The sequence below is a fragment of the Acipenser ruthenus genome, chromosome 19 (genome assembly GCF_902713425.1).
Source record: "Acipenser ruthenus chromosome 19, fAciRut3.2 maternal haplotype, whole genome shotgun sequence".
In the NCBI taxonomy this organism is placed as follows: Eukaryota; Metazoa; Chordata; class Actinopteri; order Acipenseriformes; family Acipenseridae; genus Acipenser; species Acipenser ruthenus.
In genome coordinates, this window is record NC_081207.1 from 1,298,296 (window position 1) to 1,504,817 (window position 206,522).

The following is a 206,522-nucleotide window of genomic DNA, read 5'->3' on the forward strand; positions in this document are numbered from 1 at the left end:
TTACTGTGCAGATTTACTGTGGTCAGCTTTTATAAGGGGAGAGACCTGGAAACACTGACAACCCTACTGACAATACATTCTAGCCAAAAATGTTTAATGTTTTTCTTTGCCTTTACATTTGCCCAGACCTGTAAATACAGTATAACCTTCTAACTGCATAATAATAATAATAATAATAATAATAATAATAATAATAATAATAATAATAATAATAATAATAATAATAATTTAAAAGTAACTATTGTATTAGGGACACACATGCATTGAATATAAAGCTGCAAACGTATGCAATCGCAGAGATTAAAGAGGTTAAACTCCAGCACCTTGGCGGATGCACGCATTAGTGAGAACCCTTTAAATCTTACATTTGCACGAAAACTGGTTAATCAATCTACGAGAATGTTGACTTCGCGTGTTCTAATCCTGCCCGCCGCCTTTGATTGGTCTGGCCTGCTTGCACAGGAACTGGCGGTGAGCGAGTTGTCAACAGTCTGTAGTACAAGAGAATACGATAGGGCGATATGTACGGTGAGCTGTAAGTACAGACCAGCCCGGTGCAAGGACATGAAAGCGATATACGGTAAGACTAAACTGCGTTATGCATGAAAAAATGTATGCCTTACGTGTTTTTTCAGACTTTTTATTTTTTAAATTGACTTGAGTTCCGGTTGAGAGGGACTTATTTAATTGTTCGTTGCTGCATCGATGATACAACACGACAGCAACGAAGACTTGGATGAGCATCATAGGATGCCGATATAACTCTGTGTTGCATTCCTACCGGACAGACTAGTCCGTGGTAAAACAATGCATTTTAAAAGACAAACACAACATGCTGTGTAAGTATACAGCACTTATATACCTTAATTCACCGTAATGTTTTAATGTAAACACCTGCCGGACGTTCTGTGGCAACACGTCATCGTTAGGAAGATATATTGGTGTCGGTCAGGATAACAAAACAATATACTAATATCAATATAATGAGCATGTCTTAATACAATAACAGATATGAGTCGTGTATAATAAGTCCATTAAATAAGACAGTTGAACCCACACTCCATTGCTTGGACTGACATGTTGTACAGGAGGTAAGAATGAACGGTACCTGCACATTTAATAAGTACATCGCCTGTGACTGGGACGCTGGATCAGTCAAGCATTTTCACTTTATTGTTCCAATAAGTCCAGCAAATGCTGCTGAGTTCCTGTTCCTTTGAAATGGAGCACACGTTTCTTACTGGATAGCCAGACTGTATTTAATAAAGCCCCAGCACCTGTTTACAGTAACGACTGTATACTGTATTCACAACAATCATTTGGATGCTTACAGTACAGCACAATCCGGTCTTTAACCAGCATTACTGTCCCTTAAACCAACAGGGACAGTGCTGTACAGTAGTTCCCATTGCAATTGAATTGTGAATCCTTTTTTTTTTATTTTTTTTTTTTTTTTAACCCTATACAGCCTACGGTTGCTTTCAGGCAGCATTATACTTTGTTGTTTTGCTTGTCTTCTGTTTTAATGAAACATGCCATATAAGTTTCTGTATCATTGGTGTGACTGTGGAGGATCCTGGGAAACAGTGTTAATCAATTAAACCCCACTTGATTTGTATTCAATATTGAAATGTGTCTTGCTGTGTGTGTGTGTGTGTGTGTGTGTGTGTGTGTGTGTGTGTGTGTGTGTGTGTGTGTGTGTGTGTGTTATTTAAGAGCAGCTCAAGGGAAAGCTGTCTGTGTGTATTTTGTTTTCAGATAAAGAGAGAATTAATGGCAGACAGGAGCCTGAACGCTGAAGCATAGCCCTGAAAGGTCTTGCTATCAACAGTATTACACACGGCCCTTATTAGCCTAGCTCTGTGCTCCATTTAAAGGTTATTGCCACAGGCTGAAGCGTTGTGCACTGAAGCCTGTGCCACGCTGATATGCTTCCCCACCCCACCTCTCCACAATTCACCCCGAGGAGTCTAATCAGAAGCAATTTTTAACCAGATCTAATTTGTAAGCTGCGCAGTGTAAATAATATAAAATTACTGCAAGGGGATGGGTGAACGAAACAGTATAAACATTAAAAAAAAGAGTAGGCAGGTTAAAACAGTTAGTATAATAAAATGCAGCTTTAACTGGATTAATGCAATTCTATACATTTGTGAAAATGTATAAAAGGGTTTGGGGTTACAGGTTTAATGTTAGGTAGTAAACAGTTAATAACTATATGATGCATTATAGTTTGCTGGAGCACGGTGTGTGCTGCATTATCTAGATGATTAGCTAACCACTCAGCGCATTTTTGGAGAATTAGTGTGTGTGCTTAAATGCATTTGCCCAGAGAGGCTGCAGAATGAGAATTCATTAACATTTCAGTAGCTGACAGCTCTTTTGATTGTGTGTTACACATACTGAAATCTCATTATTATTGAAATGCACAATCAACCAGTTGTAAAAGGGGCACAGAGTCTTAGATTTTGAGCTATTGCATATGCAGGTCTCATAGAGCAATTGTAGAGGTCTGTGTCATGCACAGTGTGAAGGTTATCAGTGATAACCATGCTGATTGCAATTGCTTCTAGGAGCACAATGAGTTATGAGAATCCCATGTGGCCCAATGCAGACACTGGAACAGGTGGGGATTGAATGGCACAGGTTTTCAAGGTAAGCTCTTTTGAAAGTGATCCTGAACTGTAATGATCAGGGAATCCGTGTAGGAATTGACCTTTGATGAAGAGAAGTGAGGGGGAGTGGTTGTGGACCTGCTGAGCGTTGTGTAACAGGACTCGCATCCTGGGACTTTCACGTTACGAGCAGGCTGACCTTTTTAACTGAGCAGGAGGTGAGGCTATAACCAAGCGGGCAGTGGAGTCTAAATGTTGTAAACCCATCTGATTCTCCAGGAATATGATATGGGGTTTTACAAAGTTTTAAACAAAGGTAACTAAATGGCCGTATTGTATGTGCAGTTAAAACTCTAGATGAACTGTACACTATACCTTTAAAGAGAAGGGGGTGGGGAAGCTCTCCAATCCTGCATTCTTGAATAGTTCTTGTCTGCTTGCATTATTTTAACCCCACATTGTAGCAGCTGGTTTCTGTTGCTGTTTTGAGAGATGTTTAGAAGCGCTTCGTTTGTCTTACACTCCTCATTGTGTTAGGAGGTACAAGGTGCCATGCAGGAGTGCTCAAAAGCAGTGTTTTTAAAAGTGTAACATCTTGGGCTGCAGTGTGTTTGCTCGTGTCACCAGTAATATGAACTTTAATCCTGATGCGTTGATGCTGCGGTGTCACCCAATTCTATTTTGAAAAGTGAAACAGATTCCACCCATCCATTCTTCATGGTTTGTTTCCAGGCAGTAAATGTAGAGTAGTTTCAGCTGCTAGGAGTTGGCATGCCACCTGCCTTCTTGTTTAGCCACATTTCTCAAGTCTCCTGACTGGCTTTTTTCACATCTTTCCCCCTGAAACAGGTGCTTGAATGTTTCAGTGGAAATGTTATGCACATTGGAATGTGTAATAAAGAAAATCTGCACTACATGCACTGTGGTGAACTGTGTGTATCGCACTACCATTTTTACACCTGTCTAGAGGAACTGATGATACTTTCCATTATTATTATTATTATTATTATTATTATTATTATTATTATTATTATTATTATTATTATTAATATCATCATCTATAATTGTGGCTCAGATATCTCATTACATGGCAGGTCAGCCACGATGCTCTGAATTCTGGTCCCTATATTACAGCATGCTCTCTGGTTCCATCGAGCAATAGAGGAAAGCATGCCAGCTTGTTTAGTACCTGGAACCCGCGTTGGCCTGAGGTATCGGAATGAGTTTTACATGTTAAAGCTGGAAATGTGACATCATAGTGTGCCTGTGAGTCTCAAGTGTGTTAATGCTGAAAAGCAGGGAGGGGCCGTATTTTAATTATTAGCAGTAAACAGAGTGGGCAGCAGTAAGAGGAAATCCTGGTATCTTCAGAATGGCTTGTATGTATCTCATGTGTTTCCTCGCGCACTGATGTGACTGCACTGTGCATCTTGCGTGCTTTTTAAACCTCTTCACTAGCAGTAGGTGTAGCCAGCCTTCAGATCCCGTTTCACCAGAAGGAGGGGAGTGATTGGTAACTGATCGGGGAAACCCGAGCCCTCGCAATGAAGACAGTCTGATTGGAGCTGTGTTGTAATTACATGCATTTGCCTTGTTGCTCATCTAAAAGTAATGAGCTCTCCTGAGTGTGATGTTAAGTGAGGAATACATTACCTGTGAGAAGTGACACCGCATGATCACCAGCCTTTCCTGCAGGAGACCGAGCTAAATAAGTACCTTTTAGATTAGTAAATGAAGTACAAAGCTAACTGAAATCACAGACTGAAATCTAAACAGTGGCGCATCGCCATACCGTTGCCCTAAATATTGTTAAACATCCTCTATGGAGGACCTCTTTCAGTCATGCTGTTATTGTGTTCAGTGATGTGACTAAAAGGGTAACATTACGGGGGTAACGTTACAGGATTTAAATACCTTGACCCACGTCCACAGCATGTGCAGTAAAATCTCTTAACAAATGCATAGAGCAAAGATCTGTCAAAATGACAGCCGCTGGCTTAATATGGAAAATCTTCTTCCAACGAATATCAGTGCAAAGTTTAATGGGATTCGTAGCAGTTATTGGTACATATTCCTCTTTGCCGGATGAATTAGAGGCACAGGGTACTTTACATTGACCTAGATTCCGATGACCCCAAGAACCTGTGCTGTCCACCCCACCCCAAGCTTCATCACAATTGGGTAAGAGAGTCTCAAGATGGCCAGTAATGACATCCTGTGACACCAGCAGGGGGGATAGTAAAACAGCATGCTCCTGTCACGTTCCTGGTAAGCATTGTGGAATATCTCATGCAGGGGATGCACAGTATTGCACAAGACCTCTAAATAATAAAATCAAAACAACTGAAGGGCTTGAAGAAAGGCATCTGTACGAGAGCTGGGGAAATTGATTCCCAGTGCTAAGGCAGCAGCAGAACAGCTATAATACATTTTTACATGAATTAATAAAAAAAATAAGAAGATAGCAGTATTATCTAGGATTACATCCGGTAGGTTCTGACCTGGGTAGAGCATGCCAGTGTGAAAGGGGCTTTAGTTTTCAAGGCTGTTATTCTTATCTGCAAAGTAAACCTGTTGCTTTTTCAGTTCTTTACTAGCATGGAGTTGTCCGCAATGTGTTTCTTGCTGAGATTGATTTTTTTTGTTGTTGTTTTTTGCTACTCCTGAATGATTTCCCAGAAGCGTTCAACTGAGTGTTGCTTTTCTTATTTCCTCAAACTGCCCCCAGGAGAACTGTGTCACAACTTTTTGTACTAAAAACAAAACAAATGGTGCTCCTTGTACTCCAGCCTCATTGGAATCCCAGGATCCCTTGAATAGAGCACCTTAGCCTACAGCAGCTTGAACTGCATTTAAAGATTTGCTGTCGCTCTCTCTTTCTTTGTTTCTCAATTCTGCCAGGAAGCTTCACAGGTACAGGGCGATGGTCAATGGCTTCCCCACAGCACAATCTCTCTGTGCGACTTAGTTCCACGCAGTTTCATACAGCTGCCTTCTGGACTTTGGAGAGAGATCTGAACTCAATTCAAATGCATCAGAACATACACTGACAACAATGATAATGAGGAGAGACAAATCAAGTGTGAAATCAAGTATGAAAAATGGAACTACTGTAAATAGCTGCGAAGCAATGCTGTTCATACCCTGGCATGGCTCAAATTAAAGAGGCTAAAAACGAATAGTGCAGCATTCAATTGGGTCACCTCGCCAGACTGAAAAAGGAAAAAAAAAAAAACGTACTGATTTAAAAACTATTTTTTTTTGGATTGTGTGTCATCTAAAATAGGGCAAGCCCAGAAAACACATTTACCACCTCTTTGAATTCAGAGCAAGCGATTGGGCAGAAACCGTAGGTAAGTGTTCCTGTGTGAGCCTTACCCACACTATGAAAAATCGATGATCATTCTGCATTTAGAAAGAGCCCTTTTGTAATGTGATGACTGGTAGGATATGTAAAATTGACACTTATTTTCAATAAGGAAAGGAGAATAGAGAAGCTATAGTCAACATTTTCTTTTTGTCAGATGTCCCTGGGCCAAATCTACTGTCAACGCTTTAAAAAAAATAAAAAAAATAAAAAATAAATCAGATCCAATAGTTGATTGTCCCTTTGGGTTCTCACCAAACAGTTTTGATGGAGCTCCACTTGTCAGAGTGGCAGAAAGACTTGTGTTGTCAGGCTCTTTGAAAGACATGACCGTCTGCGATCGCGGTGCAGAGCGAACCAGAGAAACGTTGGTGCAGCTGAGCGGTGAGCGGCAACATTAACCCTTGAGGTCCCACTTTATCTCGGCGCCATATGTTAACACATGTCGTCGTAAACCACGTTGTATACATATATGTAAAAAAATAAATAAATAAATGTGCCCTTCTTCAGGTCGACAAAAATATTTCAGGACCGAAAGTGTTAGAACTCGGTGAAACTAGTTGAAAAGCGCTGCTACAGAATGTCAATTTCCCAGATTGTAGAATCTCTCATTCATAAAGCTTTACAGAGTGGTCTTCTTAATAACTTAGGCTACACCTGTTTAACTAACATTTTAAGACAACTGGGAACAAGAGAAACCCAAGCTCTTTTTAACATTTGAGAATTCAGGCTGCTTCTTCATGCCAGCTGATTTTGCATACGGTTGTGTTTTATCTTCGTGGTCAGAGTTTTGAGTGTTTATTTTTTTTGCATCTGGCCTTAGAGAAAGAGTTAAGGAAAGTGAGACAAGCATCCGTCACGGAAGTCTAAAATCCAGTGGGGGCTGCAGAAATCCATCGTCCACGCACCCAACACGTGCATCCCAGCACCTGCTCTGATGAACAATGAGAGTTGCCAGGGTGACAGGTATTTTGTTGTTCGCAGTAGAGGTGATGGGCAGACACATTGCTAAACACAGCGACTTCCTATTAATGCTGTGGAAGAGACTGAGTCTCTTTTTGTACGCTCGCCTTTGCCAGATTGTTCTATAGATCCATCCTCACCAGCTTATTTGTACATATTTGAGAACAAAACACTTATTAGTGTTGTGTATTTATCTGCATAACATGCATAGCTGTTCGTTTATGTGAGGCACTGTTTATTTATGTTTTAGTTTTTTCTTGCCAGCATCAGGAAATTGCCAGCAGAATCCAAAGTGAAATATGAATAAAATGCCCCATTTGTTCTTGGTATCTGTCCCATTTGTTTTATTTTTTTTTTCAAGTTGGTATTGTAAAGCAGATTTCCAGCCAACTGGCACTTGGATTGCATTATATCCTGAGTAGGAAAACAAAGTGAGCAGACAGCTTGATGCAGTGGCGTTGCAATACAAGTGCAAGGCAGTGTTAGCTGATGAAGTCTTGGATGTCAAGGTGTATTTATTAGCCCTGTGTGGGAAGAAGAATTCTCCTTCGGTCCCGTAGCGGTGTTGTGATGCTGCTGCTGTCTGTTTTTATGGAGCCCCGAGCCAGCGTACGTTCCAGTGTTTGTTAGAACAAGTGGAGAGTGACCGTTACGTCCAGTCGAGTCCAGCTGCTGCTTTCTCTGTTGAAGAGAGAGAAAGTGCAACATTGGTGTTAGTTCTGGCATCGTCTGTTCTGTTCTCGTTCTGTTCAAATTGGATTGTTTTTTTGTTTGTTTTTTATTTCAGATGTTCATGGTTATTAATCAACTGTAAAATGTCTTCATTGTCAACTTGTGGTCATTTAATAAAGATTTTTTAGCTAAAAAGCATTTCTGTATAATTAACTCTAGGCTCTTGGCTCTTAGCTCCTAGCCCTAGCCCTAATCCTAAACCTAACTATAACTAAAAAAAAAACATGTTGAGACAGTAAGCAGAACACCCTCACTAATGAAGTTGGAGAGAGCGAAGGTGGGGGTAAAAGATATCCTTAAGCAGAAGACACTCTGCAGGTTGGAAATATCCAGCGATAAATGGGTACAGTACTGCTTACAAAGAGTGTCTGTTGATATTGGGGTGGGCTGGAGATGAGTTATGACTCAGAATAATAGGCTGATGAAATGCTGCAGCCCTTTGGCAGCGAGATCAACCAGTGAGTCGTTGTCAGGGTGATCAGTCGTTGTGCTGTGTTATTGTGGGCAGTCATTTTAAAACAGCACGCAAAATGTATACAGTGTGTTTGTGTGATAGAGATACATACATAAGATACTGGCTATACACTACGATAGGTCTGTGAGACTCAGAAACTGATACTAAAAATAGTATACGTACTTAACAAAGTAGATGAGGAATAAACAAGATACACAGTTCAGGATGGAGTAGAAATAACAGAAATCTTCCATTCTCAACCATTGTGTACAGTAACGTTATACTGTGTCAGTTACAATGTAAGCTCCTAAATCCCTAATGCTGCTCTGTTATCAGTCAGAGGTAATAATGGCAAACTGATTAACTAGTCCAGTACAACAGCACCTGGTACAAGACGCTTCCTTCCTTCCTCTGCCTGTAACTTTAGCAAACACAGATCTGCTGTTGCTGTGACTGTGTTGTTTGCTGACAGTTCAAAACATATATTTGCTTTTAAGGATTTCACAGGTTCACACTGGGTGGTACTTGCTGCCACCTGCTGCTAGTGATGCACAAGCAGATTATTTGTTTATTCAGAATGAGCTCTCCACAGAAATCAGGCGCTGGCAGCCAGGAGAGGCTCATTGGTGTTGATCAGGCCAATTTACCATTCAGAGTGGAACGAGAGAAGAAACCGCTGCTTTGGTTTGTGATGATAGCTGCTTTTCTTAGACTCTGCAGAGAACAGCAATGCACATTCTTGCCTTGTTTTACTTGGAATGGTAAATTCGCCCAAACAACGATGACCGTTCCCTGTGGGGAGCTCCATCTGAATAATCGTATAATCGGTTTGTCCCACTGCAGTTACAGATATTCCATCACAAAGACACTGTGACTGGGAACGCAGGCGGGTTATTGTAATGATGCCGAAAATACGTGAGGTGAACTGAGCCCTTTCTCCCAGATTCAAGATTATCACAGTCGTTCAAATATGAATGAAAGTGTTGTATCATACCAGCTGGTTTCTGAAAGTCAGTGCACTGGATGATATATATGTAATCTATCATTTTAAAATGTTAGTTTATATTATGCAGCGGCAGTAGCATTTTCTTGGGGCTCTGCCAGGCTGCAGAACTGCAAGCATTTTGTCGTTTTTCTTCTCTGCAGTAAATCACGTCTCTTAGAAAACGCAGTGTTTCCTGCAAACAGATTTGTCCATCAGCGAGCAGAGCATTGGTGTTACCACTTCCATTCATTTCAATGCTGTGGGACTGTTCCATTCCATTACAGGTGCTGCTGCTGCTTGGCTCTCGTCAGCGGTTGATCTTTTTCATATTGCAGGCTTTCTTTCTTTGTGGTCTCATTATATTTTGTTTGCTTGCTTGTTTTGTGTTGTTTGCCTCTCTATCTATGCCGGAGCAGTAGTCTAATCAGCCATGAAGGTTGCTGACTGTTCTGCACTGTTATACATTACCAGCCCCGATTCCCAAAAGCCCCAGAAGACTGCTGTCAGACTGCTGTCAATCCCACGGTTTGCAGGCTATTAGCGAGGTCCAGGTATAGTTTTTCCCACCATCCAGAAGTAATCCCCTTTTTATCCCTAGCCATGTGTGTGCAAAAGATATCTGCAGAAGCAGATTTGCACCCAGCTGACTCTCTGCTCCTGTTCCATTCAGTCAGGAGGCTCCACAGTTCTGGTTATAAGCGGCTGATCTAAAGGGCTAAGCGGCGCATTGGGCTAATTTCAGGGATAGGAATTTGAGCCCTTCAGAGTTTTTTTTTACAGTGACCTCAATTCTGCACACTTGAGCTTGAAGTGTATGGCTAATTTAAGGATCTCATACCTCAAGATCTTCATGTTCTTAATATCAGTTTCTCACCTGTTTATTATTACATTATGCATGCTCTGTTAGATTCCCTATTGCTGTTTCTTCTTCTTTAAACGATGTGCCACACTTACTGCAGTAGCTACATGCTTACATGGTTAACAGCGATCTAAGCAGAAACAACAAGCACGGGTCGCACAAAACACACGTAACAGGCCGTTGAACAGGTGAGGAATTGAAAAGCCATTTCTAGTAAAATGTGGAACAGATCAAACCACTGTGCAGTGGGAGCCTTGTTTCCATCACTGTGTCGTAGTAACCCTGGAGATGTAGTAACGGAAAGTGAGGTTGTAAAAGCCGCGACCTGTTCCCTAAGATTTTAGGCTGAAGCAGCAGCAATAGCAGGTGTAGGAGGAGTCCAGTAACGATAAGGTGTCTTATTAATGCCAGTCGGAAGGTAAAAATAGATGAGCTGGTATGAGGATGTGAGTGGGTTTCCTGCTTTGTTAGGAGGAGGCGCTGGTGAGCATGACTTGGAATTCCTGTTGTTTGCGAGGGCCAAGTCCTGGAGAAATGAGAGAGAGAGAGAGAGAGAGAGAAGCAGCAGTTTAACAGGCTGGCTTGCTGCAACCTGACACACACACAAAATGAAACGTAAATTAAAAACAAAGAAATACGAAACACTAAGACCCCCACAAGTGCATTAGCATTTCAAGAGCTGCTTTTTTTATATCCATTCAAACAAGCAAGCTTTATTAAATACTTGGGGTATTTTTCTTCTCCGTGCTGATGACGACAGAGCCCCATATTTTTGTCCACGTCCGCTTGGGGATTTTTGTCGCAATGAGGAAAAAAGAAATTGGAGATCTACAGTAATGGCTTTAATTAAGGAGAGCGAAGGTTTCTTGTAGTACTGAAAATGACGCTTGAAAGTAAATGGGGAGCCTTTTAAAATACTGAATTACTAATGCATCTCTCCTGCCGGGTAAAAGCTTAATCTCACATCCTGGTTCGTCTTCTTGTAGGTCATGTGTTATGCAGTGACATCATCACGGAACAGCTCGTGATCGTCTCCTCCATGTGGCATGTTGTCATGCAGATGTATGATGCGTACATCAGATTGCATGTTGGTTCTTCAAGACAAAACCCCAGCCGTGTTACTGCTGGGATTTGTTTATTTTTTTTTTATTTTATTATAAAACTTTTTAATGGGTTCCTTTGGGATGTTGTTTTATTCTCAGGATTATTTATGATGAAAGGCAATACATGTGTGTTAATAATAATAATAATAATAATAATAATAATAATAATAATATTAGTAGTAGTACAGTATTAGTAGTGTTTCTATGACTGAACAAAATAGATGATTGCTGGCTATCAATCGTATTTTTTGTAGTTTCAAACTCTTATAAAGACACAATGTAGTGATACTGTACAATATTCAGATCTAACATTCTCTAAAAAAAAAAAAAAAAAAAAAAAAAAGGAATAGCACAGAAGCAACATGTGGTCACCAGGTGGCACTATTCACAAAGTAAAAATCCAGCTACAGGTGGACCATTCAAGACGGACAGAAGTATAAACATTCATATCAGATCTTGCCATTACAATGAACACTATTACAGGAGGATTTTAAAAAATATATAATTTAAATTAAAAAATATTTAATTTTAGACTTGTGCACAACAATTTGCGTAATACATTGCGTGTACCCGCAGTCTATAAAGCCTAATGAAGAAGCAGTAATACAGCTGGAGCAGTGATCTAGGATTGAAATCAATAGGGGTGTGTAATGCACCAGCCTCATACTAAGCAGACAGGGCTGTGACTGCTGAAGACTCAGTGTAGGCTGAAGTATTCAAATGAGACCATGCTGCTTTTTCATGATATAGTTAGCAACACCACAGCAGCAACAAGGACAGTCCTGTTTGGGGAGAAAGCGAGTCTGTGATGTTGGCATGGAAACGATTATTCTCAATCCTGAGACCACCAGAACAGCATTGCCGTGCTACATTACTGCCAGTTAGGGGCATGGCTTTCATAACGAATGGGGACAGTAGGTGCTGTTGGGTTCAATGAAACAAAATGCCTTACTTGTGCATCTCTGTACCTGCAGCTGTCCGCATGTTTGGTGTAAATTGCTGCACTTCATTGCTGGAGGACTTTAGCTTGCATAGCAGGAGTCTAAGCCCGGAATTGTTTTTTATAAAAAAAAAAATTTCTGCAGCAAAATTCAACACCCTGCTAAATGACTTTTAAGATGGAAATATTCCCTGTAAGTGCCAAGCAGGCTGAAGTAATACTGCAAGAGAAAGCTGCTGTAGGGTGATTTTTGAAACGGAAGTGCAGAACTGTCTGAGTAAAGCTCTACATGGGGGGCACACAGTTTGAATTCTCTTAAAGGCTAACAAAGTTCGATCAGAGATGTGCTGCTGTCATTAAATTGCCAGCATGCTCGGGCAGTACAGTTGTTTGTTTTGTTTTTTGTAACTCTTTTTGGTCCCTGCGAGTTGGGTAATTCGGTAACATGCAAAAAAAAAAATTGTGTAACTGCAGAACCCTATTGAAGTTTTTGAACAATCTTGCTGCAATCTCATTTATCACACATGAGAGCTGTGAGTGCTGCACGGAGCCACGTCTGCAGTGTCCCTGCTCCTGGGATCCCAGCGACTCTCCATTACAAATCCCTTCAACACCCCTGTCCTCACCACTGACACGGTATAACTATTCTCAATGCAACCTGTCCAAACGCCTGATTTTAATCTCACTTTGGTACTCTGTGACCCAGTACGCTGATCTTAGGTTTTTTCTGAGTGCTGATTGTCCTGCAGCCTTGGTTACAGTATAACTCCAGGCTGCATGCTGCTAGTTTCTATATTAGTCATCTCTATTCCGAACAGCTCTAATAGAGGAGGAGAAGCACAGAGAAGCGCTGTGTTCCTCGCCGTTCCGCAGCAGAGCAGTGAGTTGAGACCGGCTGTGAAATGTCAACGTCGCGTTTGCTAGCGGAGTGGAAATTCGTTTGCCACGACTGTCAGTCTGTTTAATTAACAGACCGGTGATTGACAGACCCCCCCCCCCAGGGGTGTAGCCGGCGGGTCGCTGCTAATGGAAATTTAAATGACTAAATTAGCAGGGCTGATTTGCTGTTGCTCTGAGGTGTGCAGTCACTTGAGAAGCTGAGTGTACCCGCGTCATCCTGTCGCCAGGGAAACAAACTCAAGTGTGCCGATGTCCCCAGAGGGAGCTGAGCTCAGTGACAGAGTCTGTGCCAAACAGGACAGTGCCTTCAAGCTTGCTGGTGGGGAGCCGCACGTCATCCATAAACACAAGCAGCCTGTTTCACAGACCCCAATTAGCACTGATCTTAGACTAGCTACCATACCCACAGTCAGTCCGCTATTGTTGATCGGAGACTGTAAAACCAGCCTCTAATCGTGATACACAATATAGGTAGCATTATTAAAAAGAAACTTAACACATTCGATTTTATATTTAAATCTTGAATTTCACTGCGTAAGTAATCTAGAAATACCAAAGTTCTTTGACAAGCGTATTTATATATTAGACAGATGTAGCAATACATCTTTTGACCACCGAATATGAAAAAGTTATTCGATGCTGCTGTAGCTCTCTCAAGGCTTCTCCTATGAATCTACGTAGCCTATGATTGAAGTGTCTTACAGTTATTGGTCCGTACTGTAAATAATCTGTATAATACTTTTCAGGTTGTTTTCTGGTGAGTCCTGTGATGAGCTACTGTCGGGGGTGGAGGTGAATCAAAGGTTCTTGCTACAGCCTCCGAGACTTCAAAGCAAACAGTTCATCTCTCGAGTAATCGTCATTCCTTCCTGCTAATTGCAGTGTGCTGTAATCACGGCCAAGCTAGACGACACCTCCAACGCACAGAACATTCAAGTAGGGAGAGTGAGTGTGTTGAGCCATCATTGCTACATTAGGATGTTCATTTACAAAACATATGGGTATAGTATGCCTGGTCTGAATCTCTCTGTTTAGAAACGTATGTGCACATCTACTGTATACAACGCGGTCATTTTATTAGGAACTCGAAGGAAGTAGGCACAGCAGCTGAATCACCTCATGTGGTTTTCTATATCTATTGAGCAGTTCAGATGGCTTATTGTTTGATTTACGGTCGCCACACTCTGAATCCAATTTAGGCAAGCCTTCTAATCCAGAGAAATTAATTCCTTTGAATCATCTTTGCTGAAACACTAAGACTAGCTGCTCCGTTTTCCAGCTTAATAAATAAGTTATTTTGGGGCTCTGATCTCAAGGTTAAGAATTACTGAAAGCGAATCATATACTGAGCCATCTTTCTCTTTCATGTATGAAATACAGTAATACCGGGAAAGCAATTTCTGAATACTGAGAGGACTGCTGTACATAATCCTCTGCACATGCTGTCTGTATCATCCACGCGAAGGCACCTTACTAAAGTGCAACCTAAACTAACCCTGACTTTAATAAAAGGGGTGTGTTGTCTCTATGACTATGTATTCGGATCACTGTTTGCATGTAAACACAATGAATGATTTGTGCACTCATTTTTGCAAGCAGTTTGTTTTTTTTATTTGCATCTTCTGCTGGGAACAAACAGTCCATTTGTATTGAGTTGCTGTGGTGTTTCCAGAGCAACAGTTTTCCAGTTAGTTTATACAGTTTAACATGAACCGAGTGGAATGTTGTTGTTTTTGTTTTCAGATAAGAAGTTAATTTAGTTTTTTACCCCCAATGACATCGCTGATGCAAGCGGCATGTGACAGTCCTTGACAGAGCCCAGCTGTTGTGCAGACAGCACCCACCACTTAGCCTCCTACTCTCAGGGCTGCGATGCGCTGGGGCTTGGAAAGGGTTCAAATTGGAGCACATTTCTTTTTGTTAAAGGGTTAGAAGATTTGATTAACATTTGTTTTTTAACCATTCCCTGAACTTTTTAAATAATCATTTTGATTTGGGTCTTAGTTTTTGTTGCAGAATTAAGAATTTTTTTTCTGCATCTGAATCCCTCATCTCACCCCATAGAATCCTAATTTCCGGCTCCTTTTTGAGTGTTTCCTGATTGTAAAATAAATCACGTGCAGTGCAATGACCTTTCAACCCCCCACCATATCACGTTACAGTGTTTCTTTGGCGTAAAGAAGTACTCAAAAAGGATATTCAGGTACAGTACAGTGACAATTATTACATTTCAGTTCAATTTAAAACATTCACATATGAAGCTACTTACCCAAGCAGTATACAGTAATGGCTTGTGGTAGAATTTGCATCGCAATTTGTTTGTCAAATGTGTAAAACCTGTTCATCTCTGCTGCAGGTTGTACTGGTAGGATAATTAAAGCAGCATTTGCCTAATGTACAGTTTGCTTAGCCAAAGGATCAAGCCCTAATGTGAGTTAGGTTTCTATGTTCGTATATTCTTCTTGCATAAATTAGGCAGGTGAGTGAGTGTTAATATATGGGTATATTACAGTGATCTAAAAGTACATGAAATTACTGAATGCAAATACATTTCTTTTATTTTTTTTATAACACCTACAATATGTTCTTCGTTCAAACAATGATATATTTTCAGTGATCCAAGCTTTTTCTTCAAACCGTCACTTTGCTGCTTTAATCAGTAGAATGGACCCCACAATCATATATATATATTTTTCTACTGCAGTGCAATCGAGGACAACATGGCTAAAAGTTTTACAAGGCTAAAAATGTAGTTGACAATAACGCTGTTTAAAAAAATTAAATTAAATTAAAAAATCACATTTCCAATGCGGTGAATTGCAACAGGGAGATGCAGCTGTATGTATTAGGGGACCTCCCCATACATGGGGTGCTGTTTGCATTGCAGGTTAATCAGTAGGCTCCAGTACATGCTGCTGCTGCTGCTGCTGCTGCTGCTGCTTCTTTGTCCCACTCCTGTGTCTGTGGGGTTGGGCTTGGAAAGGAGCAATTTCGGCTGTCAATGTTTACCAGAAAGTTAGCTATTGGTGAAAGCCCTTTACTGTACACCAAGTTAATAGTGACCTGTTCTGCAAACCGTGTCCCCAGTACCCCCTTTTTGGTCTTTATATCCAGAAAGCCACACATTTCTGGAGAATGTTTAACTGTAGGTAAGGCTGTACTGTTCAGTTTCCTTTTTTACCTTCAGTTCTTCTTGGTTTCGTTGTAGTGTTTTGTGTTTGTTGTATAATCTGCTTGCTGAAGGTATGTGGGTATGCTTTTTGCTGTCTTCCTAGAATATCTGAACTTAGTTTTCCTGGTAAAATAATGTAATTAAATACACAGAAGGTTCATTCTGTCAAGATGTTTTATGTTTTGAATTCACGTCAACAGAAGGCCATTGTTTCCGATGGAAAGCCTTCAGATCAAGTCACAAATGTAATTAAAATAAATGTACAGCCGCTCAGTGTTTGTGGGTGAAGTGATACCTGTAAAGGATGTGTGGTCCAGTGGTTAAAGAAAAGGGCTTGTAACCAGGAGGTCCCTGGTTCAAATCCCACCCCAGCCACTGACTCATTCTGTGACCCAGAGCAAGGTGAGATGTAGTTGTAAGTGACTCTGCAGCTGATGCATAGTTCACACACCCTAGTCTCTGTAAGTCGCCTTGGATAAATGCGTCTGCTAAATAAACAAATAATAATAATAATATCGAATGCAGCTATTTTCAAATTATATGTGTTTTTGCCGTCGGCTCTTCTGATAATTAATTAAATGACTTAGAAATGAAAAATACACATCAGATCAACAACAACAACAATCTCTATTACATCTAAGCCCTGTACATTTAATCAAGAGTAAGGTAGAAATTACAATCACTGCTGGACGTGCCACGTATTATATGTACCCAGAGTACAGTAAAAACATCTTTTCCTTTTGTTTTACCATGTGGAGCTTGGAGTGCCACTGGCCTAGCCGTTGTGTTTTCTGAGGTCAACGAGACGTCTTATTTTAGAAATCGCTGCAGACAGACAGTGACCTGTGGGTCCAGTACAGCCGCTGACAATGGAGTCTCAGTTAATGAACCTGTAAAGATTACTTTAAAATGCAGTGTCTGTTGAATCAAAACACATCCAAACACATGTGGCATTGGGATAAACAGAACACAGTGGATTGCTTTGACAAATATATATGTAGTTGCTGGATGCAGTCCACATTACAGTGACTTTGTATTTTTTGTAGGTGTTGCGTTTTCTTTGTTAGAGATAATGGAGAAGTAGACGAAGGGAGCAATGCATCCACTGTGCAAATAGTTTTATTTATTTATTTATTTTTTGTTTTTTTTCCCCCCTCTGACTAGCTCTCTGTCTGTCAGCCTCTGATAGGTGTCTGCTTGTACTGGGAGCTGCTAATGAAAATCTGCAGGTCCCCAAGAGAAGGCACTGCAACAGCAAGCAAGGCAGGGTGTAAGGTGGGGAATGCAGCTTCCTATTGCATAGCATTCATCCACTCCAGATATTAATACAAGCTTGATTAGCCACCGTGTATAGGTACAGTAACAAGCTCAGGTGTGTCTTACTAAACTCATAGTAAAACCAGGAATGGATCAACCTGCTATGCAACAGGAGTCTTATTCCCATCCCTGTGTTAACAGGGCAGGAACCTGAGTAATGACATCAGCTGCTTTCAGGGATACCATACAGTAGTTAGGGCTGCTCTTCCATGCAGCCTGTCTTTGCAAGGTATAAAATCATGACTGATTGCAGTATGCAATCGCAGTTGTTGTTTTTTTTAACAAGACAAACCTGCCAGCAGAAAGATCAATGCATATATTCTTAGCTTTATAGTCATGATCAATTTGGAAATTTTTATTGATTTTTATTTTTTGCTTTATTCATTACTACTGGCTGCATCATTCAGGGGCATGGGATTTAATTTGCATAATCTTGTTAAAATAAGGAGATGATAAAGACATGGTGATTTGAGGATGTCGGTGTCACATGGCATCCCCTCTCGGCACTGCTTGTTTAATAGGACATGTTGCAGCACTTACTAGGTTTGTTATAGCCATGTTTTTTTTTCTTCTAGACACATTCTGTTAGGATTCACACAGGTGTTTAGGGAGTATCTTGGGTATAAAGTGCATTATCACTATTTCTCAACCCCCAGTATTTTAAAAAACATCTTAAGCAGGGGGGACTGTGGCAGACGAGAATCAGAGTAACCTGCAGTGCCTCAGTTTCCTGAACACATGCCAGGTCTTGGGTTTTGTGTGGAGAAATTCTGGCACCCCCAAAAGATTCCAAATAACCAGCCAGCTAGATTTGGAGCTTTGCAGATTTTGGAATGCGTGCTTGAGGGAGAGGGTGGGCACTGGGCAGCTGATTCATGCAGCTGGTTCTGTTTTCTCGTCACCTTTTTAAAACCAGACAAAAGGGATTCTTTGTGAAAGCCATCAATTCAACCCAGCAATAGACAAGCTCTTGGCTGTGTGTCACATTTGATTTGATACTCTTTTCATTTCTTTCTCTCTCTCTCTTTATTTTTTTCTGTAGACTGTGACACATCTGTAGGACTGCAATGACAAGTCCGAGCAGTAGCCATGCAGAAAGAACAGGTGCAATGTCCTCAAAGAAGCCGACCACCCCCAAACTGCAGGTCCAGCGTTCCCTGTCAACAGAGACCATCACCATCCACTTCTCTGCTTTTGGGAAGGAGGAAGAGGAGGAGGAGGAAGAGGAGCTGTACGGAGATTCTTCCACGGAGGAGCTGGGCGACCAAAGCGTTGTAACTGCCCTCGAAGCCAAGGAAGAGCTTGTGTTTGAGCATGATCCCACTACCTCAGCTAGCGTGGCTGTCCTGCCAGTGGCCTCATCAACACTACCCTCCTCTTCAGCAGCAGCGGTGCCAAGCGAGTTCTCCACCTTCCCATCCGTGCCACACGTCTCCAGCACAGCTGTGGCCATATTGTCGCCATCGCCAGCCCACATGATCTCTTCTGCAAGCTTGGGGAGCTCTTCCTGGCCTTCGGAACACAAAACAGCAACTGCCGCTGTCACCGTGAGCACTTTGTCCTCCTCTTCCTCCCCGTCCAAATCGGCGGCCCTCCCCTTCGGCACGCCTGTGTCCACCCTCCCCAGCACCAAGCCCTTCATGAGCCTTGTCAAGTCTCTCACTTCCGACGTGGAGCCCAAAGAGCCCGCGCCCACGCTGAGGCACCGGCACCTGATGAAGACACTGGTCAAGTCCCTGTCCACTGACACCTACAGGTCGGACGTGGACTCTGTGTCGTACCGCTCGCCGGACTCCCGGCTGAACCTGCACCTCTTCAAGCAGTTCACCCAGCCCCGCAGCACGGGCGGGGACTCTAAGACTGCCCCCTCATCCCCCCTCACCTCCCCCTCGGACGGACGCTCCTCGTTCTTCAAGGTGACCGAGGTGGAGGCCAAGATCGAGGACACCAAGAGGCGCCTCTCAGAGGTGATCTACGAACCTTTCCAGCTCCTCAGCAAGATGATGGGTGACGAGAGCAGCAGCAGCAGCAGCAAGCCCAAGGCGTTGTCTTCGAGCGCCTCCGAGCTCTCGAACCTCGCCAGTTTGAACGGACACCTGGAGAACAATAACAACTACAGCATCAAGGAGGAGGAGTGTGACTCGGAGGGCGAGTGTCTGCCGGGGGATTCGTTCCCTGGCAGGATTGAAAGCTCCTCAAGCTTGGAGGAGCAGGGGAGAGATGCGCACCCTGACGCTAAAAGCCTGCTAGGCGGCGGCACGAAGAACATTAGGATGCCGTCTTCGGTGATGGAGAAGTGCTCTCTGTCTGAGCTGGCCAGCAAAGAGGACGAGGAGTTTTGCGAACTGTACAGTGAAGACTTTGACCTGGACTTCGAAACGGAAAGCGACGGACTCAAACCAGAGGTCTCCAGCGCGGTGGCGCGTAAAGAAGGAAGCACGGACGTCTGCAGTGAAGATGAGCCCGATGTTGATGATGAGCCACTGCCCAGCATACCTCTCAAAACCTTGCTCACTCTCATCGCGCTTGTGTATGCCTACTTTGTACTGCCTTTGCCTACTTACGTGAGCGGCTTGCTGCTGGGAGCTGCGGTCGGGTTCATGATCGCTATCGGGGTCGTGTGGCTGGTGGCGCCCAGGAGCTCTGCGCGTCTTCACAAGTGCGGCAAGCGCAGGGGCCACCAGTGGAACACTGCGCACTTGGATATCAAGGAGCCCGGGATCTTTAAGGTGGGTGTGCCTTGTTGTTTGCTCAGCGCTTGTGCTTCAGATCGAAGGTTTTCAAGCATGGCCCAAGCATAAAATTAATTTTAAGTTGTAAGCCAAAACCTTTTCTTTAGATTAGTTTGCTAATACCGCTGAATATACTTGTTGGTGGACAGCAGGTGATGGATCCCTTGCCTTACTTTGCACCATGTTTAAGCCCTGATCTGAGCTCCGTTAAGCCATGCTGTCGTTCAGCGTGGTAATCCTAGAACGGTGCGCTGCAGTATGCACTATACCGGGGAACAGGTACGTTTCATGCCAGGTCCTGGCTGTGCTACAGCTGTTTGGATTCATGGCACAGCCACACATGTTCTCATGGGTTTGTATTATATAGCCGTGAAACCAGAGCAACTACTTTATTAAACCAGGAGAGCTTTTACTTTCCAACTGGGGCAAACCTGTCTGCTGTAGATGTAGATTTAGATTGCAAAAAAAGTATTCTTTTGACAAAGAAAAATGAAAAGGTCTAAGAAGTGTGCTTCTGGGAAATTAGACAAGCCCTTTGAAATAGCTTTCTTCAGGCCCGTGCTATGCATTATTAATCACTTTGAAAACGAGCATCCCCCCCACCACGTTCATTCTATTAGCAATTACTGTCCTTCTCCAGCACTGTATCACACCCCTCCCAGATCCAGACAGCACCACACTTAAACACACTGCATACCAGCATGTACAAATGTAGCGGTCTGTCGGTCTCTGTGCTGCAATATATTTTCTAAGACGGGTCTTATTCAGCTTCTCAGTTTGGACAGTAGCCTGCACCATTTGGGAGGTTTTATCCTCCTTCTAAACGATCTTTATCAGATAATCTTCAGTTGGTGACAGATTCACCATGGAATCTAATATATTGCAGAATATTTTTGATAAATATATTGTGATGTGTTGCAATTAAGGAAAACGTATGTTGCAATGAATATATTTTCCAATATACTGAAACATCTCTTCTCTTTTCCAATGTACAGTATTGGACTCACTTTCATTTTAGGGCATGTAGAATGCACAATATCATCAGAGCAGTGGAAACCTGTTGTGTACCAGTACCAGAATCAAAATGTTTCGCTTCTCCGGATAGGAAGTGAGAGAAATGATGCCAAATGAGTATAGCATTATTTATAACACTATAATTAAGACAGGAAATTGACGTCCTGTCGGGAGCTGAAACGGAATAGTTTTACTGTCAAGGCATCAAAGTGGAATTTATAGCATATTGGTTTTATAGTGTGCCTGGGGCAATGTGCAGCACTGTAAATGATGGTGCAGTATAATTGTGCTTTTTATAAGTGCATTTTCAATTTCGTCCAGGAGTTTTTTATTTATTGGTGAAATTAATATGGTGGTGGGGATCAGGATAATATGTTGGAGCAGTACCGCTTATACACTCAAGCGTGCAGTTTTAACTGGTTTATAAAAACAGTTTAGTGCTTCTTTGTGCACACTCGCATGGTTTTCTCTGGAGCATACTGTACAGACTGTGTGTCGGTTCTTTTAAAGAGCTCAAGCACTGCAAAGAAGATTCATTCTTTATTTCAGCAGAGAGAGATTGGGATTGAACTGATCTTCTCAGGGCTTCCAGAGATACAGCTGAACAGCTTTTCTACTGATCAGCTGTGCAGAGTATCTTATAGTTAGTGTCTTGTTCTCCAGGACTCTCCCTCTCTCTCATACGCCTTATAGTTTCAGACAACGTTACAAAAACAACAAAATTGTGATACTAGGATTCTGACCCCCTTGTAACTTTGTTAAATACAATGATACAGTAAATCGAGTGGAAGATGGGCGGAATCAATCAGAATGATTGATTGCAAGCGTAGATTATCGAGGATTGTGCCAACTCTAGACAGTGTCAAGGTTTAAATACTATTGTATCTCCCCCCAAATCTGTTGGGTGCTGCTATAGTAATGCATTTGAAATCCCTGCCCCAGTGCTTCTGTACAAATTGAACACATGGTCCCCGTCCCCCGTCCCCCGAACCCCCCCAGGGCATCAGGACATCCAAGTCCACAGTCCTGTCTGTGTTGTCTGCACACCTTACACGACAGCTCACGTCTGCGCGGTACAGAACTCCGATAAGCTACCTTCCTAACTTCTGTACCACAGTCATACGCAATCAACTTTGTGCACTTTTTTTTTTTTTCAGAAACTTCTTGACATGTTCTCCCAACTGTCAACGGATGCACAGAATAAAACTGGGTTTGCTCAGGGGTTAAAAAAAAAAAAAAAAAAGGATATTGGGAAATCAGATCAATAATTATGATTTAAAAAAATAAATAAATAAAATAATAATAATAATAATAATAATAATAATAATAATAATCCATTTAAACTGAAGATAAAATTAATGGTCATTGCCTCCCTATTATTATTATTATCATTATTATTATTATTATTTATTTCTTAGCAGACGCCCTTACCCAGGGCGACTTACAGTCGTAAACAAAAATACATTTCAAGAATCACAGTACAAGTATTAATACAATTAAGAGCAAGATAAATACAATGACTTTGGTTCTACCAAGTACAAGTATATGACAAAATACGATTCAATAACGGAGCAGATAACAGTGTCAGTGATAGTTACATCAGGATATAATTAAATACAAAATATTACAGATTAAATAACACTTGACAGATTACAATACTCTAAAGAACCAATACAGGACCATACTGCAGGGTTTTTAGTACTGTAGCATTATAATAAGAAACTCCTGCATGTTTTGCGAATGCAGCGTCGGTATTATAGAGAACTCAGGATCTCCCGATTCCCGTTCGAATGAAGCTCAGCTGCAGCAATGCTGTAGGATTATGCCATCACTTTTTGCAGGAGGTGGCCTGTCGGCTGGTAAATCCTTGTTAATTCAGCCATTCAGATGTCATTTCCTTTCTGATAGCGGCCTGGGCTTCAGCTATAAAGGAGCTTCGGGGGGATTTGGGAAAAAAGAGGTAACCGTTGATTAGCTTGTGTATTTGAACATGTTCAGGAATGATCATTCCAAGCTGTCGGCCTCGGCCTGGGGGAGTCATTGCAATGAAAACCGACAGTAGGGAGATTGGACAGGGCTCGCAACGAGTCAGCAAGAATGAATCAAGTTCCCTGAAGATGATGGTATTAAAAAGAAAATAGCGCTTGAATAGCGCTTGAATTAGGTGCGCTGCAGAGGGATTACAGTCATATAGTGCTCGTGTCACGGAACGAAACTAGCAGCCAGGACGGATGGAAAGCAAAGGCAATGGAAAGCACTCAATTTGAGCTGGAATAAGTAAATACAAATATATTGTGTGTGTGCGTCCGTGTGTGTGTCTGTGCGTCCGTGTGTGTGTGTGTGTGTGTGTGTGTGTGTGTGTGTGTGTCTGTAGCCTGTATGTTCGCTCTGACCTAAATCCAAGAACCACTTGAATTCCAAAGAGGCGAGGGGCGTGATTAAAGAAATCCATTTTTTTTCAAAAACCGTTTTAACTGTAATAATAGTAATCTGCACTGCTGGGGTCAAGGAAAACAGCCAGTAGAGCAGGCTTGTCGACACTGAAAAGGCAGTGAAATGTAATGATTAAAACATATCTTTTGATGGAAGCCGCCCAGGAAAAGGATACCATTAAAACCAGGTGATTGTTGCCTGCTGTCTGCCGGCACTCACTGTCTGGCTCTTTTCTTGCTCTGTTAGATTAGCTGCAATAATAATTCTGTTTGTGAGACTTACAGAAATAAAAGGGGAGACGATACTAAAGCAAGCGACAGCTAGGAAAGTGACATTTTCCACGCGGACGCTGAAAAATTCACCTCGTCGAAAGGACAAGCTGCTCCACTTTTCTTCAGATTGTGTTTTGAAGTTGTAAAGTGAATCTCCTTCCCCCCAGACAAATATCTCTAACAGTGTAGAAGCGCTGCTCTGTGCACGCCTTGCTGTCTATCGGCTTAAACAAATGGAGCCGAACTTTTATTTCTGATTGAAATGCTGCTCGGAATGCAACCTGCCTTTCAAGGTTTGTGCACGAGAGCATGCAGGAACAGGAAGTGGATTGTGAAGCGTCCACTAGGTCAGTTCCGTTAAGAGAAACATTGAAATGAGAGTGACACCTGTAGATTTGCTGGCTTGGTGATGGTTCGGTATTCTTTTTCTCTGTCCCACTAATTCTGCACTTAAAAGAACACAGAGCTCATAAAATAATTACCACCACTTTGAAGGTCTTGCATTATCACATCGTTTTAAGCCTGGATTTTTAAATGCTTTTTTTTTTTGTATCAATTAGTGGTATATATTCCTGCACTTCCTCTGAGATCACATGATGAAGGAGCATTGCAGAGACAATGAAAGTGAATCCTGGGAAAAGCAGGGATTGCTTCTGGGAGTTCTTTTAAAAGGAAAGAAGCAGTTGCAAAAAAATAATGTTAGATTTTTTTTTTTTTTTTTTTAAATTGCACTCATGATTCTAATCCGAAAAAACAACTTGACATTCGGAATTTGCTCCACATCAAGTGGTTCAGTACCCCACTTACCCCATGACTCGCTGCCCTCCACTGTGCTTTTACCATCTGTAAGTGCTATGTAGTGGTGTTGTGTTTTCAGTTTGAATCTCTGAAATCCTCTTCAGCTGGTGGGCGGACAGTAAGGGTTATTGAGCACTGTGTGCCCTGTAGGAATCTCGAGTGTTGTGTTGTGTCGGTCTGATGCAGCTGCAGGGAACATGAAGAGAATCTGCCTCAGGGTCCAAAGTGTTTCATCTACTTTAATTAACTCCTAATTTTTTTTAAAGGGGAAAAAAAAAAAAAATCAAGTTCATTTTTTTTTTTTTTCTACAAAATGAAATACAAAACAGCTTGAGAGTACTGAAGAGAATTGGAAATATAAACTTTTTTTTTTGTAGTTAACAGGTGTTTGAAAATAGGAGTTCATGAAAGGAGTAAAGATGAAAATACAACCCCTGGTGTGCACGAGAAGCCTGCTGCCCGATGGATGCTGGGTTTATGGGTTACTGTGCGTTCAAAGGCTAAAACTGCAAGGCGTGGGAGCTTTCACTATGAGTTGAGCCACAGCTCAGACAGGGTTAGCCATAAAGCTATAGCACTGTTGGGTGTAGCATGCAGCCAGGGGTTATATGTCTGTTATGTGAGGGAGGGTGTGTGCTGTAAATGACACTCATTTCACACTTGCTGTATACAAACTGGGATGTAAACTCCCACTCCATTGTAAGGACAGTGAGCCTTGGAGTGGAGGCTGGATCTGATCGATTTGAGGAAAAATAAGTTTAACACAGTTTAACGAATAGAGCCGATTTTTATCTCTGCCAGAGTCATGCAGCATTTTTTTTTTATTTCATAATTTTGATGTCTTCTTTAGAGTAAATAGGTGTCGTGAATAAGAAGCGGGGTTGAACTCTGTTCTCTGGGATCTGTAGCCCCGCCCACCTCTGCTCTGGATTGCTCGGCGTAAAAGCGATTCTGGCTTTAGGCTTGTGGGATCGGAGGACGCTCACACGCCCTCAGAACGTCTGTGCTGTGTGGGGACTCGCTGCAGTGAGGAGAAAAAGCATATTTGGGCATTCCAAATTGGGGGGGGGGAAATAAATACAAATAATAATTGGTCACTCTATAAATTAAATAAAAATTAAATAAATAAATAATAGGTGTATTTTAATGTCTTACTATTTACTCTTTGCTGGGATTCAAATACCAGAGAAAAGGGACATTGAAAATATAATCTCAATCACTTTGCTGTCATAAACAAGCACTCGTCAAGGGGCAGAATGAGCTGTGCTGTTCTGCATTCGGTGAGTCATCGGGACCTGAAAACTCTTTTTATACTTGAATGGGTTTTAGAAAACCATCAGCTCAGAAACAGAATAATCCTCAATGCGTCATGTAGGGCTTTTCGAAATGCGTGGTCAGCCGTCAAAACTGGAGGGGTCTCATTCCAAAAATGCATGTCCCAGGGAAAGTAACTTAACTTCTGAATTCCACTTTACTGTAACCAGCCGGTCACAAGGCTTGGCTAGGAAGAAGCTCCAACAGTATTTCAGTTTTTAAATATGAAAAAGAGATGGACAGAAAATAAGAAACACCTGGGTTGCATCCCTGGCATGTATTCTATCATTATTTGTTTATTTAGCAGACGCCTTTATCCAAGGCGACTTACAGAGACTAGGGTGTGTGAACTATGCAGCAGCTGCAGAGTCACTTACAACTACGTCTCACCCGAAAGACGGAGCACAAGGAGGTTAAGTGACTTGCTCAGGGTCACACAATGAGTTAGTGGCTGAGGTGGGATTTGAACCGGGGACCTCCTGGTTACAAGCCCTTTTCTTTAACCACTGGACCACACAGCCTCCTATCACGTATGCAGTATGTATACGCTGCATCACCCTTGTGCAAGGCTGTTATAAGCAGGTTTCTAAGGTGATAAAACTAGGAGAAACTTAAGTCAAGTAGACAAACATTTTAGCTAGTGCCTCACCATAACATACCAGACCAGTTTCATTGATATAGTGTCCTTCATGTGCAAGCATCCCAGGGCACTTTACACAAATACACAGCAAGCCAGAAGAGCTGCAGACTGCTCGCTGGCAACAGGCCAGATCAAAGAGAGATGTTTCTTTAGGCATTCTGGATACAGTGTGAAAGTGAGTTCACAAGTGAAGGAGCTCTAGAGCTGAAAGCCCTCGCACTGTAGGGTTTTTAATAGAGTTCTAGGAATTACCAAGAGGCATCATGGGCAGATCTGAAAGTGCGCTGATGAACGCGCTGGCCTGAACCGTGTGTCTAACGCTGAACAGATTCTACAGTCTTTATAACGGATTTCAGTTTGCCCCGCCAGTTCAGCACTGTACACCTTCTTACCCCCGGGCTCTCGCTTCTCTACAGGGCTGGATGAATGAAATCTCCAGTTACGACCCGGAAACGTACCACGCCACGCTGACCCACTCTGTCTATGTGCGACTCGAGGGGTCCACGCTGAGGCTCTCCAAACCCAACAGAAACATCTCCAGGAGAGCGTCCTTCAATGAGTCCAAGCCAGACGTCACCTACGTCAGCCAGAAGATTTATGATCTCACTGCCAGCAAGGTGAGTGGTTCTGGAGCTCCTGCTCCTGTAGTGTAGTGTATACAGGGGCTGCTGTCCAGTACTGCACTCCTTTGTCTCTTCTGTATGTCTCAGTGATCCACTGTTTCAATGCAAACCACATCTGATGTACAAACGTTTTTGGTATGCAAAATATCATTTTTTGGGTGATTTTTGTCACAACGAATGACAACCATATCAGTCATATGTAAAGCGGTTGCTTTACATAGCGGGCTCTTTCCAGGAACATCTCAATAAGGATGCTTTTCATATTCTTTATCGCAACCTGAGAGTTGCAGTACATGTGTTTTTTATTTCCAGTTCTTTTGAATGTCTTCCATCATGAATCGTTTGGTAGACGGTACATTTGCATGTGGTTTGGGTTCCGGGGATGTGATCGCTATGGTCTTAATTGGCTACATTGATAAAGACACTTTGCTGGAACATTTTATCAAAACTCATTGAATTTCTCTAGATCAAGGCCACCAGGTGGTTCTTGAGCCCTATATTATCCTCCCTGAGCTTCACAGCATGGCTACTTCTCATCTTCCACTGTATCTTCATATGATTCTATATGACATATGCATCCACAATGCTTTACAATCCTAGCCTTGTATGTAATGTATTTGCATTGTTTTTTTACTGTATCTTGTAAAGCGCTTTGTGATGGTGGTCCACTATGAAAGGCGCTATATAGAATAAAGATTGATTGATTGATTGAATGGGTTTGAAAAAGCTGCAAGGACAATCTGTAGTCGTAGGTAGAAGAATGTACAGTCAGAATGCAGCATATTGATGTTTTAATGAGCAGAAAACTGCTGAAACGGTGTCTGAAGCAGTAGTTGCTACTATTTAGTCAGCTGCTATTTAGTAAACTAAACTTATTTTGTTTTGCAGTTGTTTTTTTTTTTTTTTGTATGGCTCTAGAAACCCCTGGCAGTTTTTAGTTAACAGGCTGTATATTTATTGTTCGTTTTTTTTTTTTTTTTTTTTTTTTGTCATGGTTTCCAAAGATTCACCTTGTGCCCCAGAGCCTGGCCCGGAAGAGGGTTTGGAACAAAAAGTACCCAATCTGCATCGAGCTGGGCAAGCAGGATGATTTCATGTCGAAAGCGGAGGCGGGGTGGGACAGGGAGGGAGCGGAGGAGAGCGTTGAGGCAGGAGGGGAAGAGCTGAAGCAGCCCCTGCTGTCCCAGGAGGGGGGGCTGCCGGCCCAGCCGCCCAGCCACAGGGACCCCACGCTGTACCTCTTCGGTCGGACGGGGAGGGAGAAGGAGGAGTGGTTCCGCAGGATCCTGCTGGCTTCCAGGCTCAAGTCGGAGGCCAAGAAAGCATCCAGCTTACCAGGAAACAAGCCGGGTAAAGAAAGCAGCAGCAGCAGCAGCAGCTTGTGTAAGATTGTTTCAAACTAAAAAAAAAAAAGGGTAAAATACTGACATGCATTTTATTGAAATGTTCCTTGCATTCCAAAGTTCTCAGCTCTTATTGGGGTCTCATTCCCGTCATGTTGTCCTTCCCTCATGTGACGTGTCCCTGAGCCCCGCTGTGTTTCCCGTTTGCTCTCCCAGGGTTCGCCCCGTCTCACAGCATGAATAACAGCCAGTCGGGGGCGCTGACGCACAGCCGCAGCAGCAGCAAGGGCAGCGTGGAGGACGTGGTGTCTCCGCCCAAGCAGAAGGAGCTGGCGGTCAGCGTGAGGCAGAAGATGCTGCTGGACTACAGCGTGTTCATGGCCAAATACATCCCCCTGGAGAGCATCAGCAGCCCTGCCCAGAGCCCGGCCCACAGCACTGACAGCAGCCCCAGCGCCGCCAGCAAGGTACCTGCACCCTGCGCTCTTACCAGGCGGTCAGGGCGGGGTAATCATACCTGCAAAGAAATAGTCAAATAGTGGTGCGTAAACATGAACAGTGCTTCAAATGCTTAGGGCAGCGGTGTCCAATCCCAGTCCTGGAGGGCCACTCCACTCCAGGTTTAACAGGTAAAATGAGATCATTAACTACTGCAGGGTCAGGACGTTTTATTGGTTCAATTGAAACAGTTTAGAACTGGGTTGGTTCAAAAACCAGGAGTGGAAGGCACAGGTTTGGCCAGCCCTGGCTTAGGGTAATCAGCAGACCTTGCTTTTCAATGCTCACTGTCTCTGTGGAAGTGATAATGCAGTAATACTTTTAGACCAGAATTAGAGGCATGGACTAGTCCTGTAGCCTTGATGCCCGACACCACAGCATTGCAAAGTGATCTTAGCCAATGCAGAAATCATTCTTTTCTTTTCTTTTGATCCCAGTTGCCAAGCAATCCGCTAGAGGAAGAGCCCGAGGCCTGGGTCAACGCTTTGCTAGGGAGGATATTCTGGGATTTCCTCGGAGAGAAGTACTGGTCTGACATTGTGTCCAAAAAGATCCAGATGAAGCTGAGCAAAATCAGGGTGCGTATCTAAAGCAGGCCTTTTCAAAGGAATGGTGTCTCTGTTTCCAGACATCACTTTTGTTTTGTAAGAGCTCCATTTCTGCAAAACGAGAAAGAAGAGTAATAGTAATAGGTTATGATTGCTTGTTGTTTCTTGTGTTGCAGCTGCCGTACTTCATGAATGAACTGACTCTAACAGAGCTGGACATGGGAGTCGCTGTTCCAAAAATCCTGCAAGCCTCCAAGCCCTCCATCGATCACCAAGGCAAGTTGCATTTAAAACAGCATGGAGTGAATGTGTTCAGTCCTGCTTCTGTCCGCTCTGCTTCAATACTGCACTGCTAGAATCACAGATTACACACCGTCTCCCCTTGCCTCACTTTATTACTATATATGTCCATGCATCCGATTGAAGCAGGGAGATGCAATGAGATGAGAATTGTCTTTTATTTTTGGTGGGTCAGTTCGTAAGAAATCTTTTGCGAATTGTCTGCAGAACCGAAGGGCACTTTCAACAGCAGGCATTTTTTATTTTAATATACAGTAACTCAACTTGTATAAATTTTTAAAAGAGGCCATGCAATAATAATGCATGAAAGAATTGCGGGTAAGTGTTACATTAAATGATTTCTCGGGTATTCCATGGGTTCCCTTACGTAGTATTGTGGTGGACTTTGTGGGAGGAGTGAAGGTGACCCGGCAGTAACGACACAGGAAAACCGGAAGTGAGGTTGTAATCCAAATGACCCTGGTATTATTATTATTATTATTATTATTATTATTATTATTATTATTATTATTATTATTATTATTATTATTTATTTCTTAGCAGACGCCCTTATCCAGGGTGACTTACAATTGTTACAAGATATCACATTATATATTATTTCACATTATACAGATACCACATTATTTTTTACATACAATTACCCATTTATACAGTTGGGTTTTTACTGGAGCAATCTAGGTAAAGTACCTTGCTCAAGGGTACAACAGCAGTGTCCCCCACCTGGGATTGAACCCACGACCCTCCGGTCAAGAGTCCAGAGCCCTAACCACTATACCACACTGTACCAACAATAGTATCCGGGTCAGGGTTTCATTTCACTATAACACAGTAAACAGTATTGTATTGCACAAAACGAAACTAAAAGAACCAGCACGAATCTAAGCAATGGTAATCGTGAAAATAAAGTGAATAAATCCAGTGTTAAAAATACAGTTAATAAACAAAATAAAGCAGGCGTGTCAATCGTCCGCAATCCAGCAGGGGGTATCCTCCCGGCTGGCTACCTTGGCCCCCTCCCGAGGTGATTTAAAGTTGCAGCCCTATGCTCCTGGACAAACAGCAGATTGTCCGAGATTTAGCAAACGCCGCTGTGGGTCACTCAGGTTCTGCTGCAAAACACAAATCAACAAACAGATACGTAGCACGTCTCCGTTAGGACAGGATTGGGAACCCGAAGGTTGGAACTGCGCAGCCTAAATACTCCCGAGCCTCGCCTCTGCAATCAGCCCGTGCCCTCGCCTCCGCCAATCTGCAAGCACAACACAGCTGATTGCAATTGCGGGCCTCAACAGCCTTGCAGTTCCGCGTCGAGCCAGACCCATAACCTCCTGTATCCCCAGACGCTGCTGGTCTGGCCTGAGTCCGGACAGTCCTACACAACGCTGCCAGCGGTCGGCAAGGTGGATTACACCAGAGGTTCCTTCTTTTCCTGTCACAGGCATGCAGTGCCTTTGTGACAGTGCTCCAGCATGTATATGATGCATTAAAACACAGTGTAATCCGTTTATGTAACATACACAGTATTTTCAATTCATATGTACTGTTTTATTTTCTGGGATGCAGGAGAGTTGGAGATGTCAGCTAGCTAAAATGGAACAGTGTCATTTCGGGGTGGATTAGCGCTGATTTGCATACAGTTTGGTATGCAAATGCATTAAACTGAACGGTGCCTTTTATTCAAGTAGAGACCTGCCATAGGGGATGGCTGCCAAACAAATGCAAGGGACTGCACAGCACTCGGTAATCAAAAACAAAGGATGATTCATAGATAAGTGGAGAATAATTGCATTTGGCTTTTTTACGATTCTCTCCCTCGCAGTCTGTGTTCGGTGCTCCCAGCCTCCTCTGGGTCGTGCAGATGTGTTTTTTTTTTTTTTTTTTTTTTTTTTTTTTTTTTTTTGACAGCAGGCTCAAGGATTTTTTAAACTCGCGCTTAATAATTTAGCACCTGTTGAAAAGACTTCCTCTCCGTGAGGCCGCGTGTGGAGAAATGCCCCATGGCTTCTCTTTATTGCATTCTTTGCAGGAAGCGATGACGACGTTTGCTAATTCACGGTTTGCATTACTCATTTGTCATTTGCCCAGGGCGAAACTGCCACCTTGGTTTCAATGGGCTCCCTCTCGCTCTGCGGCTCTCTGTATTTACAGAGTCACAAGTGAGTCACAGTCTCAGTCTGGACCCCAATGCACATCAATCCACATCACAAAGCATCCACACAGTAACACCCCACTCTGAAAAACTGGATGCATGTATCTGAGAGGCACAAACACATCGGACAGGTAATAATCAACAGCAATCGCACTTTATTATTACAAAGAAAGAAGCACAAGAAATGTGTAGACTCTTCACCAAAGCCTTCAAATTATCACTGAAAATAAGCTTTGTCCATATTATTAGACTTAGTATTATAAAGTATGCATTAGCTGCAAATGGGGCATCAGGACCATTAATCGATCAATGAAGGTTTAATTGAGCCTTGCAGAAATAAAAGCCTTCAGTGCTGGATTAACGAGGTAACTGCTTCATCTCTAGTGGCCCAGGCAGGAGGTATTCCGGTCAGGGCGATGGGCTTCCCCTGGCTGTATCACGGAGGACAGTAACAGTGTTGGCGTGGGGGTTGTCTGTAGCGTCTTGTCTGATGTAATGGCAAGACCTAGGCTGGTATATTGTTCATGTTCCAGGTCAGCTGAGAATGAGAATGAGTTATTTCTCTAAGAGAGAGGAGGAAACCTCATAGAAGGGCATTTTAAAAATGTGTATTTGCTTTCATTTTCCTTATGTTTACCATGGTGTTTTAGTGCAGTATTTTTTCATTTTTCCAATTCTTTTCTTATGAATTTACTATATTTATACCCTGGTTTACTCATATGCTTTACCATACCTCGCTATTCTTTACAGTCCTTACCGACGCTTTACCATGCATTTCCTAAGCAGTGCAGTCGTCTGGAAACGATTTCCTCTCCCAATGTGTCTGTGCATTGAGCGAGTGGAAATACAGCAAAGTCCCACTCAACTCTTCAAGGATTTCCAAAAGAAACAACAAACAAGGATTCTGCTTTTTCTGCTTCATGCTGCTGACGCCACACGCCACCTGGTCTTGTCTGATTTAAAGTAGGTTTATGTTCTACTGCGGTAATACGACCTGACTGCAGGACTAAAGGGATTTAAATACAAAGACTGTATTTGACAGTTAATTCTATAATCCCCCGATTAACTCAGATGTGAGGAAGAAAGGTCTTTCATACGGCAGGATGACGTACCTTCCTGGCATTCTGTATGTTGAACCGGGGAAGGAACAGAGGAGGAATAGACTCTTTGCAGGTGTCTGTTCAACTAAATTCTTTAATAATGCATTATGAACATGCTGCTGATTTAATGTTGATGATTCAAGCTGGTTACGTGTTTAGCTGTTAGCAAATAATTAATTAAACTACCTACTCTTATTTTCAGACTTAAAATATATATGTGTGTGTGTGTGTGTGTGTGTGTGTGTGTACGCAACAGTGAAACTCAAAAAGCAAACACTCCCAAAGTCAATCAAATTTATTTTGTATAGCGCCTTTCGTGCCAAGGCATTCCAAAGCGCTTCACATGACAACTAAATATACTATACAATAATATAATATACAATAAAATGTCAAAAAACATCCAAAAACAAATGGGGGGGAAAAAATAAATAGGAGAGTAGCAGAGACCGCAGCCAGGAGAGTACTGTGCCAGTCATGCCAATAGTTTTCTCAAGGCGATCAAGAAGAAGTGTGTGATCAATGGTGTCAAATGAAGCAGATATATCCAAAAAGACAATCCCTGATAACAGCCCCTCATCTGCATTCAGCAGGATGTCATTAACAGCGTTTGAGTGCAGACTCTGTACTATGTTGCTTCCGAAAGCCAGATTGAAATTTTTCAAAGAGGTTATTAGCAGAGAGATATGCAGACAACTGAGTGTACTTTTTCAGATACGCTGCTAGCCAGTTACCTCCAGACATCAAAGGTAAGCAGCTTCACAGAACCCCTGAGCTTGGGGTGAAGGACCTGCCGTGTGTCTGTCGGCTGTTACTGGTGCAGAAATTAGGATCAACAGGAAGATGCCCAGGGTAGTCCCAGCTCATTGTTGTGCCAGTTTCCAGTTAGGAACCCGATTCGGTGCTCTTTGCTGGGTGCAGCCCCAGTGCCTGGAGGTGCTGCCTCTGTGCGCTTTACCTCTGCTGCACTCTGAAATGAAATGGCATGTTGCCTAGCGCCTGATCAGATCAGTCTTTTCTCATGCAAACCTTCCATGCTGTAATCATGTCCAGTCATTATGAGGTCCGTTGGCACAGTGGCACACTTACTGCTGTCTGCTGTCTACTGCTTCGTTCAGCTCTGTTGCTAAGCCTGGCTTCGAGCTGCAGTGCGTTCGACCGGTCAGACAGGTTGATACCAGCGAAGCGATCACACTGCATGAAATGATCACAATGTAATGTGTAGTGGAAGCAAAGCAGTTCACAACCAAGGTGTTTATTTAAAAGGAAGGGAAGAAAGAGCCCTCTAGGTGTCAATGGGTGTTTTGAATTTCTTCTGCTCAGCTTTCTTTCCTGTTCATCAGTGTTTTCACAGCTCCCGGTCCCCTCGCACATTGCCTGCATCAGCACTGGGTTTCTTTATGTGATTCAGCTTGCAATGTGATTTCATGATATCCTGTATTATTCCTGGTCTAGGAATGCAGGGATCAGTCTCCCAATGTGCAGGCTCGATTCTCAAGCTGTGCTCCACTTCACAAGTCTGGAACTTTAGTGGCAGAAATGAGAGAGTTCAAGCAGGTGGCACCTTAACTGTGCAAATGAGACTAAACACATGCAGAACATATAGCCCTATGAATTCCCCGAACAGCTTGCTTGAATCTGATAAAATGCTTATAATTCTGCCGTGAATGTTACAGACTTCTGAAGTCGGGAATTGAGCTAGATTTAAGACTCTGTGTTCACCAGGACAGGGTGGGACAGTTCAGGATTTTCAACTCGCACCCAATGCATTCTGGGAAGTGTAGTCCTGCTGTGAAAGGTACCTGAGACAGGTAAAATGTACTGGAATGCATCGTGATAGTTGAAAAGCCTGAACTGTCCCAAACTGGTCCCAGTGTGCATGGAGTCACAGGGTAACCCAAGCCAGGTTGTTTATCACAAGTAGAGATTCGAGCCAGCCGTGCCCGGGATGGTTTCTGTTCTGTTTGTATGTTTCTGTGTGTTTGGCTGTAAGCGTTCCCCCATGGTGGGCGTTATTACCATGCTTTTCCTGTAAGCAGTACGGTCGTGATGGGAGCAGGCAGGCACATTACCTCAGTGACTTGTCACGTTGGAATGAGATTAAACATCCAGGCGATTTAATAAGGGTCTCTTTGGACCTGAGGCTCGATTGCTTGCTTTATTATTATTATTATTATTATTATTATTATTATTATTATTATTATTATTGTTGTTTTTTGTTAATCCATAACTTCATAACCTCTTGATCATAAAATATGCAGCGGTACTTAAAGTTGAAAATTGCAATTTGTTTTCTTTTTTTTTTTTTTGTGCCAAGCGTTACAACTAGAAGTCTTTTTCATTCAATGTCTTAAATGTTCAAAACTTAAGGAGACAATCACAAAACCATGTGACCAAGATGCCCTCTTGTGGCTTTCAGTGGAACAGCGGTTAATTTTCTTTTTTTTTTTTTTTAGTAGTTTTTTTGCTCCTTTATTTTAGATGCCCATTTATAACCTCCAGCTGCTGTAGGTAATAGCAGCGGCATGTCTGCTCAGCTCATACCTGCAAGACATTTGGACCACACAGCTGACACTAATAGATTTTAACAAAGTGCGTTGCTCAGGATTTTTTGCTCAGTACCAAAATAGGATTTAAATTAGATGGTAGAAATGTCTAATGAATATGAAGCATTACATCCACTGAGCTGTCAGCCCTTAGATGACAGGCATTGGTATCATCAAAAAGAAAGCAGCTGGAGGTTTGCTGTTTATGCTTGCAGCCCGCAACTCTTTCAGCAGGCAACATGTCTCGCTTATATTGCTGCTGGAGTTGGTGTGATGCTTAGCAATGTTTTATGTGTGACATCTGGGTGTCGATAAACTGGCCTCGAAAGGAAGACTGTGATTTGCCTCAATAGTATTTTTTAGTTATGCAGCGTATCAATATTCTGTTGACCAGAATCTCGGGTGCAACTTAAACAAATGTAACGACTCTCCCAAGGCGTGTAATTATGGATTAATTTGGATGTTCCGTGCATACAATAGGTTATATTCAGTAAAGAAAAAGCAGTCACATGTTGGGGTTCAGATCTCCTAATCCACTGCCTCGGCTGTATAGATTTGATTGCTTGTGCCGCTGCATGCTTGTTAAGCACTTTATATAAGCTGGTTTTTGGTTTTGACTATGGAGCAGTTAATTAGCTGTTTGAAGATATTTATACGGCGTAGCTATCCGAGCAGGCCTGCTGACTTCAAAAGGGGCTGCGTGTCTCTGTGCTTTGAAAAGCACCGCAGCATCCCTCTCTGCCCCGTCACGCAGTGAGAACCTGGCTGCTCCAGCAGCACGGCGCCTCTCGCTGCATTCTGCAGTGCTGCAGACAGGTGGAACAGGGCCTGGGTACAGTACAGCCGGGGTGGGATTCAAACCCAGGGGCGAGTGAGCTGCTGCATACTGAACAGAGTCTGAACAAACTGCAGAAAGAGAGTGCTTTATATAGTGATTGCCTGGCGGTGCTCGGCCAATTGTGCGCCGCCCCTGGCAACTCCAGGCCACGGTCGGCGATGGCATGATCTGGACTCGAACCAGTGATCTCCAGGCTATAGGGCGCATCCTGCACTCCACGCGGAGTGCCTTTACTGGATGCGCCTCTTGGGAGCCCCCTGAGACAGCCTTTTTAGTCTCCAGATTAGATGGAATGGTCTCTTGAAAGGTGTTCACATAGTACGATTTTTCTTAAGACGTGGATTTTCAAGGATGGAAATAAGATTCTAATGCATAGCATTTTCACCCATTCCATGTTTTAATACGTGCTTGATTAGCCACAGTGCATAGGTCACAAGCATGTGTGTCTTCTTATTAAACAGAGTAAAACTGGGAATGGATCAAAATGCAATGCAACGGGAGTCTTAGTTCCATCTTTTGCCTGATTGTTTGCTCAAGATGTGTGTTTTCGATTGTTTATAAAAAAAATTCTCGCTTGCCAAAAAATAATTGTTTAATGATGTATTGATGCGCTGTTGTGTTTTCAGGTCTGTGGATTGATTTGGAGATTTCCTACAATGGGTCTTTTTTGATGACGCTGGAAACTAAAATGAACCTGACGAGGCTGGGCAAGGATCCCGTCGGGGAGGGGCTCGGACGAGTCGGGGAAATCGGGAGAGAAGGGTGAGGAGAGCGGCACGGCCTTTCAGTAGCACTGATCTGGAGCCAGCAGTGCTTGTAGCATTTCAGTACATTAAACACTGCTTGGATTGGTTTGACACCGACACGTAGAACTCTTCTACTTGTTTTTTATATATATCATTTTAGAGTGCCCGATTTATTGTACCCCTGATTTTAATTCCCAATTTCGAATGCCCAATTATATATTATTCCCCACTCAGCGCACAATCCCCCCACACAGCTCAGGAGAACTGAAGGTTCAGTGGGCGTCCTCCGATCCCACAACCGAGCCAGCTTCCTCTTTTTACACCCAGGAGAAGATGTCAGTGAGCTCCCGGCCTCTAGAGGACAAAGGCCAGCCCTGCAGGTGTCCTCTCTGAGCTCACTAGAAACCTGACCAGTAGGGTCTGCTGTTGCGCGATGAGGAGAAACAGTCCCTGCTGGTTTTGCCTCCCTTATCCACTGGAGCGCCAGAGCCAATGCAACGCTTCATCTGGAATCCCCGGTGAAAGCCGTCGACTTTGTACAGCCAGGACGTGAACCTGCGCTCCCCTGAATGTGTGACTCCCCCTGCACACCACACAGCCAGGACGTGAACCTGCGCTCCCCTGAATGTGTGACTCCCCCTGCACACCACACAGCCAGGACATGAACCTGCGCTCCCCTGACTGTGTGACTCCCCCTGCACACCACACAGCCAGGACGTGAACCTGCGCTCCCCTGACTGTGTGACTCCCCCTGCACACCACACAGCCAGGACGTGAACCTGCGCTCCCCTGACTGTATGACTCCCCCTGCACACCACACAGCCAGGACGTGAACCTGCGCTCCCCTGACTGTATGACTCCCCCTGCACACCACACAGCCAGGACGTGAACCTGCGCTCCCCTGACTGTGTGACTCCCCCTGCACACCACACAGCCAGGACGTGAACCTGCGCTCCCCTGACTGTGTGATTCCCCCTGCACACCACACAGCCAGGACGTGAACCTGCGCTCCCCTGACTGTGTGACTCCCCCTGCACACCACACAGCCAGGACGTGAACCTGCGCTCCCCTGACTGTGTGATTCCCCCTGCACAGCACGCTGCCATGCTTTTACCAGGTGTCTGCTGTTTGATTCAGTCACTGAACTGAACTGGAGATGACCACATACTGATGGCTTCGTTCGAGAGCCTCTCTGTCCTGTCGTCTTGTCTTGTCATTTTAAACACGATGAGACCTGATGTTCTGAACGCCTGATTTCCCATTGTTTTCCATCTCACTGGAATGCTACAGATGCTACAGATTATCTTCAGCGTAGATTCATTGTTTTTGGCACCGGTTATGTGATACAGGTAATATTGCAGGGACTGCTGTATATGTATTGCACTGCGTCACGACAGAGCTTTATATTCAATTATAAAGAACATTTTAAAAGAAAATGCACACATAACCTTCGTGTTAGCTGCTGTTTGTCGCTTCTCTTAAAGACCCAGGGACTGAAAGCGGGAGTTTTTTTTTTTTTTTTTAACTTGAATGCTTAGGGCAATGCAGAATAACTATGAACTGTGGACTATGAACCATGAACTATGCACTAACTAATTTTCCTTTATTTGTGTCTAATTGTGTTTTGGCTTCATCAATCTGTGGATTTGTATTTATCGGGTGAGTTCTGACCAGTCTCTCTGTGTAGCATTCCATACACTGTGGAAATCAGGTTTTATTTTGTTATTTATATAATATTTTGTATGATGTATTTAAACTGGAGTCAGCTGATACTACTAAGACTGTAACATCCATCACTGCAAACTACATTGTAAAACAGGTAGCAATGCTAGTAAAATTCTTCAAAGCATTATAGCATTGCTGCTAAGACTTGCCACCTCCACACCAGCACCATGTGCACACTTTGAAAACCCCTCCTTGTGAAGCTGCTGTCATTGGTTACAATGTGAACCGCGTTACTGGCGCTTGACTTCCTTGGATAGATAGAGCAATGCCTAATGTTGCATCCGATGAACCCATTAACCTGCCTGCGACTGTACTATTACGCACGCTTCCAGTGAACTGCCTGCTTCATTATAATGGTCCACATGAACTCCTCACCTGTTAAACAAGACAAATTGGTGCCTTTAGTTGAGAGTAAATGGTGTTGTTTTATATACCAAGGAGTCTCTGTGATGGGCTGCATTTAGTCTAATGGATGTATACTCTGTACACAGTGCACAGCTCACAGTGAGTAATTCCCATCACCAGCTGTATCCTGGCTCTCACACGCCTCTCCAGAGGTGGGGAAGATGGTTGGTTCTGTGTGGCCTCGGCGAGCTAGTTACAGCTTGCAACGTTGAGAGGATAGTAAAATGCATTGCGAATCGCAGAGTGGATGGTAGTGGTAGTGGTATTGGTGACCAGGTGAAGCTGCAGCAGCTAAAGCACCCATGCCCTTCAAGAAATGATCCGAATCGGCCCCAACAGTGTGCCTGGACGGGTCCCACAGCCTCCTCTCCATAGGCAGTGTAAGATTTCAAGGGTTTTGCCCGAAGGTGAAAAAGAATAAACGTCACACAAGGATGCAAAGTTAACAGTCTTTATTATTTACTTCTAATATAACAAAATATTATTTTAAGCCATGACCGTACACCAAGAAAATATATTACCCCGTCCTATATGGGCCTGGATGTGATCTGCTTCTGTCTCTGTGATGGAAACTGATCTGCCTCCTGTGAACTTGTCACAGTGCATTTTATCGTACTGCAGGAAACGGGGTCAATTCCCCCACTAACGTAAGCACATTCTTTAGGCACGCAGAACCACACCCAAACTGCTTTATGTAAAACAGGTTTTACAAATTAGTAATATGACTGTTATTCTCATAAATGCTTGCTGCCCATAAGCATTGATAATGCAACAGGAGGGGAGTGCACATTTATAGTTAGCAGCCTCACATCCCTGTCCTCTGGGATCTCACTGAGATGAATGGCTTGCGTCTGAGCTCTGCATGAAGGCGCCCCCACCTCTTGTGATGCAGCAGCCTGGACGCTTTCCCTGGGAGAGACTGCACAGGAATCTTCATTCATCGCTCTCTGAGCGCCATCTAGAGGTCAGGAGTACAGCAACCACTGATTGTATAAACCCTACAAAGACACTAGAGGGTATCTTGTAACCAGCACACGATTCAACACAGTGGTGTGTCTGATCTGGAGAGAGGCAGCACTGGAATAATAGGGCGATCACAATGCAGGTCTGGACTGAGGTCCATTTGTGATAGAACTTGCATTGTTTCTAGCTGTAGCCTGCACAAAAACAAAATGTTCCATTATAAGAATAAATATGTAAGGCGAAAGTGGCAGGATTAGATTTGGATCTTTCAATACACTGTGTCTACCCAAGGATCTGATTTTTGAGCAGAAATCAAAAATCTGTAGCATCAGCTGTTTTCATCTGGTTTAGTTTTTCTGCATGGAAATGAATGGAAGCAATGCCCTTAGGTATGGCCCTGTTGTTGAAGCAGGTTGAGCCACCTCCAGATTGTACTGTGATTCTAATCTGCTGGTGTGTATCAGTAAGCTCATAGTAAAACCTGGAAAGAATCAGGCTGCTCTACAATGGGAGTCGTGGTCCCTTCCCTGTGAAGCATGCTGTCTATCCCCTGTGCACTCATGCATAGTGCATGCTAATGGCAGTAGCTAGCCATGGACGCCTCACAAGATGATTTGAGAAGTTCTCCGAGGTGCTCCCCCGCATGTGCAATACAAAAAGCTTTGTTGTGTTCGTTTTTTTGAACGATTTTTAAACACTGCCAGCTACTGCCATCCCCTTGACCACGGGATCTCAGCACTGCATTAAACTGATTTAAAAGGAGTTTTTGAAGTCGCTTAACTCTATCGATCCCTGATCGTTAGTTTCAGAGGTATTCTGCACGATCAGAGACTGCTAGTTCTAGACATGCGTCTGTGTGCGTGCATGCGTGTGTGTGGGAGCAGTAACATGGTGCAAATCTCTAACAAGGCGTTTGTTCTGCTGCTGTTCTCAGGGTCAGGCCGAGGACGTACTGTCTGGCAGACAGCGACGAGGAGTCTTCGAGCGCCGGCTCCTCGGATGAAGAGGACCCCCCTGACCTGCCTGCGGGAGACAAGGCTTTAGCACTGGGAGCAGAAGGGTGAGACGCAGCCTCCTCTTTAAATCCTGTCTCCTTCTTTCTGTACCCGATCTCATTTCTTACTCTGTGTTGTACCGTGTTTCCTTTCCTTACCTCCCCGAAGTAAGTGAGCTGGACAAAATTGAAATAAAAAATAAAAAAATACAAATACGTACACTCAAGGCATTAAAAAAAACTGCACTCTTTTGCTAATGAACATTAGAGTCAATACAAAAGAAACGCAAGTTTAGGAACAGTGAACCAAACCCCTGCTGCTATCTACTGCACACTCAACATGCAGGCTTCTTTCCTTTTGCTTGTATTTTACTGCAATGTTTTTTTGTTTTGTTTTTTACACTTTCCTCTGTATGCAGCTTAGGGTAACAAAACAAGTGGGGCAGACAGACCCTTCTAAATGTGCGCATTGCCTTGCATGAAGAATGGCTGGGTCACGCTGGGGAGTTATCATGACAGTGCGCTCCGACTCTGTAAAAGCCATTTGTCCTTTTAATGAGTCACGTTGCGTTTAGCAAGGAGACAGTTGTGTTATTCATTACCGATTAGTAATATCTAGTATAAGTTACCCAATATTCCTCATTCTCTCCAGGTCACAGTTGTCCAAGGAGGTGATGCGTCAGTAGGCTGTTGCCTTAGGTGGCAGTTCAAATATTCTACCACTAGATTAGGAAGTCGTGTATTGCATTTGATATACAGCACCCAAACACACTCAGTAGTAATTTAATAGTAATTTAGGTATTGCCAAGCCCTCTTTGCATCTTCAATATTGAGAGCTGCAATTGATGTAAACTGTATTGATGGGAAAGTGAAAGTGTTGGCTATTCAAGCAGAATACGGAGATCTGAAATAAAGAAACATTTTCTAAACAAAAACAAACCACCCTTCGACTGTATTTTACTCGTAATCCGGTTCGGATATTATTAAAATTCCTTTTTCTTTTTTTCAGCTTCGTCGGAGGGCATCGAGCCAGCAAGATTATGAGATTTGTGGATAAAATTACGAAATCCAAATATTTTCAGAAAGCTACAGAGACGGAGTTTATTAAAAAGAAAATCGAAGAGGTTTCCAACACTCCACTGCTGCTGACTGTGGAAGTGCAGGAGTGCAGAGGCACTCTGGCTGTGAACATTCCCCCACCACCTACTGACAGGGTGTGGTAAGTGCAGGAGAAGAGACGAGGACATTACAGCATCGCTACACGGAGAGCGCAGCTTACCCTTTGCACAATGGCCATGCCCGTCCAGGTCACTCCCCTAGTAAGGCAGTGCCGCTTCAGAGGGCAGGGTGCGTCATGGAAGCATGTTTTTTTTATTTAGTATTCAAAAATTATTTTGATGATTTTCTCCCCAATTTGGAATAGCCAATTATTTTTTAGGCTCAGCTCTCCGCCACCACCCCTGCTCTGATTAGGGAGGGCGAAGACGTACACACGCTGTCCTCTGAAGCGTGTGCCATCAGCCGACCGCTTTTTTACACAGTGCAGGCCCACCATGCAGCCACCTCCAGAGCTACAGTGTCGGAGGACAATGCAGCTCTGGGCAGCTTACAGGCAAGCCCGCAGGCGCCCTGCCAGACTACAGGGGTCGCTGGTGCGCGGTGAGCCGAGGACACCCTGGCTGACCTGGGAACTCCCACTCACGGTCAGCAGTAAAATAGCCTGGACTCAAATCGGCAACATCCAGGCTATAGGGCGCATCCTACGCTGCATGCGGAGCGCCTTTACTGGATGCGCCACTCGGGGGCCATGGAAGCGTGGTTTTAAGATCGAAATGTTTTTTTTAGGTATGGTTTCCGAAGCCCGCCACATCTGGAACTGAAGGCTCGTCCCAAGCTGGGAGAGAGAGAAGTGACTTTCGCACACGTGACAGACTGGATAGAAAACAAACTAGAGCGCGAGTTTCAGGTAAAGCAGGACGAGCTGGGAGACAGTGTAACAGGTTCTGAATGTTTACTTTATATACTGACCAGCCCTATCTCATCTTAACATCAACATGCAGCATGTGGGGACCCTTATAGACGTTTACCATAATAAAAGCAGAGCAAAGTGTGATAAAGCACAGAGGTATGGTAAAGCATAGGGGAGCATTGTAAAGCACAGAGAGGTGTGGTAAAGCACAGGGAAGCATTGTAAAGCACAGAGAGGTATGGTAAAGCATAGGGGAGCATTGTAAAGCACAGAGAGGTATGGTAAAGAATAGGGAAGCATTGTATAGCACAGAGAGGTCTGGTAAAGCATAGGGAAGCATTGTAAAGCACAGAGGTATGGTAAAGCATATTAAAAAAATACACCTAAAGGGAGAGACTATCAAATATGTTGCTGTGCATAGTGGATTTTTATTTGTCTTTCAAAACAGCAATGGTAGACTTTGGTACAGCAGGGCTGTCTGATGTAGCGCAGCTGTTTCCTTCTATAAAGAATGCATTACACATAAACCCCCAGTCCTGTTACCAACAAGTCCTTCTGCATTGGGGTTTGGATCCCAGACATTCAGGGAGACTTTCCTTCACATGTAGTTACACAGGACTGTGCTCTATAATTAGATACTTCACAGCAATGTAAATGGTACTCGAAGAAAAGCTCTCCAGATACACACACGGTTTCAAGATAACAGCTCTTGATCAAATAACAAGTCGTTTTTGATAACACTGTGTACTGGTCCTGGGGTTATATTCTAGTTCTGCCACAGCCCTGTAATTCACACACCCCTGTTTGCAAAAGGGCTTTCTGCTGTTAAATCCTGTAGTGCTTGTTGCTTTAGGTTTTTGCACCATTTTTACTAAAGGCCTAATGCAATGTTAATGCTTCTAATACAGTGTTAATGCTTCTAAACAAGAAATGATTCGCTATCTTGGTTCAAGAGATTTACATTCCTCACTACAACTCCACACCCACCCAACCTCAAAAGAAGATAAAATCAGGTTCTGTAAAATGCTTGTTTTTATAGTGATCGAAGCCCTGTTAAAATGTAGACCTTTGTTTTCAGTTTGCTCTAATTTACTCATCTAGTGTGCTTGCATTTATGACAGAGAGAGAGAGAGGGTGTGTTTGTGTGTGCGCGAGAGAGAGAGCGTTCTTTCTTGATAGGACTGAATGAAATTCCACACCTCCCCTCTACTTTCCCCTGCTGACCTTGCACACTCTCTGTTGGTGAAACAGAAAGCCAAGGTGACTGTGAAATCTGTTGACATGAACTTGGCTGGAGTTTAAACTGCTGCTGTGGTTTATTGTGCAATCCACCCTTGCTGTTGCTTCATACTTTTCCCTGTTCCATTCCCCTGATAATCCAGCCCTGGTTTAGAATTCCTCTGAACCATCAGCCCACTTTACTTTATCACAATCGTAGTGCATGGGAATGCGAACTAGGCTTCGAACTCATAACTATCAATCTGAACAGACTTCTTGCAGGCTCTTACCTCAGGGCCTTGCCTACATTGCACAACACCTCCCTAGGGAAACGACTCATCAGTGCGGTGCTACCAGCAAGGCTTCCATACTGGGTTAAGAGAGACTGCGGTTATATTGTAGACAGATCTGCTGTTCTCACTGCATGTAGACCAGGAGTGTACAACGCTCATCCTTGAGGGCCATTCCGCAGCAGGGTTCAATTCAGTGATTTAACAGATTAACACCTGAATTGGGTGTAATTGGTTTAAGTAATTAAGGGTATGTGGGTGCCATTGATGTAGACTGTTTTCCTAAACACCTTTTTTTTTTTTTTTTTTGTCTTTTTATTACAGAAAATATTTGTCATGCCAAACATGGATGATGTGTATGTCACTGTAATGCATTCAGCCCTAGACCCCAGATCAGGAGTGGAGGGGGAGCCTGCGAAGGAACCCAGCCCGGAGACTACTGAGCGCCTATAAAATGTGAAGAACTCGCTGTTTACAGTATTATGAAGGGGGAGGTCCGGGTGCTCGGAGCTCTGACCCAGTCTCGTTTTTCAACCACTTGTGCCACCTTCGTATCAGCTTCTTGGGATCTGTCTGTATTGGAAAACAACTGCGTTTCACCCACTCCCCCTCGCTTCACCCACTCCCCCCTCGCAGGACTGCTGCCCCCCTCGCTTCACACACTCCCCCGAGCAGGACTGCTGCCCCCCTCGCTTCACACACTCCCCCGAGCTGGACTGCTGCCCTTCTTGCTTCACACACTCCCCCGAGCAGGACTGCTGCCCCCCTCGCTTCACACACTCCCAATCAGGACTGCTGCCCCCCTCGCTTCACACACTCCCAATCAGGACTGCTGCCCCCCTCGCTTCACACACTCCCAATCAGGACTGCTGCCCCCCTCGCTTCACACACTCCCAATCAGGACTGCTGCCCCCCTCGCTTCACACACTCCCAATCAGGACTGCTGCCCCCCTCGCTTCACACACTCCCGAGCAGGACTGCTGCCACCCCCCTCCTCCTCTCTCACAGCTGTTGTGCTTCTCATTGAAGGACTTTTAAACAGGTCAGGGTCGTAGAAAATGATACAATTATCAGCTTACTGCTCAGTTTGCTTTCAGTAGGAGAACTGTTTAATATAATAATAATAATAATAATAATAATAATAATAATAATAATAATAATAATAATAATAATTGTATATTGTTTCAGGTAGTTTTCTACAAAAAAAAAAAAAGAAAAAGAAAAATATGTAACAAAAAAAAGTAACTTGCATATTTGCTGCGGAGGGGCTGGGTGGAGCCAGTGATCCATCTCATTAGAAATGCATTCACCCGTCACCTTATGTTCATATAAAGACAGAACTATCATTCCAAAGGCGTTGCACCACACATTAGGATGCACATTGCATTATCAGACACTGTTTGCACAGTTCCGGATTGCAGGAGGAATTATCAGGATCGAGGTGGAAGAAAAAAAAAAAAAAAAAAAAATCACTTTGTGGTGTACGTGTGTGTGTGTGTGTATAGATGTGTGTGTGTGGGGGCGACTGCTCCATCGTTATACCCGAGCGTAGAGCACATAATACTGCTATGTGTACAGTATGGGCAGGGTCTGCAGGGGGATGAACAGGTTTCAAGTTGTTTATTTTGAATTAAGTGGTATATAAGTCACTGGAGGTGATCTCCAAGGTTTTATATAAAAATACCACAGATTTAAACGTGAGACACACCTTAACCAAACCTGCATAACCTGGTCCACAAACACTAACAACGTGCTTATGAGATTCAGCTGACCCTGTGTTATTGAATGCTCTGGATAACCCCCAGCCCCACGCTCCACCCCGCCCATATTTAATGAAAATCTTTTGTATGAGAAGTGGAGAGTTTTAATGGCTAGACATGGCTTCTTCAATTCGAATGCCTCCACAGAACAGTTTTTATCCAGCTATAGGTTAGTTGTATGTGTACGACGATGAGAGCATTTCAGAACCCCTTTATCGGAAGCCTGTGTTTTAAAAGATGTATGTATATAGGTGATTAATAAGACTTTGTAAATTAATGTGTGGTTATTCCGGACAATTTGAAGTGTTCAGTTCTGAATGCAGTTCAAAGATGCAATGGTAGCTAGCTGAGATGTGCAGCCATTGGGTTGTAAAGAATGAACAGTTCCCGAGATGAATCTGAGCTTTTTCTATATTAATACTGAATATAAGAGCTGTGCTGTCACTTTCACCAAGCACCCGATGCTGTGTTCCCCATTCAGACTCCACCCGTTACATTTGTGAAAATGCCAACCATAGGAACATGATTTACATTAAATAGGATCTCTGAATTCTAAGGATTATCAGTAACTTTGATGGATACTCGTGACTTAAAACAGCCATAATCAAGAAATATTAGCCATATTATTGAGATGCCTTCTGTGAGCCATTGGTTTAATAGTCTGTGCTCTTTTAATGTTTGAGGGTTGAACTAAAATAGCAATCGTTTTAGTTTCTTCACTATGAAGTCTGATTGTTCAGAGAATAGGCCTCATTATTGACACTGCTTGTATTTGGTAAAACTATTCTGGTGTATTCAAGTCTTGTTTATTTTTCTAATGAAGTAGCTTACTTACCAGTATTTGATTAGCCGTTTTCCAGTAAAGGGTCACTGTGTTGCACAGCGTTTGCGTACCGTAGTCTCTTTTACACGTTGCAAGTCTAACGATGCACACCATGCCATGGGCCAGTGTTTGCGTGCATCCTCATTAAGGGATGGCACTTTCATTTAAAAGGAGTGATCACCAAGGCTTCAGACCCTCTTGATAACACTAGAATGATCAGTCAGGGATGTGCAGATTTATTAAAGTAGGTTTTAGAAAGTTGAAATCCTGGTTTTAAACTTTCTAAAATGTAGTGTTGTATTTCAGCAATTCTGCATATCCCTGATTTAAAACTGGATTTTAAAAAGGGAGAAGGAAATGGGGACCAATGCTCATTACAGTACTTTAAAGCCTTCGTGATCACTCTTCTAGGTCGACCAGTCTTAATTACGAACACTAGCAAACACGTGGAACTGCAGGGCGTTTACAAGTAGTGTTGTATGTGATGCTGTATGCGTCTGGTCTTGTGAAATGTATTAACCGAGTGACTGGAACAGTGATTCTGGTATGAAACGCTACAAAAAGATTACAGGTTTTGATTTAGTTTTGTTGCAAACCATTGCTGTGAATTGCAAAGGGTTCCGCTATTTACTCCGTTGCACTTGTAACTATGCTTAAAGAATTCTCAGTGCATAGATTTGTAGCACAGCCTTGCAAGGACAATGAACAGCTAAGTGTTTTTATTTGTGTGTTTTTTTGGAAAAAAAAAATCTAAATATGAAAATAATATATTTCAAAATGTGTTTTTTTCAGTTTGCCATACAAGTAGTACATAATTATTAATTTATTAAAATTGGGGCGCATACCTGTCTTTGTTGTACAACACTACAATATGACTGCTCGTCCATTCTTTGCATTTTGCATGTCTTGAAAACAGGCCAATGCAAGCTGTTTTTGTGTGTGTGCTTGTGTGTGTGCAATGAGCAAATCCATGGACAAAATGCACTAAAGTCTTATCTTCTGTATGGATTATGTCATACCACACTTCACATATTAAGCTATGGGGAAGTGAAACTAGCTTGCTCTAATCTTAATAAATAAATGTATTCATCTTCCCTTATGCATCTGTTTCCTGATTTATTGATTTTGTTTCCTAAAATTAGAAAATAACAGGACTTGTCCACACCCATGCATGCAGGCTAGTCTTCATGTAACAGGCAACCATGCACATAAGCAACCACCTTAACCACTATGCAAAAGAACCAGGCGGGTCTGCATTCATGGTCATAGCATTTTACCCTCTTTTCACTGACTGGGCAAGAATCTGTAAGAGCAGTAGTGAGACACGGGTGAGCACTCTGTCCTGCTGCTGTACCTCTGTATGCACATTGATGCCAAGTAGAATATTCAATTACAATGCATGCTTAGGAATGTCCCTGCTAAAACCACAGTGCAGTCAAAGGTTAAACAAGGTGCAGTATTACATAAAAGTTTGACTGAAGATCGTGGGATGCAGCAGCAAACTGCTGCTGCATCCCACGATCTTCAGTCAATCTTTTATGTAATACTGCACCTTTGTACTATTCAGTCAATCTTCAAGCTGTAGTATTACCTCCATCATTAGGGGCCTTGATAATTGAGAAAGAAAATAAAAACAAGATAGAGAGCTGCTTTCAGACTGATTAACTCTGATCCTGGACTACAGTTGTTGCCTTAGGCAAGATTAGTGCTAATCGGGGTGTGTGAAGCTTGTCTATCAACCTGGAAGAGAAAAAAAAATAAGTATGTGCACACTATAGTTAACTTAAATACTAGAGTCTTGCAGCACAAACACATATTTATGTAAGTGCAGCAGTCTGGGGGGGGTGCACTGTTTATATTGTTAAAATAAAATCTGCAATCCTAGATTTATGCTGTTTTTGATAAATAACAAACAGAAGCAATTGCTTACTAGCCTAGAAATTACATTTGATGTTACGTGTAGACATTAAAGTGACTGCAATTACAGCCGGTGTGGAGTAAAGGAATGGGGTCAAACTAGATTTATGTATAAAAAAAGGCTTATGCAGCTATGGGACAGCACTGAATGTAACTTGCTTTTAAAAGAGCAGCTCAGGAAGGATGCCGAGAAGCCCCAGTTACAAACAAGCATTGCTTTTGCACTTGCTTGGCCCATGAAGCCACGGTTGAGGCATTTCACAGGTTCAAAAGATAGTGCACCCAACAGACCCCTCTACCAGCCACTTACTGACCCACGCTAACAAAACCCCGTGAAACGCAGCCCTTTATGCAATTCAATGAGACGACAGACAACTCTACAGTTAACTTTCGTTTATTAAAAATTACAAAACACAGTAACAAGGAACAGTTTCAAGAGAACACACGGTAGTGCTTTCCCTGTGTAACCTTTCCACAGCTCCCATGGCCTCCAGGTGACCGCTCTGTAGCCATCTGTTAATAGAGGAACAAGGAATAAGGAACAACGAGTTACAAGCAGTACTCCGACAGGACAATAGAAAGTCATTCTAAAACACTGCAATGGTCAGAAGTAAAGTTGACTTCACGGTTTCATCAGAAGTCTAACACGCATAGTTTCATCACCCACGACTGTTGTAATGCTAGAAGCTTTTTATTTGTAAATTAAAATTTACCTTGGCAAACTGTTGCCTTGCGTCCACCACACCACACAGGGCCTTGGTGCTGTTCAGCCACGGTCTCATACCCTGGAAACAACGAAAAATCACCATTTTACAAAACGTTTTATTATCTATGGTTTCGTTTTTGTGGTTAATTGTCAATTTACCAGCAGGAATCGATCTCCACGCACATGAACACGTGGTCTTCGTTCGCCTTCACATTCTGCGAATTTCTGCAGCAACACGGACTCCTGTGAAAACCGAAATAAAAAGAATGCTTTTAAATTGACAAAGCACAACTCAGGGTACATAGGGAATAAAAATGTCCAATTGCATGTCGTTTTAATTTGTTCGTATTTAACTTGAGGTCGAATGCAAAATACAATATTTATAATTTTGAAAAAACGTTACCTACGTGTATCAGACCTTACACATCCGCCATTGCACGAATGCCGTAGATTAAGTTTGCATTATTGCATCTGATGCCCACTTTCTGCGCGACCTCCATTTCTCAAACTCACCCGAACACTAAAACCACCCTCTGCCCGTCTCCCAGCCTTGAAATAAATAAGAGCTGCATAATTACGCACTTCCGTTAGATTCATCATTTCATCACATGACCAAAAACCCACATTTAACGCAGTGGCAATTCACGTTTATTGTTTCTAATAAATCTAATTAATTTCGTTTTGAATACAAACTTGCAGATGTTTTATTTTATTTTTCTCTGTGCACCGCGTACGCACGCCCATTATCACGACGCATTATGGGAATTGTCGTTTCTGTAGCGCTTGCAATTCCCCATTGCTTGCACAACCTGCAGCTTCCAGATCTTGCCAAAGACAAAGAATTGGTTCAAAACCCACATTTCCAGCAACGAATATGCCCTACCATCCTAATTAGGTTAAATTACCAAAATATGAGATAATTAATAACCTGCTATGGGGGATTGGGGTTGAACAATTCCACCGCATTCAGCACTTGTTTGGCTAGTAGTAACCAGCGCTGAAATATATTGTTAATATAATCTATTAGGACCGTCTCTCCTCCTATTCGATTAGCATAGACCTGGCCTGCGCCGTCAGCAGTGACGCAACTCCAGAGGTTAAAGCAAACACAGGAGGAGCTGGAAGTGCTAATGTAATGGAGGAGCAGGGCAGAGACTTGTGCGGAGAAATCGCGGCGTCTTCAGAGGCACAGCAAACCCGACTTTCGGGAAACTTTTAAGCGCATCGTTACTTTGCTCGTACGAATATCTGTGAGATCGGGTATTCGCCTCTGCGGAAAAAAAATGAGTTGGGTATGCAAGGCCTTTGCGTGGCACTTTCTGGTATTGCTGTGCATTTACCCTCTCCAGATGGTGAGTACTTCTTTATACAGCCAGGATCGGTGCCAGCGATGCCTTTGTAACTGACATAAAGCATTGCATTGCTCAAACACAGGCAAACTCACTGTATCGGCTTCAGCATCTCTTTATTTACTGTCTTGTGATTGCACATGTTAGCTCTTTCTATAATGTTCGGTAGGAGCAAAGCATACGACCAGCTGTTGACAAATCAATACTAACTCGATTTAGAGATCCGCGTTTGAGCTGCAATCAGTTTGATCATCGGTTTCACTAGTAGTATTAAGGTCCCTGTGGTTAACTTACTTGAAATTGAACCCACTATTTTATCCACTTTTTAAGTGCTTTATTTTGTGACTCAGCCTGGGGGTGTCATTATTGTACATTCGGGGTGTTATTCCTATACCACAAAAGTATCGGTGTTTTTAAGCACAGGTAACTCCGTGGTAAGTGTGGGATTACACGCAGTTCTGTGTTGTGAAATACAACACCCACGTTACTGAACTGTCTGGGTGACAAAAGTTTATAACCTTGTTTAATGCACTGATCAAGGACGATGTCGTTTCTAATCTCCTTGGGTTGTTAATAATACAGCGTCCAGGCTTAGCTCCGGGCCTCTTGCCGAAGTGCATAACTCTATATCATAACATATGCTACAGCACACTACACTAGTTTATCTGTCTGTTTGTTGAGTGAGTTGATTTTATAAGATTTAGCAAAACACATTGCAAACGTTGAACAGCTCCGGGATGACATTACCCAATATTATTATTATTATTATTATTATTATTATTATTATTATTATTATTATTATAAAATAACACCACTTTATGTAATGCTGACCTATTGTCACGTGTTTTAAAAGTAGCCAGCAGCAGGTCATTGTGTCGTGTCATAATCAACACTGGGCATTGTGAATATGAGCATCCCTTCTAATTCCGGAGAATCTTCCAGTCTGGTATCAGTGGTGCTCTGCCCAGTGCACGGGCAGTTGATTCATTATTAAAGAATGATTGAGTGTGTTGAATGTCTGCCACCTCATATGTTTTTGCACAGTTTCTTTGAAGCAGACTGCCCGTTGCCTGCACACTAGACTAACAGCCAAGCACACCCATAACACTATTAATATAAATACCCCAAAATAAAAGGATAAACGGGAGCCCTTCATTTCCTGTGATCTGAAGTCCGGATCCAGTGCATGGGGTAGCCCGGTCTATATATGATATCAAGTGTCTTTCATTTATATAGGATATTAGTCTCTTTATTCATGTTCACAGAAGCAGCTGTTGAAATGATGCACTTGGTTCATTCCCTCCTCTGTATGAATTATTGACAGGAAGCAGGTGGCTCTTTTGCATTTCTCATATCTGCTGTGAGCCATAATAATAATAATAATAATAATAATGTGCTTTTGGTAGCCTAACTGAGAGGGCACATGTGCAGTACTGGCTATCGTCCAGTTCTACTGTCTTGAGCACTAATCGTTCCTGTGTGCAGCTCAGAGCGGTCCCTCCTGTGTGCAGCTCAGAGCGGTCCCTCCTGTGTGCAGCTCAGTGCGGTCCCTCCTGTGTGCAGCTCAGTGCGGTCCCTCCTGTGTGCAGCTCAGTGCGGTCCCTCCTGTGTGCAGCTCAGAGCGGTCCCTCCTGTGTGCAGCTCAGTGCGGTCCCTCCTGTGTGCAGCTCAGTGCGGTCCCTCCTGTGTGCAGCTCAGTGCGGTCCCTCCTGTGTGCAGCTCTGTGCGGTCCCTCGTGTGTGCACTTGGGTTCACGCATGTGGATTGCATGTTGTGCACTCTGTAAACCCTGCCACTGCTACAGTATTAATGGAAGAAAGCTTTACAGAGTTTCACTCTTGGTAATGCATAAGTGCAATGAATGTTACCTGACCCAGAGATGGAAATATGATTCCTATTGCACAGCAGTTTCCCCCATTCCAGGTTTTACTACAAGCTTGATTAGCCACAGTGTATAGATACCAAGATCAGGTGTGTCTTATTAGACTCATAGTAAAACCAGGAATGGATCAAACCGCTATGCAGTAGGAGTTGTAGTGCCATCCCTTTGATACCTGAATTTGAGTGAATCTGGGGAGCCCTTCAGTTGTCTGGGAGGGTGTTTGGATAATCTCTGTGTTTTTTTTTTGTTGCACATGACATAACGGTTACATGTGTTCACTACCAGTTCTCCTTTCCACTGAATTCCGTTTGAAAGCGAGGCTTTGGGTTGAGCGTGTTGAAGGAACGCGCTCACTTCTGCACTGCACACTATGCTCTGCTGCAGGTGGCTCTTCTAACAACACAAGTTTCCTTCCTCTTATCTGTGACACCTGGGGAAAGGATGCTTGTGGTGTGTTTGTTCTGTCGCTTGAAAGACAGACAACCAACCAACTAACTAACCAGCTTTCAGTGTTGTTGTTGTGGGCTTCCCGGTGGCTAAGAGGGGCATTTGATAGCAGTTTGTCTGCGTGCAGAAAACAAAATCCATTTCAATAAAAATGTTTTAAAGGTTATGAAAATATCTGGAATGGACCCATTTTCAGTGCAAATTTCTCAACATTCTGCGTGGGTTGACTTTACCGGGTTTAATCAGATAAGCTCTTGAGTTGAGGTAACGGATAGATAACAGCACTGCAAGTGAGGTGCATTCTGCAGACCCGGTTTTAGTCTCGCACTATTTTTTATTACAGCATTGGTTCATGGGTCAGAACCAGTTGAGACTCCCCTTTTTTTTTCTATGAGATTGAGAGATTGGTCCCTTTTTAAAAACAGACTTGACACAAAATCACCATTTGTGACCTGCCTGCAAACAAAGAAAATAAAAAGATTATGTACCCTGTGCCTAGTTCTGTACCCTGTGCCTAGTTCTGTACCCTGTGCCTAGTTCTGTACCCTGTGCCTAGTTCTGTACCCTGTGCCTAGTTCTGTACCTTGTGCCTAGTTCTGTACCCTGTCAGATCTTGTGCTGATGATCAGACGCTTGCAGTTGCAATGCTCAGATATTCATCAAAAATAGTTTTGGAGGTTGAGCAATAATCGCTGTTGAAACTGATTATGATAAACACACAGACGCCCTAATGTTGAAATAGTGCAAGACTACACTTGGGGTTAAAATGATCAGCATGTCTTCAGCAGGTTGGAAGCATTCGGGAGAGCACCATGTGAACTAGCGCAGCTGTGGAATATTGACTTGCTGTACTCCACATGTTTTGCTACTCGATTAGCATTGCTAGGCAAATAAAGCAGGGCAAGTGGGAGTAATGGCTTGTGTAATCCTGATCTCCTCAAAGGGCTTCTGGTCTCCTCTGTTAAAGGTTTAATAGTACAGACAGTGTGTTGTTCCATGCTGTATGTTATCTGAGACGTAGATCATGCAATTTGCATTAAACTGATGACAACCTGTCCTGAGCCTGGCAGAGGTGCAGCTTGCTCACAGGGTCCCCGAGGTGCAGCATGCTCACAGGGTCCCTTAGATGGAAATGTGCCTCCCACCTCGCTACCATGTATTTGCATGGACGTTGCAGGGATGGAAATAAGACTCCCTTTGCATAATGGTTTGATCCATTCCTGATTTTACTATGAGTTTAATAAGACACACCTGAGCTTGTTACCTATACACGGTGGCTAATTGAGCACATATTAAAACCTGGAATGGGTGAAACTGCTATGCAATGTGAGTCTTATTTCCATCCCTGTGTTGAATGCCACTCTCCTGCTCTTCTAGAAGCTTGCATTCCCATAGTGCCTGGTCTTGATAGTTAGTAGATGCTGTGATTGCTGACTAATGATAGCTCCTGGACTCTGTGTGTTTTTATCCAATTGTCCCTTTGTCTACATTAACAATGAGGTAATTCAGTGTGAAGCATGCTGTATATGGGCCAGCGCTTTGTTAAAGAAAACGTTTGTTGTCCATGTGTGAACTGCAACGTGATTGCTGGGTGGGTGTGTTTATGAAAGGACCATTGTTTTACATGATCTGTGAGGGGTAAAAAACACCCAAGAACTGCAAGATACTATTCACAGTGTGCAGGTCAGGATGCGCTATGTATCAGAGCACTGTGCGTGTTACAGGAATGGAAATAAGACTCCAATTGCATAGCAGTTTCACCCATTCCAGGTTTTAATACAGCTCAGGTATTTATTTTTAGATTCCTAGTAAAACCAGGAATGGATCAAACTACTATGCAGTGGGAATCTTATTTCCATCCCTGATATTGGGATGCTGATGAACTGTTTTGTTAAAAAGGTTAAAATCCCATAAATTCTTATCTCCCCACACTATCGATGTTTCCCTTTCCAATCAGGAGCGTTTCCCTTTTCTCATGAGAGAGACCAAGTCGGGATGTTCTGCATGTTTCTTGAAAACCCCAAAAAGTAGTCTTTTTTTTTTTTCTTTTTCTGCAGAACATTTTTACTGTTGGTTTAATCTATTGTTAATGGCAGATTAAGATAAGAAGTAGATTTACTTAAGCGTTATGTTAAGACACTGGAGTAAATGTCCCTCCTCCCCACATTGAACTGCCTATGATTAGAATGGGTGTGGTTGACCTGCCCTACTTTCATGATTTCAGTATGAAGTGTCTTGCCCTGGGCCCATACAGTATTCCACAAGGTTTCAGCAGCCCTCCATCGATGAGGGTAATAACCAAGCCAATAGACATTTAATTTTCCAGACTTCTCTTCCAGTGCAGCAATTATTGTGACCCCACCATACTGCAGTTATGAGACTCAGTCCTAATACCTGCTACATGTGCCATGCATTTATAATGTGGCGGCAAGGAGAATAAAAAAACAAAAAACAAACGCCTGTTTTCATTTAGTTTCCCTGAACTCCAGCAGGACTGGCAGGCTTTGCATTTATAACCTCCCTCCGCTGCATGCACTCCCAACTAACCTAACCTAACCAGCGCTCTCTCCTGGGCTCCTGTTCCAGTGCTCCTGCAGTGGGAACACGGTCACTCTGCCTGAAACTCTGCTCTTCGTCTCCACCCTCGATGGAAGTTTACACGCAGTCAGCAAGAGAACTGGCTCCATAAACTGGACGCTAAAGGAAGGTAAGAATCGTCCAGCATGTTGAACAGCTTCCTGACTTCACCACTGTTATACTGTACTTTATTCATAGTTTAGTCTTGGTTGAACTGCCCACCATTAGCTGTGTGCTGATCGCGGTGTTGGAGATTCTGTAGGATCCCCTGTAGTGCACAGACCACAGGGGGAGTAGTGGCACACCCCCTGTATGGTACATTCCTGATAGAGCTGCCTGGTTAAAATTCCTAGCTGGCTGTTAAGTCTAAAAGTAAAAATCCGAATAGCTTTTTATAAGACAACGCAAATGCATACAGTACCTAGCATGCACATTCAAAATGCACAGCTGGTGCCTGTTTGAAGTGCGGCTTTTATGGAAACTCATCAAAACCTGCTGTCACGTCGGCTGCATATTGACTGGGGTGTCTGGGAGGCCAAAGCTGCACAGCAGAACAGAACTAGACCCTGCACTTCTGAGAGAGGAGTTCTGTTTTCTGAACACCCTGAATTAAGAAGTGAGAAAGTGTGGTCCTACAAGACTGCTGCTGTGTTTGGTGCACCTTTCATCAGCACACACTTTCAGACACAAACAGTGCTGTAGACTGCGTTGCCATCATTTAATAATCGAGAGTCACATTGTTGTAATAAGGTTTCACAAACTCTAGCGGCATGAGTTTCAGGCAGACGCTGTCCTCTCCAACGGAGCAAATTTCACAGCAGGTTATGGAAAATTCGAAGGCAGGACTCCTATTTTTCAGATTAGAGATCGTGTTTTTTTTTTGGTTTTGTTTTGTTTTGTTTTTGATTGCTGCTGATTTTAATACCAGCACAATTCCTGCTCACTAAAACAACAGAGTTGAACTTCACACTATTAACGACTGGGCAAAACCATTCATGTGGCCTCCCTCCAGTAGTGTGCTTGGCTCTATCCGTTTTGAATGGGCTTCATTCAGAGGTGCACTCATTCTAATGAGAAGGACAGTGTTCCTGTCCATTGTCAGGGTGGTGCATGAAAGTCGTGTACCTTAAGGAAGCCTGTTCTGTATGTAAGCATGACCGTATGCGTGTGTGTGTGTGTGTGTGTGTTTGATATTCTAGTATTTACCATGTGATCATTCATTTTTCTTTTCCTGTTTGTAGATCCCGTTCTTCAGGTTCCAATGCATGTTGCAGAGTAAGTTCCTTAATTAACGTTTGCTGTCTCCTGCACATGAGCACTTTGAATAGCAGCTGTCTTCACCTACAACCCACACGCACGCAAACCTTCACACACAAAGTACATTCCAGGATATAAAACCAGGCCTGCTATATAAAACACTAGATGCCTTGTTTCAGAGTGTGCACCTTTTCCCTTCACAGTAAAATAGGAACAAAATGCAGTTCACATTGTGTTTGACAGATTAGTCAGTAACAGGTCTGTTTCTCAGTGTGGGAAGTATCAGTTCAGAAGTGGTGTGTCCGGACGGCCATCTGTTTTGAAGGGGAATTGAAACTAACCGCCTGTAGCAGCCTCTCTGGTTCTAAACTTGAAACAAAGTTCACTGTAATTTAGTGTGAAACTGCAGCTGGTTGTAACGTTGTTTGTAATCGACAGGCCTGCGTTTCTGCCGGACCCCAACGATGGGAGCCTGTACTACCTGGGAGGCAAAAACAACGAAGGACTCCTGGTAAGAGAGAACCAGACGTGTGGAACCGTACAGCGCCTTTCCGTTCCTCATGTGTACAGACAGGGATGTGTGTTCAAAAAGCCCCCAGCTTCTGTATATTGTACAAAGTAAAATGCCTTGGAAATCACAGCCGTCTTTCTGTTGCAGAAACTGCCCTTCACAATTCCTGAGCTGGTGCAGGCATCGCCTTGCAGAAGTTCTGATGGGATTCTGTACATGGGTAAGGCTAATGCTGACCACGAGATATGGCCAAAACGTTTAAGAAGCCATTTTCAAAGCCTTTCATCCATTCTTTAATGAACTCCTATTTTTTTTTTTTCATGTTAATGTTACAAAGTTAAAAACAATACCCCTTGTTCTAGTTTTCTAAAATTAACAGGTGTGTGTGTGGACACTCCCTGCTGTTTAAAAATCCTGCTTTTCAAACACTGCTAATCTTAATTAAGAAGCCATGGCAGACAGCATCTTAAATTACAGAGTAGTTGCGTTCAGAGCCCCTGGGCATTCTGTTGACTTTGTGTAGAAATGAAAACATGGGAGTGGGGTTCCTGGTACGTGCCTGACTCATTAACACGTCGGGATTAGTGGCAGACTTGTACAGGTAGTGTAAGGTGCTGGGACAGAATGTAAAAGGCTTAACAAATGGGAGATTTTTTAAGAGGGTTGGCTGCAAGCTCTGCTAAAACTCATGCGGAAGTTTAGATGTTTTTTGTTGTTTGAGTGTAATGAGTGCAGAAACCACACTGGAGTTTCACATGGTTTCAGATTCTTCCCTTTGCTCGTATGGACCGTATACATCTCCTTGTCTGATCTACAGTGCTGTTAGAAACTACACAGAGAGAACAAATCAAGAAATTGAGCTTTGCATGTTTGCAGTAATCCTTTTGTTGGATTGATTGTGGTTTTTGTTCTTGTGTGTTTCTTCAGGTAAGAAGCAGGACCTCTGGTTCGTGGTGGACCTGGTTACTGGAGAGAAGCAGCAGACCCTGACTTCTTCGTACGCAGGAACACTCTGCCCCTCCTCCTCCCTGCTCTACCTGGGGCGCACAGGTAACTCCTCCGCCCCTAGCTGTTCCCAGAAACCTCTTCATAACACGCAGGTAGATAACAAGCCATGGCCTGAAGGTAGGGACTACACTGTCTTTTCCAACAATAATTAAACTATGCGAAGCATTTCAATTCATGGTGAGCAGCGGATCATGCTTTTGAAAACCTGTGTAGGCGTTATCATTATTAAAGTTTTACAGCTAGTTTTTAAATGTAATTATTGAGTCCAGTGTGGGTGTCTTGGTTATGTGTATGGTTTGTACAGAGTTAGAGCCTCATCCAATACTCTTTATCATCTTCTTGCTCCTTTGTAGGTTTCCTGTCGTTTTAGTTTGGTGTGTGTCTTGCTTGTTTGCATTTGCTATAGGACTCTTTTATATTCTTCGTTGCAGAATACACCATCACCATGTATGACACGAAGAACAAAGAGCTGAGGTGGAATGCCACGTACTTCAATTACGCCTCCACGCTGCCTGACGAAGACACGGAGTACAGTAAGAATGTGTATTTCCGGGGTTACAACACATGGCATTCACTGCAAGTGCCAACAAGACAAAAGCAATGGGCCAAATCCATGAGAAGACAGCACAGAAGTCTTAGTTTCTCCCTTTTTTTAATCTAATTTGTACCTCCCCTTTTTTTTCTCCTTTTTAGAAATGTCTCACTTCGTGTCCAACGGAGACGGTCTGGTGGTCACCGTGGACCCTGAGTCGGGGGATGTCCTGTGGATTCAGAAGTATAACTCCCCTGTGGTGGCGATGTACATCTGGCAGCGGGAGGGGCTGCGCAAGGTGGCGCACACCAACGTGGGGGTGGAGACCCTGCGCTACCTCACCTTCATGTCCGGGGAAGTGGGGCGCATCACCAAGTGGAAGTACCCCTTCCCCAAAGAGACCAAGGCCAAGAACAAGCTCATGTAAGTCAATCCCTGTGGCTACGGTGTGTGTGTGTGTGAGGGCCTCTGTGATTCTCTTAGCAGTTTCCTGTGTGAACCTGCCCTCCGCTCCTTATCACATCTCTTCATTTCTAGGGCGACGCTTTATGTGGGCAAGTATTCCAGCAGCCTGTACGCCTCCCCCTCCCTGGTGCACGACGGGGTCACTGTTGTGGTGAGTACAGGCACTCGAGGGCCCTGTTTAAGAAAGAGGCACATTTCCTGTAAAGCAGTGCTGCACCATAGACTGTGCTGGCATGCTGACCATGAACCTCAGACGAGAGTGAGGTTCTTACCCAGAATAAAACATTACCCAAAAGTCAACTTCATATGTTTAAAGAACAGCTTGTGGGGAACAAACACAATTAAAATAAATAGTGTCACAAATAGGACTTACTTATTACTGGGCCCGTGTGCACCACAGCTCCTAATCAGCAGGTTCCATTGCCATCTGATATCCTGTTTAAGTAAATGAGATTTGGGATGTAACACAGAGCTGCTGCTGTGTCCCAAACTAACCTCAATAATGAGACTGACCCTAGAGGTGTACTGTACATGCAACATGAATATCAAAGCTGCCTCTATGTTCCTTGAGTCAGGCTGACCTGTGCACGAGATACTTCCATGGCTGGTTTTGGCAGGCTCATCTTCATGATTCGGATTACAAAGCCACTCCTTTCAGGGATTGAAAACAAGATGAATAGACGAGCCCTGTAACATACAGCTGTAATTACACCTGCTTTCCTGTTTCTAAAGCTGTGCAGGCACAGCTGATTCACTGGGAAGGGAGAGAGAAGGGTTTTCAAATTGCACCACAAAGATGGATGTTTCTTTCTTCAGATTTCGTTTATCTGAATCCCTTTGTGTCTGTCGGGGCCAGCACAGGTGAAGGACATTTCAACAGACCTGAATAGTCCACAATACAATGTTGTAACGACAGAACAGTACATAATTGCAAACAGTTACGTTACACAAATTACCATTATTATTCATTGATCTTGTTAGGCAAGCTGGGCTTTGCATGCTCTGTCTTCAGTGCGCGATCCGTTTTTGATTATTTTTTTTATTTGTTCCTGTTTACTCACAGCCTCGAGGCAGCGCCTTTCCCTTGCTAGAGGGTCCGAAAACTGCAGGCGTGACCATCGGAGACCAAGAGGAGTGCTTCATTACCCCCAGCACTGACGTCAAATTCAACACAGCGGGCCTCAAGGAGACCGATCGTATCAACTACATGAGGGACCACTGGCTGCTGATAGGTAAGCATGGCTTCAGTTAACCAGCTCTGCCCTCTAGTGGCTCAGTGCAAATACAATTCATAAAACCTTTTGATCCTACAAAGTTTGTACAACTAAAGCAGTGGTATGGTTCATTATAATTTGGGATCTGTTGTCCGTTTTGAATCACAATGTGTTTATGAAAACTACTACTTTTATTTTGGCTTCCCGGCTGGTAGATTTTCAGTAGGAGACGATTGGGGGGGAAAGATTGAACTTGAAGTTTTGACTCAACAGGTCATCACGAAACCCCCCCCGCGGCTCACACCAAGATCCTGGAAAAGTTTCCCGAGAACATCCCGCGTCACCCAGAGAACGTCATTCCCACCGGGGCTGAAAAGAACAAAGAGGAGGCGAGTGGAGGGAGGACTGGAAAACTTGCATTGTAGTGCACTGAAATGAAGCGGCCAGATTACTGCAGCAGTTCATTAGAACGATGCAGAATAATTTGCAGAGCTGAAGTGGTTTTTATTAATTCAAGCTAGCTATTGGGGAAATATGTGGCTTCAGAGTGCACTAAAACCAGAAGCAAGAGTAATGTATATTGTATAAAACAGAGGTACAGGAGCCTCGTTTCAGAGTGTGGACCTTTTCCCTTTATAGTAAAATAGAAACAAAGTGACTAATGAAAATGCAGTTCACTTTATTTGACAGGTTAGAGGGCAATCAGTAACAGGGCTGTTTCTCAGTATGGGTTTAGAAGTGGTGCGTCCGGCCGGCCATCTGTTTGAAGGGGAGCTGAAATTAACCGCCTGTAGCAGCCGCTCTGGTTCTAAACCTGAAACAAAGTTAACTGTAATTGTGGCCCTTGAGCCACAAGCCAGTGTGGCGACTCTGTTATAGGAGTTTCTTTGTCCGGGCAGGTGATCGACATGGAAGGAGAGGAGCAGGAGGTTCAGGTTCCCATCGTTGACCTCATCGAGGAGAAGATCCCCAAGCAGCAGAAGCTGGAAGCCCCCGTGGACTCGATCATGAAGGACATGGCCACCATCATATTCAGCACCTTCCTCCTGGCAGGATGGGTGGCCTTCGTCATCACATACCCAAAGGTACGGCGCCGCGTTCGTCAAGGACACCTTTTCAATGTAGCTGTTTTTCCCTTTTCTTTTATAATTTGATCTTTCTAAATGTGTTCAGGTAACTTGTAAATGGTTTTTAATCCCTGTGCTGTTAATTTGATCTTTCTAATTGTGTTCAGGTACAGAGTACAGATAACCTTCTATCTTGTCAATGGTTCTAATCCCCGTGCTCTTGTGGTTGTGTCGCTCTCAGAACGTGCAGAAGCAGCAGCAGCTGCAGCACCAGCAGTTCCAGAAGCAGATGGAGGAGAAGATCGAGCTCTTGCAGAGACAGCAGCTCGTGTTCCAGCCGCCGCTCGAGCTGGGCCAGGATCCCGACTTCCTGGACGTGGCCCCGCGCGCCCGCACCGAGAGCTCCGCAAACAGCAGCCCCCCCGCCTCCAACCACTCGCTGCACTCCAACCTGTCCCTGTCTGAGATGGGCAGCTCTGCCACGGAGCACGACGAAGGAGGTCAGCGCACCGCAATGCAACCCGCGGGCCCTACTCACTGCTTAAAGAATCAATGCAAAGTCTTAATGTAACCCACGGGCCCTGCTCACTGTAACTCACTGCTTCTAGAGTCAAGAACAATTTCATGCTTTATTTTAGCTGACATGGAATAGCTTTAAATGAGCTCACGATACAGCTTTGCGAGTAGTGCCCCTTGTTTGTTTGGTTTATTAAGATACCCTGTCCATTATTCCTGACACTCTGAATTTGGTATTTTCTGTGATGTTTGTTCATCAAGCTGTCTGGAGGTTATACTGCGGAACACACACGGCCGTAACATAAACCCCATTGTGCATTAGACATGGCAAGCCTTTCCTTACAGTCACTGGGTTTTAAGTGCATTTACTTGTCTTGTTTGTAGATGACGATTCTAATGAAGTGAGGGTTGGAAACATTGCATTTAATCCAAAACAAGTGTTGGGCCACGGGGCTGAAGGCACCATCGTATACAAGTAAGTGTGGAGCAGAGCGCTACATGGAGGGCAGCTGGGGCAATAATTTAACACTTTGGAAAAAATGAGATGTTGTAAAAGCTAGTTTAACTGTTGGCTGTCTTGATTTGTGATGTAATACGGGCAGTACAGGGTTAACAGTAAGTAGTAATCTTGCAGTGTTGGGAATAAGAGCAATTTCACATATTCCAGCTTTTACTATGAACTTGATTAGCCCCAGTGTACAGGTAACCAGCTCAGATGTGTCTTGTAAAACAGTGGGAGTCTCATTTCCGTCCCTGACGCTGTTGCTGTTCTCCCCTCGTGTCCCCCAGGGGCAGGTTTGATAACCGGGGTGTCGCGGTGAAAAGGATCCTGCCCGAGTGCTTCAGCTTCGCGGATCGGGAGGTGCAGCTGCTCCGCGAGTCTGACGAGCACCCCAATGTCATCCGCTACTTCTGCACCGAGAAGGACCGGCAGTTCCAGTACATCGCCATCGAGCTGTGCACAGCGACGCTGCAGGAGGTACGCGCACGCTGCCAGCGGCCCACTATCGAGCTGCTTTGGGATCACTCGCTTAGTGTTGGGATCTAGTTTGCTTGACAGCATGGCTCCAGGTGCACCAGGACAGGTCAGGTTTTGGTAACTCTCATCCCAATGCATTCAGGTGCCCTTCACCTGCTTCTTTTCTTTATAAGGTGCAGGACTACAAGTACCAGAATGCACTGCGAGCGAGTTTTAAAAAAAAAAAAAAAAGAAAAGAAGCGTCCCAAACTGTCCGTAGGCCTAGTAGGAATTATGTTTAAATTGCCAAATATATTTTCCAAGGATAATATTATCTGCTGAATAAATGTATTTTGGTGCTCCAATAGGATGCCTCTACAGTATGTTCATGTTGATTTATTTTATTTTTTGAACACATGCAGTGTGGAGTAGTGGTTAGGGCTCTGGACTCTTGACCGGAGGGTCGTGGGTTCAATCCCAGGTGGGGGACACTGCTGCTGTACCCTTGAGCAAGGTACTTTACCTAGATTGCTCCAGTAAAAACCCAACTGTATAAATGAGTAATTGTATATAAAAATAATGTAATGTCTTAGAAATTAATATTAATAATAATAATTAATAATAATAATAACATGATGCCTAAACCAGAAGCGCTATCCCTAACTAAGCTTTTCTTATATTCACAGTACGTGGAGCAAAAAGATTTTGACCGCCGCGGTCTTGATCCGGTTTCTCTGTTACAGCAAACGATGTCCGGTCTGGCTTACCTGCATTCTCTTAATATTGGTACGCTAATTCTCCTGCACTATCTACTTCAGTAGTTTTACATTCAGATAGTTTTTTTTTAAAGGCTGTCTTTCGAAGCTCGACCCTGACGTTCTCTTGTGTTTCTTTGTTTTCCGTTCAGTTCACAGGGACCTGAAGCCCCACAACATCCTGATCTCCATGCCGAGCGTGCACGGCCGGGTCAAAGCCATGATCTCGGACTTCGGGCTCTGCAAGAAGCTGGCAGTCGGCAGGCACAGTTTCAGCCGCCGGTCGGGGGTCCCTGGCACAGAGGGCTGGATCGCTCCGGAGGTGCTGAACGAGGACTGCAAGGAGAACCCTGTAAGCAGCACGTCTGTGTGGGGCGTGGAAGCATGCTGACTCGGTGCAGCTGTATACATGCCTTTGTTAGTTTGTTGCATGGGTTTGCTTGTAATGATAACAGACCTAGATTTGCTGGACAGACTTTAATTGCACGATGGTCTAGCACTATTTTAAATATATTATGTACTTGCTTGGTCACTGCCGTGTTGCAGTGTTTATTTAACTCTGCACACACTGTAGTAATGATTGCTTGTTAGCTTCTTGTTTCTTCTCTCCCTCTCAGACCTATGCTGTTGATATCTTCTCCGCGGGCTGCCTGTTCTACTATGTAGTGTCCGAAGGCAGCCACCCATTTGGCAAGTCCCTCCAGCGGCAAGCCAATATTTTGTTGGGTGCTTCCATGCTTGACCAGCTCCAGCCCAACAATCATGGTGAGTGAGCTTCTTTACTGCAGGGCGAGCACCAGATCACTGCATTACACAGCAGGGGTGGGTTAGAAATGTACATACCTGTTTACACACTAGTTTCTTTCGAAATGTTTATTATAGTTTTTCATTTTTTTTGAAGTAGCGCTTTATATGTGGTAAGTTAGAAAATAAACCTTTTTATGTTTAATTGTTCATTTAAATACAGAGTTTCGGCTGTGCAGATGTTTGATGTGCTTGAATAAAACTTTTGAGTTGTATTGGATAGTTGTCTTTCATTTTAATATTGATGATGTTTAAAATGTACCGTCATAATGACTGCCAGCAGCGGTTTTAGGTATGAATATAACCGCAATGGTTCTAGTGTTAACGTGATCATTTTTGTGGCGCATCTGTAGAATAATATTGTCTAGCATTAGGTTCGAGTACTCAAGCACTAAATTACTTGAAATTCCCGCCCCTATTACACAGCAAATATATATATACGGTACACACTTAAAAGCCTGGGTTATGGATATAGTGGAGGAGCTCATGTTAGTGTGGACCAAAAAACACTGTAGGTGTGCAGTGACTATAAAGGTTGTGTCTCTTTGATGGGTCCTTTATCATATATCTTCTAATTAGCTGATCTGTTGGCTATATCTTTGGAACATTTATCAGGTGTGTGTATGAGATGCTTTTCTGCAGAACGTGTTCCTGATGCACCCATTTGTTATCTCTTTCAGAGGGCATTGTTGCTAATGAACTAATTCAGCAAATGATAAGCATGGACCCCCAAAAGCGCCCGTCAGCGGAGTGTGTGTTAAAACACCCCTTCTTCTGGGGCTTAGAAAAACAACTGCAGTTCTTCCAGGTTGGTGTCTCTGTTTGTCGTCTTGCCTTCATTTTTTACTGCTGAAAGACATTTGCAATGCACAGTGTGAAAGCTGCTGCATTATCACTGGTTTTGCATTCGTTTTTTATATGTAGTTTATTTATCTTGCTGATTTCAGCATAAAGAAAACACCTATATAATAAAAAATCTGAGATTTAGACTTCCTGGCAATACTGTTTTATTTTAAGTAAGCAACAAACTACAGTTTCAAGACAGTGAGACCAAAAACAGCAGATTTATATCTGTATTTCTGTTGCATACCGGAAGGAAACTAGTCAAATTCCTCATATAACTTATCGTTCATCTCTCGTGTTTGTTCCTTAAATATATATTTTTTTTCAGTGTCTTAAATCTGATTCTTGTACATGATACGAATGTGGGTGTAACTTTTTTTTTGTTGTTTTTTGCAGGATGTGAGCGACCGGATAGAAAAGGAGCCTCTGGATGGACCCATAGTGAAAGAGTTAGAGCGAGGGGGGAGAACCGTGGTGAAGTTTGACTGGAGAGAGCACATCACTGTACCTTTACAAACAGGTGAGACAGCATTCCTCTACTACAAAAGAAAGGCAGGTGGAGAAGAATATGAGAGGGGCGAGGAGGCAAGAGTTTTGTTGAATATATTGACCTAAATTATAGAGCAGTTGCCATAATATATGGGGTTGGGTGGTTTTAAGCTGTTTGAACTCCAGTGTTGGGACTGCTCAGTTATTCCTGTAGTTGTGTGGAGCAGCCACTTGGGGGCAGTAGAATGTGTTGAGACTCCAGTAAACATATTGGGTTTGTGTGTAAGCTCTGGAATGCAATGAGTTAGTTCTTTTATTGTTTTGTAAAATCTGTCTTTTTTTTTCATTTCTCTTTTTTCTAACAACTCCTCCTTTGTAGTTTTAGGCCCTGTCTGGTTTCCTTTAAGTTATTTACAGTGTTATTCCACTAGGTGTCAGTGTAACTTTAGCAATGTTATCCACTCTTGAGAATTTCCAAAGCTTGTGTAAATGTGTTTTCCTGATCAATTCAACAAAGAGAACTGGCTTCAGGCCCCTGTGAACTGAATGGGAAACAGAACACAAAAGAACACCAGGGTCGAGCTTCAAAACACAGCATTTGCCTTTAAGATGCTATTTATCATTTTATGGAATCTAGTCGGCAGACTATTGCTTTATTTCACTTGTTTAAACATGAACATTTTAAAATTGTGTTTGTCATTTTTTTTTTTTTTTTTAACAGATCTCCGAAAATTCCGATCCTATAAAGGAGGTTCAGTAAGAGATCTCCTTCGTGCAATGAGAAACAAGGTAAATGTCTTGCTAACTTATTAAAAAAACACAGCCTAGGCAAATAATGTATATGTTTTTATTTTATGAAATCAGGAGACTAAGGGATTGCATTCTCTGGCCTATAATATATTTGAGGTTTATTAACAAGCTTAGTATTGATAGGTCACATTGCTGTGCTCCCAAACCTAAAACCCAAGAAAATATCATACCGACATTATGGCTGATAACTGGAATCGAAGTATTAATGTGCCAGGCCGATGGTAGAGCTGAATTCCAACATGCGTGTTCTATGTTACTCTAATGGTCTGACTATGAAATGCTTGAAAGGGGCATTTCCCTTCCACTGTGTCTGTGTGCTGTCTCTAGCAAGGACCTCGCTGTCTCTCCCTGAGTAATCCTGACCTGTCCCCACACTGTATTGTGTCTCTGTGTCTCTGTCTCTCTCTGAATAATCCTGACCTGTCCCCACACTGTATTGTGTCTCTGTGTCTGTCTCTCCCTGAATAATCCTGACCTGTCCCCACACTGTATTGTGTCTCTGTCTCTCTCTGAATAATCCTGACCTGTCCCCACACTGTATTGTGTCTCTGTCTCTCCCTGAATAATCCTGACCTGTCCCCACACTGTATTGTGTCTCTGTCTCTCCCTGAATAATCCTGACCTGTCCCCACACTGTACTGTGTCTCTGTGTCTCTGTCTCTCCCTGAATAATCATGACCTGTCCCCACACTGTACTGTGTCTCTGTGTCTCTGTCTCTCCCTGAATAATCCTGACCTGTCCCCACACTGTACTGTGTCTCTGTGTCTCTGTCTCTCTCTGAATAATCCTGACCTGTCCCCACACTGTATTGTGTCTCTGTCTCTCCCTGATTAATCCTGACCTGTCCCCACACTGTATTGTGTTTCTGTCTCTCCCTGAGTAATCCTGACCTGTCCCCACACTGTACTGTGTCTCTGTGTCTCTGTCTCTCCCTGAATAATCCTGACCTGTCCCCACACTGTACTGTGTCTCTGTCTCTCTCTGAATAATCCTGACCTGTCCCCACACTGTATTGTGTCTCTGTCTCTCCCTGATTAATCCTGACCTGTCCCCACACTGTATTGTGTTTCTGTCTCTCCCTGAGTAATCCTGACCTGTCCCCACACTGTACTGTGTCTCTGTCTCTCTGTCTCTCCCTGAATAATCCTGACCTGTCCCCTGTCTCTGTTTCCCTTGGATAGAAGCACCACTACAGGGAGCTCCCTGCGGAAGTGCAGGAGACGCTGGGGTCCATCCCGGATCACTTTGTGTGCTACTTCACATCCCGCTTCCCCCACCTCCTGCTTCACACGCACCTCGCCATGCAGATCTGCAGCGAGGAGAGGCTGTTCCAGCCTTACTACTACACAGGGGAGTCGCAGCAGAGACACAGACACTCGCCCCTGCCGGAGACCAGCGACTCTCTGTGAGCGGCATCGCCTCACTCCACAAAAGACATTCCAGGGCCGAGGCTGAGCACGATGGTGGATTGAGTGAAGTGCCTTCGTTCCCTCGCAGCGTATCTGAAGAAGGATACGGGCGCGGACAGCCTGCTTTCTGCACTGCGCTTGTGTTTAAACTGACGGGGAGTGGCGGCGACAGTCCTGCTGCTATTGCAGCATTGACACCCTTTCAGGCCTGTTTTTAAACTTTTTTAGTTTTTCTATTTTTTTCTTATTATAAAGCAGTTTGTGGAGCATCATGTACTAGCTGCTGCAATGTTGGACAGCGAGATGGCATGATGGGAAAATCAAGCGTCGTTTTATCAGCTGTACTGTGAAACGGGTCCCACAGCAAGGCCATACTAACTCGGCTATTTAAAGAATATATATATATATATATATGTAAATATTTATATTTTTTTTGGAAAGACTTTTTAAGCATTAAGGTGCAACACTTTTTTTAACGTTTGTCCGTCAAAGAACGGTTTCTTTTTTTACTTTGCTCATGAAGCTTAAACATGAGGGTCCCTCCTACCCACTGAAGGGAATTCACATTGCTGTCACCAAAATGGCTATTGATGACTTTCAGTATTGAAAGGGTTAATTTTTCTATTTTTTTTTTTTTTGTGGAAAGTCCCTTGCATGGCACTGATCTCATCTTTCATGGTTTCAAAACAGCTATTGTTTCCCTGTGTCACGTGACCAGTTACACCCTTGGTGAATACCAGCCAGGGCTGTGTGGATCACAGGTGCGTGTGCTTGTATAATCAATCACTTCTGTAGCTACGGGTGTGTCTGTCACATTCAATAGGAACACATTGTCAATACCCTCAAAATAATAAACACTGAGAACTGCTTCAACAGTTTGCAACCTTTCCAAGTGGAATTGCTTTTTTTTCTCGTGTTCTTGTCTAGAAGCTGGGCTTTTAGGTAACCCTTTCCTCATCAGTGGCATTCGCAGATCACAGCGAGGGGTTGCCCTGTTTCCTGCCTCGTGCTGGTCGGAGGCAGAGGGGAATGACTGGAGACTTTATGACTCTAATGATCTCTACAGCGGCACTCCTTCAGAGCGTCTCTCCAAACCCTCACGCCTGCTCAGTTACTCAATACTTTGTGTTGCATTGTTGTGATATTCATAAACTACCCCTCGGGAAAACACAAGCAGGATTCATATAGAGTTGAAGGGTGGTGGTATCTAAAATTGTAGCCGATTTTAAAATAAACCATTGAAAGTGTGTTGGGGTGGGGGCGACTTTTTATTTTGTTTCTGTATATGCATACACCAAAGTGCCAGATTATGTTTGGAATGTGCAACTAGGGTTAACACAGGACTGTTTTCAAAACGTTGCATTAACTAGGAAGGTAGTCCTGTGTTTATGTGTTTTTTTTTTTTTTGCTATTCACACATTGTAAGAGGAGTTGTGTTTTTTTGTAAGTTTACTGTAAGCGCAGTATTTCTTAGTGTCCTGGTCTATTTGGACTTGGTGCTGGGTTTCAGTATGGAGGGGATGGGGGGGCTTATTTTATTGTAAGCCCATTGTTGGATATCCAGTGCTGTAGAAACACAGTTCATTTGAATGGGGGTACTTGGCTTTTAGACGCTGTTTATTTTTGTTCAGATTAATAATCAGAAAGCATCTTTTTTTAGGAACTGCCTAAAGCATATTCTCTATAACAAAGCTTTTTTTTTTTTTTTTTCCAAAGCTAACTTTTTTATTTATTTAAGCTAAATTTTCAGAATGTGCTCATTTCTGCATTGCCATCTTCTCTGTATCAGTAAGTTATAATGCATCATCATTTTCAAAATGTGCTCATTTCTGCATTGCCATCTTCTCTGTATCAGTAAATTACAATGCATCATTATTTTTAGCTTGTTTGTGGTGCTGCTGAGATGCAAGTGGTTCTTCGAGGTAAAATGCCAAATAATCAAATTGTGTTATAAGTTGGGGGCCTCGGTGGCTTGGGATGATCAGAATTCTTACCAATATGTAACCATGAAAACTTGTGATTTTTTGTATTGTTATATATAAACTGTGTGTTTTCTATTTGCACTAATTGTTGTGGAAAATCTGTCGTTGGAAATTGAAATAAATTCTGTGCAATTTGTACTTTTGTGGTAAATTGTTTTGTTATTTATTACTGTTTCGGTAAAACACACATTTTCCTGCATCCACCAGTCCTGCTATCTAAGGACTAAAGGCCACTATGGACCAAACATATACAGGATTATGTTCAAATAAACTTCTTTGTAAACTAGGGACAAAGAAATAGCAACCAGTATAATACAGAAATGATATAGAGAACCGAAGCTACTGGGATGTATATTATTCTCAAAGTCCTTCCCAGAATGTTATCGAGATGTAGATAATTGGTTGGAATGGATGCAATTTACATGCGACTTGCTACGTGATACCTCACAGGCTTTATAACAGCAGAGCAATGCTGCTCTCCACCCATAAGCGCTGCCAGCGTTACACAGTACTCCTCTCGCGTTGGTCTGCGCGTCTCCATAACGGGTAATGAGATGTTTTGATTGCATTCTTGAAAATTAATTCATCTTTTATTATAATAACTCTAGATTCGTTATTGTTTTGGGGTCGTTTTTCTGTTGTTGCTCGTTTATTTTTCATTTTACTGTATTTTTTTCTGCCTGCTGAAAATATAAATAACGTGTTTTCTAAGTGCGTTAACACTTTTCACCGGAAGGAATTAAATTGCTGAAACATTTATTTGAAATTAAATGCAACATAAATTAATAATTATCCAACTTTTCAGTGATAGCCGGCCTAATGGAGTTAGTCTTCCACAGTCTTTCATTTAGTTTTTCCTGTAACTAGTACACGATTTAAATTAGAGGTCATTTTTAACTACTTGTGTATTTGACATGTATTGAGAAATAGAAAACAGTCAAAACACTACAGCGGTAAGGGGAATTAATTTCACTCTTAAGTTTCGTTTCTCGGTATAGTAGATGCGACACACATAGGCCTACTACACAGACGGAAAAACAGAGAGTCCAATGTCCGTGAATTATTTAAATGAGAAAGAACGCTGTTCCCTCACAACCTCCATCAAATAAAACAACAGACAACCAACCCATAAATAAGAACATATTATGAATCACTCGAGTCTTTGGCTCTTTCATAGGGCTAAGTCGTTTTTTGCTAGAAATGGATTTGATAGTAAACAGTTTTTTTTCGATTATACACATAACCCTTTCCGAATAGATACGCATAACTGCTCAGATACTGAACCCTTTCGTGCTTTAAATATTACTTACGAATTAGTTAAAAATGAATGCAACAAAGTTGTCTTTAATGCTGTGATTTGCATGGGGGAATTATATATATATATATATATATATATATATATATATATATATATATATATATATATATATATATATATATATATATATTAAAGTAAATCCCACATGTATTTAATCAGTACAATTACTAATTACCAGGTCATTATAAATCTGAACACAATTCATACATTTAAACAACATTATCATCTGATTTTGTTTTTTAGGTGGAGTATGTGAATATACAGGTCTCCCAGCCTTCAGTGTGAGTAGTATACTGCGCTTTGAAAATGGGTAAGTATTCACAGAGCTCATTTCAATGTGATGCTTTCTGTAGTGCCCTGATCAAATCTACATCTGAATCTTAATACAGCTACCAGTAATGTGTTTTCAAAATAAAAACAAGAAAGTAACTTTTCCATCTTAGTGTTCCTATTTTACAATCCAAACTGCATTTTCTTTTTGGAGTTTTTTTTTTTTTTAAGTAAACTCTTTTTATTGTTTTATTGACAAACTATTTTTTTATACAATTAAAAACCACTTTTTAAATCTAATTTTAATTGCTGTTTTCAACATATTCGTTATTAGACTTTTTTTTAAATGTAATGGCTAACTGTTGGCAGTTTTGTGTGTGACACGCCTTGGGATCTTTATACAAATGTAATTTATTGTGATTTTCCATGCTTTGCATTATACAGTACTTTGTATGAAAGGCGCTATATAAATGATTTGATAATCTGAAAAACCTTACAAATAGGGTTAGGTGATGCTTGTAAGTAAATTGTGGTGTATAGTTAGAAGGAAGATTACAAATTCTTACAAGAAAGAATTCATGAGCAACATAATTTTCTTATTTTAATTTAGAGTTCAAAGATCTGCCACTTAAGAAATGGACTGAAAACCATGTGAAGTCCTGGTTGGAATCAGTAGGATTGAAAGATCAGTACATACAGAAACTTTATGAAGATGAAGTTACAGGGCCAGTTCTCATGGTGATAACAGAAGACTTTCTAAAAGCCAAGACTGGTATGAAACCTGGCCAAATCGAGCTTCTTTTGAGTAAAAGAAATGAACTGTTAAAATCTCTACAGCAGCACGAGACACAAAGCAATGAGCAGCCTGTTCTCCAGAAGAAAGAAGCAAAGGAATCCTCTGCTGAAAATAAAAAACAACAAACAGAAAAGAAGAATCAGGAGGTGAGCGTGGTGAAGGAACCAGATCCTGCAAAGGAAGAGAGCAGTACAGAAAAAACAAAGACTGGCAGTGAGTCATCATGCAAGAGAGACTGTAACCCTCGGCCATTTGATACAGAGGACATAGACTTTAAATATGTGAAGCACACAGTCCTACAGCCAGAATCAGGAATCATAGACCGAATCACACCCTGTCATGAGTATAAATCTTTTGCCACTGCTGCACAGTTAGATAGACAGAAATTGCAAGCAAAGTTTGCAAACGAGGTTCTCAGATTTGCCTGTGGTTGCATGAATGTTCGTACAAATGGCACAATACACTTTGGTGTCATGGACAGTGTGGAGAATACTAAGCATGTACATGGAGAAATAATTGGTGTACCTGTGAATGACAGAGACTTCTATGTTGATGCATTGGATTACATAGAGAGATGTTTCAAGACCCCTTCTGAAAAAGAAGAAGCTCGGCTCTGTATACGGATGCCGAAGTTCATAGAAGTCATTCACAGAGACAGCCAATTAAAACACTGGGTGATTGAGGTAGATATCGTACCCACAGTAAAGACTGTGAGAGGTAAAATATACTCAGTTTGTCTACCTAACTTTAATGAAAAGTCAAATAAGGTTCAATATGATAAGATAATAGCCTATCGCAGAGTAGGGGCCAAGACAGAACTAATCAGTGAAGAAGATAAGGTTGCCTTTATTCTTGGCATGCCAGAAAGGGACAGCAGAAGAGAGGAAGCAGAATCCACACGTCATCAAAATCCATCAGTGAATTCGGAAGATCTGGGAAGAAAACTGTCTCTCCTTTTAACTTGCGGCAAGAAACGTATAGATAATTCCTTAAAGTACATTCTTGTCACAAACAAATGGGAAGCTGACAGTTTGGAGTGTATCAGCTTTTTACTGAACATGAATATCTTCTGTGTATTTGATTTTGACCCAGATTCTAAATCATCTGGATTGTGTAGTCAGTATGAGGAGCACCATGCAGTAAACCTGCACTTCTTGCAGGATTACACCAATGAAAGTGGGCAGAGCACCAGTGAGTTTATAAAGCACTTGCACTTGTTTGATCAAACCAGTTGGATATTCTGCAATGGGCGCAGTGATTACCTTGGTGATGAAAATTCCTGTGATGAAATGACATGGATCAAAACCAAGAAAAAACACCTAAGAAAAGCAATAATAATGCTTTGCAATGAAATTCTTCCAAAGGGCTCATTTGTTGTCATTTTTCTTTTGATGTCTCCTGTCGAACAGCCACTTATTCATACTTTCCATGAATTTTATGTTGAAATGAATGGCAATGACTATATAGTTTCCATTTCAGAATCAATGGAAAACTATAACAAGTGGGCTAGCCAAGCACAGGCTTCTTGCAGCCTTGAAACACTGAATTGCGCAAGCATAGTTGGAATGAAAATGAGCCATGTAGATGAAACAGTCCAAAGCATACAGCCCATTAAGACACGGACAACCAAACATTTAAGGGTCTTTAACAAGGGGTTGTGTTCACTCAAAAGTGTTGAGGAAGAAAGAAAGTTTTCCTTGGAAATACTGAGCGTTGATCAATGTGATGATATCAAAAGTGTTGATGAGGACTTTGTCAAAAATACTGAAAGGTACTTTTATCAAGGAGGAAAAGTAAGCTGGGAACATTTTTGGCTAGCAGACAACACACATTGTGGTGAAATCATTCTGCGTGATGCATACAGAGATGTAGCAAAAATTTTAGATGACATTTTAAAATGGAATCCGCCAAAGAAATCTGTGGAAAGAATCAACATATACCATCATCCAGGCAGTGGGGGAAGCACTGTTGCACGACAGCTCCTTTGGAACTTCAGAGGGGATCTGAGATGCGCAGTTGTAAAACCTTCTTACCCTGTTACAACTGTCTGTGAACATGCCGTCCAGTTGCGAGAATATGAGGAAAAGGACAGAAATAATTGTCTTCCAGTTCTCTTGTTGGTGGAAGACTGTGATGAGGAATACATTGGTGATCTGAGGCATGAATTAGGAAATGCAATTGCCTCTATGAAGATCAATCCATCAACATTATGCTTTATTCTGTTGAGCTGCAAAAGATCTCATGATCCTGAAAAGATGTACCGGGCCCTACCATTACAAACAGTTGCTGTCACACACAAACTGACAGAGAGAGAAAAGAAATTGTTTGCTCAAAAACGCAGGAACCTTGAACAACAGTATGAACCACAGTTCATCCTGACTTTTGTTTTGATGAGTGAAGAGTTTAAGGAACAGTATATTAAAGACTTTGTGGAACATTTGTTACAAGGTATTGATCATTCATCTCTTGTCACTCGTTTGATCAGGTATGTTGCATTACTCAATTGCTACGTGCAGAACTCCTACATCCCAGTATCCCACTGTGAAGCTTTTTTGGGATTAGGAGTACAGAATGATAGAGCTCGCCAGCATCACTTTGAAAGCCAATTAAGTGAACAAGCTAGACTTGTATTTGTTCATTTGAGAGAGAACCCAGCCTACATCTCTTCAATACGTATAATTCATCCCTTAGTTGCAAAAGAAATTCTGCAGCAACTCTCAAGTGACCAGCAACAGAGTGCAATTGCAATGGATCTTCTTCACGAACAGGTGCTTTTCGAACACAGGTTTGGCCGAGATTACTTTATGAAGTTCATTAGGAATCTCTTCATAAGGCGTTACAAAAGAAGCAAGGGAGACAACACTGATAGCTTTTTTTCCCCGCTTATTGAGCATGTATGCAATGAAGAAGAAAACCCAGCCAAAGCTATGGATCTTTTGAAAGTCGCTTATACAAGTTTTGGTAAGGATCCATTCTTTGCACAACAACTTGCACGACTACATTACACACATGAAAAATTTGAGGAGGCCAAACATTGGGCTGAAGTAGCAAAATCACACCTGCCACATGACTCTTTCATTCTGCACACAGAAGGTCAGGTTTATAAAAAATGGTTCAATGTTAAATATGATTTACTGGGCAAAGAGGAAGCAACAGCTGAAAATACTGCTGAGATAATTGGAATTGCACTAAAGGCAACAGAGTGCTTCAGAGCTTCTGAAAAAGCAGCTAAATCAGAAGAAGATTTAGTGAATGACTCTGCCTATTTTGGGGAAATAGATGTTGGATGCCGTCTGTTGCAGCTCATTTCGTCGGTGAATGTATTTTCAAATGAAAGTGGACATTCAGAGTTGCTGCAGTACCTGCTTACAGATCACATTCCAGAAGAAGTAAAAAAGCCCTGGCACAAATTACACAGCCGTTTGAAAGGTCTACAGAAAAGCTTATGTGAGGCTCTTGAATGGATTTCTGAAGATCTGAGTTACTTTCAAACTGATAAAAGTGAAGAAGAAGAAGAACAACAAAATAGTAAAGAGCAGGAACACATATACAATCCCCGGAAATGGCTGTTAAGAAAAACCACTGTCTATGCACGTTTTTTCAGTGGTACTTCATTCAGCTCAGATACCCACGAACTGGAGTTAGTGAATCCAGAGGATTTAACTCCATTAATGAGACGTATGCGTATCTACCAACTTGGTGGTGGCAACATTACTACCATCCTTTCTTTACTGACTGATCACAAAACTAAACGATCAGGGGAAAAATTGGAACAAATAATTAACATTTATCCTGAGGACCTTCAGAAGGAAAAGCTAGACCCTATAGATCTGGTTAACTACATATTCTGTCAGATTGCACTAGGATGTGCTTTACCTCGTTCTCAAAAGCTTGTTACTCTACAGAAACTTCAAGAACTTAGTCTGCAGCTCTATAAAGAGAGAAACAACAGGTCTCCTACCAGTGCCTTCTTTCTGCATTCTTTGCTGTTTTGGCCTGATGAATCACAAGACATGGAACCCAGTCAACATAAAAATAAAATCCTGATGTCGGCAATCAGCACCTTGAAAGACCTGTATGAAATTAAAATAAAAAATGTGCCTCCAAGAAAAAAACGAATCTTCACTCACTTTTACTTAGGACAGGGAAAAGGTCTCGACAGGTTCATTCATAGAAGCAAGCTTGAAAAATTCCTCAATGGCACTCTAAATGAAAGGAGACTGAAGTGGCTCAGTGGTGAAGTTTGGGCAACTCCAGAAATTACCCAGCTGTTGAAACGTGTTAAAGGATGGACAGAGAATGGCAGTGTTTTTGTACGGGGCACCTCCAAGGGCAGCAAGATCAGAGTTCTCCCATTGCATTCGGCTTCGGTGCATGATACAAATGAAAATGTAACATTCTACTTGGGCTTTTCCTTTTATGGGCCAGTTGCCTTACACATTGAAGTCCTTCATTAAGTCATACAACTTTAAACAATAGTTACTTTAGTAGCTTAGTTACAGTAACAACGTTCCAAATGTTGCGTCCGATGACCGATTCTTACAGTTTGGACTGTTGCCTGATACACTCAAAAGTTCTCACTGTAACCAAAAATAAATTTGCACATAGTGTATATACATGTTTTTCAATTTTTGTTGTTTTAATCTGTATTTCTTCTCAATAATATCCCAATTATAATATATGGTTATAGGGCAGCAGTGTGGAGTAGTGGTTCGGGCTCTGGACTCTTGACCGGAGGGTCGTGGGTTCAATCCCAGGTGGGGGACACTGCTGCGGTACCCTTTACCTTTAGCAAGGTACTTTACCTAGATTGCTCTAGTAAAAACCCAACTGTATAAATGGGTAATTGTATGTAAAAATAATGTGTAAAAAATAATGTAATTGTACGTAAAAACAATGTTATGTCTTGTAACAATTGTAAAAAAAAAAAAAATCTGTAACGGTTTTTTTGTAAAATTTAGTGCATTTCGTGTAGGCTGAAGGAGTTAATTTTTATATTTTGGTGTGTGTGTGTGTGTGTGTGTGTGTGTGTGTGTGTGTGTGTGTGTGTGTGTGTGTGTAAGGATTGCATGTGATAAAAATGTGTTAACAGCCCACGCTAGCCTGCTAGTGCAAGTCGGCAAATATTAAGGAGGGGTATAACGCCCCAGAAGGAGTAGATAGGGATGTGTGCGTGTCAGGATATGGGTGGAGTGTAATAGGGTGCTGTCTGCTGTTATTGGCTTAACGATACAAAGGCATTGCATGCTGGAAGCAGGGGCGGGGTGATTGTGCTGTAAAAAATGTGAACTGTGAAGGACTCCGAGGATTTTGAATCCCTTCTGAGATCTCAGTTTTGCATGCTGATTTGCTGTGGCTTGGAATATCTCTGGTTTTGAAACCGGACCAGTCGCCTCTGCGTGCTGATTATTTTACTCCCTACAAAACCAAACCAAATATATCTTTTCATAAAAAGCAAACATCAGAAAGTCAAGGTTGTTTGCCATTGATATTTAGATTATAAAATATTGCCAAAGTTAGATTTATTTTTGGTTGTACAAATTAGTTTGCATTTGACTAGCATTTCTCACACAACTAACAGTATTTAACATGTCAACTACAATTTGAGCTATAACATTTGTTTAAAAGAGCGAAAGAAAAATGTCCTTTCAACAACAAACACAAGTTTGAAAGTCTGCTGAATAAGTGAAAGTAGGTTAAATACACAAATCCAAATACATTTTGGAGGATTTTACAGTTTTGTACCAGCAATGCTAGAAAACCCCACAGAAAACAAACCCAGTACTATTTTGCAACATCTTAAATAGTTATACAGAAGAGCACACCAACCATAGTAATAGCAGGTACGCAAAGTGAACGCCATCATTCAAAGAAGGGTTAACATAACACTCCCAAAATATTCTGTTGATTTCACACAATGGCGATGTTTGAATACAAGTGGCTTCTTCCGGCTAAGGAATCTTGTAGTTTTGTTTCATAATACTTTTGCACCATTATGTGAAGATAAATGCAACACTACAGTGAAAAAAAACCCAAATATTTCACAATTAAGCGGGCATGTTAGTTTTAGTTTCACGATCATAACACCCCTACCTTAGTTTTGTAATGTTGGATTGTAATATGATGATGGCTGACTTTACCTGGAGAAAAACAAAGGGATTTCTGTGAAGGACGGCTTGATTACATTCAGTGGCAACTGCAGCAGCTTCACAAACGTGAGTTTTTTTTTTTTTTTTGTTAGTTCTGAAACACAAATGCCAAAGTCAAGAGTTTTTTGTTGTTATTATTATTACATACACATTTACTAAACTTGGTGTTAATTACCAGTCCAGATCATCTAAAATAACATGTTTAAAACAGAAGTAAACATGTACATTGCTATAAAATAAATCAACAGACAACACAGAAGTTCATAATTTATTATTATTATTACTAACATCTGCTTCCCACAGCGTTGATGTTTTAATCATAATTATGGTTGTCTTCAACTGTTTACTACTCATGGCCGCTAATACACGTCCATTTTTTTATTTTTATTTAGTCAATGCCAATGATCTTTACCCATTTTTTCTACACAATTTAGAATTGCCAATTGTGTTATTATTAATCCCGGTTTACCGCTGCAACCACCCGGCGACTTGGGAAACGGTGGCTGACACACGGGTCCTCCGAAATGTGTCCATGCCAAGCCAAGCCACCCGGAGACAACACAGATCTGAAGGGCTCCACTGCAGACCCGCAGGCGCCCTATCAGTCACAGGGGTCGCTGGTGCGCGGTGAACCATGGATTCCCTAAGCCCTCCCTACCTGGGCGGCGCTCGGCCAATTGTGCGCCGCCCCCTGGGAACTCCTGGTCACGGTCAGAAATGATATAGCCTGGATTCGAACCTGCGATCTCCAGGCTATAGGGCGCATCCTACACTCCATGCGAGCGCCTTTACTGGATGCGCCACTCAGGAGCCCCGTATGGTGTCCATTTTAGGACCTTCTCAGACCTCACCCCTCCCCCTGTCAATTGTCACCCCTCGAGTCAGAAGCTGAAGCTCCTACGTGCCCCTTACTCCTGCTCTCAGGCCGAGTAGTTTACGTGTGGTGTCTCGTCTTTTACCATTTCAGAATGCGAATATCTTCTGAGTATCTCCACACCTACTTTTAATCCTGTACGCCCTGAAGTGCGTATCTGTGCTCCAGATGTGTGCGTGCTTTTCTCACTCTTGTTCCACTCTCTGTAGCTTGGCATGTGGCCTGAAATACACCCTTTTAGGGAGTAATTTGCTTTTCATAATGCAGAGTGCAGCTGTGACCTTCGGAATGATAAAACCTTTGTTTCTGTTTAGAAAGCTGTTTTAAGCCTATATGCAAACCATAATCAAACCAATTAAAAGTGGTTCTAAAACCATTTACTTTTGTTAAAAGTGTCACGCATAATAACACACTATACAATTGGACCACATAGAGGCTTTTTGTGATAAACACGCACCTTGTGTGGGGCAGGGTACACATTGTTCTAGTTAAAATGCACAAGCTCTTATTGTTTCATCAGCCTTTGTTCTTTTCGTTACTTATGCTTCCCATTTAAATGGTGAAAGAAAGTGAGAAATCATTCAAAGTGTCTGTAAACAGCACATCCAACGGGACGGGGCTTCCCAGGTAGTGGCACACAATTGGCCGAGCGCCGCCCAGGTGGGGGAGGGCTTGGGTCGGCCAGGGTGTCCTCGGCTCAATGGGCACTAGCGACCCCTGTGGACTAGCCTGGCACCTGCCTGTAAGCTGCCCAGAGCTGCGTGGTCCTCAGACGCTGTTGCTGTGAGGTGGCTGCATGGCGGGCCTGCAGAGTGAAAAGAAGCGGACGGCTGACGGCACACGTTTCTGAGGATGGGTGTGTCCGTCTTTGTCTCTCCTGAGTCAGCGCGGGGGTGGCAGTCATGATGCAGTACAAGAAACTTGAAGCCTGAAGCTGAGGGAACACGAAGCCACGGTTTGGAACTTGGGTTCAGGAGACTAGGTTTGAGGCCACTGCATGGTCAGGGGTTGAAATTTGGCACTATGGAGTCGTGTATCTTAATATATATATATATAAAGAAGGAAGTTTGTCTATCTGTGTGTTTCTTTATGCATTCGGACCCCGCAGGTGCCAGTGCAACCAAACTTTGCACGGCCTCCTCTTTCATCCAGGGGAAGGTCGAGGGCATGTTTGATCCAAAATGTTGACCCCCGGGGTACTTTATTTAGTAACCCCATTGCTGGATTACTACAGTAGCCATGTATCTCAAACCAAAATAAAAATAAAAATAAAAATAAAAATAATAATAATAATAATAATAATAATAATAATAATAATAATAATAATAATAATTAATAATAATAATTTTAAAAATAAATAAATAAAAATGTCAACCCCCCCCCAAAAAAAAATAAGGTTAAAAAAAGGAAAGGGGTCCGAGCGCATTGTGCGACACCCAAGATCGGTAACTTATAGAAAACCATAAGGCTACCGCTCCCCAATTTGTCATGCATGAAATATTGAAATATTGAATTTCCCCAGGCAACGCCGGGTACTTCAGCTGACATGCATTGAGAAATAGCAAACAACCACACCACTACAGACGCAGGGGAATTAATTTCCCTCTTAAGTTTCGTTTCTCGGCAGTCACGCCTTTTTTTTTTTTTTTTTTTTTTTTTTTTTAGCTCAGTGAATGCCAGGATATAATTAGGGGGCCAGTACCTCTGGTTTTGTTCGTGCAAATTAAAGTTAAAAGGTATTAGTATTAGTATTAGTATTAGTATTATTATTATTATTATTATTATTATTATTATTATTATTATTGTCTTTAAAAAGCAATTGTATCGATATATAAATATGTTTTTATAATACATTTCTCGTAAAAACTCATTTAAAAAAACCTCTCTGGTTTAAATATTAGATGTTTCTTTTAGTCGCACACTCTTCAGGCACCATTAATTATTAGTGTATTACGGATATCTGTATCCAAGAAACAGCAATTACTGTAATTGAATATAAATAATAAATTGCTGTGGAATCGGAGCCAGGTTTGGTTAATTTAATAACGTTTACATTAAATGAGACATCAAAATAAAATGTGCGCCATTCGTTATAACTAAGCATCACATTTGCAAACGCAGTTGAGGAAAGAAGTGTAGGTTAATTACAGCTTTTGAGACCACTGTTTTACATTACTGTATGCAGTGTTCAGTCTATATTAAAACATGGTCTGTGGGCTAAATATTGCTGTGCAGCTTTTCAGAAAAGGGAATGCATAGAGATAAGATGGCTGATTTATAACCAGCAACGAATAGTCAACATCGGTGGCTGTGGAAAGTTTACGTGTTAGTCAAGTCAATATAGCAAACAAAAGAATGTTGCCATGGCAAACAACACAAAAGTAAAAGAAAACAGGAACAAATAAATCAACTAGAAAGGGATCCCGGGTGCGTTATGTAATGGGAAAGGAATCTCAGATAGAATGGGTTGTTAATGTGTTTTATCAGGGCGGATAAGTGCAAACATTCATAGAAGACAGCTGTGTGCCAAATGTGAAGATTGACATAACCAAGGAAACGCAAAAAAAAAACACATTTCCGTGTGATATTTTATGATGATAAATTGGTATGTACTTGATAGCACCGTCTGAAATATCCTAGAGTTAACAGCATGTTCTGCCAAAACTAAGACAAACACATTACAGAATTGCTCTTCACCCATTTGCCTTGTGATCCATATAGGAAGGTCTGTAACCCAACTGTCGGATTGTCTACGAAATATTGGTAGAGGTAAGTATTTAATCCGAACACAGTATACTATTGCAATCTCTGCGCACTTCAAACTCTGCCGACTCCACCCTTCTTTATCGAAACAACCCGCGCGCGCTACTTCTGCAAAGCCGACCAAACCCTGCCTGCTGTGTCAACGCAAGGTAAGGAAATGCTGCTCTTATTAAATCGCAATCTGACACTAGGAAATAATGTAGAAGAATTAAGACTAATAATAATAATATGTCATCATATGCAGGAACTGTTTCTACTTTCAATTAAGATGCATAAAATAAAATACAAACTTCAACGGTATTGTTACATTTCTGCATGTACTTAATTAAAAGTACAGTATCTCGTATTTAGATTTTTTTTCATATATGTGAAATACATGGTTAATTGTATTTTTTAATGTAAGTGATGATAGCTAGCTTTAACCAGCCCGATTATTCGTTTCGAGTGATCGATGGTTACGATTCTTCCAGAACGTTGCTTATGTGGTACACTTAGATATCGTGATCCGCCGCCCTCCATTAAAATGAAAAAAAAAAAAAAAAACATCTGATTGCATACAAAAAAAATAGACATTTTAAGATTAGGGAATCAAATAACAACAATGAAAATTAAGTTGTTCATTTAGAATACAATCTGTATTTTCTAAATTATAACTACAAAAGGGCGGTGTCAGTTTTTTGTTTTTTCCGTGTAGCATACATTTAAAAAAAAAACTAATTTAGTTTTTAAGATCAGTCTTTTGATACATCTAAATATTTTGTTTTATAATTATTATTCTTATTCTTATTAATAGTAGTAGTATAAATGTATTAACCGTTTTGAAATGTGACGTGTTTTATATGAAGTTTTCAACACCGACGGATGAGCTGCCTTTTTGTGGCTCGTTTCTGTCTGCTTGTTGCTCACTTCCTCCCCAAGTAACCACAGTTCTGCAGAACCACATATAAATAAATCCCTCTGAATACGATTTCACCCTATGCAGTCAAAGTGTATTGTAACATTAGGCCGTTACAGGCATAATGTAGCGTTGGTATCGATGTACGAGTCGAGTCTTCAGTATAAATACATGCAACAAAAATTGGTATTTACAATGTTTTCTTTATTTATTTATTTATTTATTGTTGCTGCCTAACAGCCTAGAAATGTGTCTGCTTGAGTCTTAGCAGACACGGCATTTCTAGGCTGTTAGGCAAATCAAATGCTAAAGAATTATTTTTGTTTGTTTGTTGTTTTAGAATATAAACAATTTATCCTACATTATAACTACAAAGGTCCAAGCCTATAAAAGGCGGTGTCAGTTTTTTTTTTTCTGTAGCGTATTACTTGTAACATAACTTATTTTGTTTTTAAGATCAGTTTTTAGATACATTAAGTCTTTTTTTCTGACGTGTTTTATATAACGTTTCAAACACCGACGGATGAGCTGCCTTTTTGTGGCTCGTTTCGGTCTGCTTGTTGCTCACTTCCTCCCCAAGTAACCACAGTTCTGCAGAACCACATATAAATAAATCCCTCTGAATACGATTTCACCTTTGTATACATTATTAAAGGCAGATCTGTATAACCACCCTTGAAATTATGGTTGATAGGAAAATTTAATTATAATGCATTACTTTCTGGTTGATTTTTACAGGCATAAGGTAGTGACGATGTATTGAGTCTTCAGTGTAAATACTTGTCACAAAAATGGGTAAGTGTTTACAATGTTTGTTTTAGTTTGTGTTAGGCTAGTACTTTCTTTTCTGCCAAGACTCAATGAAAAGTAGTGTTCCGCATTTTTCTTTAAAAACAAATTCTGGGAATTTTCTGGAGTTTTACATATATTAAACTAGGGATAAAATCGTTAGAAAAAAATTTGAAACATAGGTAAAAATCGGGGTAAAAAATCTCAGTACACACACTTTACATGTGGAATATGATGTGTAGCAGTTTTGGTTTCTCATTAAGTTTAATGTCCCTGGCATGTCTGATAAAGCACAACCTGCAAGTCGAGGCCACATTTTCCCATGTTAGCTGGTACTTTGCGAACGTTTGGGCAATCGATGTGCTGACGGAAATAGTGTCTACAGACGGTATTAACATGACATCAGCACAAAACAAGCCAGGTTTATTTGCCTTGAAATCATAAAAAGAAAAAAAAATTGACAGAACCAGGCAGTGCAAGCCATTGGGACATTTCCATCAATGGGTTCCATAAGTTAACCAACTAAAGCATCACCATGTCGGAGTCAAAATAAGCATTTTAATCAAAATATTGTGTATTTCCTAGAAAATAGTACTGGGAAAACATTGAATAATAGACAAAAATGGGTATATATCAGTAAAAATGTAATCCTGTAATCATTCGGTAAAATTCGGAATAAACTGGAATCGCGGAACACTAATGATAAGTTACCTTACTAAAATATTCATTGCAGAATAGCAGTTTGAGACTTTCCAGATTTCTGTGCTTAATTAGACACGCCTGAGGTCAAAAGCAAAAAAGAAAAACAAGAAAAAATCCTTTCACTCAAATTCCACCCTTACTACAAACTTCACTCATGGGAGTAGCTCAAATACAAGCCAAAAATTCTTCTGACATGCTTTCAGACCTGTGTTGGAATAGTGTACTCTGTATAAAATAAAGAAATTGTTCAGTTTACCTTTTTTTATTCTTTAATATTTTCAGAGGAATACAAAAATCTGCCTCTTGAGGAATGGGATGAAGTGCATGTGAGCTCCTGGTTGAAGTCTTTAGGAGTTAAAGATCAGTACATACAGAAACTTCATGAAGAAGAAGTAACGGGTCCAGTTCTGAAAGAGCTACGAGAACAATATCTAAGTGAAAAGATTGGAATGAAAGGAGGCCAAAGCCAACTTATTCTGAGTAAAAGAAATGAACTGTTAAAATCTAAGACAAACCCCAAAAAACGAAATGAAGAGCAGACAGTTTTGCAGAAGGCAGATTCAAAGGACTCTGCTGTTGAAAATCCAAAGACGCGAGCAGGAAATAAACCAGACCCTGTTAAAGAGAGCACTGCAGAAAAAGTGAAAACTGACAAAGCTTTATCCGAGGCAAAATCACGGCCATTTGATACAGAGGCAATAGACTTTAAATATGTAAGGAACACAGTTCTTCAGCCAGAAACAGGCATCATAAATCTAATCGATCCCTGTCATGAGTATAAATCTTTTGCCACAGCAGCAGGGTTAGAGCGAACACGCTTGCAAGCAAAATTTGCAAGAGAGGTTATCAAATTTGGTTCTGGCTGCTTAAATGTTCGTACAAATGGCACAATACACTTTGGTGTCATGGACAGCGTGGAAAATACTGGTTATTCACATGGAGAAATAATTGGTGTACCTGTGAATGACAAAGACATCTATGTCGATGCATTAGATCACATAGAGAAGTGTTTTACTAATTCTTCTCAAATGGAAGCTGTTCGGCACTGTATACGGCCTCCAAGGTTTGTTGAAGTAATAGACAAGGACAGCAGAGTGAATCATTGTGTAATTGAAGTAGACATTGTACCCACAGCAAAGATAGTGAGTGGAAAATTATTCACAGTTCGTCTGCCTAAATTTAATGAAAAATCAAATAAGGTTGAATTTGAAAAGAGGACAACCTATCGCAGAGTAGGGGCCAAGACAGAACCAATCAGTGAAGATGATCAGGTTGATTTTATTCTTGGCATGCAAGAAAGGGACAAGAGAAGGGAAGAAGCAGAATCCACACGACATGAAAACCCTTCTGACACTTATGAAGACCTGGGAAGAAAGCTGTCAGTCCTTTTAACTTGTGGGAAGAAATATATAGATGATTCTCTGTGGTACATTATTGTTACAAACAAATGTGAACATGAGAATCTGAAGTATATCAACTTCTTACTACACATGAATATCTTCTGTGTATTTGATTTTGACCCAGATTCTAAATCATCAGGGTTGTGCAGTCAATACCAGGAGCACCATGCAACGAATCTTCACTTCCTGCAAAACTACGCAAATGAAAGTGGGATGAGCACCAGTGACTTCATAAAGGATTTGCAGCTGTTTGATCAAACCAGCTGGATATTCTGCAATGGGCGCAGTGATTACCTTGGTGATGAAAATTCCTGTGATGAAAAGACATGGATCAAAACCAAGAAAAAACAACTAAAAAAGGCAATATCAATGATTTGCAATGAAATTCTTCCAAAGGGCTCGTTTGTTGTACTTTTTGTTTTGATGTCCCCTGTTGAACAGCCACTTGTTGATACTTTCCATGAATTCTATGCTGAAATGAACGGACATGAAGATATTGTTTGCATTTCAGAATCTAAAGAAAACTATACCAAGTGGGCAAACGTTGCTCAGGTTTCTTGCAGCCTTGAAACATTGAATCAGATGAGCGTTGTTGGAATGAAAATGAGCCACATAGATGCTACAGTTCAAAGCATACAACTTTGTACAACACAGTCTACCAAGCATTTGCCTGTCTTTAACAAGGGGCTGTGTTTACTCAAAACTGTTGAGGAAGAAAGACTGTTGTCCCTGGAAGTTCTGAGTGTTTATCAATGCGACGATACCAACACTGATTTCATTGATCAAGAACAAGTCAACAATATTGAAAGATATTTTTACCAAGGAGGAAAAGTAAGCTGGATGAATTTTTGGCTTGCAGACAAACAATTATGTGGAGATGTTATTCAACGTGAAGCATACAGAGATGTAGCTACAATTCTAGATGACATTTTAAAACGGAACGTGCTAAACAAAACTGTAGCAAGAATTAACATATACCATCATCCAGGCAGTGGTGGAAGTACTGTTGCACGACAGCTCCTTTGGAACTTCAGAAGGGATCTGAGATGCTCAGTTGTGAAACCTTCATATTCTGTTACAACTGTCTGTGAGCATGCCGTCTGGTTGCGAGAATATGAGGAAAAAGACAGAAATAACTGTCTTCCAGTTCTCTTGCTGGTGGAAGACTGTGATGAAGAATACCTTGATGAGCTGAGGCACGAATTAGGAAATGCCATTGCCTCTATGAAGATCACTCCATCAACATTATGCTTTATTCTGTTGAGCTGCAAAAGATCTCATGATCCTGAAAAGATGTGCAGAGCCTTACCATTACAAACAGTTGCTGTTACACACAAATTGACTGAGGAGGAAAAGAGATTGTTCTCTAGAAAACGTGAGAAACTTCAACAACAATTCCAACCCGAGTTCATCTTGACCTTTGTTTTGATGAGTGAGGAATTTGAGGAACAGTACATAAAAGACTTTGTGGAACATTTGTTACAAGGTATTGATCATTCATCTGTTGAAACTCGTCTAATCAGGTATGTTGCATTACTCAACTGCTACGTGCAGAACTCCTACATCTCAGTATCCCACTGTGAAGCTTTTTTGGGGTTAGGAGTCCAGATGGATAGATTCCGTCACTATAACTTTGACAGGTCATTAAGTGAACGAGCAAGACTTGTGTTCACACATCTAAGAGAGAGTACAACATACATCTCTTCTATACGTATAATTCATCCCTTAGTTGCAAAGGAAATTTTGCATCAACTGTCAGGTAACCAGCTACAGAGTATAATCGCAATGGATCTACTTCAAGAAAAGGTGCTTTTTGATCACAGATTTGGACGCGATGAGTACCTAAAATTGATAAGGGATTTGTTCATTAGACGCTACAAAATAAGTAAGGGAGACAACATTGACAGCTTCTTTTCTCCTCTTATTGAGCACGTATGTACAAGAGAGAAAAACCCAGCTAAGGCCATGGATCTTTTAAAAACTGCTTACACATGTTTTGGTAAGGATCCTTTCTTTGCACAACAGCTTGCCAGGCTGTATTACACCTATGAAATGTTTGAGGATGCCAAACATTGGGCAGAAGTAGCAAAATCACACCTGCCACATAACTCCTTCATTCTCGACACAGAAGGTCAAGTGTATTGGAAGTGGTTTAATTTTAAATACGATTTGCTGGATGAAGAGGATTGGACGGCTGAAACTGTAACTGAAATAATTGGAATTGCACTGAAAGCTATTGAGTGCTTCCGAGCATCTGAGAAGGCAGCAAAGTCAGAAACAGTTTCCATGAACAATTCTGGCTATTTTGGGGAAGTAGACGTTGGATGTCGGTTGCTGAAGCTCATTTCGTTAGTGAATGTATTTGCAAATAAAAACGAACCTTCAAAACTGATGCAGTACCTGCTCACAGATCACATTCCAGAAGAAGTAAAAAGGCCCTGGCACAATTTTCACAGCCGTTTAAAAGGCCTACAGAAGGGCATTTACGAAGCTCTTGAATGGATTTCCGAAGATTTAAGTTACTTTCAGACTGAAAAAAATGAAGAGGAAGGGCGCAGTAGTAAAGAGTTGGAACAAGTATACAACCCCAGAAAATGGCTGTTGAGAAAAACCTCTGTCTATGCACGTTTTTTTAGTGATGCTTCTTTCAACCCAAGTTGCCAAACAGTTTCAAAAAGCACTGATTCTTTAACTCCACTCACAAGGCGAATGAATATTTACCGTCTCGGTGGGGGCAATGTAACTGCCATACTTTCCTTACTATCTGACCAGAAAACTGAAAGGTCAGGCAGAAAACTGGAACAAATAATAAGCATGCATCCTGAGGACCCACAAAGGGAAAAGTTAGATCACATAGATCTGGTGAACTACATATTCTGTCAGATTGCACTAGGATGTGCTTTACCTCGTTCTCAAAAGCTTGTTACTCTACAGAAACTAAGAGAACTTAGTTTGCGGTTTCATAAAGAGAGAAACAACACATCTCCTCCCAGTGCTTTCTTCTTGCTCTCTTTGTTGTATTGGCCTGAAGAATCAGAAGACAGAGAACCTAATCAACAAAAAAACAATATCCTGATGTCAGCAATCGATGCCTTGAAGAGACACTACGATATCAAAATAAAAAATGTGCCTTCTAGAAAAAAGCGAATCTTCACTCACTTTTACTTAGGACAGGGAAAAGGTCTTGACAGGTTCATTCACAGAAGCAAGCTTGAAAAATTCCTCAATGGCACTCTAAATGAAAGGAGATTGAAGTGGCTCAGTGGTGAAGTTTGGGCAACACCAGAAATTGCCCAGCTGTTGAAACGTGTTGAAGGATGGACAGAGAATGGCAGTGTATTTGTACGGGGCACCTCCAAGGGCAGCAAGATCAGAGTTCTTCCGTTGTATTCTGCCTCCAGGCCTAATGCCAATGAAAATGTAACATTTTACTTGGGCTTTTCTTTTGATGGTCCAGTTGCTTATGACATTCAAGTTCACTAAAACTGTCCTTGCTTTTCTTTGTGCAAATTAGTTATTTGCTAAAGGCTTTTAAAAGGAAAGACTGTAACTGACCAAATATAAACAAATGTGTTACACCATATTAGGTTCAAGGAATGCCTGTATTTTTATTATTTCTTAGTTTGTCTTAAATACTCTGTCTAGCACAGGCCATGAACGTCAAGATTAAATGTAGGCTGTATAGTCCTTATTTTTGTTATTAAGCATGTGATTAATATACTGTATAGATAAGAAATATATTTAACCTTTGGTTTGGTCCTTAAATCAAAACATGTTTTAAATATAATAATTCAATGAATACACTTAACATTTACTATTAGCATGAGACAGTCTTGTGGCTCTAAATACAAGTTACTGTATTTTCATTAAGCACTTAAATAAAGATTGTGATGCCAAATCCACAGCTACTATTAATATGTTTTGTTTTTTTTAAGGTCAATATAAAACTATAGCAAATTACAGAAAACACAACGCAAAAAAGTGTCTGCGTGGGTTTACAGATGTAATTATTTTTGCAAAATGGAGTGCATTATGTAATCCAAAAACAAAAAAGGTTGTTTGCCTTTGATATTTATATACAATTTTGCCAGTGAGTTTCTTTTTGGTTGTGCAAATTACAGCAAATATTAGGAACTGCATGGGAAGCGAGTTCAGACTACTGTATATGATCAGGTTATATTACAGTACTTCATGTCTAAATGGCATCTTGATCAGGTTATATTACAGTACTTCATGTCTAAATGGCATCAGATAAACAGGAGTTTTTAAATAGTGTGGCAGAGTAGGGGTTGGAGGAGTAAAGATGTAGTTCAGGAGGATGCTCCAGGACTACATTTGCCAAAGACCAATGGATTGAGCCTGGACAACGTTCACCTGGCTCTTATTTTAATGAGAGCCACGTGTCTGCGATTAGCTGGCAGGTATTTAAACAGACCGAAAGGTTTGTTCGAGGCTGTCTGTGTGAAGCCAAGATCTGTGTGTAAGGACCAAAGACCTATGTGGTCAAAAGAAAAAGTACTGGGTGAACCTGAATTGTGAGACAAGTGTTTGTGCAACCAGTAAATGGCTTAGGTGTCCGGCTTATAATTTAGGGATTTAAAAGAAATTTAAAGGGTAAGTTAGTTTTTTTGTTTTGGTTTCTTTTATTTCTATAAATAACAGTGCACCAAAGTGCTAAAAAGCACCGTTGTGTGTCTGGGTGTGCTGATTTTAAAAGGGGCAAACAAACCTGAGCCGGGAGGTTATTACAATAGATAAATACCAACAATAAAATGCAAACGTAAATAAACTTAGTATGTACAGGAAGTTTGTTATAAAAACGAAGAAAAATGCACACTTGTGTAGCCAACACTTTAGTATTTTATTTATTTAGTTAACATCTTACAAGATATTTATCAATTTTGCATGTACCATAGCATCTCAGATATACTGTATAGCCCAGTTCACTGACCGGTGATGTACAGGACACAAGGTTCTTCAAGTTTAAAGGTTGCCTTCTGTAGTTTTGATCTCCAGCAGATTCATAAGACCTTATCTTTAATGCCTACTACCTTAGACATGCTATAAATCAGCTACACAAGAGTAAACAGTCATTGTCCAAAAGTACAGGAAACGTTTACAAAGTAGAATTTCACTGTAAATACATATGGGTTATTTTACTTAAAAGCAGAGAAGATTCAAACTTGAAGATGGAGAAACACGTGAGCTTTTAAAAAGGCCAAATTTTAAAAGGTAAATAAAGGTTGTTCATGGTTAATCACACGCATGAAATATACACTAAATTTCACATGCAAGTCACTGAACATTCTACATACAGTAAACACCAAGATACCTACAATTGGATACTGTATATTTCCTTGTAATAATGTGTTTGAATAAAAATCTGAATTAAAAAAGGCATACTAGGTTTTAATTGACTAAAGAATATGCCTGTTAGGCTTCATTTTCTTCAGAGTATCGTTGCAGGTGTAATTGACTGACACTGGATATGTAACAAAGCTTCTCCCTTTGTAGTAATACACAAAGACTGCTGCCTCCAGTTTACTGCACAGGCATCCAATCACAAATTTTGGTCAACACCTTATACCTTACAAACCCAAATTCAAAACCATATCTTAATGTCTGGGTAAAGTTTTAATTTAAAATAGCAGAATAGCCCAGAATCTTAACATTTTGATGTAGATGGGCAACAAACTAGTTATGACACTTTACATTTGGTGAATTACCCAAAGCCACTCTGTGCTCCGCATGTAAACCTTAGTTGATGGCAAAGTAGTATTTCAAATGCAAGCTATTCCTTTGCCAAGTGTTAATCTATCCTGGTCCTTCAGCTTGGAGGTGGTGTTACTTACCCAAATAACTTACTTGTGTGAGGATTCAGATGCATAGCAATCTCACAGCTCTACCAAAAAGTTATGTTCCTGAATCAGAGGTACTGCAGTGTTAACAGTTAGGAGACCCCCCCCTCAAAAAAACACTTATAAACAGTAGTGTTCTTAAATAAATATAACCCATCCATTACTTCTCTTTTTTAAAGTACAACAAAGTCATGAGACTCAAGGAAAGAGACATCCCTGAAAAAGGACAATAGCCAATGTGCATTTTCTCTTGATTCCTTCGTAGTACCAATACAATGTTTGACAGCAGCAGAAACTCTTATTGCTGTTTGCAAATGCAGAATTGAAAACAGACGAATACATCTTTACCCAGGAATTGCATGTTTATTTGAATAGAAAAGAAAAGGTAGATACTTTAACTATTTCTGTGCAAGACAAGACCATTTCAACAAAATATATTCTTCTTAGGAATAGCAGGTACTTACAGATTAAACTAACCTGTACTGCCAGTGTTCTGGGCTTTTCCTTCAATACCAGTAAATAGCAAGTGCTGAAACGTTGCTGCTACAGTTAACAGAAACACAAATTACATTAAAATGGCTTAAGAACTGAATCCGGAATTCTCTTGACCTCTATTACCAATACCACTAGAACACAGTCTGGCAATAGAGGGCCAAAAGTCTATTTAAGCAAGAATACCCAGCACAAGAGGAAATTACCAACTTGTTATGCACTCTAGCTCAATTCCAAAAATGGAGGGTGTTATTGCCATCACAAGTCAATTAAGCTATTGTATTTTTGTAACATTAAATATTTGCTTTTCTACTAGTAGGTGGTGAGTGTGGGTAGGTCCTCCCCTGTTCACAGATAGTTTATCTTTTAAAGTTTAATTTCAAGCCACTGACAACTGGCATTAAATGTAGACACACCCTAGGGTTTCCAGTAAGACTAGTGAATTTTAACATTGTTTTTTACATACATCAGCAAATTTCACAGCTTCAATAAACTGTTTAATGCAATATGGTTGGTTTAGGGGAGCAGATAGTATGTACACTGCACAGTTTGACAAGCTCAGAATCTACTTACTTAGCTTAAGCAAAAACTTCAAGCAGGGGCAAGCTACCTTAATGTTTCACCGATGGAGAAGAAATATTAAGAGTGATTCAAAGCTTGAACATAATGTGTGGTACGGTAAAAGCAAGTCAGTCCAATATTCCTGCCAGTAATTCCATCTGTTCTGACTATTCAAAATCAGCTGCTTTGCCTATGTAAAAATAGCTAATTTGTACATGGTTATATTAAACAAATGTGCTTAAGAGGGAGAACGAAAAAAAAAAAAAAAACTTATACCGAGCCAAAATATGCAGATAAACCCATTAGTATTTCAATTAAGTTATAATTATGTGAGCTCTACATTACGATTAGGAAAACTTCTCGTTTTCACAACACATATCCCAAGTTTAAAATAAGGTAGAATTGTTTAGCATGTGGAGTATACAACAAGTGTTGTGCCAAAGCTGTGATTAAACAAATTCACACACAAGAGTCAAACGTAATGGTTACAAAATTAAGTTAAATTTCATTCAGAACTAATTGTGATAGAGCCATTCATGTTTAAGTTGCAATCTAGCAATGCTTTAGCTGCAATGCAGAACTGTTGCAGTGCTTGACAGAGACAATTAAAATGGAATAACCTTTAAGAGGTATATTACACTTTTCATTTCAGTCAACACTAATGTAGAGCCCATCATACTCTATGGAATATAAGCCTAATTTGTACAAAAAACAAGGGCCTTCACCAAACTTGCTACAAGTTTGGGGACATGGAAATCCAACAGCCAGAAAGCTGTGAAAGCCCTTGAATAAATAAAATGAAAAAAATCTGACTTGCCTCAGACTGTACAGGGCAACACTGAGACTGCCTCAGCCTGTCCCATGGCATTGCTACAGGGAGAAGAGAAATCCTAATTTTAGCAACCAAAAGACAGCCAAATTTATTATAAGCAACATGCAATTAAACAATTTTCCACCAGGCAAGCGGTCTATTGGATTAACCATTTTACCAATCTTCAATAAGAAACTGCCAGGAGAAAGGAAAAAAAGAATGCCCCTTTGATTAAGATATGTAAACTGTATTAGACTTCAATAAAAAATTGGTACATTAGATAATTTTCACAAATGGAACATGAAAAACTGTGGATGCCTTAGGCCAAAACACCCTGACAATGTAGAAAAAGGATACTAAATGATGTTCCCATATTAAGCCTACACATCTACTTTAAAAGCACTAAAAATTTAAGGGTTAAATATCAGTAAGAGAAATCCCAAGATAGATGCAGGAATCACTTGGGTTGCTGCAGTTCACAACAGAATTACAGCAGTGATTCCAATTGATAGCCAAAATGTGTAAAAATCTTAGATGTGCCAATTTTAAAAATCCAACTACTGGTTAAACCAAAAATTTAACAAATATAACTGTTAACAAGCGGTTTGGGTGACAACAATGTAGTAATTTATACTATGACTAACAAAACCCTTTACTCCCAATATCTTACACATACAAATTCCTGTTTGCTTAGTTACTTTTTTGTGGTGCTTTCCTAGCTCTTTCCAATGCTTTGGATTGTACTACCAGTTGCAAATCTAAACTTCCAGGAAAACACCAGAGTCACCTGTTGAGTATAGAGTGAAACATGCAGCATTTTGCTTAAGGTGAGGGCAAGGGTTGGAGGGTAATAGGCAAATTTGTTTCTGGGAAGAAATCACATTCATGTTACACAGACCAGACTCGTTGCATTAGGCTCAAAATCACCATGAGCATGTGAACCCTTTTTGGGATTCAACAGTATTCTGCATTTGGGCAGAATCCAGTGGAAAGGCTCAATATTTTGTTATCTGTAACACTGTTCTATTGGGGAAACCCGTGGTCACATTTAACTACATTGTAGTGTTTCAGTGACCACAGTTACTTCACTTCCAATGATAGATCCTTAAGGTGCCTCATGTTTGAAAAGTTGTGTTCATAAACATTGCACATCATACACACACACACACTGCTGGGTACAAACCTTTATGCTGGGTTCCTTTTCTGGTCATGAAAAAAACAACTGAAGTTTTCATCACGTTTTATTACAATGAATTTTACAACAGTACAGAAATAAATCACAAGATCTATTCTGTGGTCAAAGATAACCCTGCAACAGGAACAAATCTAATATTGTGTCACACTGAGACGCAACATACAGATACTTGGAAATGGTACCTGAAGCCCTCACCAAACAAAGTTGGGGACATGAAGTCCAACAGCACATAAAGTGCTGTGAAGGCCTCACATTCTGTATAGCAATGTAATTCACAGAACTTGCCTTTAAAAGGTGGTATGTTCATGTAACTCCAGCTCCTTCAAAATATTACGAACCATATTTACTAAACTTCACTTCTAAAAACCTAAATGAAACATGGAAAAGAAAAAAGCCACACAGTATCAAATGCAACAAGTTTTTTTTTTTGTTCAAATAATGTTATGTAAAACATGAATGTCCCATGCGTTGCAAACTTTCTCATCAGTTTTTTGTTTTTTCACAATGAAGCCATAATTTCACTGAAGTTTGGCTACTAAAAACACCACAAGATGAGAAAAGGCTTAATCTCCAAACCTATTAAGAGACGGAGGATCAGCTTCAATATCGGCCTCCTTGCGACATTACAGGAGGTCTCATTCCCATTGGTGGTCGGGGAGGCCCGCCTTGGAAGGGAGGGACCATAGGGTGCCCTTGTCCATAAGGAGGCATCCCTCCAGGCATGTAGCCTGGCATTCCCTGGGGAGGACCACCATACTGCCCTGTAATAAAAAAAAAAAATGCAGTTGCTGTTTTAAATAATCCAGAAGTGTCGGTATGAGAAAAACTTAAGATTCAGTAGCACTTCAGTATACATGTAATATATCTTCGTGCAACAGCAGCAAGATACCAATAGAATATTAAATAAATATTTTTAAAAAAAGTGTGAAATGATACAGACTTCATTTGAAGTTATGCCTAGACTTACTGAGGCTCAGCGGAATAATGCTGTTGGACATTTGGAAGCTATAAAAAAGTACATTCAAAACACTTTGCGTTTTTTTTGGTTTTTTTTTTTTTTAACAGTATATAACTGGTAGGATTACAACCTACAGTTTACTATGACTGACAGAATTGCTTCTTGGAATGAGCTTGGCATGCACATATTTAGGGTCACTAATTGCTGCAAAGGTTAGTGATACATGCAAGAGCATTACCATGTGGGGGCATTGGATGTCTCATTCCAGGCTGCTGTGGGGGCATGCCTTGCTGTGGGTGCATCATGCCCCCCATTGGTCCAACAGGCGGAGCCCCCATAGGTGGCTGCCCTTGTCTTGGTAAATTTCGCTGATATTTAGGCAGCTGTGCTCTTCTTTCCTCCTACAAAGAAATAAAATGACAAAAAGCAGTTTAGTGACTTGCAACATTTGTGGAGTCTTAAATGCATACACAACAGTAAAAACACAAAAACAACACATTGATAAAGCTCAATAACTACTACATTGCATTAAGTCTACTTTGACCTAATGGTTATATATTACTTACTGTTGAAGATTTAAAAAATACATGCAAGAACTTACCAATGAAATATCCTCATCAGGGTGGATCAACTTACTAGTTGCACTCGTTGTAGTGAGGGTAGCAGGCTTACTTGTGACAGTAGCTGGTGGTTTAGATACAGTGCTGTTTGTTGCATTAGTGGTCAAAGCTGTGGACTGGGTGTATGCTGGGAATGTTGGTTTAGGGGGCTCTGCAGATGTTGCAGGCGTATTAAGAGGTTTGAAATCAGTACCAACTGGTCCTGACACTGCCTGCTGAGCCTGTTCAATAAAACAGAAACAAAATGTAAGTCAGTTTAAAAAAAAACACAAAAGAAAACACACCCCTAGCAAGAACAGAACAAATTACATTTTTAAGCATCGGCAACAAGGAAAAATAGACCCACTGCAAAGCTCACCAGCTACAATCTAAAAAACACCCACCAATTTATCTTTAATGTCATGCTTTATAAATGGTACAATAGATGCAGTAAAGCTGTAAACACTTGAATACTGCACTCTGTAGCTCAAACAATAAGGACACTACAACAGGACTAAATAATGCAGAGCAAAGCTTACATGTAAGTTCAACACAAATCTGAGAGTTTGGGTTCCCGTAATGTGAAATAGGCTTTGGCAACTATCCTAAAAAGCACTAAATCACAGATTTGTACTGAACCCCCATTTGAGACTATTAAAACTGTTTAAACATGCAGCAAAAAAATCGGACAAAAGGGAGTCCTCTATTGGGAAAACCAATTCACTGGGTTAAGTGGCAAAGCATGTTTAAATTCAAATAAGTGGCCTGAGAAATATTTCTACGTTTAGATATTCCTGAAGACGTAATATCAATGCATTTCTTAAATGCATCACAGGTTATCAATATGCTTTATTTACTGCATGCCATTGCAAGCATTTGTAAAGCACTAATTTCACAAATTGAAGTTTATCTGCAAGCTCCTGCATACTTGTGCTGTGCTAGGAAACAGAGGTTTAGAAGATGCTGACACTGTGTCGGCACTGGATGAAGCTGAACTTGTGCTTGGAACATGAGTCCCCATCTGTAGCATAAAGAAAGAGCAAACAGTGAAAACCCAAGTCAAATGGGAGGGGAAAAACCTGAAGTTTCTATTTCAGGACCTTGTTAAAAAAAACTTGAGCATAAACATTACAGAATGTTCGATTCAGAAGTGTGTCAACAGGACGGAACGCTCATGTTTAGTTTTTGATGCCGAGTGATATTTATTAAAGGATCAGCCCTGACGTTTCAGTTTTAGGGCATTGTACAGTCCACTAAATAGAGTATTGTGGTAATTAACTACAACTAGTTAATTAATTTTACTATCATGTCAGTATTTACAATTTGCCTGTAGGTGCATTCAGAAGGCTTTGGCAGAGTTCATGTACAAAGGGTTTCAGTAAAAACACAAAATAACCCCATGCATGTCATACCTGTCCTGCACTGGGAAACAGTGGTTTCGTGACGGGTGGCTGTGGATTAGGTGCTGTTGCCACAGGTTGCGCAGGCCTGCTTAGCAAGCCTTGCGCAGTAACTGGAGGACCTTGTCCCATAAGAGGCATACCCGGACGAGGCCCTACAGGGGGAGGCATACCTGGTGGGGGAGGAAAAAAACAAAAAGACATAAACCAAATTCATTCAAATTGGGAACAAAGACCAACCTGCAAGATCAGCATAAACATAGCCTTACATTTTTTTTTTTTTTTTTTTAAGAGGCAAAACAAAACCTGGAAGTAGCTGAAGTATACAATAGCCAGATAAATATAACACCTCTCTACAATTTGACAGGCAGAACCATGAAGGAAATCTTGCAGTGCCCAATTTAAAGGATCAATATTTTTAATTGGTTATCAAACATTAAGCAATACTCACCATGATGCATGCCATGCATCATAGGGGGCATACCAGGTCCAGGAGGCATCATGCCACCCATTGGCATCATTCTGTAAAAACAGAAATTATACTGTATATCAAGAAAAAATATGCCCTAGTGGAACAGCTGAGCAATTACCTTAACCCTTAGCGGCCCATTTATTCAGTGCCTGTCAGGCACCTCAGGTCCAATTTATTTTCACACGCACTGTTTAAAAGTATTAAACCCCCCCTTTATTTTTCGGCTTCTCCCGGTCTCACTCTCCCATTGAAAGATTTTCTCAGCTTTTTCCGGAGAAAGAGACTAGAGACCTGTGCTTTTACGTCTTTTTGAGGATGTCGGACAGGGTCCGACATCGGACCGGAAAGGGAAAATTGTAATGTCGGACCTGGTCCAACATAGGACCGCAAAGGGTTAAATGTGGAATATCTGGCTTACCCAGGAGGCATGCCAGGCATAACTGGGGGCATCCCAGGCATCATATGTGGAACTCCTGGCATCATGGGTGGCATGCCTACAAAAAGAAACAGTATATTTAATTGTCCTTTCTAAAATACAGCAATGTAAATTCAGCTAAAGAGGGCTGAATGTTGAATGCAGCATAAAATACCTGAATAGTTATTGGGAGGCATTCCTGGTGCCCCCGGTACAGGTAGCATTCCTGGCTGGGTCATCGACGGCATGTAGCTCTGCTGGGGCTGCGCAGCCTGCTGCTGGAAAGAGGGCCCGGCTTCTTCATCATCGTCAAAATCGTCAGAGTCATCCGCATTGTTCTGCTTCTTTTTTTGACTTTCAGCTATTAAAAAAAAAAGGAGATAAACTTTTACTAAAGGGTACTACTAGACTTGGTGTCAGCCTTCAGATTTATGTAGTAGAGAGAAGGCAGTGACAGTTCTGACGCCTTTACCTTGTGTTTTCTGCTCTAGTACCCTTCTCCTTTCTTCCATATCTTTTTCCGGTATGCCTTCCATGCCATAGATTTCCAGTTCAATGTCCGTCCTTCCTGGTATCGCATTAGGTACGCCATCTATTGTTTCTTTATGTACCTACATTTAAAGAAATAGGAATGAGAATTCAGCACACAAACACCTGATTACCACTACTTCAAATTAATTTGGAAATTTCACTGCAAGGGTCCAAAACTAGCTTTTAACTTCAATACATGCAACAAAAAGAAACAACGATAATAATAATAATAATAATAATAATGTGCACTTACCTGCATACAGTGTATAGCTAAACCTGGGCCTGTATACAATTTCTTGTGACAAATATGACATTTGAAGTGCTTTGCTTTCTGGTGCTGAATAAGAATTTTCTCATCATCAAAATCTCTGTTGCAGTACCTGTGTATCTGGAGTCAAGGTCAATAGTGTTCGAGAGAATAAATCCAAGTCAAATACAACTATGCCAATACGTTATTTTATTATTATTTTTGTGTAATTTATACAGTTACACTACAGGCCTGTTTTTCAACATTAACACACGTATACAATTTAATAAAATAAAAACAAAATTAAAATAAGTTTTGTATTTTAGACCAACATTATTGTCATTACTATTTTCTAACAGGGTTTAAGTCCAGCCATTTATCTAAAAGTGTGGTTGTGTCTATGCAGGTCACAGCTTACTTTGAATCACACACGCAAATATGTAATAACATAAACCAGTACTCACCACACTACTGGGCAATAATTTATAATAATAATAATATTTTTTTGTAAAAAAAAAAAAAAAAAAAGGGATGTTCCAGAATACAGGAGATGCGTACCAATACACCGGAAGTCATGCAATACACCCAACACCCACCCTTCCTGTGTTTATTACTTCATTTCTAGTTAAAAAGTAATTAGTGTTCAGACCACGTACATTTTTTTTTATCACGGTACATAAAGCAAACACTTCTAGATTCTGAAAAAACAAATCTTTTTTCTTTTTTATATAACACGCACCGTCGTTAGAAATTCACAGCAGGCCACACGCTGCAAACCCAAGCGAAAATGTGTTTTTAAAAAGTAAGTAAATAAATACATTTACTCGTGTACAAATAATTAAAGATAAATCAATAAACCACAATGTATTACAGTTCTGTAAACCGCTGAAGAAACATCCCCGTCTTTGTCCGCCAACACCACGTCGCAGGGTAAATAATGGCGGCATAACATTGAATGTCAAAAACCATGAGCTCTTAGTAAATAACGAGTCTGAACATTTCAGTTCTTTTACGTAAAGGATACCAGCACCACGGCTTCATCTGCTTCTTCTTCTTCCTACCCATGATATCGACAAGCGGGTTTTAAGAGTAAAAAAACAAAAACTGACGCAAGGCCAATAGATCCGTGCCCACAACAGAGCGAAGCTAACAGAGAAAATGGCGCCGCGGACTAACTTCCACCTCCCCACAATGCAGCACGAGGCGCTTAATATTAATGAGGATGGGCGGGGCTCGTTTTGTTGGAATATAGATTAGCAAAGTCCTGATTGGTGTAAACTGCAGAAATGATTGCCATACTATTAGCTATGGAATGGATAAATGACGTCAGACCTGACAGAGTCCTAATATTCTCAGACTCTATGGCTTGTATTAAGGCAATTGAATCAGGAGTATCTAAAGCAAGACAGGATATATAGTAGGGGGAATCAGGCATCTGTATAACGAGTTGTTTTTATAAAGGAATGTGCGTTTTATTTGGATTCCTGGAAACTGAGACAGGGAGATTTGACAAGTACTGTATATGTAGACTTTTTAACACCTATTACAGAGCATATTTCACAGAACATAATAATGAAGTACATAAAGGATACAGGGAGATACAGCTCAATTTAGAAGTAAAATCAATATTTGTGTTCTGTTTTATGACCTGTAGTTGGTAGCAATGAGTCACATCAGTGGATCCAGCAGCCATCCTTTCATAAAGTCTAAGGTGGGTTCCTCTTAAGTAAACAGAGCGCTGCGCAATCTTGCACAACGGATACTGCGCAGTACGGCGGCATGTTTCTGTTTTTACGTGGCAAAAATACAAATGTAATTAAAGAACTGACCTGCCAAATTCTCAGCTTTTATCACTTTCATACAGCAACCCCATATTTTGTTCTGTATTACAAAAAGAGATATCTAAGCAGAAACATTTTACATTTTGTTTTAGTAAAAAAAAAAAAAAAATTAAAAGTTATAAAGCAATGCGGTCATATATAATGTATACGCACTATGCATAATTTTGAAATGTGGACAGTTTTGAAAACTGCGGTATAAGGAAGCTCTTCGCTTTTGAACAACAACGCCCCTCTGCCGGGGAACCCTGACGAACCCGGAAACCAAAAAGAGACGCACTTGCAGCTCATTGTTTATTCTGAAGCAACAGCTGTCACTCTTACGTGTTTAATACACCGATTGATGCAAGACAAATATACATATATATGTAGCTATGTTCACTTCTCAGTCTTCCTTCCAGGACTCTGTAGACGGAGACGAGAAGGACGCGGAGCTGGAGACGGAGGGGTGTCTAACCGACCCGGTGACAACACCGCAGCAATTAAGCAACTGGTACTATTGTCTGTATTTATACCAGAGCTCCAGGTAAACGTGAAAATAAACATTACAGAACAGCACAGTGCAAAATAAATTCAGTGAAACTGCACTGCAGCGCGACATTATTTATTTTTCGGACACTCACTGACATATGGTGTACAGTAGCTATTTATTATTATTATTATTATTATTATTATTATTATTATTATTATTATTGTTCTGTAGTTACAACTTCATATGAGTATGTCATTTGTCAAAATGTTTCATCACGTTAGTTGTGCTTTTGAATTTTAACGAGCACATGTATAGAAGTGTTGTATGTTAATGCATTTCGATTATTTTAACGAGCACATGTATAGAAGTGTTGTATGTTAATGCATTTCGATTATTTTAACGAGCACATGTATAGAAGTGTTGTATGTTAATGCATTTCGATTATTTTAACGAGCACATGTATAGAAGTGTTGTATGTTAATGCATTTCGATTATTTGGATTGTATTAAGGCATGTAACCGTGTTGCGTTCATTTAGACTACAGGGAGCAGATGACAGTGAGGCAGGGAGCCACAGGAAACCTGCATCCACACCTGGGGATGAGTTTAGGTAAACTATACATATACTGGTGGGTCCAGGGATGGAACGAAGACTCCCATTGCATAGCAGCTTGATCCATTCACTACGAGTTTAATTAAGACACACCTGAGCTTGCTACCTTTACACACTGTGGTAATCAAGCTCCTAGCAAAACCTGGAATGGGTGAAACTGCTATGCAATAGGAGTTTATGTTTTCCATCCCCGGGTCATTTTTCTGAGCTGTTTAAACTGTCCTGGATGGTGTTCCAGAAATGTGACAGGCCTGAGATACGGGGTAATGGGGCATCCCGTTTTGGGTTTTGTAAGCTGGAATCAGGCAGAGTGGTTCTGAGAGTTCTGAGCCGTGCTGGCATGGTGACATTTCTGCACAGGCTGGAACACTTGTTAGCTAATGAGATTACCCCTCTATTCTATCCATTTTACAAAGACACGTATGGCCTAACTATTTTAAACTGTACGTTTGCTGCCTGCAGTCTTTCCCTGGGTGACACCAACCTGCCAGCGGAGGCTGAATCAGAGCTGCTGAGTTACATTTCCAGGCGTCTGAGCAAAGGGGCGCTTCTAGAAGGCATGGGGAACATAGCGACTGTGTCACTGAGGTAAGCAGTGCACTGTCAGAACCAAACATTGAGGCTACATTCCAAGTGGTCTGGTGTAATCGGGTATAGTTTGGAGAAAGATGTTTGTAAAACTGCCAAATAAAGAGACAAACACAGACATCTGTAACCAGTGCTGCTCTACCTTGGCACCACTTAAAAGTTTTTGTTTAATTTTAGGACTAGCAAGAAGAGTGCATCCAAGGGAGAATCTGGGTTAAATAGTCTTAAAAAAAAAAAAAAAAACATCAGAATGCTGCTAGACCTCTCCAATAATTCTTTTGTGTTTTCAACGTTCTTTTTTTAGTGTTCCGGAACAATCTCTTGGTTGCTATTGCTGCCTGGTGCAGCAAGACAAGTTACAGGACCAGGCCGGAGCAGCAGGTGGGATCAGCACTGATTTTGTCATCTGTTTCCTAGGGGGCTCGGAGAAGGGCCTTGAACAATATCTTTTCAACAACAGTGTTTAAACACAGTGCTGTGCCAGCTTGCTGTTATACACTAGGGTCTATTCAATTGATCTAAATACAGCCATTATTTAAATAATTAAAAGAATGGATAAAATAACACGTGTGTGTTTGTCTCTTTAGTCTTTAAGAGTAGTGCCTATTTTAACATTTAACCGTGGCAGTATTTAGATCAACTAAATAATGTCTTATTCTAAGCAAATAAGTAGCAATGGTATTATCTGAGTTACGATTCCAAGGATGGAAATCAGACTCCTATTGCATAGCAGTTTCACCCATTGTAGGTTTGATTAGCCCCAGTATATAGGTAGCAAGCTCAGGTATATCTTATTAACCTCAGTGAAACCAGGAATGGATCAAACTGCTATGCAATGGGGGTCTTATTCCATCCCTGAAAGCTTGTAATTCCGACCATACTCTTTGCTTGTGGAATTTCTGATTCCCCTCTCCCGGGTTTGTGTCATACCTGCAGAGGTATCCAGGATATTAAGGGTCAGTTATTTCCAGCATTATATACAGACAATCGAAAATGAAACGTACAATGTGTTGATTTATTTAGGTTGTTTTATGTATAATTTCCTGCAACATTTTTCATGTGTTCACATTCATTTTCATTACCTATGTTTGCATCATGGGGGAGACACTTTGTAACATGTAGACCTTGCATGCAAATTGTTGAATCATAGTGAAGCTTTCCTTAATACAGAAAGTACTTTCAGGCTGGAGCTGGACACATACGTGCAGGGATTGCAAAGCTCTCTGAGTCCACAGGTGATGTACATTCTTTGTATTCTTATACCAGTTATATTTAATATAGTGCAGGCCTGTATACTGTATGAAAAAGACTGCAAGGACAATCTATAGCATGAGAAGCAAGTGCAGTCAAAATGCAGCATATTGATGATGTGGTTTAAACCTGCAAAATGCAGCATATTGATGATGTGGTTTAAACCTGCAAAATGCAGCATACTGATGATGTGTTTTAAACCTGCAAAATGCAGCATATTGATGATGTGTTTTAAACCTGCAAAATGCAGCATATTGATGATGTGTTTTAAACCTGCAAAATGCAGCATACTGATGATGTGTTTTAAACCTGCAAAATGCAGCATATTGATGATGTGTTTTAAACCTGCAAAATGCAGCATATTGATGATGTGTTTTAAACCTGCAAAATGCAGCATATTGATGATGTGTTTTAAACCTGCAAAATGCAGCATACTGATGATGTGTTTTAAACCTGCAAAATGCAGCATATTGATGATGTGTTTTAAACCTGCAAAATGCAGCATACTGATGATGTGTTTTAAACCTGCAAAATGCAGCATATTGATGTGTTTTAAACCTGCAAAATGCAGCATATTGATGTGTTTTAAACCTGCAAAATGTTTAACGTGCAGAAAACCACTAACACTGTGCAGTTGCTATTTTTTAGCCAGCATTTTTGTTTTCCTTTTTTTTTCCCCCATTGGCGATATTTGCATATATTTTAATTGCTCTATAAGAAACCCTAAGTAATCAATATAGCTGTCTTAGCCAAAAAGGTTGGACAGCTCTGATGCAGGACCGTACCTTCCTGTTGCTTTGTTGTTTTTCTAAATTACTGTTGCAATCAATATTCTAGTGGCTGTGCCGTGTAGCAATTTGTAGCTCCCTTGTAATTCCTCTTCCATTTCTGTCTAGCAGCTGAGCGACTTAGAGACCCACATCAGGCCTTACTTGAGCAGCTGGTATGAGGAGTGTGTAATGCACATACAAAGAGTGGTACAGCTGACCCAGGACAAGGTTTCCTTTCTGTTGCATGCTGTGAGTATTCAAATGCATGCCTAATCTAGCAGTTAAATCTATGTTTCTTTTCTTTATTACCCTCGTTGTTGTGTAGTTGCAACTTTTCATTTCCTAATCTGTGCTTTGCTAGCCCAGCAAGCTAATGACCTGTCTGTGCAATGTGTATTGTGTCCACTTAGTGGGTCTGTTTCACTGTGTATAAAGATGCAGCCTGTAAAATGCAACGCCTGCTACCACTGGTCTTGATTCCACATCCTGGAAACGTACATACTGTTTAATTAGGTTTTGTCATATTTAATGTATAGTGATGAAACAATTAACTTCTTTGTATAACACAACAATAAAATAATAACACATTATATACTTCACCTTTCAGGAAACCTGCACATCACTATTTTTTTTTTTTTTTTAAGAATACCAAACTAACACACAGAAAAATAACTTTTATGTTCAAGGCTTTGAGTCACAGTCCCGTGGAAGTCGTAGGAGGAGAAGACAAAGTCAAAAAGGATATCGACAGGTAAAAATCTAAACTTTTTGAGTCCGCAAGAACAGAAATGTCGGGGTTTACGAGATGTCCTCGGATTAAAGGGTTAACTGTCTGTTGCCAGGTTTCTAAACGCAGCCAGTTTCCAGGGTCTGATTCATGAAGACACAACGGCAGCCACTCTGTGTAATGCATTATCAGAGGAGCCCCAGAAAGATGTGACTATAGACTGCAGCCAGCAGCAGCCACAGTTCCTGAACGCAGGTGACGCACGCCATTAGAGATTTACCATCCCTTTGGAATAACCATCATTGTAATATAATAACACATGGTAACTCATATCCTATAATATATCTCATGCAGTGTAATGTGTTCTGCAATGTGCATATGCATGTACAGCTTGCTGTTTCCTGGGTTGCTTTGCAGAGCTTGTGCAGGCATCATGCTTTATGCTCCACATGGAGTGCAGGATGCGCCCTCTAGCCTGGACGTCGCCGGTTCCAGTCCAGGCTATTCCACTGCCGACCGTGGACAGGAGCTCCCAGGGGGCGGCGCACAATTGGCCGAGCGCCGCCGGGGGGGGCGGGGCTTAGGTTGGCCAGGGTGTCCTCAGCTCACCGTGCACCAGCGACCCCTGTAGTCTGGCCGGGCGCTTGTCCTCCGACGCTGTAGCAATGAGGTGGCTGCATGGTGAGTCTGCAGTGGGAAAGAAGCGGTCGGCTGACGGCACGCTTCGTCTTCGTCAGCGCGGGGGTGGTAGCGGTGAGCTGAGCCTAAAAATAATTGGATATTTAAATTGGGAGAAAATACAAAAAATAACTGTTTACTACTGAATTTAAAAAAAAAAGATTTGAAGTGTTTTTAAAATGCCAGTGTCTTACTGAGCTCCTTTCCCTCACAGGCAGTAACCGGTTTTGTGAAAGCTGGGTCCAGGCCTTTCTGAACGGGGCAGACGGGGGCAATCCATTCCTTCTGAGACAGATTCTTGAAAACTTTAAGCTAAAGGTACTATTGTAACAATTAGATAAAACCGACTAACAGTGACCAAAAGTGAAAGGCTTTTATTAAGTTCTGAAAGGGATTGCACTTGTCAATTTGATAAGATGGCAATATTTATGTTGAGTCTTTCAAATACTGCTCATTTTTGTTTGTCAATATTTCTTAAGGACCAGAGAGAAACTCTTAGTTTATTGCATGTTAGCAACAGGTTTTCCAGGCCGTTTGTGTTCTCTATATATGTAAAAGATATGATCATATTTTAAATTGGAGACAATCTTTTAAAGTTGGAATTTGAAATCGTTGGCCCCTTTATGGTGTCATTAGCCTTGTTTTTGGAAATTTCCCAGAACAGGGCTACTTTCCAAAAAAAAAAAAGGGTTGTGCCACTAGAGGGAGTCAAAATGCTGTTGCTTATCCGAGACCTGTGGCCACTGGAATCCATTGCGCTCAGTGGGGTTCACTGATAGAAGAGAAAGCAACATAAATATGAATGAAAATAGCAATCAGCTGATGCACGGGAGGGTAAAATGCGGACACGCTCGTTCTGAACCCAACTCCTGCTGTGCTTCCAGGCAATCCAAGACCTGAACAGCCTGAAGCGGCTCATCCAGCAGGCCGAGATGAACCACTACGCCTTGTTCAGGTGCTACGTGTTTCTGAAGCACTGCGGGAACGGAGACGTGCTCCTGCAGAACGTGAAGGTGGAGCACGCCGAGATGCCGGAAGCGCATAGGATAGTGCAGGTGCTGGAGGAGTTCATGTATGAAGAGGGCTCCACTAGCCTCCAGTAACTGAGCAGGACCCTCTTTGCAAAGGGGAGACTCAAGTGTCTAACCCCCGCAGAACCTAGGATTCCTGCTCCTTGCAATGCTGTGCCATCTTTTAATAAACACTACAAGCTGTCGGGAAGGATGCAGGAACCTGCACCGCAGATGGATTTCATGAATCTAGATTTGTGACTTAAATGTAAAAAAACAAAAAAAAAAACAAAAAAAAAAAAACTCAGATGTCAGATGCTTTTCAGATTTTACATTCCAGAAGACTCCACTGCAGCCCCCGCTCACCCGCCCACCTCTTTACAAGCCTAACTCTGTGTTTCATATTTACTAGCCTTGTATTTATTAACACTGAAGGGCCATTTCGGCACCCTGAAAAGAGAGACAAAGGAGCCGTTACAGAGAAGTGACATGATGCTAAGAGCTCCTGAAGGGCACACAAGGCTTGCACAGCAGATCATTGCTTGCATTCATTACAAATACAAATAGCTGTTTTTGTTGGGTATAAGATCCAGATGAGCTCTCTAGTTGAACTGGAAATAGATGCTGCGACTGTATTAATAAAATAAAGACCCATGAGAAATAGAAAGTGTGATATACTGTATTGTGTATATAATATTGAGTGCGTTACACTGTCATTCATCCCATGTCCTCCGTATTAAAAAATGCCAACATTAAAGATTAAAAATGTCATGCAGTAACTGTTCACTGTGACAAATTGTGTGGGTTTTTTTTGTTCATTTTAAGAATTCTGTTTTGACACATCTTTGTGGTCTGTTTATTGAATCAAACCATAAATGCATTGCTCCACATTTTCTCACAAAGGTTTCCCGTTCCCCCAGATAAAGTGAATTCAGCTGGGCCCTTCCTGTGTTTGAGGATTATGATTAATGACTTCTGTGAACCACGGCACCTAAATCTATCAGTCATGTCAGAGGGCAGACGAATCCATCTTGTTTTTACAAACTCAGTGTTTGAGGAGGAATAATAATAAAAAAATGAAAATAAATCGCAGCAAACCCACATATATTTTCTATGAGCTCTGCAATCTCCTTCTAGATTCTCCAACCACCTCTGAAACTGCATTCGTCCTGAATGTTTTGTTCATGCAAGTTACACAATACCCGGCATTTTCAGCAAACCTCATGCATTTTGGAGCCAAATGGCTGCATATTATTTTGGAACCAAACTTATTTCCAATGCACAGATTTTAATGTTTTTCAATACTTTTTACAGGTACAAAGTCATTATTTCACGTGCTTAATGAGTATAGCTTTCTGTTAACAGTTTCTAGTTAACGATAAAACTTATCAAATGGAATGTGGATAAACCCAAGTTTGCTTGTGTTGAATTCCAATTTTTTATTTTTTTTTCCAGGCTAGTTTTGATTTGTTATTGAAAGCTAGCATATAAGAAATCTTGACCACTGAGGCACGCTGTATCAGCAGACCAGGAACGCAGGAGATTAGATCAAAGTCAGCTCCTTGCAGAGTGCAGCAAAGCCAACGGCTTGCTTTTAGCAGTGACTCTGAATGCTAATAGCCCATTCATATTAGCTATATAATATAAACTATTACTGAGTATCTCTGTGGCCGAGTTTCAATTTACCCACATATATTCATACATATATTCAACACATTATCAAAAAAAGCCTCAAATAAATCAATAAATGAACGGATTTTGTTTTAAAAAAAGGTTTAATTGAAACCAATATTTACATATCAAATCTACAAAATATACATTATATTAAAAAAAAACACATATATCAAACCTGGACCGGTGTTTGGTGATGTGCCATAGCCCTTTTTTCTGGACAGACAGTTCCAAATAATATTATAATTATTGATGTGGGTTTCTTTTTTTTTTTTTTTTAAATATTTTAAGACTGTACAAAATAGTTTTGAATACATGTACAATGATGATACAAGACAGACATTACAATAAGTTAACATTTCTAAGGAAGATGCATTATAATCTAATTCTGATGCCCATACAAACGGTTATTTAAAAAAAAAAAAAAAAAAAAAATATTGGACACAATAAGGCTATCAGGTATCTATCTTTCTGAATCATGCCCTCTCCCCCCCCATCAGATAACACAACCCTCCATCGAGTGCTCATTTCAACCGCACAGTTAGAAATTCAGTAAGAATAAGATTATAGAAGAAATGTTATCAATCGCCACACAAAGACAGTTTAAATCAATCATTTCTGAGCTCTCTTTACACCAGACTGTGAGATCAGCTCCCAGTAGCCAGGCCTGATTACTGTGAAGCTTCACCATGCACACCAAGGATGAAGTCTCGGATTGCCATTAAAAAGAGGACACATGTGACACACTAATGCTGTGCCTGCTGCTGTCGTCTTTTCCTGAATGCGGTACATCCATTAACAGGTGCAGCAGCACTGCGCAGGACTGAAAATGAAACGTAACCATTACCTGCAGTAATAAAAATCATACCGCTTCAGAAAGCTCGCCTGACTATTACTGAGCTTATTTTCCAGCACAGTACTGTACTGTTGTATATTTGATTAAGTGTACCTGATGTACTTTAATAGGTATTTCATGTGCTTTAAGATTTGGTAGGGATTAGTATATTATTTCACTTGCAGAACAGACAGAGGTTTCGAAGGTAACTGTATCTTTTAAATGGCAAACCATTTAAATAGGAGAATGATTCAGTTAGGAGTACGTTTATGTTTTGCGGGAAAATTTCAAAAACAGCAAAAACAAAACTGCACTCTTTATAAAACAGCATTATTTACTGAATACAAACGTCACTTAAATAACAACCCCTCCCACGCCCAAACAAGAGGTGCAAGCGATAAAAAAAGGACAAACTCCTTCAATTACATTCTTCTAAGGTTAAGACAACTGCATCTCGTATTCAATTCACAAGGGCCCCCCTTATAACAGTTTACTGTGCTATACCACAGTGGAAGCCTAAATGCACGGTACAGCACAGGTGAGCACAGCAGATCACACAGGAGTATGGCAAAGCTACAAAAAGCAATTATTAATCATTAAAATCAGCATTAAATGCAATTCAGTGTGTATGGAAAAGCATCAAGAGGATCATGCACATTTACTATGGGAAACTGATAGAAGGGCTGATCAGAGAGAGAGGCATTCAACACAATTCTGATTTCATATCGCCTACGGTCTACAATACACTTCATTGCATTACAATACATTCCTAGACGCATTCCGTACACAGATAGAACACTGGCTTACATTTTTGGCAAATCACTTACAATAGTTTAGAGGTCGAAACTGCACTTCATACAAAATGATATCATTATATAAGGAATAATGTGCACCCCACTGTACCTAATAAGGCTGTCACTCCATCAAGGGGCTGTGGTGCTGTGATAAACTACAACGGTGACTGAGCAGAACGAAATGTTTCCTGTCTTTCTAACTGTAGTTCTGACGCAGGTTACCATGTGACAATAAGACTGACAGACTCTGGAGTTTATAGGAAGCTCATCAAAAGAAATAATTAAGACAGATACCACTCTTGTAGTTTGAAAAACATACAGCACTTTTCACTATCATGCATCTTACAGTTTCATCCCTTGGCCACTGCGCATAAGGACTGATGAGACCAATTCTGCACACTGAGATACGGTAAGCAACTAAGGGCTGGGTCTGAGATGAGCATTTCTTTGATTTGCAGAATTGCACAATGCATTCCTGTTATTAGAGGACAGCACATTATACTGTATTAAACAGAGTTCAGGAAGTTTTCTTTCCATGATACCGTATATATACAAATTTAATTCATCTGTAGTCCCCCCCACCCTCCAAAAGGAGGCGCCAAAGCCTCCCCCTCAGCACGACGGTAGAGCGTGGCGGATATTTGAACAACCTACTTCTGCATGGATCTGTTCAGTGATTTATTTTTTTTGGCATTACTTTGGAATCCAGTAATGTTTAACATGTAAACAGGCTGTACAAACTGTACACAAAAGTCACGATGCTCACGGGCACATCTTTGTTCTGTTTAGTTTATGCAAAGACACCTTCCGTGTTAGAAAACGTACCCACATTAAAGTCACGGCCCTTCCCCAAGCAGGTCCAGGCAGGCTTGGCCATGCCACACTTTGCCCACACGAGTGCGTGCCAGCGCTGGTGTTTGACCTGGCATCTCCGACGGCAGCCTGGGTCTTCAGGGAAGGGGAGGCAGCCGGAGCTCCAGCAGGCTGTAGGCGAAGATGTTCCAGAAGACGGCAAACAGAACGAAGACGATGTAGACTAAGATGAAGATCCACCAGAGCGACTGCTCCTGGAGCCTCTGCTCGTAGTTCCTGAGGACCACCACCCCCAGCGTGACCCCCACCGCCACCCCGCCCAGGTGGGCCACGAAGCTGGGGTTGGGGCAGGGCGGGTAGACCGAGGGGTAGAAACGCAGCCACACCGCTCTCCCGAACTCCGCACTCACTGCACACAGATAGGAAGAAGCTTGTTATCACTGATCGTGGGGGGCGGCTGTCTCTTTAACTAGCTTTATTAATCCTGGTGTGTAATAATCAATCCTGGTGCTTACACGGTAATACACTGACGTTCTGCACACTGCTTGGTTATCACTATTTTGATGATCTAAACCATGGTGGTGTTTAGATCCGTCACCGCTGATGTCAATTGGATGGACTCCATAGCGATTCACAGCTAGTAAAAAAACAACCTTCCAGAATTGTGCAATTTTAAATTTTTGCACATGCATATTACACTTAAAAAGCTTTGAAAACAGTACTGTGTCTTCTTTTATATTGAACGTGATCCTGAACTGATGTCAGTTGAGTTCAACCTTCAAAGAGTGACTTTGTGTTCATTTTTCCATGGCTATAGCTTTACATTTTCACAGATTTCTCAAAGACAAGATCCCCTTTGTACTACTTTAAAAAAAATATTTTGGGAAAGCTAACCATCTGAAAATTGCATCAGTGCTTTATTTAGTGTGAGACAAGTATAAATACAGCAGCAGTTCCCGGTTACCGGTGCAGATGCCCTGAAGCAGAGAACTGGCCCACTTACCTGTTTCACTTGGAGGACATTCACAGCGAGACAGTCACATTTTTTTTTTTCTTTCATTAGCACTCTGCAAGCAAGTTAAACCAGTGTAGTGGAAGCGTTCTGAATTTGCGTGACCATTAGTCTTTTGGAATTTAATTAAAAGATTTCAGCGTGGCTAGGACATGATTAGCGTGGGAATAAGGTTCTCGATATCAATAAAAAATGGAATTGATTACAACCATTTTTTTGTAATAATATGTAATTACATTTGCATTTCATCCACAGAGTGTATCCGACAATACCCCTACGTACCATTCAGATCCCAAGAAAATACTTACTGCAAAGCAATGCAGCCCCCATGCGAAGCAGTTTAAATTGGCACTTCATTCCTGACCAGTTCTGACAACAGAAAAGAAATGCACATTACGGCATTGTATTTTCTCTTTTAACAGTTGTATATACACTTTCATTAGAGCTGTCATCCTAATTACAGTTCGTAAATCTACATGCAGTAAACGGCAGAGCCACACAATGCTATGCCTGCGATCAATCATGTAGCGTGAATGCAGCATGGAGATGTTTTGTTGGTTTGTGTTTGCATTTCAATGCAGCTGAAGCCCAGTGAAACAGCTTCAGAGGGAAGAGTTCATGAGGGGCTAGAAAACCGTTTTCTACAGTGATGTAATCAGAGAGGGTGATCGGAGAGAAGCCTGTCCTCACGCATGGATAAGAAAACTGGGCCCACACTTCAGGCAAATTAGGAACGTCATTCATAGTTTGCAGAGACACGATTACTTCAGGACCCTCGTTGTTATACAGAAATAGGAGCCAGGACGGGGGCGCTGGTCTGCGTTGTATGAAACGTGTTTCAAAGTGTTTGGCCGCCACTTTTTTTTTTTACTAAATGCACGCTTTCCTGTAGGGATCGGGCGCTCTGTCTTATCTGAGGATCCATTAAGCCCTGGGAGGAAAGACAAAGCTTAAATGTTTAATGAGAACGGAAACTAGAGACCAGGCTTTGCCAGGAACAGCCCATTATAGTGGAAACAAACCTTCTTCAAGGTTAAAACTACAAAGGAAGTGACAGCAAGCGACGCAGCTGGGGATCAAAGCCTTTCTTCTAGGGATCAGCTTGTTTATTTAAAAGGAAACCATTTATAGAACAGGAACCAAAATGACCTGTCTCTGCTGAACAGCACTGGAGTGCGAACGACAGCACTTAAAACAGCAGGAACAATAATAATAATAATAATAATAATAATAATAATAATAATAATAATAATAATAATAATAATAATAATAATAATAATAATGTCTCGTGAGGCTGACAAACACCTGCACTCATGTTTTTAAAGAAGCTACACTCCAATCCTAGTGGATTTTGCCAGAGACAGACAATTAGGTGTGTGTGTGGCTTCTTACTACAGACAGGGAGTGTCAGGAGCAATAAAGCAATCTCACTTCAAAGCATTTTCTTTTTTCTCAGTTGTACTGCAAATGTGTGGAAATTGCATTTATATGGCCATTTGAAATAGAGTTATGGCAGCGCCATAAGGTTTGATTAAATTGAGGCCAGGTGGGTGTGAAAGTGGCTTACATTACAAACGCTGTAGGAGCAACGCTAAGTATGGAGGACAGCTAGGGGCTGGAATGCTGCCAGCAATCAACCAGCATAGCGGAGGTGTTTAAGAACTATTGGTTTGCTGGACTCTTAGGTAAAGCTATAAGGAGGGGATAAACTTCAATTTCCGGATCACTGGACTCTCACCATGACGATGTTGGCGAGGTGGGCGGAGACGAGAGCGTAGACCCCTCCCGATGATCCCACCACCGGGGCCGTCATGTCAGCCACCGACACGGCCAGGGAACCTGCAGGAACGAGCACAGCGCTGTGAGACACGAGCGAGGCACAGACTGCTGAGCAAACACACCAGCATCAGCACTGCCACTCACAAGCGCAGGAGAGAGGGAGAGAGGGGGCCTGCAGAGAGAGAGAGGGGGAAACTGCAGAGAGATAGAGAAGAGGAGAGAGGGAGGGAGAAAGAGGGGGAAACAAGAGAGAGAGAGAGAGAGAGAGAGAGAGAGAGAGAGAGAGAGAGAGCAGGGGAAACTACAAAGAGAGAGAGAGAGGGGGAGGGGAGAGGGGGCCTGTAGAGAGATAGAGAGGGGGGAGAGGGGGAAACTGCAGAGAGATAGAGAAGAGGAGAGAGGGAGAAAGAGGGTAAAACGAGAGAGAGAGCAGGGGGAAACTACAAAGAGAGAGAGAGAGGGAGGGGAGAGAGATGGACCAAATAAATCAGCCAGTTGCATACACACACACACACACACACACACACACACACACACACACACACACACACACACTGACACACACAGACACACACACACAGACACACACACACAGACACACACACACACACACACACACACTCACACACACACACACACACACACACACACAGACACACACACACACACACACACACACACTGATACACACACACACACACACACTGATACACTCACACACACACACACACACACACACACACACACACACACACTGATACACTCACACACACACACACACACACACACACACACACACACACAGACATACACACACACACACACACACACACACACACACACACACACACACACACACACACACATTCGGCGAATGGTCCCTAAGAAGACATCATAACCATATTACTGCGTAGCAATTTGTAGTACAGCTAACACACTGTAATAAAAAAAAAAAAACACATAAAATACTCGGCATGGGATTCTGTGTTAGCAAACAGAGGTAGAAGAAATGTACTGCTGTATTAATCCCATGGGGGAATAAAAACATTTATTCAGGTCAAAAACATTTATATGTGTTGCCAGTTCCTAATTCCTGGAATGCCTGCAGTTCACTACAATAAAGCATGCCGAATATACAGTATACACATGGGAACAAAACATGCCAAAGTCCAAAAGGGAAATACAACACTAGGTTCTAGAACAAGGAATATGAACACTCTGCATGACAACTGAAAGGAGTTTTTTTGCATTGTATTACAGTAAAGTGATATGTCGATGATGAAGTACAACTCAATGCTGCTTCACTGCTGACTCTACTAGGAATAATGACAGTTACTGTATGTAGGGGCTTGCTTGTAACACACCGGCTTGAGAACCGAACTGAAAAATATTATCATAATCCTTAAAAACCACATCAATTCACAGCGACGAGATGATTCTGCCTGCAGTCGTCTAGACGCTTCTGTGCAAAACAGCAATTGTTTGCAAGACGGGGTTTTATGATTGTAAGGTTCCTGAGACTAATGGGAAGTTGATCTCTGATATCCAGGCAATGCTGTAGGTCCTCTAATGCTGAAACTGGCTGTGAACGACAAGTAAAGACCTGTGACTATTCCCTTTGAATCCTGGAATGAGCATCTTAACACACCCTATCTACTGTTTTACTGACATGCCAACGTGTTTGATAACTCATGTGCAACAAAAACAAGAAGGTGGTACTGGGAATAGTAAATGGCTCATATTACCTACATTCCCAGCTAAACAGAGAACTGACTTCGGTATGAACAGGACTGTGGTGTAAAGATGTAAATGTACAGAGAGAAACAGTGCTAGGCAACGGCTCTCCAATCAATCTCTCCCAATCTCTTTCCCCGATAAGGCTTTCACTCTATCCTGTATCCAAATCTTAAAGGAATTCACTGCATGCTTGAATTCACTGCATATATATATATATATATATATATATATATATATATATATATATATATATATATATAAATAAATGGGCATGACAGTGGATCAATATGTAATTAAAACAGAGGTGGTGTTGGGTAGGCAGGCGGAGGGGTGTGTGGTGAAGGACGAAGCGAATCTCAGCCCTGACCCCTTGCAGCCTGACTGCTTCATTACAGGCGCTTGATTTATTGCTTATTTTTCAGTTTTATACCGTCATTTATTTTGTAAGTTCAGCGGCACGGCTGGCTGTCAAATTGCCTCAATGTTGTACTTCAGTGAGCAGCTTTAAACACACGAGAGGGGCGCTGAGTCCCCTGCAGTAGAGAACACTGATACTGCACTGAGCAGCTTTAAACACACGAGAGGGGCGCTGAGTCCCCTGCAGTAGAGAACACTGATACTGCACTGAGCAGCTTTAAACACACGAGAGGGGCGCTGAGTCCCCTGCAGTAGAGAACACTGATACTGCACTGAGCAGCTTTAAACACACGAGAGGGGCGCTGAGTCCCCTGCAGTAGAGAACACTGATACTGCACTGAGCAGCTTTATACACACGAGAGGGGCGCTGAGTCCCCTGCAGTAGAGAACACTGATACTGCACTGAGCAGCTTTATACACACGAGAGAGGCGCTGAGTCCCCTGCAGTAGAGAACACTGATACTGCACTGAGCAGCTTTATAAACACACAAGAGGGGTGCCGAGTCCCCTGCAGTAGAGAACACTGATACTGCACTGAGCAGCTTTATACACACGACAGGGGCGCTGAGTCCCCTGCAGTAGAGAACACTGATACTGCACTGAGCAGCTTTAAACACACGAGAGGGGCGCCGAGTCCCCTGCAGTAGAGAACACTGATACTGCACTGAGCAGCTTTATACACACGAGAGGGGCGCTGAGTCCCCTGCAGTAGAGAATATCAGCTGGGCAGACCTTTCTTACAAAACTCCCCATAGCTCTCGGTCAATACCAATTGCGTTTAAAAAGACTGTTGTTGGAAATGTATTTTATTATGATTATCACCCCCCCCCCCCCCCCCAAGACGGCCTCTATTGAATCAGGAGTTTCTTCCATTGGGTTTCAGGATTGTGGTGCACTGACGCCCTAGTGAATGCTGTTTATTATAATTTAAAATAACTATTTCAATTGGCCTGGTGATTCAGGGCCATCTGTCCTTCCTGTGCATCTGTTACATGACTAACCAAGCAGGCAGAGAGTGACAGTGACCCTGCCTATTGGGTTAGTCATACACTCCAGCCTTTGAAATCGATTACAGCCCCAGTCCTGGATTCTACAGTAATTGCCATCCATTTCTGCTTGTACTGAGCATGCACACTGTTCACGGATGATCGCTGCAACCTAATGATTTGTCAGCGTTGGGGCTAAACAACGAAAAACAAGCTGTATAAAAGACATTTGGTCTAGGCATGAGAGAGGCTAAGGTGCGATATCACACTAGAGCCCGAAACACAGCCATTCGGGATCATAAACAACAGATCAGAGGCTGTTCCTCTGCTTAGGTGACAGCAGAGTGGTAACTGTGAGTGTCGAGTGTGCGCATGGAACTGCTGAGTGTGGAAATTCACTGAGATCCAGTGAAAATAAAGGCTTGGCTGCCCCACCTACAAAAAAGGGAAGGTGTTCTCATACCATTCCCAAGAGAGTTGGAACAGATTGCCAGTGGCTTTGGGAAATATACAGCAGATTCATGTTTAAGACTGTGTGTCATTGTTTTACTCTAACCAATCTCACAGCTAGTATCGATTATCTTGCCTGTTTTGGGCTATTTGATTGGTTGTGAGGTAGATGGTCTAATTTGGGTAATAGGGGTTCTGCCAAAATAAATAAATAAAAGCAGCTTGGAGTGCAGGGTCCTGGTTGTGAGCTCTGGAGGTCTGGTCCCCCTAGTCAGGGCCTACCTGCCAGCACTCCGGAGATGTAAAGGAAGCCGATCCGCAGGGCCCCGTGCACCATCTCCAAGGGAACGCCCACCAGCAGCTGCAGCAGCACGTTCAGGGTGAGGTGTTCTATCCTGGGACAAAGAAATTACAATGAGCCCGCGGAGCACAGTGAGGATCCTGGGGACCACAGTGTGGAGGGGCGGGAGGGGGCATTCTGTCGAAAAAAGCACCACTGGAAAAATAATTTATAAAGGGGCCAATTAATTAAAAAAAAAACATGCACCAGTACAATATGTTAAAAATAATTTTTAAAAAAATTGTTAAGGGCCAAAATAACACCTTAAAAGGGAGTGCACAATCAGACGCTTCTGCTCACCCCTAGCCAGGCTTCTCATACTCTGTGTGAAGCGGTCGCAATTCTCTGAAATGAACCCCATTACAGCAGGGGAGGGGGGGGGGGGGGTTGCTAGAGGAGGAGATTAAACCCCTTTCCTGAGAAGATGGAATAATCTCAAGATTTTAAATTCCTTTTGTTTTCTTTTATTTTACTGAAGACCTATAAATAGAGAGAAGCAGGGGGCGAGGTATTTATCAGAGAGAAGATGAAGCAGGGGGCGAGGTATTTATCAGAGAGAAGATGAAGCAGGGGGCGAGGTATTTATCAGAGAGAAGATGAAGCAGGGGGCGAGGTATTTATCAGAGAGAAGATGAAGCAGGGGGCGAGGTATTTATCAGAGAGAAGATGAAGCAGGGGGCGAGGTATTTATCAGAGAGAAGATGAAGCAGGGGGCGAGGTATTTATCAGAGAGAAGATGAAGCAGGGGGCGAGGTATTTATCAGAGAGAAGATGAACCACAGGGGAGAGCTGGCCCCAGGGAGGCGGAGGTCATGTATACTTTGTCTGTATTTCTCTGTGATTTAACCCCTTAAAGACCAACACGGGGTCCAGTTGCTGCTGCTGGTGGACACTGGGCAGTTGCGTTTTGGAGTGGCTAGGCTGCTACAGTTTAGCAATGAGAACTGTTATAAGCACTGGTGTTTAAACAGTGTTAGGTTGTGCCGACAGTGGTGGTTCCCTCACACACATCCCTTTGTGCAGATGACAGATACCCCTGTGTGTGTGTGTGTGTGTGTGTGTGTGAATTACAAATCCCATTCAGACAAAACACAGGCTTCACGAGATTTCCAATTTCCAAGACTTCCGGACATCCCCAACAGTTAGGAACCAAGAGAAGAGCCATCCAAATGAAATGCATGGATCAATTTACACAGCCAAGTGTTTAGTCCAAACTGTCATTTACAAGCTGGGCAACAGATTTCAGCATTGTAAATTTAAACTGCAAAAGAAGACACACACACACACACACACACACACACACACACACACACACACACACACAGACACACACACACACACACACACACACACACACACACACACACACACACACACACACACTGCCTCTAGATCAAAGCTATATAAAACAAAATATAAGTAAATATTCCTTGTTTCCTAGCACGCCTGAACTAGAACTAAATATATTCTATTCTGCAAGTACAGAGGCACAAGATAAATCTTCAGAGGAGAATAAAGCAATTGAAAGGTATAAAACGAGTGGTGTCTTTCTAGTTTTATACAGCTAAAATGAATACAGTTTTTGTCTGGAAATTTCCTTGGCTTTAAAATATAGGCTCAGTTATGCTACTCCTATGATACAGAAACCAAGTCATGCCTTTTAAACCAATCCCCCACAACAAAGCCGAAGTGGCTCATTATGAGGAGCCACAGAAACTTCTATCTACACAACTTCTTCAGCTTCTTCACCCTCCCACCCCGCTGTAGCTGGTATGCTTAATTCACAGCAAAACCTGGAATGGTTCAAACTGCTGTGCAATCGGAGTCTTATGAAGCTCACAATAAAACCTGGATGGGCTCTGACTGCCCTGCAACAGCAGCCCTCCTCTCATGCCTGTAAAGACTGCCGTAAGCGTGCACTCACCCTGCGTGCATGAAGATGTAGCTGAGGTAGCGCCAGGCCTGCGCTCGCAGCTGGGGGTGGTACACCAGAGGGTTCCTCAGATACAGCGGGTGAGACACCTGGAGGACCCACCGGTCCAGCAGCAGCCCATAATAAACAAACACAGCCACCTGAGAGGGAGCAGAGGAAGGACAATCAGTGCCCGGGTAGCAGACTGTCGCCTAGCAACAGAGAATCTATATAGCTGTAGAGTTGAGTGCAGGTCTTCATTAATAGAGCATATATACAAGTGACTGCCAGGTATACAGAGGATAGGCTGTGTACTAAATGGCACCGCCTGCAATTAATGAACCAAAAACAACAGACAGTCATAGTTACTGAACTAAACCACAACTCATGTGCGCTCCCCATTTGTTTCTTGTTAATCTTACAAGGCCATAGGGAGTAACCTTTACATCACTGCAACAGCTTAGTTATTAATCTGCCCTCCTTGTAAGCGAAAACATATCCCTCTGCCCACAAGGTGAATGTAAATAAGATATAACCAAAAATGACAATAATAATAATAATAATGCTATTTAAAATGTCTACTCTGAGCTGGTAGGTCAGCCCGACTTGCCTCCACGATGGTCACGACGATTATGAACCAGGGCGGGGGGCAGCCGGTGTAGCTGTCGTAGTACCACTTGCGGTCCATCTCTCGGGGGAGGGTCTCGAAGGCGACGTGGCGGACGAGGCGCTGGGAGACGCTCAGGCCGGGTTCCTCCAGCAGGGCGACGCTCTTCCTCTGCCGGCTGCCCTGCAGGATCGCTCTCCGGAAACTGTTTGAGCGCTTGTTACTCATCTGAAAAGGAAATAAACTAAACAATCAGCTCCGTGTCACTGTGCTTTACGAAGCCTTGCCATGCCACTGTAAACTTCTACAGCAGTGGGGATACTCTCTATGCTCCTCATAGTTCATAGTGCTCGCTATAGACAGCCCTTCTTTTTGCCCAGGACTGTAAAGTGAAATTGAGAGAGACATCCTGGCTGTATCAATCATCAGGGCCCAAATAATTCTTCTGTTTCAGTATTCAGTTCAGTACACTGATGTTTAATTTTCTCCTGCCACAATCACCGTATCATGTTTTTTGTTTCTTTTTACAGAACTGTCTTGTCAAGAACAGTGCAGAGTTATTTTGAAGCTATTCCACATTGTGCCGCACAGCCGTCTGCCTGGGATCTGAAGACACCTGCTCGTTGACTGCTGTCAGGGACCTAACTCTACTTTCTCCTCTCCAATTCCACCCCTGGATGAACAGCTCAGGCTGAATCTTTCACTCAGCATTCAGCAACTGCAGTCTCTCTGAGATATGTAGAGCACCAAAAATAAAAAGTTAAGGGCTACTTTCTCAAAGCTATTTTACTCCAAATTGTATTTTCAGAAAGTAGAAACACACCCAATACCAAACCAGATTTCGAAGCTTGTAAGTAGTTGCGGTAATGATGATTTTGAGTAAATGGCTTTGAGGATCAAGCCTTAAAGGAGGCTGTGTGGTCCAGTGGTTAAAGAAAAGGGCTTGTAAACAGAAGGTCCCCGGTTCAAATCCCGGCTCAGCCACTGACTCATTGTGTGATCCTGAGCAAGTCACTTAACCTTCTTGTGCTCTGTCTTTCGGGTGAGACATAATTGTAAGTGACTCTGCAGCTGATACATAGTTCACACACCCGAGTCTCTGTAAGTTGCCTTGGATAAAGGTGTCTGATAAATAAACTAATAATAATAATTAAAATCAATTAAACAACAAGATTTATTCCAAACACCTCCTTCACGTGTTGAACAACAATGCAGCTCACACTCAACGCGGGCTTTTACTCAAGAGGTACGCCGCTGGTAAAATGCAGAGCATTATCATTATGGTTGGTTTGATTGTCTTGAAAATGATGCGTTTGCTGGAGCCTTCCCTATTGTAAAAGAGGTCTTTGATATCAACGTGCTTGTTGTTATCTTTTATTTTAAAACATTTGTTTTTATTAATTGTTGTTAGAACTGAATTGAAAATGTGCATTTCTTTAACAACATTGTATTCTGGCACCAAAAGATGAAAGCAGGTTTTTAATTAGCTTTGAGAGGGAGAGGCACTTACGCATGAAGTGCTCAGCAGGCTTGTTCAGAAATGTTTTTGGGTTTTTTTGATACGTCTGCCAACAGCACTGGCAGCCAAGTTAATGAAGGTGTGAATTGAAAAGGGTATTTCTCCCCTTCCTACCATCTGCTCTCAATACGCTGTAAATAAATACATGGGGACGTTTTTTTTTTATCTTACACCTTTCATGGGAAACAGCCATCCTGTTTTACCTGCTAAACTGCCGTCTATCCCAGTGCATTTGGAGAATTCTCAACTCATTTTGCTTTCAATACTCAAAAAGATGTATTTATTAAGCAACAGCCTGAACAATGAAAACACAGCACAGTGTCGATCCTCAACACGTTTCTCAGGAGTCATGCACCTGATGAGGCAGTGGTCCTTTCAAAACAGATGCTATAGATTTCATAATTGTGGAAGATTATTAATAGTGAAAATATCGGATTTGTAGGCAAGTGTACAAGAACACCAAGGAAACATGGAAATCTAGCTCTCCAGTATTTTCTATATTGATCAATGTATTACATATATAAGGAGGCTGTGTGGTCCAGTGGTTAAAGAAAAGGGCTTGTAACCAGGAGGTCCCCGGTTCAAATCCCACCTCAGCCCCTGACTCATTGTGTGACCCTGAGCAAGTCACTTAACCTCCTTGTGCTCTTTTGGGTGAGATGTTGTTGTAAGTGACTCTGCAGCTGATGCATAGTTCACACACCCTAGTCTCTGTAAGTCGCCTTGGATAAAGGCGTCTGCTAAATAAACAAATAATAATAGTGTCAGATCAATGTATTACATATATAGTGTGTCAGATCAATGTATTACATATATAGTGTGTCAGATCAATGTATTCAACTCCAGAGCCACGCGAACGCTCCACAGGGAGTGTAAAGCAGCATGTCGCTCTTTTCACCACAGTTGGGTGTGTGTTACTGAACACATACTGCCATGAATGCCCTTTCTTGGGGTTATTTTAATTAAAAACCCTCAACATTTTGTCATCGCTATCCATTAAGGCATAGGAAACTCTTGAGAGTTCAAAGCGCTCTCTCTCTCTCTCTCTCTCTCTCTCTCTCTCTCTCTCTCTCTCTCTCTCTCTCTCTCGCTGCTCTTCACAGAAAATAATAGTCGTTGATACTGATGGATTGCATCCTAGGAACTGGATGATGAAACGGCAGCCCTACACTCTCTTCACATGAACACAAAGACGTGCCACCCTCGTTTTCAAATCCGATGTGAAAGCCACAGGGCTTCAACGCAGAACAATAGCCACTGAGACCCGCTACACATTTCTCATCCTCCTCCACATCTCCCGACGCTCTCAAGGCTTGGAGAGGCAAATACATAATGTTATTAGGGTTTTAATGAAACATTTTCTGCACACAGAGGAATGCCAAGAAGGAATTCCTCTTTTCAGAACAACGGCACTCTGAAATTGCTGTCCCTCTCAATTTGGATCAACAGGCGCTATCAAGTCTGGAGAGAATTGCACGGTCTGTGGGCAAGTTTCTTATTAATAATAATAATAATAATAATAATAATAATAATAATATTATTATTATTATTATTATTATTATTATTATTATTATTATTATTATTATTATTATTAATGTTTTCCACTTACCAAGCTGTTTTTTGACTGCAAAGATTTATAAAATATACAATGATCCACCCTGTATGGTACCCAAATAAAACACCCATGAGGACTTGAAAGCTAATGTATCCTTGCAGTTCTACTGCAATTAACTCAATTGCTTGGATGATCACGACTAACATGGTAAGAATTATCTCCAGTAAGATTGTCTACAATAAAAAAAAACAGATTACTTTTTTATTCAATAACTATTAAGCAATCTGTGCAAGTTGCATAAACTTAGCCCAAGAAGCTAGGTTAACACTCTGAAGTTGTCTCTCGCTAGTTTTCTAGCATGCGTAATACAGGCTGATTTGCACTGGCGTGCATGTGAACCCTACCTCATTCTTCCCTATATTACAGTAAGCAGTGTCCAGCACTAACCAGATTGACGAAGTCCTGGTAGCAGATCCTCCCGTCCGCGTTGCTGTCAGCCAGGGCCAGGAGCACCGCAAGCTTGTGGGGGTCCAGCTCCGAGCCGTGCGTGTTCAGAAGGCTCCGGAACTGCTCCGTACTGATGTAGCCCGAGTTCTCAGGGTCAAACTGGACAAACAGAAAACACAGCACTCTCAAAACATGCTGCACAGACATGCACAGGACTGCACAAACAGAAAGCACAGCACTCTCAAAGCATGCTGCCCAGACATGCACAGGACTGCACAAACAGAAAGCACAGCACTCTCAAAGCATGCTGCCCAGACATGCACAGGACTGCACAAACAGAAAGCACAGCACTCTCAAAGCATGCTGCCCAGACATGCACAGGACTGCACGAACAGAAAGCACAGCACTCTCAAAGCATGCTGCCCAGACATGCACAGGACTGCACAAACAGAAAGCACAGCACTCTCAAAGCATGCTGCCCAGACATGCACAGGACTGCACGAACAGAAAGCACAGCACTCTCAAAACATGCTGCCCAGACATGCACAGGACTGCACGAACAGAAAGCACAGCACTCTCAAAGCATGCTGCCCAGACATGCACAGGACTGCACAAACAGAAAGCACAGCACTCTCAAAGCATGCTGCCCAGACATGCACAGGACTGCACGAACAGAAAGCACAGCACTCTCAAAGCATGCTGCCCAGGAATGCTGCATGTAATAGACTGGCTGGAGTGGAAACCTGCCCCCTCCCCCTCATTGTGAGGGTATATAGCCCCTCTAGAGAGATATACAGTAGCTGCTCCATATGGCAGTGTCAGGATGTCCATACTGTATCAGGGTTAGGGTGTCTGCACCAATGTGTTCATTTTTCACAAATCATCTTCACCACAGCTCACTCCTGCCAGGAAGCTTTTGTGACTTAAGCAACAATGAAGTGGAGAGTAAAGTCACCAGGGGAGAGGGTGAAGTGCACAGCAAGTGCTGCTGTTACAGAGAGACGCGAGGGTGGAGTGCACAGCTGCTGTTACAGAGAGGCGCACAGATTTCCAGAGATCGTTTGGGGCTATCGGTTTCCGAGTTGTTTTAATTAGATGTGCCTAATTAATGTTGTAATTAAGAGCAGAATTCAGAAACTGGGCTGCAGGATACAATATGACTGGAATGCAGAAAAGCAGAGATACAAATGGAGTGATCACAATGGCTTTAATTTATAGCCACACACCTGACAGGTAGGGTTGCATTACAAGCACATGCATGTTCTCCGTTGTATTGGAAGGCTTGTTTGGTTTTGAATAATGAAGCGTTCTCAACGCATAGATTACGTATATTATCTGATTATCGATATTCGATTAGGAAACTGGTCCTGTGCGCTGAACCCTGTCTGGTGGGGATCAGGCTGTCAGGCTTTACTGGGTTACCCCCATTGAGGGTTATCACCTTTAGGGCATAAGCTGCTCAGCACAGCCCTCATTTGTCTGGAGGAAGGCTTCCTTCCTTAGGGGAACAACAATCTGCTGTTTGTCCTGCAGTCTTGCAGCCCATTGTTTGGTGCCTCCTCCAGTCATGTGTTCATTGCTCTGCTGTAATCAGCATTGCCACAAAACACCATGAAGTGCAACAATGACTGCAGTCATGCGATAAATACATCTTCAATCAAGACACAACCTCCAGCTACAAAACTGTAACAAAAAACTCTCCAGGGTTACACTTTGCACGCCACTATGTCTAGCTGCACTGCACCCACTGCTTAATAACAGTTTATAAAATCAGTATACACCTTGTCTTGGTAACAATAATATTTAGAATAAATACAAATGCCTCTTTCATGCTGTTTTCATTACTAACAACACACACACACCCCCACCCACAAACGCTGAGAGATAAACGCACTGGAATTTCAAGTTCAAGGCTGAGAGCGGAGAGCAGGACAATCTGAAAGAAGTTAACCGTGAGGATTGCGAAACACAGACACGCAATACAATCCCTCTCAGCTTTGCAGACCAAATGCGGGTCACTAACCTTTTCTCGGAGAACGTCCAGAATTTTTTCCTTGGCCCGCTTGGTTTCCCTGAAGTTCTTCTTGGCAGATGGAGGCCTAGTGGAGTGCCCTGGCGCTGTGCCCTAGCAGAGTGCATTTAGGAAACTTTCACTCCAGTTATGATGAGAAGCCTCTGCAGCACACCACCACCACAACCCAGGCAGATGAGCCGTGACCTCGCCCCTCCCTTCATACTCGGATGAACATTGTACAGTCAACAGGCTAACTGCTGGGGAAGGGAAGGAGGAAGCCCCCAAACAATGGACCACTAACTGCAATTTCATGCTAGGTTTCCCCAGCCCTTTCCTTGCAATTGCTCATTACTCCCTTGATTTCACACTGCGTACTTAAAGGGAGCTTTGGGACAGACCTATCAGGGCTCTTAAAAATAAGATAATGATCTGAATTATCGGAAATAAGAGAGAAAAAAATGGATCTTATGTACATGGTAATGTTTTTTTACTTCTCTGATATACAGATATACTTCTTAATAAATTATTAATTCCATAAGGAAAAGCCTAAAAGTTTGTAATGAACTGTTTACCACAGAACAATCACAGGCGTTCATAATGGCAGTGCAGGAACAGAGGATGGAATTACATGCTGGGGAATCATACACACACAAAACCAAATCAAACATGGATTTATTTTTCCTGTGGCCTCCCAAACATGATACCGTATATCAGTACCATAGATCAGTTAAATACTACACCGTTACTGTTCTATGATTCTTTTATATTATATCCAGATAATCTTGAAATCATCGTGGTTATAAAACAATGGGTCAGCTATTGTTTGGAAGAAACTACCACAGACACTCTAATAGAGTAAGGAAAGCAATTTAGTCTCTAACCATTATTCTCATTATGCAAATCCTTCACCACAATGCCCATCTGAAATGGGTGGCTGCACTCTGAATCAGGAGGCTCCCAGGTTTTACTGTGAAACAAAGGGAACGAGGTCTTGGGAAGATGCAGATCTTTGTGTCTGCTCAGCCATGTTTACGACACACTGTTGACATGCAAACCTCCCAGACTGGAGTTCAAACGTTGACGAACTGCAGTCACCTGTTCTAAATACAAGACGTTAGTGGATTTAATACAGCCAGAAACTGCAAAACGAGCAGAGTTCACACAATTTATTTTCTAAAATGAAAACGACGAGCCGCACAGGCAACTTAAACAGAAAGTTCAAATACGGTCTCTAAAACGAACACAGCAGCAGTAATTACCAACCTCCTACTGGCATTCACAAACCCAGTACCGCTTTTATCAGACTGAAAACACACCCTTGATAGATGATGTAAAAATATTCTATTTCGGGGAAAAATATCTCATTTTAGCTTTGAAAATGCTGGTAGTTACTGAAGTGCGTGATTTTTGTATCTGCCGGTCATCGTTTGGTACCCCTGCAGGTTCGGGATAGTCAATTTATTTAGACATTTACAAGCAGATAAGCAAACAGCATCTCAGCTGCCCCGGAATTCAGAAGAGCCCACAGGCAGACAGACAGACAGCCTCTGCATAACTGGGACACACTGCTGCTAATCAAGGCTCTCCCCCAGCACAGAGTCTCTTTTGTCCTCTTCATGAATTTTGTATATTAATAGGGAAAATGTCATCTTGGTGGGATTAAGGCACAGCTATTATCCATTGGCTCTGGGGTCCACTTTGCTTTTCACTTCACTTGTGGGATCCACCCCCCCCCCCCCACCCAAATCCATCATTTCCAATAGGCACAGCTGGCAAACTGTCTGATTCACATGAATGGGATTTTATTGAATGCAATCCCACCCCAACACATACAACCCCATCACAGATGAAAAGTGCTTTGATCAGCACCCTGCAAGCAAATCTCACTGACAGCAAGTCCTGCATCCCGGTCAATATTTATAGCCGTTCTGATAGTGAACATACAGGGAGGTTCTGCAGAGTGAGGGCCGACTCTGCAATCAGATTCGCATTTAAGTTTGGGACCCTGCTCTGCTGTATCTAGGGATACTGACCACAGGAAAGAACACAAGGAATACATTCATAGGTAGATGAGCCGTCAGCAATAAGCATCCTACCTGGAATCAGATTACAGTAATGCGTTACACCCCAGCACTGCCATCAGGCAATCCCTGCAGAGAATAGCTTAGAAAGGGATTCAGAGCATGAACAGCAGACTGATCAGTACAGATCATACTCAAAGACAAAGCTTCCTATAGGGACACATGTTAATTCAGATACAGATTCAACAGCCTAAAGAAATCAATGCGTTCAGATACAAGCACAAGTGTCTACCGGGACCTGCCATGGATTCTACATTACAGGAGGAATGGAATGTGTTCAATGATGAATGTACAGTCTCAACTTCGAGACCAGAAAGCATAGGGATGTTGTGAAAAGGATCCCATCTTTTAAGCTGCATTTCATTTCAAGTTCCACTACAAAACTATGCAAAGTTGCAGCTGTGCATTCATCCTGGGGCTCCGACAGACTTCGATAGGCACTTAGTTTAGTCTAATAACAGCGATACAACACTGTGCCTTTTTCGTTGTCAGACCCATGTGTGATTAGGAATCAGCAATAGGGGGGCTGGAATATAAGCAACTGGTCAGCGTTTCCCTCCAGCACAGTACTGCCTATACGGCTCACTCAAGCGTGAGTAACCTGCACACAGCTGTCTCCAGCACACATTCTGTTACTCAGTAATAGTGTGGGTGGCCTAGTCTGTGTACCCCCCACCTGCTGTGTGTCCCAGGATATCCCTGCCCCTCTCTGAACGGAGCAGCCTGAACTGCGTCTGTCGACCGGCCTGCAGAGCACAGGGACTCACGCAGCGCTGGGCCGTTCTGCCTCTCTGCTTTCTCATGCAAATGCAAGACTACTAACGTGGGAACGTTACTGAAAGAAGGCCATTGTAGTCACTGTTGCTCTGGCTTTTGTTTTAGTTTTGTTTTTTGCTTGATTTGAAATGTGTTTTTTTGCTCTTTTGTTTAGATCATGTCAAAGTTCCTGTAGGTATCCTTCCACAATAACCACGCCTGCCCTGGATTACGAGTGGACTGTTCCCTGGATCCACACCTCCTTCTGTATCCCTGGTGTGAGAGGCAATGAAGAGCATTACTTACACTGAGAGACTGTGAGGAAAGAGGAGCTGTCTTCATTCACAAAGGTACGGGGAAGGGCAGCGAACAGCTCCCACTTTCAAATGGAATTGTTTCAGAGCTGCTCAGATAGACTCACCAATATAGATGTATCTAACTGTTTTACTGCTAAATGCATAGGGTTGGTTACAAGCATAGAACGAAGGGTAATAAAAAAAACCCTCTAGCCCTTTTGAGGAACGGCGTCAATTGCAACCCTAACATCAAGACCAATCAGTTGTTTTAGTTTAACACCATGAATATTTCATGCCAATATTTTTTTTTTTACTTTGTAACAATCGCTCACTTTCTCCCCCTATCGCTGTGCCCTACATGAATAATCACTGACCCATCCCCTCCACACTAAATAATAGAAGCACTAAGAATGATGGATGGCCAACTGGAGGTCTCTGCCTGATGAACTGCCTGGTGCCAGTCCCTCCCACAGCAGCCTGACACAGCAAGCTGTCCCCTCTAATACTCCCTGTATTAAACACCAGTGTGGCTGTTGGGGCCACCGTGCTGAGGGGGGGTCACTGAACCCACAACCCCTGACACCTCCTGCCCAAGGTGTCCTTTTAAAATACTAAACATTACAGAGGCTTATTAGAGTACATACAGTGCAGTTCATTGGTAAGGCATGGTAAGCATTGCTGGGATAACATCCAGAACTGTTGTTTTTTTTTTTTGGGGGGGGGGGGTGCTTTGTAGGGACCCCCCCCCCCCAACCCCACATTCTATTAAGCTCCCTCCTCTCACAATAAAAGCACCTCTTGAGACCTCCAGACTGACTGACCTGCATGAATGAATGAATGAATCCTGAGTGAAAGGAGCTTTTTAGGGTGGTCTTGATGCCACCCCCTTTCACACACACACACGGCACAGACGCTTTCCCAGCAGTTGAAGAAAGTACATTCTTAAGAGATTTGGGGGGGAATAACACAAGCAACAAAAAAAAGCTGTCTGAAAGCACTCAGTGAAGCTGTCTCCTCTTTCAAGCCAAGCGCTCTTCAGAACTCGCCGACGCGTAACGCACTGCCACAGAGACGCGCGGGGAGACAGGGAAGAGCAGCACAGCGCCATCCCCCCCCCCCCCCCCCCCCCCCACGGGAGGACTGGGGGCAACAGAAAAGTGTGGGCGTGCTCCTGGGGCAACTAATCTGCAAACCCACAGGAGTTACACAGTTAATTGAGGAGAACGGTCAGGATGAAGGAAACATAAAAACATAAAGCGCAGAGCATGACTGCAGGAGCTGGTCAGTGATTCGTGGAAATTAGATTTACTCGGGCATAGGGCAAAATAGTGATTGGACTGTATAAATCAGGGGTGTCCAATCACAGTCCTGGAGGGCCATTCCACTCCAGTTTAACATATAAAATGATATCAGGGTCTGGATGGAGGTTTAATTGGTTTAATTAAACAATTTAGAACAGGGTTGGATCCCCGTCTTGATAACTGCCTTGACTCACCTTTCACATTTGGGTTTGACCCGATAAACTGTTGTCATATACAAATGGGTCATTTTTCAAATTCTAACGGCAAGTGAGTAGGAAGCAATGCTAATTGAGTTTTCGTTAGTCAGTCTGCGCAGTGTGTGGGGACTTCATGCTCCAGCGAGCACAGCAAGTGAAGAGAAGGACTGTCCTCCTACACACAAGTGTTTAATGGGGTGCGTCGGCACCGATCCAAGCTTCTGCTTGAGCCCTGAGCCTGGAAATATTCCTGGCAGGGACTCAGAGACTTGAGACCTGCTCCGAATCCAGCCAGGGAACCAAGCGGAGCAGTTCAGCCTGTCCACTTCACAGCGCTGCCTGGCTTCTGTGCTGCCCTTTAAAACATTGACGACACATGGAACTCCACCTTCATTAAAACAGGAGGGTTTCTCAAAACGAGAAACGGAAAAGAAAGCGCGTGTAAACCTGCATTAAACCGCTGAATTCAGGGAAACGCTTTCCTTGCATGGAACTCAGCAGTGTTATTTACAACAGAGCAACTTCGTCCGACATTGCGTTTGAATGGATAGATTCCAATACTGTATGAGTTATCTTTCCATATAAAAAAGGGGGTACCCTAAGTTCTCCCAAGCCTTTGTGCTTGCTTATCGCCTCCATATGAGTGTAATGAAAATGATTTACCTCTACACTGTGGGTTCCACATCAACACAATAATATCCTCTCCCTCCACAGAGCCAGTTTACCAACCTCACACGAACCCCGAAGCTTTTAAAGCTAATCCACGTTAAGCTTCCCTTTTGCCACTGGGAGCAGTACTACAAGTCTTTTTGTACAGCCGATCCATACAGCCTTTGCAATTAAAACACAGTACTGTCCTCACAGTATTTTATCATCACACGTGCAGCTATATGAATTACTATGACAGCTTTCAAACACGTTTATATACAAGGTTAGAGTTAGTTTCAAGTTCGCTGCTGCTACTCAAGCTGATTTACAGTTCAGATCAGCCCATTGCCTTTTAATTTAGCTTCTTCAATGTGTAGATGCAGCAATCAAGTTCTCGTCCTCTTGGTAACTGGATAATTAAACTGGAGGCACGTTTTACAGCGTTCAATTCATTTTGAATCCCGGAGTGAAGTTTATGAAACATCTGTCATTCACAGGGCTTTAAAAGGGAAAGGATTGTGGCAATATGACACCTGTACCATAAACTTGAGATACTGGGATTAAAACAGGCCCCTGTCCCTTTTATGAGAACAACAGATGCATCTACACATATACATGTTGCCTAGTTAAATGAATTCATGAATATTTACCTTTGTAATATATATATATAGTTTTTTTTAGTTTTTTTTATTATATCTCAATCCTGAAATTCTAGGTGAACTTTTGGCCGTAGCTGTACAATCTCTTCGATAAGCAAGACCAGCTCTGCCCAGAACCAGCCATCGTCTGCAGCGGTAACAGTGATGAACGGACCATTACCTGCACAGCAGTAATATATTAACCTAGCGTCCTTCAGGGCACTGCAGTACTGAGCAGCACGCTCACAGATAAATGTGCCTCAGCCAATCGGCGAGCAAAGGGTCCACGTAATTATCTCTCCAAGGCATTGAAAGTACTGCTCAGGCAATTTCTGTGCAGCAATCCGAGGTACAACTTAAGATCTGTGTTTTTTTTTTTATTTTGAAAAACGTTGCAAGCTTGTAAAGACTGAACCCAGCTCAGGCATCTTTGTAACGAGCGTGTGTCGCGATGCACAGATAGGGAAAGCGCTAGTTAGGGTTAGGGTTAGAATCAGGATTAGCAGCATGCTGATGGATGGCCAGGACCTTTCCTATTGGAATCGATAGCCACTTGGCTAGGATTGGGTTGCGGTTTTGGGACAAAAAGCTGGTTAAAAGCCAGGGTTGGGCTTTACCAATCAGAAAATGGAAATGTGTGTGGCTAATCAAGCATGTATTAACACCTGGAATGGGTGAAACTGCTATGCAATAGGAGTCTAGTTTCCATCCCTGATTTTTTCAGCTGTTAATCGCCACATCTGTGTAGAAAGTCACAGAATCTATTTGGTGCAGATAGACAGCAGACTCCTATTCCCTTCCTACAGACTGGATATGAAACGAACAGCAAACACTAATCAATCACCCCAGGGAGGCAGCTCCTCAAATCCACAAGCTGTCGTGGGGGTCGGGGCTCCCAGGCAACATCAATACGTTTAATGTGAGCTCTGTAATCCCCAGCCAGCCGCAGGGACCTGTCTGCAAAGCAGCTCTGTCATTACTGAGGATCAGGACAGGAAATCAAACAGCAAGACTAGCAGCTGCAGCAGCAGCAGCAAAGCTTTTTGTTACAGGCCGGCTGGCTAGGGCTCCCTTTGAAATCATGCATGCAGGGGAAGCTGCTCTCAAAACCGCAGACAACGATTTGGATTAGCAAGCCTTTTCATTTGCTTGAAAGATGCAGCAGGAAATGGGATACGCGGCGACATCATCACAGCAAGCGAGCGCCCTGTTCCTGACAAACGCCTACGTCCACTTAAAGCCCCTAATAAAGTGATCCATTTTAAACAGACTTCAGGTTACCAATGCTGACTCAGGCCTCGTTTGTTATATTAAAATTAACACGGTTTCTTTTTTTAGGTAGTAATCAGCAGGCGCTGTGCAATGTGTTGCAGGACAGGTTTGCTTCTGTGAAGTCACTTGATCTAATTAACACCTTCTATATAGTGCTATGTCACGTCTTATAGTCGTATCAACACATTCTACAAGCCTGCAGCTGATGAGACATTAAACCAATACACACAGACATTGAGATACAAACTGGAGTGTATCGAGCGACACGCACCGGTTCATAGGAAGCTTTCTGAAGTTTTGCTTCCCCTTTTAACTTGGGCTAATCCCGAACAAAAAACAAGGATTTGTGAGGATTAGTATTAAAACATATCCCCAGTCTGCCAGAGTTTAATACATTTCTGCAGTCTGAACAGAATCAAATGCAGGCTTTTAATCGGGTCTAATCAGAGTCGATCGCTGTCATGTTCTGTAAAAACGAAACCAGAACATGACAGTTCTCATAACCACAAGCAAAACAGTACATTTCCATCTATCTGACTGCAGATTATTATGAACGACTGGTCGGGTTATCTGTATCATGGGACTATCCCTTAAAAAGTTTACCATAGTAAATGTGCACTGTAATGTCACAGTTTTTCCCATGGTTATAGTATACATTTACCTTAGTTTACCATTGTCTTCCCACATTATTTTTAATATGTTAATATGCCTCACTGGGCTTTACAACGTTAACCCTATGCTTTATTAGACTTTGCTATGCTTTTACTTTGGTAAACTATTAAAAGGGATGCTGTGGTCGGGAGGTGAACGATAACTGACAGGGGAAGAGGAGGGCCCTAGAGGACTGCGATATCTGAAACGTTTCATGCTGCCCAACACACAAGCTCAAACAACTGGAGCCCGGGGATTTACACATGTTGAAGAGGGACCTGTCCAGACTGCTTCATAGCTTTGATGGGAGCCCTGTTGGGCAGCTGCATGGAAACCAGGTGTCAGGCCGCTGCTGTGTGAGTAAAGAAAGCATACTGGAGAAGCTACACTGTATCCAGAGATCAGACCAAGCTGTGTACTGGAGAAGCTACACTGTATCCAGAGATCAGACCAAGCTGTGTACCAGAGAAGCTACACTGTATCCAGAGATCAGACCAAGCTGTGTACCAGAGAAGCTACACTGTATCCAGAGATCAGACCAAGCTGTGTACCAGAGAAGCTACACTGTATCCAGAGATCAGACCAAGCTGTGTACCGGAGAAGCTACACTGTATCCAGAGATCAGACCAAGCTGTGTACCGGAGAGGCTACACTGTATCCAGAGATCAGACCAAGCTGTGTACTGGAGAAGCTACACTGTGTCCAGAGATCAGACCAAGCTGTGTACTGGAGAAGCTACACTGTGTCCAGAGATCAGACCAAGCTGTGTACTGGAGAAGCTACACTGTGTCCAGAGATCAGACCAAGCTGTGTACTGGAGAAGCTACACTGTGTCCAGAGATCAGACCAAGCTGTGTACTGGAGAAGCTACACTGTGTCCAGAGATCAGACCAAGCTGGTAACATCCTGCCACTGCTTGTCACTGAACCCGGGAGACTGGCTGCAGCTCTCCTGTTATCTCAGGCAGCTGAAGGGAAATCAAAGGAGCCGGAGGGTGTTCTCCCTCCGGCTCCATGCAAACACAATGGAGCCACGCCAGCTGCCAGGAGCTCTCCAACTGCCGGCTAATTAATTGCCTCGTCAGCGCGGCAGAATTGGCATGAACTCTAATTAGACAAGCAGTCGAAGCTCAACAAGAAGGCAGGATGTTATCTCTTATTAAATTACTTCCGACTGCAGAGACGGACGTGAAGATACTGATGAGATGCGCTTTATTTATTCAGGATTTCTTGCCTCCCTTTCAAGAATTCACTAATGATGTTAAAGATTAACGGTTTTACTGGGCGGCGGGATGTTGATTAGGCAAAGAGGGGATTGTTTTCAAATCACAATAAGGAGCTGGTATCTTATTGTCAGACAAGACAATATCAACATGATGCACAGCTACTGAGGAAACGACCTTTCAAAGTATCTTTCATGCCAGAGCACTGCGAAGGTCTTAACACCGCCAAACAGTTTCCGTAGCAAATCGCAGAGAACCCAAACGGGAAGTGAACCCTAACGAGGTACTTCAGGGCCTCCAGTGCAGTCTGCCCAGGCAGTTCAGCTGTGGCTCCCTGAGCAACTTTTCCAATGCTTGCATTCTGTAAATCACACATCTTACTGGGTTACAATGTTCAGGGTGGCAGCTCTATCTCCGGGGGGAACTCTTTAAATCATTCCAATGACATCATGAATCATGGGGGTAACCTGCTGGAGGGGTCTGTTCAGATTATCTGAAAGGCAGCCGATCTTAATACCCCCACTGTTTAGCTCATTAAAACAGAGCCCTTTGTGTAGCAAGGTCCCGCGAATCTATCAGTGCATTTCTATCAGTGCATGTCTATCTGTTTAGAAGGAAAAGGCTCTATTTTAATGATTCAAATAAATGAAATATACCTCAGTGCACCTTGAAAGAGCCACAAAGCCAGACTGAAAATTGTTATATACCCCAGGTACAGCTTCCATTTACTGCACAGCTCACCGAAAGAATACCAACACTAACACACTCTTAATAATCTGGATTATTCAGGCAAATTTGAAAAAAGCCCCCGAGCCTTTTTAAAATGTGAATGCATTGGATTTTGAAGTCGTCTCGTCTACCCCCCCCCCCCCCCCCCCCCGTTTGCTGAAGCGCTGTGGGAAAGGAGCTCTCTGACTGACACTGGGGAGTAGCGCAGGAGCAGCAGCTGTTTAATGATCCCATCTGAGCCACTCGCAGCTGAAGCAGAGCTCAGATGCTGGTAAAAGAATGAAATGTTTTATGAGAGGTGCTGCTGTTGTGTGGGCGAGTCACGTTAACTTCAGCGTTTAACCTTTTCCTGCTCACGATCCGTTTATCGGTTTCAATCCGAGGAACTGGTCAGACTGGGGCAGGACGGGGTCTTTCCAGTGCCACTAGTACAGCGCTCTTCTAACAGACTAACTAATGCAGCACAACTGTAATCATTACCTGTGGGAAAATAAAACACTGAACTTCTAGGCATTTCTTGGGGAGGAATTCTAAAGAGTCCTTTCATCGTGACAACCGTAAGCAACAGTATGAAATGATGAAACCGGACAAGTTCTGGCCAGATGGGCGGCTCGCGTCTGTTGCTATGGGAACCCGAACAAATTGCTCTGCAGACGTGCGTTATGTCCATGAGCCAATTGTTGCACACAGACCGAAATGCTGCAATCCTGTTATTCTTGTGCTGGTATAAAAGCACTGTGCTCCTGACTCCCTGCCATTACCTGCAGCCACTTCACATCGGATTGTCACTGCGCTCTCTGATGCTTGCGCAGGCTGTCTGATCCTGCACTGCACAGTTCAACACTACTATCTCCTGTTTTAGGGTCAGACACCAATGAGTTTTTCCTGGGCTGCTTTGGCAGCAGATACCCTCAGACCGTGTCAGTCACGTGCCGGGCAAACACAAAGCACGAGTCCCCGAGCCTGCCTGTAAAGTGAACCCATAATTAACATGTCAGAAGAAGCTGAACTGGAAAAGACTGAAATACCACTTTAACAAAACACACTGGACCACCCAGATCACACAAAATATAGCCACAAACCCACACATCTTTGCAGTTAGGCAAATTGCACTATTTTGGCAGTATATTTGAGCGATTGTATTTTATTTCGTCATGAGGGCACTAATTAAGCACTTAACTTTTCCCATGCATTTGATCCTGCCTTTCATACTCCCACGGGAGGAACAAATATTATTTTAAATGAAAAACTGTTTTTATTCCAGAGTTAAAGCTGTTTCCTTTTTAAGCATGCTGTTGCTGGCTATTTCACACTATTTGTTTAATTGTACAATGAACAGAAGCCTAGTTATAGTACAAACAAACAAAAGCTTGCGTCCACGAGTCTAGAGAGACTCGATCACTATCTGTGGAGAAAGAAAAGCAGTGGGTTGATAAACATCACAGGAAATGTAGGACAAACTTTGATTATGAAATTTGGCTGAAGCTTGAATGAGCACCATTTGGTAAGCCACGAACCCGATTTCTTGAGGGTGTATAGTCAACCGCGTGTTATCAAGCGTCATCAGTTTGTGAATGTAACTGAAGAACACGTGTGCTTCCAGTCTCTGCCTGTAAACCTGTGCTGCTAGTCGAAACACCATCGAAATAGGTAAGTGAATTACAGTTCATTTCATAGTTAAAATCGTTGATTGCTAAGGTAACCAGACTGCACTTTAAAATTGTAATTTAGTTTTCCTTAGTGTGCTGGGCTGCGTTGAATTGTGCTGCTGATTAGAAACTTGTTAAGTATATGGCTCTAGGCCTACAGGATAGTATAAATTGGCCTGTTTGTTATACCCAACCAAAAGCACGCCACACTTGAGAGAGAGCTCTTTTAGCTTCATGGCCCTGACTCTATGAAACTCTCTCCCAGCTTTAGTCGTACAGCTCCCACAGTCGCTCGCTTCAAATCAATTCTCAAGACCCACTTGTTCTCTTTTGCTTTGCTTTTAATGCTCCAAGTCTGTTATCTGCTATTAGCTGTTATCTAAATTGCTATTTCAGGTTTTTCACTCCATCTTATTCGTATTGATTCTGTATGACACATGCATCCATAATGTTTAGGATTTACATCCTTTTATTTAATGTATTATGCCTGTATTGAATGTATTTGCATTGTTTTTTACTGTTTGTATTTAATGTACTATGCCCTGTATTTCACTGTGCATTGTTCCTCACTATCTTGTAAAGCGCTTTGTGATGGTGGTCCACAATGAAAGGCGCTATATAAAAAAATATTGATTGATTGATTGATTGATTGATCAATCATCCTGTCGTGAAATGTAAATATGTGGTAAAAACATTTAGATATTTAACTTTATAGTTATGCAATCCAGTCTGAGCAAACAGGATTACTCAGGCATAGCTTTATAGAAGTTTTCTATTTTAATTAGATTTGGTTTTATTAGCCAACTCATTTTTCACACAGTTGCATCCACCCACTTCTAACTACATGAATACCCGTATCTATGGTCACCAGATCGCTTTCTCCTGCCAGACGGTAAACTCCAGCAATGATTGTTTTGTTCAATACCAGTAAGTGCTTTGAACAGTCAGCCACAAATGTTCACTTGCTGTACTTATCATTTAACAAAAGAGCCAGGGAACTCTTTGTTCGCACCCCTGACATCGGTGCACAATTGCTCCGTCAACATGCTTCAATACAGCGTGTTGGGTTTTATGGGAAACACTTCTGATTCACCGAAAACAAATCGACAAAACAATGTGCCACCTCCTGGGACTCTCTCCAGAGGTGCTTCAAGATAATCCCATTCACTCCAGCTCCTAATAGAGACTGTTTATAATCCCTCCGCCTGCTGCAGGTTTCGGAATGTTTCATTAAAAAACAACGCGCCTCTTCGTCACAAACACAAGGGACAGCGCTCGAAGAGCCTGAGGTGTTGGCACTAGCTGCTCTGCTAATTGTGCGCAAGGGTCATTTACATATCAAATACCCTGCTGATTAACCATGTAACAGGGGGCCTTCTGCAGCACCTCGCTGTCTGAACATTTTAAAAGCTGTGCTTTATTTACTTAGTTACTGACTGACATGTAAATTCCCTGGGATGCCTTGATAACTAGAACTTTAATACAGCACTCTTCATGCAGAGCACCTCAAGGCACTTCATAATAAAAACTTTACAAAAACAAAAAGATAAATGCCATTGGCCAATCTATCCAGCTCAAAGACGTACCAAGCAAAACACCACAAATACTGCTGATTATTATTTTTAACTACAGTATGTTTTGCATTTCAGGATGAACCAATTACAAGTTCTGGTTCATTTGTGTATTATCCTATTGCAGCCAGGACATGCATTTGGTCTTACAGTACACACGCAGGGTTGCAAGAGAATAATGCACCTCCTTGCCATGTGGATTCATTACCGAGGCCCAGGGAGGGCAGCGAGCGAGTCATTGTGCTTCACTGCTGCTGGCTGTGCTGTGCTTGAATGAGCAGCGACTTCACAGAGCTTACTGGAAACAAACCGGGAAACAGCCCAACAATAATCTACAATATCATTCCTTTCTTTAGAAGGGGGTCCTAGCAAGACAAGAGAGGCAGACAGATAGCACAACAAGCACATTCTGTATTGATTAAGCTATATCGCATCATTGTACTGCTAACAATCTCCCGCAGTATTAATATTACAGCCCAGTATTTTTTTAAAAGGGCTCGTCCTTCAGAAACACCACAGTAATTAACTTGATTATTCAACTTCACGCTGAGAACAGACGACCAAGAGGTTAATGGTGTGTGACGAAAGGTCAGCCGCGGCTGCAAAGGAAAAGAAAAAAAATAAGGACAGCAGTTGGAGGGTGGCCCCCGAAAGTCCACTTGAGAAATGCAAAGTGACAGGAGAGAGGACTGAGAAGTGAAGACCCTCCCCGCGATTATTAATCACATGTGCCACGGCCCTGCAGCCTGCAAGGGGGAGGCTGACACGAGGCTCGACTCGGCTCCGTCTTCATTGTCAGCTCGACGGGGCAGCGGCAGGGCAGAGCAGGGGCAGGGCTGGGGCAGGGGCAGGTGCTGCCTTGGCGCCTCTCTCTCCCTCTGCAGGATTAATGCGCTCCGCCCCCCAGTCCACGCTCCTGTTTTGTATCTCGCATTGTGCCAGTTGGCAGTGAAAGCTGACAAGTGTAAATGAGATTAGATATCCTCCTAATTGCATTTGTGAGGGTCAATCCTAGTATCAGAGTCACAAACCTTCTCACCCCCCATAAGGGCTTTTTCTCTTTTCACTCGCAAATAATAATGATTAAAAAAAAAAAAAAACTTTTGCAGGATTATAGAAAGAGAGCAGATTGATGGAAATGTTTCTTATTGTTATGAACTATGTGTGTGTGTGTGCATGTGTGTGTGACAGTGTGTGTGTGTGCCTGTGTGTGTGCGTGTGGGGGGGGGGGGGGGGGGAATAACATTAGTGTGTTAGTGTGCAACAAGACCAACAGCATAACCAAATATAGCACCAGAGGCAAATTTAACAAGCAGGGGGGAAAAGCTGTTAGTTACAAAATTAGTATAGAAAAAAAAAAAAACCTGTGGGAGCGTGTATAATGAGGTTCACATTATGAGCTGTTTATTGCCAGATTTGAATAATTAACTGGTTTTTTTATACTTATTGAATAAAGCATGACGCATATTATATATTATACAGTGTCGACAATCTATCTAGATGTTCTTCCCATTCTGCTTTGACAGTACAACACTGAAGAGCAGTCCTGTCCTCCAGTAGCCTGCAGGTATGCGGGTGCCCCAATGCTGGACAGTAACACTCTCATTGAGCAGCCCCACACTTTCAGTAAAGCAGGACCCTCGCTAAAGCAGGGGCACACAAACGCAGTCCTGGAACTCTGCAGTCGTCCAGGTTGCTGTACAGTGCTGGACCTTCAGAGACAACTGGACAATGATGAGGCGGGAAGCGAAATGGACGCTAGAGTAAACTCAAATCCTGTCTCTCTACCCCTTCGAGAGGAAATTGATACGTTTAAGATGCACACCACCATTTTTCACAGTTGCTTTTCTAATTGAGCAGATCTGTTCTGTCTGAGTTAACAGGGTTCCAAAGCCAGCCAGCCAGGTTTCAATAGGACAAACACAAACACAGAGGATCACATACCTGATCGAAAAGAGTTTTCCAGTGCTGATGGGCAGGCAAAGAGAGGGGAGAAAAGGAAAGATCTGTAAGAACAGGACTCTGCAGTGATTCACCTGCTCTGATCAGCCGAAACACACCTGGAGCCAGGCAGGACCAGCAGCAGAGTGCTGGGGTGGAAGAGGAACTAGCTTCAGAGTTCATTGCCTTTGTTACCTTATTTTAAAATGTTTAACTCACCCTTTTTATACAGGTTTCACATTGCAATGCCCCCTATACAGGGAAGGCAATAAGACTCCCATTGCATCGCAGTCTGATCCATTCCTGGTTTCACTAAACATTTAATAAGACACAGCTGAGCTTCTTACCTACACACTGTGGGGCTAATCAAGCTTATGCTAACAACTGGAATGTGTGAAACTGCTACGCAATAATAATAATAAAAATAATAATAATAATAATAATAATAATAATAATAATAATAATAATAATCATTTATTGAATTTATAAAGCGCCTTTCAAGAGATCTCAAAGCGCTATACAACAGCAACAATACCATCCCTGCCTCATAATATAAATATACAGATTCAGAGATGCAATCTGGACTTTCTATTAAAGGTTGTATCTCTGATGAGATATGACGAGACAGAGAGAAAGAAAGATAGAGAGAGGGGGAGGGAGAGTGAGAGAGAGAGAGACACAGAGAGACATAGTATGAGAGTGAGTGAGTAACTCAGGTGACACAGACTCAGGTATTAAGGTGAAACTTACATCTTCGGGAGCCATAGGCAGTACATCTGTGCTTTCCAGCACTTCAATTGCGTCTCCCTCTGCATTGGCTGCAACTGCGGGAGAAGGACTGGCGTGGGCTTCCCTCGGTCGGGCTCTCATTCTCGGGTCCATGGAGGCGGGGAGCGGGGCAGGCAATGCGAAACTGCTAAACCTTTCTACTTGGCAAAATTACAAGAACACAGTCAATAATCCCCATTGTGTCTTCGCTGTGAGCAGAGTCCCACGGGGTCACCGGTCTCCAGAACGCTGGTGTGAGCCGAACTGAATGGAGGAGTTAGTTCTGCTCAGGTGACTCAGTCGCCGGCAACTCAAGAATAACCTGCCGTTAAGCGGCTTCCACAATCGTCTTGTATCCCCCACAAAAAAAGAGAGTCCTGGGACTACACTTCATACAGCTCTACCTACTAATAAGCAATTACACTCCTGCAGGCTAGTATAGGCCACTAGTGATTAAACATATTATTATGACTTTAACATTATATAAATACTTTTAACTTTTATTTTGGAACGTCTTGTGCATCAGCAACTCGCGATCCCAAACGGTATCAATGCGCGCTATCTTCACTGGTTCCTGTGCTTCTTTCGTTCTCCGCTGCAGAGTCGAATTCCGAACCCGCTCCGAACCCTGGACCTGGTGGAAACAGCTTCCATTGTATGGACTCGCCAATCCGTATTGTATACACCAGTCTGTGACACTCTATTGTTAACCGTCCAGTCTGTTCCATTCTGAGATCAATCTGCTAGTGCAGCGCAGAGGGATGCGAAATCACGTTTTGGGGTAATACAGTAATCGAACTGTCCAGCTGGCTACACATTTTTTTTTATGTTCCACAATGTTTACCTGCAGAGAGAAAACATTTGTTTTAAGTTATGAAGGAAGATTATCTGTATAAATTTGCGCGACATATTTTGTAATCTTATGAAAATAACAATGACGGTTGCTTTTCGTTTGAAAACACTGCCCCAAAAGTATTGTGAAAATGTAAATAAAGATATGAACAATTTCCATTTACTAAATAAAATACAAGTTTCGTTTATTTGGATTTGTATTATATAAACAAAACACCATTTACTAAATTATTCTTTAAAATACGTTTTTTTTTGTTTTTTTTTGTTACCACTTCACTGCAGCAAAGCCAGATGCCCAATTTCAGACACACACTATTATCGACAAAGTGTCTCTCTTATTATTACATTGGGAGTGTTGCAAAAAGGACGAAATAAAAACAAGGTGTCAGTCTCCACATCCATCGTGCGTACCTTTCATGCAGAAGCTGCCCCTTCAGCCCCGTGTCTGCTGCCTGCATGCATCCACAGTGCGTGTCCCCGTACGCGTGTGGAGTAAACAATTCCAGTAACGTGCGCACGCAGTTCCTTTTCCACTGCAGCACCGGACTGCTGGAGCCTGCTGTGGACGAGTTGGTCGCTTTCAGAGCCCTGACTGACTCCTGCACAGTAACGCTCTGTAGATATCCACCCTCCCTCCCCCTGGGATCTTTCGTCAGAGCCCCCTATAAATATCCTTGCAGGGGTGGGGTTATATGGCGATACGATATTGTAATGGAGACAAGCGATATTAATTTCATTACGCCTGCAGCACCGTGCTGTTTTATGAATAGGTTACAGGGCACAAGCGAGCTTGCTAGAGCTTTTCAATAGGCTCTCGGTCTCTAATGGGCGGATTACCCATACTGTCCCGACAGTACGTGTCTGAATTGTAGGCAAACTGCGAGATGTCATGTATTTTACAAGAAAGTGGACACCGGCATAGTTATGCTACAAGAAACAAGAAAATGAACCACGATGACACAAGAAAGACCAAGATCGAGGCGTCAGAAGAAAGTTATTACTCATCCCACTTTACCACCTGCTTCACTGTTTATAATAGAAGTCTATGCTGACACAAACCTTACAGACAGACTTGAATTGTGCGAATTCACAGCAAGCAGAGTCACAGAGAGGAGGGGTGTGTGATGACGGTGAACAACTGTATCTGATTTCCTGAGAGGCTCCTATCGCATGCTTTTACAATACAATTCACATTTCTACAGCGCCTTTCATCACAAGCATCCCAAAGAACTTCACACACACACACACACACACACACACACAAATTAAAAAACATTTCAAGCCAGCTGGTTCAGAGTCTCCCCTACCCCTGCCTCTATCAACCCCTTAAATTCACACCTGAGGGACCAGGTATTGGTCTTTGATTCCCTCATTACCTTTCATCTCTGTGTATATTATCGTACAGTAGAACTGCTTCAGGTCTCTGTATTCTGATCTTTAGAGGAATACGTTTTCTTTTTTCGGTGCAAAATTTTCAAGATGTTGCCCATGTGAATCATTACTATGCGCATACTTTTTTTGCATCGCTAATTCTCAACATGTGTTTAGTTTCATGCTAAGTGGGTAAACATTTCATCTTCTCATCCTTTGACTCCGGCCCGGGTCCTGTTTGCTCGACCGGACAGTTTTGTCAACTCACTCTGCTTTAGTTGTTTTTCAGCTCGTCATGGTTACAGGACTCTGGCAATACAGCCCAGTGTCGTTCTGTTTAACGAATGCAGCTGTCTGGACGCTTTACTCGGATTCTTGCCAGCTGCTTGTTTCGCAACTTTCCCCCTGAGCCGGAGTATTCAGAAAACGAAATCCTTTGGTATCACATTTTAATAACAACTAACTGTTCACTAATTAGAGAATGGAGATGATGTTTATTTGCTAAGCATTCTTGAACAGATTGTATTAGAAGTATTTTAATACACAGGGTCATCATTTAAAAAAAATGCAAATGCCCTATATATATATATATATATATATATATATTAAAAAAACAACAACACGTGGCAATACATAATGTAAATTGGTTTATTTATATATTTCAATGTCTGTTTTGTATAGAAGGGATGTTGCTAATCAGAGAAACAGGAGTCTACAGGAGTTTCACTTTTAGCAAACATTTGTATTCCATGTAAACAGGCCTATTCTAGCTGATGTGTTTAACCTTTTAATGCCCAGCTAGCAGATCACACGTGACAAAAAACCCTTCTCTGTAGCATCCCTTATAAAAAGCTTGTGCTGGTAAATATGCACAGTAATTCTGCACTTTTCCTATGCTTTGTTATTTTGTGTTTGTTCTGTATTCGTTTTCCTCTGCCTCTCTGTGCTTTACCACGCCTTCACTATGCTTTATTACACCGCTGTGCTTTGACTATGCTACACATTTGTAAGGGATATTGCCTTTGCAAACCATCCTCAAAAGACAACATTAAGAAATGCAATACATTATGCATCGCCGTCCTCATCTTTCTTTTTTTGTGCAAACTAAATGTGGGTATTAGAGTTGATATTTATTTTTTGAACAGTATATTAGTATATTTATACCTCAATAGAGCAATAAGTAATCCTTAAAACAATGGTTTTGTTCAAATGTAAACATTATATATATATACACACATCCCTATCGCTTTTCAACAAGCCTGTAACAGTGATTGTGTTGTTACTTTGGCTCCCCCTTGTGTTGATAAGAACGATTGCGTGTAACTTCCCTAACTGAATGACTGGTGGATTCTTGTTCTCCTTACCTGCTGTGCACGCATGCTGATTGATGGGCGTACTGGCTTTTTAGATTCTAGCTACAGAGTTTCTGAACTATTCCTTGAAAAAAAAACCTCTAAAATACTCTTTAGTTAAGAGCTCAGCAATACACAAACAGGCATACATTAATGTGAAGGTCATATAGTCCATATTGTATATTGCTAATAGTTTGTCGGTGTAACAAGATAATTAGTTTTGTTTGCAAACTCAATGGGTGCCTGCAGATTGTAGGATACACGGCACAAGCTCTGGGTAGTGTATGTGTCCCCCAAACTGAAACCGCCAATATAATTTATTTTCTTAGACCTGTGTTTGTTATAGTCCTGTGTGTGTGCTTTCAGAAATGTTTTGGAAGTTCCCTTGTCAATAACAATAGTCCTTTGTAAAGTGTGTTTTTTATTATTTGGTGCACAAGAATACAAGGAATCAGTCACAGAATATGAATGTGAAACATGTGGCACATCTGCATTTGATTCAGTCTTCATTCATTTTAGTTGTTGCCACACTGCTTGTGTTTAATGACAGAGCACCACACTCGCTGTATGATCATGACGGTGATGACTCATCAGCTTTCACAGCTAATCATGTAACCACCCAGCCCTGGAAAAGGTTAAACCTGATTTAATCTCACCCAACAGCTGCATGCCTTCAATAGCTGATTGGGTATCTGAAATTAAAAAAGACACACATTATTTTATGCTGTACATGCCTGTGTTTTGTGGTTTCGTAGAGCAAACAAATCTCACTTGAGACAGGATTTGTTTATCACAGTGCATTCAATTTCATCTAAAAAGATGTATAAAGTTGCCAGGGTCTGTAAACATGGAACTAATACTTGAGGTAACAGCCTCCCTCAGCTCTGAACAGAGAGATGGAGGCTCTTACACGCAATCAACAGCCTCCCTCGTCTCCATTTTCTACAGCCACGGAGAAAACTGCAGTGTAACAAGATTAAAATACCTGGTGTCTTTTTTTTTTTTTTTTGTTAGGCCAAATATTTATATGAATACCTGAAGTGCATGTAATGCCATCATTATAAACAATTACTCCTAGCTATTGCAGCTGCCTACCTGTAAAGGGCTGGTGTGATGTTAAATGACTTGAAAGTGATGTGGGTATGTCATAGATGCCATCATCGTCATAGAGAGGGTCACTACCCTGTGCTTCACTGTGTGGGGTGCCTGCACGAAAACACAGGAAAGGTTCAGAGCTGGTTTAAGTAAGCCAGTTTGCAATAGCTTTCTGCTATGTGCAACTACATTAAACACCACCACAATGCTTTCACACTTGTCATGTTTTCATATGTACACTAGAGTTGTATACAGTTCAATATGATCAGGTTCACTCAGTTTTCTACGTCCAGTGTGAGACACAGTACCAAAACTTTTTAAAACATTCAGAGTATAAAACCGCCAGGGGAAAGCTATTTGGGATACTTGGGAATCGCTTTTCTTCATTGAGATACCAGCGACCCTTGCGATAACAAGACACGGCTTCAATAAACAAACGTCACAAAGGCTCCCATTCACAGCACAACACAGCCTGACACTGACTTTACCTATTTCTGTTGAAGTCAGAAGCGTCTTACTGGTGCTGCTGCTTTCTTCAGTGGAGTGCTCTAACAAACTCTTCGGAAAATCGTAGATGCTTTCAGTGTCCATTCTGTTTGCTAGGAAACAAAGAACACACAATGAAAATGATAAACAAGTCGCTACCCAACTAAACCCATTTTTTAAATGTTAGATATTAACAGTTAACAACCCCGCCCTCTCCCTGCCACGCCTGTGCTCCTGTCTTCATCATCGACAGCCTTACTGGACAGCGGAACATCATAAACATCCAACTGTTCCAGTTCTGTGGACAGGTGATCCTCTTCCGCTGCACCAAAAACAGAAAACAGAAAACAAGTGGTGGGAGTGCTTGCAGGCTTTTTGGCGGGGTGCTGTGTGATACTGAAGAGACAGGAGCCATAAACACTGAGGAAGACAGTGGCTGTCAAACCACCCTGTTCTTGTATTTGATTCAATAGACCGAACAGCTTCCGATAGCATCTCCATTGCAGTGGTGAATGCCATAGGGGGGAGATGAGAGATGGGTTTGCAGACTGGGTTTAACCTGGCTCTGTCTAATCCTGGTCTGTATCGAGTCACCCTGGACTGCATTAAACACCTATCTTATAGGTTATTAGTAGTAACCTATTTATAAACTATTAGAAAGTACTGTTGTCTTCAAATATCCCTTAACCATATACATTTCTACCCTACGAAAAGAGGATTTTACATAGAAATGGTACTTTGACAGTCCAGGCATTTCCTGCAGCCTGTTTGTAGTGCTGCTGTTTCTTACCTGTGGCAGGTGAGCTCCCGGAGGGGGCGAGAGGCTCTGGAGTGTCTGAGGAGCAGGAGGCAGAGTCTTCATCGGAACTGCTCTGCGTGCTCCGAGCGGCTTTCTCCATCAGATCAGGAATGTCATGCCTGGAACATCATTTCAGAGAACCATCAGCTCTCTGTTTTTAAAGGAGCACCTTCGTAACCCATGGTACCAGATAGGAAAGCCCCAACCTCACCTCACCACCTCCCTCTAAGCCCATGAAAGTTTACCTCCACTTTCCACCCCTGATCTCTGGTCACTCCCTTGTTAATGGACCTCCTCTCTCTGCCCCTCTCCCTCTGATCTCTGATCTCTGATCACTCCCTTGTTAATGGACCGCCCCTCGATCTCTGATAACTCCCTTGTTAATGGACTGCCCCTCTCCCCCTGATCTCTGATCACTCCCTTGTTAATGGACCGCTCCTCTCCCCTGATCTCCGATCACTCCCTTGTTAATGGACCACCCCTCTCCCCCTGATCTCTGGTCACTCCCTTGCTAATGGACCACCTCTCTCTGCCCCTCTCCCATCACTCCCTTGTTAATGGACCGCCCCTCGATCTCTGATCACTCCCTTGTTAATGGACCGTCCCTCTCCCTCTGATCTCCAATCACTCCCTTGTTAATGGACCACCCCTCTCCCCCTGATCTCTGGTCACTCCCTTGCTAATGGACCGCCTCTCTCTGCCCCTCTCCCATCACTCCCTTGTTAATGGACCGCCCCTCTCCCCCTGACCACTCCCTTGTTAATGGACCTCCTCTCTCTGCCCCTCTCCCCCTAATCTCCGGTCACTCCCTTGCTTGTTTGCTTACCACGTGCAGGCAGACTGTGTTCTCCCGGGTCCTGGAAGCTGCATGGCTTTCCACAGCAACTTCATCCACAGTGCCCGGAGCTCCTCTGTCTCTGCAGACTGGAAACCCACAGAGAACAGAAGGATCATGTGCTTTGTAGAGCAATCGGAGAGCTCAAGCAGCAGTGTCCCATTTTACTTTATTTAATATATTACAATGCAAGCAACCAGCATCTGCCTACTGCATTCTCTCACTATTCAGCCTTGCCGTGCACTTAACTGGCTCAGAAGTCAGACCTTGTTGATAGTCCAGTTTGTTTATGTTCCCCTAAGGCTAGTCACACAGTATTCCTCCTCCCCCTCAACCCCATTGTTGTTACTGTTACAGGCTTCTGAAATACACCATCATTTGGAAACCTGTTTGGGACGCTACAGCTTTCAAAGTCGTCTCATGAAAAAGTCAACAGGGAAATGAAGGCAACCTTGATTGAAACATCGTCATGCATGTGAGAAACGTGAGAGCACACACAGGACTGCCACTGGAAGCAGCCCAGCTCAAAGGCGGCTCTGCGTCTACACTTACCAGCAGCTTCTTCTTCCCGTTTTTCATTGTGATTTCAAACAGGTACTGACTCTCTGCTTTCACTTCACGGACCGACTGCACCTGTTAACAGGGAGCGGGGTTCACAAATGAACAGCACTGTGTAACTCGTGTTTCAAATGAAAAGGGTATTGTTCCAGTCTATTACTATGAATATGGTGTAGGCTTGTAATATCACTACTTCCTAAAGGGCAGGCTGATACTAGAAGTGCTTATTTGGAACCAATCGATTATTTGATTGTTTGTTTTACTATGCTTTACTACACTGTTAAATGCATTTATCTTGGTATACTGCAATAGGGGTGTTGTTTTTTAATTAGAACAGCACCATGAATGACGTGTTTGTAAGCGTGCCGGTGCAATGGTGAGACAGCACACACTGCTCACAGGCATACAACTTCAGTAACGCAGTCTGTTCAGTAGTGTTGTTTCAGCTGTACTTGCCATGTATATGTAGTACTGCCCTCTCAGGTGAGACTATGAAGGAAACAAAGACATTGTTAAAACACTGCATTATACTGGTTTGGACAGAAGATATTTAGACAGTTAAATCTAGAGTCCCACTCACAGCATCAAGTTTCTTCTTTGTGTAGAAGAACAAGGTGGTGTTTTGAAGCCTGAACCAGTAGGTTGACCATGTCAATTTCTGCAACACAAAACGCTTCAGTTAACAAGTCGGTGATTGAAATGCCAAGACCTTGTCTTGAGTGAGGGCACGAGGACGCGGTGGGAGCTTTGTACAACTTCTACAAAAGGCTGTTATTAGACCTCTGAAATGCCCTTCTGTTTTCACAGAGTTACAGCATTCCCTGCAGTGACTGGAAAAACCGAGGAAGCTTTGTGGCTCAGTTGAATTGTTCTGAAGTTCATATCACAGACCGCCATTGTTTGGGATTTGGTCAGGTCGCTATGGTGTTATTTCAGTATGTTAAATCAAACAGTTACACAAATCAGGGGCATATTTTCTAGAATACAAACTGTATAAATCTAGCAAGGCACTACACAGACCAATACTAGAACAGCTCCTTCAAGCTAGTTTACTAATACAGTACTATTGTTTTAATGCAAAAAAAGGTTTTTTTTTTGTTTGTTTTTTTATAACACTTGCCTGTTTCACTGTTGGAGTTTCTTTTAAGCTTTACTGTTATTTTCACTGTGCGCCGGCATTGTAATAAAAACACAATTAATGCTTCAGACCATATCTATAAGTTGAAAGCTGTCTTATCTTATGTACATCTTTACTTCTAATGTTGGTTAAACTCAAGTTCAAACCTGCATGGGCATTTTATTGCTGAGGTTTGGTTAATTCACTTTGTGCCAGCAAGGCCAGCACAAGTGCATCAGGTTTCACACGCGGAGCGCTGGTCAGGTTGTGAAAGGTACTGCTGGTTGTAAAGATGCTACCCTGCCCGACCTGCTTCTCAGCAAGATCAGCCACAGCTTGATCAAAGTGCATGCAGCCGTCTCGTAAAACTCAGCAGACTGTCTACCTGCAAAGTCAGTGCAGCACATATAAAAACCTGACAGTAAAGATGACAGCTAACATCACGTCTTTCAAATGATAGTTACTGACTTGCTTCATTTGTGTTTAATATATGACTGCACATTATTGTAGATGTTTGTACCTTTTTTGTTGCTTCAGAATTAGAAATAGCTAGCATGCATTGCTTTCTGGATACTTTACTACATATTGTTTATGCAAAAGAATCTTTTGCAAGAAGCTTGACAGACAGCCGTGTTCTGCTGTGTGTGGTGTTGCTCCTCAAGCCACACGGCTGCACTTATCTCCAGTAGAACTCTAGTACCTCCAGTATAACTCTAGGGCAGCAGTGTGGAGTAGTGGTTAGGGCTCTGGACTCTTGACCGGAGGGTTGTGGGTTCAATCCCCAGTGGGGGACACTGCTGTTGTACCCTTGAGCAAGGTACTTTACCTAGATTGCTCCAGTAAAAACCCAACTGTATAAATGGGTAATTGTATGTAATGTGAAATAATGTATAATGTGATATCTTGTAACAATTGTAAGTCGCCCTGGATAAGGGCGTCTGCTAAGAAATAAATAATAATAATAATAATAATAATAATATTAATAATATACACCAGATTGGAAATCTTACAGAAACTCACCATTCGGTCTTTCCTTTTCTTCAAAAAGCTCTCGAACACCAGATCCTTCCGTTCGCACATGCTCCCCGGGAAGGGTTTTCTGACACAGTGAAGCTGGGTCTCAGACAGACTGTGTTACTGTACACTCCCTCGCTCTCTCTGTATCTTGATTTACCTGTCAGGTGAGCTTCCCCCTTGTTCTCACACTTCTGCTTTCTGTACGTGGCTGGCAGTGTCCACAGGCGATTGTTTACCTTCACTTTTTATTTTTTTTATTAGCTTCCTTTTCAGAGGCTTATGTACTTTCTGAATTTTTTATTGATCTGATATATAATTGTACCCATGTTGGCCTGCTCAGTCTCAATCTAAAAATATATACGGTTGTGTCAGTCCTCAAAAACGGCAATACATGTATATGGGAGATGAAGAATGCACCTACTTTGGGGGGGAATGTAAGCAGTATTCTACCAGTACCACATTTTAGATACCTTCAGCTTAAAAAGCATAAATTCAGCATAACCACAGAATACTTTTATTTTATGGAGGGTCATCAAGTACAGCAGGTATTACCCCAGGCCCTATTACTTTCCTCTTGTTTATTGAAAGACAATTTCCTCATTACACTCCCTGTTCTTACAACACTTCTCATTGTGCGTACTTTACTAAAATGCCAGCCCATTTCCTTCATATTTAAAATCCTTTAGCTGTTCAATCAGCATTCATGGGAGCTGGTTAGACAACAAGACTGATTCGGTGCTTTACTGCATTTTAAATCAATTTCTAAACTTACAGCACCGAAGGGCTAAATGTGCATTGCTTTTGGTTTTGCAATTGCCAGGCTGAATAAATGAAAACAGACAGGCTGTTCTGCATTGTAAAAATTAGTCTTCCAGACAACGGGCCTCTCGCTGAACCCAAGGATTTCAGCTCTACATACTCAGCCCTTTCGACTGTGCTTAGTGATGCAAAGCAAAGAGCAAGTGTAAGTTTGTTATGAAACAAAAGACATGATGAAACTCAATATTTCAGCAACTACTCACAAAACCGCAAATATCATACGTGATGGGAAAAAAAACCCCAAAAAAACCTAACATGTCATTTGACGCTAGTTGATTTTTTATTAAGGGGGGAAGGTAGTCATGGGAAAACACCAGTGGAATGAGTTTCATTTAAATTAAAAGGGTGGTAGTATTGGCAACTTCTCAGTTTACATCATTAAAAGAGAACCGATTCTCCCACGTGCGTGTGCATGCGTGTGCGTACTTCAGTGTAAATAATTCTCCTTTTAATAAATAAGACAGCAGACAGGGTGTACAGCACACAGTCATTTATTGTAAATGCTGGAAAAGTCAGAAGTGAAAAAAAAGTCTAAAAGGCAAGTTGTGGCAAGATGGTAACTTACAGTAATAAAAAAAAAAAAAAAACACAAAAAGGTGCAACTCTCTAATTTCTGTGATATAAAAGCAGAACATATGGTGCATCATGCAGCACATCCCACGCTACAAAATAATAACTGCACCAGGTTTGCAGCACAGAGTACAAGCTTGTGAGAGAGCGAGGAGGGGAACGAGGTGCTCAAAGTGAAAAGGAGGGCTTGTAGCGTACAAGCAATATTCCAGGCATTGCGTGAATGATTTAAACCAGGGCTGCAGGGGAGGCGCTCTCCTAACCACACAGCTACATGATCTGGCAACCAGAGCCTGGCGCAGACACATCTTCACCCCTTTCACTCCTGGATTATTGTTGTCGAAATGAAGTTATATAATTAAAAAATGAACTCACTTATTAAGTATACATGAGCATAAATGTATACACGACCTCAGAGTCCCGTGAGATTGCAACGTGATTTCCGACGGCATGTGTTAACATAAAGAACTCAAAGGGTTAAAAGAGGAAGAAAAAAAAAAACTCCTTGAGCTTTATCTGCATACCGAACATGCTGTGCAAACCCAAAGAAAAACCAAATAAATAATAATAGTAATATTCATCATCATAATACATTCGATGCTGGTGTGACACAAAAAAGTTCTAACTTCAACATAAAACGCTGATGGCTTTGACGAGTCAATTCTACCATGACAGCAGCTCAGAATGTGACTTCTGCAACTGTGTTAGTTTACTGGGCAGTCTTTTTACATGCATGTCTGTATATGTACATTATCTACATCGTCCCTTTTGGCTTTGGAGCACCGACAGTCTTGCATACCATTGCACTGCGACACTCATCCACGCCTATTTAAACTACCTAATACTGTGAATGCACGTTTTCATTTAAAAACACTACAGGCAGTTTATCCTGTTTGTTCTCTTGATTTTGGGGGGCAGGGGTAGAAGAAAACAAAAAAAAAAAACCTGCATCTTCATTATCATTGAAATCAGCAAGCCAGTAGTCAGGTCACAAACAAAACAATATGTTGATGAGAAACAGTTGCATATATAAATAAAGAAACAGTGACATTAATAATAATTAAAATAATAATAATAATAATAATAATGGATCTTTGCAGACTTCGAAGCACTCATGTATGTGTGTGTATATATATATCTCTATCTATAAAAGTTTGATCTGCTTAGTGATGGCGGTGGTGTTGCACACTTTCCTTCAGGATCACCGCTGCTTCAGAAGCGCTCTGTACATGGCGAATCCCAGGACAGCGAACATGGTGGCTCCCACGCTGGCCCGCAGCCAGAACGTGGAGCTCTTGAGATCTGCCTGCATCACGTGTCTGAGGGGAAAGGAAGGGTGGGATACAAGACTCGTGGTTAGACCTGCCACAACACAAGCCAAGGACATTTCCAAGCACCTAGGCATAAAGAGCACACTGGGTAGGCTTGGCAGGTAGGAGACTTTCAACACTGTAGTGCTGCACGATGTGATTATTCACATCAAGCTCTTCACAGGTGAGAGTCATTGCTGTTGATCAGGCTACTTTACCATTCAGAGTGAAACAAGTGAAGAAAAAGCTGTCTGGGTTTGTGTGGATCACTGTTCTCCTCCACAGAGTCTAAGAAAAGCAGCGATCATCACAAACCCAAGCAGCTGATTCTTCACTCGTTTCACTTGGAATGGCATATTAGCCCAGTCAACACCAATGACCCTCACCTGTGGAGAGCTCACTCCAATAATCATTTCGTGCAGCACTAAAACCCAATGCATTTCCACAAGACACCTGACATGTAGCTGTTTGAATGATTTTAAACAGTATCAGTTATGAATTGTCTTTTTTTTTTATATAAACAGTGTGTAGAGCACTTCGTTAACTGGTATAGGACTATGACAAAGTGAAGTTAGAGGTTTTGATGTTAAACTTTTACAGTACGGTTCAGGGCCAGTTTAAAACAATGTCCCAGAGACTACCTGCATACAAATCAACAGGGAAATCTGTGAAAGCAGTGATAAAAGATAACAATCATTCAGTAAGTTTTTTTGCAAACATAAGGTAAGAAGGTCTAGCATATTAAACAGCAAATGTATTAACTTTTGTTTGTGTAGTTTACAAAGTTTACTAAACTGATACTGTGTTCCCTTGGCTGACATTGAAACACGGACATCACTAATGATGAATATGAAAATGATATCACAGAAAGAAAAGCAAAACACAGGATGGGAATAGAAAAGAGGAAGCTCATGATGTTGACAACAAACAAACAGGTGAACATTGGCAGCTCTAGCATGAACACAGACACTGTGCACGGGAGCCCTGGGCAGCAGCAGAGCCCGATATAACCCTGCGGTATCTGCAGTAGAGCTGTTCACAGTAAGAGCATGCTCAGTTAAAGTACCAAATTAGTAAACAGTATGACAGCTTAGCAAGAATAATACCACCTGGACTGCAACTCAAGCCTGAATGAACGGTGAAAAGTGTGCATGTTCTACTCCTCTTCAAAGCATAAGGATCTTACAAGAATATACTAAACATCTGGGAGATCTCTTAAGGAATGGTGTCAACTCACATAGGGTCTACCCACACCCGAGAACCACTATGACATTGATAATAAATAACTATGCACACACACACACACAAGGCAAATTAAGTATACATGTTTTGTGAGCAGTGCATAGACAGCATGAGGACGGGGATATTGATTTAGTAGAGTGGAAAAATATTCATTTAGAGAATAAGGGGAAATGTGAACGGTATGAAGATAAAAGATGTAACTTAAGATTATGAAAGCATATGCAATGCATAGATCCTTTGAGAAATACAGAACAAGAATGCATATGCCAATCTTTATATAACGCTTAGGGCAAAGGCCATACTGTTTTATTTTGGACTTTGCCAAGGCTTTGGTCTGGGGACAGAAATAAACAAAACAAATAAAAAAAAACCCAGCCAATTCTCTGTAGGGTTTAGGTAGTAAAGAAGCGAAACGCAGGAGGTGGGGATCCCTGACTTTAAAAGGACTAATACACGTTCATCTTAATATAAGTAAAAAGAAAATAAAGAAATGCATATTGGTGGGCAGGAAAGAAGACTCCTGTTGCACAGCGGTATGATTCACTCTGGGTTTTACAATGAGCTATAAATCAGCCACTGCATTTAGACATAAATTACACGATTAAGATCACAGTAAAACCTTGAGCGTCTCAAACTGGCGCGCATTCAAGGAGTCTAAGTTCCAATGCCTAACACTTCAGGCACACACTCTTCCAGCGACCTTGGAGCAAACCTCATTTAAAACCAGGTTAACTGCTGTCTGCATGCAAGTCTAGTTAAAGAGCTCATGGAGACAGCCTGCAGCAGCTTCCTGTTATTTTTACCTGTCTTCGGTCTTTAAACGGGCGTCTAGAGAGGACTCCATGAAGATGGAATCTTCTACATAGCTGACAGCGTGCACCTGGTGCCCGAGACTGCTCTCCTCGTCAGCCAACAGCATAGCCCCCAACTCATCTACATCGGGGCTCAACCTTGTATACACATGCACACAGTATGCAGTTCAAAACTGGACTCAAAAACAGCACCACACCGCCATACACCACATTGACTCAACTGCATCATTATTCATTTTATTTTAAGGGTCGCAACGTTTTACAAAACGAGGCCTGTCTATCAAAATATTGCGTCGGAAACGCAAGGAACGGTCTTAAATCTTTATTTTTTTAATATATTCAGTCTTCCCACTGAAAGTTGTGGAAAACCAGTATCCAGAATATTTTTTTAGGTAAGAAATAAGCACTGCTCATTTGGGAAAAACGAGTCCCGATCAATGTGGCGTATGAACGCTGTGAATCACCTGCTGTTTTGGTGCATTTCCAAGTCTGCTCTGGTACTTCTTCCTTCAGGTATCTGAGACCCGCGAGTTAGTGTCACACGCTACACAAGCCGCTGTGTTAACTGAGCATGCTCAAACAGAACTACAGATTCGTTCTTCAGAATCACAAATCAGACGTACGTTCATGTTGTTATTCCTAGAGATGGGCCTACGGCACGGTTAGCTGCAATAACAATGCTTTTATTTATGTTTTTAGTAGGCTTTTAAAAAACAAAACTAGTGACCTATTCTAAAGGCCTTATTATGCATCACAAACATTTCTGCACTGGGAGTGAGCTGAAGACATACAAACGCAGCATTTCTTCAAGACATACATATTTCTACAGGGATGGAAGTAGACTCCTGCTGCATAGCAGTTCCACCCATTCCAGGTATTGATTAGCTACAGTGTATAGGTGACAAGCTCAGGTGTCTCTTACTGAACTCATAGTAAAACCAGGAATGGATCAAACTGCTGTGCAACAGGAGTCTTATTTCCATCCCTGTTTCTGTCCCACATTCTCTTTCGTGTTGTAGGGAAGACCAAGTTGGGAGTTGATAATCTTAAATGGGGTACCCAAGGAGAATTTCAGGTATCCTTAGATCTCACTTTGCCTTTCTGGCATGAACCAAGAGTTAAAGGGTCTTCCATCATATGGACCATCGACTGGCAAGGTGCTCACAAAGAGCAGCTTAAGCAACATATACCATCCAACCGTCTTTACCAACACAGCAAAAAGCCAACACCGATGGTTAAATCAAGTCAAGGAGCTCATAGGCCCTAGCCCTTTACCCTCTTAAATTCTGGGATCAAATCTCCCTTGAACTCCTCAAAAAAGAGATCTTAAGATATATAAAAATACAAAAAATAAACCCTTCTAGTGAATATATGGGTAGGTTTTTATTTCTAGGTTTATAAGACGCTGTACAGAAAAATCTGGGATTTAAACCCATTTAGTAAAAAACCTAAATGCTCACTTAATGCACTTGTGGTACCTGAAATAAACCGTAATCCTTCGAACCCTATAAGCTGGCAGCCCGCGCCTCCTGGCTGCTAACCCTAACCCTCCGCCTCCTGGCTGCTAACCCTAACCCTCCGCCTCCTGGCTGCTAACCCTAACCCTCCGCCTCCTGGCTGCTAACCCTAACCCTCCGCCTCCTGGCTGCTAACCCTAACCCTCCGCCTCCTGGCTGCTATTTTAATTCCTTCTACTCAACCGTGTACAAGTCACTGTCACGCCTTTGAAATCTCCCTGTCGAAACAGTGCAGTTCACATGGGTGTCTCTTTAATCAATCACACCCACCCTTGTTATTTTAACACTGCAGAGTCTGAAACTTTATATAAGAACCCCCACGCAGTTCTCAAAGTGAATTGCTGCTTGCTGTGCAGAGATTAAAATGTGATTAAAAAAATAAATAAATAAAAAAAACAGCTGGTGCACTGCAAAGCAAACTTCTGCTACACATGACATAAAAAAAGAATGCTTTTAAAATTAGAATGCACACTGAAACATGGACACCCACACACACACACACGCACACAAAGGGCTGATGGTTAGAAGGAAAACAGTCAAAATGAGTTTAGTTAATAAGATGCAATAAAAATAGAAAAAGTGCCAGCCAGACAGATGAAAATGAACACCTACGGAAAGAACAAAATTAGAATAAAAAAACATTACAGAATATGAAAGAATAACGAGGGACTCAACAAAAGATGCTCTGAAAGAGGATCCTTAAAAGTATTGAGAAGAGTTTTTCATGAAATGGTTCTGGGCAGTTCAAGCCAACACCTGCATCGTATCAGCATCAGCAGGGTTACAAATAACTTCATTTGGAGTGCCACAAAGTAGCTTTAGCTGCGACAGGAAGCCGGAGTAACTGGAAAAACCAATATTGTTTGTAGGCACTCCCAATTCGAATTGGGCGGACGCTACAAACGGTCTATATTACAATTTCAAAAGGATTAAATAGTCCCTCCAGGATTCCACGATCGCGGAAAAAAAAAGAAAACTCAGCTGTTTGCTCCCTACTATCGCTGTACATGTCACTGGAGCGCACACACGCTATTTGTATAGTGAGGAGTGTGGCGGGTTTCAGAGCGAGCTTTAGTTCAGCCATGGAGAGACTCCTAAGGCCATCGGTGAGCTGTGGAAACAAATCTAAATTAGCACCGAATATAACGGCAAAAGATAACGGCACAAATGCAAAATGCAAGTCCAGTATTTCCAATAACTCACCGTCATAGCTTCTGTTAAAACAGAAAAAGGCTGTGACAACGACCAATAGTCAGTGCTGGAAGCGTTTTTAAAAAAAGTGAACTCTCTTTGCTTTATTGTATGTGTTATTTTTTCTTCTTTGATTTCCATAAAATATGACAAACATGTTTGTTGTGTTTTTTTTCACATTTTAGTAAGAAAATGAATTGAACTAACTGTGACTTACTTTTTCTTATTTATTTATACTCATTAACACTGTTTTTCATTAAAAAGTCATTGCCGCAGAATTTTGCAGGAAACACTCCATCGTTGCAGATTTTAGGAAATGTTACAGCGGACTTCCACGAGGACTAATTAAATCCATACACAGTCACAAGAGGGCACTCATTTAATGAACTGTTTTGTGGCACCGCAAAAGTCCTGCTGTATCTGATAGTACTGTACATAGTCCAGGCTGAAGGCTTGAACTCCATGCCTGAATGATGTTTGAGATCAAAGTTGTGAGATCAACTGGGGTAAGAAGTTTTCTTTACACATTTTTACACATTTAGAAACTTCATAGAAGAAATTCATGCATTCTCTGAATCCAGGCTACTAGGTCTTAATGCCAAATTCTGTGCAGAGTTCGTGCCAAGCACATCTTGGGAAATCAACACGATGCGTAACACAAAGCTCACGGGTTGCACTTTCTTTCTTTTTTTGACCACGGCTCTTAATCAATACCATTCTAAGCACGTGTTTGTTGAGCGCTCTCCGTCCATCGCAAACTAGGGGCGAGATTGTAAAACAAGCAGACTGCTGGAGCCTCATTTAGGCTGAACAACTTAAACAGCCACAAGGCGTGTATACATGAAGTGTTCTATGAGGTTTCCCAATTTCTGAAAACAGTTTATCTGCCCTGACAAATATAACCAGCTGTGTTCTTTTTTAAACGTATATATCCAACTTCATATTTCAAAAATCTCATTGCAGCCGGTTATATTTTTGTCTTCATGTCTCTTGAAATGCAGAGTTACACATTGCATATCCACAGTTTGTTTTTGCTTTTTTTACTAACAAAAGTTTAAACTGCAATGAAGATAACCATTATTTTTTGGCAGGTGTTTTTGGAGTTAAAAGGGATGGAAATAAGACTCCCGTTGCATAGCAGTTTCACCCATTCCAGGTTTTACTAGAAGCTTGATTAGCCACAGTGTGTAGGAAACAAGCTCAGTCTTATTAAACACAGTAAAACCAGGTATGGATCAAACTGCTATGCAATGGGAGTCTTATTTCATCCCTGAGTTAGCACTGAATAACACTGCACAGTTATCATAATTTGTTATTTGGTTAAAATAGTTACTATTTGGAATGATTAGTACATTCCTATCGCCACTGGAGGGCAGTAACTCTTTTCCAGGGTGCATTTTTCAGTGTGGGAGGCAGGAGGGACTGTATAAGAATCAGTGAGCTGAAGAGAGGGATTAACAGGAGTGCAGCCCCAAGTTACTTAGGAATTTGCAGAACAAGATAATGTAGGCAGAAAAAGCACCGAACAGTGGTTTAGAGTTAAATGTTTACGTTTTACCTTATACAAGAATATGGGTACTTTGTGATTAAGCCAAAGGCAACCTCCTCATCCTCCCCCCAAAGGAAAATGCATTCCTAAAATACATTATCATCACACCCTGCCCCATCCTGTCAGGTCTGCAAGAGCCGTCTCAGAGCAGTGGATATGCAGTGTTGAGGAAAATAAATAAATAAAATACAAAGTTTACTACCTATGGTAAGCACAAGTAAACTGCTTTCAGGTATGAAATATAAAACCCAGCCCCTTCCTCCCGGCACACTTGGAATCTCATGAAATAAAGTTTTAAAGACCTGTTGAGAACGGCAGTGTAGAGTTTGGTCTTTACAGAATGCAGCAAGTCTGAGTTGAGGAAGTTCTGACAGACGCAGAAGGTGCACCTGTTGCAGGTGCACATGCAGCGTAGCCTGGCGTGGCTGCGGAGACACACAGAAGAGGAGGAGGTGAGGGCTTACCCACAGGAGCAGGGCTCTCGCTCGGGACACTAGCGCTGTGCAGCACAAGCAGAGAACACATGAAAACACAAGAAGATAAAAAACAAAACAAAGGAACAAGAGGAAGAAGCTGCCAGCACGGCAAGCGGCAGCCTGCCAATCACTTTCATAGGGCTGTACTGATCAGATCTGAGTGTACGAATTACAACTGCTACAGTGTGTGTGTGTGTGTGTATATATATATATATATATATGTATATATGTACTCCAAGGGGTTTGTTGTGAATAAAAGTGCACGGAAGTGCTGAACTTTCAATTTCTGTGTCAGGGTCTATAACAAAACCAAAATTGCCTGTGACATTAATTAGAACCAATAATTAATTCCACCTGTGGCTGTGCAAACACACACACACGCATGCACACACACACAAACACAGCCACACACACACACACACACACATCTGATTTTGGCCCATTCTTGGCAGATTTGCTCCAGGTTGTTCAGGTTGGTTGGACGACGCTTGTGGACCGCAATTTTCAAATAGTGCCACAGATTCTCAATGGGATTGAGATCAGGACTTTGACTGGGCCACTGTAGGACATTCACCTTTTTGTTCTTGAGCCACTCCAATGTTGCTTTGGCCTTGTGCTTGGGATCATTGTCCTGCTGAAAGGTGAATTTCCTCCCAAGCTTCAGTTTTTTAGTGGACTGAAGCAGGTTCTCTTGTAGTATTTCCCTGTATTTTGCTCCATCCATTCTTCCTTCAATTTTAACAAGATGCCCAGTCCCTGCTGATGAGAAGCATCCTCACAGCATGATGCTGCCACCACCATACTTCACTGTAGGGATAGTGTGTCTTGAGGCATGGGCAGTGTTAGGTTTGCACCACACATAGTGCTTTGAGTTTTGGCCAAAAAGCTCTATCTTGGTCTCATCTGACCACAAAACCTTTTCCCACATCGCACCTGGGTCACTCTCATGCTTTCTGGCAAACTCCAGACGTGCTTTCAGATGGTACTTTTTGAGTAACGGCTTCTTTCTTGCCACCCTCCCATACAGGCCAGTGTTATGCAGAGCTCTTGATATGGTTGACTGGTGCACCATTACTCCACTCCCAGCCACTGAACTCTGTAGCTCCTTCAAAGTGATTGTTGGCCTCTCTGTGGCTTCTCTCACAAGTCTCCTTCTTGTTTGAGCGCTGAGTTTTGAGGGACGGCCTTTTCTTGGCAGTGCCTGGGTGGTGTGATGCAGCTTCCACTTCCTGATTATTGATCCAACTGTGCTCACTGGGATATCCAAACACTTGGATATTATTTTGTACCCTTTCCCTAATCTATGCATTTGTATTACTTTATCTCTTAACTTCTGTGGAATGCTCTTTGGTCTTCATTTTTCTTCAGATTCACAGCCTGACCAATGATCCTTCAACAGTGGGGTTTTTATCCAGAAAATGTGACAGCAACTTTAATGGTTCACAGGTGGAGGCCAATGGTAAGGTAATTGTGTCCTCGTTAGGGCAGTTTCTTTCATCGGTGTAAACTGGGAGCTTCCACAGCACAGGGGTTGAATACTTATGCAAGCAAGATATTTCAGTTTTTTATTTTTCTTAAAAATATATCCCAACATAAAACCAATGTCACCTTACAATAATTGATTTTGAGTTTCAGTGTTTTAAAATAAAATATCGAACTGAACGAAATTTCAATTTTCATTTGTAATTCAGTAATATGAGAGAATTGGTCAGGGGTCTGAATACTTTTGCAAGGCACTGTATATATATATATATATATATATATATATATATATATGTATATATGTATATACACACACACACACGCACACACTATATACAAACCCTATCGAGATGCATAAAGGTTCATTTGTTTGCGTCCCAATATAAATTTTGTCTACAAAGTGTGTGCACAGCCCTAGGTGAAAATATATATGAAAACTATAGAAGGCACTTTTTCTGAGAAGCTGCTGTACAAAAAAAAAAAAAAAACGCATTGAATTATTGCTAACTAAACACACTTAACTGTGAGACATCAAAGGGGATAACGGCACTTGACAATATGGATACTAATTGCTAATATCCTAATTGCTAATCAGTGCAAAATCTGATACTCTTTTCCAGAGTATCAGATTCTCCTTTTCATCTTTCACACATCTGTATATCAACATCATTCATTCAACTAACCTACTCATATTACGAGCTCTGTCTTTCTAAGATGACTGCCAGCTGTCATACCGCAAACGTTTTGCTGTTTTCCTGTCTCTGAGTTCGTCTCCATGCAAACAGTTTCAACCAAACGCACAAACAAGGCGCAGGAAACAGAAGGAAAGACATTTCATCAGGCTGGGGTTGGAGTTGTTCTTATTAAAGAGCTGTCTGAAACACTGCTGTCAGCTGATAATGTGTGAATAGGGGCTGAGGCCTGAAGTACATTAAAACTAGTGGCCAGTCTATAACTGGGTGACCTCCATGTTACAGTAGCTGGACATTTCTGCTGTCCCTATGGTTCGATATTAGGCAAGCCAATATTCAGCTGAACAACTTAGCCCAATGTGTCAAAGGCACTTCTATAGGCTCAGGGGTCACTGGCTAGTCGCACCATTTTTTACCTCCCAAACGGAAAACTAAACTTAATATTGTATAGTATATGTAAATATTGTATAGTATATGTATGAAATTATTTTGGTGTTTATCCAAACGCTAAATATTCTGCATGTACAACATTCAGGAATACTGTAATTCAGACACAGCAAACAAGATCTAGAATCAATTTTGCTGTCTAAATAGTTCTGAAAAATCATATTGCCAAGTTAATAGCGTAGAAAACGAACAGGCAATTACTTTCATTACAAGACTCCCCAGCTAAAATATTACTGTAGTAAAATGTCTTTCTTCTATTGAAAAATAAATAAATAAATAAATAAATAAAATATCCACAAGACACATTAGCTGGATGTTGAGTCTGGACCGGTACGGCATGCTGGCTCATGAGGACACACGTGCAGCCCGGGATCGCTGTGCTCCAGTACTTACGGGTACATGGCCATGGTGGTCAGTTTGATGTAGATGTCTTTGCTCGGGACGTCCACAGTGTTGCAGGTGAAGGGCTGCGGAGGGGGCATTTTGTGTTTCCTGCAGAAGTCCAAGGGGGAGGGGCTGCAGTCCTGCTTCACCTCGTGCAGATCTGACTTGGCAGCAATGATCATGCACGGAGTCTTGCTGTCCATGAAGTGTTGCTGTGTAAGAACATGCCAGGATCAGTGACCTGCAGCTGGATTAGGAACTGTGCCTTACTGGTAACATGCACGCGATGACAGATTCAGTGACAACACATTCAATACTTATATATTTAACAAACACACAAATACATGCCATACCTTGAATATTCTTGCGCAAAATTCAAATGAACTGGGGTTGCTGGAGTCGTACACCAAACAGACAACATCACAGGAAATCTCAGAATCAGAGAGAAATTCTGAATCTGTGAACAGTTCATGTAACTGTAAAAAGAGAGAACTAATTATAGACAGCTGTTTTTGGTTGTTTTTTTTTTAGGTACAACAATACCAGGGTCTCCACTTAATTCCTTATTCTCTGAACTCACCAGTAAGTATTTCTCCTGGCCGTATACATAGGTGGTGTTGATTGCGTAGAAGGATTTGTGATCCTCTCTGATCTGCCTCTGTCTCTGCAGGCAAAGAAAAACAGCATCACCTGTTTATTACAGTGCCTTTCTCCAAAAGTGGAGGTTATTGCCATCATAAAAACCACATGGACTTCATTCAGGCATTGCCAGGGTTAACCCAGGTGACCCCACTTTCAGTAAGCTGTCAGAAGATGCAGCCTCTATTGAACTTGCAGAAATCCTGACGCGTCTTGTGTTAAAACGTGTTTAACAGGGGTTAGTCCAATCGTGAATCATGCAGGCGGGCGTTAAGGTTACAGAGAGCGCTTGGGTAAAGGGAACGCTGAATCCAACGCAAGCGGAAGACGAGCGCCAGTGTTTCTTACCATCAGGTTGCGCCCCAGGAAGGCTTGCAGGAACGCACTCTTCCCACAGCCTTTCATCCCGATAACGTTACACCTGAAAACGTTCCTCTGAGTCTGCTTCTTCTGGAGGTCAATCTTCTTATCTCTCGTCACTGCAGGAACAGAGCACATACACAGTCACAATTACCCTGAGAAAAGTGTAGGAGGGATAGCTACACACGGGCCAGCAGAAACAGGACAAGCAGGTAACGAACTGCTTCTAAACCCTACAGTGTTCAGGAACACCGCCACCTTTCATGCATGGCGACCTCATAGCAGGACGGATTAAAAAACCTCTCTTCTTGTCTTTATATGGGGACATATGGAACACGCGAATGCACAATATACGAGGATGCCAAAAATACATTAATGATGTGTCCAAACCACTTTTTCTCAAGCTATTTTCAAGGTTTCATGCATGAAAGCATTGAGTATTGTGTGGTGCTGGATGCATCTTTTGCAAAGCTGTCAGACCGTGATGCCCGTCCCTCACGTTGTAACCAGTCTCACCAGTAACAGCCGCAGCCTGCGACTCCTGTTCAGAGATAATGGAGTATCCGAGGTAGCCCATGTACTCCAGGCAGCGCTGCACATCTAGATACGTTGTTAACCTAAAGAGGCAAAAACAAACAGAGACGCATGTCAGTGTGGGAAGGACCCTTCAGGGCAGATAAACTCAGTATGAACTCGAACCCCTGCTGTGATAAATCAGGAGAGCTAAAAGAGCAGCTGCTTTGGCATCGCTGGCAGGGGTGACCGGATTAAGTTTGAGTAGGCACTTTACTGTTAAAGCCCACTTATTACACTTTAATTACTTCTGAGTCCGTTCAATGGATTTGCACGGAATATTGCATGCGTCGTCTCGTGGGTTAGATTAGTTGACGTGGCCAATTTCATACCACATGGATGTCCAGATTCCAAGATCTAGATAGTGATTTTTTTTTTTAATAAATAGATATTTGTTTGCAGTTTTTTGGTGTGTATATATATTTTTTTTTTCATCAGGGCCATGTAGTTAACTGTCCAGGGCACAGGTATGCTTCATGTAGGTTAAATCTTTCCCTGAGTAAGCAGGTACTCACGTCCACTGAGACAGGTATCCCTGGTAGGTGATCCAGCCTTGGTCATTGGTGCAGACTGTGTTATGGACATCTGGACCCCAGGGCATGTAGGGGAAGACTTTGAATAGATCCTTCAGCTCATCGGGGGACAAACCACAGTCCCTGTCCTAAAGGAACACCACACACACAAAAAACGAACTCTACATAAGATTGAAAATAATTTATTTTATTTTAATAGATAAATGATATTTCAGTAATATTTGTAATTCAGCTGCTTTTATTGAACAAAAAATAAATAAATATAATATGGTTGTGCTTTATTTTAATTTAAAATTTATTATTAAACAATTACCAAATCGTGTTTGTCGAAAACACTCTGAAGGAAGAGATACGCATTATGGTTTAACTCCGTTGTACAATCTGGGGGGATTTTTAACCTGCAATAAATGAAACATGAGATTATTTTTAAAAGGTTTGCTTTCTGCCCTAAAAATCAAGCACAACTACTGTAAATAGGAAAGCACAGTCTTGCAATGCATCCTGGATAAATCATGCAGAATAATCACCTAACCAGACTGAACTGTGCACCCCCTGCCGCTGTGCACCCCCTGCCGCTGTGCACTGGTAAACTAGGCGAGCTGCTGGTTCCTGGAGATACTCACAGAGGGAACAGGTAGTCCTGAGTGAGCTCCAGATCATCACCATATCCGAATCGACGCAGCACCGTCCACGTGGTCTCGTGCCGCCCTCGCTGGATAAACAGCATGTGGAGAAACAGGAAGCCTGCACACACAGCAACGGAGAGGAACTCACAATCCAGCTTCGCATCAATTTAAATACACATATTCAAGTACATGAGTCTCAATTGAAATTGGTTTGTACTCAGGCTGCTGTGAATAAGTCCCAGTGGCAGATGCAAACACAGCACTAGAAGTCCCGACTGCCATAACCTGACAATCCAGCATCCGTCCAAATCTCACAAAAGCATCTGAATCTGCGCTTACCTTTCAGTGTGAGTCCATTATCAAACACCCCGTCACTCACGTTCTTCCGGACCACGTTCTTCACATCCTCCAAGGCCTGAGGAGCCAGGGGGGTGTTAAAGCATGCCCTCTGAAACACATTGAGAAATACACGGAGCTCAGAACAAGAGTAGGACAAAGCTGCTGCCATGGCGTAATGGAGAAGAACGGGGAGACCGATACCCAGAAGCCGTCAATGCCCATTAAGTTACTGTTCTTTCTTAAAGTAAGCTACCTGGTTAATTATACGACTATACATAACTATCCGTGTTCTACAAAAGTTTTGGATCAATTATTTCTGTGCACCTTTTTTTCCATAGTTTTATAAAATCAACTAATCCTTTACCCTTATAAAAGTTTACCACAGTATTTGTGCAGTTGTCCCATGGTTATATTATGCATTTAATATAGTTTATCCTGGTTTGCCATGTTTACCAATATGCTTTACCATACATTACTATTCTTTACCATGATTTAATTACACTTTGCTATGCTTTCACTATGGTAAACTTTTACAAGGCTGGTTCTCATGCACTAATTCATTGCAAGCTTCAGCCAGCCTGTGGAAGCATTTCAGATGAAAGCCTCCTGTGGACCGCACCCACACAAGTCTGCCGCTAACCTGAAAGAAGTTGAGTTCGGCATCGTTAAGAATCCCGTCGTTGTCCTGGTCTGTAATCTTGAAGATGCGGGTCAGAGCTTTAATGCAAGCAGGCTTCATCTGAAAGAAGCATTAGACAGTGTGAACGAGGGGGGGGGGCTGCACAGATGGGGGGGCAAATGACTTTGCAACACCGTGCAGGCGTCCAGGTTTTATTTATTTACAAAATCTCCGGTGCAATACACCACACAGCACCACCGAGCTGCCAGCAATGATATTACTCAGAGCGGTGCTGCATCTTCAAACAAAACACTCAAAATAAAGCATTGACACAAAAACACAGCTAACAAACGAGAGGGGGCTGCTCCGGTGACACAGGGAGGCCCCGCACCAGGGACCTAGCCAGGCTTTAGCATGGGTTCAATTAACCACCGAGAGCCCGATTTCCTCCCAGAGATTAACAAAAGGGCTTCTGCGTTTCTTAAATGCAAGGCAACAAACCAAGGCGAGCCTACCTCTTTTTCCTCAGGGCAGTACAGGGGGCCTGTAGGATGCAGAACAGCTTTCTGGGCGTAATAAAACAGCTCAGAGATGTTCTTCAAGTTTTTTGCTGAACACTAGGCACAGACAAAACAAAAAACTGCAGTAAATGACTGTTGCGAATCATCCCTACCTTGTCAATATAGTTATTTATGAATCGTGTAAAAGCTCTTTAGGTACATACATTAAATCAACATTTTGTTTCTGTGGCATTCTTTTTAAATAATAAATCGTACACCAACACACCTCAACACAAGTCTCGATCTCAGTGTACTGGTTCATAATGGGAAGGATGGTTTCCATGCTGCTGTGCTCCACCAGGTCCGATTTGTTCCCAACCAATATCAGAGGCACTCTGTTTCAGAACAAACCATAAAACGAACAGCAATACAAATAAAAGATCAGCCACAGCAGGAGATGCATTAGACATTGCTGCAATATCATCTTAATAAATCTATCTTGGCAGACAACACGTAGCGTTGTAGTTATGGCTAGGTACTGTAGCACGCAATATAACATGGGATCAAGACAGCATGATTCAGACACACACTGGACTGTCTCACTCACGACCCCTTGACACTTGCTTGACATTACATTCTTGAGGCTCAGGAAGCAAGGTAGACAAGTCCCGAGTGCTTTATCGCTAATTTAACAAGGAACTCCAACAGATGTGTGACCACCTTAAATATGTAAAAACCTTTTAAACTATCATTTGATATTCTGTAGTACTATATAAATGAGCAAAAGATGATTACACCGTGTGCAAGTTTCAGTACCTGCTATCCTTGTCTGTTCTTTCATTGATTAGAGGAATCCACTGACTAGTGACCTGGAAGGAGGAAACTGGGTTTTAATCTTTGCATAGTAAAACTGCTACTCAAGCAGTGCTAAACATATTTTGTGAAACTAGATCCAGATTTTTTTTTTTTACACAAAATACATTTAAAAAGAAAAGCTTTGTATCACCTTTTTGAAACTGCAATGAATGCATACTTGCAGCCTACTATCTTAACGCAATGTGGCATGCAGGTTTGCATATAGGAAGTTTAATAAACAAAAGAGCTTTTTGCCAGTATAATCATACCTTCTCAATGGAATTTGTATTGTTGACTGCATACACTATGCATATAACATTGGCCTAAAAGAGAAAAGGAAAGATATTTGATAATCACAGGTGCAAGAAAGTGCAGTAAGGGTTTAAAATCGTAACTAGTGTGTGCGTGTGTAAAATTCACCTTTGATATTTCCTGATAAAGCTGTTCGTCTGTTTGTTCTGCTTCTATAAAAAAAAGAAAGGACAGAAAAGATATGTTTTACAACACAAGGGTTACATGCTGCGGATCCTCATTCTATGCAGATGAAACACCTAAACAGTCAAGGTGGTGCAATCTAATAGTAATGTGACAATACATGATGAATGATCTGTTACCTGAATAGTCAACTATATGAGTAGGGACCCTTTCAGGAGTGACGTCAGCAGGGATTGTGATCTCTTCAGCCCGAGGAGGGACCTTAAATAAATAAAGATGTGCTTAACTTAAGCCATCTACCATTTAAAATTGTGTCTGCCACAGTCTGACAAGCACAGATAACGATACATGGTCAGGCTAAATGAGTAATGAATCTATAATCCAAGATATGAGCAACCGATGCCTTAATCTTTCCACAGCGTGCTATTTTTAACTCCTTTTCATATCCTGTCTGCTAACGTACACGTCAAAGTCGTTTCTCTAAAATTTGCATTTTCATGCATTTTTTTCAATCTCCATTCAGACCTACAAACAGAGATTGATTTCACAAAGCAGTGTTGGAAATAGGATGACTCACTTTGCATAGCAGCTGGAGCCAATCCTTGTTATAATATATATATATATATATATATATATATATATATATATATATATATATATATATATATATATATATATATATATATATATAAAACCACAGGAGCAACACAGCAGCTCTTGAGCCTCTATTTAAAAGTTTTAGACAGCAAAAAGTAAACAAACCAGATTAAGCGCGCGCACCCTTAGTGATCTCTATGGAAAGCCATCTGGGACAAAAATGCATTGTGCTGCTTTAGAGTGAGCCAGAATCTCATGGGACAGAACAAAAGGCAAGCACGTCATTCTGAAATGCCTCGCTTAAACAGTACCCATCTTCCTGAAAATGTTGTGCAGCGATTTTCATATAGACTGTATATATTATATATATTTTGTTGCGACTGTTATGTGGAATGTAATAAAGAGAACCAAAATGGTAAGTTTTTTTCCCCCTTCACTTTACAATGCAATTTCTACATTTGTTTTATTTGAAGTGTTTAAAGTTAAATTTCAGTTTTCATTTGCTTGTTCATCTACAAAAAGGCACAAGTAAACCTTGTGTTATTACTTTATGAAAACGTATCAATGACAACAGTTTACTGTGAAGAAATGGCAATGGCAAGGAATGAAAAATATGTTTTTAAAAAATGTAAATATGTTGTCAACTTTATGTACTATTTATTTTGGCAATAAACAAAACAACGTTTAACTTGAACTGTTATTTGTTTTGTAGTTAATTCAGTGGGGTAGAGTAAGTCCTAGACAACTTATTCTTTACTCCTGGGATAGTCTTCTATTTCAACGTGTTACCTATTGTATGCAGAATCTCACACTGCTGCTGCCTGAGCTGCTGCAGCCCCTTTAAATATCTTATCAGAGCTGTCAGTGACACACTTACCTCGTCTGGGAATTCCTCGCTGACCAGCGACATAATCAAGGAGGTCTTCCCAACTCTGGCTGTAAAACGCAAGAGGAAAATCATTCATGTAAATAGGGAGCTCCAATTACATACACAATCGAAGACCTTCATTGTGAATCCAAAAAAGCACTGTTTCGGGTTGGTTTGGTTTGTTTTGGTTTGTTTTGCTCCCAACAAATGCAGTCCAGTAGCCACTTCTGCCATCTGGTGACTTGGATTCATAATGGCACAGCTTTACTTGGAAATGTAGACAAAGCCAGAACTCGCCCACCCCACCCTCCCCCTTAGAAAAGGGGTAATCTGCCCCAGCCTTGGGTTTTTAGAAAGAGAACAGGTTGTGTTTTTTCAGTCCCCCTCTCCCCTCCCCTAAATGAAATACCCCAGAGTCTCCCTGTTTCAATGTGGAGCATTTCAGCAGCTGAACATGTAGGCCACTGAGCACATCTGCCAAAAGATACAAATTAAAAATAGTCTAACTGCACAAACAGATGTAGGGCCTTGGCAACTGAGACAGTGCAGCTGAACCCTGACAATGAGCCCAAACCCATCTCTGGTTCTGACAATGAGCCCAAACCCATCTCTGGTTCTGACAATGAGCCCAAACCCATCTCTGGTTCTGACAATGAGCCCAAACCCATCTCTGGTTCTGACAATGAGCCCAAACCCATCTCTGGTTCTGACAATGAGCCCAAACCCCTCTTTGGTTTTGACAATGAGCCCAAACCCCTCTCTGGTTCTGACAATGAGCTCAAACCCCTCTCTGGTTCTGGTTTTAATGTTACAGCTAGTAACAACATTGTCTTTGCAACACTGAACAGGTAACAGGTGCTTCAGCTTCGCAAATACCGTACTGTCAAAACTAGATGAGCAACACACACACAGAGCCTACAATGCAACTCACACAAGCAGCGAGAACTACAGACCATCATTCCAGTGTGCGACTTCCCATTGGCTCGTTATTGTCTTAATGCAGTTTCCATTATATACTCACATGAGCTAGCCATGTATTCTCTAAATGCTATAGTTATTACACTAGTCGTATAACTGTCAGTGAGCGAGCCTAATAAAATAGCACTAGAACTAAAAACAACTAAGATTAGAAAACAATAAAAAATACATGACTATTGCGTTTTGTTATGTAACTGTGTTACGACTGTAACGTCATACAACGCTTTTTTACATTTTTACGCGAGGAAACCATTAGTACGCAAAGCGCAGGTCAAAACTGAAAAAAAAAATATGAAAAAAAGTGTTTGTGCATTGAAAATACAAACATAATGTGGACATCAAACAGCGGCTATCGTACTGTGCATGCTGTATGCAGCGGCTTGGGGGAGTACATTACAATAGGATCTTGAAATAGCCAACTCACGTTCTCCTACAAGCAGTATCCTCACGTCTTTCCGCATGGTTTCGGAGTGCTGTCGTTCACGTTTTCAGTTTGCAATCTCTGCAGAGAGAGCCATGTAACAGTCCTGGCGCGGAGTTGCAGTTGCTCGGGGCTTGCCGTCACTGTTTTTCACTGCAGCACTGCAATGAAACCAGCTCGCTTCAAGCACCGTGTAGGACAAAACGGACGGGGCGGCCTCTGCACCGCTTCCGGGATTGCACTAGTCTCTCACACTGTTCGGACGGAGCCTGCTTTACTGTAGCCACCAACAGACCCTGTCGACATTTTCATCAAGAGCATAGTTCTGTAATTATTTTTTTATGACATTGTGCGGTAGATACTGTTCCAACGCACATCTCCTTCCGTTGACCTCCCGCACCACACGACTACGGCACCGGTGTAGGGACAAAAAACGCTGTGAAGACAAAGGCGTGCACACACACGCAAACCGACAGTAATGTTAGGCACAGGTTACATACACCCTGTCCTAGCTACAAAAATCCAGCGACCATTCCCTGCTGTGTGTTTAATATTTAAGACGTGTTAATAATAATAATAATAATAATAATAATAATAATAATAATAATAATAATAATAATAATAATATCAGTATTATTATTATTAAATAAGTGTAGCTGTGCTTTTCTGAGAACTTTGCATGTTCTGTTCTGCTCGGTATTCATGAAAGTGTAAAAATGTACTTATCCTTTTTTCTCAGGTGATTATCGCTTTTATCATTGTCCAATGCTATTGCTGTACAGGCACTTCAAGAAGGTTTCCATCCAAGTACTGGACAGACTTAACCTTGACAAGCCTTTGAGATGAGAGACAGCCTGAAGTCTCACAATATGACAGGTCAGTATCTGTGGATCACAGCGGAGGTGAAGGGCACACATTATCAGCCAACTGTACCTATAGCTGCCAAGACAAGCCACATCTTTAATTATGTGAACATTTTACAGTGGCTGGGAATCCCCGTAGATTATGTCAATAATTTTCCAGGGAATCCCAGGAAGGTGTATGATGCAATCTGTGGGGAATCCCCAGTGCTGTAATAAAATAAATCCCTCAGTGTTTATCCCAGCAGGGAACAGATTGATCAAATCGAGCAAACATGACAATTTAATGTAGCACGCTGCTCAAATGACCTTTGTATGGGAATCATTGAAGTCACTGAAGTCTTGAAAACAAAATTCAAGGCAACTTATAACTTAAAGGGTGAAAGTAAAATTTAAATAAACCACATGTTTAAGATGAGTGTTTTGGGTTTATTTAATTTATTGCATTTGAAAGACATCAGGTTATAAATTCACACACATATTATACAGACTTCTTCCACCAGAGTCCTTCCCTTACTACAGCTCCACAAAAGACAAAGAATTACCCTTATCCAGCCCAAACAACCAAAACACTGGAAATACTGGCTCGCTAAACTGCACATCAAAGGTGTGCAGGAGGGTCTCGGACACGGCGTAGAACGACACCTTGCCCTCGTCACACTTCAAGTGCACCCCTATCCCAGAGAGCTCCCCCTGAGGGAGCCTCACTTCCACACTGCCGTGCCAGGCGGAGAAGCGTGACCTGCTCCACTCCACGCACCACGAGAGGGCGTTCCTCCCCAGTGTGTCTGCGCGTCCCAGCCGCTGGTAGGCTATCCCGATGGCCCAGCCTTTGCTGAGGCGGGTGTTCACCTCCCAGTAGTGGCAGCCCTCAGAGAAGCCTGTGGAAGCCATGACCTGGCTAATTGTGAAGCGCTCCTGCATGTATGGAACGCTCCGGTTATTCCGCTTCACCGTCACTCTCCGGTTTCCTTCTGACAGTGCCAGGTGCTTATGGGCTGTGTTTGGGTCAAAGGTGAGGTTGGCAAGACCTGGAAAAAAAATATATTAAAAATATTGGAATTGTTTTATTAGAAGGGCTCTGTTCTGAGACTGAATCTCTGAGCGGTTATTTAAAGATCTGCACTACTCACTGGATAAGTTCAGCCGATCTTTATGCTAGCATTGAGCGGTTATTTGAAGATCTGCATTACTCACACTGGATAAGTTCAGCCGATCTTTTTGGGGCAGTATCATTTTCAGGTTCTGCAGCTTCCGATTCTGGAACAGCTTCTGTAATTTCTATAGATGTAAATATATATACATACATCCATTAGTTTCACACGTGACATTACAAAGAAACAGCCCCCTCAGAATCTGTGTACTGCATATTTTTGGCCAGCAATAAGACTCACTGCCCTTGTGTGTATTCCGTGCCTTATTTTCATACTGTGCCTGTGCCTTCTATGGTACAAACTGAACACATAACATCTCATCACCTACACTGTCTCCACCTCAATTCCCTATCACTCAGTATCTAATGCACGGAACCGTTTCTATATTGAACAGCAGTGATGGAGATGCTGCCCCTGAAGCTGGCATTACAGACTCAACTTCTAACCCTGTATCACATCCCATTTGATACCATGCTTAACCACACCTCAATATTATTATTTTTTAAATCCAGCCTCACAAGCCAGAATTTTTCATATGCAGTACATTATGTGTTGCCAGACAGAAAAATAAATAAATAAAGTGTTTTGTCCAAGAAACAGAATTTAATATCGTCACATAAATAAAATCGCTTTTCTCATTTCAGAAATCGCTCGGGCATTCCAGGGTTAAAAGGTACCACAAGGGGCACTGTGCAGGAACTTCAACAAGCAAGGAGTTTTTCATTGATCTTTGTATTGTAACACATATGAACACCAGGGAGACTTCACCATTCCCACCTTCTGTTTGTGTTTGCTTTATGGCCTTTATGGCGTTGTCCAGTTTAGACTGAACGTCGTCCTTGAGGTCAGCGATGGCATCCTTCACTGCAGACCCCTGCTCCTGGATCAGAGCTGTGCTCTCTTCATCCACAGCAAGGGAACTCTCTTCAGTCTCGGGCAGATCAGTCTGTTAAAGTGAAGTGAAGAAAAGCTGGCTCATCGTTCTGGTTCTTTCTGGACAAAACATTCCACATTGATGTTACAAAATGAGAAACAAGCCACCGGACTAAACAAAAATAAACACACGCTACACAGTGACTGTGGTAAGCCGACAGTAATATACTGTGTGGTCCAGTGGTTAAAGAAAAGGGCTTGTAACCAGGAGGTCCCCGGTTCAAATCCCACCTCAGCCACTGACTCATTGTGTGACCCTGAGCAAGTCACTTAACCTCCTTGTGCTCTGTCTTTCGGGTGAGACGTAGTTGTAAGTGGCTCTGCAGCTGATGCATAGTTCACACACCCTAGTCTCTGTAAGTCGCCTTGGATAAAGGCGTCTGCTAAATAAACTAATAATAATACTATTCTATTATGTAATAATTCTCACTGAAGGTGTGGGTTTAGATTTCTACATGCATGAATGTTAAAGTTATATATTTGAGAATAGGTTTGTATTGTAAGATTGCATGTATGTTATTTAAAAATGTTAATAAAATATTTATATACAAAAAGAATAATGCTCTAAACGAAATCCAGCATAAAAATCCATAATTCAGGTCATTTTTTATTTTTATTTTTATTTTTTACATGTAATTGCAATAGACCCTCAATATTGATCTAGGATGATTCACCGGTTTGGCATAAAAGCCCACCTGACTTGACTGGCAGGTAATATCTGACGTGTTTTGAGTCGGGCCCCATTGATTCTGTACCTCCTGAAAGAACGATCAGACGTACCCTCAGAAATTCAAACCAGTCTGTCACATTCACCAGCTCCAGCTCGCTCTTCTTTCTCTGCAGGGCGTCCCGGGCTGAGCTCAGACCGTGAATGATCTGTGACACCCGGCTGCTCGCCGCCTTCTGACTGCTACGGACGGCACTCAGCGCCGCCTTCTCTCTCTCCTCCAAAACCTGTCTTAATTCTGCAAACTCTCTGCTGAGTGACTCGTTTATCCTTGCAGCAGATTCCTGGAAGACAAGTCTTGCATGGTGAACTTGCCTTTGAAGATGCCACCGTTCCTTCTCTGAATAAAGCTACTTACCTCGATCTCGCGTTTTTCTTTGCTTCGCTTTGCCAGGTTCTCCTCTGTTGTTTGGATGGCTGATGTCACCGACTCCAGCTTTGTTTTCAGGGTCTCCTTTAAAAATAAGTGGATCAGGGACTTTTTTGGGGGGGAGGGAGGATAAACTTTTGATACAAAAAATAAGCTGAGCAACTGTAAGGGTTAATTGAATGCGTGTAACTCGGGCTGTTTGCTGTAGAAGCTGCTGTCTGTAGTGGAGCTACAAAGCGACATTATTATCAGGCAGACCTGGCTTCCATTCCAATTGTAATTGTGTAATCTGTCATTATAATTACAATGTAATTGACACTGTAATTGCAGTGGAACCTTGGCAATTCTAATTTCTAATGCTGGACTCCAGTTGAGTTCTGCATGTATTTGTCATTCGATCATTACTGTATTTTCAACAATTTATTTGAAAAAAAAAAAAAAGTTATGTGGTATGCTTGTGTATTTGTACCTGTGATTATTGCTGGGGTACTTATAATAAACAGAGTAAACATGTTAGTTGTTTGTGTGGAGTTGTTTATGTGACTTTTTAGTGTAATTGTAATTAAATTGTAATTATAAAAATCGACATTTCATCATGCTATTCTAGAACCGTAATCCAATATACTAACCTTAACACTTATTTATTTCATTTCCCATAACATAGTTCAAATTGCATTTTTTTTTTACTCAACAAACACAACAAAACGTTTGCACTTACTTTCTTTTTGTCAAACTCTCCGTGCACACTGCTGTAACTACACGCGGGATGCGCAGCCACGCAATCCACGCACAGATATTCACCGTCTGTTTTGCACACAAACTCGATGACATTCCGGTGCTTGCTGCACACTTTCGTGCAGGTTTTAACCGCACTGGCGAGTTTGTGGCTTTTTAAATGTCCATTTTCGTAGTGCGTTTCAACGTGCTTGCAGCAATACGACATGTTGCTGGTCAGACACGTCGCCGTAGCCCTCTCTGGGTTGCAGATGTCGCACTGGGAGTGGTGGGTCCCATCCTCGGAGGCGGTAGGACTCAGAGGCTGCTTCGGTTCTGCGGTTTTGGATAACTCGACTAAGGCGCACAGTGTAGTGTTCTTCTTGAGTTCGGGTTCCTTCCCAAGTGGGTCCTTGCATATTGGACAGCTGTATTTGTTGTATTTGTTGGTTTTGGACTGACGGAACGTCATTATACACTCCATACAATAACTGTGTCCGCAGCATATCGTGGTCGGATCTGTAAATAATTCCGCACAGATCACACACTCGAGCTCACGGATCTCGCTCCTTGAAGCCATGACTCTAGCCTGTAGTTATCCTGTGATATACTGTAGCCCTAGTCTGTCGTTGTTCTGTGAACGATAACCGAAGCCCAGGAAACCGAAACTCAGAGTTTTACGGCTGCTGGCAAGTGCGTCTATAGACAACAGCCCAGTGGTTTAAATACCGGCACTGTAAAATACAGGAAATGACAGAAAAAAAACACATTACAGCTGAACTCCATGTATTGCACTGTCAATAGCACTGAAAACACGCAAGAAGTGGGCCGAACAGCATGCTGGGACTTGTAGTTCACAATGGGGCCGTGCTTGCTACAGCATGCAACATCATAACAGGTGGTTTATCTATTGTCTGAAACTATAAGTTATCCTAGCACTGACTGATGTCATTGTTATGATGCAGCTTAAAGCTAATTATAGTGTATTTTAAGTTGGCCACGTTTCAGAGTGACAAAAGACCCACCCTTATATGTGTAAAATATTTCGACAAATATATTTAAGCATATATATAGCCTTGGCTATACATGTCTCTGTCTGCATTGCATATATCAGTTAGCCTACAGTATCCAGGGATACTTTATTATTCGTTAGCTAAGCATTGAACTATTCTCGCGTGACTATGTTAAAGAACTTGAAGCCTAAAGTCTTCATTTGTCAAAAGTTAAGCAAGGTTGGGCAAGGTTTAGGATGGAGGACTCCCATAGGATACCAGGAACTGCAGAAAGTCATCTCGGTGCCACTAAACTTGCTCAAAAAGTGAATCGCACTGTAACACGAAGAACTGTTAGAAAATTCGGGTTGTCATTAAAGTAGAATAAAGGGAAGTGAATTGGCTGCCCTCTGGTGGCTGCATGTTGATGCTACACGACATTTATTAAAAAGTGACTCTCAGTTAACTACTTTTAGGCCCGTACCCCTTTCCAAAAAATCTAGTCTACCGCGTACCCCCATCTGAGACAGGGTCATAATATACCTATGAAAACAGAAAAACAAATGGTATTTTGTAATGACTAGGCTTAAGTACTTATTGATGTTAACTGAAAATATATATATTTTTTTAAAAATGCTTACCTACCAATGTGTTGGACGTGCCTGCTTTTTATCACAGATTTCAGTAAAACTACACCCTGATTAGTAAACAATGCAGCCCATACACAAGGGTATGTTAGTCTGTATTTTAAAATGAACGAATAGGACTTCAAGTTACAAAATAATTTAAGAGGGTCTTTAAAAAATATATATAAACAAGCCTCGATTTGCTGGCTCGGAAGGCACACAGGGAACGTATGTATTTATTTTTAATCCTGCGATTCCATTTTAATAATAATAATAATAATAATAATAATAATAATAATAATAATAATAATAATAATAATAGCGTGCTTTTGCTTTTATTTGACTAATAATTAGCGGCGTACACGCTTAAACTAATGCAATCACTCCACAAAGGAGTTCTTCAACGAATTAGTCATAGTGTAAAAACACACAATGCCTTGCTAGTAAAGATAACACAGTCGTGTACGCTCCAGCTCCAGCGAAGTGATTTCACGGTCTTAGTGCAGCACAGCTGCCTGCTCAACTCAATAATACTGTTATTTAAAAACGTAAACTTAGATAAAACACACTGAACTGATTAAACTACAAACACTGAACATTTAAACTCCAGAAAGTAAACGTACCTAGTAAATACTACCGGTTTTTAAAAGAAGCAACATCAACAATGATTTTTTTTCTTCTTTTTAGCCTACAGACTGCAGAGCCACCGCCCCGCTGTTTAAATATGTAATTTATCCGTGTGTGCGCTCAACGCTCAGTCCTGTCAGCAGCCGGCTGGGTGTTTATAGGTAACCTCGCCCAACACAAGGTACACCTGCACGGCTGTGCTTTTATTCGAAAGGAGATTCAACATCGTTAATTCGACTGCTAAATCGCAAAGTACTACAATGTGGTAAAAATAAGTAAATAAATAAATCTGTTGTGCGCCATTACAGGATTTTTCTCGCGTACCCCCCGAGGTTCAAATCCAGTTCATTCATTCATTCAATCATTCATTTTCCAAGATGGTTAATTTACCTTACAATCAATGAAAAGACAAGCGGTCCCATAGTAGTGAGATGGCACAGCGGGCTGATTCACTAGTATGCTTTTTCTATTTTCTAATCCTATAATAAATGACCCTCGCACTGATGGATGTAATTATGTTATGTCGCAGCCAAAGCCAAGCATAGTATATTTTAAGTTAGCCACGTTTCAGAGTGACAAAAGACCCACCCATATATGTGTAATATAATATTTAAACAACTATATTTAAGCAGGGATTATCAATTATAATATATTCAGTTTAGTCTGTTTATTTCAGTCTGAAATTGTGACTACCAAGAATGATATGACATACAATGGGGCAGGCGGAATGCATTCATTGGTGGTAAAGTATTTGAATCAAGTCAATTTGTGTGCACATTGTGTGTAGGTATATAGCCTAGGATATTCATGTACACATTGCATATAGTAATATACAAAAACATCTCAGTCTACATCTGTAAACTGAACAGACCAGAAACAGTTAACCTATCAGGAGATCTCTGTAGTAGTCATTGTCTAACCATTGAACTATTTGGGAATCTCTCCTTCGCTCAACTTGAATATGTTGAGGAACTTGAAGCCTAAAGCTGAGGGAACACGAAGCCACTTGGAAGTTGGTTTCAGGAGACTAGGTTTCAGGCCCCGGCATGGCCAGGGGTGCACATTTGGCACTAGATTGTAGGTATAATTTGTGCCCACACTAACAGAGAGCACAGCTGCAGAGCAACATGTGTTTACACAGCAGCATGGCGCGAAGGGGCGCGGTTTAATTCCGAATTGTTCTGGTTTTTGTTGTTCCTCACAGCTAATAAATAATGGACTTCAAACACAGAACACAATGCAAACCGACCTTAGGAATTTATATCAACCCTTTATTCATTTATTAATTTTATGGAATAAATAGAAATCTCATTTCAAGTCCTCCAAGTTCACGTAGACTTACAGCCTCTTCTGCTAACACAAAGCGGTTAGAATGAAGGGGAAACAGTGGCCACTGCAAGGGTGAAAGTTATGGACAGGTCTTTTTTTACAAGTAGGTTGGGGTTGAAATCCTGTTTCAGCACAAGATTGATTTTCAGCTCATCGACATGTGAGATGTTAACCACAGAGAGGGCCCCTGGCAGTGCCCCTGTTGGCAGCTCAGCTGGTTCAGAGTCCCTTTGATGGTCTCCTGGGGTTCCCCTGCTGCTTCACAGGCTAGTGGGAATCCCCTGGTTTGTTAAGGGTTAGGGTTTGGTTTAGTGGGGATCCCCTGGTTTGTTAAGGGTTAGGGTTTGGTTTGGTGGGGATCCCCTGGTTTGTTAAGGGTTAGGGTTCGGTTTAGTGGGGATCCCCTGGTGTGTTAAGGGTTAGGGTTCGGGTTACTGGGGATCCCCTGGTTTAAGGTCCCCCGGGGCTGCAGAGCTCCAGGTCCGGCTCTTCAGAAATATCAGCTGCTGCACCTCCTATGTCATCGCCTTCGTCGGACGTTGGCTTCCACTGCAAAACAAACAAGCCTGCTGTTATATATAAGAAACAAAAGAAACGGTCGGGAATCACGCTGGAACCTCACAGGACTCCTCGGTCCCAGGAAATACTCAGTAACGGTTCTTCTTGATTTATATAACTTAATTTCGACAAAAAGAATTCAGGAATGAAAGGGTTAATAGGTCAAACCCGAAACAATATTTATTTATTTATTAATTAAATACTTTAAAAATACAGAAACACAAATGCCAGTGAAGGAATAACTTCAGGATTTTAGCTAAACAATAAGGAAATGCTAATGAATACAGAATACAGAATGAGTTGGCAGTGCCCGAGCCCTCGTTCCACTCACTCGTATAGTCCTGTGGGGACATGGGCTTGGAGATGACTTGGTTCAGAGCCTCCATCCACTCGCGGTGCTCCCTCTCGTTCTCACAAGTGAAGATGAACTGCCGCTCTGGGGTTTCCACGGTGATGCCACATTTCCAGCGGCTTCCCCGGATACCTTGGGGCAGGATATTCGTCACCTTGTATCCGTGCTCCTTGTTCCCAATGAAAATGGCACCTTTCTCCACCGCATCCTGAGAAACAACACAGCCATGAGCAGCACAGTACAGACATGCATACAGCAGAACAGTTTCATGTGCAACCACTGCTTCAAGAAAACAACTGTAGGCTTTCTCCTAAGCGACTGTAGACTTTCTCCTAAGCAACTGTAGGTTTTCTACTAAGCGACTGTAGGCTTTCTTCATTTCTTTTCAGTACAGTGATTATGCAACCAGCACAGATGTCAAAGCCATCAATATACAACAGCATGTGAAGATTCTAGGACATACTGTACAGTGTTTTAGAATGTGTTTTTGTATTTTATAGCAAACAGATTATTTAAGTCTGTCTCTGTATTGCACTCTTGAGATGTATAATTTAAACACTGTGTGTTTATTCTGTTGAAATTCGATCTCAAGGTTGCAATGTTTTTCATACTAACTCTAGATCAGAAAGGGGGTTGCATGCCCAGTATTGAATCAGAAAGGGGGTTGCATGCCAGTATTGAATCAGAAAGGGGGTTGCATGCACAGTATTGAATCAGAAAGAGGGCTGCATGCACAGTATTGAATCAGAAAGGGGGTTGCATGCACAGTATTGAATCAGAAAGGGGGTTGCATGCACAGTATTGAACCCTAAAGGGGGTTGCATGCACAGTATTGAATCAGAAAGGGGGTTGCATGCACAGTATTGAATCAGAAAGGGGGCTGCATGCACAGTATTGAATCAGAAAGGGGTTTGCATGGACAGTATTGAATCAGAAAGGGGGTTGCATGCACAGTATTGAATCAGAAAGGGGGTTGCATGCACAGTATTGAATCAGAAAGGGGGTTGCATGGACAGTATTGAATCAGAAAGGGGGTTGCATGGACAGTATTGAATCAGAAAGGGGGTTGCATGCACAGTATTGAATCAGAAAGGGGGCTGCATGCACAGTATTGAATCAGAAAGGGGGTTGCATGCACAGTATTGAATCAGAAAGGGGGTTGCATGCACAGTATTGAATCAGAAAGGGGGTTGCATGCACAGTATTGCATATGAAAGGGGGTTGCATGGACAGTATTGCAGATGCACAGACTCTTACCAAAGGGTCCTTGAAGTAGAGCAGCTTCCTGTCCTGGGAATCCAGAATGAACCATCGTTTCTTGAAGGGTTCCCTTTGCTGCGAAACACAAAGTCATCAGCAGTCCATAGGCAAATATACAGTACATGGTGTCCCATAAAGTCAAGTATCATGGGCTTAATTAATATTGGTTGTCTCAGACTGTAATTGCATGGGTTTGACAAACTGTATAAATGTTTGCTCAATAAAGCCTGTGTCATAAAAGGAACTGGAATGGATTGAAAAGGAATGGGAATTGGAATTGTGAATTGATTCTAAAAAGGAACTGGAATGGATTGAAAAGGAATGGGAATTGGAATTGTGAATTGGTTCTAAAATGGAATTGATCTCAGCCCTAGCTGCCTGTCTGCTTCCTGTCTCTCTATATAATACAGGCATTTCTTTGCCCCACACAGTAACTTGTACCATACCTTGTGAGTAAATGACATCCAGGTTCCTTTCAGTATTTTATATACATACCATTGGACCAGTCTTTTCCATATATCCTTCTTTTAAATAATTCCTTGTTATCCACGGGACAAGCTGGAGAAGATAGGAAAATGTTTCAGTTTGTATATTCTCACTTTGGTTTACCATAATAATCCCAGAAACCCCAGCAGAATCATTCGCACACCACACCGACGAAGGCCTCAACAAAAACATCTGTCTGCTTTGCCGTTAGCTTTACCCCAGAGATGCCAGCAATGGCAGTGCAATGGATTTGAAACAATACTGTGCAGTGTCCTGACTTGGCAGTGTACTGTTCAGACAATGTGAATGTCAATTCATTTTAAAAATGAAAAACCTTTTTCACCCACAGGCCGCACACCAACAGACAAAGACAAAAGCCTCTCTCACAGAATTGGCGTGACTAACAATCCAGTGGTCCGATGTAAATGCACAAGTCTGTTTTTAGCATGACACCTCAAACCTTTAAAAGCAGCTTCAGCACAGGAAATTCTCACCACAGTGCAGCTATATTTACCTACTGCAACTGGCCAGCGTTGTGTGTGAAGTGTGCAGACTGATTAGAACCAGACAGTACAGGACTCCGACTTTAACTGCTGACCCCCTGCATGCTGCACTGTTTCTGTATGAGTACAAAAGCAGCTTTCTGGTTATGGGAAAGTTACCTACTGTATGTATGTATGTATGTATGTATGTATGTATGTAGGTGTTCCTTTAGCTTAATTATATTGAAAACATTCATAAGTAACATATGCTTTCCTACCAACCAGTTGAATGACAGACTGTACAGCTGGTGTCATGCACTACCATGTAAATGCAGGTGAAGATACTGTATAGCCAGAACTCATGTGGTGCCTCCTCTCCAGTGCGTTTACCTCCGAGTCGCTGGCAGTGGGGAAAGCGGTTTTCAGATATGAGAAGCGTGCTGCTCTGATTGCATTGAACCAGCTCACGATTTCCTGCAAGAGAAAATAAAAAAAAAAGGATATAAATAAATCGGAAATCATATATCAATGAAAAAGGGGGTTCTGATTTAAATAAAGTTGCATAACTTAGACACTTTTTCGTAGCACCATGTGGTATACTGGGCTAATAAGAATTCTCCACACCTACAGTTCGCGTGTCTTTGTGCCTTTCCTGTTCCTCACCTGCGTTCCTTCATGATACACAAAGATGCTCCTCGTGTGATCCTCTTTCAGGTAGGTGATCTGCAGCCCGTGGGGGTGCTTGATTTTCTCTGGCTGAAATGTGGCGTTCAAATCCTTGATAGAGATCACAGCCTTGGGACCTTTGGACTGTGAAAATGAAATCATAATTGAGAACGGACCACCCTTGTACACACTCACAGCTGTATACAATAGCAAGGTTGCATCTCTGTAAAGCTTGGTACATAGCATGGTGAACCCTGATAAGGTAATGCACAATGCATGCAAATTAAAGTGCTTGGGAAAATGATTTTGCACATTAATCCCAGTCCCTTTTAATATAATAATATAAACAAACATAGAAGCACAGGAACTCCTTCTCATAAGCAATAATTCAGAAGGAGCAGGGTTAATAAAGTGGGCTGCTATTGTTCGACAGGAAAGATCTCTACAGGATCCTGTCTGAATCTGTGTGATCAAAGAGTGTGTGGACAGATCTCTACAGGATCCTGTCTGAATCTGTGTGATCAAAGAGTGTGTGGACAGATCTCTACAGGATCCTGTCTGAATCTGTGTGAACAAAAGGTCCGAACAGGGAAACAAAAAGACAGAAGTTCCCAAAACATTATTCTATTTGAACCCTTCATGCATGACGACCTCATAGGGGGACGGATTAAAAAAACCTCTTCTAGTCTTTATTTGGGGACATATGGAAGAGGCAAATGCATGATCACTTGAGGCTAGGAGATAGTCTGCTATGGAAAAAAATGTCAAAGAAATATATTTATCATGTGTTTTACTTCAAATGGGTGAATTATGCATGAAAGGGTTAAAACAGCTAGTTTTTATGAGATTATTTTCCAGGATAAAAAAAAAGAAAAGAAAAAAAACCTACCACTTGTTTGGTGTAGTACATCAGTGTAAAATCCTTCTCTGAAAGAATAAATTTTCTTTTCAAAAACTCTCTGTTGTCCTTTCCCCTTTTCCAAAGAAACCCTTCATGGCAACCTATAAAAACGTTTTTAAAAAGAGAACTGAATGTTTTATACATTTTAAAAACAGTTTGTGTGAACTCTACGGAGTCCAGGAAGCTGCCCTGCCAAAACTTTGAAAAAAATATATGCATTATGAAATAGATCTAGATGGGAAAGTTAACATGATAGAATTATACACACAATGACCGAAGGGTTATAGAAAAACGCCAGAGCGACTGTATTGAATGCTGGTAATGTGTATTGGAAGGATTTACTGGGATAATTTTGCTAGATCTCTGCATGTGAAGTGGGAAGGGTCAGCCAGAACCTAACCACGTGGAATCAGAGGTTTACCAGAGCAGTTCATGTCCCGGGGATCCTCGTTGTTGCCACTGAACTCCTGCCGTTCATATTTGGCTCTTATCCACTGTTCCCTTAAAACTCTGAGTAGGAGAGAGAAAGAAACCATACATTAAAATTCTGAATCATCAGAAATATACATTTAGACGCCTTCATTTAAAACTGCAAACTCTGAAATCAATAAAGATTAAAAAGATTTTCAGCACGATAACATGTGAATCAGGGATGAAAGAAATGCTAATATTCCATATCTGCCAATGTCAGTCCTTAGAGATTTCCATTGCTTTGTATTTTAGCCGTTTCCTTCCTCCCAGAAGACAAACACAGTGGCTCTGAACAGCTGGTGCTTACTCCCAGCTTTGACAATGAAATCAGACTGAATCGTTTGCATTGTATCTGTTAGGTCTCTATTAGTATCCCCACATTTAGCACCATTGTGAGTTTAATAGTTGTGGATGCTTCTCCTCAGGTGCACCCATAAGGACACAGCGACTCGACTCACTGGCAGGTTTGATTTCAGGATTTCAGGGTCACTGTATTGGATGGCTTGCAAAGAGAGTTGTACTTACGCGCAGTCAGTGGCTTGAGGTCTGTAGAAGAAAGCTGGGACGTTCTTCTCATATCTCTCCTTGGCCACAGCATTGCCATTAGCTTTCATAAACTAGAGAGATACAAGAATCGGTCAGATCATCTAAACAGTGGCAGATCTTAATACAGCTGCCCTTTGAAGGAGTCCTACTCAATGATTTTCCAATCCATTTCTTACCTCCTCTTAACTTTATCAACATTTAAGACTGCTGTGTCTTTGATTGTGCCCATAATCTTATGATCCTTGAATTTGTTATAGATATGCAAATCTCTTACACAACTAGATAAGCGGGCTGGGGCGTGGTCGGATTGCAATAGTGCACTGGAGTGATTTGGAACTAGAATACATGAAAGGATTAGGTGCAGTACCAGGAAGCAGCATAGGCATTTCATTTAGAGTGTAGCGTCCTCTTTTTTTTGGGGGGGGGGGGTTAGTAATCCCCATGGAAACAGGAACCGTACCTCAACCAAGTCATCATCCCAAAAGTCGAGTCGGATCGATTTCACTCGGCTGATCTCCGTGAGGTTGCGGTGGATTCCGGAACAGTTCAGACAAATGAACACTCCGAGCTTATATGAGGCCCAGTCTGGGTCTAGGAAGAACACACATAGACAGGCCATTGGTAAAACGAATGACACAAACTAATCTGGATTGGCGTGCTAGAGGAGGGCTACAACCCAGCTCGTAAAGCAGTGCTGTGTTTATTTGATTGATTTATTGCACAGACTGGATAAAGCCATTGCCTGAATGAGGAACCATGCTTGAATACAGGGACTGACACACAGTAATTCATTTGAACATTTATTGTGAAATGTGTGCTCAGTAAACAAGCGGACACAGATTTTTCGTGCCAGTAATGCATGGGCAAAATGGTTTCACTTTTGCAGAAACTGGCCTGTTTAAATAAATAGACAGATCACTCTTTGATCCAGAATTTTAACTTCCCAAAAATCAGAGTTTCACGACGTCGCTGTGTAAATTGCATCAGACAGAAGCAACGTTTCGATGAGTCATATCAGGTGCCGCCCAGCCCAGCTCAAGCTATCTATTGAATCACCTGTGTCGGTTCTGTGTGTTTGCAACACATACCTCCCCACCGAGAATGTGAACCTTTTTTCAAATCTATTCCAACGAAGGAACTGGAATTGATATTTTAGAGAATAATAATTGTTGTGATTATTCAAATGCTTCCATTTGAAGCCAATTTAATTGACTGACAAACTGCGACTTCGATGTATTTGTCGACACTGTGAGACGTTAATTTTAGCAAAATACTGCTAATTGCAATGTCCTTTTTGAACATTGGGTTTAAAAACAGCTGCATGGAGATTAGCCACTGCAGTGTGTTAACTGTGAAAACACCACATTTTCACAGACAGGCTTCTAAATATAATTACTGCTGGGCAGGAAAGAGACAAGTTTAGGTGTACTGAAGTTCTACCAAAATTTGACAGCACTAGCCGTTTTCGTTTGAAAAGAAACGTACACTACTGAGAGGAGTTGGTTCCCTTTTTATTTAGTTCTGTTTTTTTTCTGTTTTGGGATAAGGCTAGTGCTGTTGTGCCTGAAAAAAAAAATGAAAAAAAGATATTCAACTGGAAACGTTGAACTAAACAATGAAAGGGTTACTGAATACGTACAGGTGGTAACTCTTTTAAGATAACAGCGAGCTGGCGATTTAACGTCAGCACTAGTCTGTGTATATGGAGGGGAGAGCGGTAGGTTACTCTCCTGCTTATTACTATCCTTATAAAATATTTTAAAAAACCCAAGCATACCAGGAAGCGTAATACAAATACGAGTTCCCGTCAACTCAGTAACCCCTCCAGTCTCGGCTATGCAGTATCAATGTACAAAGCAAAGCACGCGTAGAAAAAAGAAAATAGTGCAATATTATTTAGAAATAATAATACAAGCGAGATTGCCTACCCGGGGCTCCACAGTCGGCACAGTTGGCATTGCCTGGGCGTTTCAAAAGCTCCAGAAGAATTCTCTTGTTATGGTCCCGATCGGCCATAGCGCTGACTTCTACTTAGCGCTGTAGCCAAACTTTTTTTTTTTTTTTTTTCAATTATTTTTTCTTTCTAAGCAGCCCGATCTGTTTACACAATCCTATTCAGCAAACAACTGCAGCGCAATCACGGCGAACCCTGCTGTAAAAAAGAGGAAATTCACCTGATCATACGAGATCGTCGCGTGTAGACTAATAATAATATTATAACAAACCATAGGCGTTATTATCCTGTTGTGTTAAGTTGTACGACACTTCGCCCGTCATATTATTTATTTATTTTTTTTAAAAAGATGTGCGTTGATTGAAAAAATAAAACGTGTTTTTACAATATCCATAGTTCTGTTAGTGCTCTCGTCCGCCAGTTTGCTGTAAGTGCTGGCTGTCATATTTCTGTGCAGTCTGTGCAGAATTGTACTGGGCATTTGTAATTTCGTTGCTCAGGAGGGCGTTTGTCGCGGTGTGTATTGTGACTTATTGTGACAGTCTGTATTATGTTTTCCTGATACAAACTAGAAAACTGAACGCAAAGGAAATTGAAAATAACAGTTCTTGATTCAGGACTGCGTCTCTAGCTCCATTAAAAGACACAAAGATACCGGTGATTGTTTTTCACCCGTATCGCTACTGTATTCGTAAATAAAAACTCAAATTATTTTTTTTTTAAAATGTTACTACTGCACAACGAGAAGTTTGGGAATTATATTAGACAGCCGTATTGGATTTAAAAAAGTTCAAATAATTACGAAATTAGTTTAGGGGCATCCTGTGGACATAGATACAAATGACAGTCATATAACTACAAACCTTAAAACATCAGGTCTGAAGCATTGCCATTAAACACCCCCATGCTATGTTTATTACACACAGTTCACACGCTGCACTGCTAGAGAGGAATGAAACGTCCCGGAACAAAAAAAAAAAAATGTATTGCCTTACCCGACCCCTGGACCTGGTGTGCAGAGGACGAGTTAATGAACTCAATGTGGGTTTCAAAGCATCTCTGGGCAAATATAAAGAAAGGTAAGTACGAATTCAAGTTATATTGTGCGCATGTATTGCAAATACTAAGTATGTGCACGTAAGCCGACACGCTGTACTATTTTCACGGCTGTTGAATGTGATTTGTGTGTAACTGCAGTAGCATTTGATTAATTGCTGTCTTACACCAAGTTACGTACATTTATAATGCTGGTCTTAGAAACGGAATTGTATTGAAATGAAGTCGTGGTACCAGTGGCAAGAGCGCCACGAATTAAAATGTAATTACTAGCTAATCGTACAATTTAGCTTTTTGTTGAACTAGCGCAAGCGTGGAGCGATGAGTCGAGAAGTACAGCGCATTTGTAGCCCTGGAATTTCACGTGTGTGCCAAGGTCGATGTGCTAGGAGGGGTGCAGTGATACGAACCCCCTATCATGTTTATACATTGCACATTGTTGAGACAGCATGACCATTTGAAAAATAGCTAAGTCTTTGTTGTCTATCTTCATGCACTATCTTTGCTGTGTATTTTTGGGGGGTGTTTTTTTGCAGGACGGCATGGCTTGTTCCGCAGCCCCTTGGTGTGCCACCCGGAGCTCCAGCACCGCTTTCTACACTGCACCTGCTGCCGGACGAGTCGCATCGCTTCTGCGGACATCGATCTCCTCAACCCGTCTCAGCCCTGCCTGGATAGCAAGGACGCTAAACCGCTAGACGCGTGTTACACACCGGAGCAGCGCGCTGCCATTCTGCAGGTCCTGAACACCGCCTCAGAGAGCGAGCTATCTTCTGTGAAGATGCTCCGGGGAAGGAAATCGAGCAACATAATCGAGTACAGGACCAGGAACGGACCTTTTAAAGACCTGCACAGCGTCATGAACGTACCGCTCATAAAACATAAAACCACAGAGGTCGTGTTCAACTCCATTCTCAACCCGGCTGACCGGAGCGAAAGGAGGAAGCCTAAAGTCCAGGCTGTCAAGTTCATCAAACCACAGATCGAAAGGAAGAGGCTTGAGGTATTAAACTATCCTTCATAGCCAACAGAGACACTGACGTTTGTTGCACATCCTTAAAACAGAACAGCCTGTATTCTCCACTTTGAGCACTGTCCAACATATTTATATCAATCCTTTCTTTCTTTTCATCCAGGAGGCAAGCAGTGTAGTTTCGTTAGTGTTTGGAACCAACAAGATCGCCTGGGCTCACCTGGAGCGGGGGCGGAGTGTGTTGGAGTGGCAGCAGGAGGAATGTGACAGGTTCCTGAGAGGAGCTTATCAGGCGTCCGTCTACTTGGAGGATGTAAGTCAAGCCTGCCCGTGTAGCAGAGCTCTGCACTGTGTCTGTAGTCAAGTTGTTTTGCATATGCCTTTAACCCCTAACCTCATAAATTTACACATGCATTTACCTTTTAGCTGTTTGTATACTAGTACTGCAGGTACAGCACTGGGACCAGGGCCCAGATGCACAGAATGTATTCAAATTTAACCCCCCCTGCCAGTTGCACACAGGTCACTAAAACTTTTCTAAACTTTCTTTTAAGAAAAAGTAGTTTTGCAGTGTATTTACTAAGTTGCTTTTAGTATTTCTTAACATATACCAGTTGAAGATTTTCATAGGAGTCCAGCAATTTATATTAATCCCGGTGTATGAGCAGAAAGACGGGCCAATGCAAAACTGTACTGCATTTTTTTTATTCGAGTTAAAACTCACTATTCAAATTCTGTCAGCTGGCCCGTCTTTCTGAACCTGTGCCTTCATCTCTTTTGTCCTTTTTTTTCCAGATTTCACCAGTGGTGGCCAAGATCCCGGAAGCAGACTTCTTCATTCTGGAGAAGCCGGGGATATCCCTGCAGAACACCAACCTGTTCCCCATCATGCTGCACCTGCGCACGGTGGAAGCCATGCTGTACTCCCTGCTGGGGGCCCGCTTCCAACAGGACGGGCAGCAGAGGGTGCTGAGCATGGCACGCACGGCCGTGGGCAAGCACTTCGAACTGATGGTGGGGGAGTGCAGGACCAGCGGCGCGGAGCTGGTGCGGCAGCTCCTGTCAGACTCGGTGACGCAGAAGCACCCTCGTGTGGCCTTCCCCAAGAGCATGGTGGTGCGCTACAGGAACATGTTCCGGCTGGGAGTGAGGAACCATAGGGAGGAGATGTGCGATGCGTTGCTGCAGGCCCTGGCTTTTTACGAGCTGCTTGAGGGAGACTGATCGGGGCTTCCTGAAAGATGAGATACTCGCGTTCATTCGTGTTGGGTAGTGCAAACCCCAGCCTTTATCCTGCTGGACGATTAGTACATACTGTCACAGCTGCACCGTATTGGAGGCTGTTTCACAAGCTGCTCTTCTGTGATCCTCTGGTCAACCCTTGCACAAGGTTTTTGTAACTTTTTATAAGAATGTTTTAGAAGTTGTGTGGCCTAGAAGAAACAGTAGTAATAAAACAAATCTAAGAGTACAGTTTTTGATTAACAGTATTTGAATTCAGTAAGTCTAACCCCACAACAAACTTGCCTGTGATCATTTTGTTGTATTTTACAGCTGGAAGGGTTGGGGACTGACTGTATGTCAGTAGGTAGTTAATAAGTAATTAACCATTGTATGGTAAATAAAATATGTATATTAAGGATTGCAGTTGCTATGCACACACTGTAAGAGACAATAAATTTCTAAACAGATTTGTATAATTGTTACATCAAGATAAAAATGCTACATTCTTCAATATAAAAATATAATAACATAAAACAAATAGTTACAGGATTAATATATTTTTTAAAATGTTGGTTGCTGTCAGATAGCAAATTAAATTTATTTCTGCAAGTACAAATAAGATCACACGCATTTATAAAATGCCACGCACAATCCCCAACAGTACACAGTAAAACAACTATACATACAAAACACGCATTAGTAACAAAACCTTTATAATGCTCCAATACAAAAAAAAACAAAACATTCATGACTTACTGCAAATATATATATATAAACTTTACACTCTCAAAAAATCAAAATACAAATATTTTTTACAGAAGACAAAACAGATTGTGATTGCAGCTCTGATGTCTGGAGCAACCAAAGCCCGCTCCAGGCACGGTTCTGTGGGTTTCCTCGGGATTTCCTCGGGATTTCCTCGGGATTTAAGGAAAGTCAGCTGCCAGAGCATCTACAGTTTGTTTGGGGAGATCAAGGTTCATTCCCTTTAAGTAGTGCAGAAATCTGGAAACCAAAAACAGGACATTTATTGTACCATGCACAGCACTTCAAAACAACTGCAGATCTGCATGTGTTTAGGGGACATCACATGCATTGCTAATACGAATGTGTTTTAGTTTGTGTGGTGAGAGCAGAGAAGTCAACAGCCACTAATGTCAGTAGGGCTCATCTTTTATATTTACTTTTGGTAATGCATTGCCCGTATACCCCATACAAGTGAATTCCTACCTTCGCTTTACTCTGCATTTTTCTTTCAACTTTTCGGCCCTGCAAATGGCCCTGAGCGTAGGCAGGTAGTCCACCACGGCAGCCTGTCTGTTACCCTGACTGATAAAGGACTTGTTGGAGAACACAGTCTTCATTATTTCAGCTCTCTTGTGCACCACGCTGCTAAAAAACAACAGAAGTAAATACAGGATTAGCATGAAAAATTTTCCATTACAAAAAAAACCCAAAAAAAACACACACACATCATAATCAGCTTCTCATGAAAACCCTTTCCTTGTAAGACATGGATAAGGTTGCTCAACACACTGAAGCATTTTATAAGAGAGATACGATAAACTTCCAGTACCTTGGTTTACAGGGCGCACTCTGAATGAAGCTCACTCCGTTTCTATGTGCGGAGACTGGAAGGGTCAGCTCCTCCGTGGGATCCTTCCCCAGTTCTTTACACTGGCTCAGCGTGCCTTCCATCGCCTCCGAAATAACTGTCCGACACTTCTGAAAACTCAGCGCCTCCACAGCCACTTTGATCTCCGCAGAGCTCCGAGAACCCCACCAATCGCAACCCTCTGACCGCCTCTCGTCTGACAGCCCGTTTTTAATTTCCGCAGCGGACCAGCGAGACTGATCCCATTTGCAAGGCCCCTCCTTTTCCACATGTTCCTTGAGAAGGGAAGAATCCAAGAACGACATGTGGTCCAGGAACTCGGATAAGGAATCGAGGCACTGGGACACAAGCCGGGAGCAGGTGTGTTCCGCTGGAGTTTGGGGTTTCTTTACGGGCTTTACAAAAGCTGGCTTAGAAGCGGCGTCTGATTTAATGGGGTTTTCCTTGGCGTGCGAGGTAGGGGCTGTTGGAGGTAGTGACTGGAAGCTGTCCTCCGAGTCTGAATCAGACTGAAACAGATCTCGGTCGTCCAGCAGCAGCTCCAGCCTTCGTTTCCTCTTCATCCTCGAGGAGACTTTCAAAGGGCTGGGCTCTGCCGAGCCGACACTCTCCAGAGGAATATCGGCCTTCTGGGAAAGGGCCATGGGTTCGGGTTCGGGATCAGCCTCCTCAGCCGGAGGCTTTTCATTGGATTCAGGCAGGAACCTCACTGGCAATGGCAGGAGCAGCTCCAGATTGCTGTACGTGAAATCCAGCCTCGTCCCCCGGCACTCTGCAAGCAGCTGGAGAGGTTTGGTCCAGTCCCCTGCAGTGGAGGTCTTAGGCTGGAAAGACAACATTTGAAAAAAAATGTTATACCACTATTGGAGCAGAGAAAGTAAAAATGCACCAATTAGTATTTCTAAGCAACGTCTTTTAAAACATGTGCCATCCATGTTAGATACAAAAGGGTCAAGTGTGCCTCCAATGCTGCTTTATGAATTGACATAAAAAAGGAAGTACTTTTTAAAAAGACGTTTACTGGAATACTATTTAACTTCAGTTAGATGTGGAATGGAATCTAAATTAAGAGATTCACTTTACTGGAGGTGGTCTTACCTGAAGCACAGAGAGCAGATCCTGTGAATGCGCTACATTCTGTAAACCCAGCAGATTTTCAGAACAGCCCACGTCACATTTTGGCACATCACGTAGAGCCTCCCTAGGCTGCAGACACACAGGTTTGCTCTCTGCACACTGTTTAGCACCAGCTCTCACCACAGGACCATTCTTCTCAACATGAGACTCCGTTACAGCTGAAAAAACAAAACAAAAAACCCCACAAAATCAGGAACTGCAAACATTCAGTTAATCTTTTAGGATGTCCAGTGATGACAAATATTTTTTGTTTAAGGCCCAAATACAAAAAAAATACCATATCTCATTTAGAAAACTTGGTTATTATTCTGTGTGCGTCATCACCAGTCTTACAACACTATTCTGTTAGGAATAGGTTGAACCACAAATCCTGGTCTAGGAGAAACAGTCCCCTTTGGCTATTCCACTAGATACTTTGTTGGTAATTAATTGAAATACATTTTTTTTACTGCTTTAAAAGACCCCATAAAAGATTCAACACAAAATGAGAAGCTTCTAAGTCCAGTAGACAATGACAGTGTTTAACATCCCTGGCCACTTCAGTGTTGTACATACAGAAGATGGACTAAGAGAAGCACCTGGAACAGAGAGCGGTCGATCCACAAGACTGCCCCCTCCAGTCCGGGTCCAGAACTGCAGGTGGAGCAGGCTTTGCCGGATGTCACAGTTATTTAAGGCGAGGAGAGAGGAAAAATCCTTCACATCGGTTCTCAAGTTCTCAGTCAAGCAAAGGAGTTGCAGATAGCTTGCAACATTAACCTGATGAGGAAAAAGAGGAGATTTACTAAATCGTTGTACGTTTTCTACCGATTAGCACAGTAACTCTGGCATTGTTGTTCACCATGACATCCATTTTAAAACTTACCACTGAAGGAGTTTTAAAATGTATTTCTTCAAAGCAGCCATCAAACATCAAGTTAAATGTTGGATCTAAGCAAAGAGAAAAATAAATATTCATGCATCTATTCAATATCTACAGAATTTTAAAATAGGACTGAAAATTGAACTTCTTGCCGCATAGAACAATAAAAAAAAAAAAAAAAAAAGAAAAACACAAAAACACAAACACTTACCGCTAGTGGTTAAGATTACAGGCCTCTTGGCTGTTGTCATGAACGTCTTGATAGCAGCCAAAAATCCAGAATCATCCTCAAAAATAACATCGACCTTGATGGAAACAGATGAACAAGATGCAAGTAACTTCACCACTTCGGCATGTGCAACCAAGTCACGCAGCTAAAGGGAACAGATCTGGAATCCGCGTTGAAATCGGCCAGCCACCTGCACATTGTATACAGGGCGCTTACATCAAGACATGCCCTTACCTCTTCGAACAGGATGAGAGACGTTGCAGTCTTCTTGCTGGGCTCCTCTGTCAACACTGCCTTGTTCTCGGATGCAGGCTTGGTCGCTAGCGCCTCTTTTTCTTGAGTGCCCCCTTTCTTCGCTTTCGGGGGCTTCTGTAATTTTTCTGAAAATAAAAATGAAGCTTTTAAAAAGGGTGCTCGGAAACAGAAGGACTGGCATGCCTCTGTAAACGAAGCTCTGACATTTGGACCGAATTTCAATTGAAATCAGTTATGTATTAAAAAAAGAAGAAAACTTTAGCACAGACGCAATTCACAACAGCAGCCCTGGATCTAAGATTTATATATTTTTTCAGTTGTAAAATTGCCCATGGTCCTTAAAAACATTAAACTACACAAAACAGGAAATAATGCAAATCATTCCTCATAACTATTACACGTGTTGTAAATTAAAAAATAAAAAAGGGGACATTTTCTTTTGAAAAATTGAGTAGTTCTGCCCCGGGGGTTAATGGCAGGTTACCTCAAAGACAGGTATTCCTGGTTTGTTTATAAACAGCCAGCATTGTTGTTTCTTTATTACCTTCATCCACGTGCTTCTCTTCCTTTCCTGGTTTTCCCTTCTCCTTGTCTTTGGCTCTTGCCTTGACATTGAAGAAGTCAGCGAGGGCTGTGGGGGCCAGCTTCCTTTTCTTGGGCCCTGCTCCTCGGGGGGACTGAGGGGGCTTCCTGGGGGAGGAGACCACCTTCCGCGGGGAATTCACTTTTTCTGAAATAAAAAGAAGACATTGTATTCAAATTAATTTAAAATGTATTGTAATTCAAAAAAGAAGAAGAACTTTGCTGTCTATCAATACATACTGTAAAATAGAACTAGAACCTGACCAGGGTATGAAAAAGGCAATTTACACGACAGCTGGACTTAAGGGTACAACGATTCACTATTGAAACATGCAGATCACGATGCAGTATGTAAATAGATACAATACATTGCACTTTGTATAAAACATTGAAATTAATATTGTATCAAGTACCCTATTTACGTACTTGGAGAGTTGGTGATGGTGTTGAATAGGGACTTGCTGACAGTGCTGCTGCTGCTGAAGTAGCTGGGCTTGTGTGCGTTCACTCCTTGTATGTCAACCTGGTGGGACTGGGTGGCTTCCTTCAGCTGGGACAGGATCTGCCTCCCACTGCGCTGTGAGGATGCATTCACCTCAAACACCTAGAGAGAGAGAGAGAGAGAGAGAATGAATCTTCAGCGCTCGCTTTACAGCACAAGAAATTCTAGAAAGAGACGCTTCAGTTGCATTTGCTTCTTGTTTTTGTAGTTAAATGAATTACAATTTTTTAAATTTGTATTATCATCATCATTCTCATGTTTTCCAGTAGCAGACCCTGAGATTGATGCGATACAGCCATCTGCAGTTTCTGTGCACCAGACAGTTTGCTCACATTAAGAGTTACAGAGTGTTTATTTAACATAACATATTGAATTGGGCATTACAACATACAAGCTGGGTTTCACCCCCGGGGTCCAGGAAGCCCAATCATGGCACATGCAGTACACAATCAGCACCAGCTGTATTCTATGCCGTCAGCAAGCTGGAGACATTGTACGGCACAAACCTTAAAACCCAGCTCCTGCGCACAAGCATAGACGGCTGCCGTCTTCCCCACTCCAGGGGGCCCTGTGATGAGCACGGTGTTACACAGAAGATCCTCGAGCTCATCCTCCGACTGGTCATCTTTGAAATCATCATCGTCCCAGGCTTCTGCAACACCAACAGCAAACAAATTCAAGCGGGGGCTCAAGGGACAAGAAAGAAAGAAAGTAGTGCAGATATTTATTGTGTAGAACCCATCCCCCCCACCACCCCGAGAGCCGAGATGAAATAAATACATTCAAAAGAATTTAAATTCCTTTACCACTCTTTTCCTTTTCTTGTTTCTTCTCCTTCTGTTTTTTCTTTTCCTCCCTGTCCGCTCTCAGTTTCCACTCTTTCAACCAACTGTTTTCATAAAAATACAGAAATACATCATTGTTTCAGGCCTAGGTTTAACAGAAGGACATGCAAAGATGCAGCAAATTAGAAATCATCTTCACAAAAGACAACCATAAAACCCCGAAGCTGAAAGAGGTAATCCCATTACCCGTGTAACTTCCCATTACCTGTGTAACTTCTTTACAGCGACCGAGTTGCCAATCACTTCACTGGAGTGCTGGGGTTGGTATTTCTCGGTCCACAATACATCCTCCTTTACTGAATCTAATAAGAAGATGCAAATTTGTAAAAAAAGAAAAAAATACAAATTTTACACAGCACAAGTTGTTGCAAACAGAAGCACTTTATTCTTGTTTTAGGGTAACGTTGCTTAAGTACTCATATTGGTTTTAACAAGTTCAAATAAAGCTTTAGGAGGCACCTTGTTTGGCTGCATCGCTTGCAGGCTGCTTGTTGTCCTCCAGCACGATGACATCATCCTGCTGCTTCTGCTTGTGCCTCGACCCGCGGCTCAGCCTCCCCTTCACTGGGGCTTCTCTGCATGCTTCCTCCGCAGCGGCGCCTCGGCCTCTCCTCGCTGGTCTGTCCCGAGCGTTTTCAGGAGAATCACCGATCAGAATCACAGCACTCTCTCCCCGGCTCGCCCTCTTTCGCTTGGGAGCCTTGTCCCCTTCTCCACCGTCCTCACAGCGTTTTCTCTTTCTGCCAGTCTGCTGCTGGTCCACGGGTAAACAGGACGCTTCTTCAGGATCTTTAAACACAAAGAAAGAAAACAAAAGCGTAAATGAATATTGTGTTTTACCTTCTGTATGCAACAATGAATGAAAGGTATGCACAGACACAGACACGCTCTCTTGTATGCCACGTCTCTGTAGTTAAAGCATGCAAGTGCTGACCTGGGGCTGCAGCAATGGGCAGTAAAAGGTGTTCAGTGCGTTTCTTCATGAACCAATTGTAAAACCTTCGCACTGGGAAAGGTGGGTTAGATGACCTGATTTCCTCCAACAAACACTTTTTCACTTCTTCAGAGAAATCCACTCTCCAGCCAGACAACTGAAACACAAGAGACAAACAAATACATCAGCAAGCTTAAACACACACAGAGCACAGACCCAGTTTTTACATGTATTCACAGCATGCAATTATTTCAAATACAACGTCATAGAAAGACTGCTGCCTCCTGGTACCTTTGCTGTAGGTCACACGATCCTATTGTGGTCAGAGTTTGAACTACAAAACATGTGCTTGGTGATCAGGCACCATGGAATAGCAGCTACCTTTTTAATTAACGACGCGTTTGAAATGGAAGCAGAGCCTGCAGAAATAGAACCAAAAAAGATCTTTGAGGGGTTTGCTTGTCTAAAGAAAGCAGCTTACCTCAATTGTGGGTTTGACAGATGTAGACCTGGATTTCAAATCTGTGAATTCCCCTAATGAAATGACACACTTGGCAGCCTTTGTTATTGTCAGTTTGTCACTATCTTCCCTCAGCTGCTTCAGCAGAGGGGACGACGGCCACGTCAGTGTCCACATGGCACACTCTAAATGAAATAAAAGTCAGAATAATACAGTTAAACATTTTCAGCATACGGACGAAACAGATACATAAACATATTTAATGCAGACCACTAAACTGCAATCTTCATCCTTAATGAAACAAAAGGCGGGTGGGTCACGATTGTGTTGCTACACAACTTGACAAAAGCTCAACCCACCCGGAGATCTCTGCAATACATGCGTGACGGCCTGGAACGACGCACACGCAATCGAGTAGACCTCCCGACTGGCTGCAGTTTTAGCAATCTGTCTCTTCAGGGTGTCAGGCAAACCACTCTTTAAGAAGTCCCTCTTGGCTCGGAACTGCTCATCACCCTGAGAGTTCTCAGAGTCATCGCGACTGGAAGACAAAAGCACGCAGGAGTCAGGACTTTGAAACAAAATAATTTACATCTAATAAAAACAAGGCGTTTTGCCCTTTTGTGTAATATATATATATACCAGGTCTTTAGTTTTTACCTGCTGTCATCAAAGATGGAGATGACTCCAGTTTTAGGTGCCTTCTTACAAAGAGCAGCTTTGGAATCTGAAAAAGGAAAAATAATCAGAGAATAGAAAGTTTAAAATGTGCTAAAAAAAATATATATATATATATATATATCTTTGGAAAACGTGAAATTAAAATTTCAGTCAGTTGAACCACAGTGTACAGTACTGAATCGTACATTAGACAGTTTACAATGGCACTGAAGTTTTACAGTACCAGCAGAGTTCTTCGGCGCTACATTCTTTCCCAAGACATCGTTCAAACTGCGGAGCTTCTTTTGATTCCTCCGTGCCGACAGCACGTCAGAGGCTGGACTGCAATCCTCTATCAAATCTTCAACCATGACCACAGAGTCCTGAGGCACAAAGCAACAGCGATCTTTTTAACTTCAGCTTTTTACATTTGTTTTTAACTTATTTTGACATCATTGGTCTTGCCGTGCTCTGAAAACCCTGACAAATTCAACAAACATACCGTAATTTTATAATTGTCAATTTACAAAATACATGCTGTATTCCTGCTCCCGAATATTAACAACTTCAGCTAACTCATAATGCCAGTCATGGAGGTACGATCCTGTCTGAAGTCTTTTAACTTGCAGTTTTAGGAGCATAACCGTAAACAGATATATCAGGGGTTGGCAAAGTCGACCGCTCCAGTTCAGGTCTTTGTTTCAACCATGTTCTGATTGTTGAACGGAACCCATTAAAATCTCCATCCAGGACTTATTAAAACCTGGAGTGGAATGCCCCCAACCCTCAGGACCAGAAGTGGGCATATTCAAGACAGCCACAGTTAACAGCTGCACCTCATCCTCATAATAGCTCTTTCTCGTTGGAAGATCTTGTTGCCGAGATGATCGTCTTAAAGACTCAGCGCTTTCCACAGAACCCTTGGACGACTTCTGCTTCAGAGTCTTGGCTTTCTGAACCAGTTTCTTGGCTTTTAACGTATTCTTTTTCTGCCAGAAAAGGTAAAACAAAAATAGAAATGTCATTTACTAACAGACCATGCTCAGTGTTGGATGCACTGGAAATGACGTACTAATTACGTCTGCAAGATTTATCTCTGGCAAGAACCAGACGTGGACCGTTTCGTTTGCAAACCTCCGCAACTATTACCTTGCTACTCCTTGGAGTCATTTCTGAATCTTCTCCACCAGCAGCCTTTCTAGATCCTCGAGGGCTGCGTGGGAAGACACGACTAAACCTCATCCTACAGATCGTAAATATATATATATAAAAAAAAGGATTTTATACATGTAGATGAGGGTTTATACAGTACTTAGGAAATGCATGCATCTCAACAGTTGACGCATTTTATAGGAAACCAGTCAATGCATACACACATATATACATACAGAGAGAACTTACTCAACACCCTGGTAAAAATAAAACTGTTGAAGGTTTACGTTCTGATAAGAGCAGGCAACAGCTTTGTTCTGGAGATCGACAGCACATGTTTCGCAGCCTAGATGTACTGCAATTGTCTACCCAATCAGTAACTGACAACACAGGAGGACCAACACTCCATTTCAGTACCAAATTTGTAGAAATTACTCAAAAAGGAACGTGCCAAGTGGAACAGAACATACAATAAATGCATCTTTACCTGATGGGGCTCTGGGTATCATCCGGGACTGTAATCATCTCAGAACTGTAGGCACCACCTTTCAGCCTGCTCATTCTCGGGGTCGATACCTGTACCGGGCTGTCCTGCGACAGCTTATTGTGACGAGCAGCCAGCTCTCCCTGATGCATGTTTGTAGAGGGTGTTGAGCCAGCTGACTTTTGCTTGGCGCCTCCTCTTGTGAGCTTCCGGTTAGTCTTCTCAGCTGGCACGGGGGTGACAGCAGTAGATCTCTGTTCAACAGCCTCCTCCTGATTCAGATTCTTGCCAGCCCCCAATACCTCCTCTGCGGTCACTGTGTTGGCAGCATCTTCCTCTGCTTTCGCTGCGCATTTCCTGCCTTTTTTTGTCAGCTTTCCGCCTCTCCTCTCTGCCGCGGCCAGCTTCCCATCCTTGCCCTTTTCAGTAGCGGAGTCAGACTCCTGCTCCTCATCCTTTTCTGTCCTGTGGCACTTTTCTCCTTCCTCTTGTTGGTTCACAGCTTTCTCTGTTGCCTCCTTCTGCTTGCTGGGGCCCTTTTTCAGTCTGCTCTTGGACCCGTCCGGAGTGGGCTTCTTGAACGCGTCCATGAACTGCTTCTTCTCCTCCAGGGTGCACTTGGGCTTGGGAGGGCTGCTGGCAGCAGTCTCGATTACCGCCAGTTCCAGCTCCTCTTCCTCCATCACGACATTCGACTTTCTTTTAGGGGCTGCCTGCTCCGCGTTTTCATCCCAAGCCAACTGCCTGATTTCTACGAACTGGACCTCGTCGTCTCTCCTGTTCTTACAAAAGATGGATGCAATTTTCTTCTGAGGTTTTTTAGCCGGGCCAGCCGAGCCGGGGGGCTGAAAGACGCGATGAACCTGTGCTTGGGTGGTGACGATCCTGGGTGAAAGCTGCAGAGGTGGACTCTGCTCCACCGCCTCCCTGCGTTCAGCCTCCAAGCCTGCCGGGGACGCAGAGGCACCGCCCTCCTTCTGACTCTCCAGGAACTCCTCGAAGGAGATGGTCACCGTGCTGTCGTTTAAACTGAAAACACCGTCCTGATTTCCTTCCAGGCTCGTCTCGCACAGAGCGCTGTCAGACTCCCGAGACACCTGGACCCGGGGTGCCTGCTTCACTCCGGACTTTGTTTTGACAGAAGGTTTATCTTTCCCCTTTTCTTCATCTTCTTTCAGAGGCTTTTCTAGCAACACCTGTGGGGGTTTATCCTCGCTTTCAGGTTTCATCTTCTGCTTCTTTTTGGTGAATTTTCTCTTCTTGGGGGGCGTTTTAAGCACCTTTTCTTCAAGGTCTTTTCTCAAGGTTTGGCAGGACGTTGTCTCTTCCTGGATGTCTTCCATCACGTAGTTGTCTGCGCTGATCTGAGCGAGCAGTGCTGCCGTGTCGCTGCCCAGTATTCCAGTGACCAGCTCCTCGCGACCGCTCTGCACAACACTGCAGGAGTCATTGCTGGAGTCAGCGATCACCACCACTTCCTCGCGGCTTTTCATCTGGATACCGTTCAACTGCTTGCTCAAATTTACCCCTTTACCCGGCGGCTTCTCTCTGCTGAGGCGGTGTGTCTTAGTCTTTCCCAGGGTTTCAGGAGTCTGGTCTGCCGTTTCCTTAGCTTTGTCCAGTGTAGAGCTTTTGCAAGTTGCTGGGGGTGTCTTTTTGAAATAGGACATGATGTTATTCGATCTCGGGGGAGAGAAAGGTTTCTCACCTGCTTTAGGCACAGGCAGGAAGTAGCTGGCGATTGTTTTAGCAGGAGTTTCAACATCTTCCCTTTGCTTCTTGCACGGCTGTGAAACAAATCAGGCAAACGTTTTTACTGTGGCAGATTTTGAAATGCATGTCTTACTGTAAATCAGCTCTGAAATTCAGCAATGCTTGATACAGTAATGATAATATTTAAACTTTGCAAACACTTCACATTTGGTGGCTGTGACACCAGGGCCAGATTACCAATGCTATTTACTACACATTGTAATTAGCATTTTTTTCCCCACCAAAAAAGGCACAAAAAACCCACAACAAATAAATGTACCTAAACAGTAGTAACAACTCAGACATTTAATTTAAGTTGTAGAACTGTAATTCATACTCTATTTTCAGAAATAAAATGAGCGAATGAAGATCTGGAAGTATTTATTTAGCTTTGAGAATCTGAACCGAATTGTAAAACAGTTAAATAAACGAGTGCGTTTGGTTTTAAACCGGAAACAACTAACTGTTTACACTGATCAAATTTGTCACAATGTAGGCTAGCCCTCAAAATCAAGTCCATCACTGTGGGGTATGACCAAAAAATATATAATAGGACGTGAAGCTTTGAAGGACTTGGAATTGAAAAAACAGGAATTGACCCCAACCCTGAAGCAGGTTAAACCAAAAGGGTAAGCAGGCTTGCTGGGTCAAACTGCCTTTTCCTATTCAGTTTAACCCTCTGAAATGCATCCCGACTCCCCAACAGCTTCTCCCCTGCTGGGAGGGGCGGGGCACTGCCAGCGGAACAAGCCCCCATCTGTGACCAGCTCACCTGCAAGCCTAGTCATGTGACACTAGGTGGGAGAGGAACCATTTAAAACAAAACACTGACTGGTAACCAAAAGGCTGCATGATGCTTCACAGAAATTAGAAAGTGTGTCCTGTGTTACATTTAGGTGTGGGAATTGTGGCACAGGGCTGTATCAACCTTCACAGAATATCCTGACATTTCTTGGCAGTGAATCTTATGAAAGCCTTTTATTCATAGGTTTACAGAAACAAATACACTTACTTGTGTCTCAAAATCTTCAACCACAGATGCCATTGCCACTACCCCAACCATATCTGCCTCCACACCTTTAACAAAACATATTACAGTAAGGAAAAATAATTCTACCACCAAGCAATAAGGGGATGCATGCATAAATAAATGGTTGTGAAACTGCGCACTTGACTATTTGTAATAATTCGATTCAGTCCAATATTGTATCAATACAGAATGATGCATAACTGCTACCAGCAAACTGTAACCCCCCAAAAATAAGTTAAACATAGTGAACACACAATTAGAATACACACAGTACAGAAAAGCGATCATTTGTACAGAACTCCCAGTACAGTACATTAGATTGAAAATCCCACGAATACTATGTGCAGCGCATATAGAAACACACAGCCCCCAATTCACAGTATGAAGAGACTGCCTGCTGTCACACATGCAGCCAGGAACAACAATTCACCATATGTAGAGGACGGGTTCCTAAACTATACGTCAGCGTTACTGTACCTGTGGCTGTACTAGTTTGCTATTGTAGTAAACCTTTGAATTAAAGAGATGTGCAGGATTAGCCCCCAACAGCACACGACCATAAATGGGAAACGTACGTTATAGAAAAAAAAAACCTATAAGTTCGAACTATTTAGGTCACATTCATCTTGTTCTTGGCGCAGTATTTATAATAATAATAATAATAATAATAATAATAATAATAGTTACCTATTTTGTAGCTCGAGTCCAGTTATAAAAACACGACCATTCCTTTTTCCCCTTGGTGTTTTTAAATTATCCTACCCGCGCACGCAGCAACATGTCTGGGTTTTACTCACTAAATAATCGACCATACCGTAAAAGTATATCTCAAAATTTAAAATAATAACTTAAGCTATCGCCGGGTTATTTCACACCAAGCTAACAGCAAAATAAAAATCTGATTACTGTAAAAAAAAGATAAATAAATAAAAATGTCTCAAACTAAACTAGCGACACGCAGAGTGTTTTGGAGTTGTTTTTTATAATGTAAAACGATGCCAGTTGCCGGTTTTGCAATATCTTTGTTAATAAGTATAATTGTACACTGTTTGAAACAAAAAGCGCCTAAACGCTACTGCCTCTGCTTCAAGGAAATGGCGCCAAGCAACACTGACCTTTGGCACGGCCGATTCCACCAATCGGAGGGGAGGCGAGGGCTGTCGTCATGATCTCCTTGTGTTCATTCGTGACGTGAGCGCGGTGAACAGCGCCCGCTTGAGGCAGCCCATGCGAATGACTCACTGTAGCATTTAAATCTCCTGTATTCAAATGAATGGTTTAATTCAGCTGCAGACCGTGCTTATTCCCCATTGTGCTTTGTTAGTTAACATTATTGTCTTAAATACCAGTATTTTACTGCGTAGAAGGTCAGTGCAGGGGGATTGTATTTGACTAATTAATCAACGGCACCCTCGGATAGGGCTACATATCACATTGTCATTCCGGCGCCTCC

The 206,522-nt window shown here is 42.1% G+C and overlaps 13 protein-coding genes and 1 non-coding gene across 37 annotated transcripts; 6 read left to right on the top strand and 8 right to left on the bottom strand.

Moving 5' to 3' along the window:
* Positions 1–427: 427 nt before the first annotated feature.
* LOC117424528 (testis-expressed protein 2-like) lies at positions 428–48,544 on the top strand. Of its 6 annotated transcripts, none has more exons than XM_034040934.3 (13): positions 428–580; positions 2,574–2,655; positions 18,450–20,136; positions 27,027–27,227; positions 28,238–28,616; positions 28,793–29,043; positions 29,512–29,652; positions 29,799–29,898; positions 37,179–37,314; positions 41,326–41,451; positions 42,395–42,604; positions 43,231–43,351; positions 45,187–48,544. In XM_034040934.3, exons 3-13 carry the CDS (start codon positions 18,475–18,477, stop codon positions 45,313–45,315), a joined length of 3,456 nt encoding a protein of 1,151 aa, XP_033896825.3. In that variant the 5' UTR covers positions 428–580; positions 2,574–2,655; positions 18,450–18,474; the 3' UTR covers positions 45,316–48,544. The 6 variants fall into 6 exon arrangements, with proteins under 6 accessions (XP_033896825.3, XP_033896823.3, XP_033896828.3 ...); XM_034040932.3 differs by lacking the exon at positions 2,574–2,655 and adding an exon at positions 17,255–17,365; XM_034040937.3 differs by lacking the exon at positions 2,574–2,655 and having other exon boundaries at positions 41,332–41,451.
* Positions 48,545–49,508: 964 nt separating this feature from the next.
* LOC117424853 (small nucleolar RNA SNORA50) lies at positions 49,509–49,644 on the bottom strand. Its single transcript, XR_004547935.1, has one exon. It is a non-coding gene; the product is annotated as a small nucleolar RNA SNORA50 (small nucleolar RNA).
* A 1,503-nt stretch (positions 49,645–51,147) lies between these two features.
* LOC117424652 (serine/threonine-protein kinase/endoribonuclease IRE1-like) lies at positions 51,148–71,082 on the top strand. Its single transcript, XM_034041242.3, has 22 exons — positions 51,148–51,420; positions 56,333–56,453; positions 57,565–57,598; positions 58,019–58,091; positions 58,239–58,311; positions 59,019–59,141; positions 59,531–59,632; positions 59,793–60,054; positions 60,169–60,247; positions 61,160–61,328; positions 61,584–61,699; positions 62,210–62,395; positions 62,619–62,877; positions 63,278–63,368; positions 63,683–63,872; positions 64,538–64,637; positions 64,759–64,958; positions 65,224–65,371; positions 66,091–66,218; positions 66,650–66,773; positions 67,464–67,531; positions 68,735–71,082. The coding sequence occupies exons 1-22, from the start codon at positions 51,352–51,354 to the stop codon at positions 68,960–68,962; spliced, it is 2,943 nt and encodes a 980-aa protein (XP_033897133.3). The 5' UTR covers positions 51,148–51,351; the 3' UTR covers positions 68,963–71,082.
* Positions 71,083–71,435: 353 nt separating this feature from the next.
* On the top strand, positions 71,436–78,263 carry LOC117424721 (sterile alpha motif domain-containing protein 9-like). Its single transcript, XM_034041389.3, has 3 exons — positions 71,436–71,490; positions 72,506–72,572; positions 73,143–78,263. Exons 2-3 carry the CDS (start codon positions 72,569–72,571, stop codon positions 77,783–77,785), a joined length of 4,647 nt encoding a protein of 1,548 aa, XP_033897280.3. The 5' UTR covers positions 71,436–71,490; positions 72,506–72,568; the 3' UTR covers positions 77,786–78,263.
* A 3,999-nt stretch (positions 78,264–82,262) lies between these two features.
* Positions 82,263–90,804, top strand: LOC117424765 (sterile alpha motif domain-containing protein 9-like). Of its 2 annotated transcripts, none has more exons than XM_034928372.2 (3): positions 82,263–83,263; positions 84,748–84,804; positions 85,783–90,804. In XM_034928372.2, the coding sequence occupies exons 2-3, from the start codon at positions 84,801–84,803 to the stop codon at positions 90,381–90,383; spliced, it is 4,605 nt and encodes a 1,534-aa protein (XP_034784263.2). In that variant the 5' UTR covers positions 82,263–83,263; positions 84,748–84,800; the 3' UTR covers positions 90,384–90,804. The 2 variants fall into 2 exon arrangements, with proteins under 2 accessions (XP_034784263.2, XP_058848267.1); XM_058992284.1 differs by having other exon boundaries at positions 82,263–83,120.
* A 5,041-nt stretch (positions 90,805–95,845) lies between these two features.
* LOC117424529 (BUB3-interacting and GLEBS motif-containing protein ZNF207-like) lies at positions 95,846–101,627 on the bottom strand. 2 transcript variants are annotated; one of them, XM_034040940.3, is made up of 11 exons: positions 101,464–101,627; positions 100,446–100,572; positions 100,134–100,272; positions 99,837–100,022; positions 99,665–99,740; positions 99,226–99,296; positions 98,787–98,947; positions 98,303–98,395; positions 97,377–97,616; positions 97,014–97,176; positions 95,846–96,578 (listed from the first exon to the last, which is right to left on the bottom strand). In XM_034040940.3, the coding sequence occupies exons 1-11, from the start codon at positions 101,502–101,504 to the stop codon at positions 96,418–96,420; spliced, it is 1,458 nt and encodes a 485-aa protein (XP_033896831.1). In that variant the 5' UTR covers positions 101,505–101,627; the 3' UTR covers positions 95,846–96,417. The 2 variants fall into 2 exon arrangements, with proteins under 2 accessions (XP_033896831.1, XP_033896833.1); XM_034040942.3 differs by lacking the exon at positions 98,303–98,395 and having other exon boundaries at positions 101,464–101,626.
* A 163-nt stretch (positions 101,628–101,790) lies between these two features.
* LOC117424317 (protein Njmu-R1-like) lies at positions 101,791–109,169 on the top strand. Of its 9 annotated transcripts, none has more exons than XM_058992285.1 (11): positions 101,792–102,150; positions 102,679–102,803; positions 103,287–103,358; positions 103,824–103,949; positions 104,254–104,391; positions 105,127–105,184; positions 106,097–106,219; positions 106,657–106,721; positions 106,813–106,952; positions 107,590–107,693; positions 108,260–109,169. In XM_058992285.1, exons 1-11 carry the CDS (start codon positions 102,103–102,105, stop codon positions 108,476–108,478), a joined length of 1,218 nt encoding a protein of 405 aa, XP_058848268.1. In that variant the 5' UTR covers positions 101,792–102,102; the 3' UTR covers positions 108,479–109,169. The 9 variants fall into 9 exon arrangements, with proteins under 9 accessions (XP_058848275.1, XP_058848268.1, XP_058848271.1 ...); XM_034040544.3 differs by having other exon boundaries at positions 101,793–102,150; positions 106,100–106,219; XM_058992292.1 differs by lacking the exon at positions 103,824–103,949 and having other exon boundaries at positions 101,791–102,150.
* A 1,146-nt stretch (positions 109,170–110,315) lies between these two features.
* Positions 110,316–144,618, bottom strand: LOC117424561 (rhomboid-related protein 3-like). 2 transcript variants are annotated; one of them, XM_058992293.1, is made up of 11 exons: positions 144,257–144,618; positions 142,976–143,837; positions 142,229–142,252; positions 127,283–127,384; positions 125,260–125,418; positions 121,742–121,966; positions 121,144–121,292; positions 119,162–119,274; positions 115,249–115,349; positions 113,819–113,879; positions 110,316–112,907 (listed from the first exon to the last, which is right to left on the bottom strand). In XM_058992293.1, exons 2-11 carry the CDS (start codon positions 143,105–143,107, stop codon positions 112,636–112,638), a joined length of 1,338 nt encoding a protein of 445 aa, XP_058848276.1. In that variant the 5' UTR covers positions 143,108–143,837; positions 144,257–144,618; the 3' UTR covers positions 110,316–112,635. The 2 variants fall into 2 exon arrangements, with proteins under 2 accessions (XP_058848276.1, XP_033896892.3); XM_034041001.3 differs by lacking the exon at positions 127,283–127,384.
* Positions 144,619–146,957: 2,339 nt separating this feature from the next.
* LOC117424437 (uncharacterized) lies at positions 146,958–152,627 on the bottom strand. Of its 3 annotated transcripts, none has more exons than XM_058992294.1 (10): positions 152,479–152,627; positions 150,922–150,999; positions 150,798–150,830; positions 150,336–150,416; positions 149,775–149,872; positions 148,940–149,067; positions 148,355–148,471; positions 148,182–148,262; positions 147,664–147,774; positions 146,958–147,260 (listed from the first exon to the last, which is right to left on the bottom strand). In XM_058992294.1, the coding sequence occupies exons 1-10, from the start codon at positions 152,536–152,538 to the stop codon at positions 147,172–147,174; spliced, it is 876 nt and encodes a 291-aa protein (XP_058848277.1). In that variant the 5' UTR covers positions 152,539–152,627; the 3' UTR covers positions 146,958–147,171. The 3 variants fall into 3 exon arrangements, with proteins under 3 accessions (XP_058848277.1, XP_033896658.1, XP_033896656.1); XM_034040767.3 differs by having other exon boundaries at positions 146,959–147,260; positions 148,152–148,262; positions 148,409–148,471; XM_034040765.3 differs by having other exon boundaries at positions 146,959–147,260; positions 148,152–148,262.
* A 1,140-nt stretch (positions 152,628–153,767) lies between these two features.
* LOC117424515 (mitochondrial Rho GTPase 1-like) lies at positions 153,768–173,825 on the bottom strand. 3 transcript variants are annotated; one of them, XM_034040902.3, is made up of 21 exons: positions 173,313–173,825; positions 171,920–171,978; positions 170,625–170,706; positions 170,431–170,474; positions 170,280–170,333; positions 169,972–170,024; positions 169,442–169,550; positions 169,171–169,272; positions 168,677–168,775; positions 168,037–168,145; positions 167,695–167,815; positions 167,385–167,469; positions 167,054–167,199; positions 166,482–166,582; positions 165,954–166,084; positions 165,547–165,630; positions 165,320–165,442; positions 164,976–165,178; positions 161,788–161,910; positions 157,220–157,366; positions 153,768–155,183 (listed from the first exon to the last, which is right to left on the bottom strand). In XM_034040902.3, the coding sequence occupies exons 1-21, from the start codon at positions 173,347–173,349 to the stop codon at positions 155,066–155,068; spliced, it is 2,130 nt and encodes a 709-aa protein (XP_033896793.1). In that variant the 5' UTR covers positions 173,350–173,825; the 3' UTR covers positions 153,768–155,065. The 3 variants fall into 3 exon arrangements, with proteins under 3 accessions (XP_033896793.1, XP_033896794.1, XP_033896796.1); XM_034040903.3 differs by lacking the exon at positions 157,220–157,366 and having other exon boundaries at positions 173,313–173,819; XM_034040905.3 differs by lacking the exons at positions 157,220–157,366; positions 161,788–161,910 and having other exon boundaries at positions 173,313–173,816.
* Positions 173,826–174,466: 641 nt separating this feature from the next.
* LOC117424516 (E3 ubiquitin-protein ligase RNF135-like) lies at positions 174,467–180,470 on the bottom strand. 2 transcript variants are annotated; one of them, XM_058992295.1, is made up of 7 exons: positions 180,309–180,470; positions 178,072–178,801; positions 177,342–177,437; positions 177,037–177,267; positions 176,101–176,269; positions 175,367–175,450; positions 174,467–175,200 (listed from the first exon to the last, which is right to left on the bottom strand). In XM_058992295.1, exons 2-7 carry the CDS (start codon positions 178,645–178,647, stop codon positions 174,686–174,688), a joined length of 1,671 nt encoding a protein of 556 aa, XP_058848278.1. In that variant the 5' UTR covers positions 178,648–178,801; positions 180,309–180,470; the 3' UTR covers positions 174,467–174,685. The 2 variants fall into 2 exon arrangements, with proteins under 2 accessions (XP_058848278.1, XP_033896798.3); XM_034040907.3 differs by lacking the exon at positions 180,309–180,470 and having other exon boundaries at positions 178,072–178,938.
* A 1,099-nt stretch (positions 180,471–181,569) lies between these two features.
* On the bottom strand, positions 181,570–189,917 carry LOC117424326 (arf-GAP with dual PH domain-containing protein 2-like). The gene is made up of 11 exons (XM_034040561.3): positions 189,292–189,917; positions 187,824–187,954; positions 187,343–187,434; positions 186,768–186,856; positions 186,335–186,447; positions 185,443–185,589; positions 185,170–185,253; positions 184,307–184,369; positions 183,809–183,886; positions 182,531–182,759; positions 181,570–182,190 (listed from the first exon to the last, which is right to left on the bottom strand). The coding sequence occupies exons 1-11, from the start codon at positions 189,377–189,379 to the stop codon at positions 182,162–182,164; spliced, it is 1,143 nt and encodes a 380-aa protein (XP_033896452.1). The 5' UTR covers positions 189,380–189,917; the 3' UTR covers positions 181,570–182,161.
* Positions 188,783–192,819, top strand: tefm (transcription elongation factor, mitochondrial). The gene is made up of 5 exons (XM_034041534.3): positions 188,783–188,861; positions 190,244–190,396; positions 190,910–191,376; positions 191,510–191,659; positions 192,142–192,819. Exons 2-5 carry the CDS (start codon positions 190,270–190,272, stop codon positions 192,568–192,570), a joined length of 1,173 nt encoding a protein of 390 aa, XP_033897425.3. The 5' UTR covers positions 188,783–188,861; positions 190,244–190,269; the 3' UTR covers positions 192,571–192,819.
* Positions 192,820–193,264: 445 nt separating this feature from the next.
* LOC117424823 (ATPase family AAA domain-containing protein 5-like) lies at positions 193,265–206,312 on the bottom strand. 3 transcript variants are annotated; one of them, XM_058992297.1, is made up of 24 exons: positions 206,185–206,312; positions 205,052–205,116; positions 202,291–204,074; positions 201,801–201,864; positions 201,488–201,640; positions 200,896–201,034; positions 200,652–200,718; positions 200,351–200,532; positions 200,013–200,176; positions 199,532–199,688; positions 199,057–199,386; positions 198,803–198,899; positions 198,559–198,641; positions 198,259–198,404; positions 197,677–197,854; positions 197,213–197,398; positions 196,648–196,793; positions 196,396–196,489; positions 196,188–196,252; positions 195,901–196,081; positions 195,284–195,480; positions 194,147–195,009; positions 193,801–193,962; positions 193,265–193,575 (listed from the first exon to the last, which is right to left on the bottom strand). In XM_058992297.1, the coding sequence occupies exons 1-24, from the start codon at positions 206,234–206,236 to the stop codon at positions 193,497–193,499; spliced, it is 5,634 nt and encodes a 1,877-aa protein (XP_058848280.1). In that variant the 5' UTR covers positions 206,237–206,312; the 3' UTR covers positions 193,265–193,496. The 3 variants fall into 3 exon arrangements, with proteins under 3 accessions (XP_058848280.1, XP_058848279.1, XP_033897423.3); XM_058992296.1 differs by having other exon boundaries at positions 201,801–201,894; XM_034041532.3 differs by lacking the exon at positions 206,185–206,312 and adding an exon at positions 205,757–206,173 and having other exon boundaries at positions 201,801–201,894.
* Between the last annotated feature and the right edge of the window lie 210 nt (positions 206,313–206,522).

What these genes read in the sequence shown, in the direction of transcription:
- LOC117424516 (XM_058992295.1), bottom strand. Translation starts at nt 178,647, where the DNA reads ATGGCTTCAAGGAGCGAGATCCGTGAGCTCGAGTGTGTGATCTGTGCG. An exon ending in GAGAGTTTGACAAAAAGAAA is followed by an intron (nt 177,438 to 178,071) that starts GTAAGTGCAAAC and finishes TTATTTTTAAAG; the next exon opens with GAGACCCTGAAAACAAAGCT. An exon ending in ACTGGTTTGAATTTCTGAGG is followed by an intron (nt 176,270 to 177,036) that starts GTACGTCTGATC and finishes TCACTTTAACAG; the next exon opens with ACTGATCTGCCCGAGACTGA.
- LOC117424823 (XM_058992296.1), bottom strand. Translation starts at nt 206,236, where the DNA reads ATGACGACAGCCCTCGCCTCCCCTCCGATTGGTGGAATCGGCCGTGCC. An exon ending in GCCCATTGCTGCAGCCCCAG is followed by an intron (nt 199,387 to 199,531) that starts GTCAGCACTTGC and finishes TTGTGTTTAAAG; the next exon opens with ATCCTGAAGAAGCGTCCTGT. An exon ending in AGAGAAGCACGTGGATGAAG is followed by an intron (nt 196,794 to 197,212) that starts GTAATAAAGAAA and finishes TTTTATTTTCAG; the next exon opens with AAAAATTACAGAAGCCCCCG.
- LOC117424529 (XM_034040940.3), bottom strand. Translation starts at nt 101,504, where the DNA reads ATGGGTAGGAAGAAGAAGAAGCAGATGAAGCCGTGGTGCTG. An exon ending in ATGCCTGGCATGCCTCCTGG is followed by an intron (nt 99,297 to 99,664) that starts GTAAGCCAGATA and finishes CTGTTTTTACAG; the next exon opens with AATGATGCCAATGGGTGGCA. An exon ending in GATGCATGGCATGCATCATG is followed by an intron (nt 98,948 to 99,225) that starts GTGAGTATTGCT and finishes CTCCCCCACCAG; the next exon opens with GTATGCCTCCCCCTGTAGGG.
- LOC117424515 (XM_034040902.3), bottom strand. Translation starts at nt 173,349, where the DNA reads ATGCGGAAAGACGTGAGGATACTGCTTGTAGGAGAAC. An exon ending in TCATATAGTTGACTATTCAG is followed by an intron (nt 170,475 to 170,624) that starts GTAACAGATCAT and finishes TTTTTTTTATAG; the next exon opens with AAGCAGAACAAACAGACGAA. An exon ending in TTTGCGCAAGAATATTCAAG is followed by an intron (nt 165,179 to 165,319) that starts GTATGGCATGTA and finishes GTTCTTACACAG; the next exon opens with CAACACTTCATGGACAGCAA.
- LOC117424652 (XM_034041242.3), top strand. Translation starts at nt 51,352, where the DNA reads ATGAGTTGGGTATGCAAGGCCTTTGCGTGGCACTTTCTGGTATTGCTG. An exon ending in GAAGGCACCATCGTATACAA is followed by an intron (nt 63,369 to 63,682) that starts GTAAGTGTGGAG and finishes CGTGTCCCCCAG; the next exon opens with GGGCAGGTTTGATAACCGGG. An exon ending in GCACAGCGACGCTGCAGGAG is followed by an intron (nt 63,873 to 64,537) that starts GTACGCGCACGC and finishes TTATATTCACAG; the next exon opens with TACGTGGAGCAAAAAGATTT.
- LOC117424528 (XM_034040934.3), top strand. Translation starts at nt 18,475, where the DNA reads ATGACAAGTCCGAGCAGTAGCCATGCAGAAAGAACAGGTGCAATGTCC. An exon ending in AGGAGCCCGGGATCTTTAAG is followed by an intron (nt 20,137 to 27,026) that starts GTGGGTGTGCCT and finishes GCTTCTCTACAG; the next exon opens with GGCTGGATGAATGAAATCTC. An exon ending in GCCCTCCATCGATCACCAAG is followed by an intron (nt 29,899 to 37,178) that starts GCAAGTTGCATT and finishes TTGTGTTTTCAG; the next exon opens with GTCTGTGGATTGATTTGGAG.
- LOC117424326 (XM_034040561.3), bottom strand. Translation starts at nt 189,379, where the DNA reads ATGGCCGATCGGGACCATAACAAGAGAATTCTTCTGGAGCTTTTGAAA. An exon ending in TGCCGACTGTGGAGCCCCGG is followed by an intron (nt 187,955 to 189,291) that starts GTAGGCAATCTC and finishes TGTTCTTCCTAG; the next exon opens with ACCCAGACTGGGCCTCATAT. An exon ending in TGGAAAAGACTGGTCCAATG is followed by an intron (nt 183,887 to 184,306) that starts GTATGTATATAA and finishes TGTGTTTCGCAG; the next exon opens with CAAAGGGAACCCTTCAAGAA.
- tefm (XM_034041534.3), top strand. Translation starts at nt 190,270, where the DNA reads ATGAAACGTCCCGGAACAAAAAAAAAAAAATGTATTGCCTTACCCGAC. An exon ending in TCGAAAGGAAGAGGCTTGAG is followed by an intron (nt 191,377 to 191,509) that starts GTATTAAACTAT and finishes CTTTTCATCCAG; the next exon opens with GAGGCAAGCAGTGTAGTTTC. An exon ending in CGTCCGTCTACTTGGAGGAT is followed by an intron (nt 191,660 to 192,141) that starts GTAAGTCAAGCC and finishes TTTTTTTTCCAG; the next exon opens with ATTTCACCAGTGGTGGCCAA.
- LOC117424317 (XM_058992285.1), top strand. Translation starts at nt 102,103, where the DNA reads ATGAGTCACATCAGTGGATCCAGCAGCCATCCTTTCATAAAGTCTAAG. An exon ending in TTTCCTTTCTGTTGCATGCT is followed by an intron (nt 106,220 to 106,656) that starts GTGAGTATTCAA and finishes TTTATGTTCAAG; the next exon opens with GCTTTGAGTCACAGTCCCGT. An exon ending in GTCAAAAAGGATATCGACAG is followed by an intron (nt 106,722 to 106,812) that starts GTAAAAATCTAA and finishes GTCTGTTGCCAG; the next exon opens with GTTTCTAAACGCAGCCAGTT.
- LOC117424561 (XM_058992293.1), bottom strand. Translation starts at nt 143,107, where the DNA reads ATGGACCCGAGAATGAGAGCCCGACCGAGGGAAGCCCACGCCAGTCCT. An exon ending in GGAAAACTCTTTTCGATCAG is followed by an intron (nt 127,385 to 142,228) that starts GTATGTGATCCT and finishes GCACTCTGCTAG; the next exon opens with GGCACAGCGCCAGGGCACTC. An exon ending in TACATCTTCATGCACGCAGG is followed by an intron (nt 119,275 to 121,143) that starts GTGAGTGCACGC and finishes TCTTTGTCCCAG; the next exon opens with GATAGAACACCTCACCCTGA.
- LOC117424437 (XM_034040765.3), bottom strand. Translation starts at nt 152,538, where the DNA reads ATGTGCGAACGGAAGGATCTGGTGTTCGAGAGCTTTTTGAAGAAAAGG. An exon ending in CGTGGCAGGGAGAGGGCGGG is followed by an intron (nt 148,263 to 148,354) that starts GTTGTTAACTGT and finishes TTTGTTTCCTAG; the next exon opens with CAAACAGAATGGACACTGAA. An exon ending in ATCACACCAGCCCTTTACAG is followed by an intron (nt 147,261 to 147,663) that starts GTAGGCAGCTGC and finishes TTTTAATTTCAG; the next exon opens with ATACCCAATCAGCTATTGAA.